Source organism: Erythrolamprus reginae, chromosome Z, assembly GCF_031021105.1.
Source record: "Erythrolamprus reginae isolate rEryReg1 chromosome Z, rEryReg1.hap1, whole genome shotgun sequence".
NCBI lineage: Eukaryota > Metazoa > Chordata > Lepidosauria > Squamata > Dipsadidae > Erythrolamprus > Erythrolamprus reginae.
The window spans coordinates 48,250,907-48,516,779 of NC_091963.1; the positions used below are offsets into that span (position 1 = coordinate 48,250,907).

Here is a 265,873-nt window from a genome sequence, read left to right on the forward strand (position 1 = left end):
GAGAGATAGCAAGAGAGACAGAGAGAGAGAGAGAGATAGCAAGAGAGAAAGCGAGAGAGAGAGATAGCAAGAGAGAAAGAGAAAGAGAGAGATAGCAAGAGAGACAGAGAGAGAAAGAAAGAGAGATAGCAAGAGAGACAGAGAGAGAGAAAGAAAGCAAGAGAGAGAGAGAGCAAGAGAGGAGGGAAGGAGGGAGAGAGAAAGACATAGAGGGAGGGAATGAGGGAGAGAGGAAGAGAGGAAGGAAGGAAGCGAGAAAGAGGGATGGAGAGAGAAAGAAAGGAAGGAAGAGAGAAAAGAGGGAGGGAGGGAGAAATAGAGCAAAAGGGAGGAAGGAGAATTTTTTGTCCAAACTTTTTTTAGGGCCCCCCCCCCCCCCCGCTCAATGTTCCCCAGGATTTTGAAAATATGAAAAATGTGCCACGGATGAAAAAAGGTTGGGAAACACTGATCTAGCAGTTATTGGCTCACTGTCATCCCCATTTATGGAGACAAGCAATCTGATATATTTCTACGTAGAAGTCCTATAAAACAAGGATTTTAACCTTACCAGGTTTGGGGCCAATAATATTAATCACAGTTCCGCCTTTTGAAGTAAAAGAACTTCTTGATAGATCCTGTGGATTTTAAAGCAATTTGAGTAATATATTCTTGATGAGATTGCCAAATTTCCTTGGCACAAAAAACTATTTTCACATACTTAAAGGAGAGCATCTGTTGTATTTTATTTCCATATATAACTCACTTTTTTTTCTTTGAGCTGTTTCGCAAATGCCCAAATTTTAGATTTCTGATAATTTATTATTATGTAATAATAATGTACTGAATTATAGATCTCATTATGGAAAATATCACTAAAAAAATAGGTTTATTTAAATCCAATTAATGTAAAACATCAGTCTGTAGTTCTGATCTTTAATTTTAAGTACAGTGTTCCCTCGATTTTCGCGGGGGATGCGTTCCAAGACTGCCCGCGAAAGTCAAATTTCCACGAAGTAAAGATGCAGAAGTAAATACACTATTTTTGGCTATTTTTTCCCTTAACACTTTAAACCCCTAAATTACAATTACCCATTTCCTTAGCAACCATTTAGATTATTACTCACCATGTTTATTTGTTAAAGTTTATTTAAAAAAAATATTTATTAAAGTTGGATGGAAGTTTGGTGATGACATATGACGTTATTGGATGGGGAAAATTGTGGTATGGGGGGAAACTACGAAGTATTTTCAATTAATATTTTTGAAAACCCGTGGTATAGACTTTTCGCGAAGTTTGAACCCGCGAAAATCGAGGGAACACTGTATATCCATATTTTTTGGACTATAAAATACACCGGATTATAAGACACACATAAATTTACAGGAGGAAGAAAATAAAAGAAAATAGTTTTTCGCCTCAGTGCATCACATTTTTGCTCTTCCCCATTCCCAGAAGCACTCTGCAGTGTTCTACACATCCTGTTTTTGCCAAAAATGCCCCCATTTTTGGCCTGCAGACTGGTTCTGGGAGCCAGGGAGGGCATAAATGGGATGTGCAGAGGGTTTGGGATGTTCCATGACAAAAATGTCACTCATAAACTGGAATATTTTGCAATTATTCAGATGACTTAAATGTGCTCTATCCATATTAAAAGACAAAAAGAACTATTACCCCTGCAATGTGATGTACACACCAAATTTGGGGGCTTGAAGTTTCTACATTAACCTCTCACAATTTATGGGCAAAGGCAAATAGCTATGCTACTGCCAACTACTTTACTCTAAAGAAATCCTCCCTGTAATGTATGGAGGAAGGAAAATTGAACTAAGCCTTGTATCCTGGCTTATCAAGAAACTACTAAAAGCTAGATCTCAATCCCTGAATGAGCATAGAAATATTACTGATGTGATATAAATTGATTGTAATAAGCAAGATCAGACAATTAAAAGTCCTTTAAAAACAGAAGAATGCAGTGAAAGGAGATGTCAATAACATCAAAAACAGCAGACAAAACTGAGCATATAGTCCAAACCCTTTTTAATGTCTATCATATGCATCACATGGATGTAAAATAGAATAAGACTTTGATTACCTGGTGTGCCTGTCATTTTGTTGCAATTGACACTTCCCTTTGCAGACCTCTCAGTAAAAATATTTGAAGCCCATCACAGTCCACGTCTTAGAGCATAAAACAAACCTGTCTATACCGAACTAGTTTCACTTACTCTAGTTGTTGCAAATTACTAGTTCCAGCCCTACCACCAGAGGTGGGCTGCTAAGGTGGAACGGTGACGTGTGCTTGCCCCGTGGCTCTGAGTGCTAGCGGAGTCCACACAATTCTGCTACTGCAGCTGTGCAGGTAGCAGAATCACACGCAGAGATGCAGGTGTGCCCATTTTTTGGCACAGTTTAGGGACGCATGGAAGCAAAAAACTGCACCGAAACATGGGCGCACCTGCATCTCCACGCGTGATTCTGCTATGTGCACAGCTACAGTAGCAGAATTGCATTGGACTCTGCTAGCACTCAAAGCCACAGGGGTGAGCACATGTCACCGTTCCACCTTAGCAGCCCACCTCTGCCTACCACTGTTAGTTAGATTTTTGTTTTTATTTAGCTACTATTAGATTAGATTAGATTAGATTAGATTAGATTAGATTAGATTAGATTTATTGGATTTATATGCCGCCCCTCTTCGCAAACTCGGGGCGGCTCACAACAACAACAACAACAACAATAATAAAAACTATGTAAAGCACAAAAGAGAAACAAGTGCACTATACCTCAAACTCTCCAAATGAAAAAGCACAACAATGGTTCCCTTTTTCAAAACGTTTTTGATTGGCTCATTGGGATCTGATACTCCCAGATTTTGTTTGTTTACTGATTTTTTTCACTACCTGAATTACCACTAGTTACCACTAATAGTTTCAATGTGTGAATCTTCTTAAATTCAATTATGGTGCTCCACATTCTCTGCAGTCCCCTGTTGTTGATTTGGCTTTGGGGTATCATCACCAACTTGAATTATTTATTTTATTTATTTATGTTTCAAATTCATAAGCTGCCTCTCTCTTGAGGGACTCAGGGTGGTGTACAACAATAAGGTAAATGAGCCAGGGTGGCGCAGCAGGTAGAGTGCTGTACTGCAGGCCACTGAAGCTGACTTGTAGATCAGAAGGTCAGCGGTTCAAATCTCATCACCGGCTCAAGGTTGATTCAGCCTTCCATCCTTCCAAGGTGGGTAAAATGAGGACCCGGATTATGGGGGCAATATGCTGGCTCTGTTAAAAAGTGCTATTGCTAACATGTTGTGAGCTGCCCTGAGTCTAAGGAGAAGGGCGGCATAAAAATCGAATGAATAAATAAATAAATACAAAAATTAAAAACCCCAGAATAGCAAACAACAATAAAAAAATGAATACAAAGTTAAGAAACCAGTATAAAACAAACATACAACCATCAATCATTCATACTACTGGCCAGAGCATAAAATCATTGCTCAATGCTGGAACAGGTGTTTTTAAAGGCTTTCAGAAGGCCAGGAAGATGGGGGTGGTATGAATCTTTGGGGGGAATCAGTTCATTTGGAGTAGAGAAGGCCCTACCCCGCAGTCCCGCCAGCCAGCATTGATTGGCCGATGGGATCCAGAGAAGGCCAACTCTGTGCGATCTAATCAGTCGCTGGGACATGTGAGGCAGAAGTCAGTCTTGTAAATAATCTGGTCCTAAGCTATGTAGGGCTTTATACATGATAATCAACACGTTGCATTCGGAGACTGATCGGAAGCCAGTGCAGCTCACAGAGTGATGGAGAAATATGGGTATATCTGGATACATCCATAACCGCTCGTGTGGCTATGTTCTGGACTAATTGAAGTCTCTGAATGTTCTTTAAGGGTAGCTCCAAGAAGAGTGCATTGCAGTAATCGAGCCTTGAGATGATGAGGATGTGAGTGACTGTGAGAAGAGACTCCCTATCCAAATAGAGCCACAACTGGTGCACCCGGCGGACTTATCCAAAAGTCCCAGCCTAGCCATAGCCGAGAGATGTTGCGCTAACCTCAGCTGTGGATCTATGAAGACTCCCACAATTAACTGTAACATGCCAGTGGAATTCTCAATACTCTGTGATTTCAAAAAGAAAGTTCTTTTTTAAAAGGAAGTTTAAAAGAAGCCGGGGTGGCGCAGCAGGTAGAGTGCTGTACTGCAGGCCACTGAAGCTGACTGTAGATCTGTAGGTCAGCGGTTCAAATCTCATCACCGGCTCAAGGTTGACTCAGCCTTCCATCCTTACAAGGTGGGTAAAATGAGGACCCAGATTGTGGGGGCAATAGGCTGGCTCTGTTAAACAGTGCTATTGCTAACATGTTGTGAGCTGCCCTGAGTCTGAGGAGAAGGGCGGCATAAAAATCGAATAAATAAATAAATAAACATGATTAGTTTCCCATCTGACAAAATAACAGAGCATTTTCTGGAGGTGGGGAGTGGAGATGAAATCAAAGTCAAGGTGATGGGGGGGACAGTCAGGGCTGGGTTCTACTTACCTTCCCTACCAGTTTACCGTGTGTTGGAAGTGTGTGTTTGTGCATCATGTCAGAAATGTGTCTGCTCCACAACGTAGAAATGAATTCTTTGCTAACCACTTTCAATAAGCGGTTACCAGAGGACCAGTTCAGGAACATGGCCAGCCAGTTATCGCTACCAGTTTGGCGAATGGTGGCAAATTTCTGTCACCAGAATGGGTGAAGCAGTTCAAACTGGCAGCAACCCACCACTGGAGACAGCATGATCAAAGTTTCAGCTTTTTTTGCATAACTTTCCAAAAGAAATGTCTTCCACCTGAGAGTACCTCCCTGCCATACTACCCTCTTAGACTCAGCAGCTTTCCCTAAATCACAATTTTTCATTGTGCTTAACTATATGTTGGAACATGGAGCAAAAACATAGGTGATAATCTATGAGGAATCTAGGATCCTGTTGTAATTTCTGCAGTAATTGAGATTCAAAAGTACCTGATCCTGTGCTGGGCCTCTCAGGGTCTCCCCCATCTTGAGGAAGCCTGTGCACAGCTTAACTACATCAGAGAATGCATGAGTGGAGATCATTTAGAAACATAGAAACATAGAAGACTGACAGCAGAAAAAGACCTCATGGTCCATCTAGTCTGCCCTTATACTATTTTTTGTATTTTATTTTAGGATGGATCTATGTTTATCCCAGGCATGTTTAAATTCAGTTACTGTGGATTTACCAACCACGTCTGCTGGAAGTTTGTTCCAAGGATCTACTACTCTTTCAGTAAAATAATATTTTCTCATGTTGCTTTTGATCTTTCCCCCAACTAACTTCAGATTGTGTCCCCTTGTTCTTGTGTTCACTTTCCTATTAAAAACACTTCTTTCCTGAACCTTATTTAACCCTTTGACATACAGTGATGCCTTGTCTTACGAACTTAATTGGTTCCAGGACAAGGTTTGTAAGGTGAAAAGTTCGTAAGATGAAACAATGTTTCCCATAGGAATCAATGTAAAAGCAAGTAATGCGTGCAAATCCTTCAGGAAAATCCCAAACTTCAGAAGGGAGGCGAACAGAGGGCAGGGAGGAGCAGCTAAAGGGGGTGGGTGGAAGAAGCAAGGCTAGGCTAAAGGGTGAGTGGGAAGGAAGAAAGGCAAGGGGGGCACCCCTCCCTTTTCTTTCTTCAAAAGACACCATTTCAGTGCCTCTTCAAGCACTCCGTTCTCCTACTTTTGTTAATACAAACTCTTTCCCCCTCCAAGCCGCCCTTCCCTTTTCTTTCTTCAAAAGGCACCCTTTCAGTGCCTCTTCAAGCACTCCGTTCTCCTACTTTTGTTAATACAAACTCTTTCCCCCTCCAAGCCGCCCCTCCCTTTTCTTTCTTCAAAAAAAGGGGGGGGAGAAATCCCTTCATCCCAGCAGCAGCGGTTTGGGTTCGTAAGGTGAAAATAGTTCGGAAGAAGAGGCAAAAAAATCTTAAACACCGGGTTCATATCTTGAAAAGTTCGTTAGAAGAGGCATTCGTAAGACGAGGTACCACTGTATTTAAATGTTTTGATCATTTAGCACTGCAATCACATCACAATTTCAACCATATTGGGCAGATTCCATTACAGTTATAATTCTAAATATATCTATAATGTGTTCTGCTATTGGATTAAGAAAATCTACAAAAGTGATCATATAACAAGTAAATGACAAGCTAGTTAATGTGATCTGATGGTTTGATACTTATGATTGCTGACAGGGGATTCACAAAACCTTGATACCCAAAGTTGCTCTGGCTTTTATAGTCAGTAATAGTTATACAATTAATCTTATTTGTATTCTTCATTCAGGAGAGTGCCTTTGGCTGTCTCTTTATGCTTACTCAAGAAACAGAAAAGACGTCCTTCTTCCTGATTCTATTATTAAATCTACAGCAGATAAACAAAAGAAATTCCTGAGATGTGGTGAGAAAATGCCAACAATCCCACAGCATCAGTATGTGCAGGAATCATAATGTGCACCACACAAATTATGAGTAGTTCAGTCTATATTTCTCTCAAAGTCTTGACATTCTTCATAGTTATTTAAGCTACTTTACAATTTCATTATGGCTAACTCATCCTTCTGTATCATTAACTACTCATTAACCATTTACTTAATATTTTGGACCTCTCAATATAGGAAGTCCTTAACTTATGACCACAACTGTACCCAGAATTTCTATTGTTAAGTGAGAAATTTGTTAAGTGAGTTTTGCCCCAATCTGTGACTTTTCTTGCTACATTTGTTAAGTGAATCACTGCAGTTGTTATGTTAGTAACACAGTTGTTAAGTGAAACTGGATTCCCCATTGACTCCGCATGTTAGAAAATCCCAAAAGCAGATCATATGATACCCAGGCAGAGCAACCATCATAAATATGAACCAGTTGTCAAGCATCAAATGTAAATCATGTGATCATGTGGATGCTGCAATGGTCGTAATTGTGAAAAATGGTCATAAGTTTTTTTTCAATGCCATTGTAAGTTTAAACAGACACTAAACCAACTGTTGTAACTTGAGGATTACCTGTGTTAATGTAAATTTTGCTGATACAGTTTACAGTCTCTTCCGCTTTAAAACAGAAGAATGTGTTTGTGAGGATATGGGATAATATGAAGCTTACAATCAAATGAACATTTGAAACTGATTTCAATTTTGACTTTATATAAATTTTGTATTAAAATATTTATTGGCAGAATTGCAGAAGAGATTCTGGAGTCCTGAGTAGCAAGGAAGCCTGAAAATGAGATTCAAAACAACTATATCTTAATTACACAGGATATAAATTGTACTGGATAACTACTTCAATTGACTTTCAAAATTATGATGCATACAATTTAGGACCAGGAACATTATTTAGATCACGTAGCAAAAGGACTAGAAATCATTGTAGCTAGTTAACTCTTTATTAAATGCTATCTGTAGAGCATTCAGAATACCAGCCAGCTCCTAGGGAAGCTGCTTTTAAAGGACTCGATTGGAGGAGATCGACTCTGACAACCATTTGAAATTGCCGGTTGCAGTTTGGCCAATCAGCAACCGGCATGCAAATTTGGATCACATACTCATGTACACAATACTCCTTCCCCTAGGTTCCCAGTTGTCAATCACATGTTGATCCACATGGCATAGTCCTCAAGGAAGATTGGTCTCCTGGTAGGCCTACTTGACCAGTTCAGTTCCTGTGTGGACCTCAGCCTGTGAAGTTGGCTCTGCTATAGTTCCACTGGAGGCCCCTGGAAGAATCTGGAACTGGTCTCTATGTGTGGCCAGAACATTGCTGGAGTCCCTGGAAAGATCAGGTAGGCCACAGGGTTTACTCCTATTTGTTGTTTCACCTCCGTTGTGTTGCATGTCAGCGGTTTTGGATTGGCTGTGGGCGGAGACTCTTCATGTTGGGCACTTTCCTGTAGGTCGTTACCTTGCTGTCATAGCCTGGCAATGCCTTGTCATCTCTGGAGTTGGTCAATGTGCCTCCTCCATTGTTATAGTGGCTTTCTCCCATTGGGTTTTGCCAATGTAACTTCTGCCAAATACTTTAATGCCCATCCTTAATGTTCTTTCTGGGCTTGGTGTGATGTTGAGTTTATCCACTGTATAATAGAGTTCGACTTCTATGCCGCCCAATCTTGAAGAGCTATCTAAATGCGACCTCCATTGGGGTCAGAACAGAAGTCAAGGATTATCTGTCTGACCAGTGCACTCTTTTAGAAGCAGTCCAGGAGTCCATTTTGAAGCTCCACCAAAAACATCTAGGGAAGAATTACAACGGTTCATTTACTGACCGTTGAAAGTTGCAACGGCCCTGAAATAGTGACTTATGCCCCTTTTTCACACTTACAACCTTCGCAGCAGCCCCATGATCGTGTGATCAAAACTTGGCCACCATTTCATATTTATGACCGTTGCTCTGTCTTGAGGTCATGCGATGACCGTCTCACAAGCAAAGACAATGGGGGAGGGGGTGCGGAGAAGCCAGATTTGCTTAACGACCAGTTCTAACCAATCCATGCCCAGGCATGAAAATGTGCTGCTCAGACATTATACTTTTCCGCCCACATCGAAAAATAATTAGAAGGAACATTGGTCACAGTTCTTGTAGAATCAACAAACAGAAAGTGTAGTCAGAATGCCCCTTGTCCATCTTCTGCTAATGTATTAATAATAATTCCTAAAGCAGGATATAATTTGTTTCATGCCCACATTACCCTGTAATTGGAATGCAATTTGGGATACATAAAACTATCCCTGTGGACTATCTGGAAACTACAATTGATGTATTGTGTATTGGACAAAATCAATCAATCAATCAATAGAATGTACATTCCTGCTGAATCAACAGGAAGATAGTGTAGTCAGAAAACCCCTTGTCCACCTTTCGTTAATGTATCATTAATCATTCTCGGAGCAGGATAGCATTTGTTTCATGCTCATATTACCTTGCAACTGGAGTGTAATTCAGGGTATATGAAACTATCCCTGCAGACTATCTGGAAACTAAAATTGATGTACATTATAGAAATCTATGTACCAATGATAACTTCTCAGTACTCTCACAATATACCTGTGATGGAGGAACTCTATTGGTTACTAGTTTGTTTCTGGGTGCAATTCAGAATGCTAATAAGAACCTATAAAGTCCCGTGTGGTTTATAAACTGGATTTCTACAAGCCTACATGTTTTGAGTAGAACATAGCCGACCAATGTGTCTTGATTCAGAGAACTTGTCAATGATATTCTCAGCATTACAACCTGATTGCATTGACTATGGGTGTCTCCAATGGGCATTTGAGGGCCAAATGATGCAGTTCCACACTTGACTGTGGCTAGATCCTCTGGACTGCACCATTGACATGATGGCATTATCGATGAAATGCCATATTGATATAATCATGGTTTATTGGGATGCTGCAAGTTGTTCTTGTCTTGCCAGTCTTAAGATATATTGATATATTATCTGTTTATTGAAGACAAAGTAAGGAACTGACATTTTACCTTATTGTCAGGGTTGCCAAATTTGGTTCTGGTCTCCCCTGTCCCCGTAGACAAATTGCCCTGGGACTAAAAGCTACAGACTCATCTGTTATGGAGGTGGTAGTTGTCAACCAGACTTTCCAACCAGCCTATTTTCATTCTGGGAATGAATAATTAATACCTCAGGGACAAATGGTTAAAGCTCATTTTTTATGTTTTAAGTGTATAAAAAGAAACTGTTCTCATTCAAAATGTAGTGGCACAAAGCTTGCTCCTTGCCAGAATGAAAGTTCTCCTTTAGTTTCATCAGATGGCACAGCTTCCTCTAATTATATACCTTACAATGGAAATATGATACAATTTAGCCTAAATTATGTAATCAGTTGCATTGTCTCAAAAAGGCTGCATGTACAGTACAAAGAAAGTATTTCCCGTTTAATAAGAGGATTACAAAAAAGAACCCAATTATGAATAAGGGCAATGTGGATTTTAATGAGCTGGATCTGGAGTCCTTTCATTCAGCAGAACATTGCCCGCATGCTGTGTGCAAAATATCAAAAATTAAAAAACAACCCCGTAAATAGAAAGAGCACTGAGAGAGAGATTGATAGAGAGGAAGATAAATTCAATATTAGTTGGACACAATTAGTTTTTATCATTGGAGATCAATTTAAATGGTCCAAAATGAGGAAAATTCTATTAGATTGATTTTCAATCATATTCATTCACAAATACAGGAGTCAACCTAATCTGAGGGTGGGATAAGAAGTAACAGACAGAAGTTTATAAAAGAGCGATCCAACCCAGAATTAAGGAGACAGTGACAGCAATTAACCTGTGGAACAACTTATTTATTTATTTATTTATTTATTTATTTATTTATTTATTTATTAGATTTGTATGCCGCCCCCTCTCCGTAGACTCGGGGAGACTTGCAAATGCTCCAGAAGTTGCAAATGCTCCAACACTGGAAGTTTTTAAGAAGAGTTTGGACAACAACTTGTCTGAAATGATATAGGGTTTCCTGCCTGAATAGGGTTTCGCACTAGAAGACCTCCAAGACCTCCCTTCCAACTCTGTTATTCTGTTATTGATTGACCTTACTTTTAACTTTTGTGGATGTATCCCTTCCTTTTTGTTCATTTTAAAGAAAGCTAGGTCTACCTTTTCCTCTAGCAATCCTGTGTGTTAAGAATGGCATGTAGATTAAGACACAAAAGTCCTGATGGGAATATTGCTAGGTCTAAGTTGCTAATTGAGACCAAAGTTTCCTGATGGACAATGTACCTTGCAACTTTGTTGCAATGTATCAAAGCAACTTTGAATTTATATTTACCAATAAAGTAATATAGGGAGACTAGTATAAATCTATTTCAAGCTGTTTTCCTCTCGTCATACCCTTCTGGGATTCAAATAAATAGCTTGAAATAGAGTTAAATAGCTTGAAATAGATCTATACTAGTCTCCCTTTATTTCTTTATCGGTAAATATAAATTTAAGACAAAAATAGTTTGTTGTGAAAGCGACTGCCTGCAAAGGCTCCTGGATTTGAGCTGAAAGGCGAAAATGAAAATAGTATGCTCTATCCCATATTTAGGTAGACCAGATTGCCCTGATAAAAAACACATGCGTTACAACATTCTTACAGATGGCTAAATTTTCCCCAGTTCTAACTTAAGCTCATGTTAGTACAGTGATTGGATGACAACTCTGAATGAATTCACCTAGAACTCTTTGATACCCTCATATCATTTGTTCAGAAGGTAATAAATATCCTTCCATATTTATTTATTTATTTATTTATTTATTTGATTTTTATGCCGCCCTTCTCCTTAGACTCAGGGCAGCTTACAACATGTTAGCAACAGCACTTTTTAACAGAGCTAGGCTATTGCCCCCACAATCCGGGTCCTCCTTTTACCCACCTCAGAAGGATGGAAGGCTGAGTCAACCTTGAGCCGGTGATGAGATTTGAACCGCTGACCTTCAGATCTACAGTCAGCTTCAGTGGCCTGCAGTACAGCACTCTACCTGCTGCGCCACCCCGGCTCTACTGTAATATTTATATATTACATAAATACAGTGATACCTCATCTTACAAACGCCTCATCATACAAACTTTTTGAGATACAAACCCGGGGTTTAAGATTTTTTTGCCTCTTCTTACAAACTATTTTCACCTTACAAACCCACCCCGGCCGCTGGGATGCCCCGCCTCCGAACTTCCATTGCCAGTGAAGCGCCCATTTTTGCGCTGCTGGGATTCCCCTGAGGGGAGCCTCAGTGAAATCGCAGCATCGCAAAAACACAGAGGTCTGGAGGTGGTATTTCGAGGACATCGGTGTTTTTGCGATGCTGCAATTTCACTGATGCTTCCTTCACTGGGAAACCCCACCTCCAGACTTCCGCTGCCAGCGAAGCGCTCGTTTTTACGATGCTGGGATTTCCCTGCTGGGATTCCCCTGCAGCATCACAAAAACACGGAACTCCAGAGATGGGGTTTCCCATGGAGGGAAGCTTTGGTGGAATCCCAGCAGCGCAAAAACGGGCGCTTCGGCTGGCAAAAGGGGTGAATTTTGGGCTTGCACGCATTAATCGCTTTTCCATTGATTCCTATGGGAAATATTGTTTCATCTTACAAACTTTTCACCTTAAGAACCTCATCCCGGAACCAATTAAGTTTGTAAGACAAGGTATCACTGTACTGGTAATTTGATTTCAAACACTTGTAGTTCCACAAGTTCCTAAGAATGGACAAACAATTAAACAAAAATAGAATATTTAAAATAGGTTTTCTAAACATTCCTCTCTTTTTTGCTTGCTAACTGCAAATTCACTGTTTAAAAAATCCTGGTTTAAGTAAATCAACTGATAATCATGTTTATGGCCTTAGTAATTCAATCACTGGTATATTATTCCATTAATTAATGCTGTCACAAGGATGAGCACTTGGTCTGTGCTGTCAGCTTTTCACGCGAATAAGCAATTTATTTCAACTATTGAGTAGACAATTGAGTTATAAAAATAGATATCCCAACTATTTAAACAGTCATCATGAGAACATACCTCAAAGTTATGCAACCTTAAAAATGTGAGATGATTAGTTCAGGGCTAAATTGCAGTTAGCATATATGACAGTTTAATCAGATTACTGTCTTAATTCCATTTTTGTAAGAAAAGTGACAGCCAGAAGCAGCTTGACTTGATTCTTGAATGCATTATAAAATGGAAATCGAATAATCTTTTTTTATTCAGCCTAGTTGAATGTGTGTGTGTGTGTGTGTGTAACATATTTTTGCTGATAATGAAAAGGAAGGGAGACTAGTATAGAGGCAAAAATGAAGCAGTATGCTCCCTCCTTATTTGGGTATACCAGGGTGATTCGACAGAAAAGAAAAAAAACCATAGATGGATGGATGGATAGATGGATAGATAGATAGATAGATAGATAGATAGATAGATAGACAGACAGACAGACAGACAGACAGACAGACAGACAGACAGACAGACAGACAGACAGACAGACAGACAGATAGATAGATAGATGGATGCTTATTTTCGGTCTAATACTGGTCTTCCTTCCTTTTCATTTATCAGCAAAAATATGTTACGTGTGTGTACAATATATGTGCTGAATTTGAAAATAAAGGGAGACTAGTTATTAACTAAGCTTTCGTTAGTCCGCTACTAACATACTTGGGATCCCAAGTATTGTCTCATAACCCTACTGTTGTGGTTAGCTCTGGCCCAGCTCCTGCCCCAAGGAATGTGGAGGTGGATACAGGGGAAGCATCAACATGTCATAGGCCTGTTTTATTGCCGACAGAGTCAGGTAGTGAAGTTTCCTCGGAAGAAGAAGGTGGGGGTGACTTGGAAGAGGGCTGGCAGACAGTTCAGGAAGCCAATCTCCATTATCTTTGGTAGATTTGGATGATGAATTGCTAGACCCACGCATGTGTAGAGTTATGCAGAAGAGAGAACAACTGAAGAACTATTACAGTTGATAGAGAATCCACCTATGGTTGGGTGGGGGTCACGTAATTATAGCAGCTGTTATATTGGCAGCGTGTGAGTTTAGTAGCGTGGAGTTTATCTGATCGTAGTTGTTGGGAGTCACGGAGTTTGAGAAAAGAAATCCTTGTAAGTTTTTGCCACGTCTGGAACAAACAGTATTTGTGCCGAACTGCACAGTACCGGTTTATTGCTGATTTATTGCTTGCCTTGTTATCGGACTGTAATCCATTAGTGCCTTGTTTATACAAGAAATCCCTTTGAATTCTAAAAGGGAGTTTTGCTTCTCTTTTGTTGTGATAAAAAACATTTACTGGAATTCTACTGCATGTGTGTGCCTTTTTGGAACCGATTTCCTTTTCATTGGAGGCTTGTCCTAGAAGCCAGCAGAACACCTACTCTATCCCCTGGGGAGAAAAAGAGGTAATACACAAAAAATAAAGAAGGGATAACACCCCCACCTGTTTCCATGACTAAGCTAGCCAAGGCTAAGGTAATTATAGGAGGGAAGGAAGGGTGTGGGCCGGTGACGCAGACAATGAGCAAAGTGAGCAGCATCATATAAAATCAATTGTCTTCAATGGGGATTTTAACACTCTGACGACGTTAGTAGAGGACTAACAAAAGCTTAGTTAATTTTAGTAGTTTTTAAATAAATTTTAAATGTTCTGGAGATTGCAATGGCTGTTGCCTCTTCATTTATAAATACACTTGGAATTTGCATTTTTAGGACAATTCTTGATATGTATGTATGTGCATGTGTATATGTATATATGTATACACACACACCAAATTTTTCAGGGTATAAGACGCACCTAGATTTTGGAGGAGGAAAACAAGGATAAAAGTATGGACATCGCTCCGGTCCCTTCAGCGCAGAACAAACAGAAGGGCAATTCCTTTCCCCTTTCTCCCTTGCCCTGCCTGAGCATGTCTTTTCCGGTGTGTGGGCATGGGCTTGAAAGGGCACATCCTGCCATAGGGAAAGGAGAGCCAGGGTCCTCGCTGGTGGAAACGGGGAAGACTCAGCTTGTCTTGTCCACAAGTTCATGGATATTCCCACTCTCTTTGAAGATTGTCTGCTGGCACCAGACTACAGGAAAGCTGCTACCACCACTGCTGACTGCAGAGAGAAGCCGGTCTCTCTCAGCAGTCAGCAGCGATGGCAGCAGCCTTCCTTAGTCTGGCGGTGGCGGCTTCTCACATGCTTTGGTGGTGGCAGTTAGCAGCGGTGGTGGCGGCATCCTTCCTGTAGTCCAGTAGTGATGGCTTCTCATGTAGTTTGGTAGCGGCAGCTAGAATGGTGGTGACAGCAGCTCTTTCTTCACAGCTTCCTTATGTTTTGGTGGGCAACCGCCAAACTGTGTGAAAAACCACCACCACAAGACTATGGGAAGGCTGCTGCTGCTGCTGCTGACCGCTACCCAACTCCCCCCATGCAACATTTGGTGTATAAGACACATAAGAGTTTTTGATGCACTTTTTTGAGGTAAAAAGGTGCATTTTATACACCAAAAATATGGTATATAATCATGTTTATGTTTATATCATATTTTTGCTGATAATGAAAAGGAAAGGAGACTACTATAGATCTATTTCAGGCTTATTTGCCTTCATCAGGTAGCCATACCCTTACTGGGATTTGAACCTGGGGCTCTGCTTCGTAAGGCAGTGGCCTTAGCCTCTAGTCTACAGGCTCATCTCCTGTATCAGGTTGTACCAGGGAAGGATTATGTGTTATTTTTTTTGTCGAGTCACTCTGGTATATTGAAGGAGCATCACAGCTTCCTTTTTGCCTCTCAGCCCCACCAGGGGCCAAATTCCAAGGCAGATAAGTTTTTTATAGCTGACAACTATAATCTATAAGTATAACATATTTTTGCTGATAATGAAAAGGAGGGGAGACTACTTTAGTCTTATTTTTGGGTTATTTGTCTTCATTAGGTAGACACATCCTTACTGGGATTTGAATCTGGGGCTCTGCCTTATAAGGCAGTGGCCTAGGCCTCTAGACTACAGGCTCATCTCCTATATCAACTTGTACCAGGGAAGGGTTATTGGTGATTTGTTTGTCGAGTCACCCTGGTATATTGAAGGAGCACCAAAGCTTCCTCTTTGCCTCTCAGCCCTAGAGGCTACCTTACAAGGCAGCCCTTGAAGCTAAGGCCACTGCCTTACAAGGCATAGCCCCACATTCAAATCCCAGTAGGGGTGTGGCTCTCTGATCAAGGCAAATAAGCCTGAAATAATAAGCCTGTGATGCTCCTTCAATATACCAGGGTGACTCCACACACACACACACACAGAGAGAGAGAGAGAGAGAGAGAGAGAGAGAGACTTCAATTCATAAATACAATATTTGAATGTATAAGATACAACTTTTTTGGTACGAGCCTCTCTGTGATTTATTTAATTTTGAATAATGGAAGACTGTTATATTTCATTACAGGACTATATTTCCCTTTTGTGGAGTGTGCCTGTGTGTACACATATAGATGCACATACGTATACATATTTATACTATATCAGTGAACCAGTGTATGTAGATAGGCTAGGAGTCCTCAGGTTGTATCTATTCTGAGAATGTTGTAAATAAATAAAACAAAAAAAAACATGTTTTTAAGAGCACAATCAGTGTTAGAGGATAAAGATTTTGTACTCCTTTTTACGCTCCAATGCATAATTACGCATTCTAATCATTAATGTACTATTTTCTTGCTGGAAAAATATAACAAATGAGAAACAAATGCATATTCATTGCACAGTCATTTAATCATGCTAAATAATTCTTTTGATTCTATAGAATTTATTCACAGCAAAAGAAGCGAACATCATTTAAGGCTGTATCATCTACAAAAAAGCCCTGGTAGGGCTCTTGCTTCGTTTGAAGGCCACAAATTCCTCCTCTCTCACAAGGTGTACTCCACTCACTGTATTCACCAAATGGACCACCAGCTTCTTCAATTTGAAGTCCATTGCTGCAACGGAATCGAATGTTGTTTACTGCTGTGTCATCTCCAGCTCCTTGCTCTGGTTCAACTTTCAACTGAAAAGATCGTAAAATACCGTTTCGTGGACACCATCTAATTCCTGACCAGTGTCCATATCTGGAAAAAGAAAATAAAGTATCAGCAACATATGTTTCAAGAGAGATTGTCTCTTACAATAGGCTTATTTTATACTTTGTGTAAGAATTATTTAATAAACAATAAAGTATGTCTGCTTTGAAATTGTTTAAGTGATTGCAAACTTTATCATGACAAGTCTTATTCCTGATTGTCTACATTCTCCTCTGAATTTAAGGTCCATTTAATAGGCTATCTTTCTTAGTTTATATACAAAAAACACCTTTAGAACCAAAACAAACTAATCACAGTTCATTCAGGAATGACATCTAGATTTCAGGGTTTCTTATGATGAGATTTTAGCTGATAATAATTTGTTAAGGAATGCAATTAAATAAGTAGCAAACAAGTAACCAACTCTCACTTAAATAGAAATTAACAGGTTATATTACTTCACAAATCCTTGGTGCGTTTGCTACATTCTACATCACATCAATTTCGAAAATGTTTATTTTTTCCCTAATGTACTGTGAAAAGAAAAGCTATTGATTCAAAACATTGCATATTATAGATATTTTAAAGCTCCTTACATTTTTAAAAAATGTTGAACAATGTCTATTTACAGTCTGGAACAAGCATAAAAATAGAATGATCATTTTTCTTATAAACATCTTTGTACCTTCAACAGAGTAATGTTAATTCCATCAGATTTTTATTAGTATACAGAAAATAAAGTAGAATTACTTCTTCTATGCTCACCCAGGAAATAAATATACAGTGGTACCTCATGATACGAACCCGTCATACAAACTTTTCGAGATACGAACCCAGGGTTCGGAATTTTTTTGCCTCTTCTTACGAACTTTTTTCACCTTACGAACCTGCCGCCGGCCACTGGGATGCCCCACCTCCAGACTTGAGTCCCTCCCGTTTTTTCCCACCCTGTCCTGCACCTTTCTCCTCAAAAACGGGAGGGACCCATGGAGATCAAGAGGGGAGAAAGGTGCAGGACAGGGTGGGAAAAAACAGGAGGGACCCATGGAGATCAAGAGGGGAGAAAGGTGCAGGACAGGTTGGGAAAAAATGGGAGGGACTCATGGAGATCAAGAGAGGCTTTTTTCACCTTGCTTCATTGGGACTGCCACCTCTTGCCACCTCTCGCTGTCCCTCCCCCCACTCCGTTCGCCTCAGCTTCGTCTGCCGGCAGCTTTTTTTTTTTAAAGCCTTAATGTTTTGGATTTTCCTAATTGGCTTGCACGCATTATTGGCTTTTCCATTGATTCCTATGGGAAACATTGTTTCATCTTACGAACTTTTCACCTTACGAACCTCGTCCTGGAACCAATTAAGTTCTTAAGACGAGGTATTACTGTATTTAGAGTAGTCTAGAAGTAACACATTTTGTGTCAATATCTAATTTTCTATAAAATTAAACAATTCAGAGACATTTAGAGACAACAAAACTTACTCTCCAGGTTCAGATTCAACAGTATACATAATATTGCTGGTTTGCTCAGTTGAACAGAATAATCGGATTCCATTGAGGGAAGTGTCATCACTAGCTCCTCTATATTCTTCCAACTAATGCAATAAGAGGAAAAACACATTGAGATTCAGGTTGCAAATTTATAAATTAATTGTTTAAAATGAGTGGTGTACATACCCTTATGCTAAATCCAATGGCATACGATCCTGGTGGACACTTATCAATCCATGTCCAAACCCCCCAATGTCCTCCATTTTTAACTGATATCGAATCATAATCTCTTCGGTTTGCAAAGGTACCATTAGCACTGATATATTGCCTATCCACAGCCGATGCAAGGAATATAGAAGCAAGAAAAAGGGTAACAGAAAGAAGCTGCATTTTTAAAAAATACCAGCTATCCAAAGAGGTATAAAATGGGCTGAAAACATTATGCTCTCTGTAGTTTATACCCTAGTTTATCTTTACAGGTGTCACTGCAATGATAGATTCTATCTGCTTGGAAAAGTAAATATTAACAGCAACAAAAATTTATTAACTCAAACTGCTAACTGAATCTGGAAGATTTCCCTCAGCTTTGTCCTTGAAAAATATGTACTAGGCATAAAAGTGATTCAAACTCTTTAATGACCAAAAGAGAAAACTGTTTAGTCTAAATGTCTGTGAAAATTCCAAACATTTGCACTTTCATACTTCATAAACAGAGGATTCATGATTATCATAAACAAATGTTTAATTTTATTATGAGGAAATCTGATTTTATTTTATTATATTCCTAATAAATGTGTTTCAATTCAGATTGCAACCTGCATAATTTTCTTATCCGGAAATAAATTTGATGGGCTAATAGATATACATATGTGTGTCTGTGTGCGTATATGTGTTAAATTTATATACTGTTCATCTTATAATAATAAAAATGGCAAGAAAGTGAACAAATAAATGTATATATGTTCTCATATGGAATAGCTGCTGGGTGGAAAGTTGCCCTGTCACAAAGTGGCCAATTATCTGAAGTCATATTTGCCATATTGCTTTTTTGCCATCCAGAACATATTTTTGTCTTTTTTTCTGATGAAGAAAGCATATTCTGTTCAGCCATCAGCTTTCTATAGTGACCCCAAAGTCAGACAAAATCTTTCGTAAAATCACTGCATAAAATATGCGTAAGATGTCACCTTAATCAATTACATATTAATTGCACAAATTAATCTTCCTTCAAGAATAAATGGCCTTTTTGTAATATATCACTGATATAATTACTTAATTCAATTTTTCTTACAAGTTTTTGTTATTGGACCAGAACACAAAGAGACGCACACCCGCACCCACACCCATACCCACATCCACACATCGTTTATTAAGCAAACTCGAAACACAAAATTAAGTATGTTAACTATATTTTTAATAATTCTATGATGAAGACAAAAAGATGGTCACTAACTTAATAATGATTCCATCTTACATAGCTATTTAAAATGAAAATTGTATTCTATAATAGTCCTACAATATAATAGTCCTACAATATAACATGCTGTAAATTTAATTCATATTCTTATTTATGTTTTCTATTGATTTAGGCATAGAATTAAAACAGGGCCTTAAAATGAATGTTTGAGTCTTCTCCTTTAGTAGTGTAGTGTTTTTCTTGCCTGCTTTTAGCCCTAGAATTACAGCAGCAATAACCTTGTATTCAGATGTGGCACAAAAGTGAGCAAACATTACTGATAATCTAATATCAAACATCAAGGCTGAATGTCTAAAATTTTGAGGTTCAGATAAACCTATATTAAGTAATTCAAACACATAATTTTTAAAAATCAATATTGTTGATAGTTCAAGTTACATAAATATATCTTCTAACTTATTATATAGTGAGAGTTCAAAGAGACCTACAAAAAAACCTGAAATTATCATCATAGTAGATTACATAGATTTGGATTAATTTATTGCAGGTGCTAGTGACAAGAATATCTCCACTATTGAAAAATATTGATACAGACATGAATGGGAATGATACAAAAATTAATTTAATGAAGCTTATTAGCTTAACTTGGAAGGTTATGAAACTGATCGTTGGAAGGAGCTTTTATTAGAACTACATTATTTATTTATTTTATTTATTCATTTATTAGATTTGTATGCCGCCCCTCTCTGTAGACTCGGCTAACAACAATAGTTAAACAACATATAACAAATCTAATATTTAAAATAGTTTAAAAGACCCTAATTTAAAAACCAAACATACACACAAACATACCATGCATAAATTGTATAGGCCTAGGGGGAAGAGAATATCTCAGTTCCCCCATGCCTGACGACAGAGGTGGGTTTTAAGGAGCTTACGAAAGGCGAGGAGGGTGGAGGCAATTCTGATCTCTGGGGGGAATTGGTTCAGAGAGTCGGGGCCGCCACAGAGAAGGGTCTTCCCTTGGGTCCCGCCAAATGACATTGTTTAGTCGATGGGACCCGGAGAAGGCCAACTCTGTGGGACCTAACTGGTCACTGGGATTTGTGTGGCAGAAGGTGGTCCCTGAGATATTCTGGCCCGATGCCATGAAGGGCTTTATAAGTCATAACCAACACTGACCGGAAACTGATCGGCAACCAATGCAGACTGCGGAGTGCTGATGTAACATGGACATACTTAGGGAAGCCCATGATTGCTCTCGTAGCTGCATTCTGCATGACCTGAACACTTTTCAGAGGTAGCCCCATGTAGAGAGCGTTACAGTAGTCGAGCCTCAAGGTGATGAAGGCATGAGTGACTGTGAGCAGTGACTTCCGGTCCAAATAGGGCCGCAACTAGTGCACCAGGTAAACCTGGGCAAACGCCCCCCTCGCCACAGCTGAAAGATGTTTCTCTAATGTGAGCTGTGGATCAAGGAGGATGCTCAAGTTGCGGACCCTCCCTGAGGGGGTCAGTAATTCCCCCCCTCAGGGTAATGGACGGACAGATGGAATTGTCCTTGGGAGGCAAAACCAACAGCCACTCCGTCTTATCAGGGTTGAGCTTGAGTCTGTTGACACCCATCCAGACCCTAACAGCCTCCAGGCATTGGCACATCACTTCCACTGCTTCACAGACATGGGATGGAGATGTAAAACTGGGTATCACCTGAATACTGATGATACCTCACCCCATGCCCTTGGATGATCTCACCCAGCAGTTTCATGTAGATATTAAATAGCAGGGGGGAGAGGACCGACCTCTGAGGCACCCCATAAGGGAGCAACCTAGAGGTTGATCTCTGGCCCCCCACCAATGTTCCCTCTACTTTTTTTTCGGTGTGGGCAGAAAAGTATAGTGTCTGAGCGGCAGTTCCTTTGGGACTGGACGGCATAGAAGTATAAATAAATAAATTAAAAATAAATAAATAAATAAATAAATAAGAAAAAATTCCCTTTTTTTAATTAAAAGAAATTAATAATGAAACAAAACCAAAATCTATTATTATTACTATCTTCTCCTCTTTTTCCATCCCTGTCTCCTCCTCCCTTCTGTGTGTGTGTGTCTCTCTCTCTCTGTGTCTCTGTGTGTGTGAACTCTTGAACCATTTCCAATAACAGGTGAGCTATTGGAAATGGTTCAAGAGTTCACATACACACACACACAAGACTGGGGGTTTTTCTCTCTGTTATTATTTGGGTGCTTTTTACCATATGCTTTAAATCAAGAGTCATTTCTCTCTCTTTCTCTCTCCCCCTCTTGCTCTCTCTCTCTTTCTCACTTTCTCTCTCCCTCTCTTTCTCTCTCTCTCTCTTCCTCTCTTGTTTTCTTTCTCTCTCTCTATTGCTTTCTTTCTCTCTCTCTATTTCTCTTGCTTTCTTTCTCTTCTCTCTTGTTAACTCTCTCTCCCCCCTTTCTCTCTCTCTTTCTCACTTACTTTCTCTCTCCCCCCCCTCTCTCTGTCAGCAAGGGGGCTGCGAGAGTGCTTTCTCCAAGCGCTTTGGGAACTGCAGCCCCCTTGCTGAAAGTCTGGGACAAAAGTGCTCCCAGCGAGGGGGCTGCGAGAGAGGCGGGGCAGGCATTCCTGAAGCGCGCGGAGAAAACCCTCTCACAGCCCCTTTGTTGGGAGCACTTTTGCCGAGCCAGCCCCATCGCAGCTGCCCCTCTGTTCCAGCCCCGCCCTCCCAAAGAGTGGGGCTGCCACGTCCTGGCCAATTGCATCCCTCTTGCCAGGAGCGCGGATGAGGACGAGAAGAAGCTGCAGCGACCGCCAAGGGAGAAGTCTCGCCCAAGGCAGGAGGCGGCGGAGGAGGAGAGGGGGCGGATCGGGTGGACGGGGGACAGGGCCGAGAGGCCAGGAGCGTGAGGGGGCCAGAGGCACCATGGAGAGACAGGGACGGCCGCAGCTCCCTTGTACTGCCCGCGCCTCCCCGCCCGCCCCCCCGCGGGCTGGCAGGGGGATGGGGAGCGCGCACCTGAGGAAAAGGGTGTGTGGGGGGGTATTTTGGAGCGTGCGCATGCGCACAGCTTACAAGAAACAATGCCCCCCACTAACACCGATTGCGACCGACCGGAGAGGTAGGAGGAGAACCACTGAAGAACAGTGCCTCCCACTCCGAATCCCTCCAGCCGGTGCAGATGGATACCAGGGTCGATGGTATCGAAAGCCACTGACAGGTCAAGAAGCACCAGGACAGAGGATAAACCCCTGTCCCGGGCCGCCAGAGACCATCCATCAGCGTGACCAAAGCAGTTTCCATGCTGTAGCCGGGCCTGAATCCTGACTGCTGAGGGCTTAGATAATCGGCTTCTTCCAAGGACCACTGGAGCTGGAGCGCCACCACCTTCTCACCCATAAAGGGAAGGTTGGAGACTGGACAATAGTTGTTGAGAATGGCTGGATCCAGAGAAGGCTTCTTGAGGAGGGGGCGCACAAGTGCCTCCTTGTAGGGATCCGGAAAGGACCCCCTCCCCAAAGAAGCATTGACAATCTCCTGGACCCAGCTCCATGTCACCTCCCTGCTGGCCAAGACCAGCCAGGAGGGACACAGATCCAGCAAACAGGTGGCAGAACTCACAGCTCCAGTGTACTTGTCCACTTCATCAGGTGTCACCAGATCATACTCTTCCCAGACAGATGGACAAGTACAGGCCCCAGTCACCTCGATTGACTCGTTGTCAGTCGACTATGTTATCCAATTGGAGTTGAGGTCCACTCAGATCCGAGCAATTTTATCGGTGAAAAATGTGTTAAAGTCCTCGGCACTACTCTGCAAGGGCTCCCCAACTCCCCCCCTGGTTAAGAAGAGAGGGGGTCATCCTAAACAGAGGGCCGGGCAGGATTCCGCTGATGCAATCAAGGCGGCATGATACGCGCATCTTGCTGCCTTGAGCACCACTTTGTAAGTCTTAATGTGAGCTCTTACAAGTGTTCGATCGGATTCGGACTTACTCTTCCTCCATTGCTTCTCCAGACATCTCTTCTGGCATTTCAACTCCTGGAGCTCCTCGTTGAACCATGGAGCTCTACAGGGTCTAGTGCCGTGGAGAGGTCGCAATGGCACAATCCGGTCAAGAGCCTCCTCTGCAGCCTTGTTCCAGGCCTCAGCAAGAGACTCTGCCAAACTGTGGACGATTGCATCTGGAATAACCCCAAGCGCCTTCTGAAAGCCCTCTGGGTCCATCAGGCGTCTGGGGTGGAACACCCTGCGGGGAAGGATTGGAGCCAGGAAGTTAAGCCATAGTAAAAAATGGTCCGACCATGACAAAGGCAACACATCTAAGCCCCTTAGTCTCAGACCATTACTCAATTGCTCAGAGAGAAATACCATGTCGGGTGCATGCCCCCCCCTCATGAGTCGGACCCTGTACTACTTGAGTCAGGTCCATGGCTGTCATGTGGCCATGAACTCCTGTGCCAGTCCAGAGGTTTCACCGAGAACAGTGTACTGTTGGGTTCAAATCACTGAATATGTTTACCAAAATTTATTTACCAAAATTTCTATATGAACAATATTCTTTATTATTTTATCAGATTATGAACTGCTGGCACTTTACCAATGAGTTTCTTATGTATATTGTGAAGTAATCAGAATAAGACTTTTGTAGAGAATTTCTACAAAATTCTGAACTAAATGGTGTAGTATTATATTGTTTAATAAAATACCAGTGTAGCAGAATACTTTTTACAACCATGTATACTGTTTAAAACCATGTATACTTTTTACAAATTTCAAACTTGATAGCTTCAACATTTGTGAACTTCAACTCCCAGAATTCCTCCTGCTAACTCAGAAATGGGAGTTGAAGTCTAATTCAGGGGTCTTCAAACTTGACAGCTTCAAGACTTGTGGACCTCAACTCCCAGAATTCCTCCTTCAGTCACAAGCCTTAAACTTGCCAGGCTTGAAGACCCTTGCACTCCTAACTGAAGGGTCTTCAAACTTGGAACTTGGTCTTCAAACCTTCACTGAGGCCATGGCGCATGGCCCAGTCACTGGCAAGGAGTCCCCTCTCACCTGCTCCCCCGATGGGGAGACCCACTGTCCCCAGAGACGAACGCTTCCCCCGTGGCTCAATCGGTCACATCCCTGCGAGGACCGGGAGGAGGTGGGTGTATGGAAAGGTCTCTGGTCTGACTACCTCCACCTCCCTCGCAACACCCCGAGATTGGGAGCTGGACACGGGACTGCCCTCCTGGCGCCCAAGGAGTAGCACTGTGGATGCAGCGGCTCCTCTCCGGGGGCTACTTCCCCATGCAGGGTTTGGTGTAAGGATGCTGTCGAGGGACAAACAGCGAGCAGGTGGATTGGCCTGGCCTTCACCCATATGGAACTTTTCCTTCAGAGCAGATTCGGATGATTCTTATTCAAACACACACACACACAAACAGATTTTATTCATTTAGGGGTATGCTGGAGGCCACTCTGCAAATAAAATGGGCTTTTTTACCACACTTCCCCTTTGAACGGAGAAGCTCAGTGCCTGTAAAAACACACCATTGAGGATCTTTTGGGAGGGGGTGGAAAACGTTGCCTATCCTCGTCTGCAGCCCTAACTAGCCCACGGCTTGCTGGGAGGAATCACTGCTGAATTCTCCAGACTATGGGAAGCAGCTTCTCTTAGCGCTCGGAATTGCCACCTGAGACAATTTCTAGGACAGTCTTCTGATTTTTACTGTGTTTTGACAGCATAAATGACTAAGATATCAGATGCTTCTCCAGTCAGTTACAACAATGTACCTGCACAATTGGATCTTTCTTAATCAATTGGGAGACCACTCACATCTTCTTGTCTGTTGCAAAGAAGATTGTGAGGTTGACATTTCTTCTTCCTCTCCCCTATCGAAATGAAAAAGGCTAAATACCCGTAATAGGACATCTGAGGTCAATATCATCCATCCAAAGGAGGCAGGTCTTTTTCTCCATTTTAATCTTTCTGTTTTTCTCTCCACCCCTTCCTGTCAAAAAATAAAATGTGGCAGAGATGGTTCTGGTCTCACAGGGTTTTTCTAGGACTTCTCTCTATCTTGGAAACGGGACAGGGAAATAAGTTTCCAGGAAATTCAGGCAATACTTTGGCAGGAGTAAGTTAGTTTAATTTTGAATAGTTCTACATTACTATAAAAGTAATTTTATAACTGTAGACAAAATAATTTATTTAAAATGTATGAAGTCTTCCTAAAAATATAAAACTATAAACTCACATTTGTATATGTAACATATATTTACAAAAGGAGCTGCCTTATGCCTTCAGTTACTATACCAGCCACATGTAGCTTTAGAAAGCAAAGTACAGAGAATATCATGCTGTTTTTAATTTTTATTTATTAACTTAAAAGAATGAATATAAAATTGGTATGTATTTTGTTACATTTGTATCTGTTCCATTTATATAATGTTCAAGCTTACTAAAATGCAGGACGTAGCCAGGCACCGTGGCTGTACGGAATTCTCCGCGCTCCACAGGAATCCAGAAGCCCTCCTGTGCGGGGTTTTTTTAAATTCTTATGAAACTGAGCCCAGAATTGCCCTGGAGGGACAGGGAAGAGGAAGGATACTGTTGAGGACCTGTTTAAGGTCGGCATACACCGCAGGAACTCAATACAGAGCCCTCCAGCAGCAGTGGCAAAAAGCGGCTCGGGACAAAGCTGTCCAAGCTGCACTTAGCTGCAGTGGTTGCATGTTGAAAGAAGGGGTTGTTTATCTTGAGGGTTGTCATTTGGAGAGAAGTGTTAAGTATTGTGCAGGAGAGACAGAGTTGGAGGAATAATTACAAGATTGGTGACTTTTTGGGCTGAAAGAAGCAACTTCAAATCGAAACTTCAAAGGGGAAAGAACAAAGGGACCGGAAAGGAAATGGCGGCTATGCTAGCGAATGGAGACTAGGAATCAAGTTTTTATAAAAGAACTGTAACTAGAGCCTAAAACTGGTGGGTATTATACAAAAAACAGACTGGAGATACAAATAATTGAGATACTAAGTGAAAGAAAACTTTATTGCTAAGTTGGACATAACTTTCAATTGGAAAAAAATATAAAAGGGAAAAGAACTGAATCGGAAATTAAAAGCACCATTTGAGGGGTGATCAAGGCTGTGGAGCTTTCTGTGTGGCAGTTGGACGATCTGGAATGATTTGTGTGGCATAAGTTAAAGATTTGGTAAAACATCGAAAGCATTAAATTAAATAAATAAATCTATTGAAACTCTAAGACTGGCTGAAAGTAAACAAGTGGAAATAATAGAAATGTTTATTGATATTTTAAATGATTGGAAAAGAAGTGGGATAAAAACAAAAAAAATTGCTAGAAATGAAATTAAAGCAGAACTCAAGGAAATTTGGAATGAACTTAAAACAAAAGGAGAGTATAAAAAAGGAGTGGAAGGAAGGAATTCCCAAGATATATGAGGAAAAAGAAGTAAAGGCTGTGAGAAATGACATTAATATCAAGGCTATTGCAATGACCTTTTAAAAGATCATTATGAATATGATGACTGTGACGTTGATGAATATATGGACTATATTGAAAATGGTAATAAAAGGAAAAAAGAAGAAATCACAAGAGATGGGATTGATAATTGTGGTAACAAAGAAAGGTAGTTTAACAAGAAAGGGAAAAGGAAGAGGGGGGGGAAAGCAGTTAGAGAGATAAAAAGAACAAAAAAATAGACAAGCAGGGAAAAGATAAAGAAAAAAAATGAAATTAAGGTTGTGGGAATGCAGAAAATTTAAATATAAAAAGGATAAGATTTGAAAATTGAAAGAAGAGGGATGAAGGGGATTAGTATATTATTGAGTATATTTTCTATTCTGGCTGTACCTTGGTTAACATTTTAGTCTTTTTAAACTGTAAAACATAAAATTAGAAAATTGATTTAGTATTTTTAAGATAGATTATGATTTTTAATTTTCTTTTGCTTTGGTTATATATACTACTCAAAAAAAATAAAGGGAACACACAAATAACACATCCTAGATCTGAATGAATGAAATATTCTCATTGAATACTTGGAGTTATATGCTGTTGTTTAAGTGTTCCCTTTATTTTTTTAGCAGTATATAATGTTCTTTAAGTGATCATACAAGGGATATGAACTATTTAAAGTAATGTCTTTTTTTAGCTGTGTGTTGAATTCTGATATGTATAACTTTTCTTTTTTCTTTCTAATGTATTGTCTGAATGAGTGAACATAAAAATGGAAATATCTCTCAGATAAAAAGGAATGATTATTATATGAAAATATAAATGATTGATCTAAAATAAAGAATATGAAAAATGTAATATTAGAATAAATACTAAAATTTGAAATGAATGATAAAATTTAGTTGATTATCATGGTACAATGTTAAGAACTTCATACCTTTTTTGTTCATTGAAGGCACTATTTAGCAGAGATTTAACTTGTGGAGTAATACTTATGGAAATGGTTTTTTTTCTTCTTAATAGAAGTTGCTTTAATGGAAAATTTATAACTTATTATAAAGTCTGAGTTAAAGAATTGATGTAGGACAAGAATATGAAGATTACCTGGAAATGTAGAGTGAATACAAGAAACTGATTCAATGGTTAAAACTGAATTTGCTTGCTCAGCCTGGTTATTGAGAAAGATTGTGGGGAGTGGATTTAACCAGAGATCAAGGGTGAGTCTCTTGGCAGTTTATTTTATAAACAGTAATTCAGCTAAGATAGCAAGAAACATAAGAAAAGGAATTTGAAATCATTCAGAGATTTCACCTTAATGAATTCAGTTTAAATGATGGCGAGAAATTTGTTTCCAAAATTCTGCATTTATCCTAAAATTCATATCGATATCTTAATTAATGAAGTATATGTGTTTTTGTTATTTGATATTGCCCAATTCAGTGAGCATGACAGTGATCCAGAGAAGGCTGTTAAGAATATCCTATCTTCATATGGAACAAATACTGTATATGGGGATAGCAAACCTTCTCTGTGGTAGCCTTCGCTTTCTGGAATACCACTCCCCTGCTAAGACATCATGGTTCCCTACCTAATAGTCTTCCATAAAAAATTACAAACTCTGTACTATTAACTACAAACAAGTCTATAGTTCCAGTTCATTGAGAGATGATGCATATTACAGGTCTGGTAATTTGAAGGTTTGTATTTTTCTGTCTCTTTTGAAAAAAAGCTGCAGTTTGTTAAAACAAAAAAATCAGTAGTTTACATTTTGTATTTAGTCAAAAGAATCAAAGAGTTCATGTTCAATAGAAACATTCAAAAATCATTCACGATACCAAAATGCATATCTACCAGTTCTTTCCAGCGACGAGCCCCCCAGGAAATAGGTGCACACACACTGATTTTACAAGATTTAAGTATTTAATTCTAACATTGTAGGAGCAGTGATGTTTGGATTTAAAAGATCAGCAAAAATCAGTAAATAAGTCTTTTCAGTGCCAGCTGCTAATTAGAGTTCCCATAATGGGCCGGACTCCAAACAGAAATCAAAACGGATCATTTCTTTGATCACATAGATCTCATTCATGGACTCTGAATTGGCAGGAAGCTCAGAGATAATTAGTCCAACTTGCCAGTTTGTACTTCATAATTGAAACAATATTATCCAAAGAGAGAAGTCTGAGCGAACACTGGAACATAATGAAAATTGACTTATATACTGAAGCGTCACATGGCTAAGCCTTAAATAGTCTAAGGGCATGAACAATTGTTCTAAAGATCTATTCATGCAGAGACCTCCTCTTGCTTATCTACTACTGCCTTCTGACAGCTCTGCATGCCCTAGCATAAAGAAGAGGCTCAATAAGAGTTGGCTTTCACCCTCTGATACTATATCCTCTCTGACTTCCTCACTATAGGACTCGGGTACCAGGTACACAAGGCTAGGGTACCGCACAACAACCTTCTTCGATCCTCAGGATCCGTGACCAGCTGCAAGGGGTGTGGATGGACGACAATACTACCATCTTCATGTCCACTCTTAAACTTGATTTATTCTCTTCTTTCAAATATCACTTATTTGCACAAATATAGTTTCTTTCTGCACATCAATTCACCTTGGAACTGAAGTAACTGCTGGTATGCAATAAATTATTAAAGCATAAAGTATGAAGTTTACAGAACAGGTGTCCTTTCCATCCAATTGTTGCCATGCTATTCAAGCAGATCATTATTTATTAAATGATTATCAGCATTTAACTAATTTTTTGCTTTCTGTAAGTGGTGAGACTTCTTCGCCACACACGAACTGTTCCTGAAATAAATAAATAAAAATTATATATGTATTATAAATACACACATATATTATGTGGTATTCATTAAATATAAACATCCAAATAATGAATAATTTATTTTAATGGCAAAAAGTAACTTCCTGATAAAACAATGGTCCTACAAACAAGATCTCTGAAAAAAGAGACCACTTAATACCATAAGCAAACAAAACAGTTCAGTGTTATAAAGACACAAGAAGCAAACTGTCCCAATATTATTTCTACTAATATTCTTTTGTGCATTATCATCATCTTGTCTACCAACCGCTATTATGGTGCCGTGAATATTGCCTAGCAAAGCCTTTGATACGGTTCCACATAAAGAGCTCATAGATAAGTTAGTGAAGATTGGACTTAATCCTTGCATAGTTCAGTGGATTTGCAGCTGGCTGAAGCGTAGATATCAGAGGGTTGTTGTTAATGGCGAGTATTCCAAGCAGAGCCTGGTTACAAGCGGTGCGCCACAAGGGTCTGTTCTGGCTCCTATTCTTTTTAATATGTTTGTGAGTAACATAGGGGAAGGTTTGGTAGGGAAGGTTTTCCTATTTGCCGATGACTCTAAAGTGTGCAATAGGGTTGATATTCCTGGAGGCGTCTGTAATATGGATAAGTGGCCAAAGCAATGGAAAATGCAGTTTAATGTTTCCAAATGTAAAATAATGCACTTGGGCAAAAGGGATCCTCAATCTGAGTATTGTATTGGCAGTTCTGAGCTAGCAAAAACTTCAGAAGAGAAGGATTTAGGGGTAGTAATTTCTGACAGTCTCAAAATGGGTGTACAGTGCAGTGAGGAGGTAGGGAAAGCAAGTAGAATGCTTGGCTGCATAGTTAGAGGGATAACAAGCAGGAAGAGGGAGATTGTGATCCTGCTGTATAGAGTGCTGGTGAGACCACATTTGGAATACTGTGTTCAGTTTTGGAGACTTCACCTACAAAAAGATATTGATCAAATTGAACAGGTCCAAAGACAAGCTACAAAAATGGTGGGAAGTCTTAAGCATAAAACTTCCTAGGAAAGACTTCATGAACTCAATCTGTATAGTTTGGAGGACAGAAGGAAAAGGGGGTACATAATCAAAACATTTAAATATGTTAAAGGGTTAAATGAGTTTCAGGACAGAAGTGTTTTTAATAGGAAAGTGAACACAAGAACAAGGGGGCCCAATCTGAGGTTAGTTGGGGGAAAGATTAGAAGTAACGTGAGAAAATATTATTTTACTGAAAGATTAGTAGATGCTTGGAACAAACTTCCAGCAGACGTGGTTGGTAAATCCACAGTAACTGAATTTAAACATGCCTGGGATAAACATATTCTAATGGGTAAGGAACCAAGATGGGCAATTCTTCTTTCTTGAACCTAATTCATTCATATCATTTAACCATGCTATTTCCGACATGGTTTTAAGAGAAGATGGTCCTTCAAACTTTCAGCTAGTGCAGAATGAAAGTTTGCTATACACTCTTTAGAAGCCACATTGAGAGCATCCAAGAGCCAGATGTATGGGAATCTTTGCACCCTGTTAATAAACAATTTTGTGTTAAAATCACTCAGCTTCAATCAAATGAGAATCTGACCTTAACTTCTATTATTTTACCAATCAAACTCCCTTACCTGGTAATGTTTATCTTCCTTTTCCCTGCTTTCCTTAACCAACATTCTTTAGAATAAGTTGGAACATTTCATCATTTGGGAAAACCCAAATGCAGCCCTAATTGTTAAATGTATTAAATGCCAGAATTGACTCTACTTATGCAATGCTTTTCTACTGCTTTGAAAGGTACCTCTCTCCCTCTAAGGAATATTTGGATAGTAAGTGAGGAACAGGAACTTGGGAATGAACATGCTTAACATAGCTTGCTAGGAACTGTTAGCTCTGTATATTAAATCGTGTAATGAAAGGTGATTCAGGAGAACTCACATATTGGGGAACACAATAACCAATTATACTTGTGAATTTGCAACATTTATTTAATGAAGTGCTCATTTTTAAATTTGATCTCTGATTAGACAATCACCCCTGCTCTTTATTATTCCACTGAGGGGTTGTTTTAAAATAATCTTTATTGGCTATATACATTAAAAAGAAAAATACAAAACAGAAAGAAAAAAGTAACATACATACATATAAACGTATAAGAACATATTCAAAAACAACTAGGTAAAGTGTTATATAGTATTTTACATATGTACATAATTACAGTTTGTAATTTGTTTTTCTGTTTGTAGTTCATTTCTATTTATTCGTAGTTCTCTCTCTCTATGTACATATGTTTATATTTTGTATAGAAGACATAATTGTCAACTTTCCTGTTGATTTTTGTAGTTATGCAACCTAATGGTATGGTATGTCAGGGTATTTCCTGTTCTTTTTTGTATCTTTTGTTCTGTTTGATTTTGTGTATTAAAAGAAACAATTTGATTTAATATAAATAGAGATATAATATTTGTCTTAACGGTTTTATCTTTGATCAATAACTTGTCTATTAATCTAATATTTTTCTTTTCTTGGTTAGGTTTCAATTTTGTTTATTTTCATGTAGGGGGAAGGAGGGTTTAGTTTTAAGTTTCCTTTATGTTTTTTAAATATTTGTTTTGCTTAAACCATTTATACCATCTTTCCCAAACTCCAAGATCATTCTGGTCATTTCTGTGCATTCAAGTATCTTAATTACAAAGCTTAGAGTAGTGGGGATTGTCTCTTTTTTCCAATTTTGCGTGTAAAGTATTCTGGCTGTTATAATATGTAGGATTAAGTATCTATCCACCTGGTGATACCTGATGAAGAGGACAAGGCCATTGGAGCTGTGAGTTCTGCCACCTGTTTGCTGGATCCGTGTCCCTCCTGGCTGGTTTCAGCCAGCAGGTAGGTGAAACGGAGCTGGATATTGTCAACACTTCTTTTGGGGGGGGGGGGGTGGTGTCCTTTCTGGCTCACTACAAGGAAGCACTTGTGCGTCCCCTCCTCGAGAAGCTTTCCCTGGACCCAGTCGTTCTTAACAACTATCGTCCAGTCTCCAACCTTCCCTTTACCTCTCCGGTCAGTTGCAGTCGGTGTTAGTGGGAGGTCAGAGGTCAACCTCTAGGTTACTCCCTTGTGGGGTGCCTCAGGGGTTGGTCCTCTCCCCCCTGCTATTCAATATCTACACGAAACTGCTGGGTGAGATCATCCAAGGGCATGGGGTGAGGTATCATCAGTACTGTTGATATCCAGCTGTACATCTCCACCCCATGTCCAGTCAGCGAAACAGTGGAAGTGATGTGCCAGTGCTGGAGGCTGTTAGGGTCTGGATAGGTGTCAACAGGCTCAAACTCAACCCTGACAAGATGGAGTGGCTGTGGGTTTTGCCTCCCAACGACAATTCCACCTGTCCGTCCATCACCCTGGGGGGGTCGGGAATTACTGACCCCCTCAGAGAGGGTCCACAACCTGGATGTCCTCCTCGATTCACAGCTAACATTAGAGCATCATCTTTCGACTGTGGCGAGGAGGGCGTTTGCCCAGGTTCGCCTGGTGCAACAGTTGCGGCCCTATTTGGACCGGGAGTCACTCCTCACAGTCACTCATGCCCTCATCACCTCAAGGTTCAACTACTGCAACGCTCTCTACATGGGGCTACCTTTGAAAAGTGTTCAGAAACTTCAGATCGTGCACAATGCGTCCGTGAGAGCAATCGTGGCCCTCCCCAGATATGCCCATGTCTCATCAACACTCCACGGCCTGCACTGGCTGCCGACCAATTTCCAGTCACAATTCAAAGTGTTGGTTATGACCTATAAAGCCCTACATGGCATCAGACCAGAATACCTCCGAGACTGCCTTCTGCTACACGAATCCCAGCGGCCGATTAGGTCCCACCGAACTGGCCTTTTATGGGTCCCATCGACTAAACAATGTCATCTGGCGGGACCCAGGGGAAGAGCCTTCTGTGTGGCGGCCCTGGCCCTCTGAAACCAACTCCCCCCCAGAGATTAGGACTGCCCCCACCCTCCTCGCCTTTCGTAAGCTATTAAAAACTCATCTTTGCTGCCAGGCATGGGAAAATTAACACACACACCCAATTGTCAAGGTTGGTGTTTGGTTTGATTGGATTGCGTGATTATTTTATTATAAGGGTTTTAAATCGTATTTTTTAAAAATTGGATTTGTACAATGTTTATTTTGTGAGCCGCCCCAAGTCTTCAGAGAGGGGCTGCATACAAATCTAATGAAGAATTATTATTATTATTATTATTATTATTTATTTATTTATTTATTTATTTATTTATTTATTTTTACATTTCTGACTAATGCCCAGAAGAAATGATTTGGGTTTTAAAAGAATGGTTTGTGATATAATTTGCCAGTATTTTTTTGCGTTTGTATAGGTCCACCATAAATGGTAATAGGTCCCTACTTCTTTTACATTTCCAGCACAGTAGTGAAAGGTTTGAATACATTTTAGCAAGTTGCACTGGAGGAAGGTGCCAGCGGTAATACATTTTATACAGACTTTCCTTATAGGATTTTATTTTATAATTTGTATTCCAGATTTTTTCCCCATTCTATTAAATTTATAGGGTATCCAAAGTTTTGAGCCCAGGTTAACATTGTTCCTTTTATGTCTTCATCTATTGTATCATAATTAAGAAGAAAATTATATATTTTGAAAATCATTTTTTCATCTGGGCCTAAAAGAATCTTATCCAAATTGTTGCCTTTCTGGAAACCAAATCTAATTTCATCCCCTTTAAATTTTGATTGAATTTATAAATAATGCAATCGATCCAAGTTAATTCTTTTTCCATAAGGATTTGTTTTGGAATCAGTTCTTCATATTAATCTAAAATTTGTTCCTTTCGTTATTATTTTGTAAGGATCTAATACATTTGGATATATTGTGGCCTCCATTTGGAACTGCATGGTAGTGGTGTCTTTTTATTTGTAACCATATATGTAGTAAACTTCTTCTAATATAATGCTATTTGAAATATGAATGTTTTGTGTTTTTCACTCCCTAAAAATGCATGCCAATCAAAGGTCAAAGCCCTCCAGTGTTAGTAGTCTAGCATTTATAAGGAATATCCATTCTTTTATCCAATTTAATATTGCAGTTTGGTAATATAGCTCCAGGTTATTCCACTTTGACTATAACTGTCTTCTATTCAAGTTAGTTAACATTGGATATTCAAGAAACTTTGAAATTCAAATCATTAACAAAACTAAATGAACTGCAAAGCAGGCACAATACATTTAACTTTGGCTAATCAAGAATGAGTTCTCCAGCATGTATCAACCAAGATCCAACAGACCCAGCAAAAAAATATTTTATCACTCAATGTATTTGGCCAGTTATTATATATCGTTTAATGCTGCTGTTATATAATAAATAAATTAATTTATATACCACCTAACTCCCAATGACTCTAGATGATCTTTGTTGATTACTGATCTTGAATAAATCAAAAGTCACCATATGTGAAAATAGTCTAAAAGAAGTACAACATCGACCCCTGCTTATTCCTCACCTTGTCGTAGATCACTTTAACTATAAGTGAACAACTTGGGCAGGTCGCCACATCTTCCCCATTCTCCAAATCTTCCTGCAATAATACATAAGAATTTGACCCATTAATAAAGCATGCCATGTGTAAAAAGAGGAGGGTGAAATCCAAATACTATCTGCTAGATACTTCAAAAATAACACAATATTTCTCTCAACTGTTTTGGGTCTCAATTCACTGAACACTTCCTGTTCAATAGGGATCAGGGTATAATCAAAGCTGTATTTGGATCCAGATCCAACTGTCCGTATACTAATTTTTCTGCCAAAAACCAATGTGTGTTATTCACCTCAAAATCTAAGTATTTTGATTTCTAAAGATGCCTTCTGTGAATCTGCACATTACCATTTGAGCACCCAAGAAAGAGAAAAGAAATGTTATTTTATTACATATAATCTCAATCTCAATTTTGTTTTGGATTTCTCGAGAAAAGAACTCCAAACAAGAGAACTCCAAAAAAAATTCTTCTACTAAGGTTTCTCTTAAAAGCCATAAACTCAGCTCAATAATTCACTTATTGACAAATTCTGCACTGCTTTATGTTGCAGATGTCCTTCAGAATATTTTGAGTGATTTATTAATATTATCTTCTCTGAAAAAAGGTTTTTGCTGACCATACTTACCATGATAATGTCCAATAAAGGCTGCCATATTTACTTTTAAAAACCAATAAATATTTAATTCTTTCTACCCTTTGAGATCTCAGCACTTCAAATATTTAGACACTTTTAAAATTTTAATTTAGGGCATATATTCATCAGAAGGGAACTAATAATAGATATCAAATTGCTATGACCAGAAATGAATTTTATCTTTTCAACTATATCCATACAAATTATTCCACAAAATTATAGTGCTGAAATGCAGTTTGGGTAAATGTGGACATTTGCTTAGATGGACTCAACCAAGTTGTGACATTCTGAAGAAAACTTTCAGCTGAGAAAAAAAGAGCATTAAATACCCACAGTAGTTCTCTCAAGGCTGAAGAATGGCTATTCTTGCCTCAGAAACATAAAGTTTACAATATTTAATGTTGTATTAATTGATTTAATTTTGCACCAAGATTAAGAGCATTAAATACCCACAGTAGTTCTCTCAAGGCTGAAGAATGGCTATTCTTGCCTCAGAAACATAAAGTTTACAATATTTAATGTTGTATTAATTGATTTAATTTTGCACCAAGATTAAACTACAGGTCCTGACTTTTTTTTTTAAACCAAGCTTAGTATGGGTTGCATTAACATGCTTCTCAGGGGTCTCAATCATTCTTTTAAATTTAGTAAGATTATATCTGGTTCTGCCTTGTCTATTAATTAATTAATTAATTAATTAATTATTACATTTGTATGCCGCCCCTCTCCGTAACTCGGGGTGGCTAACAACAATAATAAAACAGCGTATGACAAATCTAATGTTAAAAATAACTAAAAACCCTTATTAAAACCAAGCATACACACAAACATACCATGCATAAATTGTATAGTCCTAGGGGGAAAGGGGTATCTCAATTCCCCCATGCTTGACGACAGAGGTGGGTTTTAAGGAGCTTACAAAAGGCAAGGAGGGTGAGAGCAATTCTGATCTCTGGGGGAAGCTGGTTCCAGAGGGTCGGGGCCGCCACAGAGAAGGTTCTTCCTCTGGGTCCCACCAAACGACATTGTTTAGTCGACAGGACCCGGAGAAGGCCAACTCTGTGGGACCTAACTGGTCGCTGGGTTTTCTTGTGGCAGAAGGCAGTCCTGGAGATATTCTGGTCCGATGCCATGAAGGGCTTTATAGGTCATAACCAACACTTTGAATTGTGACCGGAAATTGATCGGCAACCAATGCAGACTGCGGAGTGTTGGTGTAAAATGGGCATATTTAGGGAAGCCCATGATTGCTCTTACAGCTGTATTCTGCACGATCTGAAGTTTCCAAACACTTTTCAAAGGTAGCCCCATGTAGAGAGCGTTACAGTAGTGGAGCCTCAAGGTGATGAGGGCATGAGTGAGTGTGAGCAGAGACTCCCAGTCCAAATAGGGCCACAACTGGTACACCAGGCAAACGCCCCCCTCGCCACAGCTGAAAGATGTTTCTCTAATGTGAGCTGGGGATCGAGGAGGACACCTAAGTTGCGAACCCTCTCGGGGGGGCGGTCAATAATCCCCCCTCCAGGGTGATGGATGGATAGATGGGATTGTCCCTGGGAAGCAAAACCCACAGCCACTACGTCTTATCAGGGTTGAGTTTGAGTCTGTAGACACCCATCCAGACCCCAACAGCCTCTAGGCATCGGCACATCACATCCATTGCTTTGTTGACTGGACAACGAATCAGAGCACCAAGTTCCTATTGGCTATGTTTGAACAACACTTTCAGCTGCAATAAATTATTACAATATTTTATAATTCACCCAGACTGAACACAGAAGACACATCAGTCCCTCCCCAATTTAGCACTTTCTAGGTATACTGGATACACACACACTCATCTTAATCCAGGAGTGCTTAGAGTCCAAATATGTTTGGAAAGCTCTAAAGCAATGTTTATCAAACTTGGCCACGCTGGCTATGTGGGGAGTTGAAACCCACCCATCTTAAAGTTGCTAATTTGAAAAACAAATGCTTCTGAGTCTAGCCTGAGGAAGACGGAAGGGCAACAGGTTTGTTGGCTGCCTATATTCGCATTTCTATTTTCCCAAATGACGAACAGTCAAGAACAATCTGTATTTTGAGGATTTGCTCCAAGATGAGACATGTTCACGTAAACGTGTGTCACACAGCAATGCTTCTTGTATATAGAAATGACTGGCTCACTCATCCTTTTACCCGGGTAATAAGAAAGCGGTCTCCACAGGGGCAAGGATAGCTGTAGGTCTCCGTATCCTCCTCGTACTCGAAGTCCTCTATCTCCACTTCGTCGTGAAAAACCGACATGTCGCAGCGCGATTTCCTGCTTCCCTCCGTCACATGTAGCCAGCGCCGCTTGTGAAGGAAAACCGGCAACGGCACAAAAAAAAAAAAATCTAAACCTTCACCACCACTATATTTGGTCCGGAATGAAGCCACGAATGATTTCTAGCCAATAAGAATTCAAGATAATGAGACTTGACAACATCTCTCGTGGCACGATATCCAATAAGAACGAGCGAAGTAGAACTCGAACTGCAAAGAAAAATATATAAAGCTGTAAAACGACGTAAAGAAAGAAACTCTGCCTGTATCCGTTGCTTATTGGTTCGAAGTGCGATGTCATTCCGTCAGGAAAAAAGTGGCCAATGAGACTCCAGGTTGAAGAAGGCGGATCACGTTCTTGCTGTGGCGACAAGGGGAGAGGGAAGGTTTACGAGCAGCAAACCGGAACTCTCGCTTACGTAATAATCCCACCCCTAAATTATAGAACTAGAAACTAGAAATGAATAGAATAGAAAATAATAGAATATATTTTTTTATTGGCCAAGTGTGATTGGACGCACAAGGAATTTGTCTTGGTGCATATGCTCTCAGTATCTGCTCTCAGAAAAGATACGTTCGTCGAGAATCATGAAGTACATGATCATGAGGTGTCTGGCCCTGTGAGGTAAGTCGGACGAAGGACGGATGGATACTCGGATCTGTTCCTGCTCTTCGGGTCTTATGACAGTTTGAGACGACCTTTCTATAAATTGGGCTGCAGATCCAATCATCCTCAGGCAGCAATGGCTTAAGAAAGCCCAATTAATTGTTTATAGTTTAATTACCTGTCTGGTTTTTCATTCATGCCTTTCCAAGTGAATCAGCTAAGCTATGAAGGTGACAGCCTTCTACTCCTGCAACTCTTCCAGGGAGTTTTATCCCTGTCTTATCCCTTATCGGAATTCTTGTTTTGGTCCTAAAATAGAATTGTCAATGCTAGAGGAATTCTTTTAAAATTAGCAACAAGAAATTATGTGTTAACCAAATGTCACCGGAAAAAAGTTACCATTATATTAGCAGATTTGTAGAATCATTATCATTTGTTCCTCTTTAATGTAGGATGAAGAAATTACCACTAATGTTCAGAAATGATTACATTAATTCCCACTTATTGGTGAATACATTCAGAAGATTGGTAGGCAGCCTGGTGCCTTTAAAATACTTCAGAATTCAACTTTTTCCAGTCATAATTAACAAGAATGATAGTGACTAAATCATATTTTGCCTAATTATTGTCAACAAAATCCAATTGATTGGGTTCCAGCAGTATCATAAATCATCTACCATCATTTACCAATCAGTGCTTGAGCCTGCAGAGCATACTAAAATGCAAGCAAGCAAATTTCATTTTTGATTGGCATATTGTCTAAGAATTGTTACACTGAAAGCAGGATTTTTGAAGTTAGTGGTAGTCATTAGAGAGAAAAGGTTATTCTATGTATAACAAAGTATCACTTTACTATTATCCCTGTGTAATGGGAGCAGTTGCAGAAGTACATAATTGACCTTGCCTTATAAAAATTAAGTTCCTGAATATTACATGAGAGATCATCAGGAAATGTTGACGCTGTAGGATAGATTGGGAATTCAAGAAAACAACAAAGAAGGGAATGTTCAATTACTTAATTTATAATGGGAATCCAGATAAATTCATGGTTTTAAGAAGTTACACAGAAACCCAAATACTGTTGTTCCAATATTATTTGATGTCTTGAGAATAAACATTGGGAAAATTTTAATTGCTCTTTCTAAAAGTGATGTTTGAAATGTTTTAGTGCAAGAGTGCCAGCAGATGTCACTATTGTTCATTACAAATAGTTAATGTTACAGAATGTGCAGGAAAAGGAAATAAATTCTTATTTGTATAGTACAGTACAGTTCTTATGCAATGCTATAATAAGCAGTGTTAAAATGATCACTATAACAATGTAATAAATTGAAGTGTCAGCAAAATATTAAGACCTTTGAGGAACTTTAAAAAAACCTTCAAATTTCTAGGTTCTATCATATCAACTATCATTTTCTATCATCAACTATCCTTGTGGTGTGACCAGAACAATCTAGAACTGAACACACTCAAAACCGTAGAAATGGTGGTAGATTTTAGGAGAAACCCTTCCATCCTTCTACCTCTCACAATACTGGACAACACAGTATCAACAGTAGAGACCTTCAAATTTCTAGGTTCTATCTCAAGACCTAAAATGGTCACCTAACATCAAAAACATCATCAAAAAAGCACAACAAAGAATGTTCTTTCTGTGCCAGCTCAGGAAGCTCAAACTGCCCAAGAAGCTGTTGATACAGTTCTACAGAGGAATCATTGAGTCTATCATCTGCACCTCTATAACTGTCTGGTTTGGTTCTGCAACCCAACAAGACTGACTTCAGAGGATAATCAGAACTGCAGAAAAAACAATTGCTGCCAACCTGCCTTCCATTGAGGACCTGTATACTGCATGAGTCAAAAGTGGGCGGTGAAAATATTTACTGACCTCTCACATCCTGGACACAAATTGTTTCAACTCCTGCCCTCAAAACATCGCTACAGAGCACTGCACACCAAGACAACTAGACACAAGAACTGTTTTTTCTCGAACACCATCACTCTACTAAACAAATAGTTTCCTCAACACTGTCAAACTTTTTATTTACTAAGTCTGCACTTCTATTTCTACTAGTTTTTTCCTCATTCTTATCACCCTTTCCTCCCACTTAAGACTGTATAACTGTAACTTGTTGCTTGTGTCCTAAGATTTTTATTAATATTGATTGTTTCTTCATTGTTTATTTGACCCCTGTGACAATCATTAAGTGTTGTACCACTTAACGATTCTTGACAAATCTATGCACCAAGACAAATTCCTTATGTGTCCAATCACATTTGGCCAATGAAGAATTCAATTCAATTCAATTCTATTCTATTGAGCCAGTTTACTCTAGTCATTAAGGCACCAGGATAGAACACCGAAGACCATGAGTTTAAATCCAGTCTTAGCCATGAAAGCCATCTGGGAGGCTTTAGGCCAGTCACAAACGCTCAACACACCGCACAAGGGTTGTTGTGGAAAAAATAGGAGGAAGGAAGGTTTTTTGTTGTTGCTTTGAGTTATTTGTAAAAAATAATAAAGATGGTATATTAATAAAAATAAACAAGCTTACAATTAAATCTTCAGAGACCTCGATCCACTTAATCACGTATGGAAGAAAATCTCAGAGTTCATTAGGATATGACTGTGTTCAAGGCTAACAATATTACTAACTGGTTTACATCCTCCCTCTTGTCTAATCTTTGGTATTGATCCCCCACACCAACAAATTGGAGTATGCCATATATGACATGAATATTGTTTCCTGCTCAGATATCTTTGAAACAGCGCAGATTGAGAGAGACATGATCTTTATGATGTGAATAGTAGTTCATATATATTTTTGTGATGTTAGCAGCTGTCCAGAAGTTCCTTTATTTTCTGTAAAGCTTAGTGCCAAAGAAATACATATTGTGATACTTTGTGTGCTTGTTTACAATTGTGCTGTTTGACATTATTTATTGAAATATATTATTTTAAATATTATTTTAAATTGCCTTTACAGGAATATTTAACATAAAAGAACATTATGATATATACAACAACTTTTGGTTTGCCTATATTAAAGAAAAGTGCTAGTAAAATTCTTCCCTACTGTTCTTCACGCTTGTGCCTAAGAGTGACAGCTATAAGATACTGCACAATAAATGGGTAAGATATCAAATATTATTACTGTGAAAATGAAAATATTGGCACAACACAGGTATTACTTTCCTTTAAAAATTGAATAAAGAATTAGTTGCTTGTGGTGACTGCCGGTTAAATTGCCGTCTTCTAGAACATAATATAATAAAATTTTTATCAACAGGACTATAATTTTAAATTTATTTATTTTTCTCAAATTTATTAAAACAAATTATAAAACAAATAATAGGATGTTGTATTGTGGCACTGCAATGGAACTATATTCCCATATCCCTCTATAAATTGGAAAGAAACGAAGTTCTTAAATGGCAGCTTTGCAATAACTGGTTTGCAAAACAAAAGTGGCTTGAACTGATTCTGAAAAAAAAGATATTGCTTGATGTCATTCAGACTGCTATATGGAAGATGTTTCAAAATGAATTGGTCATAGCCTGATGTATCCACTTTGAAGAGAAGATAGGGATTGTGGAGGTTTTGGATCTGTGTATTTGGTTTGGATTTGTATATTTTGGATCTGAGCATTTGAAGTAAGTGACAATTCCTTTAAATGGTTAGAATTCTGAATTAACTCTATAGATCATCTTCATAGTGGTCTTATTTTAAGTTGTAGCTCAGTAATAGTAGCTTTTCTCTATTCAGTACTGGCTATAGCTTATCAGCCAAAACTGGTAGAATTATTTTATTTTAATATTATATTTTAACTGGTAGAAATTTATATTTTAAAATGTATATGATAAATTCATAGAAAGCAAAAGTATTTCTGAGCATAATAATGTTTATTTGGGGAGTTTGCTTATGAGATTGTGCAGATGGGGTTCATCTTCTAAAAGTACTGTATATACTCGAGTATAAGTGGACCCGAGTATAAGCCAAGGCATCAGGTTTTGCCACAAAAACTGGGAAAACTTATTGACCCGAGTATAAGCCAAGGTTAGAAAATGCAGTGGCTACTGGTAACTTATAAAAATGGAAACCAATAAAATTACATTAATTGAGACATCAGTAGATTAGAATATTTATTTTAAAGAAAACCAGTAAACTAGCTCTGTAAATTTTAAAGAGGGTAAACAAAATCAATCTGGTATTAACAATAAATTAAAAAGTAAAAAAAGTAGCTCAATCAGCAACCAAGCTAAAACCTAAGATGTAAAAATCCTTCGAAACTGAATTCCTCCTCATCAACTGTATGTCCATCATCAACTCCCAGAATTCCTGCACCAGCTATGCTACCTCAGGAGTGGGAGTTGAAGTCCACAAGCCTTAATCTTGCCAGGTTTGAAGACCCTTGCTTAAATCAAACTTCCATATGATAAATATTCAGATTTTCCATTTAAAACATACTTCATAAATTAAAATCATTACTATCTCAATAGTTCAGTAAATAACAATTGGGGGTTACTCAATCATTAATTGTAAAATCTTTCTTCTACATGATATTTATCTTGCATAAGGAGAAACCATACTCTTAAAAAAAAGGTAGATCTATTCGTATTAATTATGTAGAACAAATGATTAACACCAAAATTCAAACTATTATATTATCCTAACCTTTGTATTGTTTTAAACCAGTCAGCATTAACAATCCTCTTGAGTATGATAAGTATGGTTGGAAAAAAAAGTTTAATTATACAGTTATCCCCATTTGAAGCAACTTTTTATTACAAAATTACCTCTTCTGTTACTAGAAATTAATCAAATTTAAATGGGTAACTCACATTTTACTTTCTGATCAAGAGAGAAAGCCATTGTTCCTTTGTTCTGAAAGTCTCTTCAACCCTCCTGCCCTTCCCCCCAGTGCTTCCTGCAGAGGAGGAGCTGTGATTGATTTAGCCTGCTGCCAATCAGGCAGCCTCTCAGTGCCTCCTTTCTGTGTAGAAGAGGATCTGTGATTGGTTCAGCCTGCTGCCAATCAGGCAGGTGAGGGTGTTGCCTGCAAGAGCAGAAGCAGCCATGCAAAGAAAAAAGCCTCCTGTGGCTAGAGCCACCCGGTTTCTTTCCTCCCTGCCTTTCGCATTGGAACTGCGCAGCTTTGGGAAATGCTGCATGGGAGTTTTCAGGTCAGTGAAGGTCAGTGATTTGAATATAAGCTGAGGTTAGATTTTTTGACCACATTTTTTGTGCTAAAAATCTCTGCTTATATGGGTAAGTGGTTTTTCTTCTGTCAGAATATTTTTTAGTCTTGTTTAGAATTACAGTGATCCCTCTATTATCGCGAGGGTATCCCCTCGCGATAATCGATTATTCGCGATGTAGGGTTGCGGAAGTAAAAACACCATCTGCGCATGCGCGCCCTTTTTTTCTATGGCCGCGCATGCGTAGATGGTGGAGTTTGCGTTCCCCGCCGCCCACGCAAAGGGGAAACCCCGATTCGGCTCCTCGCTGCTGCTGCGCTACCGAGCAGATCAGCTGCTGGGCGGCCGAAGGAACCTTCCCTGGGTCTTCCCGGCCGCCCACGCAAAGGGGAAACCCGGCTCCTCGCTGATGCCCACCGCTCGCCCGCCCGCCAGCAAGAGGGGGAAGACCCAGGGAAGGTTCCTTCGGCCGCCCAGCAGCTGATCTGCTCGGCGCAGCAGCAGCGAGCAGACGAAGATCGGGGTTTCCCAGCCGCCCACGCAAAGGGGAAACCCCGGCTCCTCGCTGATGCCCCCGCTCGCCCGCCCGCCGCCTGCCAGCAAGAGGGGGAGAGATAGAGAAAAAGAGAGAAGGAAAGAAAGAGATGAGAGAGGGAGGAAGAGAGTGTGAGAGAGGAAGAAGCAAGATAGAGAAAGAGAGAGAGAAAGAAAGATGAGAAAGGAAGGAAGAGAGTGACGTCATCGGGTGGGAAAATCGCGATATAGCGTTTCGCGAAGATCGAGATCGCGAAAATCGAGGGATCACTGTATACAGCTCAGTGATTAACCATGTATATTTAAATAATCAAGTAAATTGTGTGTTTAGTGGGGGTTAGTCCATGTAACTAGGCAGTACTGTTTTATAGTATTTGCTCACCACTTGTTATTTCTTTAGTCCTGTTATAAGCTTATCTTGTTTGGAGTGAAACAGTTTTATTGAACAGTACAGTTAGTACAGTTTTTCAATATTTAAAGGATGATTAAATGGGAGATTAAGGTTCTGAAATTACTATGGACAGACATACTAAATTACATTCTGCGTTTAAAACATGGCATCATGTAATAAACATGATTAGCAATGGTGGGATTCAAAATACTTTACTACTAGTTCTGTGGGCATGGCTTGGTGGACGTGGCATGGCTTGGTGGATGTGGCAGAGGAAGGATACTGTAAAATCGCCATTACCACCCCACTTCACGGGAAGGATGCTGCAAAATCCCTATCAGCTGGGACTCAGGAGGCAGAGAATAGACGGGGGCAGGGTTAGTCAGAGGTGATATCTACAAGTTCTCTGAACTACTGAAAATTTCCACTACTGATTTTTATTTATTTATTTATTTATTCTTTGTCCAATATACAATACATATGGAAGAGAATAGACATTAAGTAATATATATGACGATAGAAAGTAAAAAGAAGAGAAGTAGATGGGAGGGAGAGAGCATATATGATATAAGAGATACGGAGAGAATATATATAGATATATAGATATAGATAAGGAGAGAATATATATGACATATGAGATAAGGAAAGACAATTGGACAGGGGACGCATTACTCAAAATTTCCACTACTGGTTCTCCAGAACTGGTTAGAACTGCTGAAATCTATCTCAGGATTAGTAATATTTGCTGCTTAACAAACGATTTAAAAGTAGTCCTTTACTTATGCCCATTTGATTAATGATGGTTCAAAATTACAATGGCGTCAGAAAAAATAACATGACCTGGACTTATACTTAAGTGTCCTTTACATCAGAGGTCCCCAACCTTTTTTGCACCAGGGACCGGCTTTAAGCTAGATCAGTTTTCCATGGCCCGGTGGGGGGGGGAGCTAGCTGTCAGCGGCGCCGTAAAAGGGGCGATCAAGAGAGGAATGGGTGAATGAATGGACGGAGGGTGGGAAGGAAGGAAGGAAAGAGGGAAGGGACAGGAACAGAAGAAGGGTGCAAAGGAAGCAAGGAAAGGTGTGAAAGGGGAGAGTAAGAGAGGAAGGAGTGAAAGGAGGGAATGAGGGAGGAAAGAAGGGAGGAAGGAAAAGGAAAGCAAGAAATGGAGGGAGGAAAGGAAGGAAGGAAAGAAAGAAAGAAGGGGGGAAGGGACAGGAACAGAGGAAGGAAGCAAGGAAACTTATGAAAGGGGAGAGTAAGGGAAGAAGGTAGGAAGGAGAAAGAAAAGAAGAAATAGAGGAAGGGAAGGTAAAAGAGAGAAAGAAAAAGAGCAAGAAAGAAAGCAAGAAAGAGAAAGAAAGAAAGAAAGGCAACTTCAAAGAAAGGCTCACTGAGCATCTCTCACTCTCTCTCTCTTTCTATCCCTCTTTCTTTCTTTCTCTTCCTTTCTCTCTCTCCTCTTCCTTTATCTCCTCTCTCTCTCCCTCTCTCTTTCTCTCCCCCCTCTCTCCCCTTTCCCTCTCTCTTTCTCTCTCTCCCTCTCTTGCTATCTCTCCCCCCTTTCCCTCTCTCTTTCTCTCTCTCCCTCTCTTGCTATCTCTCCCCCCTCTCCCTCTCTCTTTCTCCCTCTCCCTCTCTTTCTCTCTCTCTCCCCCTCTTTCTCTCTCTTCTTCTCACTTTCTCTTGTTTTCTTTCTGTCTCTTTTGCTTTCTCTCTCTCTCACTCTTTCTTGTTTTCTTTCTCACGCTCTTTCTCTCTCTTGTTCTCTCTCTTGCTATCTCTTTCTCCCCCCCTTTCTCTCACTCTCTCTTTCTCACTTTCTCTCTATCTTGCTGTCTGTTGCTATCACTCACTCTCGTTCTCCGTTCTTCTCAGCGGTGACGCGCGCACGCCCTGCCCGCCTCACCTTTGCGAGAGCACTTTCGCCCCGGGCTCTCAGCAAGGGGGTTTGCAGGAGAGGTGGGGCCGGCAAAGGTGATATTCAATGTCGGGGGCGCACAGGCGGTTGCACGCGCTCCCTATCTCCCTGCTAGCCCACTCGGAATATTCAAAATAAGAAAAGCCTTCGCCGGCAAAGGTTTTTCTTATTTTAAATACTCCGAGTGGGCTAGCAGGGAGATAGGGAGCGCGTGCAACCGCCCGTGCGCCCCCAACATTGAAGACCTCCGCTGAGAAAAGCCCTTGCCGGCATTTCCTCTCGGCGTCAAGGAGGCGCAGCGGCGGGCGGAGAGAGGGAAGGGGGGGGCAGCGGCGTCCCTCCTGGCCTTGGCGGGCCGCCCGACCCTCCCCACCTCCTGCAAACGCGGTGGGTGGCGGGGGCAGAGCGAGGAGCTGGTTCCGGCGGGCGCGGCGCTTGGCTGGCTGGCGGGGGGAGCGCCGCTGGTGGTGCGGAAAGGCCGAGGGGGCCCTGGCGCCGCGGACCGGCTGAAAACCCCCAACGGCCCGGTGCCGGTCCGCGGACCGGCGGTTGGGGACCTCTGCTTTACATCATCCCTGTTGACACTTGATCACAGTTGTGATGCTTGACGATCAGCTCCTATTTATGGCTGATTACAATATCCTTTGGTTGCAATTTCCAACTTTTTATTTTGCCGATTTGCTTAAGGATCTCATAATTTAACTAAGACCACTCTAAAAAATTGTGAAATAGAATCCAATTCAAATTACAACAGCAATAATTAACAGTAAAAATTCCAGTTCCAATTGTGGTCTTGACCACACAATTATTTGTATATGCAGTGAAATGAGATAGTGTGATATATGGATTTAGATTACCGGTAGATTGATTAGATTAGATAAGGTGTGTGTGTGTGTGTGTGTGTGTGTGTGTGTGTGTGTGTGTGTGTGTGTATATATATATATATATATATATATATATATATATATATAAAGATATATATATATATATATATATATATATATATATATATAAAGATATATATATATATATATATATATATATATATATATATATATATATAAAGATATAGCTATGTATAATGTTTGACTTTTCTTGATTCTTTTCTTTTTGTGTGTGTGTTCTTATATATATATAAAGATATAGCTATGTATAATGTTTGACTTTTCTTGATTCTTTTCTTTTTGTGTGTGTGTTCTTATGATCTAGCCCATAATTAGCAGACCAGTATAAAGCAAAGACTATTAAAAACAAATAATTCACTAAACAAGTCTAATATTAGCATTTATGATAATTACATTATTTAAAAGTACCTAACATTTGATTCAAGAACATAGAGTTTCTCTTTTAACAACCCATTCTGCTTCCTGAATATAAACTGGGTGAACAAGATTTGGGTTTTGTTAAAGATTCAGAAAATATAATGGATGGTCTTCAAGCCTTAATAATGCAATACAATCTTCTTGTTCAAGAAGCGATGTACTAGGTGTACTAATACTAGGCACTAATAGTATTCTCATGACTATATGATTTTTTTGAACTCTTCAAATAATGTAACCAAATTTGCTGTTTAAAACAGTAGATAATTACATAATTTTTGTCAGTTCAAGGAAGGATCATCATTCTAATGATATTGTGATTAGAGATCAATCAATCTAAAGTTACTATTTAAAAAAGTGTTCAGTGAACAATTCAAGCTGTAAAATTATGTTGAGTAATGATAGATCTCAGTTTGTCTTATTTATAGCAAAATGAAATCTAGAAGAACATCAGACCATCTGGAGAGAACAGCAAATGACTTTCGACATGAGGTTGGTATTGTACTATATGAGCATGAAATGTACTATACGTGGTGAAGGTATTGGATAAATTTGGTAATATTTTCAACACTTCTATACAGTGTTCCCTCTAATTTTTTTGGGGGGTGGGCGGAAAAGTATAGTGTCTGAGCGGCAGTTCCTTCAAGACTGGGCGGCACAGAAATAATAAATAAATAAACAAACAAACAAACAAACAAATAAATAAAAAACCCACCCTGTTTTGCCTCAGAGAATTTCAAAATAAAATACTGTACTGTGTGTCTATAACAGTGAGCTCATAATAGGGCAACTCTATCAATATCAAAATGCCACTTAAATAGTTGAGCTAGTTTCAAACTAGATTTTGATTTTCTTTCTCTCTTCCTTACTCCCATTCTTTTTCTTTCTCTTTTCCTTCCTCTCTTTTTTCTATCTGTTTCTCTCTCTTCCTCTCTCTCTGTCTTTCCCTCTCACTCTTTCCCTCTCGGCTTCTGGGCAGGTTTGGAAAACTCTGAGTTGATGATGATTTTTAAGTGAGCGATTGCTCACTGCTCAGCTTAGAGGGAACTATGCTTCTATATATAATTTGTTTTCATTTATTTACTTTGCAATTTACTCCACAGACATTGATATCTTAGTTACCTCTCTTTTAGATTACTGCAATGTCATGTGCATGGAACTGCCCTTAAAGACTGTCTGGAAGCTGCAAGTGATGTAGAAAGCAGTGACATGCATAGGGTTGTGGTTTTTTTTTGGGGGGGGGGGGGACAATTTATCCAAATAACTTCTCTAGGTGCACTGGTTTCCAGTTTCTTTCCAGGTACAATTCAGGCTGTTGCTAATTACCTTTAATGCGGACATAGCACAAGGTCAGATTACTGTAGGATCACATTTTTCTGTGGGTATTTGGCTATTCTATTAGATTAGACCAGTTGGGTACACTCCAAGTCCCCTCCATTAAATGTTGCTATCTGATAGTACCTTAGACTGTGTCTTCTTTATGGCCATCCCAATCCTCTGGACAGTCTCACACTGGAGATCAGAGGTGTCCCTACCCTTTTAGTGTTTCAAAGATCTGTGAAGACCTGGCTCTTTCCCCAAGTATTGGAATAGGGTGGAGGTGAAGTTTAGGGTGTTTGTTTTGGCACCTGAGGGAAGAATGGACCATGTTTTATGGGTTATTGCAAACCTTCTCGAGTTGGCTTACAAAATAAGTGCCTGTGAAATTAAAATGTAGCTAAAATAAAGAAAGAACTGAAAACATTGTTATTTCCAGATGATACAGGATGTAGATGTACTGATTATTTCCCTTTTTAAAATGTATCAAATGCATTAGGCCACCATCTAACTATCAACAATCTGAATGGCAAACATAAAGTATACACTAAATAATTGATAAGTTGCCTTCTTGTTGAAAATCTCAAAGGAGATTCACCCCTTACATCCATGCTAGGGTTCTAGATCTAATAACCTGATTCCTTCTGAAGTACTGGCAAGGTTGGGACAATCTATATTTTTGGCGAGGAAGTATATTGCAGCTCTTCTATAGAGTAAGTGCCATGACAGAGAAAGTTCCTAGGACCCTCCTAGTAACATTGCTTCACTAGTGGCACTTTTCAATTCAACTGTTGCATGCCCATTCTAACCAACTAATGGAATAAGTAGAAACCCTTAGGTTTCTACTCCTAAAATATCCATGGCTCCGTGCCACACAAGAGCTTAAAGCAGAGGTCCCCAACCGCCGGTCCGCGGACCGGCACCGGGCCGTTGGGGGTTTTCAGCCGGTCCGCGGCGCCAGGGCCCCCTCGGCCTTTCCGCACCACCAGCGGCGCTCCCCCCGCCAGCCAGCCAAGCGCCGCGCCCGCCGGAACCGGCTCCTCGCTCTGCCCCCGCCGCCCACCGCGTTTGCAGGAGGTGGGGAGGGTCGGGCGGCCCGCCAAGGCCAGGAGGGACGCCGCTGCCCCCCCCTTCCCTCTCTCCGCCCGCCGCTGCGCCTCCTTGACGCCGAGAGGAAATGCCGGCAAAGGCTTTTCTCAGCGGAGGTCTTCAATGTTGGGGGCGCACGGGTGGTTGCACGCGCTCCCTATCTCCCTGCTAGCCCACTCGGAGTATTCAAAATAAGAAAAACCTTTGCCGGCGAAGGCTTTTCTTATTTTGAATATTCCGAGTGGGCTAGCAGGGAGATAGGGAGCGCGTGCAACCGCCTGTGCGCCCCCGACATTGAATATCACCTTTGCCGGCCCCACCTCTCCTGCAAACCCCCTTGCTGAGAGCCCGGGGCGAAAGTGCTCTCGCAAAGGTGAGGCGGGCAGGGCGTGCGCGCGTCACCGCTGAGAAGAACGGAGAACGAGAGTGAGTGATAGCAACAGACAGCAAGATAGAGAGAAAGTGAGAAAGAGAGAGTGAGAGAAAGGGGGGGAGAAAGAGATAGCAAGAGAGAGAACAAGAGAGAGAAAGAGCGTGAGAAAGAAAACAAGAAAGAGTGAGAGAGAGAGAAAGCAAAAGAGACAGAAAGAAAACAAGAGAGAGAAAGTGAGAAGAAGAGAGAGAAAGAGGGGGAGAGAGAGAGAAAGAGAGGGAGAGGGAGAAAGAGAGAGGGAGAGGGGGGAGAGATAGCAAGAGAGGGAGAGAGAGAAAGAGAGAGGGAAAGGGGGGAGAGATAGCAAGAGAGGGAGAGAGAGAAAGAGAGAGGGGAAGGGGAGAGAGGGGGGAGAGAAAGAGAGAGGGAGAGAGAGAGGAGATAAAGGAAGAGGAGAGAGAGAAAGGAAGAGAAAGAAAGAAAGAGGGATAGAAAGAGAGAGAGAGTGAGAGATGCTCAGTGAGCCTTTCTTTGAAGTTGCCTTTCTTTCTTTCTTTCTCTTTCTTGCTTTCTTTCTTGCTCTTTTTCTTTCTCTCTTTTACCTTCCCTTCCTCTATTTCTTCTTTTCTTTCTCCTTCCTACCTTCTTCCCTTACTCTCCCCTTTCATAAGTTTCCTTGCTTCCTTCCTCTGTTCCTGTCCCTTCCCCCCTTCTTTCTTTCTTTCCTTCCTTCCTTTCCTCCCTCCATTTCTTGCTTTCCTTTTCCTTCCTCCCTTCTTTCCTCCCTCATTCCCTCCTTTCACTCCTTCCTCTCTTACTCTCCCCTTTCACACCTTTCCTTGCTTCCTTTGCACCCTTCTTCTGTTCCTGTCCCTTCCCTCTTTCCTTCCTTCCTTCCCACCCTCCGTCCATTCATTCACCCATTCCTCTCTTGATCGCCCCTTTTACGGCGCCGCTGACAGCTAGCTCCCCCCCCCCACCGGGCCATGGAAAACTGATCTAGCTTAAAGCCGGTCCCTGGTGCAAAAAAGGTTGGGGACCTCTGGCTTAAAGGACTTAAACTCTAACAATACTAATTAGGTGTATGAGTGGGTATTCTGGCTTACAAGTGCCCTATATCAGAGATGGCAAACCTTTTTTAGTTCATGTGCCAAAAGGGTGTGTATGAGTGTGCTAGCATGCATGCATGTGCCTACACCCCTTCTCCCCCCCCTCATTATGCTCACCTCCACACTGCATATACACATATCCCGGGCCTTTCTGAAACCAGATAAGCAGTGGTAGGTTCATACTGGTGTGGTCCAGAGAGCCGTACCGATATGAACCCACTGATTTTTGTCAAATTTTTTTCTGGTGTCTCTGTGTCACAAGAAGCCCTTCTACCCCTCTCCCCTTGTCTTAATGCTGACCTTTAAACCTTATCCGAAGCACAGCTGAGGTCTTCTTCCACACAGAGATGCTGAAGGCCCGGCCAGTTTCCTGCCATTCCCCCTTTAATCCCAGCCATCTTGGGCTTTTCTGGCTGCCAGAGGAGCCTTTCGGTGGTGTTTAAGGAGGCTTTGGCAGTCCAGAGCGAACAGTCCAGTGCGAACAAAGCATTTTCCTTTCTCTGGGTGCTTGAAGAGGGAATAAACCTCTGCCAGCACCCAGAGAAAAAAGCTCCCTTCGCTCTGGGCAGTCCAGAGCGAATGGAGCATTTTCCTTTCTCTGGATGCTTGGAGAGGGAATAAACCACTTCGCTCTGGTGACTCCCTCGTGCTGCCTCCCATATACCCGGCGCGAGGTTGCCTCCCAGGCTGGAGAGCAAGGTGCTGCCTTTTATAGAGGCAGGTCAGGTGTCCTTGGGGACCAATGCAAGCCATGCATACTGCTGGCCAATGAGTGGTCAGCAGGGCACATGGCCAATCCCAGCCTTTCATTTACCTTGATGTCCGGAGACCACATGGCTTCAGGTAAGAAGAAAGCTGTCCATTGGTCCGCCGCTTCACCGCTTCGCCACGTTGCCCGAACCTGAACTTCGGCACGGATTTTCAAAAAAATTCGGGTTCGGGTCCGGGGTACCGAACACTGTAAAATTCGGTACGGACCCAAATTGTGCAACTTCAGTGCACCCATTCACTATTCTTAAGTAAAGGCCCCACTATATTTACAAAAGCAAAAGGACATCACTTTTTTGTAATAACATTGTGTGCAAGATTCCGTTCAAAAGTCAGTTATAAGTTAATGTGACATATTAAAGTTAGACTTATTCTGGAGTTTCTGTGTTAAGGAGAACAATTTCTGACATCATGAGAGCAGGTCTTAATAAGAAATACAGCTTTTTCTTTAAAAAACCAAGTCTATTAAAACATTTTTTAAAGTATTTACTTGGCAAGTAGCATTTACTTGGCAAGTATGCTGTTGTTTTACAAGACAGTAGAAATGCTCAACTATTTTTATTCAGAAATTAATTTCTTGCCATATGTTTTAAATTAAGACATAGCTGACCAAATTTCATTTGTTGAACAGCAGTTTTTCTGGCTGGGAAAGGAAATACTCATAATTGTATTTAGATGTACTTTATCATTTTAACATTTTCTGTACTTTTAGACTAGCATAATTTATCTTAGGAACGTTAGATTTGTGCCTATTAATACAGTATGTTCTGTTGTTTAACAAACAATTCCAAATTATATTCTATGATGTGTTGATTGTCAATTATGAAAATCAGAGGAAACACAGCAGAAAGCAAGAGAACAAAATGCTCTCATTGGACTGCTTAGATGTTTTATTAAGTCTATTGTTGACTATGTTCCAAATGATTTGTGTTCAAGTCCTACCCAGCCCTAAAGCTTGTAGCTAGTCTTGAGTCATGCAATCTGTTTTATAACACTGCTATCAGAAAAATTGGGAGGGAGAAGGAGATGGAGAATCACCCCAAAGGAAACAGTATAGTAAATATCAATAAAACATAATTTTAAAAAATTGTTTTGCTTTAATATTGTCTTTGCGATTATTTAGTATTATGCTTTTCATTCATTCATGTTCCTATGTTTCTATGTTTCATTGTTTTCTTCCTTGAGAACAGAGGAAAAAAGCAGCTTTTTTCAGCTGCATTTTTAAACTTTGTGTTTTTAATCTGAGAGCATGCCAGAAATCGAGCTAGAAGACTTTGGACCAGAATTTCCCCCCACTTTTTTTGTCTCCTACGATTAATAAATACCGTATATACTCGAGTATAAGCCGACCCGAGTATAAGCCGAGGCACCAATTTTTTGCCACAAAAACTGGGAAAACGTATTGACCCGAGTACAAGCCGAGGTTAGAAAATGCAGTGGCTACTGGTAACTTATAAAAATGGAAAACAATAAAATTACATTAATTGAGACATGTTTTAGAATATTTATTTTAAAGAAAACCAGTAAACTAGCTCTGTAAATTTAAAAGAGGGTAAACAAATTAACAATATTAACAATAAATTAAAAAGTAAAAAAAGTAGTTCGATCAGGAACAAAGCTAAAACCTAAGAGTTAAAATCCTTCAAAACTGGATTCCTTCTCATCATTAATTGGATTTACATTATTGTTCTGTTTTTATATATGCTGTGAGCCACCCTGAGTCCTTGGAGAAGGATTGCATACAAATCCAATTAAATAAACAAACAAACAAACAAACAAACAAATAAATAAATAAGTGTATCCAAAGAAGAGCTTCAGCATTAGCTGCTGTGAGGTTATCAGCATAGAAAACCAAATAGATAGATAGATAGATAGATAGATAGATAGATAGATAGATAGATAGATAGATAGATAGATAGATAGATATAGATAGAAAGATAGATAGACAGACAGACAGAAAAATAGATAGATAGATAGATAGAAAGATAGATAGAAATAGATACAGATAGATAGATAGATATAGATAGAAAGATAGACAGACAGACAGACAGATAGAAAAATAGATAGATAGATAGATAGAAATAGATACAGATAGATAGCTAGATAGCTAGATAGATAGATAGATAGATAGATAGATAGAAAGAAAAATAGATAGATAGAAAAATAGATAGATAGAAATAGATACAGATAGATAGATAGATGATAGATAGATAGACAGATAGATATAGATAGAAAGATAGATAGACAGACAGACAGATAGAAAAATAGATAGATAGAAAGATAGACAGATAGAAAAATAATTCCTGTCTAGCTCTGCCTCATAATACATTATTAGATCCTATCCAAGCAAGGACAGCAACTACCACAAAATACCATTTTTTAAACAGTTTAAATCCTTTCAAAGGAGGGGGAGGAGAATCTGACAGCAGGGGGCCTTTTTAATCTGACTAAAGGCAATGCAGAGAGAGCAAGGAATAGTTACTCACCATTACTTTTCCCCCCTCTCGGTTGGAGCAAATGGCTGCCTCCTTTGCTTGAGCTAGGGAGAGGAACTATGGCGTGCGAGAGGAGACAAAAGCTGGTGCCTCCTCGCTCTGGCTCAAGCAATGGCGCCCTCGTGTGGTGACTTTGTCAATGACCCGAGTATAAGCCGAGGTTGTGTTTTTCAGCCCATTTTTTGGGCTGAAAAACTCGGCTTATACTCGAGTATATACGGTAAATAGGTGGATTAGTGTCATTTGAATACAAATAGCCATATTGTATTCTCCATTGACTCTGGAAGGAGAGTCCATCATGGGTTGTTAACCAATCCTATTGGTAGAGACTGAGTTAATTTAAATAATTAATTAACTGGCACCGCCCCCTTAGCAGCCCCCATGAGCCAGTTTTAAAAACTCAGTCTAAGTGTAGAGACGTTTGAGTTTTTGTCTTATGAGTTACCTTATGTTATTTTGACATATTGGTTAATTAAAATTGATTAAAATTGTTTTGTTATTATTTAAAATTGAATACCTTACCATTTTAATGTTTTCTCTCTTGTGTTTTCACAGATTAACTTTCCAGTAAGGGGTCTCTGCCCTCCGTGGGCACTCCCCCACCGTTTTTCTCCTCGGGGGCCCCTTCCCTCCGCGGGTACCACCCCAAGCGAGGAGCAACACAGCCTGGGGTCCCTGGCCTCCGAGGCCAGACCCGGCTGCGAGCCGAAGGTGGGGGGGTCCGCCCGCCCCACTGGGAGGCTTGGGGGAATCTCCACTTCCCCAGCAAGATCAAGCGGCATCCAGGGCTCCCCCGGCAGCTTTGCTTGGAAGGAAAGGGCTGGCGCGGAGCCAGCGCCTCTCAGCTGTTCGGCGGCTCGTAAAAAAGCCGCCGCCGAAGCCGCCGCCGCGTCGCTCGTGCTGGGATCGCACGAGAGCGGCGAAAATAACTCAAAATTGCTGAGCGTGCCGGCGGCTGTTCAAAGTGGAGATACATTGCCTGGAGGGGTTGCCCCCCCCCAAAGGAGCAGCGCGGTGGCATAGAGGGCTAATTTCCCTCAGAAGTCTTTCCCGCGCCCGCCATTTTGTCCCTAGGCGGGAAAGTTGCTCTCCGCCCAGAGAATGGGCGCGATCAACCGATCGGGGCAGGAATTGCGCATGCGCTAGCCCCAGGGGTGCCTGGTCGCCATTTTGTGCGTGGTGTTGGTGTGAGCTAATTGCCAATTTCTAATCTCCAGTGTTACTGTAAGTACAATGGAAGATCAAATGAATCCAGGGAAAGTGCCTTCTCCTAGCACTGCCCCCAAGGCCAAGGCCAAGGCTAAAGATAAAGCCAAGTCCCAGCATTCCTCTTCCTCACTTAAAGATGCAGAAAAGAGGATTCAGGCCTTGGAAAAAAGGCTGGAAGCGGCCCTTCACACCCCCTTGACGGTTTCCCCTCTGTCTGCGCAATATTTGCCCCTGGCCAGGGACACACCAGTTCCCCATACTGCCATAAGGCCAGCAGAGGTGATGTCAGACCGCGATTGGTCTCCAGACAGGCAAGCTGCAACTATGCCTCAGGTGTTCCCTTCCCCTGGGCCTATCCAACCTAGACCAGGGTCAGCAAGTCAGTCTCTAAGGAGCGGCCAGGGACCCTCAGCCACCTTCACGCCAACAGCAGCGGGGCTTCGTGGTCCACCTGAGCCTTGGTCTTCTACAGGGATTAGGCCTCAACCAGATACTTGGCCTCAGATGTCCCCTTCGGTTCAGGATTTAATTAATAATGCCTACACTCAGGGGATGGCGGCGGGGGTGCAACAAGTTACGCAGCAGCCTCGCCAGGTGCAATCAAAAAACCTGTGGTGCGCACCGCCCCCCTCAGGCTTGGGGTCTTGGGCTGAGGAGGCCAGCCCGTCAGAGGAAATTGAAAAAGACTATGAGCTCTCTGATGATGAGACACCACCAGAACAGCCTGTGGCTGCTGGGCTCTTTAAGGCCTCAACTTTCAGGGTATTGCTTCATAAAGCAAAACAGACTGTCGACTTGCCAGGCCCTGAAAAAGCAGCAGACCCCACAGATGGGACAAAACCAGCTACAGTCCTCTTTAAAGAACCCCAGCCTGAGTCAGAGCACATCCCATCCTCTGATATCATCCTGCAAAGTGTCAAAAGACCCTGGCAACATCCAGCTGCCGCTCAGGGCCCCTCTGCAGTAGAGAGAAGATTCTACACATGTGATGAGGAGGTAGAAAAATTATTGGAATTCCCTCCTATAGACCAGCCTGTCATGCAGCTGATTTCTAAGTCTTTAGTGCCCTCTGAGACAGGCGATAGCCTAAAGCCTGAGGACAGAAAGGCAGAGGTGTTGATCCGAAAAACCCACCAGATGGCGAGCTGGGGATTTCGAGCAGCGGCGGCTGCTTCCTTTTTCACCCGAGCATCTATCGTCTGGCTGCAGGAGATGCAGGCCAGACTTGGACCGGATGAGGGTCGCTTGCGACAGGATCTTGGGAAGCTGTTGGCAGCAGCGGAGTTTTCAGCAGACGCCACTCTGCATGCTGCCAAGTTTTCGGCCAGGAGTATGGCAGCAACATTATCATCAAGGCGCCTACTCTGGCTGCGAAGCTGGCCAGCGGACCTCAAGTCCAAATGGAACCTGGCCTCGGCTCCTTTTCAAGGGGAAAAGCTTTTTGGGGAGGCGTTAGATCCAGTCCTTGTGGAAGACAAGGATAAAAGAAAGTCCCTCCCCAGAGCCTACCGGCGCCAAGAGCGTCGCTATACTCCCTACCAGCGCAGGCCGTCCTTTCGGTGGGACTCTTCTGCTCCAGCGGGTCAGAATGCAAGACCCTATTCTCAGGCCCCATATAACTCCAACACGTTCCGGGGAGATAGAGCGCCCTTCCAGGATCACCAAAGAGGGTATCAACAGTCGAGACGTCCCTTTCGTGGCAGCCAGAGGGGCTTCAAGCGCTCTAAGTGACTCTCTTCAACAACCCCTGGGAGGAAAACTTCGGTTTTTCGAAGCCGTCTGGCGGACTACATCCTCCGACAGGTGGGCGTTAGCAACTGTCTCCCAGGGCTTGCGCTTGGAGTTCCTGCAGCCCCCACCTTACCGTTATGTGCAGTGCCCAGTTCAGCGGGACCCCCTGAAGAGGTCTCAGCTTCTGCGAGAGGTTGCCCATCTGTTGGAGATCCGGGCAATAGAGGAGGTGCCCAGGCACGAGATAGGTACCGGCTTTTATTCAAAGGTCTTCCTTGTGCCAAAGTCATCGGGAGGGGTTCGCATGATCCTCAATTTAAAGCACCTCAATACTTACATCAAATATCGGCGATTCCGGATGCATTCCCTTCAAACCATCTTGGCCGCAATTCGAATGCAGGACCTATTAACATCCATAGACTTAAAAGAGGCCTACCTGCATGTGAATTCCGATTTTCACAGACGGCAAGAACTGGTTCTACCGGACTTCTGCACACATGGTCAACATCCCTCTGAACTTCGTTGGCACAAGATCGATGTCCGAAGGGCCTTGAAGCTCTATATCAGGAGGACAGCGCCTTTTCGAAAGACGGAAAGACTCTTTGTTTCCTTTGCTCAGACCTCAATGGGTCTAGCAGTGTCTTTGCAATCCCTTAGTCGCTGGATTAAAGATTGCATTGCGGAGGCTTATGCATCGAGGTCTCAATCTCCCCCCGCCGGGGTCCTAGCCCATTTCACCAGAAGTGCGGCTGCTTCGGCGGCTTGGTCAACGCAAGCGTCCTTGGAAGATATCTGTCGTGCCGCTACTTGGGCCTCCTCTTCTACTTTTATACGCCATTATAAACTAGACTCATGGGCTTCGGCGGAGGCTTCATTTGGCAGGCGTGTCTTACAGCGAGTGTGTGTCACTCCAACGACCTCGGCCCAGCCTTTTCCCTCCCAGGGGACTTGAACTTTGGTATATCCCATGATGGACTCTCCTTCCAGAGTCAATGGAGAAGAACCGTTGTACATACCTGAACGGTCTTCTCAGTGCTCTGGAAGGAGAGTCCATACCCACCCGGCATGGTGTTTGGCCAGGTCGCCGGAGTGCTGGGACTGTTAAAGTTTATTTTTTGGTTATGAAGTTAATAAAATTTTCTGATTTTTACATTGTCTTCATTTTTAAAACTGGCTCATGGGGGCTGCTAAGGGGGCGGTGCCAGTTAATTAATTATTTAAATTAACTCAGTCTCTACCAATAGGATTGGTTAACAACCCATGATGGACTCTCCTTCCAGAGCACTGAGAAGACCGTTCAGGTATGTACAACGGTTCTTTCAGTTTATAGAACAAACTTTGGAATCAGACATAAGTATGTATTACATAAGTATTATTATAAGTACTGTACATAATTATAAGTATTACAAATTTCTAAATTTTGCTATATAGGAATCTGGACTAAAAATGCTAAAGCCAAAGATGAGAAAAGTATTAATCTTTTCTAAGTTGTCCATATTAGTTGTCCATAGTCATATGTCAAGAGGTATTCATAAAAAAATGAATGAATGAATAAACGAATGAACAAATCTTTGCTTGTTTTTGGATTGTTAATCTTGTTAAAGACTCAGTTTCATTACCTGCAATGAGATTAGAACTTAAAATTTAGCAAAGAAACCAGTAAATATCATAGTTACCCTAATTCATGATTGGAGTTTTATTCTTGGAAGGATCCAGAAACAATTATTTTTTAGTTGAGTTTTATATGTATTTGCTGAAAATAGTGGTGGTAGTTATGATGATGTTCTTTGTCGTTTTAGATTATTTCTAAAGCAAAAGTTTGTGGCATCAGCAATGAATCTGAAACAGTTAAAAGACTTCGTTTGGCAGTGACAGATAAGGAATTTACTTTTAAAGCAGGACAATGGTAAGATTCTTTGATCTGTATGTATTTAATAGATACGTTAATTAAATTCTAAATTGATGAAACATTTAAAACCAAATTATTAATTTTTATTGACATCAAATAATTTTTATTATAGGCATGTGCAAATGTTTAATTTAGTCACCTTTGAATGCAGTGATTTGCTCTCATAAAATGAATAGAGGGAGGCGGAGCTAGCCATGGCAGACATTCATGGGTGATCTAACCCAGACATTCATGGGTGATCTAACCCAGACATTCATGGGTGATCAGTAAGCTTCCCAGAAGCTGTAGATCCCGAGAGAGGGGATCGGAAGATTGGGGAGCACAGGTAGCAGATTCTGTGGTGGCGGCCCGATCGGCGGACCAGGATAACCCACAGAGAGACCAATTGTCCAAGGGAGGGAGCGCAATGGCGACCTGAAGGTGTTCCCGGTTGGCTGAATTTTGAGCTTTTAACTAGCGGGATGGCGTGCAGCATAACCTGAAAGAAGAACTTACCAGGATCTCAATTTGATTCAGACACAAGATCGGAGGTGATATCTCTGGATTAAAGCCCTAGTGGTGTTCCTATTTTACGAGAAGGTACAGTGAGGGAGGAAGTCGGAAGTCGCCATCTTTTCCCCTTCCAGCAAGCGGCGAACTGAGATGTGATTTAAAAAAACAACCCTCTACTAGGTACTCTTTAAATTCTAAATAAGATCGGGCTTATTCCAAAGATAAAAAGTGCAACAGATAATTTGATTGGTGATCACTAAGAGGTCCTATACTACCTCGAAACAATGGTTTGACAAGGACTGTGTGGAAGCCAAGAAAGCTCTCACCTTGGCTTATAAGTGGTACAAAGTTGAGACTGAGAATGGCAACAAAACAAGCCTAAACCATCTTGTTACCCTAAAAAAACAGTATAAGCAACTAATTGCCCTTAAGAAGAGACAAGATAAAGATCCTCCCGCGAACAGCTTATTGGGGCTGCAAAGCCAAAGAACTCCTCTCTATTCTGGCATTTAATAGCCAGACACTCAGAAAAAATACATACTCCATTAGACATTCCTATACCTACTAACACCTGGGAACTTCACTTTCAGAGGATGTACGAAGACCCATCTAAAGAAAGTATAAGATCTACAAAGAAGGACTTGCCAAATTGGCCCCCAGTCTCAGAGTCTGAAATTATATCGCTCATTGGCCAACTCAGGTCAGGCAAAGCCCCGGGAGCTGACTCGGTTATCTCAGAAATATTGAAGAATAACTTAAGAGTGGCAGCGCTATTCACGTATATTGATTCCACGGGCTACGTCCCAGAGGATTGGGGCTTGGCAATTGTGATCCCAATTTTTAAGAGGGGGAAAAGAGATGACCCTGCCAATTATAGACCAATAAGTCTATTAAATATAATAAGTAAAATTATAAAACACCTACAAGGCAAACTAAAGGAGTGGCTGGATTTTGAGAATCTGATCACTGAAGAGCAAGCCGGCTTTAGAGAGGGAAGGGGCACTATTGATCAGTGCTTAGTCCTCCGCCATCTTATAGAAAAATACATCTCAAATAGTCCTGTATCACTATATGCTGGATTTATAGATTTCAAGGCAGCTTTTGATTCAGTAACTAGGACTAAATTATGGGAGAGGTTGGAAGCTGCCTCCATTGATCAAAGGCTTCTTCATTTACTATGTGCCCTACATACCAAGACGTCCCTCAAGGTGAGGTGTAATACACAAGGGTCCCTCTCAAAGCCAGTTAAAACTGAAAGAGGGGTTAAACAGGGGTGCATCCTGGCCCCCCTACTTTTCAACTTTTATATAAATGATATGGCAAAATGGTTGAACAAACCAAATCACCACCCCAAAATAGGCGACTGAAACATTGCCCTTTTGCTCTATGCAGATGACGCTGTGATCCTCTCCAGGACTCCAGTAGGCCTTAACAGAGCTTTACGAGCCCTTCTTCAGTACTGTAATAACAATAACCTGAGTATAAATTATGAAAAAACAAAGATCATGGCCTTTGCAAAAAGGCCAAAAATTTACTCATGGTATCTTGATGGGCACAAAATAGAGCAGGTAACCACCTTTAAATAACTGGGGGGTGGTCTTTCAGGCCAATGGCTCAAGGAAAGCACATGGAGAATATGCAGCTGCCTTGGGACAAAAATCAGCGAGCGCCATTCTCAATTTTTTCCGCACAAAGGGAGATTATTATGTTCCTGCTGCTATCAAGTTTTTTAAGGCTAAGTTGCTAGCTCAGCTTCTTTACGGGTCCTTGCTTGGACCACCAGCTTCAGATTTACATTTTACACCACTAGAATTAGTTCGATCCAAATTTATTAGAGCAATTCTTCAGATGCCACGTTGCGTCTCAAACGCACTTCTGCGCCTGGAGACTGGACTGATAAAGGTCGAAGCAAGAATCTGTATAGCATCCCCTAAATATGTGGTTAAAGCTTAATTTTTTTCTGCAAGGTCTTGCTCCGTTAATCCTTCATGATGAATTTTCCTCCTCATGGATTAAGGTCATCAAGTTCAATCTTTACAAATTAGGCTTCTCCACAGATTTAATACTCGAGATGAACTATGATCTAGCAGGACAGACCTTGTGACAAAGGGTGGAGGACATCGAGAGCCAGGAGGACTTGGGTAGAGCTCTGCTGTTTCTGGCCTCAGATGCCACTAGATATGTTGTGGCTCCTGCAAGATACCTGGGACAGAGTCAGCAAGCCATCGAAAGGCATTTCCTCTTGTATGGTGCCATGCGCTTCCATCTGCCGTTTTGTACGGCAAGTACAAGGGAACTCCAGCCACTGAAAGATTTTGCCCTTGTGGCTCAGGAGAGGTGGAGACTGAGGGACACATGCTCCTGAGATGCTCCTTTTACACTGACATTAGGATAAAGCATATTCTACCACTTATTGAGGGATATCCTGACTGCTCGGATGTTGCCTATCTCCGGTGGTTGCTTGGGGATGAGCAGGCCAGGATTACAGCACAGGTGGCCAAATTCTGCACAGCAGCAGCGGGGATTCGTCGCAAATGTGTGCCTTCATAGCGAGATATGTACATCTCTTGTATAGTTACAATGGGTCAATCTTGGTTGCTCAGTCAAAAGTCCTGTTTCCTGTTCTTTTTTCTTTTAATTATTATTAATATTATATTGATGGTCTTTGACCGTAAATAAAATTTTATTATTATTATAAGACAGTACATTATAGATGGTAACTAGTGACTAAATCCTTTTCTCTTGTTTTTCTTTGTTTTGTTTCCGAACTTGCTTCTGAACTTGTTTCTAAACTTTGCTTCTGAACTACGGAATTTTGGAGCTGTAAAAATAACTCTAGCCTTTAAAAATAAAGAAGAAAAAAGATTGGTACCTTAAATAAGAAGAATTGTAGAGAACTGTATAGAATTTTCCCCTGAACTACATTATAATTCCCTATACAGTGGTACCTCGAGATACGAGTTTAATTCGTTCCGGACCTGCGCTCTTAAGTCGAGCAGCTCTTATCTCGAACGACTTTTCCCCATAGGAATTAATGTAAATAATTTTAATTGGTTCCAGCCCTCAAAAAACTCACAAAGTTAGTCTAAATTATGCAAAAAGACATTGCAAGAATAAATGTAACTTTACTTATTAATAAGATGATAAGCTGAGAGCTTCCCTTCCCTTCCTCTTTTTACCCAAAACAATCAACATGGCAAACTTTTATTTTTATTCATTAAACTGTAGTTATTTATTCAACTTCACTGCCACCCAATCCTGTAGAGGGAGGAAAGAAGGGAGGAAGGAAAAGGAAAGCAAGAAATGGAGGGAGGAAAGGAAGGAAGGAAAGAAAGAAAGGAAGGAAGAAAGAAAGGAAGAAAGAAAGAAAGAAAGAAAGGGTGAAGGGACAGGAACAGAGGAAGGAAGCAAGGAAACTTATGAAAGGGGAGAGTAACTTCACTGCCACCCAATCCTGTAGAGGGAGGAAAGAAGGGAGGAAGGAAAAGGAAAGCAAGAAATAGAGGAAGGGAAGGTAAAAGAGAGAAAGAAAAAGAGCAAGAAAGAAAGCAAGCAAAATGAAAGAGAAATAAAAATAGAGAGGGAGAATGAAAGAAATGGAAGGAGGGAAGGAAGGAGAGAAAGCAAGAGAAAGAAAGAAAGCAAGAGAAAGAAAGAAAGAAGGAGAAAGAAAGAAAGAAAGAGAAAGAAAAAAGAATGAAAGAGCAAGAGAGCAAGAGAGAAAAAGAAAGAGAGAGAGAAAGAAAGAAAGAAAGGCAACTTCAAAGAAAGGCTCACTGAGCATCTCTCACTCTCTCTCTCTTTCTATCCCTCTCTCTTTCTCTCCCCCCTCTCCCCCCCTTTCCCTCTCTCTTTCTCTCTCTCCCTCTCTCTTTCTCTCCCCCCTCTCCCCCCTTTCCCTCTCCCCCCCCAGGCCGGCAGCGGTGTTTTAAAACAGCCGCGCCGTTTGCGAGCTAACTCCTGAGGTGCGGAAGTTCGCCTTTGGCGTTTGGGCCACTCGGAATGTGAAATTCAAAACAGCGTTCGGATCCCCCCACCCCCAGCAGAAGCCAAGGACCCCCAGAGTGGGGCGGCAGGGGAGGCGACCGCCTCTCCACTCACCAAGTGCCGGGATACGAGCCGAGAAGAGCCGGGCTGGCTTACTTTCCTTCCTTCCCGCGCTGATGCAGAGCCACTCGAACAAAGCGTCACGCCCCCCTGATACTTTTGGCGGCAAAAGAGCCCAGCGTCGCTTCGGAAGCCGCCGAAAGCATCAGAGGGGCGCGACGCTTTGTTCGAGTGGCTCTGCATCAGCGCGGGAAGGAAGGAAAGTAAGCCAGCCTGGCTCTTCTCGGCTCGTATCGCGGAGAGGGGCGGCATACAAATCCAAGTAATAAATTTTTTTTTAAAAAATGTCTCTCCTCTCCCAGCTCTTATCTCGAGTAGCTCTTAAGTCGAGCAGCTCTTATGTCGGGGTTCCACTGTATACTTTTTTAATGAACTGACTGAGAATTTTGATCTTGAACTGATTTATTTTGATCCTGAACTGATTTATTACCAACTAATTAATTAACTTTCATCTGATTATCCTTAGAGACATTTCTGATTCTCTCTCTCTCTTTTGCTTCCACCCCTTTCAGGACTATTTGATTCATTGTACTTGCTGCTTTGTTTTTTTATTTTCTATTTCTTTTCTTTTCTTTTCTTTTCATATCATATTCATATTCATATTATATTCTTTGCAATAAACTATTTTATTAACTGTTGTATATATCTATATATTGTAATGTAATTACATGCATATATCGTAAATAATTAATGAATTTAAAGTTAACCTACAATTAATAATATTTAATAATATTTATACACACTAATCTATATTACTCAGTTGAAATATAAAGTACAAATCTATTGACATATTTTGAAAGAGATAAACATTAGATAAGAATAATTCATAATGTTATTATATATATCTATACAAATTGTTATATATATATTTGTCATATTTGTTACAGTTAGACCAAGCAACATTATTTGACTTACGGATAGTGCTCAACAGAAGAAATTGTGGAGGGGTGCAAGAAGGATTTGCTGAGTTGGGAATTTTGGTGGAAAAAATATAACAAAATGACTAGCCTATCCAATCTGTCTAGATTTGGGTCAGGGAGGAGGCCCATGAATCAATCTACTTCGGCAATCCCTAGTCCATCCCAGAGGTCTATAGAAGATATGATGACGCAAAGAGAGAGATCAAACTCTTTTAAAGATCTACAATTAATGCTTATGCAAAAGCAAGAAACAATGCTCAAAAACCATGAAGATATTAAAAAGGAGATAGGGGAGGCTAGAAACGATGCAGGAGAACTAAAAGAAAGAATGTCGAATATGGATGCTAAATATGAAGTCTTTCAGCAACAGATGGTAAAGAATGAACAAATGTTACAGGAAATGGAGGAGAAAATGGATCAGGAACATAGACGGTTGGATGAGATAAACAATAGATTAACGCAAGCTAATAGGGAATTGGAAAATATGGTTATAATGTTGGAAACTGAGAAAGCCAATCATTACTTGCGCTTTCAAAATTTGAGAGAGGAAAAAAGTGAAGATCTCCCTGAAGTGATGGCAGACATATTGGCTAAAGCATTAGGGACAGGGAAAGAAAAAATGTTAAATGAAATGGATGAAATTTACCATAAAAATACCAATTACACTAGGTGTCACAATCTCCCTAAAGAGGTTCATGTAAAACTAGTTAAAAAATCAATACGAGATGAAATTCTACACAGAGCAAGAGAGGAACCTATCAAATACAGGGGAAGGCAGCTTGTTGTCTTGAAACAGGTGCCAAAAAGGGTTCAAGATCTGAGGAAACCATACATGTTCCTAACATCTAAATTAATAAGACACAATGTGAATTTTAGATGGCTGACACCAGAAGGAATCATGATATCAGTGCAAGAGAAAAAGATTAGGATAGACTCCATAGAAAAGGCAGAAGAATTCCATTATACAAACTTTGGCAATGATCAGGCAACAGAGATGAGAAATATAAGGGATAAAGTAGAATTAGAAAGACAAGTAAGAAGGGAAGGCCAAGAAAGGAAACAACAAGAGGAGATGATAGAAAGGATAGGTAAAGCAAATTATAGAGATGGCAAGACAGAAGAGTACAAGGAAGTTAGAAGTACTAGAGCAATCAGGCCAAAGTACAAGTAAGGTAGGAGTAGAATCTAAAATTAACCTAGGAATTGAGTTATATTCGGTAAACATAAATGGATTAAATGCACCAAAAAAAGAAACAAATTTTTCAATCAAATGAGTAAAAGAAAAGTAGATATAATTGCGATTCAAGAGGCACATATCAAAGAAAAATATGAATACCTATATAAAAGACCCAAATTAGGAAATTTATTCACATCGTTAGCCCAAGAAAGGAAAAGAGGAATAATAATGTACTTAAATGAAAATATTCAAACAAAATTGATTTATAAAGATGTTGATGGTAGGATTTTAATGGTGGAAATTGTAAAAAACCAAATTCCAATAACTTTGATTAACATATACGCCCCAAATGAGGGGCAACAAAATTTTTATGAAAAACTACAGAGAAAGATGAGAGAAATTGCTGGTGACAACATTTGTATAATAGGAGATTTTAATGGAATTGTAAACAAAGAACTTGACTATTTAAGTGAGGAAAACAAAAAGCAAAATGGAAGAACTCTTCCGAATGCTTTTCTAAAGCTTATTAAAGAATTCAAACTTAGAGATAGTTGGAGGGAAAGAAACCCTCAGATTAAAAAATTCACATACTGCTTAAACAGACATAAATCTTGGTCAAGACTTGACATGGCCTGGACAACAACTGAAATAAACATGCAGCTAGAAGACATGAGGATAGAAACAAACTTAGATTCAGATCATAATGTAATAAGAATAACCTGGAAAGGGAAAGAAGAAAAAAATAGTAGATGGACATTCAAAAGAACGATTTTAAGGCATAACGAATATAAAACAAAAATGAAAGAAGAATTAAAATTCTTTTTTCAAGAAAATACAAAAGAACAAACAAATTTACAAAACTTATGGGATACGGCAAAGGTGGTGATAAAAGGACTGACAATTTCTTACATGGCCAGAGAATTTTTTTTTTTTAAAGGAAGAAAAAGAAAAATTAGAAAGAAATTATCAAGAACTAGAAGAACTTCAATGTCATCCCCAAAAGAATGATATCAACCAACAAATGATTTTGATAAAACATAAATTAAATTTATTAGAAAAGGCAAACATGGCTTAACAAATAAAGAATAACAAACAAAATTTTTTTGAGAATGCCAATAAACCAGATAAAAAACTTAAAAACTTAAAAATTCAAAAGAAAAAAACCCGATTAGCTATCTTAAAAATGAAGAAGGGATAATTTGTTATGATATTGATTGTAAAAAAACAGATTATAGGGAATTTTTATAATAATCTATACCCCCCCCAAAAAATGAAGTGGAACAGATTGAAAACATTTTTATCTAGCTAATCTTCCAAAAGTAACAGAAAACATTAAAGAAAGGCTAAACCAACCAATTTCAATAATAGAGCTAAGAGAAGCAGTTAAAAACCAAAATAATTATAAAGCTCCCGGACCTGATGGCCTACAAATAGAACTACACAAAGAAATATTAGAAGTTTTAGAAGAGACGTTATTAGATGTATTCAATGCAGTCCTTGAAGAAGGTAAACTGCCCGCTTCATGGAAAGTTGCAAACCTAATATTGATATTTTAAAAAGATACAGATCAGACACAAATAGTGAACTATAGATCCATCTCTCTTTTAAATGTGGGCTATAAAATATTCAGCTCAATTATGGCAAATAGATTAAAGGATTTTTAAATGAATTTATTCATCCCGACCAGAACAGATTCCTACTCAAAAGACAATTGAGAAATAATTTGAGAACCGTATTAGATAATTTGGAATATTACAAATGTCACAGTGAGAAACAAGTTGCACTAGTGTTTATCGATGCCCAAAAAGCATTTGATAATATTAATTGGGACTTCATGTTAAAGCAGATAGAATACATGAATTTCGGCGGGAAATTTCTAAGAGCAATAAGGGCGTTATACACAGAACAATTTGCCAATATCATAGTAAATGATGATACAACTCCCCAAATTTCAATAGAAAAAGGCACAAGACAGAGATGCCCAAAATTTCAATAGAAAAAGGCACAAGACAGAGATGCCCGCATCTCTTTTATTTATACTAACCTTAGAGGTGCTTACCAGAATAATTAGAAGGAATGAACAAATAAAAGGATTAAAAATAAAAAAAGAAACATGCAAATTATAGGTATTTGCGGGCGACCTTGTCTTCATTTTGGAGGATCCATTACAATCAGGTCCGATATTAATAGAAACACTTGGAAAATTTGGAAATTTAGCGGGATTAAAAATAAATAAGCAAAAAACTAAAATGTTAGTTAAAAATATGAGAAACGATCAAAAGGACGAATTAATGGCAAGGTTAAACATCCAAATAACAAAAAAGAAAAAATATTTAGGGATCACTCTGACTGCAAAATGTGATAATTATGATAAATTGACTGAGAAAATTTAAAAAGATCTAGACAAATGGGGAAAACTCCAACTCTCCTTTATGGGAAGAATTGCTACAGTTAAAATGAATATAGTACCAAAGATCCTCTTTCTATTTCAGACCATCCCCATAAAACTTAAACAAGACTACTTCACTAACCTGAACAAACTTGTTAGCAAATTTATTTGGCAACACAAAAAACCAAGAATTCAGCTTAAATACCTACAAATGTTAAAATAAGAGGGTGGTCTTAGTTTATCAGTTTGGAAAGAATATTATAACACATCTATCTTAACGTGGATTAAAGATTGGATCCAGTTGGATAACACCAGATTATTAAATTTAGAAGGCCATGATTTACATTCCGGTTGGCATTCATTTTTGTGGCAAGAAAAATCAAAAACAAATATTTTACAAATCACTATATCAGAAATTCGCTATTGAGTGTTTGGCAAAAAATCAAAAGTCAAGAATATAGAGGTATCCCGAATTGGTTTTCATCCCTTGAAGCCTACATTCACCCAAATCTTACAAAACTAGGTAAAATAGTCACATATAAACACATAGCTAAAGACGATGGGAATATTAAAATAAGAGCAGAGCTAAAAAAATGAAGGAATTAAACTAGAATGATGGGAATATTTACAAGTTAAATCTAAATATGATAAGGATAAGAGAGATTTAGGAATTGAGAAAGAAAATATATTCGATAAATTACTTTTAGGATCTCAGGAAAAATCAATTCAGGAAATATGTTGCCACCTATTATCTCAGGATAAGGAAAAGGGAAAAATAAAGACAAATATGAAAAAATGGGAACAAAATTTTGGATATAATATAGAATTTGATATTTGGCAACAATCATGGGAACGAAATTTAAAAATGACACTAGCCACATCCTATAAAGAAAACTGGTTCAAAATGTATTATAGATGGCACATAACCCCTGTTCAATTAGCTAGAATTGACCAAAAATGTACATCAATATGTTGGAAATGCAAAGGAGAAATTGGCTCTTATTACCACCTGTGGTGGAAGTGCGAAAAAGCAAAGTTTTTCTGGAATGTAATTACAAATTGGTTGGAAGAAATTCTTGGCACCAAAATAGAAAAAAAACCAGAAGGGTTTTTCTTGGGAATATTTTATCAAAAACTAGAAAAACATCAGGTATACTTGGTTATCCACATAACTACGGCGGCTAGTTTAATATATGCCCAATATTGGAAGTATGAAGCAATACCTCAGGAGGAAGAGATCATAGAAATGATTACAGCTTGCACGGAAATGGATAAGTTAACGTTAGAAATTAAAAATAAAGAATCTGATTTTTGGAAATGTTGGGAGAGGTTTTACTGGTGGTTAGGGAAAATATCGTAATTAATGTACAATAGAATAATATTTAATTGACAAAGTTTCTGCCTGGTAACAGACTTTATTGTTAATATAAAGGTATAAGATGACTCTTATGATTTAATATGTATATTTTTCCCAAAGCTGGTGTATATAATTAATTTAACAGAGCTATAATAGAATGTTAACATAGTTGGAACCGTTTTTTCTATAGGATATGCTGTAATTCCGTCCAAGTACTGTTTGTTCTTTAAATGTCTTTGTGTTGTTTTGTGTATGTATGTATTTAAATAAAGTTTTTTAAAAAATGAATAGAATATATTTCAATTACAGTAATTTATTTTTTTAATTTTAAATGCATTTATTAATTTTTTTCCATTTTAAAAAACAATACACAATCATATTTACAGGTGAATCCATATACATATATTATATATACATTTCTATCAACATTATATTTTGATTGCTTTTAGATTTCTTGATTTTTTATTTCAATGTTTAGTTTGAGTTCCTTTTTTTGTCCATTGGTACCATTTTGTCCAGATTTCATAGTAGTCCGAATCTTTTTTATTATTAAGTTCCATCGTCAATCTGTCCATCTCTGCGCAGTCGTATATTTTCTTGATGATCTCGTTGTCTTCAGGTATTTGCGGGTTTTTTCAGTTCTGTGCAAATACAATCCTTGCTGCTGCTGTTATATGCAACCTTAAATATTTTACATTTTTAGAATAAGACCCTCTCATAATGGCCAGTAGAAAAAACTCTAGTGTATATTCTAATTTTGTGTTTGTTATTTGACACAACCAAGTTTTTATTTTTTTCCATTTTCTTCTCTCTGGACATAGCCACCATAGATGAAAGAAGGTGCCTTGGGTCTTATTACATTTCCAACACATTGGGCTGTAATTTTTATGCATTTTGGCTTGTCTTTTGGGCGGGAGATGCCAACAGTATAACATTTTATATTGGTTTTCTTTGTATGTTGTGGATTTTGTTAATTTAATATTTCTCTTCCAAATTTGTTCCCATTCCTCTCTATATATATTATGGCCAAAGTTCTTCGCCCAAGCAATCATTGTACCTTTAACTATCTCCTCTGGTCTTTCATATTCCATCAAATATTTATATATTTTTGATATTGCTTTTTCTTCCGGGCCTGTCAGTAATTTCCTCACATGTTGTTTAGCCTTGTATCTCTTTTGAAATGGTTGTACATAAACATTCCTTAAACCTTTCCTACTCTACAGAGAGAATTCTGTTTTATTTGCGCAAACAGAAATGGTCAAAAACTATATAGCTATTTGTAAGTGAGTATCATTGAGAAACAACAACATGTGCATATGAAATATCACTTGAAACTAAAGGATTTCCAAAAAAGCTTTCTAAAATGAATTACAGTCTCTAGTAATCTGACTTGAATAGGATATTGATTAGAAATAAGTAAAGAAGATTTAATCATGGAACTTATTTGTGATTTTGCCATTGATTATTACTCAGTTTAAACTACATCAGAGTGTTTCTGTAAGGATAAAATCTTGATAGACTCAATATATCCTGCCTTGTAGAATACTGTATAATGATATAATATTTGAAAAATAGAATGATTTTTTTTCTTGTCCACATATTCAAGAAAATTGTGGTTTGTTATTTTAATCATACGAATCTTTTCAAGATCTGAATGTTTTCTCTCAAAAATTTAGGTACAATTTTATATCAAATTTTTCAGTCTGGTCACTACTTTTCTTATTATTTTTTGCTTTTACTTTATGTCATCAATCCATCTGGCAAGTAAGTTTTAAAAGATCAAACTTCATCTGTAATGGAATGAGATACTAGGGAAGAGAGAGATATAACATTACGAGTAGGATTAATATGGGATAATAATTAATATCAATTAGGTTAGATACTATAAGGAAAGACAGATGAAACAAGGAAGAGCTAAATTGAATAGATTATGAAAGATTATCAGACTGAGTTGGATAGTGGAAGATATATAGAATTAGGGATAATATATAGATTAGGAAAGATTATTGCACTGCATTTAGCAATGAAAGCAATTAGAATAGGGAAGATTATTGCACTGATATGACAATCTAATACATTGGGGAAAATAATTACACTGGGATTGGCAGTGAAATTTATAGATTAGGGAAGACTATCACACTAAAAACGGCAGTGGAAAATACCTAGATTAGGGAAGAATAATATTATATTGATTTTTCTAATGGAATATACCTTTTGTAAAAAAAGAGAAAAAAACAATGGAATAATATGATTTATGTTGATTTTGATTTGTTAAAGTTAAAATGATATATAGATATAATGAAAGAAATTAAAGAAATGAATTGAATAGGAAATACATTTTAAATTTCTAATAACCCTTCCTCCTATATACATTGACATTGTTATAATTAGATAACGACACAATATAAATGGTGTTTCTCTTTTTCTTTTTTCTTTCTTTTTCTTTTCTTCCTAGTCTCAAAGAGAAGTAAATTTGAATTACTAGTAGCATTAATTTTGCAGTCTTTGCATTTAGAACAAGAAAACAAGATGTTGATTGCAATAATTCATGTTTGTAGAGCAATTTACAGCACCCTTTACACGTGTGCACAGATGCATACTAAATTTGTTCATATTGATTCTTAGGCAAACATTTACCCTTCAAAAATGTTTTGCTAATCAACATACTGAAAACTGGGTTCTTTAATTATAATTACACTTTTCATTCTCTTCCTTTTAAATTATTCTAATTCTGTTTGGTATGCTAAAGTTCCACCAGTGCAGCTAGTAAGATTGCTTAAGATCAAATTAATAGTACTGAGAAACAGAACTGGGGGATTGGGGGAGGGGGAGGGAAGATTAATAGATTTACATTTGCAATGGAATGGCTGAAGTTCTCCTCTTCTTTCAAACATGTACATCTCCCCCCCTCAATGAATATTTCTGTCACACAGAGGAGCTACATACAGTTATGCCTACCTTCTGAAATATCTAGCTTTACAAATTAATGCTTTGTTAAAATTTCATCAGTTTCTATTATACTGTAGAAAGTTCCAGTGCGTTCAGCAGTAATTTGTGATACTGTAAAGATTATATTTCTGCCTACTTATTCTGAAATTGTCTTAATTTCTTTGCTTATATGTTTACTAAAAAGTACTGTGACTTATTTTATTTTCAATTTAAATGTTATATTATGAAATTTAAAATTTCATTTATATGTACATTTTTTTTCAAATATTTCTATATTTACAACTAAAATACAGTTTAAAAAGAAGCCAGAAAATGTAATAGGGGCATGTATAATACTAATAGTAAGATAAAGTCTGATCTATAGTCACTCTGAAACATTATCTTTCATTTATTTAAAAATATAATTTATCAGTGAACTTTATAGCCAATAAATGCATATTAAATTTCATCCATACATATGCAAATAGTATCATTTGGATTTGGTTATGTAGGTGATGAAATCACTGGCTTTGACATTTAGACAGTTTCTGTTGAACTCCATAATGAGACAGGACACCATATATGAAAATAAAAGTGGTTTACTTGCTTGCTTGCTTGCTTGCTTGCTTATTTACTTACTTACTTACTTACTTACTTACTTACTTACTTACTTACTTACTTACTTACTTACTTGCTTGCTTGCTTGCTTGCTTGCTTGCTTACTTACTTACTTACTTACTTACTTACTTATTATAACACCCAACTCCCTGGGGACTATTTATATCCTGCCTTTCACTTGGAAGTTCAGGTAATATAAGACTTCTTACAACAATCCTGTGGGTAACTTGGATTGAGAAAGAATGACTGGTGCAAAGACACTATTTATATCCTGCCTTTCACTTGGAAGCTCAGGTAATACAAGACTCCTTCCTATTTTTCCTTACAACAATCCTGTCAGGTAACGTGGATTGAGAGAGAATGACTAGCACAAAGACATTAAGTGGAGAATGGAGTAGAACTTGTGTCACTTTGCCTCCAGTCTTATATTTTAATGAATATTCCTTCACTGTCAATATTTAGATATAAGGAATGTAACATATAAGGATTGCTCCCAGAAATACAGTTTTTCATGGTCTCATTTTAATGGAGCCAAAAATCCATGTCCAAGGGGAGTGTGGGAAGTAAAATTTGGGGGGAAACATTTAAACAAAAAAACATCTCTGGAAGGTTTAGGAAATATTCTAGCATATATTATATATAGAATCTGTTTCTTCTCTAATCATATTTCTGTTCATAATCTCTTGATAGACTGTTTTATATAGCACATTTGTTCTGCTTAATTATGAATGAATGCATATAAATAACATGCATTTAATTTTATAAATACCTATAACTTTTTGTATAGAATATATTAGTTGTTAGTGGTATATGTAATTAGTGAAACATTTTCTGCAGAGTATCTAACATGGGGAAGAGCAAATGTCAGCCTTGTTGGATTTACTTTGGCTGCCGATCAGTTTCCGGTCACAATTCAAAGTGTTGGTAATGACCTTTAAAGCCCTACATGGCATTGGACCAGAATACCTCCGGAACCGCCTTCTACCGCACGAATCCCAGCGGCCGATAAGGTCCCACAGAGTTGGCTTTCTCTGGGTCCCGTCAGCCAAACAATGTTGTTTGGCGGGCCCCAGGGGAAGAGCCTTCTCTGTGGCAGCCCCGGCCCTCTGGAATCAACTCCCCCCAGAGATTAGAACAGCCCCCACCCTCCTTGTCTTTCGCAAATTACTCAAGACCCACCTATATCGCCAAGCATGGGGAAACTGAGACACCTCCCCCAGGCTTTTATATTTTATGTTTGGTATGTATGTGTTGTATGGTTTTAATTGCTGGGGTTTTATATATCTTTTTCTTTTAATATTAGATTTGTTTCACTGTTATATTGTCTTTATTATTTTGTGAGCCGCCCCGAGTCTTCGGAGAGGGGCGGCATACAAATCTAATAAATAATAATAATAATAATTATTATTATTATTATTATTATTATTATTATTATTACTTTGCTCTTTTTTTTTAGAATTCAAAAATTTACTATAGCCAAATGCAAAAAATGCACAATTAGAAAGAAGTATCCGGTAACCCAAAATGGGACTGTTTGCCCTCTCCGCTTTGCCACATCTGCTTGGTCCTCAGGTTTCCATCCCCAACCATTCAGGCGCTGCCTTTTCTCCTTGGCCCATTTGCTGAATGAGCTCAGAAGCTCATTCACCCTGGCCTTTTGGATGTAGGGGATACTTTGCCACCAGCTAATCAGAGGAACAAGAATCCCACCCCTTCTTCATTCCTTCTTTTCCATTTTCCTCCACTCTGCCTGCGCATGTGTATTTGGAAGCAGCCTTTTTAGGAGAGGAAATGGGTGAGGGTAGCCTCCCTCCCTCCATCTCTCTCTCTCTCCCTTGAATGAATGAAGAAGAAAAGTGTGGGAATGGAGGATGGAGACAAGGAGATTGTAACTCTTAAGAGTTGAGATATTCCCACCCACCCACACAAATTGCATACCTGGGGGGGGGGCGAGGCAACGGAGAGGAAGACTACCCCGTACCCTTCTCCTAAAAAGACTGCTTTCAAACACACACATGCAGGCAAAGTGAAGGGAATGGAAAGGAAGGAATGAAGAAGGGGGTGGGATTCTTGCTTCTCTGATTGGCTGGCGGCAAAATGTCCCCTGCATCCAAAAAGCCAAGGGGAATAGGGTTTTGAGCCCGTTTGACAAATAGGTCAAAGAGAAAAGGCAGCACCCAAATGGTTGAGAGCGGAAGCCTGGGGATCAAACAGGCACAGCCAAATAGATGAGGCGAACAGTCATAGATCCCTGGGAAACCAAGCACTTACTTCAGGTAGTATAGCAGCTCAAAATTCCAGTTATTCCCCTCTGTGTTTGTTACTTCATTGAAGTAAAGATCTTTCAAAAAATCCTCTTGTCCACCTCCCCTAAAAAACCTAGATTCTAATAACTTTATCTCCAAGTTGTTTTATTTACAAAGAACTGCATTTTTATTGCTATTTTGTACTGATTTTACTCTTATCCCTGTGCACATGTAGAACTCATGGTTTATTGTACAGAATAAGAATTTTATCAAATTCTGCCTTCCTGGAAAATTCTCAGGAACATATACTTTTTTGTCATTTGATTTTAATTTTTTATATTTTAATTTAGATGTAACTGTAAACCGCCCAGAGTTTCCCCATGGTAAAATGGGCAGCTAATACATTGTATAAATAAATAAATGCATTTTTAAAAATAAATAAATTTCAGGCCACAATGATATTTCAAATGGACTTTTGATTTATGATCCTGGGCTGCATTAATGATTCATAAATACATTTTTTTGATATTACATTATCCAATATGCTGCATTTTTCAGATTGAATTCATTTTTTAAAATTTTAGTGGTTTAATTATTATACAACATTATAATCTATATGTATAAAGCATTAAACGTATCCCATATAGTCTTTTTTCTACTTCCAAATGCCAGTAGCAATATAATGATTTCTTCTGTAAACAAATCTGTGTTAATTATAGTTTTTCATTAGGTTCCACAATGTTTCAAGTATTAAAGGAAACAATATATTCAAAGATAAATGGTATCAGATTGAGATAAATGGTACCAAGGTTTCTGATTGGCTTACAAGTTTGTAAAACAAGGCATTTTTATCAAAAGAAGACAGATTAACTTTGTACTAAATTTGAACTTTATACATATAGATTATAATGTTGTATAATAATTAAACCACTAAAATTAAACCACTGAAATTACATGTTTGTAATTTGGTTTTACAACATTTAACTGGCAGATTCATTCCTCACTAGAGGGCACTATAATGCAGCTTGCACGGATTAATCTATAGGGATTATAAATGTGTTAATAAAATACAAATAAATAATTGCACATAATTTAAAGTACTTTTTCTTTAAATATTATTTTTAAAAACTGGTTTAAAAACTGGATTAAATTTACCAATGTTGACAAAATTAGAACTGAACTTTTGAAAATGCCAGGCAAATATATCTCTGGTAGATGAAAACTATCGATTTGTAAAGTGATTCAGGTAAAAATAGATTGGATGATAACATAATATTCTTGAAATGAAACTTCACATATAAAGAATGTGCTACCGGTACAAGTTTTGTGGCATTGCTGATGAAATTATCTTTTAACCATTATATATACCATTATGACTCAATTACAATTTTATATTTACAATAAAAAACTTAATTTTAACCCTCTGACTTTGTTTCTTTTTTTATATTATGTATAAAGCTATTTACTTATATGTTAAAAATTGTAAACTGCTTTGATTGCATTGACTAAAAGCAGAGATATGTGTATAGTAAATTAATAAGATCCAGACATTTACTCTTTACTCCATAAGTCAATTGAAGATTTTGTTTAGAGTTTTCTGTTATGGAAATTTTTTTATCAGTTAGTGAGTTATGTTTGTTATTCCCCCAACAGTAATTTCAGAAGGAAAAAGTTTAATTGGGCCTCTCAGCATCCAAACCTACCTGCCGGCAATTCTTATCTTATGACCACGTGGTTAATATCTATCTGAATAACAGTGGCTCGAAAAGGATGCTTTACGCTCTGTAGAGCACTTCCAGCCATGGATAAATGTTATGCTGTCATTCCCCACCCCCAACCCGAATCACTTGAGTGTGATCAAGGTACTTGATCTGTTCACACTTAAAACTGGTTGCCAAGTACTCCACAATCATATGATTTCCATCTTTGCAATCTTCTCTGCTGACTTCCTCAGAATGTCAATGGAGAAGGTAGTAGGGAATTTATTTATTTATTTGTTTGTTTGTTTGTTTGTTTATTATTAGAGTTGAAAGGGACCTTACAGGCCATCGAGTCCAACCCCCTGCTTAAGCAGGAAATCCTACAGCACCCCAGCCAAATGGCAGTCCAATCTCCTCTTGAAAATGTCCAAAGTTGGGGAGTTCACAACTTCCACTAGCAGGCCGTTCCACTGGTTGATCGCTCTCACCATCAGGAAGTTCTTCCTTATCTCCAGGTTGAATCTTTCCTTGGTCAGCTTCCAACTGTTGTTCTTCGTCCGGCCCTCTGGTGCCCTGGAAAATAGTGTGACCCCCCCTCCCCTCCGTGGCAACCCCTTAAATACCTGTATACAGCTATCATGTCCCCCCTAGCCCTTCTTTTTACTACACTATCCATGCCCAGTTCCAGCAACCTTTCCTCGCATGGCCTGGTCCCTAATCCTTTTATTATTTTAGTTGCTCTTTTCTTCACCCTTTCCAGAGTCTCTATATCTCTTTTGAAGTGTGGTGACCAGAACTGGATACAATACTCTAGGTGCGGTCTGACTAGGGCCTTATAGAGTGGTATTATTACCTCTCTGGTTTTGGAGTGTATCCCCCTGTTCATGCAGCTTAGGATTGTGTTGGCTTTTTTAGCCACTGCTGCACATTGCTGGCCCATGTTTAGCTAGTTATCCACCAAGACTCCAAGATCCCTTTCACAGTCACTTATGGTGAGTGTGGTTTCACCTAGTTTGTATGGATGTTTTGGGGGTTTTTTGCCTAGGTGCAGGATTTTACTTTTCTCTACATTGAACTTCATTTTGTTGGTTTCGGCCCAATGTACAAGTCTGTCTAGATATTTCTGTGTCCTGTGCCTATACTCTGGGGTGTTGCCAATCCCACCAGCTTGGTGTCATCAGCAAATTTAATTTATTCCCTCGTCTAGGACGTTGATAAATATGTTAAAGAGTACTGGGCCTAGGACTGATCCCTGTGGTACTCCGCTGCCTACCTCTATCCATGTGGACTTAGTCCCATTGAGGGCTACTAGCTGGGTGTGATTGGTCAGCCAGTTTTCAATCCATCTTGTTGTGTTACTGTCAATCCCATTCTTCTTTACTTTGGAGAGTAGAAGGTTGTGGTCCACCTTGTCGAATGCTTTGCTAAAGTCTAGGTATATTATGTCCACTGCGTTTCTCTGCTCAATTGATTTGGTCACAGTGTCGAAGAATGAAATGAGGTTGGTTTGGCATGATTTGTTTCTGACTAATCCATGTTGGCTGGTGGTTATTACGTTGTTTGATTCAAGGTGTTGACAGATCTGTTTCTTGATTATCTTTTCTAATATTTTCCCAGGAATAGACGTTAGGCTGATTGGTCTGTAGTTTCCTGGGTCTGTTTTTTTGCCTTTTTTGTAAATAGGGACCACTCGTTTTCAATCATCTGGTAGGTCTCCTGTTATCCAGGATTTTTGAAAGATGTGATACCGAGATTCAGTGATGACATCAGCAAGCTCCTTTAGGACTCTGGGGTGCAGTCCATCTGGTCCTGGTGATTTGTATTCATTGAGTTCCAATAGGTGGTTTCTTACTGTATTTTTATTAAAGTAGTGATTTGTTCCAGTTTTGATTTCTGCAGCTGTGATACAAGCTCATTGTTTTGTTGTTTCTTTGTGGGTGAAAACAGATGTGAAAAAGGTATTGAGCAGTTCTGCTTTCTCTTTATTGTCTGTTACTTCTGTGCTGTCTACTCTTTTAAGTGGACTGACTGCTTCCTTGATTTTTTGGGGGGGTGTTTATATGTTGGAAGAAGCTTTTTTTATTGTCTTGGACTTTTGTTGCTAGGCTTAGTTTGTACTGGGCTTTTGCTATCCTGATTTTTTCTTTGCAGATTCTGGCTGTTTTTTGGTAGTCTGCCTTGGTTATGTGCCCTTCTTTCCATTTTTTGTATCTGTCTTTTTTTTCATTCAGTTTGTTTGTTAGGTCTTTGTGTAACCAAACTGGTTTCTTTTTGGATTTTGGGTGTTTCTTTTTCATCGGGATAGCATTGTTTTGTGCTTTTGTGATTGTGGTTTTTAAGATTTCCCAAGCTTATTGCGTGGTTTTGCCTTTTAGGACTGTTGTCCAAGGGATCAGTCTCAGGTTTTCTCTAAGTTTATTGAAGTCTGCTTTTTAAAAATCTGGGATTATGGTGTTGTTGGGTCCAGTTGGTTGTGTTGATATTATATTGAATTTGAGGATGTTGTGGTCACTTTCACCCAGCTGTTTCGACCCCTACTATCACTTCTCTGTTTGTGAGAATTAGGTCCAGTGTGGCTGCCCCTCTAGTTCCCTCCTCTACTTTTTGGGCTATGTTGTCTGCAAGGCATGTCAGAAATTTGTTTGATTTTTTGCTTGGTGCGGAATTATTTTTCCAATTTATGTCCAGGTAATTAAACTCTCCCATTATTACTGTGTTGTTTTTCTTGCATATGTGTGTCAATTGGTTGTTGAAAAGGTTGTCCATTGTTTCTGTTTGGTTTGGTGGTCTGTAGTACACACCAATTGCTGTGTTGCACTTTTTTTCTTATTTGATATTGACCCATAAGCTTTCTAGAAGGTTTTCTTCTTATGTAGCTTGTAACTCAGTGATGTTGTAGTGGTCTTTTATGTACAGTGCAACTCCACCTCTTTTTTTGTGTGATCTTTTTTTTTAAATAGTTTGTATCCTTTAATCTGTATATTCCAGTTGTGTGCATCGTTCCACCAGGTTTCGGTGATTCCAACTATATCGTATTTGCCTTCATGGATTAGAATTTCTAGTTCACCCTGTTTGTTTCCTAGGCTTGGTGCACTTGAGTTCTTTGTGCCTGTTTTTGGGAGGGCCCTGTGTGACTTCTGGTTGGTGTTTGTGTGTCCCTTCCCTTTTTAGTTTGTTGTTGACCTTGCTTGCTGAGGGGCCCTGATTAGTGTTAGGTTCTGGAATATGGTTGCCCACCGCACACGGTGTTAGTTTAAAACCCTTCTGATGAGTTGGGCTAGACGGTTTCCAAGGATATTCTTCCCAGTCTTAGTGAGGTGTAACCCGTCCCTAGCTAGAAGCCCATCCTGGAGAAAGTGTAGTCCATGATCAAAAAATCCAAAGTTTCTTTGGTGACACCAACCTTTTAGCCAGTGGTTCAGCTGCAGAATCTTTCGTTCTCTTGTTGGGTGCCGTCCTCTTGTAGGTAGTATGGACGAAAAAACTACCTGTGCACCCATGTCTTTGGCTTTGTTGCCCAGTTGGTCATAGTCCCTCATTGTTGCTTTTAGGTCTTTTCCTGTGTCGTTTGTTCCCACATGGAATATTATTAGGGGGTAATAGTCTGTGGGTTTTATGATCTTGGTTATTTTTTCTGTTATGTCAGAAATTTTGGCTCCAGGGAGGCAGCATACTTCCCTGGATTGATTATACGGCCTGCAAATGGCAGGTTCAGTTCACCTGAGAATTGAGTCCCCAATTACAAGCACTCTCCTTTTTTTCTTTTGGTTGGGGGTGTTTGGAGTGTTCTTTTTTGTCATGGTGGTACTTGGTAGTGTTGTTTTGTTGGGGGTTTTAGTTCATCATCATCATCTTCATCAGCGCCTGTTTGTTTTCTTCTATTGGGAGTCCATGCTAGTGATTGCTTGTAGTTAGTGGAATTGATTGTGGGTGAATTGCTTTTGTCGTAGGTTTTGTGCTAGTTTTATACTTTTTTCTGTGGGTGACATGTGTCCAGCTGTTTTTGTCTTCTGAGGGAGTGTTTCATGTGGAGGTGGCATGGTCATTTCTATGTACTGGTTGTGGTTGTTCTTTTTGTGTGTTTTGAGGTTTGTTGTTGCTGTTGTTAAGTTTAATGGTGTTCAGTTCCTGTTCTAGTTTTTCTATTTTGTCTTCCAGTAGATAGATCAGTTTACATTTGGTGCATTTGAAATTTTGGAAGTCAGTGGGTAGAAGAGTGTACATTGAGCATGATTGGCAGATCACGATAACTTCTGTTGCTTGTTCTTCCATGTGTGTGGTTGGTCTGGTTCACTTTGCGTATGTGTGTTTTGTTGTGTTTGTTGTTATTTGTGTGTGTGTGTGTAAGTAAGTGAAAAAGAGTGTTGGAGTGTTTGATGTCCGCTTAGTTTTGGAGATTTCAAAGTCTCTTGGTGTTGGAGTAATCAAATGTCCACAGGGAATTGCAGTTGTCAGAAGTCTCTTTCGTGTTGGAGTATTCTAATGTTCCCTAGGGGTTGCAGTGTTGAGAAAGTATCTTTGGTGTTGGGTGTTCAGATGAAGTTGCAGTAATGAAAGTGTCCACTTGGAGTTTGCAAGAGTCCAGTTGGAGGTCTTGTGGGTTCTATATTCCTTTGTTTCCCCTTGGGGCCACGTGGTCCAGTTCGCTTTATTGGCACGGTCCAGTGGGTTTCATGAGGGGGGAGGGGAATCAGTTGGGCGTTGGGAGCTCCAGGGAGATTACCTTGGGTTGGTGGGGAATCCTCCTGGTGTCTGACTCTCTGGGGCGGAATCATCAGGGCATTGGGGGTCTGAGAAGGTCACTGAGGGCTCTGGAGGCTCGGGGGAGTCCTCCTGGCTTCTGGCGCTCCCGGGCAGAGTCAACTGGGCATCGGGGCTTCCGTGAGGTCGCTGGGGGCTCCAGAGGCTCGGGGGAGAAGGTAGTAGGGAAGGTTACAAGTTGCTGCCGCCTGCCAAGAGGACTCATCCTCATGTCCAGGAGCTGCTGAAAGAGCTGCCTGCCAAAAGGAGCTGAACTCTTTCAATGATGAGCTTTACTCTGTGGCAGGGTAGAGAAATGGAGGTCAGATTCTGATGACTTCATCCACTTTACAATCCATGGATTTGTTTAATAACTGCAATCGGAAATGCTTGGATTGTGACCATTGACAAACTGGTTACATGAAGAGTCTTGTGACAACTCACTTAGCAACCACCAAGATTCCAGGCTCAGTTATGGTTGTAAGTCAAGAACTACTTGAATGAATATTCAAGGACTTCAGCAGGAACTTTGCTACTATGATTTTGAAAATAATACTAACATTTGATCTGTTCTGTTGGTATTTAATGGTATTTTACCCATTGTTGCTTTACCAGCTAAATATCTTCTATGGGAGTTTCCTTGAACTTTGCCTATAGAAATAGTAATGTAACGTTCTATGTAATTAATTAACTTTACATAGCAGGGTTCTAATAAATATCTATATGCTTAATATATTATTAAACTTTACACATTTAATAATCTTGTCAGAAGTTTTGAATAGTAAAAAAGAAGATATTGCATAGAAGGAATTAAATGGAAATCTATTTTCTTGTAGGGTGGATTTCTTTATTCCTGGAGTTCCTGTTGTTGGTGGATTCTCAATATGTTCCAGTCCTCGTATGTTGGAAGAAGAGGGAATATTAGAACTTGCAGTACAGCATACAACACACCCACCTGCTCACTGGATTCATACTCAGGTATTTATAACTAAAAGCTCCTAATAATTTTAGCTTTATGTTATTTGCATTTATTTTTACATCTTTATTACTAGGAACTTTATTGTAGCTTTATATGTAATTCAGCATTATTACTTTGAATTGTCTTATTTTTTACATGCTACAAGACAAAAAATTGCTCTATACATTGCTCTTCATAAAACTTTAAATTTGTATAAATGCAACATTTTATCAACAGGTAGCACAATCTGTGTTTAACTAAGGTATATCATTTGGTTTGACCTGTTTTTCACTCACAAATATATAATCTTTGCCAGTACATGGTCTTCCTATACATGTCTTCTCTTATTATCTATGTGTAGTGGCAAATGGGATATTTCAAAAAGCACAGTAAAATGGCAAAAATTAACTAATACAAAATTAGACTAATTTCCATTCTAAAAATGAGCGAGTATGAGGTGATAACAGAAGAAAGAATATCTTTGACTATAGACTTAATTTTTGTGATGTTGCTAGAACACAAAGATGCCAGAAAGGAGGCTCGTTGACCAATGCTTAAATAGCAAAGATCTTGTTTATCTAACAATGCAATAGTTATCACATAAATTCCTATATATAAAATACAGTGGTACCTCAAGATACGAACCCCTCGTCTTACGAACAACTTGTGATACGAACCCGGGGTTCAGAAAAATTTTGCCTCTTCTTACGAACTTTTTTCGAGTTATGAACCGGCGTTCGGAGACTGCTGGGAAGCCGTGCGGCTGTTTTAAAAGGTAACAGCCGGGCGGCGGGGCTTCCCAGAAGCCTCCCGAACGCCGGTTCGTAACTCGAACAAAGTTCATAAGAAGAGGCAAAATTTTGTTCAGTTCGGGAGGTTGCTGGGAAGCCCCCCAGGCCAGCTGCGACCTTTTAAAACACCCGCGCCGCTTCCCAGCTGTCTCCCGAAGCCGAATGCTAAAGCCAAACGCTAAAGCCGAATGCTAAACCCGGGTTCGGGGGGGTGCTGGCAAGCCCCCCAGGCCGGCTGTGACCTTTTAAAACACCCGCGCCGCTTCGCAGCTGTCTCCCGAAGCCGAACGCTAAAGCCGAACTTCCGCGTTCGGCTTCGGGAGACAGCTGCGAAGCGGCGCAGCTGTTTTAAAAGGTAGCAGCCGGCCTGGGGGGCTTGCCAGCACCCCCCGAACCCGGATTTGGGGTTCGGGGGGGTGCTGGCAAGCCTCCCAGGCCAGCTGCGACCTTTTAAAACACCCGCGCCACTTTGCAGCTGTCTCCCGAAGCCGAACGCTAAAGCCGAACTTCCGCGTTCGGCTTCGGGAGACAGCTGCGAAGCGGCGCGGCTGTTTTAAAAGGTCGCAGCCGGCCTGGGGGGCTTCCCAGCACCCCCCCAAACCCCGAACCCGGGTTCGGGGGGGTGCTGGGAAGCCCCCCAGGCCGGCTGTCACCTTTTAAAACAGCCGCGCGGCTTCCCAGCAGTCGCCGAAAGCCGGTTTTTTGCGGGGGGTTTTTTGGTTGCACGGATTAATTGACTTTACATTGTTTCCTATGGGAAACAATGTTTCGTCTTACGAACCTTTCGTCTTACGAACCTCCTTCTTGCACCAATTAAGTTCGTATCATGAGGTATTACTGTACCTTGTCTGATATATTGGCGTATGACCCATATGAAAAAAATAGGTTCACTTTTTAGGTGTTAAAACTTACCTTTTTGCTCTAGAAAAACTGCTGACCGTTGAAAAAGAGCTCATAGATTGTTTACCCCTTTAAACATTTTTACTACTGAACTATGGTTTATAAAAGATAATTCTGTAAAAAATAAGCAAGGTGGACGGGACCCTTATATGTGCTATGTTATGAATAATATGCTTTTCTTCTGTTTTCGTTGACTGGTAGGTCAGTGTAAAATAAATGTAATTTTATCACTTGAGCAATTTTCTTCATTGTCTCTCTTCATTTCCCAGGTTTCGTTTCGTTTCGTTTATTAGATTTGTATTCCGCCCCTCTCTGAAGACTTGAGGCAGCTCACAACAACAATAAATACAGTAAACAATAATACAGATTAAGGTTGCTCTTAATCCATCCATTATCATATGCCCATAAAAAGTAGTCCTACTGTTCTTAAATACGTTACTGTCATGCACCATTCAAATGTCAATGAAATAATTGACTTTAAAAGGCATTCTGAAAATATATAGAACCAGTATGGCTCAACCACACAGTCATAGAAAAATCCCGGTGGATATTTTCTATCACATCTCTGCTGCTAATTAGGGAACTTCAAAAATGTAACCTCATAATTATCTGTCTCAGAGTCATTTCCTATGACTTTTCTTCCTGCTTTAATATTTTAAACTAAATTCATAGTATCATAATAAGCAGTTTAAAGCATTATCCAATGTTAAAACTGCTATTTATCATTAAGGTTTTTTTATGCCAAGTGTCTGGGTGATCTCATGTGGAGAAATTACAAGCCTATTCCTTTTAACAGAAGTAGAGAAAGTATTTAGAAATGATGAGACAAATATAAGCCATTCTCCATCGTGGGTGGAGCCAGCATTCAGTATGGGTTTTCCTTGTCCACTCAGAATGAGGACTGAGTCTGTTATTTTTGCCAGATCCTAGGATCCAGCTTTGACCCAGTCCTCAGACTGGAGAGATGTGGCTACTCAGTTCTCCCTTCCTAAATACTGGTTTCTACCTTCCTTGGCTTGAATATGGACACTTTGTGTATGTCTTCCCAGGCCCTCTGACATACGAGGTGCTTTTTGGCATTTTGGCAGTTGAGCTTCAGCTCCTGCTATAGCAGTACATCCAAGCCCTTGCATACCAGCTGTATAGGCCTGCCCGGCCCATCTTTAGTGCAAGAAGTTTACTCTGACCAGAGCAACTTGGATAGATAGGGAAGGGGTGGCCTTACAGTCTGGCCTCCCAACCTTCTGTGATGGCTTTTCTTTATTCAGGTCGGTGTGCTTTGCCTGATTGTCCCCCCCCCCCCCCCCCCACGTTCCATCGCCGTTAACGGGGTGGATATTTCATTCCCACCCATTTTGGCTGTCAGCTGAGGAGCTTGAGACAGGTGCTGGAGCACCTGTCACGCTCGTGTAGCCCCCTTCATCGTTAGTGCCGATTGCTGGGGGCAGCTGAGTGGAACACTATTCTCACCTGGCTTTGGCAGTTTGCCAAGAGACTTGGACATGTTGCTAGAGCTTTAGCTCGAGTGGCTTCATCTAGTTTCCTGGCCCAGAAGTGGCTTTTAGCCTCATGTCTCCTGCCAGCCTCAGGTGCCTGGACCTCTCAGGGCCTTCCCTGGTTGGCTTCCCTCCAGCTGTAATTTCTCAAAAGGACAGTTGCAGTGGATATTTTGTGCCTCCTTTCAACGGTCAATATCTCCTGCTGCTTGTCGGGCCTCAATAAACATGGCAATGAGAGGTTCCTAGGGACAAGCAGTGACACAAAAACAACTGCCTGACCCTAGAGGACGATCAACCCAGTACCTCCAGTCATCTAGGGGAGGACTCTTCACAGCATCCGCAGCTCCAAGGTCACAGAGAGGGTGGAGCATCGCAGGGAAAAGGTTCCTGAAGAAAATTTGCAACAAGGCCATGGGCCATGTCCCCTTGGATAAAGGCTTCTCTTCAAGGATCCCAGAGTCCGACCAACTGGCTTCTTGCCCATCAGGAGACTTCTTGTCTTTGGACAATCCAGCATTGTATAGAGGTTCTGCAGACCCTTGGGGATCAGCCAGCCTATCTAGGCCCATTATTCCTTCAGCCCCTGAGGTTTCCCTTGATTCTGGGACTCAAGCCCTACCTTCTATGTCAAGGGCCCCAGGCCTGGTAGCACCAGTCTCCTTTGACCCAGCCAACCTACACGTTCTGATGGCAGTCGATGTACAACAGGGCCTTGCTGCATTTTTCTGGTCTCTGGGTGGCTCCAATCTGGTCAGTCCCCAGGGACCCCTGATCCATCCTGGCAACAATGTTTATCATCACAGCCCAGCTATTCTGTTGAGTCAGACTGGTGAGTCAGATTAGGAGGCCATTAGGAGGGCTTGTCCAAACCTGAGCAACCACATGATGATCAACGGCTGAAGGCTGGAGCCGAAAGGTGAAAGTCTAATGAAACTAGGATGCGCCTGGCTATGCGCCTGAGAGGCTTAGGCCGAGGAAGGGCTGGGCAGCTCTGCACAGAAAGGCCACAATAATAATAAATTCCAGTGAATCTGTTGGGCTGGGCCTGAGAGGAGGAGAGCCGAGAACCATACACGAGACTCTGTTAGAATTGTCGTCCAAAAGCTAGTAAAGGTAAAGGCCAGTGTATGAGGAAGTGTGCTAAATGGCTGCTCGAAGCTGTTAAAATGGCCACTACAGCCTTGAGAAAAAGCATGGGCACAATATGACTGCTCAAGGCTTTCCAAATGGCTGTCACAGCCTTGAATAAGGCATGAGAAGAGGGCCAGGTAATAAGGCACTTCAGAGGACTTAACAAGCGGCTTTACTGGTTGTCAAAAATGCAATCTCCATTGTAAGGAGAAGCCAGAGGAAAGCAACCATACTAAGTAGAACGGTGTCTCACTTAGTGCCTGCACATGCCCGACTCTGAATCTAGGACCAAGGAATTTTCAGAGGTTCCCCAGGCACCTGTGTAACAATGAAATAGTGCTAGTGGAGTTGCCAATGGATCAAAGGCAATGGGATGGCACTGTGGAATAAAAGCCTCCTTCGAACGTGAATGCTTTCAAAATGGCCACCGAGGCTTGACCAATCGAGCGGCTGGAAGAAAGGCTATGGCTACAGAGATAGCAAGCTGCTGGGAACAATCCGAATGGACACTCACAGTCCCAGGAGCTGGAATTGGCAGGACGCAGTGGCAACAAGCCAACCACTGTCGAAACGTACAAAGGGCTTGTTGGCTTGAATTGTCTCTTAAATTTTTCCCCCCCTAATTAATAGGATAAATTTGGAGCAGCTAAACTGAAAAGAATAAATCTGAATCCAGAAATCCGGATGTCCAGGAATGGTTTTGCTACAAATGAAACTGCAAAGATGACTATTTCAGATCTGATTGAGTTGGAAATGGGAGCATGAACAGAGAGGCAAGGAGAAATGACTGAAAAAACATAGACTCAGTAACTGGGCAGATCAGACTGTAGCAACCCATTCCTGGACTATTTTGCAACTACAGCGGTACCTCTACTTACTCTATGAACGCCTCTACATACGAACTTTTCGAGATACGAACCGGGTGTTCACATTTTTTTTGCCTCTTCTCATAAACCATTTTAAACTTACGAACCCTTGCTTCTCTCAGCTGCTGCTCTCAGCAGCAAGTAAGGGGCATTTTGTAGAGAGATCGGACAGAGAACGTAGCAGCAGGCAAGAGATCAGACGTAGCAGAGATTGGGCGGCTGCGGAGAGCTCCTCGGACTCGCTTCAAAATGCCCCTTGCTTGCTGCTATGTTCTGTGCCCGATCTCTCTTCAAAATGCCCCTTGCTTGCTGCTACATTCTTTTTTCCCACCCAAATTCTGAGCTTTTATTTCTTTCCTGATGGGTTTGCATACATTATTCACCTTTACATTGATTCCTAAGGGAAAAATTGCCTCTTCTTATAAACTTTTCTACTTACGAACCTGGTCACGGAACACATTAAGTTCGTAAGTAGAGGTACCACTGTATATTGGAGAATAATTATATTTCAACTTAATAAACCTCTGGTCAAATTCTTTTAAATATCTCTTTAAAAAAATGTCCTCAGTTCTCAGGGACTTATAATTCTAACTTAAATTCTCACATTCTTCTGAGAAGACAGTATATTTATTTATTTTATTTTATTCAATTTTTATGCCGCCCTTCTCCTTAGACTCAAGGCAGCTTACAACATGTTAGCAATAACACTTTTTAACAGAGCCAGCATATTGCCCCCACAATCCAGGTCCTCATTTTACCCATCTTGGAAGGATGGAAGGATGAGTCAATCTTGAGCCAGTGATGAGATTTGAACCACTGACCCACTGATTTACAGTCAGCTTCAGTGGCCTGCAGTACAGCAATCTACCTGCTGCACCACTCTGACAAACTTGGTTTGCTTTAAAGGCATCATAGAATCAACAAAGAATGAAACCATACATAATTATTATTCAAAACCAATCAGCTAAGTAACATTCTTACGATTGAATAATGTGTAAATTGCACTAATTTGAATTATTTTTCAATAAACTATGTTATACCACTGACATGGCTTTTCAGTTAAAATAATCTCCCTCTCTGATTTTCTATGAAATCCATCTTTGGTATTGTTGTTGTTGTTTTACTTTTGTTATTTCTTATAGTGTGCTCTTAATTCAGAAGTGGCTTTGCGAGTTGGAGGCAATTTCTTTTATGATCCTCAGCCTGAAGACATTCCAGCAAACGTTGTGCTCATAGCAGGTGGAGTAGGCATTAATCCTTTATTTTCTATACTGCTCCACATCGTAGACCTTCACAGAACTGAAGACAAGAAAGGAAATGATTGCAAAGTGGGAACAACCAAACTCTTTTATAGTGCAAAAAATGCACATGAACTTCTGTTCAGGGTAGGTTTATTATATAAAATTGATAACTTACTTTAATGGCTATAAGACACCCTTAACTTTTCTTTTTTTTGAGACGTCAGGAGCTACAGTGGATAGCGGTTGATACAAAATGAGTAGGGCTATGTCATACAGGAAGGCAGAAACAGAATTTTCTATTTTGGTGAGCAAGTTGTATTTTTAAAGTTAATTTTAAAAGGTTTTCAAACTTTGTGTTCCCCCAAATAAAACTAATGATCATAATAACCAAGAAACAATTATAATCATTTATTTTTAATATGTGGTTAAATTATGTGGCATTTCAACTGCTTCAGGTAAAATGAGGAACAAATCCCAGAATGAGGCTTTTTACTAGATCTTCACAAGTTTGATTGTATTTTTTTTAATGTAACTTTGCTTCCTTAAGAGATCCCAACATATTTTAAAAACCCTGATTAACACTCTTGGTTTTATATATTTCTTGTCTTTCCTGCTTCAAAATGACTATTGTGATCCGAGGGAGCATTGGGAATTAAAAAGTAGGAGTTCAGGCCTATATGATGTTTGGGATATCAAGTTGCTCACTGTATTGGTGCTACCAGTGATGGGATTCAAATAATTTAATAACTAGCTCTCTGCTGTAATGGTTGTGTGGGTGGACATGGCAAACTTGATTGGTCTCACCCTTTGGAAAGTTATTTATTTAGTTATTTAGTCAAGTATGTATTGGTAGTATACAAAGATATAACAATGTTTATATACATGATACTAGTAAGAGAGAAACATTAGGACGGGATGGTAAACACGCTGATGCACTTATGTACGCCCCTTACTGACCTCTTAGGAATTGGGTGCAGTCAACAGTGGATAGTCTAAGGGTAAAGTTTTGGGGGTTAGGTGATGATATTACAGAGTCGGGTAGTGCATTCCATGCATTAACTGCTCGGTTACTAAAGTTGTATTTCCTGCAGTTGAGTTTGGAGCGGTTTACTTTGTATCTGTTGTGTGCTTGTGTATTGTTGTGGTTGAATCAGAAGTAGTCATTGACAGGAAAGACATTGTAGTAGATGATTTTATGAGCTATGCTTAGGCCATGTTTAAGGCGACGTAGTTCTAAGCTTTCTAAACCTAGGATTGTAAGTCTAGTTGCATAGGGTATTATGTTGCAAGTGAAGGAGTGGAGGGCTCTTCTAGTAAAGTATCTCTGGAAAATTTCTAAAGGGTTTATGTCCAAAATGCAGTGTGGGTTCTGGACAGATGAGCTGTATTCAAGGATTGGTCTGGTGAAAGTTTTGTACGCTCTGATTAATAGTGTGAGATTACCAGAGCAGAAGCTACGTAGGATTAGGTTAACAACTGTTGAAACTTTCTTGGTTATGTTTTTGCAGTGGGCTTTGGCACTTAAATCATTTGATATGAGTATTCCAAGGTCTTTTACGGAGTGATGGTTGTCTGTAAGGTCTTATTTATTCAGCTTGTATTTGGTGTTCTGATTCTTTTTGCCAATGTGTAGGACAGAGCATTTTTTGGTTAAAATTTGGAGCTGCCAGATGTTCAAAAACAAAGTCAAGGTCTTTTTGGACTGTAGCTGTGTTACTGGTGGTGTTGAAAAGTTTTACATTGTCGGTGAAGAGAATACAGCTGCTTGTAATGTGATCGCAAAGGTCATTTATATAGAGTATGAAGAGTGTTGGTTCTAGTATGCTGCCTTGGGGTATGCTGCTGTTAATCAGAACAGGATTAGATATGGCACTCCCTATTTTGACAACTTCTTGTCTGTTTGATAGGAACCCAGTTATCCAGCTATGGAGGGATCCTGAGATGCCATAAGATTTGAGTTTTAGAAGTAGTTTGTCATGAACCACTAAGTTGAAGGCTTTACAGAAGTCAATGTAAATTGCATCCATTGATTTGCCCTGATCGAGATGTGTAGTCCATATGGTCTTGCAGTGAAGGAGTTGCAGGTAACAAGATAATTTTTTTCTGAAACCAAATTGTTGGTTAGAGAGTAGGTTGTCAGTTTCTAGGTCGGTGGTAATTGATTGGTTTATGATTGATTCCATGACTTTGCATGTGACGCATCATAGAGAGATTGGTCTATAATTTTCAGCGAGACTGGGATCTCCTTTTTTGAAGTTGGGGATAACTGTTGCTAGTGACCATAGTGAGCTGGATTATGCTTAGTGGTTTAGCTATGGCTGTCGAGAGCTCTTTTAGGAAGTATGCACATAGACCATCAGACCCAATTGATAGAGAAGGTTTAATGTTGTTTAGTGCTTTTCTGCGAAGTCTTATTTGTGTTAAGTCATTGTGAGTGTTTGAGGTGTAATTAGAGAATTTGGGGGATGAGTCATTATTGTTTACAAACACTGAGCCAAAGAATATGTTGAAGAGGTTAGCTTTGATTGATTTGTCATAGCATTCTTTGTTGTTTTAGTGGTGGGATGGGTCTTGAGTCCTTGAGTTTGTTATTTGCAAATTTGTAGCAAGTGCAGTTAGATTTCATACACAGGAGGTTTTTTTCTTGTTCGTTTGATAGTTGAAGCAGTCTGACATTACTTGGTGGCATATGTTTTTGTAGTGGATTTTGAAATTGGCTTCATGGCCTTTTCTGTTTTTCAACCAGAGATATTTTTTTTGGATTGTAGTTTTCTTATTGATATGGGTAGGTTGTTTTTCTTGCTTATAGCAGTTATTAGTGGTACATGTAGTCTGATAATTCTTTTCACTTCAAGCAAGAATATGTTGTAGAGGTTATTGGCAGTGTTAAAGCCAGAGAATAGAGTTTGCCAGTCAATAGTTGAGAGATCAGCAACTATGATTTCATAGTTGGCTTTTCTAAAGCTGTACTTGGGTGTCATATTATTAAGGTGATTCTTGGAGGGGCGTAGGTTGAGGCTGAAGTTACCATATTTTTCAGAGTATAAGATGCACTGGAATGTAAGATGCACCTTAGTTTTTGGGGAGGAAAATCCATGATTTTACAAGGGACGCAACAGAGAGATATTGGTCTGTAGTAGTCCACTAGTGAAGGGTCTCCTTTTTTGAAAATGGGGATGACTACTGCTTTTGACCACAGCTTGGGGAGCGTGCTGGTCCTGAAGGATTTTTGGAAGATAATGCTTAGCGGTTCAGCAAGAGCAGAAGAAAGTTTCCTTAGGAAGTATGCACAGAGACCGTCTGGTCCGGCAGATAGGGAAGGTTTGAGGTCATGGATTGCTTTTTCTACACGGTCTACAGTGAAGACGATTTGGGTTAGGTTTTTTAGTGGGTTTGAGGTGTGATTTGCGAAGATGGGGGAAGACCCATTGCTGTTAACAAAAACAGAGCCAAAAAAAGAGTTGAAGAGGTGGGCTTTGGATGGGTCATCATGGTATTCTTTGTTATTGGGTCCTACGAGTGGTGGAATAGGTCTGGAGTCATTGAGTTTGTTGTTGCCGAAGTTATAGAAAGCTTGGTTAGACTTGGTGCGAAGGAGGCTTTCCTCTTGTTTGCTGTGATAGTTGAGGCATTCTGCTTTTATTCGTTGGCATATGCTTTTGTAGCGGACTTTTAAGTTGGTTACTGGGCTTTTTTTTGTTTCTATGCCAGAGGGATTTTTTTTGGTTTGTAGTTTCTTTATCGAGACAGGTATGTTATTTTTTTGTTTACCACTGGAAGAAGTGAATGGCACATGTAGTTCGATAAGCCTTTTGATTTGGAGTAAGAACATATTGTAGAGATCATCAGTGGTGATGCAGTTAGAGAACAAGGATTGCCAGTTAAGGATTGAGAGATTGGCATCTATGAGATCATAGTTGGCTTTCCTGAAATTGTACTTAGGAGCCACGTTATTCTGGTGAGTGTTTAGATGATGTAGGTTGAAGTTGAAATTGATCGTACTGTGGTCGCTGTTGGAGAAGGGTTCTTTTGTGTGCAGTCCATAGATAGCATTTTGCTGTTGCAGAATATGAGGTCGTGACAGTTGTTGAGTCTGGTGTTGTTTGATACTAATTGTTCCAGTCCTAGGGTGGTGACGGCGTTATAGATGGCGGTATGTATAGGTTCAGTGGAGCATTCGTTTAGTGACCAGTTGATGTGTGGTAGGTTGAGGTCACCAAGGAAGATAAGGGGATGGGGACAGGAGGTTGCCCAAGTTAGGAGGGAGGTTAGTTTAGTTGCATGGGTAATGTCGTAGTTTGGAGTTCTATAGCACAGTAGGAAACGGAGTGTAGTGTTGAGAGAAATGTCACAGACTAGGCTTTCAGGGAGGATAAGATCATGTGCAACTTGAATGTTTTTTAGATTGAGTGAGCTTTTGTAGAATATTTAAACCTCTTGTTAATAACGCTTCTTGCATTGATTAGTTTACATTTGAGATTGGTTTTGTATTTGAGATTGCTTAGGAATTGGATTGAGGAAGTAAGAGGCATGTTTTCCTATTCTTGATTGGTGGTGCAAGGGATGTCGATTTGTTGTTGGGGGATGGTGGGTAGCAGTGTTCCAATAGATGTAATTGTTCTACTTACAAACTTTTCTTATTAAGAACCTGGTCACAGAACTAATTAAGTTCTTAAGTAGAGGTGCCACTGTATAACCAAAATTATTTCTTTTTCAAGTAATTCCAATCAACCCAGGAAATTTTTTTTCCACAAAATTAACAAAAAATGTAATAAAGTATATTTGGCAGGACAAAAAAGCAAGAATAAGACAAACTTCCCTACAAGATGTTAAAGAAAGAAGAGGGCTGGGTCTGCCAAATTGGAAGTTGTACTACCAAGCAGCCACCCTAACCTGAATCAAAGAATGGTTAGTGTTAGAAAATAAGAAAACCCTAACATTGGAGGGTCATGATTTGTTATTAGGGTGGCATGCATATACAGTAATACCTCGTCTTACGAACTTAATTGGTTCCGGGAGGAGGTTTGTAAGGTGAAAAGTTTGTAAGACGAAACAATGTTTCCCATAGGAAACAATGTAAAATCAATTAATGCATGCAAGCAAAAAAAAAAATCGGAAAAACGGTGCTCCGCTGGGCGCCGCCGCCCGGCTGTTACCTTTTGAAACAGCTGGGCGCTTCTCAGCATTCTCCCGAATGCCAAACCCAGAAGTTTGGCAAAAGTTTGTGTTTGGGTTCGGGAGGCCACCGAGAAGTCCCGCCGCCCAGCTGTCGCCTTTTGAAACAGCCGGGGGGGTTCTCGGCATTCTCCTGAATGCTGAACCCAGAAGTTCGGCAAACATTCGGGTTTGGGTTCGGGTTCGGGAGGCCGCTGAGAAGCCCCGCCACCCAGTTGCCACCTTGCCAGAAGAGCCGCGGAGCTGTCGGCCAGTCGGGAGGCTCAAAGGGAGGTAGGGAATTCCATGGGCGTAGCTTTGATGTCACGGAGACGTCCTTTCTGGAGTCTACGTTTCAGCCAGCCAGGTCCTTTTGCCAGCGTTTTTTCACCAAGCCTGCCTCAAAATGCCCAAAACGAAACCCCGGAGGGTGGAAAAGTCAACCGTCGATGTTCAGCAATTAGGCAATGTATAAAGGTCAACTCCAACTGCCATTTAACCCCATCTAATCCTAGATGTAATACCGTAGTTCAGGGGAGCAGTGTCTCCTAGCTTCCTCCTGCTGCCCCACCGGAACCGGAAATGTTTGTCTTGATTTTGACAGATGGATTTTGCACACACATATCAAAGAATCCCAAATAGACAAACAAGCAGCTTCCACTGTGGGCTTTGTTCTTAACCAACAGCAGGCAAAGAGAGAGGAGGGGGTGATGAGGCTGCCTTTTGCTGGAGAGCAGGAGTGTTGCCAACTGTGGAAAGGTGCCCCAAGGCTGGGATTCAAGGCGCGCTTAACTAGGCAGAGGAGCTTGTGCCAGGTGTGGGAATTGAGGAAGAGAATTGGGGGGGGGGGGAGAAGGAGAATGCCAAGTTGTCATCGGGTTGCTAAACCTGAAGTGAGGGAATGAGGCTCGCAGAATCCAGGGGAAAGATGCAACAAACCCCCCCCCCCACTGCCTCAGGATGCCCTCAGATGGAATCTCCACCCTGCCCCTCATCTTTGACTAGGTTAGGGAGATCCTAGATGCTCCTGCCACCCTCCTGGAAAGGGGGAAATTGGCACATGAGAGCAAATTGATAGAAAAGCTTTCACTCTGGAAAGCTTTCTTTTTCCCCAACTCCTGCTCTTGACAGCTTCTCAATTGATCTCACGTGTGCATGTGCGGCAAGGTACAGGCAGAAGCCGCTTCTCCCCCCTGCTGCATGAGAGGCAAGAGAGAGAGAGCAAATTGAGAGGAAAGCTTTCACTTTGGAAAGCTTTCTTTCCTCCAACTCCTACTCTCAGTAGCTTCTGTCTGTCCCAATTGCAAAAAAACCAGCGCAACAGCAAACCGGAAGTGTGTTTTTCCAAATTTTCAGTTTCTCTGTTGGGCAATTTCTTTTACCTACCAGGTTTCAGAAACGCCTGTGCGCATGTGCAGGGGGGCAGCGCATAGGGGTGTGCGCATGCATGGGAGAGGTAATGGGTGTGGGCACATCAGGCATGCTAGCTCCCCACTCCACCCCCTTTTTGGCACGCAAATGAAAAAAGGTTTGCCATCACTGCTATAGGCTATCAAAAATGTATCCAAATGTGCAGAAATGACAATGGAACATTCTACCATCAGGGGTGGACATGTCCCAAAGCCAAAATTTATTGGAACATGATTGTAAAATGGTGAAAAGAAATTATGAATAACGAGATTAAGAAAATTCCAGAATTATTTTTATTAGGTATATTTCCTAAAAATTTCCCCCCCCAAAAATAAATCAGTATTGACTGGGCAAGAATAACCTTTGCTCAGAAGTGGAAATGTGAAGAAATCCCGAAAGAAATCCCAAAAGAAGAAGAAAACTAACGGAATGTGCAGAGATGGATATGATGATGAGAAGGTTTAAAAGGGCAGGAAGAATCAAGAGTATTATACAGAATGGGATAAAGTCTATGTATGCTTAGAAAAAAAACAACATAAAGAATTTAATAACAATATAGTTATGCAAATAGTGAATGACATTAGAATTTTCAGTAGACGGAATTTTAGAAAATATTGGTGTGATATATTATAGAAGCTTATGAAAGTTTGTAAAATGACAAGAATCGACATATATTGCTGAAATATATTATAAAAGTTTATGGAAGGCTGTAAATAAGAGAAGGGTGGTAAAGAGCCCCTATATATGTGTTTGTCTATATTCTGTATTGCCTTATTTTTAAAAAGAAAAAAGAAAAGAAAATATATTAATGTTAGAAAAGAGGGAATTAGTTGTGCTGTTTTTCTTAAAATGGGTGCTCAAAATACAACATTCTTACCCTATTCTTCAAATTTGTAGGATCTGAACTAAATGAACAAAACATCTGCTTTGATTTATTTGATTGTGGTATGACTAAATATCTTGCTTATTCCAGAAACAGATTCTTGGTTTGACAAATGCATTTCCTGGAAAAATCACATGTAGTTTCCACCTTACCAAGCAGAATTCGCCAATTTGTGAGAAACTTCTGCCTTATATCAAGGGTGTGTATTTTTTTGATGCATTAAAAAAAATGCATGACAAGTTATAGTTTATTAAACTATATTATTATTTGAGAACCAAAGTAATTATAACATGCAGGTAATTATCACTTAATGACCTTAATTTAGACCACGACTTTGCCTATAGGGTAAATGGGAAACCACAAAATTAACTCTCTTGAATTTCTTCCTCTCTAATTTTTCTACTCTGCCAGAGGGCAAAGAAGAATAGAATAACAGTTGAAAGGGACCTTGGAGGTTGTCTAGTCCAGTGATTTTCAACCTTTTTTGAGCCGCGGCACATTTTTTACATTTACAAAATCCTGGGGCACGTCACCAACCAAAATGATACAAAATGACACTCTAAGACACTCTCCTCTCTTTTTCCATCCCTGTCTCCTCCCCCCTTGTGTGTGTGTGTGTGTGTGTGTGTATACACACTCTTGAAACAGGTAAGGGCTGGGGGATTTTCTCTTATTCTTTGGGTTCTTTTTATCATATGCTTTAAATCAAGTCACTTCTCTCTCTTTTGTTTCTCTCTCTTTCCTCTCATTCTATGTCTCAATCATTTTCTCATTTCTCTTTTTTCCTCCCCCTTTTTCTCTCATTTCTCTCTCTCTCCCTTCCTCTCCTTTTCTCTCTCTCTTGCTTTCTTTCTCTTTTTCTTTCTTTCTCTCTTTTTCTCTCCCTCTTGCTTTCTTTCTCTCTCCCTCTTGCTTTCTCTCTCTTCCTCTCTTTTCTTTCTTTCTCTTTCTTTCTCTCTCTCTCTCTCTTGCTTTCTTTCTCTTTTTCTTTCTTTCTCTCTTTCTCTCTCCCTCTTGCTTTCTCTCTCTTCCTCTCTTTTCTTTCTTTCTCTTGCTTTCTCTCTCTCTCTCTCTTGCTTTCTTTCTCTCTCTCACACACTCTCTCTCTCTCAGCAAAAAGTTGCGAGACCGGAACCTGAGCTTCCTTCTTCGCGGCACACCTGACCATGTCTCGCGGCACACTAGTGTGCCACGGCACACTGGTTGAAAAACACTGGTCTAGTCCAATCTCCTGCTCAAGCAAGAAACCCTATACCATTTCAGACAAATGGCTGTCTAATCTCTTCTTATAAATCTCCAGTGTTTGAGAACCTGCAATTGCTTTCAGGGATTGTTCCACTGATGAATTGTTTTAACTGTCAGGAAATTTCTTCTTAGTTCTAGGTTAATTCTTTCTTTGATTGTTTTCTATTCATTGCTACTTGACCTGCCTTCAGGTGCTTGGAAGAATAAGTTGATCCCCACTTCTTTGTGACAACCCCTTAGATATTGGAATACTGGTATCATGATATCCCCTACTCCCGTGATGGCGAACCTATGGCACGCTGGCCAGCTGATTTTTGGTCTTGAAAAAGGCCTTTTGTCCTCCGGACCCTTCAGGGAAGTTTCCCTGAAGCTCCAGAGGCAAAAAAAAACGCCCAACAAACAAACCGGGAGTTCAGAAAAAGGCACTTACGGTTTGTCGTTGTTAGCATCCTTAGCAACCGGGATTAGCAGCGCATGGGGTGCAGAGGTTTTGGCCGCCTCTCCCGATCTGGCTTTCCACTCCAAGATAGTCGCTGCTGCAGCTTCAGCTGCCGCACAGCCATAGAGTGGCTGCCAGGCAGAAGGGTGCAGGGGCTGAAGCTGCAGCAGCATTTATCTTGAGCACAGAGAGCCAGGTCGGAAGTGGCAGCAGAAACTTCTGCGCCCCGTGCCCTGCCAGTCCCAGTGGAATCGGTCACAGCACCAAGCAAGCTGCCACCAACTCAGCTTGCATTCCCTGGCCCCCACTTGCTCGCGAAAGATGCACTATGGCTGGGAGTCAGCAGGGGTCAGGAGGCACAAACCAGGCGGGCGGCAGCTTGCTTGGCATTGCAGCCAATTCCACTGGGATTGGTGGGGTACAGAGGTTTCAGCCGCCGCTCCTGATCCAGCTTTCCAGCTTAGCTGCTGCTGCAACTTCAGCTTCCCCTGGGCTTCTCCCGTTCTTAGCTCTGGGGACCACGTTCACCTCTGCTGGTCCTCCAGTCGCTCTCTTTTCTTGGCAGGGGTGCAGCAGCCTTTGGAGCCATAGTCCTCATGTGGCCCGGGAAGGAAGAGGCGCAGGGAGCCCCTGCCCGCCATCCCTGCGGGCCCCTGGGAGGAAACCAAGTCAGACAGAGCGAGGCAAAGAGAGAGATGGAAGCAGAGAGATGAAAGGTAGAGAGGGGGGAAAGAGAGGGGGAGGTAATGTGAAAGAGAGAAAAGGAGAAAGAGAAATGAGTGAGGGAAAGAACGAGGGAGAGGAAGAACAAACAAATGAGAGAGAGAAGGAAGAAAAAAACAAAGGAAAGGGAAAGAGTGAGAGAGAAATGTTGGGGAGAGGCAGATACAGTGGGAAACATGGGGTAGGCTGTTCCCAGGGAATAAGGGATCTGCCTTCTGCCTCATGAATTCCACAGGTCCCACAGAGTCGGCCTTCTCCAGGTTCCGTCAACTAGACAATGTTGTTTGGTGGGGCCTAGGGGGAGAGCCTTCTCTGTGGGAGCCCTGGCCCTCTGGAATCAGCTCCCCCTGGACAGTTGTACTGCCCCCACCCTCCTTGCCTTCCATAAGAGTCTGAAGACTCATTTATGCCACCAGGTCTGGAGCCATTAGATCTTTGCCCCCTGGCCAATGAATGTGTTGAGAGAATGTTGAGTGAATGGAATGGTTGCTTTTTATGCTTTTTTTGGGGGGGGGAGGTTAGATTCTTAATGAATTAATTGGATTCAAGATTTTGTATACTGTATATTATATGTTGTAAGCCGTCCCGAGTCTTTGGAGAGGGGCGGCATAGAAATCCCAATAATAAATAAATAAATAAAAAGGAGAGGGAAAAAACGGGAAAATGATGGAGCAGAGAATGAGAGGAGAGAGCAACAAAAGAAAGAGAGAAGTGACTCTTGATTTAAATCATATGGTAAAAAGCGCCCAAAGAACAAGAGAGAGAAAAAACCCAGCCCCACCTGTTTTTGGAAATGGTTCAAGAGGGAACACACATTCATGGGGGGGGGGGGAGGGATGGAAAAAAAGAGGGCGGAAGTGGGAGTGGGAGGGAATGACAGAGAGAGAGAGAGAGTACTAAGAAATGATGGAGGGAAAGAATGAGGTAGAGGAAATAGAATCAAATGAGAGACAAGGGAGAGGGAAATGAGAGAAAGAGAGAGAGACAGAGGGAGAAAAGAAAAACAAACGAGAGAGGAGAGAAAGAAAAAGGAAGAGAGAGAGGAAAGAGAGAAAAACAGAAATGAAAGTGAGTGTCAGCAAACCAAATAGCATCTGAGAAATTATTCACATTCCACTCCAGTGATCTCACACAAGATTCGATTTATTATCAGAACTATGTTGGATTCCAATACTAAATTCTATCCAGTTCCCCACACCAGTTAAGGTTCATCTGACATCCCCACACCCACAAGTGCAATCACGTGGTCCAGTCCAGTGCAGGGATTCACTGACTTCTTCATTTGTTCAGTTGACCTTGGACATTGTGTAAAGAAATTTGTTGTGGTATTTAGATTCTCTCTCTCTCTCTCACCCCTCCATTTCCCTATTGCTGTGCTACTATGGCAGGCCAAAGCCTCTAACTCCACATGGTGGTTTTCATCCTGACAAGCAGCGGCCCCCCTTTCACAAAGTCCCATCTCCTGGAATGATAGAATAAACACATAGGGATTAGTATCGTTTTCAAACCAATCTTCCTCCCCCACCCGGACCCTTAGGCTTGGTTGGGTAATTTTCATGGAACTGCTTGATTAACCTATCAGCCTTGACATCCCGACTCTTTACCCAGGTAGCCTCTGACAGAAGGTACTCCTTCCAATGAATCAGGTACGGTAAATTTCTCCGGAAAATGTGGGAATCCCAAAAATTTTCAATTTATTTATTCATTCATTCATTAATTCATTCATTCATTCAATTTTTATGCCGCCCTTCTCCTTAGACTCAGGGCGGCTTACAACATGTTAGCAATAGCACTGTTTAACAGAGCTAGCATATTGCCCCCACAATACCTGCTGTGCCACCCTGGCTCTATATCACTACAGGGGGGGGCCAGCAGTGCGTGTAGCCTAATGTTGGACCCAATCACAGCAGAACTGCCTCCGCGTTAGGTGCAATGTTTTCAGGAACCGGAAGTGGCCCCCTAGTCTGGAGTCATGACTCCATTGGAGAATCTCTAATTTCAGGCTGGTAGGCATTATCTCAGTGTTAGGACCTCTTTGTGGTTGTTGAACCATGGATCAGTGGGCAAAGCAGACTTCAATTTGTTCTCCCACTCTCCCTTTCCTGGCGGAAGCTGTCTGCTGGTCTGGTCTCAGGTGAGGACAGGTGCAGTTTTCATGATGCAGGGAAATACATGGAATGATTGGATGTACTTCCTCCTCTCTCTTGCTATTGTACTATGGTTTTCATGACAGTGTGTCAGCAAGGAGATTCTTCTCAGCTGAGATATGTTTCAGTGTAAAAATGAAACGTCTGAAGTATTGGGCCCATCATACTTGCTTAGGAGAAATCCTCCAAGGAGTCTTTAATGCTTCAAGGTTTTTATGGTCAGTCCACACTTTGAAAGGAATTGCTCTGCCTTCTAGGAAATGCCTCCAGGTCCCCAGTGCTACACTTACAGCAAATGCTTCCTTCTCCCAAATGGCCCACCTCTCAGTGGGGGTTAGCTTCTTGGAAAGGTATTCATAAGGCAACAGCTGTCCCTTTCCTTTGTCTTGTGACAACACTACAACTATTGTCACATTGCTGGCATCTGACTGGATCACAAACATCTGCTCGGGGTCGGGATTTTGCAGGATTGGCTCCTTTGCAAAAAAATATTTTGAGCCTTTCAAAAGCCTTTTGGAATTCCATTGTCTACCTGATTGGCTGAGATGATCTGGGATTAGTAGGGGCTGAGCCGGTCTTTTGTAGCTCAATTAAGGGCAAGGCAACTTCAGTGAAAGCTGAAATGAACTGCTGGTAGGAATGTGCAAATCCTAAGAAACTCTTGCGTGTGCGGGGAGCTTGCCAATCAAGAACACCCTTCACCTTGGCTGGGTCCATCTCTATGCCTTCGTTTGAGATGCGGTATCCCAAATAGTCTACTGACGTCTTGTGAAATTTGCACTTGGAAAGTTTTACATAGAGCTTAGCAGCCAAAGGTTTCTTCAAGACTTGCCTCACCAATTTGATGTGGTCAGGGAAATTCTGGCTGTAGATAAGAATGTCATCTAAGTATACAAGAATCCCGTTGTAGAGGTGGGCATGTAGAACTTCATTTATTTACTGCAGCGGTCCCCAAACTACGGCCCACAGGCAATTTATCCGGCCCGCGGCAGCCCACGAGATTTTATCAATAGATACAATAAGCTCCCGAATCTCCTGTCAACTCACCGCGGTCTGCTGCTGAGCAAGGAGGCGGTTACAGAGGCAAGGGGCGGGGAGGAAAGCGGGCCTGCAATTGGCCCCTTTCTTTGCCGCCTTTAGAGAGAGAAACTGTTGCTGCCCTATGGCAAAGCAGCAACAGTTCCTCTCCCTAAAGGCAAGAAAGCAAGGGGCCAATTGTAGGCCTGCTTTCCTCCCCGCCCCTTGCCTCTGCACTGCCTCCTCCCCACCTCCTCCTCCATGGTGAATGGACAGGAGATTCAGGAACCCCCCTGAATTCGCCTGAACAGAGGCGGCGGCGGCTTCAAGGGACCAACAGCCGGTCCTTCTCAGCGCTGCATTGCTGCAGCCTCCGAGCTCCGCTGCTGTTACCTCTAAGCTGCGCTGAGAGAGAAAGAGAGAAAGAGCGGAGAGCACAGTTTGACTAATAGCAATTACAGTTTGACTAAAACATGAAGAACTATAAGCACATTTTTGTGAACTTTCTGTTGCAGCAAAAAAGGACCTAGCTAGCATCTTACTTCTTTGTAAATTATTAAATACTAAGCAAGCATTGGTAAGGGACATATCCATGCATTTTGATACAGTTGAAGCATCTTTTGAAATGTTAAAGCAACAGCTTCCTCTGGAATTCTTGTGTTAGTTCTTTAAAGAATCTCCCCAATTGTTTTAAATGCATGCGTATGCATTGCTGTTTCATTAGTACTAGAAGAAGTATGAGCCATGTAAACTCATGCCTCCTGGAAGATCTGGCTGCTGTTAACAATTCAAGGAGAAATTGCTTTGCTTATGCCAGCATGGTTTCTGAAGCTCCCATTTCAAATAATTAGTATAATTCTATTAAATGTCTTCATATATGTTTTCTTAACTCTTTGTATTCTCTACTTATTAGAAGGAAGATTATCTGGAAGTGACTTAGAAAAATGTATGTCCAAGAATACTTTTTGGTACATTTGTGGACCACCTCCAATGATAGAATCTATCTCCAAGTTGCTTGAAAACCGTGGGGTGGTTCAGAACAATATTTTCTTCGAAAAGTGGTGGTAACACATCCAGCAGCGTTCCAGGCATAATAAAAAAAATATGTGCATGTTTGCTGATGAACACTGAATGTTTACACAAATTAAACATTTTTCCATCCGTAGAAATAAAATAATTCATAATAAAATTATAAAATTTATTTTTAACAAACAATTTGGAAAAACAAATATGAAACACGTTAAATTTATACATGTACTGAGCAATTTTTAAAAATAAACATTTTCTCAAATATTTTATTAACTTTGGTATGCAATTCATAAGTATGTAATTAAATATTATAAATGGAACATTTCACTGCATACGTATAAGAGAAGAAGAATGAATTAAAATCTACATATCATAATTCGTATGTCTTTCTGGTCCACTTTCTGGTTTGTATTTTCTATTAAAGGCTGTTTGAAAAGTAAAAGATGTTGCTTTTGAAGCTTCTTGTATTTTCAGTAATCAGGTTGGGTCTGAAATTAATTGTGCTGTAGTAGAACCACTAAAATCAATGAAATGAAATAAGCAGTTATGGAACTTCATTTATTTTTTTATTCGACTTCTATTGCTGCCCAATCCCGAAGGACCCATCTTTTGAAATAACATTATACAGTGGAACCCCGACATACGAGCAGCTCTACTTACGAGCTACTCGAGATACGAGCTGCGAGATTAGAGAAATTTTTGCTCGACTCACGAGCTCACATTTGAGATACGAGCCGAGAAGACCCGGGCTGGCTTGCTTTGCTTCCGAGCGGAAAAGCCGTGCGTGTGTTTTAAAACATCGGAGCCGGCATGGGGAGGCTTTTAATCAGCCCCCGAGCCCCCAACCCGGACTCGGGGGTTGATTGAGAGCCTCCCCATGCCGGCTCCGATGTTTTAAAACACACGCGAGGCTTTTCCGCTGACTCCTAAAGCGGGGAAGTTCGCCAGGAGGCAGCAGAAAAGCCGCGCGTGTGTTTTAAAACATCGGAGCCGGCATGGGGAGGCTCTCAATCAACCCCCGAGTCCGGGTTGGATGCTCGGGGGCTGATTAAAAGCCTCCTCATGCCGGCTCCGATGTTTTAAAACACACGCGCGGCTTTTCTGCTGCCTCCTGGCGAACTTCCCCGCTTTAGGAGGCAGCGGAAAAGCCGCGCGTGTGTTTTAAAACATCGGAGCCGGCATGGGGAGGCTCTCAATCAACCCCCGAGTCCGGGTTGGATGCTCGGGGGCTGATTAAAAGCCTCCCCATGCCGGCTCCGATGTTTTAAAACACACGCGCGGCTTTTCTGCTGCCTCCTGGCGAACTTCCCCGCTTTAGGAGGCAGCGGAAAAGCCGCGCGTGTGTTTTAAAACATCGGAGCCGGCATGGGGAGGCTCTCAATCAACCCCCGAGTCCGGGTTGGATGCTCGGGGGCTGATTAAAAGCCTCCCCATGCCGGCTCCGATGTTTTAAAACACACGCGCGGCTTTTCTGCTGCCTCCTGGCGAACTTCCCCGCTTTAGGAGTCAGCGGAAAAGCCTCGCGTGCGTTTTAAAACATCGGAGCCGGCATGGGGAGGCTCTCAATCAACCCCCGAGTCCGGGTTGGGGGCTCGGGGGCTGATTAAAAGCCTCCCCATGCCGGCTCCGATGTTTTAAAACACACGCGCGGCTTCTTTGCTGACTCCTGGCGAACTTCCCCGCTTCAGCCGACGTCTTTTCCCCTCAGCCCTCGGGCTTGCACGCATTAATCGCTATTACATTGTTTCCTATGGGAAACAATGTTTCGACATACGAGCTGTTCGACGTGCGAGCCTCCTTCCGGAACCAATTAAACTCGTAAGTCGGGGTTCCACTGTAGTCTGATCTCTTTCTGGTCAGAAGCAGCACATCACACACAAGAGGTCAAACTTGGAATTATTCTGCTGGTTAAAAAATGCACCATAATTATAAACTTAAGTCCTGTACTTAGCTAAAATAGATATACAGTGACCCCCCGATTTTCGCGATCTCGATCTTCGCGAAACGCTATATCGTGATTTTTCAAAAAATAATAAATTAAAAATACGTCCGCGATTCTCTCTCGCTCTTTCCTTCTCTCTCCCCCCCTCCACTTGCCCACGAGAAGAAAAAAAGCAACCTCTGCCGGGCAGCTCCCCTTGTGCCCTCGCTTTGTGCCTGCCTCTTGTCCCTCTCTTTTGGGGATTTTTTTTCCTTTTCTTTTTTCGCCTTTGGTCTCCCATTACTGTAAACCTGCCGCTTGGCCGCCGCCGAGGAGAAGCAGAGGGGGTGGCTGAGGCGGCGGAGGCGTAGCGGCGGCGGCGGCAGGCGAGCTTGGAGCCTTGCTTCAAGGGGGTCAGACGCAGCCTCGGCGAGCCGAAGGTTTCCGCGGCTCTGACCCAGAGCAGGAAGGGCTGGTGGGGGCGGCGAATCCACCTCCCCAGCCACCGGCTCCACCATCTGCGCATGCGCGGCCATGGGAAAAAAGGGCACGCATGCGCAGATGGTGTTTCCACTATATCGCGAAAAATCGATTATCGCGAGAGGTCTTGGAACGTAACCCTCGCGATAATCGAGAGATCACTGTAAACAGTTTTAACCAGTTAACAGTTTAAAATAGATATAAACAGTTTTATTTGGAAGAAAACCGTATTGATTTCTTTTTTTTTAATTGGGTAATTTTTTTAAATTCTTCCTCCATATAAACTTTTCCCCATACATTTCAAAATAGTCGGGTTACAATAAAAACAGTATTAATTAGTAAATCATAGATAACTGTCCCCCCAAAAGTTTAATAGTTCTAAATTAAATTATTTTTGGTATCAATCCTACCCCCCCAACCTTGACCTCTAATTTTGTCATCTAGATATCCAAATTTTCATTTGCATTAAATTCCACGTTGATTTCCTTTAACCTTATTACAATAATTTCATCTTGTTCTTACAAACACAATTAAGCAATTATATTTACTCCTCCTACTCATGTATTCTAGAAACCCTTACCATTATTTCCTAAATAAAATTAAAAAGCTTATAATCTAAGAAAAAAAGAAAGTATAATAGTAAAAAGGAAAAGAAAAAAGAACCGAAAAACTAATACTAATACAGTGATACCTCGTCTTACAAACCCCTCATCATACAAACTTTTTGAGATACAAACCTGGGGTTTAAGATTTTTTTGCCTCTTCTTCCAAACTATTTTCACCTTACAAACACAAGCCACCACCACTGGGAGGCCCCGCCTCCAGACTTCTGTTGCCAGCAAAGCACCCGTTTTTGCGCTGCTGGGATTCTCCTGAGGCTCGCCTCCATGGGAAACACAACCTCCGTGACAAAGAGGTCCTTTGTTCAGCTTTGGCTGAAGCATCAATTTTAAAGGACTATCTTCTAACTGAAAAAGCCCATCCTACAATTGTTCTAAAAAAGGGTATTGGTTGTTCATTTCTTGATATGCCTGAGGGTGTATATGTGTATATTTTAAGTCTTGTTCTTGAGCACTTCTTGATCAGAGTTTTATGGATGAGCCTTCCCTTACAACTAAGGTTCCTTCTCAAACAAGGCTGATTTAGAAGGCATTTGGCAATCATGGTCAACATTACAATTTTTTTCATTATGCAGTGTCCTGAATGTTTAAATCTATGCAAATAAAGAAATAAAACATTCATATTATGTTTTTTTTAAAGAACGATCATTTAATGCAAATACATTTATATATAATTACTTTTAATGTTACTGTCAGTTTTTAATTATTGTAGCATACTCAAAGTGTAGTGAATAGTTGTCATGGTGAACATTGCTAAATCTGCTATAATCTAACAAGAAATCTATAGAAGAGTAAAAACTGGATGGTACAGACCAGAAGTTGTAGTATAGAAAATGAAACTTCAAAGTCTGGCTAGGATAAAGGGAGAGAGAATATTCTGCTTAGTAATCATGTTCTCCATCATTAGTTTCATGACAATTGTAACATTTATGACTTAATAAACTGTGGTTTTTGAAGATTCCTCTTCTTTTAGTTTCCCTTTGATCTTGTTCTGCTTAAACTGCAATCTAAACTTCATTTATAAATGAGCATGTACTTGGATATTTTTTGTAAAAACCAGGAGGAAACTATAGCATTAACATTAAGCCATTGTTTGATTTGGCAACTTAATTGACCAGAACCAAGGTGCAGAGTGTGATGGCAATAAATAAGAAGGGTGAATGGTGATTGAAGAACTTCTGATCCTTTGGTATGCAGACAGGGTTCAAGAGAGTGTACCTTTCCCAACAAATGTTCTGTAAATATAGGAGTGTCTACAAGGTTTAATTTTTAAAAAAAATTAAGATTGCAACCAAAGCACATGTTTTATATGTGTACTTCACATGAAAAACAGGAACGTCAACCACATTGCCATAGCCATGATTCTGATTTTTTTTAACCATATTCTGTGAACTCCTTGCATAGTATGTTTTAAGTTTTGGATTCTAGATAATAAAATGTTAAGCAAATTCAGATTTAAATATTTCTAAACTGTTTATGATGCTATTGTCATATTCTCCCAAGATGCAGATATATTACAGGTTAAATGTATATAAGCAAAAGCTTAAGGCATGACTTGCTTTGGGATGATGGGAATTCTTGTTTATTGAATGCAAAAAGTAAATTGAGTTATTTCTTAAAAGTTAGCTAGGCTGCTGTAGCCAGAATAAGCATTGTTCAATTATTGGGGCAGGGAGCGGGGGCAATGGAGAACTAAGCTGATAGTATGTCTTGGTATTTGCATTGAATAAATGCTTTAAGCTATTCTTCCATTATGTTTTATGTGTCCATTTGAAGTACTCCACATTTGTTATAAAATGTTCTGCAAATTGCAGTTTCTTGTACATTAAGCTGACAGTTAAAAAAAAACAATACAGGCTAAGTACGCATGGTGTATACCTAGAAACCATGTTTTATTGAATCAAAATACTTTACCGAAAAACTAATGGGAACTATCAAAGATGAATCAGCCAGCTGGGAAAAGAAAGTATTTTCTCTAGTCTTTAGTTTCAATTTGTATAAGGACAGTATTTCCAAAACATTTTACAAAATCTGGACAGTGACCAAATAGTGAATCAGTAACAAGATAAGAAACTATAAATATATATAATTAAATTCAAGTATAGTTAGAGGTTAACTAATTCAAATTACACCAGTTTTATTATAAATATTTGGAAAATATGAGGCAAGTGTTACATTGTGTGGAATCATTATGTAGGAAATTTATCTTTTTTTTAACCCATATATTTCAAGACCACAGTTGCTTTCATTCTGGTACCAATTATTCTGTGAAATTCTGAGCAAGACTTCTCTTAGCAACACAAGATGACAGGAACACAACCTTTTAAAATTAATACAACTTAATGTGCTTTTTTGAAAAGTAACCATTGTTTTAAAGTCTGGATTATTAAGTGATTAAATAATAAACAGATGTACAGTATTGGACAAGTATATTAAAAATCACTGTGTGCTCTGTCTCTCCTAGTGGCTTTTCAAACAAAATATAAATTCCCATTATTGCTTTAAAAGTATGAAAAATATTATTTAAAAAGACAGTACAAATGGATGCACTTAAAACCTAATTATCACCAGTTCTTTACTCCTAAACCTCATTCTCTGGAAGAGAATAAAAAAGTAGAATACACCGACAACACTTTAAAAAAAAAATTATATTAAGCATAAAGTGTTCTTGTTTGGTTCAGAAGCAATTTATCCATAAAATTCCATGATTAGCAAAAAAAGGCTGAATAAGTTTGCATCTCTTGTAACGTGAAGATATAGCAATGCTAACATTTCCTCTATGTACCTATAAAAATTCAACATTATCAAACCAAGTCTACTGTAGAGTTATGTTTAATTGTGATAATCAAAATGAGTCATTTATTGTGACAAATATTTGCCCCTCAATCAGCCGATACCTCAGGGATCCAGTCAGTTTCTGCTGCTTTGGCCTCACACATTCTATCATTCGCTGTGGTGCAGTGCTCTTGAAACATCTGGCTTTCACAGTTTTCATATGCATCTTTTTGACTCAAACAGAAACCTGTTATGTCTTCATCACCACTCTGCCTTGCATCCCATGTTTCTGCAGACATCTCACTGTTGTAGGAAGGCTTAGATCTGTGCTCAACAGTTCTGTCTTCAGCATTTGTGGAGAACTGTGCTTCTGAATTTTGTCTATTTGTAGCTTCTGACTCCTGTGTTTCTTCTGACTTCTGCTGTTGGGCTCCAGCACTTAGCTTCGCCTTCAGAGGTTTCTTTTCTTGCTTCTGGTGCTGGTCTTGCTTAGAGAATCTCCAATGAAACTGAAAACAGATATAATAATACAGGTTACGCTTGAAAAAAGAAGAGGAGGCATCATATAGAGCCGGGGTGGTGCAGTGGGTAGAGTGCAGGCCAATTGGCAACTTGTTACAGCAGCTGCATCGTTCCATCATTCTGTGCTCTAAAGTATTATTTCAGGATTGATTATGAAACCTTGCAAAGATTTAACCAATAGTAAACAAAACAAAAATGCATTAGATATTGCATCTACTATCTGATGAATGCTTGTGTATTTTACCTTCTTGTGTGGTTCAGTTTGAACAATAAAGTAAAGTACTCAATTTCTGAAAAACTATTACACATTGGCAGATGCAAAATAAGAAAAAAATGGCAGTGGAAAAATATTCTGTAGGATGTATTATTATACACAACAATATGAAATCACAGCTGTCAATTCTCTAGCTGGTGTTAGACTTCATTTGCATTGAATTATTCACAAGAACTTAGAATGTCATAATGTATCAGCATAGTACATCTGTAGATACAAGCATTGTAGCTTTTTGTAATTGACAGATGGAAATTTTGTCAATCCGCAGATTTCTTAAGTGATACACAAATGCCGTCTGGCTAGTTTATGCTATGCTATCTTTCAACTTCAATTATTATTTTTCAACTTTAATGTATTTTTTTCTTTCAATTTCTTTCAACCTCAATATATTATGTATAATGTATTAATCCTGGGCTGGGTTCCTCCCGTTTTGGACTGGTTCGCCAAAACTGGTAGCAAACCGCTAGTGACATCAGTGATGTCACTGAACTGGATTGGTCAGTGCCAGTCCATGGGTGCTGCCATCTCTTTTCTTGGATTTTTTTTCTCCAAATTTTTAAGATTTGTCTTTGGTTTTGGCACTGTGCATACACAAGACCTGCGAGAAGCATGCACAGCAATGTAGCATGGGAAGAAGTGGCAGCGAGGTAAATTAGAACCACCCCTGTCCCATCCAGAAAGCCTGCACTTTCTCAGCGCCCAGAGGGGTGCCCCCCCCACCTGCCATTGCCTAGAGTCTTCTTTCACTCACCCCCCGCCACAAGCTAGTGTCTCCCAAAGCCATATTGCAGGAGCCGGTCCATATGCTCTCCGCTTGCTGTTTCTCTCCTTTGCTGTTTTTGGAAAAACAACAAAAGGGAGAAACAGCCACTTTTCTCCATGCTAAGTTTAAGTCCAAAAGCAGCAAGCATCCACGGAAGCAGCAAGAGGTAAATGGAGAGATCAGCCGCAGCCAATGTCTCGGGGTGGGCATTTCCCCATATTCCTCGCGCTGTCTCCATGGCTGCTTGCTGCTTTTATACTTAAACCTAGCATGGAGAAAAGTTTATTTATTAATTAATTTGACTTCTATGCCGCCCAATCCTGAAGGACTCAGGAAGTTATGGTTAAATGTGTGGCAGAAAGTGGATTCTGGGTGTTTCCCCCCCCCCCCCCCCAAATGTAGTAAGTGAGGTTGAATGTGTATAGTTTTAGAAGAGGTGTGTGTGTATGCATGTGTACATCCACATAGAGTATGTATAGTAGATACAGGGTGTCCAGGGGGGAAAGCATTTTGAAATTCCCTGATATTTCCCTAACATTTCCCTGTAACTTGCGATTTAGTTAAGGTGTGGTTGTAGATGATGTCATACCAAATGGCTAAGCCATGGAGAAATATTGGTAGCTGAGGAAGCAAGTTATTGCCACAGTTATGCTCATTTTTGCTTGACTCTGCCAGACAATGCGATCCATTTTTTTAAACATGATTTTTCCTTGACTTTTTAACATTTTAATCGTTTCTTTTTCCCCCCTGATTTATTCCGTTTTTTTCACAAATTCCCTGATAGTTCCCTAATATTTCCCGAACCGCCAATTTCCCTGATAATTCCCCGATTTCCCTGTTTTCCAGATTTGCTGGACACGCTGTAGATAATGTATATCTTTGTGTGCCTGGGTGTAATATGTATGTACACATATGGCATATATACATATGATTAAATAGTATATTTTGGATATTCAGTAGTAATAAATAGATAGGGAAATTGTATCTTGTTGAGGCAAGGAGAGGCCAGGCCAACCACAACACCATCCTAAACCCTGACATGAGTGCTGTTAAATTGGCCATCCTCACCCAGTCACATGACCGCAAAGCCACTCCCACCCAGTCACATGACCATCAAGCCACGTCTACAGAGTGGCAGTAAAAAAAAATTGGAACCCATCTCTGGAGTAATCTACAGTTAGATGCATGATCTAAGACTAGTGGAAACTTACTAATTTAAGTCCTAACTGGGGTCGTAAGAATGATTATGGTAACATCTAAGAATAAAGGCAGTCAAAGCAGGGTGCCTTTTTTAAAATTAGATTATTTGATTTTGATAAATTCAGTATTTCCTGATTTTGTACCTTTAAGTATAAGGACTCCAGTTATTTTTATTATAATAATTATAATAATGATCTGCAAATAGACATAGAAAATAAAGCAAAGGTAGTACCAATAAATACCTTGGGTGCAATCCCAAAACTACTACAGCACGACTTGAACAACACTGGCATTGTCAAAAATTCAATATCAGTTAATTGCAAAAGGCAGCTTTATTTTGAACAGATTATATCTTGTTACAACCTCTCTAATACCGTTAAATATCAACATTTGCTTATCCCAGGTACTTGGAAAGGATTTGATAGGTGGACAAAAATGCCAAATCCAGTATGAATATCTGATTGACTGTATGAGGAACCATAATAATGGCTCAGAGATTTAGACTGGATTTGACATTTTAATTCAGCTATAGCAGGGGTGGGCAATTAATTTTGCCATGGGGCCGCGTGAGAAATTGGGATGGTTTTAGAGGGCCGGACTAATAAAATTAACTCAGTTCTACCCTAAAGTGACCAGATTTTAAGATTGGGAAAAAGGGACACCATTTGGGGGGGGGGGGGGTCTAGCCAAAAAACAATCTCTCTCGCTCTCTCTCCCTCCTTTCCTCTCTCTTTCTCTCTTCCTTCCTCTCTTTTTTCTTTCTCTTCCTTCCCCTTCTCTCTCTTTCTCTCCCTCACTCATTCTTTCTCTCCCTTCCTCCCTTTCTTTTGCTCTTTCTTTCTCTCTCTCCATCACTCTTTCTTTCTCTCTCTTCCTTTCTTCCTCTTTTTTTCTCCTTCCCTCCCCCTCTCTTTCTCAATCTCTTCCTCCCTCCCTTTCTCTCTATCTCTCTTTCTCCTTCCCTCTCTTCCTTCCTTCCTTTCTTCTCTTTCTCTCTCTCCCTCCTTTCCTCTCCATTTTTCTCTCTCTCCCTCTTTCTGTCTTTCCCTTCCTTCCTTCCTTCCTGCTTGAGGGCCGCTCCAGATCTCGGTGGCACCACCTCTTTGGCTCCTCGCAGCACAGCTGCTACAGTGGCCTCCCACCTCATGAAACCCCCTCTCCACCTCCAGAATCAAGCAGGCACCTTGAGCGGCTGCTGCTACAGGGAAGGCTGGATGGGGAACTCGGGCAGGAAGAGCAAGATGGGGAACTCGGGCAGGAAGAACACTTGGCATCTGCTGTATCAGGGCTCTTCTTGCCCCATGGCGCCAGCTTGCGCTTGGGAAGGCTTCTGGACACCAAGGCCTGCTCCAGTCCCAGCTGATTCTCCTCCCCAGGTGGGAGAGGAGGCATTTCCAGGGCAAAAGGTGGCTGGGGAGGCAGGCAGTGGTGGCGGGGCGCGTGAAGCGGCCCACGTTCGCAGTGATCATGACCGGCCAGCTTCCTTTGCCACCCGCTGCCAGTTCGCTCACTCCCCCCACCCGCACTTTCCCGGTCAGCCATGCCAGTCCTTGGGGGCGCCAGGAGACAAAGGCTCCCTGCCGCCGCCACTTCATGTGGAAGCAGGCCGGGCCAAACATCAATTTGGGCTGTGGCGGCTTGCGATGCCGGCCACTCCCCGCTTTGTTCTCTATCTGCGGCTCGAGGCCTCCAGGGTGCCGGGAGGGGGGGCTCCCTGCTCTTCCCGAGCCTGCCTGGCCCTTCATTACTGTTGCTTTCCTGGAACTGAGTAGGAAGAGGAGCCCGGGCAGCCAAGAGTTAAAGCCCATCCAGGTGGCAACAAGGACCAGCATGTGACTAGGCGAGCATGGGCTGGGGCAGTGGGCCGGTCACAGACCACGGGTAGGCTGCATGCATCCCACAGGCCGCATTTTGCCGAGGTCTGAGCTATAGAGTCCTTTCCAACGAATAGGGATAAGCATATGTTTGATATTTGTTTGTTATTTATTTATTTTAACACGAGTTAATAGAATTGCTCTCCAACAATTCCTTAGCTGACAAATTCTGCCTAATTAAGCTCCCCAAAGAACACTCCTAGCTTCCAAAACAATTAAGTGTGAGACTAGCAGCCTGAATTCCTCCTCACCCCTCATCACTATAGTAGATTAACTAAACTGGGTCAACAACATGCCATCTGAACAGTTTGATCCTTTCACATCCTATTTCTTTTTTCTGACAGAAATGCTAACATGTGTTCAGTGATCACTTTGCAGCATCACAATTTTACCAAGGGTTTTCCTTCAAATTTCTGCCCAATCCACAAGGAACATATAGACAGTCTTTCTCTAATTTTCTTTAAATAAACCATTCACATGTAACTTTGAAAAAACGTTAATTCTATTGTTATCAGAGCATACAAATGATTTATAAGTTCAGAGAGAATAGTATAGACCAGTGATTCCCAAAGTGGGTGGTACCATCCCCTGGAGGGCAGTGGGATGACTTAGAAGGGCCTAAGAGGCAAGGATAGAGGCAGGGGGCACTAAGAGGGGCCAGGGGGGCGGCAGGTGATTCGTTATACCAATAGTGACAGCTGGTTGACCACCCCCCCAAAACTGGTCCTGTCCCCTGCACCACCACCCCTGTCCACCTAATCACCCGCTCACCACTTTTCCCACCACTTTTTTACCGGTGAGGGCTGGGTGGGCTGCAAGGTAGGCATTTTACTGGAGTTTAACAGCTCCATGTGTCTGTTGGCTGGTTTCTTTAGGGAAAAAAGCTTGCAAAATACAGAAATTCTCCTTGTAAAGGTGAACAATTAATAAATCACAGCAAGAAAGAACGTAGGAAGGAAGAAAGAAAGATGGTAGGAAGGAAGGCAGACAGGAAAAGAAAGGAGGGAGGGGAAGGGAGGGAAGAAGGAAAGAAAAAGGAAAGAAAGAAAAGGATAGTAGGTAGGAGGGACGACAGAAAAAAAAGAAAGAAGGGGAGAGAACTGAGCCTAATTGTGGGCTCAATTGTGGTCATAACATTTTGGTTGCTAACCAAGAACCTTGTTAAGTGAGTTTCAACCACATTTTACAGATTGGCCATGTCTACCCAGTCACTTGACCAACAAGCAATACCCACCTGAGGGGGGTGGAGATGGGGGGCAGGGAGGATGAGTTTGCAGCATCAAGGGGGCGTCGGACTGAAAAGGTTTGGGAACCACTGGCATAGATTTAGCAATGCTACCAAATCTTGGATCCAAAAATCCATGTGACTACTAAATGGCAGCAAAGAGATGCAAAAATCTGGGACTGGGACTTTTAGATATTTTTAAATTTCTGTTTCTATAGCAAAGCCTCCCCAACTGCAGACTAAAGTAACTGGATTGAGGTTCTCCCCAGCGGCGGCAGCTCCGCTGATTGATAGGAGAGGAGAATGAGCGCTGCCTGAGGCAACAGCCACCCTAGGATATGTACTGGCGAGGTGGCCATAAGGTGGAACTAACGACCAGCCTGGTAGGGCTTTGAGTGTCAGAAGGCGGCAATCAGTATCTCCCCCCGAGGTGCCAAGCAAAGCAGGAGGATGCAAACTGTACGGAAGCACCCGAGCACCCGATTAAACCTGTGCTGGCGGCAGCCTGTGCCGAAGCAGCTGGGGAAGCCAAAAGCCATCTGGAGGTGCGACCCGAGCCTAGCGGCAAGGAGCGTGATGATTTCATTTGCTTTTTCTCCTGTTCGCTTTTTTGTGAATACCCTGTGAAAGGGGACTTAGCAGCCTCTTTAATTTGCTGCGTACGAGCCACTAACTACTGCCCCATGGAACTTACCTTTCCTGCCAGCATTTAAGCTTGCCCACTTCCTGGGGCACCAAACAAAATACTGACAGCTGCTTCCGATTGGCTCAGCCACCACAACATTAACCAGGCAGAATGGAACCTCCACCCAGCTGTGTTCCAACAATTGGTGATCCAGTTCGGGCTGCCAGTTATAGACCTATTTGCCACCCTGGAGAATTCCCAGGTACCCAGGTTCATGACCAGATTTTGCTCAAGGGGCATGGAGGGGATGGACGCCATCCATTATACATGGCCAAGGGGTCTATTGTATGCCTTCCCTCCTCTGCTGATCATATCCAAGGTGATCAGGAGAGTGGTAAAGGAACAGGTGGAGTAGTGCTACTGGCACCTCATTGACCCAGAAGAGCGTGATTCACAGACTTGGTATCCCTGTCCATAGCCCCTCCTTGGAGAATCCCAATGACATGGTGGTCAATTTCCCAAGGTCAGTTCAGCACCCAGACCCACGCTGGTTGCAACTGACTGCCAGGCACTTGAGCAGCTCAACCTGACTCACCGCTGAGTACCAGAGGACATTATCCAGATTCTGCAGCGGTCCCCAAACTACAGCCCATGGGCTGCATGCAACCTGCTGAGGCCATTTATCCGGCCCGCGGGTGAGTGACAGCGCACCAGATTTTACACCTCCTTCCAGCGCCGCTAACAGTCCGTTGCTGGGGGGGGCAGGGACCATGGTGGTCGGGAGATTACTGTCGAGGCAGCAGGGGCCCGCTGAAACATAGAAACATAGAAGTCTGACGGCAGAAAAAGACCCCATGGTCCATCTAGTCTGCCCTTATACTATTTTCTGTATTTTATCTTAGGATGGATATATGTTTATCCCAGGCATGTTTAAATTCAGTTACTGTGGATTTATCTACCACGTCTGCTGGAAGTTTGTTCCAAGGATCTACTACTCTTTCAGTAAAATAATATTTTCTCATGTTGCTTTTGATCTTTCCCCCAACTAACCTCAGATTGTGTCCCCTTGTTCTTGTGTTCACTTTCCTATTAAAAACACTTCCCTCCTGGACCTTATTTAACCCTTTAATATATTTAAATGTTTCGATCATGTCCCCCCTTTTCCTTCTGTCCTCCAGACTATACAGATTGAGTTCATTAAGTCTTTCCTGATACGTTTTATACTTAAGACCTTCCACCATTCTTGTAGCCCGTCTTTGGACCCGTTCAATTTTGTCAATATCTTTTTGTAGGTGAGGTCTCCAGAACTGAACACAGTATTCCAAATGTGGTCTCACCAGCATTCTATATAGCGGGATCATAATCTCCCTCTTCCTGCTTGTTATACCTCTAGCTATGCAGCCAAGCATCCTACTTGCTTTCCCTACTGCCTGACTGCACTGTTCACCCATTTTGAGACTGTCAGAAATCACTACGCCTAAATCCTTTTCTTTTGAAGTATTTGCTAACACAGAACTGCCAATACAATAGTCAGACTGAGGATTCCTTTTCCCCAAGTGCATTATTTTACATTTGGAAACATTAAACTGCAGTTTCCATTGCTTTGACCATTTATCTAGTAAAGCTAAATCATTTACCATATTGCCGACGCCTCCAGGAATATCAACCCTATTGCACACTTTAGAGTCATCGGCAAATAGGCAAACCTTCCCTACCAAACCTTCCCCTATGTCACTCACAAACATATTAAAAAGAATAGGACCCAGAACAGACCCTTGTGGCACACCGCTTGTAACCTGACTCTGCTCAGAATACTCGCCATTCACAACAACCCTCTGGTGTCTATGCTTCAGCCAGCTGCAAATCCATTGAACTATCCAGGGATTAAGTCCAATCTTCACTAATTTATCTATCAGCTCTTTACGTGGAACCGTATCAAAGGCTTTGCTGAAGTCCAGGTAGGCAATATCCACGGCACCACCTTCATCCAACACCTTTGTGACATAGTCAAAGAAATCAATGAGATTAGTCTGACATGATTTGCCTTCAGTAAAGCCATGCTGATTTGGGTCCAATAATTTATTGTTTTTTAGGTGCTGATTTATCATCTTTTTCAGTAGAGTCTCCATCATTTTAACGACAACTGATGTCAAGCTAACTGGCCTGTAGTTACCAGCTTCTTCTCTACTGCCCTTCTTGTGGATAGGCACAACACTTGCCATTCTCCAATCCTCAGGAACATCTCCTGTTAACAAGGATTGGTTAAACAAATCAGTCAGGGGGGTAGCAATGACAGATCTGAGTTCTTTAAGAACTCTGGGGTGGATGCCATCTGGACCCATTGCCTTATTTATCTTTAATCGTTCAAGTTCTTCTAAGACATCGGCTTCTAAGATCACTGGAGCTGAATCCGTACAGTTGGAGGCAATGCTATATCCCTCTATAGTATTATTTTGTAAGGTGTCTTTTGAGAAAACTGAACAGAAGTAGCTATTGAAATGGTCAGCGATCTCCTTATTCCCATTAATGCATGTATTTTTCCCGGTACTAAGCTTCGTGATGCCGCAGTTTTTCTTCTTCTTATCACTAATATATCTGAAGAAGGTTTTATCCCCCTTCTTTACAGATTTGGCAATTTCTTCCTCTTTTGAGGCTTTAGCAGCATATATTATCTGTTTCGCCTCCTTCTGTCTCATTTTATACACCTCCCTATCAGCTATACTTCCAGACTCTTTATACCTCCTATAGGCAGCCTTTTTTTCATTGACTATAGTCCTTACATCATTGCTAAACCATAGCGGTTTCTTCTTCCTTTTACCTTTAGTTATTTGTCTTACATACAGTCCAGTGGCTTTTAAGATGGCCTTTTTAAATACAGTCCACTGGGTGCTCGCTCCTGCCATTTTATCCCTCCCCTTTAATTCATTATCTAAATATTCCCCCATTGCATTAAAATTTGTTTTTCTGAAATCCAATACTTTGGTTGCATTATAGGATTGCTCACAATGAGTTTTTACATCAAACCACAAACATAGATGGTCACTGCAACCTAAATTTTCTCCCACCTTGACATCTGAAACCCAATTCCCATTCGTAAAAACTAAATCTAGAATATTCTCCCCTCTAGTTGGTGTCTTAACCAGCTGTGCCAGAGCTGCTCCTGTAAAGGCCTCTACTATATTCTTACTTTTGCATGTAAGGGCACTGGGGATATTCCAGTCAACATCAGGCATGTTGAAATCACCCATAACCACAATATCTCCCTTTACTGCCATTTGGGTAATTTCATCCACCATCTTGTTGTCATATTCCTCAGATTGCCCTGGAGGCCTATAGATCACCCCAATTCTAATGACAGAACCGTCTTTATTTTGCATGCAAATCCAGAGGGTCTCTAGATCTTGACATGTATTTTGAATTAGTGTTGTTTTTAGAGTTTCTTTAACATAAATGGCTACTCCACCTCCCCTTCTCTCTATTCTATCCTTCCTATACAGTGTATATCCTGGTATGGATATTTCCCATTCATTAGAATCCTTAAACCATGTCTCAGTTATGGCAACCAGGTCCAAATTATCTCTAGATATTATGGCCATTAATTCACAGAGCTTGTTGCTCAAGCTTCGAGCATTCGTGCACATTACCCGAAGAACATTATTTTCATTATTAGTTTGCCCCTTATCATCAACAACTACATCTATTTTATTTGCAGCTCCCTTTTCATAAGCTTCCAAAAACTGCTTTATCCTCATTGGTCGGGGACAGAAATCACCCACATCAGTTACATCTCTGTCCCCTTTACCTAGTTTAAATGCCTGTCCAAAAAAGTTCTGAATTCCTCACCGAGTACCTGGGTACCTCTGTATGATGGATGCAAACCATCCCTCTTAAACAACTCCCTATTAGACCACCTACTGACATCATGACTTACATAGCCAAAACCTTCAGCTTTACACCACTGCTTTAACCACACATTAAACTCTATGATACACGTTGTTTTATCCTCTTGGCCACAAACCGGTAACACCTCTGAGAAAGTCACTGAATCTGCTATTTTACCCAGCTCCACACTTAGACATTGAAAATCTCTTTTTGCTACATTGACATTTCTCTGGGACAAATCATTTGTGCCAAGATGCACCACCACATCAATGTTATTACCTTTACTCACAGCCTTAACAATGTTTGTAATCCTCCTCCTGTCCCTGCTGGCAGTGGCCCCTGGGAGACACCTCAGCACCTTCACCACGTCCTTACTCTGTCCCAAATCAACACCTCTAACAGTCGAATCACCCACAAGAAAATGTGTCCTCTTTATATTTCTACTAACTGCACTTGATGGTTTGGTGACATTTACAACAACTTCCCCTTTGAATATCCCCTCATTCTCTGCCTGAGGGGCCTTGCTAATATCTCCAACATCCTTACTATTTAAATCCGCAAGAACAGTATAGGAATTCGATAAAGAGAGACCAAAATTACTATGTTTTTGCTCAACTGCACGCAATCTTCCTGAACCGACAGTTGTCCACACAGCCCTCCTCCTCGGGTGGCGCTGTGGAAGTGGAGGCTGGACACATGGCTGCATTACAGCACGTGGCTGGGACAATCTTTCCACTTCTGACTGCAAGCTACAAACTAAGGACTGCAATCTAGAGATCTCGCCATCTAACCTAGATGTCCTAATGCAAAGAGGGCAGTACCCCAAGTTCCACAAGGTACTACGGAAGACAACAGCCAAACAAGTGTTACACTGCACCAAGCCAGTCATCTTAACAATGTATTGAAATACAAGTACTTAGCAATAAAATCCACAACCCCTATTGCTACCAAACTTTGCTGATTTTGGTTTATAGTTATATGATTCGCGCGCCATCAAGCCCTGCGCCGGCCAGCACAGCCGGGCGCCCAGGGAACCAGCGGACTTTTCAAATGCACTGCTTCCCCAGGCAGCCAGCTTTGCTCGTCACCACCGGGCTTGACATCAGCAGGCCCCTGCTGCCCCGACAGCGGCCCCCTGACCGCTGTAATCGCCTTGTACCACGGAGGTACGGGGGAGGCCACTTGCAAGCCCCTGGCCTCCATCGCCTCCTCTTCCACCACCCCGCTGCCTGAGCTTGTGCTGTTGGAAGATCTGATGTCGCTTTTGCTAAAGGTAGGCAAAAAAAGAGAGAGGGGGTGGAAGGACGAAAGAGAGAGAAAGAAAGAGGGGGGGGGGAGAAAAAGAGCATATGGTAAAAAGCACCCAAATAATAACAGAGAAAAAAAAACCCAGCCCTTACCTGTTTTTGGAAATGGTTCAGGAGTTCACACACACACAAACACAAGGGGAGAGGAGACAGGGATGGAAAAAGAGAGGGGGAAGGAATGAGAGAAAAATGGAGGAAGAGGGAGAAATGAGAAACAAATGAGAGAGAAAAGGGGGAGAGACAGGATAGGTACCCAGAAATGAGAACAGTGGTAGAAATTTGAGGAGGAATTATTATTAAATATGGATTGACTATGGAATATTGGTAAAAGATATATTTAGGTGTTGTTTAATATTAGGATGTATTAATCCGTAAAGTTGGATTAGAATTTTAGAACTATATAGAATTACATAGGTAAAATTAATGGAAGATACATATGATAAACAAGGGGTTTATGATATGTACTGTATGATTTTGAGTTATGAGTTTGCATTATGAATTTAAAATATACTTGGAAATGTAGAAGATTGATGAAAGTTAATAATAGTAAATGCTAAGTGCCTGAAAATTAATTGAGCTTGGAAATATTGAATGAAATTATAGAAAAGTATAATTTATGGAAATATGTGCAGTGTGCATAGGGTTTTTTTCATAGGTTTTTTTTTATAGTCCGGCCCTCCAACAGTCTGAGGGACAGTGAACTGGCCCCGTGTGTAAAAGGTTTGGGGACCCCTGCATCAGAGGGACCTCTGCACCTTTCACGCTGACAGGGTGGTCCTACGACTAGATCCCACCTTCATTCTGAAGGTATATTCACACTTCCATAGGACGCAAGAGATAATCTTGCCCAGCTTCTATGAGAACACATCTACCGATCAAGAGGCATTCTGGCACACACTAGACATGAGGCGAGTTCTAGATAACTATATTCAATGAACAGCTCCCATTCGCAGAACAGAGGCACTATTCCTATTGTTTCAACTAGCCTCATCCTTCAAGGTAGGTGGTTGGATCTGAAAGGTGATTACCATGACCTACTGACACTTGGGGTTACCACAGCCAATGGGAGTAAAAGCACACACTATCCAGAGTCCAGCAACTATGGCAGCTTGGCCAACAAGGGTGCCCATAGACGAAATCTGAAGGGCAGCCACAAGGACTTTACCAGCTCCCTTTATCCATCCTTACAAAACGGATGACTTGCCTCTGAGGAGGTGGCACTTGGAAAAAGAGTATTAGTGTGACAAGAGACGGAGAGGGTTCGAGCCAGACTTAAGTAGCCCTCCTTAATTCTTGACAACTACTTTGGTAAATTCCATACTCAGAGACTAGCTCCACCTGACTTGGAGAATGGGAATTAGATCTTACTGATATGCCCTTTCTAAAAAAGTGGAGCTAGCTACTCCCATGCTACTAGTCTGTTCAATCTGGGCGGAACTTATAGGAACTACACACAGGAGACATGCGGGAGTGGAATGCAGAATCTGATCACATCCCTCATCTAAAGAAGGAGATTACATGAAGAGGGGTAGAGTTTTAAAGAAATCAGATTCAGTTCTTATTGGTCATAGGGCAGTCTTCACCCATACTTGAAGGCTAGCTTCACCCCTTGAGAAAGGGCGTATCAGTAAGATTCAATGCTTGTTATTTTTGTTCTTTTTATTTTTCTGTGTAATGAAGATCATAAACTGAAGTATCTTACTTCTTGACATTACTTTTGACATGTCTTTCCTTTTAATCAGCCAAAGTAGAACCCAGGCTTTATATACAGGGCCGCCGATAGACGGGTACTACTGAAAGTCCCGTACCGGGCCCGGTGATTAGAGGGCCCCCGCAGTGAGTTAACGCCGTCAATCAGAGCTTCCCTTCGGTAAAAGAAAAATAACCCGGATGAATGGACGTGAGGGAAACTCGAGGCGCCTTCCCAAAGCAAAAGAAGGGAGGTTTGTTGTCGTGTGGGGCTGGTCTTCAGAACCCGGTTGTAACTTATACCAGCGTTTCCCAACCGGTGCGCTCCTGCTCGATGCCGCGGTTTTCGGCGCTCTCCTGCTGGGCCCCAAAGAAGGAAGGCAGGAAGAAGGAGAGCTTCATTCTTCGCGCCTTTTCCCGCCTTCCTTCTTTGGGGCCCAGCAGGAGAGCGCCGAAAACCGCGGCATCGAGCAGAAGCCGGGGGACAGCTGCGAGCGGGAGCCCCAGGACGGAAGTACCGGCAGCGCCCCGCCCAGCTGGAGCTTTCCTGGCATCGGCGGCAAGTGTCCTTTGTGGCCCGGTGGGAGGGCACTGGCGGTAGGAGGGGGGCGGCTGCAGAGGCCGCAGGCAGTCGCGGGGAGATGGCGGCGGCCGGTGAGAGGGAGCGCTCTCTCTCTCTCTCAGCTGACTGCAAGCGGGAGCCCTGACGTGGCGGTTGGACGTGCTGCTGGACGTCATACATGCTGGCGCTACGGGCCTGGCATATACGGTGTCCAGCAGCACGTCCAGCTGCCGCCGTCAGGGCTCCCGCTTGCAATCAGGTGAGAGAGAGAGAGAAAGAAAGAGAGACATATAAGAGGCAGAGAGAGAGAGAAAGAGAGACATAGCAAGAGAGGCAGAGAAAGAGAGACAGAGCAAGAAAGAAAGACAGCAAGAGAGGCAGAGAAAGAGAGAGAGAGAAAGAGAGAGAGAAAGAGAGACTTAGCAAGAGAGGCAGAGAGAGAGAAAAAGAAAGAGAGACATAGCAAGAGAAAAAGAGAGACATAGCAAGAGAGGCAGAGAGAGAGAGAAAGAAAGAGAGACATAGCAAGAGAAAAAGAGAGACATAGCAAGAGAGGCAGAGAGAGAGAAAAAGAAAGAGAGACATAGCAAGAGAAAAAGAGAGTCATAGCAAGAGAGGCAGAGAGAGAGAAAAAGAAAGAGAGACATAGCAAGAGAAAAAGAGAGTCATAGCAAGAGAGGCAGAGAGAGAGAAAAAGAAAGAGAGACATAGCAAGAGAAAAAGAGAGTCATAGCAAGAGAGGCAGAGAGAGAGAAAAAGAAAGAGAGACATAGCAAGAGAAAAAGAGAGACTTAGCAAGAGAGGCAGAGAGAGAGAAAAAGAAAGAGAGACATAGCAAGAGAAAAAGAGAGACATAGCAAGAGAGGCAGAGAGAGAGAGAAAGAAAGAGAGACATAGCAAGAGAAAAAGAGAGACATAGCAAGAGAGGCAGAGAGAGAGAAAAAGAAAGAGAGACATAGCAAGAAAAAAAGAGAGACATAGCAAGAGAGGCAGAGAGAGAGAGAAAGAAAGAGACATAGCAAGAGAAAAAGAGAGACATAGCAAGAGAGGCAGAGAGAGAGAAAAAGAGAGACATAGCAAGAGAAAAAGAGAGACTTAGCAAGAGAGGCAGATAGAGAGAGAAAGAAAGAGAGACATAGCAAGAGAAAAAGAGAGACTTAGCAAGAGAGGCAAAAAGAGAGAAAGAAAGAGAGACATGGCAAGAGAAAAAGAGAGACTTAGCAAGAGAGGCAGAGAGAGAGAAAAAGAAAGAGAGACATAGCAAGAGAAAAAGAGAGACATAGCAAGAGAGACAGAGAGAGAGAAAGAAAGAGAGATAGCAAGAGAGGCAAAGAGAAAGAAAGAGACATATAGCAAGACATTGAAAGAGAGAGAGAAAAAAGCAAGAAAGAGATAGCAAGGGAGACAGAGAGAGAGAGCAAGGGAGAGAGAAAGACAGAGGAAGAGAAGGAGGGAGAGAGAAAGAGAGCAAAAAAGAGAGGAAGAAAGAAAGAAAGAGGGATGGAGAGAGAGAAAGAAGGGAAGGAAGGAAAAGAGAGAAAGAGGGAGAAATAGAGCGAAAGGGAGGCAGAGAGAGGGGTTTTTTGTCCAAACTTTTCTTTAGCCCACCCCCCCACTTAAACAACACAATATAACTCCAAGTAAATCAAACTTCTGTGAACTCAAACTGTCCACTTAGGAAGCAACGCTGATTGACAACTTGGAGTTTATATTGTGTTGTTTAAGTGTTCCCTTCACTTTTTTTTGAGCAGTGTACTTTGAAATTAACTTGGATACCACGGGCTCGTTCAGACCTGCGTTCACCGATGGGCGTAAAAACTAGATCGAAAAGGATATTGAGATGTGAAGCAATATGAAATTGTATTTGGTTTTTTTTTAACAGCTCCTATTTTAATACCACTGATAACTACACAACCCCCTGGATAATTAGAATAGAATAACAGTGGGAAGGCACCTTGGAGGTCTTGTAGTCCAACCCCCTGCTTAGACAGGAATCCTACACTACTTCAGACAGATGATTTTTTTAAAAAAAATTAGTTATTATGTAAACATTAAAAAAATAAGATAGCACATAATCTATCATTTTACAATATACTTATTTGTTTGTTTAAATTTTGTATTTGCATTTTATAAGACAAGCAACAAAACAACACAACATAACAAACACCACCCCCGTCCCTTTTGAACTGTTATCCTCACAGTTCCTTCTTTATATAGTTATATGGCCTGTAACATCAGCGGTTATTATATGATTATTCTATAGTTCCAGTAAAACTAAGGTCAAGTTGTTGCTATCATAATCTTATGAATAAAGTTAATTCTGGGAACATCGGGTTTTATTTACAGCTATTTTCAGATGATTATCTAACATCTTCTTAAAAACTTAAAAAAAGTAGTTTTAAAATGGCGGGGGGGGGGCAGACACTTAGGCTGTATGGGGCCCCAAAATTCCTGATGGCGGCCCTGTTTATATATGTAAAGGCAAAATGGAGGGAGAGTAATAGCTCATTGGAGAGATGGAAAGAAAGCCATAAACTCAACTATTGTTAAGTTATAATTTGTAGCATTCCTTAAGATTGATTGAACTGATTAAGAGGAGTGGTGTGTTACTCCATCTAAAAGTTGTTAAGCCATAAGTTCCTTGTCCTTGCTTCCATTTCTTTTATCTTCTATACAGTGGAACCCCGACATAAGAGCTGCTCTACTTAAGAGCAACTCGAGATAAGAGCTGGGAGGGGAGAGATATTTTTGTTCTACTTACAAGCCCAAATTCGAGATACAAGCGCCAAGGAGCTGTCTCCTGAAGCCAAACGCTAACTTCCGCGTTCGGCTTCAGGAGACAGCTGCGAAGCGGCGCGCGTGTTTTAAAAGGTTGCAGCCGGCCTGGGGGGCTCGGGGGGGTGCTTGCAGCTTTCTTTCTTGCTCTTTTTCTTTCTCTCTTTTACCTTCCCTTCCTCTATTTCTTCTTTTCTTTCTCCTTCCCACCTTCTTCCCTCCCTCCCTCCCTTCACTCATTCCTCTCTTACTCTCCCCTTTCATAAGTTTCCTTGCTTCCTTCCTCTGTTCCTGTCCCTTCCCCCTTTCTTTCTTTCTTTCTTTCTTTCTTTCTTTCTTTCTTTCTTTCTTGCTCTTTTTCTTTCTCTCTTTTACCTTCCCTTCCTCTATTTCTTCTTTTCTTTCTCCTTCCCACCTTCTTCCCTCCCTCCCTCCCCTCATTCCTCTCATAAGTTTCCTTGCTTCCTTCCTCTGTTCCTGTCCCTTCCCTCTTTCCTTCCTTCCTTCCCACCCTCCGTCCATTCATTCACCCATTCCTCTCTTGATCGCTTAAAGCCGGTCCCTGGTGCAAAAAGGGTTGGGGACCTCTGTCCTACAGGATTGGGTGGCAGAGAAGTTGAACATATGTAAATTTAAAAGTTTAAGAAAGTTTACAAGTTAAGTGAAAGAAACTTCATTATTCATTTATATGTACATGTACATTTCTTCATTAAAAACATGTCTTTCTGCATAATTTAGACTAACTTTGTGAGTTTTTTGAGGGCTGGAACCAATTAAAATTATTTACATTAATTCCTATGGGGAAAAGTCGTTCGAGATAAGAGCTGCTCGACTTAAGAGCCCAGGTCCGGAACGAATTAAACTCGTATCTCGAGGTACCACTGTATATTTTATTGCTGTTTGTTAGCTTTGATAACTGAGCGATAATTGAAACTAACAACAAAGTTAAATAAGCAACTGACATGTTGCTTATTAAAATATAAGTTAGTCAATTAAATTCAATTAAAATATGCAAGTTTTGCGAAGACAAATACACCAGACAGTGTAAGGCTATATACCTTAGGTTGCTTCTTCTTGTTTTTCTGGGGAAGGAAAGGTCTCTGAAGAAAGACAATCTGCTTTGTGGCTAGTTTTCCATCTCTACAAAATAAAAATTAAAAACACTAGTCTGAGAATGTTTCCCATACCTACATGTGGCCCTTTTAAATTAAGGACCATCCACTAAAATTAGCTTTAAAACATACACACACTAAATCCTTCACCATGCTAAGCTACTGGGATTGTACTACTTAATTATCTATAAGCTTCTTCTGAATTTCTTTCATTGAGATATAATTTGAAGTAAACCATCTTTGGGCAGAACATTTGACACAAGGTGCAATAGGACTTTAAGTGGCCACCACAAAAAAAAAGCTATTAAAATGTTTTTGAACTGAAAAATATACATTTAATCAATAAACATTTCCTAAAATGTTTAGTCCTTATAGTAGGTATCCTCATGTTGTTATGAATGCAAAAAAACACCTGTTGTGTTCACCTTCTGACAAAACGCAGACTGTACAGATTGCATCAATTGTTTTCTTTAACTAAAGTCTCAATATTAAGGCCTGAGGTAACACGATCCAACTTCCAACACCATTCAAAAATATAGTCACATGACATATATGACATACTGACATATAGTCAAATTGTGATATACCATATTTTTTGGTGTATAAGACGCACCTTTTCCCCCTAAAAGAGGCTGATAATTAGGGTGCATCTTATACTCTGAATGTAGCTTCCTTTTTTCAGCGTTAACCAGCTGCTAATGATCTTCCCAGCAATTTCATCATTTCTCTCTGCAAAGAATGTTTTCCAAGCCCTAAGTCTGTGAAGGATTTTTTTTCATTACTCTAACTTGCTCTGAATAAGTTTCTTTCCAGCCCTAATCATCATTGAGGAGATTTGAAACTGGTCTCCCCACTCCCACTCCTTCACACATGCTGCAGATCACAGACTACAACCCTAATCTGGAGCAGGGATGAGGTCAATTGTAAACTGGGTAAACAGTAGGAAAACTCCAATCCAATTCAGCAATAATCCATGCTAATAAATTAATTCAAATTGATAAGGCAAGCTACCACCTCCAAGCCATTTTCTATGAAAAATAGAACTGCTTTATATGTGATGCTCAAGCACTATCTTTAAGGAGCTAAGGATGGAAATTAAGCATTCGCATTGTATTGACAGGTGCAATCTAAAATAATCCGAGATGTGCTCTCTTCCAGATGTTTCAGATTGTAGGATCTAACATCCATGATCAATACAACTGGGGTAAAGTGTTGGGGACAGCAATTCAAGGCATGCTAAGGAGGGATAATCAAGAGCCTCACTAATCCAACATTATATCTTGGCTACCATTTTAAGGATACAAGTAAAAATTAAATACTTTTTAGAGAGGCAGGGGATTTGTGTTTGTTTTTGGCTTCAATATATGGTTTAATGCCCTGGCACACCAAATCTAGTGCTAATGATGAAGACTTCTGCAAAGGAACAAAGCTAAATGGCAGACATACAAGGGATAGTAGCAGCAAAAGGTGTGAATGTTATGTGGCTTTTATATCTTTGAATTCTTTGACTATACTGTAATTTATATCCATAGGATGAAATTTTCCTGCTTTCCCCTGTAGCTTTCCACAGCCATCTCCAAAAAGAATCCTGTGTCTGGAGATTAAAGATACTTTGAGAAAGTGTGAGATGTTGTGTAGGTGAATATCACTTCTATATGAAAGACAATCTGGATATGAGCCAGCAAGGAGGAATGTCTTCATCCACTCTTTCATCAGGAAAAGAAAATTAAACAATAGATAATGTCTCAGATAATTGGTAGGACTTGCACCTGCAGCTTGCATAGTCTCCCCTGTGCTTGCCAAAGACTACTTTCTACTTGCACTGCAAGATTATCAGCACAAAAAGAGAAAGGGTTGAACATTTAATGCTCTATTGTTATACAGGTAGCATCTGTGCAGGCTGTTCAAAAGCTCCCAAAGAAGATCCCTATTGTTAAGATCAATGACAATTTTTATGACTGATTCTTAGACTTAAGGAAAGACAGTCTCTTGACCATACCTCTTTCTCTTTACAATTGGAGTGGGAAGCACACAGGTCAGTTGCCATCCATATACCGCAAGAGAGTTCAATAAGGGGATGTAATCTGTCTGTACATGAATCCCCTAGGAGAGAGAAATTAAACAATTGGAATTAAAAGTTAAAATTGAGTCTATTTCATAATGACTGTTTATTGATGGGTTAGGGTTTTTTTTTGCAAATTCAGCAAAACTGGGAACGAAATTGATATCTCAAATAAAAAAGATATTTTTTTAGTTATTGCTAAAAGGATAAATAATCTTGTTTAAACAGAAGAAACACATTTCTTTCCATGCTCCAAAACCTTCCATGTGGCAGCTGATGAATCAGATCAGCAGGAATAATTCATTTACTTTTGTTGGAGATTCCCTGGATGAATGGCCTTCTGCATATTAGCTGAAAGAGAACAATTACCTCCTTCCAGACAAAAGAGCATTCAAGCAATACAAAAATTTCACTTCAACTAGCATGGGCAATTCTGCTTTGGATTGTATAAACACAGCACGGTGACAGCTAAAATACAGACAGAAACTTCATTTACACCAGATGGGCCAAGGACATGCAGGGGAGAGGGAATCCTGCTTCTGACTTTCAGAGCATTTCATGGTGTGTTAAACAACATTAGGGAAATAATGAGTCCAGGTCATTTACATCCCAGCAATAACAGCAAACAAACAAAATGAGTGCAGTTTGTTTTGTTCTTTGCATTTCCCATTGGCATAAGAGCATCACCAATTTTTTATTTTTCATTAGCAAGCACTAAGTAATGCTTTACACATCAGGATCTAACTCTAACTCAAACAGAATTATTGTCCACACATCCAACAGTTAAAGGATTGTTTATCTTCAAACAGTAATGTAACACAAGACATAAGCCCTATCTAGCATAGGAGAGAAATGGGTATAATCCCAATTTAAAGAAAGGTTCATAAAAATTATAGATTTGCTAAGAATTGGCCCACTTCAAGGTAACAATGAACCATTTCCTGCAGGGAACACTCTATAGCAGACCTGGGCAAGGGGTGGCCCGTGGGCCGCATCTGGCCCATCCGCTGTCTGTGACCAGCCTGCTCATTATCTGTAACCGGACTGCAGAGGTTGGGGTCTGCTCCAGTGCGAGGATGAAAGAGCTCACTGCGTCTGCTGGGGCTCCTACTCCTACTGAGAGCAGCCGAGCACAGAAACCACGCAAACACTCCAGCGCAGTGACTGTGGTGCACCGTGTTGCCATAGAGCAAATGATTAGGGGCCTGTAGAGTGGGTCTGGGTGTTTAGGTCAGGCCAGGGTCTGGGTCTTTACAGTATTGGACAGAACTGAGTTAATTATATTAGTCCAGCCCTCTAAAATCATCCCAATTTCTCATGCGGCCCCATGGCAAAATTAATTGCCCACCCCTGCTCTATAGGATGGATTACATTTCAACTGTTAGAAAACTAGTCATCAGGCTTCAAAGCCATGAAGCCGCCCTATTGGTGCTAAGTACAGTGGATACTTCGGCAATTGGCAGAAAATTCACTGCCTTGGTTATTACAGCTCTATAGTGTCCTACTGCCAAATAAATCTTTGTTTTCTCGCCAGGTTTTTAATGGCGAAGAGCTGAGGGGAAAGAGTCATTTCTCATTCCCTTCCCTCATGACCCAGGGCAGGACTAAATATTGTTGGCACCTAGGCATTAAGCTTTGGTGCAATACAACTATCTATGTTTAGTTTTTGCAGAAGCTGTATCATTTTGCTGTTTGCTATCACAGGTGTCTTTCTCTATAGACATGCCTAGTGGACCCACAGATTACACTGGGGAACAATTTGCAACACAATTTCTTTGAGTTTGATTTTTGAGCTTTTTTATAGTTTATTAGGCATGCTGCTTTCAAAACTGTAGTTAGTTTTCTTCTACCACGTCAAGTTTTTTCTCCACATCTTAAATATATATACAGTATAATATAGTTAATTAGGTAACATGAGCATCAAATTGCATTTTTTTACATAACCATCTTGCTAACTTCCTGGAAAATCTTGGTGCAGTCAAGTGATGAGCAGGGTGAGCAATTCCACCAAGATTTGAAGGTCATGAAGGCATTGTATCAAGGTAGATGGGATGTAGATATTATAGCCTTTGTATGAATAAAATTATTCTTTGTAAACAGTATATTTGGCAAGTTTTTACTTTCCTTTCCTTTATATGCAAATTTGTATGACTTTTGAAGTGGAGTATCCTGTAGCTTAAAAAGTTGACATGATAGACAAAAACTATGGTTGTTTTTGTATCCAGAGGCCAAATGTTAGTTGAAAACAAGTCACAGATTTAAGACAACAAAGTTGCTGTTCTCCAGCGTTATTATTACTGTGCTCCTGCTACATTATTTTTGTTAACTAATTAATTTATTTATTATTTACTAATTATTGTTATTGTGATTATTAAATTTAATCTTCCTTTTTTGATTGTTGTAGCTCCTATCTAGTCAAGGTAGAACTATCATCAAAGGGACTGAAGTATTTCATCAGAATTATTTCATATTAAGGAAAAAAGTACAGATATTGGTAGACTTAAAAATTGAGCACATTATTTGGACTTCTTACAAAAGTCCATGACTAAATGGGGATATGCACAATCCAAGTCTTTTAAAAAATCTATTGAAGTTTTTAAATATATTTTATCAAGCTATAAAAACAATCAACATTTCTTTAAAATCATTAATTATGAGTAACTCAATACATAAATTAAATAAAAATCATTAATTATGAGTATCTAAATTCAATGTGTAAATTAAATAACTACACAATGACACATATATTACTACTGCATAAAATAGTGTGGACTTAAAAATACTAACCTATTTTACAAAAAAAACCTATATGATAAAAGAAATAAAACCCCCAATACTAATAAACACAAAAAATGTGGATTATAAAAATGAAAAAGAAAGAAAATTAAAAACTTTAATCTCTGCCTTTAAAAAGGGGGGGGGGGCGTTAAAAATAAAACAAAATAAAATATTTTGTGCATAGCTAGATGCAACAATGAAAGATACATCTGGACATAGGATCTCTTTATATTGTTCGGTGACATTTTGTTATTGTTTTTAAAACCACAGCAAGTATTTTTTCACTCTCATACATATAATTTATTTTTACGAGCCCTTTTTTGTTCTAGTTCTCCTACACTTAAAGCCTACTAATTATTTCTTAAAAGTAATACTTAAACAGCATGAAAAATAAAGCACATGCATATAATTTCATACATAACTTTAGATGTAATAAAAATATAATATTTCTAACACCAAATATAAGAAAATATATATTGTAATAGTAGCCATTCAAAATAAGTCAGTTAAGATCTCAAGGTTTTTTGAAAAGAAAGCATATGTACAAAGGGGAAAAGAGTGTAAATGGATCTACAAGTTATACTGAAAGACTTTTTTTAATGTGTGAAAGGGAGCACAATTTTAATGAACTCAGTCCCCATTCTCTTGCAGTTGGTAAGTAATCTCTGATCACAATTTGAGTGTCAAAAAATAAGAGAATGTTGAGCTGCCCATTTTCTATTCTTTGAGCAGATAAAAAGAATTCAATTTTACTTATGATTTTGGTGTTTATAAATGTTTTTCCTATTCTTAGCAATAATGTGGCTCATTACGAATATCTAAAAAGATGTGTAATTTGATGTATGGGAAGTGAAGAATATCTAGGCCAAGTCAGTTTAAAGCAACATGTATTAGCAATCCTCAATAATATAGGCTTTAAAATGAAAGCAATAATATATGAAATAATACAATCCACATTTGTATAAGGATAGAGAAAATGCATTGGAAAAGCAATTTTTCCACCAATCTTTGAATCTAATTGGCAGCTGTAGGATTGAAATGAAATGGAATCTGAGATGATATATATGGTCATCAATCCAGCATAATCTTTTATATGTTGAAGTATATATGAATAAGCAGTCTTAATTGCGACTGTCATACACTTCTTGGAAAACACAAGCAAAAGCCACAATGCACAGGTAGCTGGAACAGGGCCTTTTATGAATGCATCACTTCAAAAGTATGTAAAATTCCTAATCTCCATTATCATACAGGTAGTCCAAGACATCATCATCATCATCATCATCATTATTATTAATTAGATTTGTATGCTAGGGGTGGTTCTCAGCAATAATAAAAACAATTTACAACAAATCTAATATTTAAAAATATCTAAAAACCCATAATTTAAAAAAGACATACACACAACATACCATACATAAACTATATAGGCCTGGGGGAGATGTCTCAGTTTCCCCATGCCTGACGGCAGAGGTGGGTTTTAAGGAGTTTGCGAAAGGTAGAGGTAGCCCACCACAGAAGGCTGGCAAGTAGGGCCCCAGAGATCTGTGTTTGGTCTGGATAGTCTTAGTGCATCTAGGGCATCTAGGGTCATCTGCCGCCCCCATCCCGCCACTAGACCTGGCATCTGGGCCCCAGGATTCTGACCCTGATCAGGTGCCAATGAGGCTTTGGCTGATCTACTAAAGATCTTCTGCAAGGCCTTGTCCCTGCATTGCTCTGCTTTCACTGCAGTTTTGGAGGTGGCAGTGATGATGAGTTGGGTCGTGATCTATAACTGGTGGCCTGTTGAACTAATTAGCCTCCAAAATGGCTAACTGTCAAAATGAGTTTTGACGGCAAGTGGCCAAATGAGACACCGGCGTCAACCTGAGCAAGCTCTGAGGAATCTTGGCTCTGGAGGATGATAATCAAACACCAAGCAGTTCGAACGCTGGTTAAATGTGTGCGGAGGAGCACATAAATAGTAAATGTCATCATGGGAGCCACATGAGCTTGAGGCTCCAGTGGGCAGGAGACTCCCTGACAGGCCTGATTCTCCCTTGGTGTGGTGAGTGGGGAAGCAGCAAGCCCTCGTGACCATCTTGCTCGAGCGTGAGGCTATTGCAACTATTAGGTGCAGTAAGTAAATTGTCCTCTGCACTGTCCCAATATTCAAACAGCTCTGCTGGATAGAGTGGAGATGGTTGCTGCCGCAGTTTGAACAGAGCCCAGGATCCCCTTAAACTTGTGTTAAACATGTCCAATGGAGCGAGAATACTCCTATGGCAGGACTGGGCCAAAGCCCCTCAATAATCTATGCCACCATGCACAAACCGACACCCGCCAAGGCAGCCAGAGCCAAAGCTCTGCCAAATCTTTAGGGTCCTTTAGATGAAATTCGAGAAGCTTTAACTCATGAAACAGATTTGCTTGTCTTTCGAACCAAGAATATCATCAATCAGGATTGGAGCCATATTTTGCCATATCTGTCCTGCTGTGGACCGAGTCAAAGCTAGGTCTTAGCAGGGTGGATCCTGGCAAAAAAAAAAAAAGACATACTCAATCCTCATTCTAAGTGAAAGAGGACAACCCATCCATCCTGAATGATGGCTCCATAATGGAGAAGATGTATGCCCATCCAGTCTAAGCTATTTGTTCCTTATTCAAAAATAATGTAAGACTGTTTTCCACAAAAGCATGGCTGGAAATACCTTCTTTGCTAACTTCTGTCATCTAAAGATTGCAGGGGAAGTCCATGATAAGGGTAAATCCTGAACAGAAGTTCATAGGTCATCAAACATATGAATGTTTGAAATAATATTTTCTTTTGCTAGATCCTCAAACATTATGTCAGGTTATAGAGAGACACTTGTGTTGGTTAAAATAACAAAATTCTCCTCCTTAGAAGAACATCTGATGTTCGTTTAGGTTTATGTGCAAGTTGTGCAGGGGGTCTTATAATTTTTCCTTTCAGAACCACTTTGATTTCTGTGTGTCAGCAGGCCATGTGGGGCATTAAATTTCCAGAAAAGCAGGTTGGGGGAATCTCTTCTACTTTTCTGAAAAGCCTTTTTACTTAATCCACAGGGCCGGCATACTGAGGATTGCAGCCTCCATCACACTATACCAGCATATCACCATCTATGATGCACCTGCCCAGTTGTAAAGGATTTTTGGAAAAAAGCTAAAAAATGTTTGGAGCAAGTCATTTCACAAACAATCAAACTAGACCCATATTATTTCTATTAGGCATTGCTAAACAAACATTCGCTAAAAAGATATATATCTGATTCTCCACATCGCAACAACTGCCATGTTGCTATATGCACAAACTTGAAAAAAAGCAAACAACTCCTTCAATTTTATCTTTAAAAATTAAGATTATGGAGTGGGGAGAAATAACCAAAATGACTCTTGAATTGCAGAAAAAGGACAAATCTGATTTTTATAGCACCTGGATCAGAGAAAATACCTACAAAGCTTAAAAGATGCAAAACACAGCACCACAGCGCACAAGATATATGAAACAAATAGACCATGCCACTAACCAATAGAAATAAAACTTACTTCAAATACGATCTATACAGAAATTAACAAATACCATATTAATAGCCAGTCAATCACATGACAACATATATTACTTCTGCATGTATTTGTATTTAGATACCCTAAATAAATGTATCTTAATGTACAATAACTATGTATTTTAAATTAAGAATTCACTAATAGCATCAATATACTTAGAATCAGTTCACTTAAATGTTGATCTAGAATGTGTATAGAAAAAAGAACAGTAAACTGCTGAAATGTAAGCTAAAAATTTCAGCCAATATTAAGCATGTTTGTTAATTTTGTTTATTTTAATTGTTTAAATAAAGTCTATTTTTAAAACCTTAAAAAAGAAAATAAACAAATTAGGTTAGGGAACAAAAGGATACTAAGCTATGACAGGGATCTGTCTATGAAACCAAAACTGAAACAAAGAAAAACAATTTAATGCTAAATCACAAAAAGCTTATTAGAATTAATAGAATCTAACATCTATAGAACTGGAGTAATAAGGAAGTAGGATACATGTGGCTTTTAAAAGCCATATATCGTACTTTTTTTTACATTTGGTAAAAGAATTCAAGTGTCCTACATCCTGTTGACTGCTGGCAAGAATCACGTACTGTGGCAGCTGGAAGTTTTACATTTTTTTGCATACTGGTATTTTACACATATACAGAGTACAGTACTATGATGAACATATTCCTGTTGCTTACACTTGAGAAGCTGCTCTATTTGTAGAAATTAAGCATGCCAAGATTTTCTTTCTTTAAAATGACAATGCTAATGCCCATTCGAAGGAAGATTATTGGGACGCAAAAGTCAGCACTGGGACAGAAAAGACAAAAGCATACATGTTTTAAAAGACAAAGTTAGAAATGCAATTTATGAAATATAGTCTAAAATTAAAAAACATCATTATCCTCAAGTTCCAGGATGGTTTTCTAGTATGATGCATGCTAAAACAGTGAATCTAAAAAAATGATTACATACTATGAAATATTAGATGAAAGAGGGGAACTCAAAACAATTACACAATTACATAAGGAAGGAATAAAGATTGATTGGTGGCCATACATGTAAATAAAGACAACATTTGAGGAAGATAAAAGAAATAAAAGAAAAATAAGAATACAAAAAGGAAAGTCAGAATTTGACCAGATATTAGGACAAGATAAAAAATAATATCCAGAATATACAACTTTTTGTTAAAATAAGATCACATTGTAAAAGGGAACATGATTAGTTGGAATAAAAAATTGGGATATAATATAAACTTGAAAAAATGGGATGTAATATGGCACAAAAATTATAAACTGACCAAACCAGCAGCGTACAAGGAAAATTTGTATAAAATGTATTTTAGATGGCACTTCCCACAGCACGATTGGCACAAATGTATCCCAAACTCAAACCAAATTACTGGAGGTGTAAAGAAAAAGCAGGACATGCCCGTATATTAAGAAATTTTGGAATAAAATACAAAATTGACTAAAGGAAATTACAAAATTGGAAAGTAATAAAAAACCAGAAGCCTTTTTACTAGGAATAATAGATCAAAAAATGAAAAAAAACCCAGTATTATATAATATTGCATATACTAACGACAGCCAGAATCACAATAGCACAATATTGGAAATGAAGAGAATTACCAGACGACTATACATTAATTAAGAAAACTATGGGCTGTGCAGAAGCAGACATGTTGACATTGAAATTAAACAATAAAGAAGATTCAGAATATTATAAAACTTGGAATATATTTAATGAATGGTTAGAAACAAGGAAAGAACAAAAATAGTACAGTGGTACCTCAAGATACGAACCTAATTGGTTCCAGGGGGAGGTTCGTAAGACGAAAGGTTCGTAAGACGAAACATTGTTTCCCATAGGAAACAATGTAAAGTCAATTAATCCGTGCAACAAGAAAAAAACCCCACAAAAAACCGCTGCCGCCTGGCTGTCACCTTTTAAAATAGCGGGGGGGGGGGGCTTTCCCAGCAGCCTCCGGAACCAGGAAGTTTGGCAAAATTTCAGGGTTCGGGAGGCTGCTGGGAAGCCCCGCAGCCCGGCTGTCACAACAACCGGGAGGCTTCCGCCTTTGGGTTTTCCGCTCGGGGGGAGCAGGAGGACCTTCCTAACTCCCTCCTCCCCGAGCCGAAAACACAAAGTCGGTCTGATGCCGCCAGCTTGAGCCAGGAGGCATTCAGGGCGTGGAGGGTTTCTTAGCTTTCCTCTTCCTCATTCTCCGTGAAAGCTGGAGGACAAATAGAGAAGAAACGGTGAAGAGAAGAGCCTCCTTGAAAGGTTGAGGACACATGGAGATCAAACTGGGCAGAGGAGAGGTGAAAAACCCTCCCTGAAAGGTTGAGGACACATGGAGATCAAACTGGGAAGAGGAGAGGTGAAAAACCCTCCGTGAAAGGTTGGGGACACATGGAGAGCAAGCTGGGAAGAGGAGAGGTGAAAAACCCTCCGTGAAAGGTTGGGGACACATGGAGAGCAAGCTGGGAAGAGGAGAGGTGAAAAACCCTCCGTGAAAGGTTGGGGACACATGGAGATCAAACTGGGAAGAGGAGAGGGGAAAAACCCTCCGTGAAAGGTTGGGGACACATGGAGAGCAAGCTGGGAAGAGGAGAGGTGAAAAACCCTCCGTGAAAGGTTGGGGACACATGGAGATCAAACTGGGAAGAGGAGAGGTGAAAAACCCTCCGTGAAAGGTTGGGGACACATGGAGATCAAACTGGGAAGAGGAGAGGTGAAAAACCCTCCGTGAAAGGTTGGGGACACATGGAGAGCAAGCTGGGAAGAGGAGAGGTGAAAAACCCTCCGTGAAAGGTTGGGGACACATGGAGATCAAACTGGGAAGAGGAGAGGTGAAAAACCCTCCGTGAAAGGTTGAGGACACATGGAGATCAAACTGGGAAGAGGAGAGGTGAAAAACCCTCCGTGAAAGGTTGAGGACACATGGAGATCAAACTGGGAAGAGGAGAGGTGAAAAACCCTCCGTGAAAGGTTGAGGACACATGGAGATCAAACTGGGAAGAGGAGAGGTGAAAAACCCTCCCTGAAAGGTTGAGGACACATGGAGATCAAACTGGGAAGAGGAGAGGTGAAAAACCCTCCGTGAAAGGTTGAGGACACATGGAGAGCAAACTGGGAAGAGGAGAGGTGAAAAACCCTCCGTGAAAGGTTGATCTCCCAGTTTGATCTCCATGTGTCCTCAACCTTTCACGGAGGGTTTTTCACCTCTCCTCTTCCCAGTTTGATCTCCATGTGTCCCCAACCTTTCACGGAGGGTTTTTCACCTCTCCTCTTCCCAGTTTGATCTCCATGTGTCCTCAACCTTTCACGGAGGGTTTTTCACCTCTCCTCTTCCCAGTTTGATCTCCATGTGTCCCCAACCTTTCACGGAGGGTTTTTCACCTCTCCTCTTCCCAGTTTGATCTCCATGTGTCCCCAACCTTTCACGGAGGGTTTTTCACCTCTCCTCTTCCCAGTTTGATCTCCATGTGTCCTCAACCTTTCACGGAGGGTTTTTCACCTCTCCTCTTCCCAGTTTGATCTCCATGTGTCCCCAACCTTTCACGGAGGGTTTTTCACCTCTCCTCTTCCCAGTTTGATCTCCATGTGTCCCCAACCTTTCACGGAGGGTTTTTCACCTCTCCTCTTCCCAGTTTGATCTCCATGTGTCCCCAACCTTTCACGGAGGGTTTTTCACCTCTCCTCTTCCCAGTTTGATCTCCATGTGTCCCCAACCTTTCACGGAGGGTTTTTCACCTCTCCTCTTCCCAGTTTGATCTCCATGTGTCCTCAACCTTTCACGGAGGGTTTTTCACCTCTCCTCTTCCCAGTTTGATCTCCATGTGTCCTCAACCTTTCAGGGAGGGTTTTTCACCTCTCCTCTTCCCAGTTTGATCTCCATGTGTCCTCAACCTTTCAGGGAGGGTTTTTCACCTCTCCTCTTCCCAGTTTGATCTCCATGTGTCCCCAACCTTTCACGGAGGGTTTTTCACCTCTCCTCTTCCCAGTTTGATCTCCATGTGTCCCCAACCTTTCACGGAGGGTTTTTCACCTCTCCTCTTCCCAGTTTGATCTCCATGTGTCCCCAACCTTTCACGGAGGGTTTTTCACCTCTCCTCTTCCCAGTTTGATCTCCATGTGTCCCCAACCTTTCACGGAGGGTTTTTCACCTCTCCTCTTCCCAGTTTGATCTCCATGTGTCCTCAACCTTTCACGGAGGGTTTTTCACCTCTCCTCTTCCCAGTTTGATCTCCATGTGTCCTCAACCTTTCAGGGAGGGTTTTTCACCTCTCCTCTTCCCAGTTTGATCTCCATGTGTCCTCAACCTTTCACGGAGGGTTTTTCACCTCTCCTCTTCCCAGTTTGATCTCCATGTGTCCTCAACCTTTCACGGAGGGTTTTTCACCTCTCCTCTTCCCAGTTTGCTCTCCATGTGTCCCCAACCTTTCACGGAGGGTTTTTCACCTCTCCTCTTCCCAGTTTGATCTCCATGTGTCCCCAACCTTTCACGGAGGGTTTTTCACCTCTCCTCTTCCCAGTTTGATCTCCATGTGTCCTCAACCTTTCACGGAGGGTTTTTCACCTCTCCTCTTCCCAGTTTGATCTCCATGTGTCCTCAACCTTTCACGGAGGGTTTTTCACCTCTCCTCTTCCCAGTTTGATCTCCATGTGTCCCCAACCTTTCACGGAGGGTTTTTCACCTCTCCTCTTCCCAGTTTGATCTCCATGTGTCCCCAACCTTTCACGGAGGGTTTTTCACCTCTCCTCTGCCCAGTTTGATCTCCATGTGTCCTCAACCTTTCAAGGAGGTTCTTCTCTTCACCGTTTCTTCTCTATTTGTCCTCCAGCTTTCACGGAGAATGGGGAAGAGGAAAGCTAAGAAACCCTCCACGCCCTGAATGTCTCCTGGCTCAAGCGGGCGGCATCAGACCGCCTTTGTGTTTTCGGCTGGGGAGGAGGGAGTTAGGAAGGTCCTCCTGTTCCCCCGAGCCGAAAACCCAAAGGCGGAAGCCTCCCGGTTGTTGTGACAGCCGGGCTGCGGGGCTTCCCAGCAGCCTCCCGAACCCCGAAATTTTGCCAAACTTCCCGGTTCCGGAGAGCAAACTGCGTTCTGCGTTCGGAGACTGCTGGGGAGCCGCGCGGCTGTTTTAAAAGGTCACAGCCGGGCTGGGGGGCTTCCCAGAAACCTCCCGAACCCCGAACCCGGAAGTTTGGCTAAAGTTCAGGGTTCGGGAGGTTGCTGGGAAGCCCTCCAGCCCGGCTGTGACCTTTTAAAACAGCCAGGTGGCTTCCCAGCCGTCTCCTGAAGCTGAACGCCAAACCCGGAAGTTCGGGTTTGGCGTTCGTAACATGAAAAAACTTCGTAAGAAGAGGCAAATTTTTTCTGAACCCCGGGTTCGTATCTCGAGTTGTTCGTAAGACGAGGGGTTCGTATCTTGAGGTACCACTGTATATAATTATGAATTAGACACAAAAATAAGGATAAAGTTATTTAAATAAAAACCTTTTAAAGATCGATAATGAACCATTTTTAAAAAATGGTAAAAGCAGAACAAACATGTATATAAATTAAATAACTAAAACTAATTTTTCTTTTTCAGTATCGCCGTCTGCAATAGCCGTAAAAATGACTATGGAGATAATGTGTTTAATGGATGAGAATAATTTAATTGAATATTTTGTTGTTGTTGTTTTGTATATATGTGTGTCTTTATATGTTGTGTTTTTAATGTATATATTTTTTAAATAATTATTTTTAAAAAAATAAAATGACAGTGCTAATGCCCATTCAAATTTAAAGGAAGGTCATGAGGAAAGGAACATTTTATTTTATTTATTTATTTGTTTGCTTATTAGATTTGTATGCCACCTCTCTCCGTAGACTCTGGGCGGCTCACAACAACAATAAAACAATTCAAGACAAATCTAATAATTTTAAAACATTTTAAAAAACCGTTATTAAAACAGACATATACACAAACATACCATACATGAACTGTATAGGCCCAGGGGAGATGTCTCAATTCCCTCATGCCTGATGGCAGAGGTGGGTTTTAAGGAGTTGACGAAAGGCAAAGAAGGTGGGAGCAGTTCTAATCTCAGGGGGGAGCTGGTTCCAGAGGATCGGGGCCGCCACAAAGAAGGCTCTTCCCCTGGGACCCACCAAATGACATTGTTTAGTCGACGGGACCCAGAGAAGACCAACTCTGTGGGACCTAATTGCTCACTGGGATTCGTGTGGCAGAAGGCGGTCCCTGAGATATTCTGGTCCGATGCCATGAAGGGCTTTATAGGTCATAACCAACACGTTGAATTGTGACCGGAAATTGATCGGCAACCAATGCAGACTGCGGAGTGTTGGTGTAACATGGACATACCTTGTGAAGCCCATGATTGCTCTCGCAGCTGCATTCTGCACGATCTGAAGATTCCGAACACTTTTCAAAGATAGCCCCATGTAAAGAGCATTACAGTAGTCGAATCTCGAGGTGATGAGGGCCTGAGTGACTGTGAGCAGTGAGTCCCGGTCCAGATAGGACCGCAACTGGCGCACCAGGCGAACCTGGGCAAACGTCCCCCTCGCCACAGCTGAAAGATGGTTCTCTAATGTGAGCTGTGGATCGAGGAGGACGCCCAAGTTGTGGACCCTCTCTGAGGGAGTCAATAATTCCCCCTCCCCAGGGTTGTGGACGGACAGATGGAATTGTCCTTGGGAGGCAGAACCCACAGTCAGTCCATCTTATCCGGGTTGAGTTTTAGTCTATTGACACCCATCCAGACCTCAACAGCCTCCAGACACTGGCACATCACTTCCACTGCTTTGTTGACTGGACATGGGGTGGAGATGTACAACTGGGCATCATCTGTGTACTGATTATACCTCACCCCATGCCTCTGGATGATCTCACCCAGCGGTTTCATGTAGATATTGAATAGCAGGGGGAGAGGACCAACCCCTGAGGCACCCTTCAAGGGAGTAACCTTGAAGTCGACCTCTGACCCCCCATTAACACCGACTGTGACTGACTAGAGAGGTAGGAGGAGAACCACTGAGGAGCTGTGCCTCCCACTCCCAACCCCTCCAGCCGGCGCAGAAGGATACCATGGTCGATGGTATCGAAAGCCTCTGAGAGGTCAAGAAGCACCAGGACGGAGGATAAACCCCTGTCCCGGGCCCACCAGAGATCATCCATCAATGCGACCAAAGCAGTTTCCGTGCTGTAGCCGGGCCTGAATCCTGACTGTTTAAGGTCTGCATAACTCTTATAGCATCAATTATAAGATGTATTATAAGTTTCATTATTATTATTATTATTATTATTATTATTATTATTATTATTATTAATTAGATTTGTATGCCGTCCCTCTCCATAGACCTGGGGCGCCTCACAGCAATAATAAAAACAATGTACAGTAACAAATCTAATATCTAAAAATATCTTTAAAAACCCCTTATTTAAAAGAAAAACATACACAGAAACATACCATACATAAACTATATAGGCCTGGGGGAGATGTCTCAATTCCCCCATGCCTGACGGCAGAGGTGGGTTTTAAGGAGTTTAAAAAAGGCAAGGAGGGTGGGGGCAATCCTAATCTCCGGGGGGAGCTGGTTCCATAGGGTCGGGGCCGCCACAAAGAAGGCTCTTCCCCTGGGTCCCGCCAGATGACATTGTTTAGTCGACGCGACCCAGAGAAGGTCAACTCTTTGTGACCTAACCGTTCGCTGGGATTCGTGCTGCTGAAGGCAGTCCCGGAGATATTCTGGTCTGATGCCATGAAGGGCTTTTTAAGTCATAACCAACACTTTGAATTGTGACCGGAAACTGATCAGCAACCAATGTCTTTGTCCGAAGCACAGCTGAGAAGCTCCTTCTCAGGAGACATTGGTATTAACCACTACTGGTAGGTGAAAAAAATGCCCAAATGGGCAAACTAGAAGTGTATTTTTCTGAACTTCTGGTTTGTCTGTTAGGGGCTAACAGGGCTGGTGCAGCGGAAAGGGAACACTCATCCCCCGTGAGCTGCATAGAAGCAATGGGAGGTCTGCTTATTATCTTTCTATGCTTGGACCAAGCTTCTAAGAAGCAGAGAAGCCTTGTGAGCTGTGCCGTTGAGAATAGGCAGCGTTGCAAAGGAACAAGGCAATTTTGCTGCCTTTGGGGCTTCATTAGATGAGCGGGAATCTTTGCCACTAAACACAGTTAGCGGGAAAATGTTCGGGCTGCGGAGATCGCAATTGGCGCTGCTGCTATGCTATCTCTTCCCCTCCCTAATTTGCCCATTTGTATACAATGCTGTCTGGAAAGAGAGGAAGGAGGGAAGATAAGAAGGAGAGGGATCAGGCTGAAAGGAAATTAAATTCTCTTGCCGTTTATTTTAAGAAGCCTGCAGAGTCAAATCTGTGCATCGGAGCTGCAACAGAGGGAAGCAGAGCCACCTGGCAGTGAGTTTTGGAATTTTAGAGGTAAGCCAATTGAATAGAGTTGAAAGAAAGGGTGGGTTGTTTGAAAGAAATTAGGTCTAATTGATAGATTTGCTGGCCTTCATATGGGAATTTTTGCCAAAATGCCCTTCCAGTTGAAGGACTGAGTTAGATCTCAGAGGGCAGGGTGGATTCGGCCAATGAAAAAAGACTGAGTTGGTCCTTCATGTGATTGGACAAGGACAACCCACATGAATGCTGGCTCCTCCTCAGGATGGAGAAAGCCTATTTGTAGGTTATTATCAATTATTGCAATGATATGCATACATATATTGTGAATAAAGCATTTCATTATTCTGAATTATTTAAAGAAATGCAGATATTAGTTTTAAATTTCTTATTCTCATTGAGTTGTGAAACAAGATATTAGAAATAATTCAAAATAATATACTTACATCTAAGATTGTCCATTGCTCTATAACAATAGCATCATAGCCTTGCATACTTCTGCTATCAGCTACAGAAGGATTTTCAAAGATAAACATTCCATCTGTCATGCCCTGGAAGTTATCTGTGGAAAAATAAACAAGTTTTATAAACTGTATTATTAGCCATTATCTGCTCTGCACATTATTTATCACAATCAAAGATTCTTCTTACCATATTACAGAATAACAGAAGGAGGGGTACATTTCTGCAGGTCTAAAATTTAATAGCATAAATGGTGATAATAATAGAGATAGTACATTTCCATTTGAATTCTGTAATGCATTGCTAATAACCATTATGAGTGCTGGACATAATGGACATTATGAGTACTGCACTAGTATATAATACATATGGGAAGCATATGCCCAGACTTACTGATCCATAGTGTAAAGCATTGCTTCCCTTCCACTGTCATTATTGTAATGCAGTTCTGACTTCACAAAGTCCAACAACTTTTCAGATGCCTAAGGATCTACCGCTATGGTGGTATAAAAAATGTACAGTTTTATTACTGAGATGATACAAACATCTCTACAGATTTCTAGCAATATCACTCGGTACATCGTCATCATGTCTTTAAGCATTTACTAAAGGCATGACTATTAAATGGTTAAAATATAACCTGGGTCTATATGGATATCAAATGCATAGTGTACATAGTAAGCCACAAAGATCTCAAGTGAAAGCCAACTTCCATCTGGTTTAATTAAATAATTAAAAAGCAATTCATTTTGAGTATGATATATAATATCAATACTATTTCATCCCCATTTTTTTTGGATTTACCATATTTTTTGGAGTATAAGACATATCTTTTTCCTTCTTATAAAAGAGGCTGAAAATTCAGGTGTGTCTTATATTCTGAATGCAGCTTTTTTCTAAGCTTTTCCCCCCCAAGCTTTAACTAATGCTAACGATCTTCCCAGCTTTTATCTTGCAGGTTCTTTCATTGTTACTGTCTGAGAAGAATGTTTTCTAAGCTTTAACTCTTTGCATAGTTTTTTTCATTATTCTAACTTGCTCCAAATAAGTTTCTTTCCAGCTCTAACCAGGTGCTAACGATGTTCCCAGCTCTTACTGCTTGCAAGCTCTTTCACTGTTATTCTCTGATAAGAATGTTTTCCAAGCCCTGTCATTGCAAGGTTTTTTTCATTACTCTAATTTGCTCCAAATGTTTCTTTCCAGCCCTAACCAGGTTTTAACAATGTTCCCAGCTCTTACTGGCTTGCAAGCTCTTTCACTGTTACTCTCTCCAAATGAGGTTTTTTTAAAAGCCCTAACCAGGGGATAAAATAATGTGCTGAAATTGACCAGACTAAGGATGCAGGCTAGATGTCTAGATGGACCATGAGGTCTTTTTCTGTCGTCAATCTTCTATGTTTCTAAAAAAATAAATTAGTTTCTTGCTAATTAAGGCAACAGCCTACATCTCCTAATGACCTTGTTTGAGAGTACAGTGTTCCCTCGATTTTCGCGGGTTCGAACTTTGCGAAAAGTCTATACCACGGTTTTTCAAAAATATTAATTAAAAAATACTTTGTGGCTTTTTTCCCTATTCCACGGTTTTTCCCGCCCAATGACGTCATATGTCATCGCCAAACTTTCATCCGACTTTAATAAATATTTTTTAAATAAACTTTAATAAATAAACATGGTGAGTAATGATATAAATGGTTGCTAAGGGAATGGGAAACTGCACTTTAGGGGTTTAAAGTGTTAAGGGAAGGCTTGTGATACTGTTCATAGCCAAAAATAGTGTATTTACTTCCGCATCTCTACTTCGCGGAAATTCGACTTTCGCGGGCAGTCTCGGAACGCATCCCCCGCGAAAATCGAGGGAACACTGTATATATGATACCTACTTTTCAGGCATCTGTCTTCATTGTCAAGACTCTTGAGGAATGGAACCTGGCATATAGCACACTTTACATTTTGAAGTGCTCTGTCATGTTCCTCAGTTTTGTAATTTGTGTAATATCTGATAAGCAGATTCTTTTCCCTATTTTCCTTCCCAAAAACTAAGGTGCATCTCATACTCCAGTGCATTTTATACTCTGAAAAACACGGTAGTTGCTCCTTCAACTAATCTTATTCAGAAAGCTAAACCAAAGAAAATTACACAAACTGAGGAACATGACAGAGCACTTCAAAATGTAAAGTATGCTAAATGCCAGGTTCTATTCCTCAAGAGTCCAGATTTTCATAACACTTGACAATGAAGATAGATGCCTCAAAAGTAGGTATCAGATATACTCTCAAACAAGGTCATTAGGAGATGTAGGCTGTTGCCTTAATTAGCAAGAAACTATTTTTTTTAGAAACATAGAAACATAGAAGATTGACGACAGAAAAAGACCTCATGGTCCATCTAGACTGCCCATATTCTATTTCCTGTATTTTATTTTAGGATGGATATATGTTTATCCCAGGCATGTTTAAATTCAGTTACTGTGGATTTACCAACCACGTCTGCTGTAAGTTTGTTCCACGCATCTACTTTACAAGCATCTTTCAGTAAAATAATATTTTCTTATGTTGCTTTTGATCTTTCCCCCAACTAACCTCAGATTGTGCCCCCTTGTTATTGTGTTCACTTTTCTATTAAAAACACCCCTCCTGAACCTTATTTAACCTTTTAACATACTTAAATGTTTTGATCATGTCCCCCTTTCTCTTCTGTCCTCCAGACTATACAGATTAAGTTCATTAAGTCTTTCCTGATAAGCTTTATGCTTAAGACCTTCCACCATTTTTGTAACCCGTCTTTGGACCCGTTCAATTTTATCAATATCTTTTTGTAGGTGAGGTCTCCAGAACTAAACACAGTATTCCAAATGTGGTCTCACCAGCACTCTATACAGTGGTATCACAATCTCCCTCTTCCTGCTTGTTATACCTCTAGCCATGCAGCCAAGCATTCTACTTGCTTTCCCTACTGCTTGACCGCACTGTTCTCCCATTTTGAGACTGTCGGAAATCACTATCCCTAAATCCTTCTCTTCTGAAGTTTTTGCTAACATAGAACCGCCAATACAATACTCAGATTGAGGATTCCTTTTCCCCGTGCATTATTTTACACTTGGAAACATTGAACTGCCGTTTCCATTGCTTTGACCACTTATCTAGTAAAGCGAAATCATTTGCCATATTACAGACGCCTCCAGGAATATCAACCCTATTGTCATCAGCAAATAGACACACCTTCCCTACCAAACCTTCCCCTATATCAGTGTTTCCCAACCTTTTTTGAGCCGCGGCACATTATTCATATTTTCAAAATCCTGGGGAACACTGAAAGGGGGCGGGGCGGGGCGGGGGGGCGGGCTAAAGAAAAGTTTGGACAAAAAAACCCTCTCTCTTCCTCCCTTTCGCTCTATTTCTCCCTCTTTCTCTCTTTTCCTTCCTTCCCTTCTTTCTCTCTCTCCATCCCTCTTTCTTTCTTCCTCTCTTTTTTGCTCTCTTTCTCCCTCCATCCTTCCCTTCCTCTATGTCTTTCTCTCTCCCTTGCTCTCTCTCTCTCTGTCTCTCTTGCTATCTCTTTCTTGCTTTTTTCTCTCTCTCTTGCTCTCTCTCTCTTTCACTGTCTTGCTATATGTCTCTTTCTTTCTCTTTGCCTCTCTTGCTATCTCTCTTTCTTTCTCTCTCTTTCTCTCTCTCTGTCTCTCTTGCTATGTCTCTCTTTCTTTCTCTTTCTCTCTCTGTGCCTCTCTTGCTAAGTCTCTCTTTTTCTCTTGCTATGGCTCTCTTTTTCTCTCTCTCTCTGCCTCTCTTGCTATGTCTCTCTTTCTCTCTTTCTCTCTCTCTTTCTCTGCCTCTCTTGCTGTCTCTCTTTCTTGCTCTGTCTCTCTTTCTCTGCCTCTCTTGCTATGTCTCTTTTTTCTCTCTCTCTGCCTCTCTTGCTATGTCTCTCTTTCTCTCTCTCTTTCTCTATCTCTCTTTCTCTGCCTCTCTTGCTGTCTCTCTTTCTTGCTCTGTCTCTCTTTCTCTGCCTCTCTTGCTATGTCTCTCTTTCTCTCTCTCTCTGCCTCTCTTATATGTCTCTCTTTCTTTCTCTCTCTCTCTCAGCTGACTGCAAGCGGGAGCCCTGACGGCGGCAGCTGAACGTGCTGCTGGACACCGTATATGCCAGGCCCGCAGCGCCAGCATGTACGATGTCCGGCAGCACGTCCAACCGCCACCGTCAGGGATCCCGCTTGCAGTCAGCTGAGAGAGAGAGAGAGAGTGCTCCCTCTCGCCGCCGCCATCTCCCCGCGACTGCCTGCCGCCGCTGCAGCCACACACACCCCGCTCCCATCGCCAGTGCCGTCCCGCCGGGCCACAAAGGACACTTGCCGTCGATGCCAGAGAAGCTCCAGCTGGGCGGGGCGCTGCCGGTACTTCCGTCCTGGGGCTCCCGCTCGCAGCTGTCCCCTGGCTCCTACTCAATGCCGTGGTTTTCGGCGCTCTCCTGCTGGGCCCCAAAGAAGGAAGGCGGGAAAAAGGCGTGAAGAATGGAGCTCTCCTTCTTCCTGCCTTCCTTCTTTGGGGCCCAGCAGGAGAGCGCCGAAAACCGCGGCATCGAGTAGGAGCCAGGGGACAGCTGCGAGCGGTAGCCCCAGGACGGAAGTACCGGCAGCGCCCCGCCCAGCTGGAGCTTGGCGGCACACCTGGCCATGTCTCGCGGCACACTAGTGTGCTGCGGCACACCGGTTGGGAAACGCTGCCCTATATCACTCACAAACATATTAAAAAGAATAGGACCCAGGACTTGTGGCACACCGCTTGTAACCAGTCTCTGCTCAGAATGCTCACCATTAACAACAACCCTCTGATATCTACACTTCAGCCAGCTGCAAATCCACTAAACTATTCAGGGATTAAGTCCACTCTTCACTAAAATACTTCTTTCTTGCTTCAGCTTTATTTTTATATGCTTTACCTCCACATCCTAAGATATCTTTCAACTTTGGAGTCCTAAGAACAGGAGGTTCCCACAGTTCCTTCCCCTTTCTCTCTTGCTCACACCCCACTACGGGTAAAAGGAAGTAAGCAGGCTTTTCCTCCTTGTTTAACCTGCCCCTTCGAGGCTGAGTCAATGCAGCCCCCCAAGACGTTTTCCTTCTCCCGGCAGGAGACCCATCTGGTTGGCTGCTGAGTGCCAAGTGCTGCATCGGGGAAGCAAGGAGGAAAAAAAGTTTCAATATTTGCTTGTTCTTTTATTATTTAGTCAGTCAGCTGAAAGGGCCTGAATGATAGAAGCTTACTCCAATTTTGACCCAGGCAGTAAGCATGCTTTTCTGCAGTACTTCTGAGTGATGATTTCTGATTTGCACAGGATTTTTTCTGCTGTTGTTTAATCTGAAGTAGACAATGTGTGCATTTTTCTTGGTTACTGGATGAAATTGCCCTCCATTTAGATTATTTAGGTACACTGTATTTGTTCATGTAATGGTTATGGTTATCTGCCTACCTCGTATAGTAATTTATCATTAACATAGGAATGCCTGGTTCTTTATATGTAACCTGTTAGACTTTAACTGCCCACACTAAAGTGAATTTAGACACCTTCTGATTTTAAAACTAGCCATTTTCTCTCAGACACACCTCACAGACTTTGAATTGAAACTTTTACAAGGCTTGCTTTTCATTAAATTTTAAATAGATCCATTCCTCTCTGAGCGTTCCACAAAACAGCACATTTTACAGAAATTGAAATGAGCACTTTAAAAAGGTGCTGCTGCTTCAAAGATTGTTCTTTCCTGCCTGCAATTCACTCAGAATAGCATGTAATTTCAAAGGGAAATAAGCATATTTTTTTTAAAAAAGTTAATAATTTCAGTCTCTTAAAAGGGCTGAAATTGAAACTGAAGCCAGAAAGCAAGGTAGAATCAGAAACTAAAACTCATTTAAGAAAATTAAGGTGAGTAACTTAGAAGAATTATTTCTTACCATTTTTCATTCCAAGATTGAAGATACCATGTACCAATGTACTCCCTTTCCGGAAGTGATCTGTCATGTGCTCGAGCCAATTGGCTTTTAATCCACAAATGCTCTTTCCGTTGTTGATTATTCTTACCGGTATAGTTACAGGGTAGTATTGGCTGGATATTGTCACGATTGTTGGTTGGTTGAAAAGTGCCAAAATTTCAGTTTCTATACAAAAATATAAAAGTTGAAATAGCAACTGAAGGATCAGAAAATATGATGCATTATCTTTTTCCATTTGTGCTAGAATCTAAAGTCCTACACAACTGGGGAGCATCAAGTCAGAAAATTGTTATATTATATTAAATATTTTAATTTAACAAGCACAACTTGAGTTTTCTTATATAAGATTGAAAGTTTTGGATAATTAATACAAACAGAATAATTTAATAATTAATAATGCTTAATTTACTATGATCTATTTAATTAAATCCTACGATCAAAATACTCAAAATAATCAGCGTATTGTCTTATCAGCATATGATCTTATTAATAGTAAGTGGTAAATTATTAATAAATCAATATCAAAATGTAAAATATTCATAGTGGCCTATGTAGAAAATAATTACTAATTAATAATAATATCTAGAATTAATATAAATAGACTAATATTTTAAAGGCAATATTAAGAGTCCTTACTGTCAAGTCCAATTAATTTTAACAATAATGATAATAATTAATATAGCATTCGTTAAATAAATGATAGTTAATCAATTGGTAAGAACAATACTATATATATATATATATATATATATATATATATATATATATATTATATATGTGTGTGTGTGTTAAATGTTTATAGCTGGAATTTTAAAATTAAGGGAGACCAGGATAGATCTATTTCGGCCTTATTAGGCCTCATCAGCTGGCCACACCCACTCTTTTACTGGGATTCGATCTGGGAAGCTTCTGCATTGTAAAGCAGAGAGCTAGCAATTAGACCCATCCGATCTGAATCCTCTCAGCTCTGTACCAGGGAGGGGTATATGTTTTTTCTTATGTCGAATCACCCTGGTATATTTTTAAGGAACGTCACAGCTCCTTTTTTTGCCTATAGGCCCAACCTATATATATATATATATGTAGATTGTTCTGAGTTCGGGTTTTGCCCTGTGTAATGTTTTGCATGTCTATGCGACGTTTCGGCGAAATCACATTCACCATCATCAGGCTGAAGTTCCAATCTTTGTGTTGTTGTAAACACAACACAAAGATTGGAACTTCAGCCTGATGATGGTGAATGTGATTTCGCCGAAACGTCGCATAGACATGCAAAACATTACACAGGGCAAAACCCGAACTCAGAACAATCTACATACATATACCCATGAAAATTTACGAAAACATATATATATATAAAGAAAATCTAAATAGTTTGCAGTTATAAATATCAATCAATATCAATGTTAACTACAACATTTAATTTTAGCATCAATAATAAAGTATCACTGTGGTGTAGGGAAAAACAGGAGTAGGAAAAAGAGGGCATCGCAGCAAGGAAGTATAGTTAGTATATTTAATAATATAAAACGAACAAAGTATTATAGATGCAAGAGGTGGGAAGTGAGGGGGTAATGGGACAAGGTATATTTTTCAAGGCTATTTGAATAATTTGATTTTTAACTTTCAATTTTAAAACTTTAAATCGGTATAAATTTTAAGTTGACTCAACCATTCAATTATTAAATTATATTACCCTTCTAACGATCAATATACAATTTAAGGAATATAGTTGTTAAATATGAATATAGCACTTGAATGAAGAAATCTTAGACTTAGCGGTCTCAAACAAAAGAGGTTCCAAATGTTATGCTCTCTTTTTTTCCCCCACTTCTGAGTTCTGGCAATAGTTCTAAGTCACTGAGTGTCCTCAATCAAGTAGTCAATCAACAGTCAAATAATTAAAGATGTTTATGAAAATGTTCAAAGTTCAACAAATCAACAATTCTGTTCCAAACATATTGCAAAACAAATCTGGTCAGGTTTCGTCACAACAGGAATCAAAGGGAAGAAAGATAAGAAGAGCAGAAAAGGCACAAAAGTTCGGTCTTCCAGTTTTGCAATTTGTCACCAACTCACTCCGCATGTAGTCTGTTTCTCTCAACGCTTTCTCTCACCCTCGCGACTTCCAACAAAACTTTATCCCACCACCGTTGTTCTATCAAGTTGTTTATAGTCTCTCAAAGCATTTGATTTTGGCAGACTTTTGTGATATTTTCAGGCATCCACCCACCAAGATCTGCTCTGTCAATCTAGATCCACTCTCTTGCAGCCGCCATTTGCCATGCAGAAAGGGAATGCAGTCGCTGCCTTTTTAGTCGTTCTGACACAATTGAATCAGGAAATCCAAACGCACAACAGGGGGGTTACACTCTAAATACCTTCAGCAGACATCAATTGGCTTAAACACAGTCTGTCAATCTTCACATTCCATCAAAACTTTCTTCATCGTCTGTCTTACAGCTTCCTCAGCGAAGTCAGAGTGCCACAACTTCAGGCTGATCAAACGATTGGTTTTTCCTTGCGTCAGCTTGAGGTTTTCCTCGCTACTCGGGGGGTCTGCCAACCACCCCCAGGTGCACTGGGGGATCCTCTCTCAAATCACCAGCTCTACGGGGCAGTGATCACCCTAAAGCCGCTGAAAAGCACATGGATTGCTACAACAATCCTGGGAGATCCGAAGGCTGCCTAACTGACAGCGTGACGTGAAAACCGGAAGTCCGCTTTTTGCTTTTAATAATTTAAATAATGAAACATTTTGGGACTGCTTGAAAAATGTTCATTCTCTACTTCTGGAAAACTCCTGCACATTTTCCCCCTTGTCATTAGTGACAATAGTCATTACAAAATTAAATCACTTGCTTCAATTGTAGCACTCAAATTGTCCTTTCAAATGGCAGAATATAGACAATGCTTGAGCCTCACTTTAAGGATTCCCAAAAAATTCTTACTGGGTATAGTTTTTAATGGGAATATTGTACAGCATAAGGGAAGGTTTTACCTAATATATTTCTTCTTGTAGGACGGAGTTAACCTCCAAGAATGGGATGACATCATCCCTTTAGCAATGAGGACTGAGTTTGTCAAATTGTGTTTCTTCATCCTCCTGCCTTAATTCCTCCTCTTGGACGAAGGACAATGGACAGACTCAGCATGTAACTCTCAGGTCAAACAATATAGAAGAAAACAATTTGATGTTCCGAAGGCCAGACCAGACTTTGGGTGGGATTGGAGGTTAGCTCCACCCTACAAGAGGCATATCAGGTAAGACTGATGCCTCTTCTCCATAGTGGAGGGAGCAAACATCCAAGTATGGGACATACCAAAGACATCTGTTAAGAATGGTCGAAGATCAGGGACTGCGAGTGCACCCTCTGAAGCACCCGGTGTCCAAATGCTGCATCCGCCAAAGCGAAAATGTCAATTTTGTAGTGGTGGATAAAGGGCATTGGTGAGGCCCAGTGGCCTCCCTACAGACCTTGATGTATGCTTGCATGGACCACACCAAACATTGAGTGTGCTGTCACACGGCTTGTCCTGGGTGAGGACACAGGTAAAACAATATGGAAGAAAACAATTTGATGTCCCGAAGGTCAGACCAGACTAACTTTGAATGAAACTGGAGTTAGCTCTACTCTACAAGAAGAGACATATGAGATAAGAAAAACATACCTTCTCCATAGTGGGTAGAGCTAACCTCCAAGAATGGGACATACCAAAGTCTGTTGGGAGGGCTACGTCTGGCTGGTGTCCCCAGTCTGTGACAACATGCGTTGCAGGACCCTGCAATGCAACACTGCCTCAGCTGATGCAAAAATGTCAATTTTGTAGTGATGGATAAAGAGAGTTGGTGAGGCCCAAGTGGCTGCTTGGCAGATCTCATCGATAGACGCTTCAGTAGATCATGCAGCTGTCATTCTAGTGCTATGTGTTAAATGCACTGTCACCCTGGTAAGTCATTAAGGTACTCTTGAATTTGTGGCCTGCCAAGGAAAAGATAATCTTAAGAATGCTCTCAAATAAAGAATGGCCTCTTGAGGCAAATAAATGAAAAGGAAAATGAAGCATCGGAAAGGCAAGCCTTGCCCCGATGCTCCTCAGCGGTCCCCTTGGTCTGAAAGGTGGCACGCCAGCAACTGGAGAATTTGCACCGAAAGTGAGGAATGCTAAACCACCAGTCAGCTGTAACCAGCCCGGGGATAGTGGTGCCAATAACAGGGGCCTTGCCTGAATGTATGTGTAGGGAATGGCAACGGGGATCCCGTTGTAACCATCAGGGATCCCTCCTGTGGCTTAAGGCTTGTCGGGTGAAGAGCTACCATGGCTGACTTAATGGACGAAGGAGATAATGGAGCTGAGGGGAACAGGCCTGGAGCCTACCCCTCCCTTGGGACAGAAGGCAGGACCAATGGGCCACTGTACCTAGTCACCCTTCCCCTGGGCATCAAGGAAACAAAAAAACCCTAGCCTAATTAGAGGAAGAGAAAAACTCACAGAGAGGTAACAGACTATAAGGTCAGTAGTTGGAAGGGTTGTGCTGCTATGTCCTACTCAGGAAAACTTGGGCCTACGAGTGGATCCAGCATTTTTATAATCTCTGACTCAGTCCCGCCTCTGACGAGCAAGTATAACCCATCCTGACTGCTGACTCTTCCCTCCATGGAGAAGGCAACAAAAGCCATGCTTTAGATACAATATTCTGCATAATTGAAACTTATAGGGGTTTTTTGTCAAGAATCATGCAGTAACATAAATATTTCCTTCCCCTATAAACTAGCAGCAAACTACAGTTTTATCTACTATAGGGAGAAACTCTGGGAAAGGAAATAAAATTGGATACAGAAGTAAGCCCTTCAAAATAAGTCAGATTAGGAAACAGGCACAAACTTCTATACTACTTGATTATTATATCTTGTAATAGCAGAATATTAAAAAACTATCAATTTCTTTCTGAATCTTCTTACACCAATAAAATAAAATCAAAACAGGATTATTTTGAATTGTTTTATCTTCTCCTCCAACTTATTTTGTAATTACTACTTTAGCAGATGATCTAGTCTCTTCTATGACTTGTGGAGTTCAACTCCCAGAATTCCTGAGCCAATCATTCTACCTCAGGAATTCTGGCAGTTGAAGTCCACATGTCCTAGAAGAGGCAACTTTGCCTACCCCTGATCTAGTTCTTCTCCAACACCTCTGTGTTTCTTTAAGCAGAGAAAAGGATATAGCTAGAAAGATAAGGAAGATACACCAAAAACAAAAAAGAACATAGGACTGCTTCCTTTTATAGTTATCTCCCCTGGGATTAATAATAACTTTGGATAGGACACAGAAACAAGTCAAAATTCCAAGTTAAAACTACCTTATTTTTCGGAGTAAAAGATGCACAGGAGTATAAGACTCACCTTAGTTTTAGGGGAGGAAAACAAGGAAAAAAGGCCTCTGCCTCTCAGCAATTTGCCAAACAGCAAACAGCACAGATGATATACACTGTTTGCTATGTATTTCTGCACATGTGTGTCTTACCCATAGAAATAGCAAAGAATTTGAGAAATATACATTATGTTTAAGTTTTCTTAAATGTAGTCACACTAACTCCTCCCAATTATTTAAATAGATCTATTCCATGACCTAATTCAGTGTTTAACTCAGCTGCCTTATCTTAATACTAAAGCAAGGCACTGTTACATTTCAGATTATACTTGTACAGATGTTGTTAAATTTGATGTGGCTTTCTGGAAGTATAGATATTCTCTGCTATTTAAAAGAAGATACAATAGCACTGGGCCTCTTCAGATCAAGCATTTATTTTAAAAAGCTTCTTCATTTTGTTCAATCTAGAACAATAATAAAGCAGTCTTTAAAAAATAAGTCTAATAGTTTGAACCTTCCATAGACATTTACAGTTAATGACTTAGCTCCTTGCAATTTCAACAGTCCAGCATTGCCAGCAGTATACCTTACAGCAATTTGATTCCTTGGAGCTAGTTTCACTTTCAGTTCTGGCTTGCTTGCCTGGGCTGAATCAGCTGTGTGTTGTGAGGTTAATACTCTATTGCTTACGCTAATAAGCCTCTTTGCTGTTTGCTGCAAGGAGATAAATTTCTTGGAAGCAGAGAAGAAAAGATGGGGGTGGCTGGGTAGGGCTACATTCAGTGTATAATACGCACATAAGTTTTCACCTCCTTTTGGGAAGTAAAAAGGTGCATCTTATACTCCGAAAAATATGGTAAGCAGCAATTATAGAAAAGGCAAGTATTTGTAAACAATTTCTAATTTTAATTTCTAATTTCTTCTGTGGTTAAATTTGATTTTCCTGCCATTGTAGTAAGTAAGAATTTGGAGATCAATATTTGAGCAGAGTTTAATTGATGACTTTGTCCCAGAAAATCCTTTTCCATTCAATTCTCTTCAGAGTTAGTGTGGGAAGAAAATTAGGGGGAAATTTCATATATGCTACACTGTCTTCAGCCTTCAAAGAAAAATACAGAAATAATGGCAATAATATTGCAATATATAATAATATTGCAAACATATCTCCTAGTAAGTGAGTTTAATACATTAATTCAAATGTAAAAAAAATAATTATCTTAAGTTTTGCATATGTATGTACAAAATAGACCAGTAATTCAATATTTCTTATTGTATATTTTCGATATATTCTTATCATATAATCATATCATATTCTTATATAGAAAATAATGTCATAGAAACATAGAAGATTGACGGCAGAAAAAGACCTCATGGGCCATCTAGTATTATACTATTCCTTGTATTTTATCTTAGGATGGATATGTGTTTATCCCAGGCATGTTTAAATTCAGTTACTGTGGATTTACCAACCACGTCTGCTGGAAGTTTGTTCCAAGCATCTACTACTCTTTCAGTAAAATAATATTTTCTCACGTGGGCTTCTGATCTTTTTCCTCAACCAACCTCAGATTATTCCCCCTTGTTCTTGTGTTCACTTTCCTATTAAAAATACAGTACTTCCCTCCTGAACCTTATTTAACCCTTGTTAAATAAGGGTTAATATTTAAAAGTTAATATGTTAATATTTAAATGTTTCGATTTAAATGTCATTGTTAGTTGAAAAAAATGAAGGGCAAAATTTATTTTTCATTCCTTCAAAATATTACATTTATGAAACAGTAAGTGAAGACCATAGCCCAAACTTATTTCAATAGTCTTAAGGAAGAATCTGCATACTCACCTTGAAGTTGCCTTGCAAGTTCTCCAGAAGAGATCAAGCAGAGATGCTCAGTGACTTCCTGTTCACCTTTTAGATCTTCACTAAGGTTCATCTGCTGGTCACTACATTCTTCTTCTGCAGCTGGGACTTTGCATACATCACCGCCATTACCTTTTTCAAAATTTAATGAACCACAATCTTCAAGAATATCTAATGGATTCTTGTCATCTTTTAATTCTAGGGAGCTGGTAGATATTACAGCACTAGTACTCTTGGAGTATATTTGAGAAACATGCTGAGGTACTATCCCAACAAATTTCAGGCCCCGACTTGCAGCATCTTGAATCTATAAAATCAGGAAAGATAATATTTTAATTTACCAAATGTCCTTGAGGAATATGGTTTAAAGAAGTGCAGAATCTAGAAACTAGAGTTATTTTATGGCTAGATTTTTCTCTAGTGCAGTGATGGCAAACCATTTTTTCCTCGGGTGCCAAAATGTTATCACACATGCACGAGTGCTCGCACCAATAATTCAATGCCGGGGGAGGGCAAAAACAGCTTCCCCTGCCCTCTGGAGGCTGGAAATGTCCTGTTTCCCAACTTCTGTTGGGCCCAGTGGGCTCCGGTTTTTTCCCTCCCCAGACTCCAAATGCTTCCCTGAAGCCGCAAGAAGGTAAAAACACCCCCCCCAACCCCCCGGAGGCTCTCTAGAAGCAAAAAACGCCCTCCCAGAGTCTCCATGACAGCAAAAAACCAGCTGGCTGGCACACACAAGCACATTGGAGGTGAGCTAGGGCAACGGCTCATGTGCCAGCAGATATGGCTCCGTGTGCCACCTTTGGGACCCGTGCTATAGGTTCACCATCACTGCTCTAGTGCATAAAATGTCCCATTAGACTGGTATACTACAATCCAAGACTATCAGCATTTTTTAATTTAAAAATAAGAACAACTCTAGAAAAAATAGGTTTAGATTTTTAGTGTCATTAGGCACTAAATTAACAACATATATTATACTAAGTGAATAGTCTCCAATATATGAAATTTTGTATGCTTCTACTTACATCTACTTACTTTTTTCTTAAACTCAAGACTGCATTACTTCAATTTTGTACTGTCTTATAAATTGTTTAATTTTTAATAGAAGATCAGAAAACACTAGAGATAAAATGTTATCACTACTGAAAGTATTATAGAAGCCCTGAAAGCAGAACTGCAAACCATAGCTATTCAGAGAAGAACTTTAAAGAACTTAGAAAACAGACACAATTGTATGGCATTATTTAAATCGTACACAGCTCTCCCACATGCACAGGATGTGGGAGAGCAATGTGAAAAGATGGGTTGGGTGAGTGAAAACAAAGATATAGCAGAATTCCTTCAGCAACAACATCTATTTTATAAATAATTTATATTTCATTTTGTTCTGATTTCAGGCTGATTTATATAATACTTGGAATAAAGGAATTCTCAATGCATCTCATTGTAAAACATATCCTCTTTAATTTCTCCTTTAACACTTCAACTCTGCACGCAATTTCTTTCCCTCATCATTATTATCTCAGCAACTAAGTAGATAAGCTTGGCAGTAACATAAAAGACATTCCACAAGTCATTCTAAAATTTATGGCTAATTAGGGCTAGCCAGGAGTCATAAAGAACCAAGTAATAAATCACACATGATAGCTTAAGCTTCGGAGCAAATTCGGGATGCAGCCATTCTTATTTTGCAAGATTGAATGAATTCAGCGTCTCTTCCGTTTTACACCCAGATGTCATTAATTAATTACTCTCTAATATCTCCTCCCTCTTTCTTCCAAGCGTTTTTTAAACTTTCTGAAACGAGCATCCCTCCATCTGTGATCTTCCCCATTTGAGTCACTCGAACTCATGTCTATGTCATTAGCTCTGTGTTCTTCACTAACCTTGCTAACTGTTGGTAGAGCAGGGAGATTTATGATATCTAAATCCCACTCATCATCCATCTGAAAACTCCTCAGGCTGCAAGGGAGTACACACAACACATTTGAAATCCATTTAGTGAAAATTTATTAGCTCAGAAATTCATATATATACTACCATTCTTTTTTTAATTTTTCTTCTAGTACATCCATTCTTCTTCTGAATGATTTCATGTTTAATCTCAAAATTCCCAGCAACTGAATTTGGATTCAGTTTGTCCTATGTAATCTTGGTTGCAATTTAGGCAGCTGACTTGATATATGATGCTTTTTTCCCATTAAATAAATAAATTAACTAGCAAGTAAAGTCACCGGTTAATCAAACATTTATCAAACTTGTGTGTTTGACAAAAATGATTTTTCAAGTGTCCAGGGTTTTGTTTTGTATTACTAATTTCAATATAAGGTATTCAATAATAAAATAAAAAATAAAGAATTAAATATGCATTACCAAATGAGCAAAATGATCGCCAAACATTGCCAGCAAAAGAGGGGCGAGGGGAATCCTGCTTCCCTAAACCTTTTGAAATTATTTACATTCCTTTCAGCTGAAATTGCTGACTAGGAGCATGTTTTCTAAATTATCAACAGGAATATATATAGGGGCCTTATCTTTGTATTTTTGAATTGATGGCAGAAATTCAGGGAAAGCATCATAGCCAAAGGTAGGAAAATGAAAAGGTTAGAAAAGAAAACTCCAAACTAGAGAAATGGCCATTAAAATAGCAAATGCAGTTCAATTCTGGATAGCAGAATAAAAATGTTGATTCACTGTGTAGCATAACTGGAAAATGATGAAAATTTTCATCTGGAAATCATTATGTATGGTACTGAAATACATTTATAAAATATACAAACCAGGAGATAGATAGTTCTAGTCCTACCTTGGGCCCAAAGTCATGTAAGTGATCTTGGCCCTGTCATTCTTTCTTAGCCTTAGTAAGCAGGCAATGTGAAATCATTTTCAAAATCTTGTCAAGAAAACAACAGAAGACTAGTCTCCAGGCAATCATCAGGAGTTAACAATGATTCAAAATCACACACACGGGAATACATATCAGACACAGAATCTGTATCTTCACAAGGGATAGATACACCAAAAAGCTCAAAAAGGCCAAAGATTTCTCTATTCCCTCCCTCTCCAGAAGAGGAAATATTTTTGTAATTTCAAAATACAAACAGAAGATGCTGGGATGCAGAAGTGTAATATCGTTCCACAACCCAAGATTAAGCATACCGTATTATTTTGATTCAAATTATTTACTTTGTTTTTGTTTGGTTAATGATAAACTGCCCAATATCAGTATTCAGCTTTTGTGGCCATATTGATTAATAAATTAATAAATGTGGAATTTCGAGGAATGATGCTATATTTAACAAATTGGCATAGAGGCAAATTTTGTTCCAAGACTCGCTATTCTCTACAGGAACAAGAAAAGGCTAGCAAAGAACTTTCCTAAATTTAATTTCTTTTTCTCTATTTATTTAGATTTAATTTATGTCTTTGGTGGCTTTTATTTTTCTACCAGCCATTTGCTCTTTTTTGTAATTTAGAATCTGTTTATATGAGAATTTATAAAGAGTAGCAAACCAGCATCATCTTTTTGTCAGTCTTATTTTTCTACAGGTTGTTCTAAGGGAGATTTTTTAAAGTTGCTTTCTGAGATCTGTACTACTCCATATTTTATCTTGTTTGCTATTCAATATGGTACTGGTTATAAAGCCAAAGGCTATATTATATCCTCTTTTGATGCTCCTCCTCCTCCTCTATCATCATCAACATCATCAAATCCACCATTCACTTTGATGAGAAGTTGAACTAAAAATGAATAGTACTGTATTCATTTTTGGCATATTTTTCAGGCTGGAAGAAAATGCAAAATTGTGTAGTTTTATGTCAGTTAGCATGACAGATATGGCAGTGAATATTCCTACATTCTTTTGCAATTTTAAGGGATAAATATAACAGCATGAGAAAGAAATCTAAACCACTAACAAGAGCTATGTAAATACATTTTTTTTTAGTAAGATGGAATAGGAGATATATTATCTCTCAAATGTCTTGGTTCTTCTGCCTCTAATGTGAATACATTTTGAATGTTATGCATATTTATAATATACACATATTGATTCAAATGCTTTCAGTAAGTACAAAAAGCAACTGGATGAAGGAATGCTAAAAATGAAGGCATATTTCCCCATGCTACATAAAATGTATACATTCTGGCCACTGATAATTTACAGAAATTTTGGGGAAAGCTTACAATTTCCCTTTTCAGTTTTACTGAAATTGAACTATTTTGTTTCCTTATTTATGGCTAACCAGAGATTTGATTGCATCTTTGAATACAAAACAAACTAAGTTGTGGCATATTTTTTGTCAACCGCCACTCTTACAAACATTAAGAAATCAGTGTGTTTTCCAAAAATAACTGCGCAGGGGCGCAGTTCTTCAATGTAATGCAATAGGGAATACAGGAAATGAGAAATGGGAGCAGGGGGAGGAAGAGGGGGGGGAGACGACAAAGCGACGATCTTAACATCTACCAACACCCTCAAAGTTCAACAATTCAGTTTCCACTGTTCACTCTCCCCCAGCTATATCCACTCTGTTCTTTTTAGTCCAATCTCAGCCAATGGCCTCAGCTCCACACGACAGCCCCCAACTCGCCTCAGTCTCCTTCCCTTGAACTCCAACGCCGCTCCCTTCATCCCCCCTCGGTACCAGCGACTCTCACTCACTGGTGCCATACAGGGGATTAAGCTGTCACTCCTTGTACACCAGATGACATTCCCAACTCATCCGCTCTTCCCAAACGACCTCTGGCGCCGGCAACCAATCGCACCCTCGGCGTCCTCGGTCTCACAAAACAGGCAGGCACAGGCAGGCACGTCCCAGCCTCGACGGTGGTCTCCGCTCCGTCCACTCGACTCCTCCATCTCTTCTGTCATTCCATCGCTACGGCCCCAGTCACTCTCACTTCCTGGTGCCTCGCGTTTCTTTCCTCTCCGTCTCGGCATCAGGCATCGAGTAGGAGCAGACGCCATCTTCCGCTCCCCAGCTGATCACCCCCAGCAGTTTCTCAAGGCTATTTTGTCCCCAGCGCACACAGCGGCATTCGGTTTTTGGGTTCCCAGCATGAAAGGCTGACAAACCAGAAGGAATCAGACAGCATCTGATCTGGATTGACTAATTTTTTGATGAATTTTGCCGTTGCATCAGCGGAATCCCGCCCGGCTGCCCTGTTTAAGGTGACCCGCTCCCTTCTAAATCAGGGGGGAGTTGGGGAACCCTTGCAGGGCATTGCTGAGGAATTTAACTCGTTTTTCGCTGATAAAGTCGCTCGGATCCGAGCGGAACTCGACTCCAATTGCATAGCAGTATCGGCTGACAATGAGTCAGTTGAGGTGACTGGGGCTAAACGTCTTTGTCCATCTGTCTGGGAGGAGTTTGACTTGGTGACACCTGATGAAGTGGACAAGGCCATTGGAGCTGTGAGTTCTGCCACCTGCTTACTGGATCCGTGTCCCTCTTGGTTGGTTTCGGCCAGTCGAGAGGTGACACGGAGCTGGGTCCAAAAGATTGTCACCACCTCCTTGGGGAGGGGGTCCTTCCCGGCTCCTTATAAGGAGGCACTTGTGCGCCCCCTCCTCAAGAAGCCCTCCCTGGACCCAGCCGTGGTTAATAACTACCGTCCAGTCTCCAACCTTCCCTTTATGGGGAAGGTTGTTGAGAAGGTGGTGGCGCTCCAACTCCAGCGGTCCTTGGAAGAAGCCGATTATCTAGGGCCTCAACAGTCGGGTTTCAGGCCCGGTTTCAGCACGGAAACTGCTTTGGTCGCGTTGATGGATGATCTCTGGCGGGCCCAGGACAGGGGCTTGTCCTCTGTCCTGGTGCTTCTTGACCTCTCAGCGGCTTTCGATACCATCGACCATGGTATCCTTCTGCGCCGACTGGAGGGCTTGGGAGTGGGAGGCACTGTTCTCCAGTGGTTCTCCTCCTACCTCTCCAGTTGGTCGCAGTCGGTGTTAGTGGGGGGTCAGAGGTCGACTCCGAGGTCTCTCCCTTGTGGGGTGCCTCAGGGGTCGGTCCTCTCCCCCCTGCTATTTAATATCTACATGAAACCGCTGGGTGAGATCATCCAAGGGCATGGGGTGAGGTATCATCAATATGCGGATGATACCCAGTTGTACATCTCCACCCCATGTCCAGTCAGCGAAGCAGTGGAAGTGATGTGCCGGTGCCTGGAGGCTGTTGGGGACTGGATGGGTGTCAACAAACTCAAACTCAATCCAGACAAGACGGAGTGGCTGTCGGTGTTGCCTCCCAAGGACAATTCCATCTGTCCATCCATTACCCTGGGGGGGGAACTACTGACCCCCTCAGAGAGGGTGCGCAACTTGGGCGTCCTCCTCGACCCACAGCTGACATTGGAACATCATCTTTCGGCTGTGGCAAGGAGGGCGTTTGCCCAGGTTTGCCTGGTGCACCAGTTGCGGCCCTATTTGGACAGGGAGTCATTACTCACAGTCACTCATGCCCTTATCACCTCGAGGTTCGATTACTGCAACGCTCTCTACATGGGGCTACCTTTGAAAAGTGTTCGGAAACTTCAGATCGTGCAGAACGCAGCCGCGAGAGCCATCGTGGGGCTTCCCAGATTCGCCCACGTTTCTACAACACTCCGTGGCCTGCATTGGCTGCCGATCAGTTTCCGGTCACAATTCAAAGTGTTGGTCATGACCTTTAAAGCCCTACATGGCATTGGACCAGAATATCTCCGGAACCGCCTACTACCACACGAATCCCAGCGGCCAATAAGGTCCCACAGAGTCGGCCTTCTCCGGGTCCTGTCGACTAAACAATGTCGTCTGGCGGGCCCCAGGGGAAGAGCCTTCTCTGTGGCGTCCCCGGCCCTCTGGAATCAACTCCCCCCGGAGATTAGAACTGCTCCCACCCTCCTTGTCTTCCGTAAACTACTTAAGACCCATCTATACCGCCAGGCATGGGGGATTTGAGACACCTTTCCCCCAGGCTTATTATAATTTATGTTTGGTATGTATGTGTTGTTTGGTTTTTTAAATTGATAGGGTTTTTAGTTTTTTTCTTAATATTAGATTTGTGCCTGTACAATATTGTTTTATCGCTTGTTGTGAGCCGCCCCGAGTCTTCGGAGAGGGGCGGCATACAAATCTAATAAATTATTATTAATTATTATTATTATTATTTAAAAAATATTGCTAAAGATTTAGCCAGGTAAATCTTGCTAAAGATTTAGCCAGAGATAAGCAAAATCACTACTGTCATCTAACAAAACCCAAACTGCCAGCTCAGCAAAATCCAGTACAATGGTACCTCTACCTACAAAACGCCTCTACTTACAAACATTTTTAGATAAGAACTGGGTGTTCAAGATTTTTTTGCCTCTTCTCAAGAATCAGCATACCTCAGCTACATCAACGACCCCAATTGTTACCCCACTGACTCACCAGGAAGTTTCTACACAGCAGGCAATTGCTGAGCCATCAAACCACACCCAGCCACCAGTATTTATAGAAGGAAGGCAGCTCAGGTCAGCTTCGTGCTGTTGTAAATATTTACAACAGCACGAAGCTTGAAACTTCAGCCTGATGATGGTGAATGTGATTTCACCGAAACGTCGCATAGACACTCAAAATATTACACAGGGCAAAACCCGAACTCAAATTGGTGAGCAGCAAGTGATGTCAAGTTCTCAATACTAAATTCTGGATTATTGGCATGACAGCTCCAGGCTCCAAAGATATAGCAGCCGGGAGTGGGAAGCCAAGCCCAGCTGAGGAAGATCTGAGGAAGGCTACGTGCTGGAGTGTGAGCTCAGAAGGCACCTTGCCCTGACAGGGTACTGCTGCCTCCCCCTCTTCCTCTTCCCCTTCTTCCTCCTCCTCATCTCCGATTGCCTTGGCGCTCCTGTTAATAACCCTACCCCTAACCTTATTCTCTGGCCATCCAAAACTGAGCAAAGAGAGAGAGAGAGAGAATAGCACTGGATTGAGAAATACCTGCGCATTGTTTACACTGCAATTGATGGGAGATACACATTTCTTTCTCTAGAGAAGCTGGTTATTCGCCCGCTCCCTTTTCTTTCTCTCTCTCTCTCTCTCTCTCTCTCTCTCTCTCTCTCTCCCCCTTGTTAAAAGACAAATGGTGGAAAGCTAGCCAACCCCCATCTGAACTCACACCCCAAACAATCCCAGACATGTAGCCTTCCTCAGATCTTCCTCAGCTGGGCTTGGCTTCCCACTCCTGGCTGCTACGTCTTCGGAGCCTGGAGCTGTCATGTAGTTGCAGAGCGATGCCAGCTCTAAGCCCAGCTAGAACAATGGGATCGGCTGGGGTGTGAGTGGGCTCCATCAGCCCCCACCCCAATTTCCCATCTTCAGGGGTGTCTTTGGGAGGGAGCAGCAGTTGGCAAAGGATGCTCTGAGCAAAGCTGCCTCAGCCCAGCCCCTGCCACAGCCACTCACCCGAGCCACTTTTTTCAGGCTGTAGGAGAGGCAACAGGAAGGAAAGGACAAGGGTCTTCAAACCTGGCAAGTTTAAGGCTTGTGGATTTCAACTCCCATTTCTGAGCTAGCATGACTGGTGGAGGAATTCAGGGAGTTGAAGTCCACAAATCTTAAAGCTGTCAAGTTTGATGACCCCTGACGTAGAGGTTAGGAGTGCAAGGGTCTCCAAACCTGGCAAGTTTAAGGCTTGTGGACTTCAACTCCCATTGCTGAGCTAGGATTTCCAGTGGAGGAATTCTGGGAGTTGAAGTCCACAAGTCTTGATGCTGTCAAGTTTGAAGTTTGTAAAAAGTGTACATGGTTTTAAAAAGTAGACACGGTTTTAAAAAGTATAGATGGTTTTCAAAGGTATACATGGTTGTAAAATGTATTCTGCCACACTGGTATTTTATTAAACAATATAATACTACACCCATTTGATTCAGAATACTTTTTTCCTTGTTTTCCTCCTCTAAAATCTAGGTGCGTCTTATACACCAGTGAGTCTTATACACCAAAAATACAGCAAGTAAGATTTTGATTAAATAAATAGTATAGTATTCTTTATCGGCCAAGTGTGATTGGACACACAAGGAATTTGTCTTTGGTGCATTTGCTCTCAATGCAATAATATATGACATAGAATTAATAGAATTTTGTGAAGTTAATTTGTTTTCATTGCCAGCAACTATTTTAAATAACCTAAATCAAAGCAAGGGGCTTGTGGCCGACTTTATTGATTCACCAGTTATAAACTGCAGTGACTCACAACAGTGTCATTTCCTGCTTAGACTACTCTAGATACGGCTTCCCTTGAAGACATATCACAAACCATAGCTGGCACGGAATGTGGCTGTCTGATTTGGGTTAACTGGTATAGCAGACACAGACACACACTGATATTCTCCAGGTCCCAAATACTGGAAAATATATATACAGTGCAACCTCAGCTAACGACCACAATCCATTCTGGAATATTGGTCGTTAGCCGAAATGTTTGGTATCTGAAACAAGAAATTAAAGAAATGGATTTAATTGGTTCCCAGCCTTTATTTCTTATGGGGAAAATTGATCCCTTGTATATTGTGGATGTTCCGTTCAAGGACCACCCGCGATAAAGGATTTTTTTCTCTCCCCTCCACACCGATTGTCCCTCACTCCCCCCCACTCTCCTTGCCTCTTTACCTCATGTCTCTCTGCCTTTGTCTCCTTGGCAGGCAGGGACTGAGTTTGCTGGTCCCAGCGGCTGCTTCTCTTTGAGGATAGCAGTGGTGGCTCCAGCAGCTTCCCTTCGAGGAGCAGCAGTGCTGGGAATATCATGTCCATGCCCCCACCCCCACTGCTGCCACTGTCCTCAAAGAGAAGCTGCCGCCACCGCTGTCCTCAAAGAGAAGCCACCACCAGGACCAGAAAACTCAGCACCTACCTTGTCATAGTGAAAGCGACGCTTTGCTGCTCCCCTGGCGAGGAGACAAAAGAAGAGAGGCAAGATGTAAGAAGAGGGGGGAGTGAGGGACAAATGTGTGTAACATTTCAAATAACAACATTTCAAATAACAACTGTTCGGTATCCGAATTTTTGTTCCGTATCCGGTGCAAAGTTTTAACGACATTTTTGGTTGTTATCCAAAATGTTCACTATCCAAGGCGTTCATTAACAGGTTCCACTGTATAAGCACTTCCACAACTGCACTTCTGATTCTATAAAGTTTGTCCCTCTCTCTACTCTCCCATCATTATTATAAAGGCTTCATTTATTTCAGGGAGCTCTCAGAGAGATCGCTATATAGACGGACTGTACTTTAATGGAGCTTGATGAACATGATTTTATAATGATCTTGCATTAATTGGTTCATTCATTTTCTTGTTTTACAATTATAAAATATGTAGAATTGATACAAATAAGTGTAAATAAATAAGTATAAATTAATAAAAGAGCACAGATTCTACATCAATGGACAGTATAGTATTAGAATGAAATAAAGAAAATAAATACATGAAAGGAAATGGGAAGCAGGATATTACCTATAAAACTGAGTACTTCCAGTTGCAGACTGTAGAATAGATCATGAGTCATTAGTATCAAATACACAAGTTGAACAAAAAATTAAATTATATATGTTCATGAAACTATATAGCAATAATTGACAGGCACAAGCTCACATATTTTGGCTTATTGGAAGTGAATGATGGATTGAAAAAATGACAATGCTTGACTAGGTTGAAAAAAATAGAAGGGAGAACAAGAGGAGGGTGAGATGATCAGGATCAGATGCAGAGTATTACTGGAGTGTCCCAGGAAAAGCTGAGATTAGCATAAGGAGACCAGACGTCCCGCTTTTCACAGGACAGTCCCGCTTTTTTGCCATTTGTCCCACATCCCATGATGTTTTTAAAAAGTCCCGCTTTTTTAGAAAATGCCACTCAGCGGCTTGGATGTTTCAGAGCCGGAAGGACCAGCTCTTCATGCTTTGATGCTAGGCGATCACGCCTGGCAGGAAGCTCAGTTTCCACGCTGCCTGAAAGGAGGATCTCCGCATCGGCCGATTTCAGGCAGCGTGGACGCTGAGCTTCCTTCTTCACGGATTCTAAGGTTTTTTAAATGAAAAAATACCAAGAGGAGGGTGAGGGAGGCAGCAAAGTGATGAGAGGGTTGTTTTGCGCATGCCCAACAGCCAGCAAGCAAGCGAGAGATAGAGAGAGACCGAGCATGCCCCTCTCCAATAAAACAGAACAGGCAAGCTATTTTGCTCTCTTCCCTTGTCTATAGGGGCTTGGTGTACAAAAACTTGGGGCGAAAAACACAGAAAACATGTAATTTTCAGAAGAAGCTATGAAAAGGTGGAAGGTGGGGAAGAAGGCTTAAAATAATCTTGTTGACAAGAGTTCCTTAATCAATTTCATTTTCTGAATCTGAAATAATAGTACAGTAATTTCAACTACTTCTGAGTCTGGTTTTTTTTCATATTATTTTTATGAACTTGAAAATATAATGAAAATAATATTTTCTGTTATATAACATATGAGCTGGGGTGGCGCAGCAGGTAGAGTGCTGTACTGCAGGCCACTGAAACTGACTTGTAGATCAAATCTCATCACCGGCTCTAGGTTGACTCAGCCTTCCATCCTTCCGAGTTGGGTAAATTGAAGACCCGGATTGTGGGGGCAATAGGCTGGATCTGTTAAAAAGTGCTATTGCTAACATGTTGTAAGCTGCCCTGAGTCTAAGGAGAAGGGCGGCATAAAAATCAAATACTGTAAATCAAATAAATAAATAAATAAATAAATAAATATTTCTGGATTTGGTCTTCTAAATTCCAAGTAATTATTTCACAATTTTTATGTATCTTTATAGAATAAAAATGGAGAAATATTTCATTTTTTTAAAAAAACCAATCCCTTCTTCACAATGCTTTGAAAAAAGGAAAATAACATATTATCTATGCTATTTTCATTATATACAAACACAGAAAGACCCATACACACACTTTTTTTTTACATGAACAGCTATAGAAATAAGTTACTGTTTAGATTTATCTTTCACCCACTGAAAAAAAATTCAAGATAACTCCTGACTTTGGAAAACTTGCTGCCATGCAGCTAAGTCATCAAAATTCTAGAAATAATAGGCCTATTTTCAGGCCTTTCTTAATTAAATAACCAGTCTACATAAGAGTGGGCTAAAAAGAGTTATGGTTTTTCACTTTTCATTTTCTTATTTTAGGCCACAGGATGCTTTATGTCACAAATCTTGCAAAGCAAGTTGTGAAATTTTTTGACAGCCCCCGCCCCCCCTACCTCCGACAATGGTGTCCCTCTTTACCAATGTTAAAATCTGGTCACCTTAGATTAGCAACAAGTTGAAATGGATGGCAACAGTTCATATTAATTAATTAATATTGAGTTTGGTCCAACTCCATACTAATTAATCAACCATAGAAGCCACCAAGCAAGTAGTCATCCAGGAGCTGTGCTAAGATTTGGAATCCTTGCAAGTTGCATTAATTAGAAGGAAATAATAAAACTTCCACTGATTTGGAAGTTAATGCAACATATTCCTTGTAACCTTCAAACATTACTATATATGTGAGTTTTATTTTAGGACAAAGCACTACTGTGGATTCTGTTTCTAAAATTTGCTTCAAAACATATAGATAATATAATTATGGGGAAATGCACAACTTTAAGATGTTGCAAATACTGTAATTACTATATATTCTCTTTCTCTCTCTCTCTCTCTCTCTCACACACACACACACACACACACACACACACCCCTCCCTCTGCTTCAAAATACCCTCCAGTCAGTGAATCCAAAATGCTGCACAGGATAATGTATAACATATAAGATATAATGGATTTACTAGATCAGAGCATTCAAAAAAGAGAATAAACATGTGATTTTGACTTATTTTTCATCTAAAAATGTTACAATGGTCTGTTTTCAAGCACTATATTTTGAAGTATGCAAAGTACATTGAACAAATCATATATGCATATACAAAATAGTAAATATTAGATTCAAATCTCTGTCTTTCAGACAATTTCTGGAATGCTGGGGTTAAGCACTTAGTCTTCTTCCACAACTATTTTCAGTTTAGCCAAAAAGATGAAAGTCTATCAGGAATATAGGCTAAAAGCAAACATACCTTCTGGGGTCACCATGAAAACCTTTTGTTATATTCACAAAACACTTATCTCAATGCAACATGCAAAGTAAACATGAGTTCATTTTCACACCATTGTAAAGCAATAAAAATTTCACATTTTTTTTGTTTCACAAATATTTTCAAAATGTTATAGTAGCATATATATTATAGTAGCATTTTGTCTATTCTTTTCTTTATTTTATATATCAACATCATTCAATTAATATATGGACACATATAACAAATATAAAAATATTCCAGAAACTTAGGAATCGAATTAAGTACTTTGAAAAAGTATTTTGCAGGTAGTCCTCAAGATATTATACTTAACAGCTGTTCAAAGCAGTGTTCCCTCTAATTTTTTGGGGGGGTGGGAGGAAAAGTATAGTGTCTGAGCGGCAGTCCCTTCGGGACTGGGCGGCACTCTTTCCCTCTCACTCTTTCCCTCTCGGCTTCTGGGCAGGTTTGAAAAACTCTGAGTTGATGATGATTTTTAAGTGAGCCATTGCTCACTGCTCAGCTTAGAGGGAACTATGGTTCAAAGTTATAAAGGATATCCTCAGATTACATACAATCCTGTTTCAAAGTTATGACAATTGCAGTCCTCACAATCATTCACCCATACAATTGCAATATCCATCTCCTCTCTTCCCATCCCCCTTTTCAGGATTCTGAAGTGATTAGGCCTGTTTTCCATGCCTTCTGGAAGCAGACACAATTTTCTACGGGAAATTGTGACTGCACTCAAAACTCAGTGGCTTCTATTTGTGGTGGACGCGGAGTAAGCACATGGACACATAACTGGGATTTATGGGTCACATTTATTAATTTAACTCAGGGCCTGCAGAGGTAAAACAAAAGAGCGCAGACCTACCATTCAAAACATTTCTGAGCAACTCTAGGGCGAAGCCCCCTGCTGAGCCAAAAAGGGTCTCCTTGGCCCTGAACTTGAACTTGACCCTCCCTTGCTCCCTGCCATGCCCATATGTGTGGGAAGGCTCACCCACCCAAGTTGTCGTCTCTGGGCATGTGGTGGGTGAGCCCCAAGGGCATCTCGCCCCCAGCCTTGTAATCATGGCGGGGAGCGGCCCATCACCTTCCAAAAGGTGCCCAAAGGATGCACCTTTGTTGTTGTTTCTTCCAATATTCCGCCCCTTCCCGCCATGGCAGGGGAAGGGTCACATACAAGTGAGCCACCCCTGCTCCCTACCCTGTGCACCACCATGCATGTACCTCTGCGGGTCCGACAGACTGGGTGCCAGGCACCTCCCGGGCCATTTAAACCCAGTCATGGAGGTGCCAGTGCCAAATCCTGTACCACAAAGTGCACCCCCTAATAATGCCCACATTGAGCCACGTGTTCCCAAACATGGGCCCCCAAGTCACTAAGCCGGCTCCATTCATCACTCCCATGCTGCCCACCTTGGGCCAATATTCCCTGTAAGACGCGTGACCACGCACCCTTTTCCAAAGCTGCGCAAGGAGCCGGGCATTGGAGTTGGGGGCAGGGAGTGACGGAAGTGCAGAGGCCGTCGAAAGTTACTTTGAATGTCGGCCATGCCCCCCCCCCCGTCCCCCTGCTGCCTCCGGCCCCCTCGCGCCCCTGGCTTCTCGCCGCTGCCTCCTGCTTGCCTGATCCACCCCTCTCTCTGGCTTTCTCCTCCTCCTCCTCCTCCCGCCTTGGGGCACGGCTCCTCCTGCAGCAGTGGTGGTGGCTGTGGCTTCTCGTCCTCCTCATCTGGCCGCTAGTCGCTCCGAGCTCTTTGGGAACGCCCGCCCTGCCCCTCTTGCAGTCCCTTCGCTGAGAGCGCTTTCATCCCGGGCTGTCAGCGAAGGGGCTGCAGGAGAGGCAGTGCAGGTGTGCGTGGGCGCACGCTCCCCATACCCTTGCCAGCCCGCCCAGAACATTCAAAATAAGAAAAACCTTCACCGGCCTCTGCAGAGAGAGAAAGGAAGAGAGAAAAAGAGAGAGAGAGAGAGAGAGCAACAGACAGAGCAAGATAGAAAGTGAGAAAGAGAGAAAGAGAGAGAGAACAAGAGAAAAAGTAAGAGAGAGAAAAAGAAAACAAGAGAGAGACAGAGTGAGAGAGAAAGTGAGAAAGAGAGAAAGAGAGAGAGAACAAGAGAGAAAGCAAGAGAGAGAGAGAAAACAAGAGAAAGAACAAGAGAGAGAGAGAGCAACAGACAGAGGGAGATAGAAAGGAGAGGGAGAGAGAAGAGAGAGGAAGGAAGAGAGTGAGAGAGTGAGAGAGAAAGAAAGCAAGAGAGAGAATAGTGGAAGGAAGAGAGAGAGAGAGAGAGAGAGAAATGATAGAAAAAAGGGGAGAAAAAAGAGAAATGAGAAAATGATTGAGGCAGAGAATGACAGGAAAGATAGGGAAACAGAGAGAGAAGTTACTCTTTATTTAAAGCATATGGTAAAAAGCACGTAAATAATAACAAAGAATAAAACTCCTAGCCCTAACCTGTTTTTGGAAATGGTTCAAGGATTTATTAATGGCTGTGTTTTTGGTTCTGTTGGTTGTTTTAGTTTTAACAGTAATAGATTTTGGTTTTGTTTTATTATTAATTTATTTTAATAAAAAAGAAGGGAATATTTTCTTATTATTTGTTTGTTTGTTTTGTTTGTTTGTTTATTTTTCTATTTCTATGCCGCCCAGTCCTAAACGGACTGCCACTCACACACTATACTTTTCCGCCCACACTGAAAAAAAATAGAGAGAACATTGCCTTGGGCCACCATTCTTGTGTCGCCCACCTTGGGCCATCCATCTTTCCCCAGTGTTTCTCACTGACAAGATAGGGTGGGGTGGGCATGCATGCAAGTCAGTGGTAGGATTGGGGAAGAATGAGCTCCTTTTCCTAGTTTGTTCCTCTTTTGCTTCTAGAAGCAAGTACCATTTTGAATGGCCCACAGTTCATTTCAGCTATTTTGAAAATGGTTTCCAGCACAACCATGCAATCTAGGCACATCAGTTTGCCTTCATTCCTAATATGACAGAGCTTCCAGAAAAAGGTTTACATTAAAAGGTAAGGAAGTAATTAGTGGGGAAGGGCATGTAGCATTCCAACAGGAAGGAAGTGGAACATGGAGTGGTATAGGCCGTGGGCTTGTGTCTGCATTAAGCCTCCAGAATCTCCCGCATCGCTAAGACACCTCATGCTCCACTTAATGACCCGCATGTGCATTTAACAATTGCACTGGGGAGAGCAGAGATAGGTGGTTGTTACTTGCAGCAATTCATTTAACTTCTGTCCCAACTTAGACTCTAATGGGTTGACTTGCAACCATAATAGGCAGACATTATGGTTATAACTCGAAGATTACCTGTATTGTAAAACATTAAAATATTAACGTTTTAACTTTTCTAATTTAAGTTTTAAATTAGAAAAGTAGTTGTTATAGTTGTAGTTATTATAGTTGTTATTTTAACTGAAATTTTTATAATACTTATAATACTTAAAATCATTAAAGAAATAAAGAAACAGGTGAGGTTACTCTTAAATGATCATCTTGGACAACTATACTTAAGCAATCAAAACACTTTAGACTTCATTATTTTAAGTAAGCTTTTAAAGTTAATTTTAAAATATTATAGTGAAAATACGTACAATGTAATACCATATTCTTAATCATATTCATTTTTATGGTATTATAAATTTTTAAGATATGTGCAAGGTTAGTTTCCTGTTAGAAAGAAAACATTAAATTAAAAGATTTAACCAATATTTTGGTAAAACAATAAAAACAAAAACAAATGTGGCTGAAAGATCACTTCAATTTACCATATTTTTCAGTGTATAAGACGCACCGATGTATAAGACGCACCTAGATTTTAGAGGAGGAAACATCCTGTAAGAAAGCTGTATATTGTTGCCAAAAAAGCGAGATGGATATGTCCACAAAATTATAATTTTAGTGCATATAGAAAATTGGAACATGATAATTCTATTCTAATCACAATATTTATTTAAATTGCATGGATAACTTACTTACCTATTTGTTTATTTATTATATTTATATTCCACCCAACTACCGAAGAACTCTGAAATAAAGAAATGCAATGGGTTCCAGAGATGTAATGAATTCTAAGGGCGTTCCATCATGATTTTGCATTCACATTTTATTATTTTACAAGCATTTCCCATCAACTTACTTTTTTAATAAGGTCTGGTATTTTTGATTTATCTGGAAGTTGATCTGAGAAGAAGCAACTTTCTATCTCCAAACCTTTCCATTCGTTGACAGGTTCTCTTCGCAAAGGTCTAAAAAGAAAAGAGCTCTCAATTATATCATAGCACCAAAATTATCAAATTTTATCCAAAGCTTGGTATATACTGTGTATCTTAAATTGAATTAAATTAAATGTTTTACATGGTATGAAATCATACAAGAGAGAATTATATAAATTTAAATATTTCCTATAACAATAAAGGAATGCAGTCTTGAAGCAAAATTTAATGTATTTGAAAAACATACCATCCCTTTTTTTTTTTTTTTAAATGTTCCTTATTACCATATTTTTTGGAGTATAAGACACACCTTTTTCTTCCCTAAAAGAGGCTAAACATTTAGGTACATCTTATACTCTGAATGTAGCTTTTTTTCAAAGCTTTTCCCCCCTAGCCCTAACTAGGTGCTAACAATCTTCCCAGCTCTTACCTTGCAGATTCTTTCATTGTCATTCTTTGCAAAGAATATTTTCCAAGCCCAAAGTCTTTGCAAGGATTTTTCCATTGCTCTAACTTGCTCCAAATGTTCCTTTCCAGCCCTAACCAAGTGCTAACGATGTTCCCAGATCTTACCCACTTGCAAGCTCTTTCATTGTTATTCTCTGTCAAGAATGTTTTCCAAACCCTGTCTTTGTATGTTTTTTATTGCTCTACTTGCTCAGAATATTTCTTTCCAGCCCTAATCAGGTGCTAATGATTTTCCCAGCTCTTACTGGCTTGTAAGCTCTTTCATTGTTACTCTCTCTGAATAAGGATTTTTAAAAGCCCTAACCAGAGGATAAAATAATGTGCTGAAGCTGATGCTGCCCAGATTAATATCTGGTAATTAGATTCTTTTCCCTATTTTCTTCCCCAAAAACTAAGGTGTGCTTTATACTCCAGTGCATCTTATACTCTGAAAAATATGATAGTTATACTGTATATACTGTATATTATATACAGTATATTTTTTAAACTGACATAGTCTTTCCCTATTTCATTAAGATGTTCTGCAGTAGCGTCAGTGCAGATAACAGAAAGCAAGAGGTAAAAAGGTCCAGTACATATAACAGGAAGCAAAAAGTTAAGAGGTCCAAAAGGAGGCCATTAGTGGTCTACCAGGTCCAAAAGGGCCACTAAGGGCCGCTAGTGGTCTACCAGAAACTGGAGGTCCCTTCCAACTCTGTTAAGCAGTTAAATTTATCTTCTGATAAGAGAGAGCTTGTTAGCCCTAATTGGTATTTGGTTCGTCACCATGAACTTCAAATAACCTTGTGACACCCCCCCCCCATTAACATCCTAAATTTTACACCCCTGCTTTTGTCAAAATTAATTTAAATGAGCAGGTGCAATATTAAAGGTGCTGCAAATATGTAACACATTTGACTCCATGTAACTGATTTTCTATGAAAAAAAGGAGTTACTTTTGTCCTGACCAATCAACTTTTCTCTTGTATTTTCTGTGTTAACTAAGAGGGACTGAAAACTCAGAATTTGGGTTCCCTCTTTCAAGGAGAGGAATCTGTTTTAGTCAGAATGTTCTGAATAAATAAATCATAATTAAAATGATCTTCCTGTCTTGGTAATTCTTTCATTGGAAAATATGCATGCTGAAGCTCAAGCAAATATAGGAAACCATGTTTGTAACCCTTAGCCATATACTGTATGTAACTATTATCAACCACAGGTTTTCTTGTGAAAACCATCTCAAGTGAAAACCACAGTTTTCTATTTAATTTTAGAGTTACAGTTCCTTTTTTTAAACAGAAAACTCCATCCGAACCTCCTTTAAGTATTCTATTATTATTGCAAGTATTACCTTCTGTGGTTCTTTTACTTCAGTAATATATCATCTAACAACTTATACCTACATAGGTTATAGGCTGTGTAATTTAATAAGAGTCTGAATATGAATCAATATCAGTACATGAAAGCTAGTCAATGTGAAGTTTAAAATTATTTTTATAAAAGATTAATCAAACCCCTCCCCTTCAAAATGCATGTTATTTTTAACCCACAAAATGCATGTTACTTAGGACAAATATTTCTAAATACAATGTGTTTCTAGTTTTGGTGAAAGACTATTTATCACAAGTCACAAAAGAATGCCTGGGGGGTTAATCAGCTATTTGGTGGTTAACTGTAATAACGCAATAGTAAGATCAAGAGATGTTGTCAAACTGGTGGTGGAGCTCCCCAGACTTATGGACTTGGAGGACTTTAATCTACCGTCGCTCAGTTAATTCTCAGGAGTGGCGCAAGATTTCATGGCCTCCTTGGCAACCATGGACCTGACCCGAGTAGTTCAGGGTCCAACCCATGAGGGAGGACACACACTTGACATGATATTTCTCATGGGGCAATGGGGCTATGATCTGAAGTTAAGGGGCTTAGATATCTTGCCTTTGTTAGCTTGGCTTTATGACTCCACTGCAGGAAGGCAGAACCGATTAGGTGGTTCTGCCCAAGGCTCTTAAAGGACCCAGAGGGATTTCAGAGGATGCTTGGGGAATTTCCGGACCACTTATACACTATCAGCTGAAGTCACTGGTAAGAGCCTGGAACATGGCCTCAACGGAGGCTCTCAACCAGATTGCACCTTTGCGACCTCTCTGTGGCAGTAGACCTAGGAAAGCCCCTTGGTTTGCCAAGGAACTCTGGAGGATGAAACGCCAGAAGAAATGTGTGGAGCAGCATTGGAGGGCAGTAAGTCTAGATCTGATCGAACACTGTTAAAATCTTATATTAAGACCTATCTAGTGGCGATCAAGGCAGCAAGGTGTTCGCACCTTTCCGCCTTGATTGTGTCTGCAGAATCTTGTCCAGCCACCCTGTTTAGGGTGACCCACTCCCTCCTCAATATGGGAGAAATGGTGGAGCCATTGCAGGATAGAGTGGAGGAATTTAGCCAGTTTCTCGTGGACAAAATCATTCAGATCTGGATTGACCTGGACTCTGACTGGACAGGATCTACTGAGGTGACTGAGGCTAGTCTTAGTCTGGTTATATGGGATGAGTTTGAACTGGTGATGCCTGATGAAGTGGACAAGGCCATAGGAGCTGTTTGCTCCTCCACCTGCTTATTGGACCTGTGTCCCTCCTGGCTGGTCTCGGACAGCAGGGAAGTGACATGAGGCTGGATCCAGGCAGCAGTCAACTTCTCTCAGCTTCTCTGAGGGAGACACACTTCCTGCCTCTGTTAAAGGAGGTGGTTGTGCGCCCTCTCCTCAAGACGCCTTCTGTGGATCTGGCTATTTTAAACAACTATCATCCAGTCTCCAAGCTTTCCTTTCTAGGGAAGGTTGTTGAGAAGGTGGTGGTGCTCCAGCTCCTGCAGTCCTTGGATGAAGCCAATTATCTGGCCCCTTATCAGTTGGGTTTCAGGCCTGGCTAAAGCACTGAAACTGCTGTGGTCGCGCTGATGGATAATCTCTGGTGAGCCCAGGATAGAGGATATTCTTCTATCTTGGTGCTTCTTGACCTCTCAGTGGATTTCAATACCATTGACCATGGTATCCTTCTGCATCGACTGGAGGGGTTGAGAGTGGGAGGCACCGTTCTGTGGTGGTTCTCCTATCTCTCTGGTCAGATGCAGTTGGTGTTGGCCCTTCCTTTCTAGCGTCTCCTAGGCCCCTCCTTTGTGGGATGCCTCAGGGGTCTGTTCTCTCCCCCTCTGCTGTTTAATATCGATAGGAAACTGCTGAGTGAGATCATATGACGGCATGGGGTGAGTTTCATCAGTACGCTGACAATACTCAGCTGTACGTTTCTACCCCGTCTTAATTCAGTTAAGCAGTTGAAGTGATGTGCCAGTGCCTGGAGGCTGTGAAGGTCTGGATGGGCGTCAACAGACTCAAGCTCAACCCTGACACGACTAAGTGGATATGGGTTTTGCCTCCCAGGGACAATGCTATCTGTCCATCTGTTACTCTGGGGGAGGGGAAATCTTAATCCCCTCAGAGAGTATTCGCAATTTGTGAGTCCTCCTAGATCCACTGCTGAGCCTAGAGCTACACCTCTCGGCTGTGGCTAAGGGGGCTTTCGTACAGGTTCGCCTGGTGCGCCAGTTGCGGCCCTATTTGGATAGACAGTCACTCATGTCCTCGTCACCTAAAGGCTCAGTTACTGCAATGCGCTCTACTTGGGGCTACCCTTGAAGAATGTTCGGAGACTACAACTTGTCCAGCATGCAGCCACGCAAGCTGTGATGGATGTACCTAGATCAGTCCAACACTCTGTGAGCTGCATTGGCTCCCGATTGATTTCTGAACATAATTCAAAGCTGTAAAACCCTATATGACTTAGGATCAGATTATTTATGGGAATGTCTTCTACTTCACATGTTACACTGACTGATTAGGTCACACAGTTGGCCTCCTCGAGGTCCCATTGGCCAAGCAATGCCAGCTGGCAAGACCGTGGGGGAGAACTAACTCCCCTTGGAGATTTGTACTGCTCCCACTCTTCTTGCCTTTCAAAAAACACTTAAAACAGTGATGGTTTAACTGAGTGATGGTTTTCTGCTTCAGCCACTAGTATGTATAGGTGATGACTGTGTGTTGTTTTATTGGCTGTAAACTTTTTTTACTGACTATTAGAGTTGCACTACAGGCACATCACAAATTGTCCAACTTTCTTTTTAAATGTCTTTTGTGTTTTGTTTGTGTTATGTATGTTATAAATAAAGTTTATTTTTATTAAAAAAACTCTTTTTTATTTGTTCTTATTTATGTATTGGGGTATTTTAAATTTTTGTCATGTTTTTACTGTTATAATCCACCATGAGTCCACAAAGAGAAGGGTGGCCTATAAATAAAATTTTAAAATAATAAAATAAAATAAATTAAAATAAATTAAAATAAATAAATAAATAAATAAAATAACAAACAAATGTTAGCAGAATTTTTTGACATCCTTACAGAAATCAAAGACAACTCTTTTCCCTATTTAAAAAAATAGATATATGGTGACACAGAGTTATAAAACCATTGATTGAAAGATGGTTTTATTGCCATGGAATATAAAATATTTTCCTTTTTGTGTTAATAAAAACACAATGAAAATATTTAAGAGCAAAATTATTTTTCCTGCTGCACTTAACGAAATACTGTCACAATTGGAAACAAAAATTTATCTTAACTTTATGCCCAAGACTGAGTCAAATATGAAAGACATTTTCAGCTTGTTATCCTGAGACTATGCTGCCAATCTACAGATTCCTAAGTATCTTATAGAAATGTCCATGCAGTAAATAGTAACGTGACACTGTTATAATGTCCAACCTCAGTTTAAGCTCAGCAAGATAGCTACTTGTCAATTTTTATTCCAACTTCCTCAAAGGATATTTACCTTTCCATTTTCTTGATCAGCACAGCCCTGAAAATTTGCTCCTGAATTGTCTTTTCATTTTTATTAGATGGCTGCAGAAAGGGGTAGATAGTAGCCAAACGGAAGCCCTGATTGTAAAAGTCTTGCAGTTGAAGTGGAAGATCACATAAGGAAGGCAACTTGATTACTGCTGATCTTGGTAACTCCGCTGGAACAAAAAGCTAGATTAATCAATAGACCTGAATTATTTTCTGCAATTATTATTTTGTGGGTAAAAGTTTTCTATTTTTGTACACTTTTAAACAGTGTAATATCATATCTCGTCTTACAAACCCCTCGTCATGCAAACTTTTCGAGATACAAACCTGGGGTTTAAGATTTTTTTGCCTCTTCTTCAAAACTATTTTCACCTTACAAACCCAAGGCACCGCCACTTGGATGCCCCGCCTCCGGACTTCTGTTGCCAGCGAAGCACCAATTTTTGTGCTGCTGGGATTCCCCTGAGGCTCCCCTCCATAGGAAACACCACCTCCGGACTTCTGTGTTTTTGCGATGCTGCAGGGGAATCCCAGCAGCGCAAAAACGGGCGCTTCGGCTGGCAAAAGGGGTGAGTTTTGGGCTTGCACGCATTAATCGCTTTTCCATTGATTCCTATGGGAAACATTGTTTCGTCTTACAAACCTTTCACCTTACAAACCTCATCCTGGAACCAATTAAGTTCGTAAGACAAGGTATCACGGTACCTTTAAGCTTCAATACAATACAATGAATTTACATTTATATTCAGTATTTATCATCCAGCAATATGCTGCCTCCTTTACTTTTATCACCTGGAAAAATTTTACATAATTTTTTCAATATCATTATACAAACTTACAATATTATTTGTTATTACATCTCATCTATTTGCTTTCACTTATCTATCAAATGTTATTACATTTAGGCCAATGTGATTATTTTCAATTGTCATACATCCTTATATACCTCTTAAAATTTTCTTTACCCTTATCATGTACATTGCCCTTCAAAAAGAAAAGTTATTTAATCTTAAATATTAATTATTCGTACTTTATCATCCAAATCTTACAAGATATTATCATAACTGTATCATTCCTAAGGAAAGAAAGGAAACCAAATTATATCAATTAAATCTACTAAATTTCTATCACTACATATCAACACCATCAGTTTAATAAACCCTTATTCAGCTTTTAATGAAAATATAGTATTCAATTATCAATCTGCGTAATCAGTATAAATTTCTTTTATCTAAAAACCTTTAATAAAATATTCCCAACTCATCTATCATTTTATCTATTTCTTGCAATGTTTCATTATGTTAGCCTATTCCAATTGTGCTTTCACTGCCAAACCAATATAATTATCATGCCTACTCTATTTATATTTCAGTGTCATCTTCCCTACTCTATTTATGTTTTACTATTTATGCGTTTCTTTTCTCTGGGTGCTGGCAAAGGTTTATTCCCTCTCCAAGCACCCAGAGAAAGGAAAATGCTTTGTTCACTCTGGACTGCCAAAGCCTCCTTAAGCATCACCGAAAGGCTCCTTTGGCAGCCCAGAAAAGCCCAGAAAGTAGATGGGATTAAAGGAGGAATGGCAGGAAACTGGCCAGGCCTTGGGGCTCTCTCAAATTTCCTGGGAAATTTTTCTGGGCTCAGGTTCTTAAGTAAAAAATGGTTCTTAAGAAGAGGCAAAAAAATCTTGAACATCCAGTTCTTATCTAGAAAAGTTCTTAATTAGAGGCATTCTTAGGTAGAGGTACCACTGTATATAGAAAAAAAGTATTATAACAGTATAAATCAAAGTAAAAAAATTGAAACACCTTGAAAACTCATCAAAATATCTTTTAATATGGTGTTGGTCCACCTTTTGCGGCAAATACAGCCTCAATTCTCCAAGGTATTGATTCATACAAATTGTAAATTGTTTCCAAAGGAATTTTATCCTATTCTTTTGGGAAGAGTTATAATATACAGACTATCATTTCATAGAATCATAGAGTTGGAAGGGACCTCAAGGGTCATCGGGTCCAACCCCCTGTTCAATGCAGGATTCACTAAACCAACCCAGAAAGATGACTGTCCAGTCTCTGTTTGAAGACCTCCAGTGAAGGCGAGCTCACCACCTCCTGTGGCAAATGGTTCCACCACTTTATCACCCTTACCAGTAAAAAGTTTTTTCTGATATCTAATCTAAATCTACTCCCTTGCAGTTTCATTCCGTTGTTTCTAGTCCTTCCATGTGCTAATGAGAACAGTGCTGATCCCTCTGCTCTGTGACAGCCCATCAGATATTTGTAGACAGCTATCAAATCTCCTTTCAGTCTTTTCCTTTGCAGATTAAACATCCCTAGATCCTTTAACCATTCCTCATAAGACACGGTTTCCAGACCACTCACCATCCTTGAACTCTCCTTTGAACTTGCTCTAGTTTATCAATGTCCTTTTTAAATTGGGCTCCCCAGAACTGAACACAGTATTCCAAGTGTGGTTGTACCAAAGTACTGTAGAGAGGAATAATTACTTCACGTGAGTGAGATTCTTTGTTCCTCTTGATACATCCCAGGATTGTGTTTGCCTTTTTTTGCAGCTGCTTCACACTGTTGACTCATGTTTAATCTGTAATCTACCAATACACCCAGGTTCTTCTCACCTGTGCTGCTGCTCAGACATATTTCTCCCATTCTATATGTACTGTTTTCATTATGTTTGTCCGGATGTAGGATCTTGCATTTCTCTCTGTTAAATACCATTATGTTAGTTTCAGCCCATTGTTCAAGCTTGTCTAGATCTTTTTGAATCCTATCTCTATCTTGTTTAGTATTAGCAACACCACCTAGTTTTTTGTCATCAGCAAATTTGATAGATTTTCCTTCAATTCCTTCATCTAGAGATCATTTATAAATATGTTAAATAGCACTGGGCCTAGGATAGGTCCTTGTGGCACTCCACTTGAAACATTCTTCCAATTGGATGTGCAACCATTTATTATCACTTTTTGAGTACGATCCCTAAGCCAGTTTTGAATCATCTAACTTTTCTTTTGTCAATCCCATACTTGACCATTTTTTCAATAAGGATGGAATGAGATACTTTGTCAAATGCTTTACTGAAGTAAAGATATACCACATCTACTGCATTTCCATGATCAACCCATTTTGTAATTCTATCATAGAAAGAAATTAGATTAGTCTGGCATGACTTGTTTGTTACAAATCCATGTTGGCTCTGATTAATTACTGCATTCCTATCCAAGTGCTGGCACACATGCTGCTTTATAACTTGTTCAAGGAGCTTTCCTGGTATTAAAGTCAGACTCACAGGCCTGTAGTTTCCTGGTTCCACCTTTTTACCCTTTTTGAAAATTGGGACATTTGCCCTTCTCCATTCTACAGGGATTTCTCCTGTTGTCCATGAATTTTCAAAGATCACTGCAAATTGTTCCACTATTACTTCTGCTAGTTCTTTCTATTTCCGCTATTACTTCTGCTCGTTCTTTCTAATAATGACAAGATCTTATGCAATATGCCAGAGAACTAGTCCTTGACTGTGATAGTAATTTAACCTGCCCCTTATGGTCAGATGCTGTGATGGTCACTAAGTGAAGTAACACATTATTTACGACCTTTCATCTCAGCTCTCCTTCATCATTAAATGAACAAGTAGGTCATTAAACTGAGTTTGGAGTACCTTAGTGACTCCAGTGAAAGTCATAGAAGGTGTAGTGCAGGCCCCAAGGTCTCCGCCATCCCCTGAAGGCAACCTGTGCTTTGTTTCCTGTTCCTTTGGATGCCTGTTTCCCATCCCCACTAGATCCCATACTCTGCTACTTATCCACATCACCAATAGTGCACTTACATTAATTCCCTTCCAGAAAATAACCATCGGATTGTGGTCTGCCCAACTATTTGTTTCTATTTCAATATCCTTTATATGTTCAGAGGTGTGTATGGATGCCCAAGCCATATCTATTCTTGTCCAAATTTCGTGGGGATTTGAGTAAAAGGAGAACTGTTTTGTTAATGGGTGACGTTCCCGCCAAATATCTTTCAATGATAATTCTGTACTCATTTTCCAGAACGTCATTGGTAAAATTGTTTTCTTTTTCTTTTCCTTCTTCTTGTCAGAATATTCCATTGTACTATTGGAAATTGCATTGAAGTCACCAATCAAAATCATATTGTCAATCGCTAATTCTGTTATTTTGTCGAGCAGTTTTCTAAAAAATTCTTTTTGGTTTTTCGTTAGGTGCATAGATGGACAAGATAATGAGAGGTTCCAAGTCTAATTTCAATTGTAGCATTAAAATTCTACCCTCCTGGTCACTATATAATTGTTTTGAATCTATTGATTTGTCTATATACACTGCTACACCTCTTTTCTTCTGGTCCACTAGGCTGGTATAAATTTTACCTAATTTTGGATTCCATAGTAGTTTTCTATTAGATATTTTGATATGTACTTCCTGAAAAATAATTATTTTTGCTCTTTGTTTTTTAAGTTTAGCAAATATTTGATTTCTTTTTCTTGGATTATTTAGTCCATTCACATTAACAGAAAATATTTTTGTATCTCCCGACATATCTATTTGTAATATTTCTTGGTGTCTTTGGGTTCTCTCAATCTGCTACTTAGAATCAAATCTTGTTGTATTTGTGGTTGTCTTCTCCTTGCTCCTGATGTATTCTCCCTCTCCTGGCTGGAGGCCCCCAACTCATCTCCGCCTCCTTTACTGTCCTTGCTCAGTTGTTCAGATCTATTCAGGCCACTTTCTTAAAAAAAAATCCTTAGCATCATCAACATTCTCAATCTTTGCTCTTGTTCCTTGCCAAAACAGTGAGAGACCTTCTGGGATAAGCCAGCGGAAGGTTATGTTTTCTTTAATTAATTTACTAGTAAGAAAATAATACTCCCTCCTGCTTTCATGAACTCTTTTTGGAACCTGATTTAAAATTATAATTTATTTACCTTTATAATCTAAGCTTTGGTTTCTTGACCATTTTAAAATGTCATCTCTAATTGTCTTTCTTGTGAATTTTATATGGACCTCCGTCGGTAAGTTGTGCTTTCTAGCAAAGCTTTTCTGTACTCTATAAAGTTCATCAATTTCTTTTATTAGTTCCTGAGAGTTAGTCTGTAAAATCTCTCCTAATATCTCCACCATTTTTGGGGAATAGCAACAATGCCTCCATTTTTGCAAAAAACAGGTCATTTTTCACCTGGCTTTTTGCAAAAATGGGGGTGGGGAAGGGGTCTGGGGACCCTGCAGACAGCTCTTGGGGACTGGGAAAGGCAAGAATGCCTCAATTTTTGGAAAAAAATGGGTGAAAACCAGCCCATTTTTCATAAAAATGGGTCTGTTTTTGCCTTCTAATTGCCCCGTCTAACATGACTAGAGGAGGAATTTTGGGAGTTGAAGTCCACAAGTCTTAAAGCTGTCAAGTTTGAAGACCCCTGGATTAGGGGTTAAGGGTGCAAGGATCTTCAAACCTGGCAAGTTTAAGACTTGTGGACTTCAACTCATATTCCTGATCTAGCATGGCTGATAGAAGAATTCTGGGAGTTGAAGTCCACAAGTCTTGAAATTGTCAAGTTTAAAGTTTGTAAAAAATGTACATGATTTTAAAAAGTATACAAGGTTGTAAAAAGGATTCTGCTACACTGGTATTTTATTAAACAAAATAATACTACACCATTTGATTCAGAATACTTTTTCCTTGTCTTCCTCCTCTAAAATCTAGGTGCGTCTTATATACCGGTGCATCTTATACACTGAAAAAATGTGGTATATTATAGTAAAGCCCATTTTTGCTCTGTCCATTCTTTGCGTGGGGGGAGGAGGCAAAACTGAGTACAAATTACATGTATAGCTGTGAACTAAAATGTTCTTGTCAGCAATTCATGCAAAATAGTACAAAGAAAAAATATTAGAAAGGAATCAGGGACTGCACATTTCCAAAGATCAGATACAGCTTTATTTTTCCCCTCGAGGAAAGAACTATCTTAGAAGGCAAAGGAAAACTCTCATTAGCTGAATTCTCATTGTATGAACTGTATCTTTGATCATTATGCTGAAATTTGACAAGTGTGCCAAGCAACAAACATCCCACCAGGTTCTTATAATAGTCATTGTACAATGTTTATTTTGAATAATAGGGAGCATTCACACATTAAAAAGATTTAAAAGATTAAACATTCCAATATGGAAAAATCACATAGATGTCATATACCTATGAATGAAAATATCAAAAGAAATTAATCTAAAAATTATGAATAAAGTATGAAATCTAGAAATTAAATTGAAAGATTATTGACTAAGTTAAGGGATGATGCAATAATAAAATAATAAAAATTCAGTCTGCTTCTTATACATTTGCTAGCTAAATTTGCAACTGTTTTCTTATGTAAAAATAACAAAGAGTGTTATCTCATGAATTAACCTATTATCTCCATCATACTGTTTATTAAAATGCAAAACAAACTAACCTCTACTTGTACTCTATATCTCAAAAAGGAAAAAGAAAGAAAGGAGAAGAGGGGGCAGAATGGCACAATAAGGGATCTCTTGTTAACCTGCTGTTATATGAAGTTTGGAACTGTTTCAGAATAATTTTTAATTTGGTACTGTATTGTGTTTATTTCAGAAAGCTGTGCTCAGAAACAGCATCTGTCTTTTCTCTACAGCTTTGCTTCTTTTTTTAACCAGTTGGGTTGACTGCCTTGATGAAGCTTTTCAAATGATCAATAGCTAAAATTAAAACATATTTGCAAGATTATTTTCATTGTTCTTCACCACATGTTCACTGAATAAAATACTTCATTATTGTCCGACTTTTTGTTATCAAGCTGCACCCTTTACACTTCCTGTCAGTTTTGCTATCATCAATTTGTTGAGAGAAAAAGAGTGGGTGGCATGTCAGATAAGTGAGTATTATATAGTAAGCAATCTTTAGAAACAATCACCCATGCGTTACTTTACACGTTTGCTTATCATTTTGAAATTATATTTTTGTAAGCAATTTAGTATAAAAAAATTATTTTTGTGGTATCACATTTCAGGGGTTTGTTAGTCAAATTATAATATGACAAACAATGGAAATGAAATAACATCATGGGATGAGACTAGTTCCAATTACATAAGAAAAACTGCAATGTCTTTAAAATCTAGGGCATTTCTAACCACAATTAATATAGCTTGTAAATATCTTTAAAATTATCTATAAAGAGATTGATGATCTTTTCTGTGTAACTGTTTTATTTAATTGTAATTCTAGATGCAATTAAAATTGTTGGCCACCTGTTACATACAACTGTTATTTTACAATTCAATTCAAACAGGCACATCTAATCTCAATAACAAACGGAAAATGTTGTGCATTTGGACGAAATTACTGAAGTCTGTTTTAAGTTTATCTGAAAATCTCCATGTGCAGAAATGGGGTGCGTGGCATCCATTAATACCCTTGAAAATGTTCAAAGATACTTCACAAGAAGAGCCCTTCACTCCTCCACTCGAAACAGAATACCCTAAGAGACTAGACTTTCAACCCTGGGTCTAGAAAGCTTAGAACTAAGATGCCTTAAACATGATCTAAGTATTGCCCACAAAATTATATGCTGCAAGGTCCTGCCTGTCAGCAACTACTTCAGTTTCAACCACAACAACACAAGAGATCACAACATTAACCACTCCAAACTTGACTGTAAAAAATACAACCCATTCTGAGAGGGACAATTTCTCCCTCCCAATAACCAAGGATGGACAGTTGATATAGCCTTTAGGAGACAATATCCACAACCACTGGGTCTTGTCTGGGTTAAGTCTGAGCCTGTTGACTCCCATCCTGACCCTCACAGCATCTGGCACTGGCACATTATATCCACTGCTTCACTAAATTAACATGAGGTGGAGATATAAAGCTGGGTATCATCAGAATATTGCTGATACCTCACCCTGAATTGTAGGATGACTTTATCCCGTGGTTTCATGTAGATATTAAATAGAAGGGGGTAGAGGACCAAGCTCTGGGGCACCCCACAGATGAGGGGTCTAGGTCTATCTCTGTCCTCTACTAACACCGAATGTGACTGGTCAGAGAGATAAGAGGAGAACCATCATAACACGGTACTCCTAACCCCAACTCTCTTAGTCGTTGCAGAAGGATACCATGGTCAATGGTATTGAAAGCTGCTGAGAGGTCAAGTAGCTCCAAGACAGTGTAATAACTCCCATCTCAGGTCCACTAGAGCAGTGTTTTTCAACCAGTGTGCCGCGAGACATGGTCAGGTGTGCCGCGAAGCTCAGAGAGAAAGAAAGCAAGAGAGAGAGAAAGCAAGAAAGAGAGAGAGAGAAAGAAAGAGAACAAGAGAGAGAGAAAGAAAGCAAGAGAGATAGACCAAGAGAAAGAAAGAGAGAGAAAGAGAGAAAGAGAGAAAGAAAACAAGAGAGAGAGAGAGGGAGGGAAGGAGAGAGAGAGAAAGACAGGGAGGGAGGGAGAGAGAAAGAGAGCAAAAAAGAGGAAGGAAGGAAGAGAAAGGAAGGAAGGAAGGGAGAGAAAGGGAGGGAGAAAAAAATAGAGTGAAGGGGAGGAAGAGAGAAAGAATTTTTTTGTCCAAACTTTTTTTAGCCGCCCCCCTTCCCCCCCCCCCCCGCTCAATGTGCCCCAGGGTTTCGTAAATGTAAAAAATGTGCCGCGGCTCAAAAAACGTTGAAAATCAATGCACTAGAGATCATCCATCAGCATGACCAAAGCAGATTTTGTGCTGTAGCCAGGCCGGAAGCCAGGTTGAAAAGGGTCTAGATAATCTGTTTTAGCCAAGAGCCATAGGAACTGAAGTACCACCTCTTTCTCAACCACCTTTCCTATAAAGGGTAGTTGGAAACTGGACAGAAATTCTTTAATTCAGTTGGATCCAGGCAGATGGGGTTTCCTTGTCTCTGGCGCTACTCTTGTGCTCTCAGCACCGGCACACAGGCATCTAGCAGGCAGACAGCAGGTGTCTATGCAAAGATAGAACTTCCTGTGCATATACAGAAGTCAGATCTCGCTCAAGGACACATGCGTATGTGAGATTTTGCCAATTTTGGTGAATGCCAAAAATCAGTGAAATCTCTTGCACACAAGCATCCTCACATGAGATTTGGCTTCTGCGCATGCGCAGAAGCCAAATCTCATGCTGCTGTGCACACTTGCCAACCAGCCACCTGCAGCTGTGCATGCAACTTCATTTTTACTACCACTCTCTAGTTGGTCCATACCAGCTGCAACTCCTTATTGGATCCAGGGCAGGCATCTGGAGAAGGGGATCACAAAATCACCTCCTTTAACAGTTGTTAACCAAGGTCTGAAGCCAGCCTTGTGACACCTCCCTATTGGCCGAAACCAGCCAGGAGGGGCATGTGTTGTATGGTTTTTAAATAATGGGTTTTAGACTTCTTTTAATGTATTAGATTTGTTACATTGCTGTTATTGTTGTGATCCACCCCGAGTCTTCAGAGAGGGCGGCATACAAATCTAATTAATTAATCATTTAATAATAATAATAATAATAATAATAATAATAGGTCCAACAGACAAGTGGAGGAGCTCATCACTTTTACTGCCTTGACCACTTCCTCAGGAGTCACCAGTTCAAATTCATCCCATGTAATAAGATTAAGACCAGCCCCTGTCATCTCGATTGAGATTGCCCAATCAGGGTCCAGATCCATCCGAATCTGGGCAACTTTATACAACAGATACTGTACAAATTCCTCAGCTCTGCCTTACAAGGGCTTCTCCATTCCCTTTGCATTAAGGAGGGAACGGGTCATCCTAAAAAGGGCAGCTATGTGCTAATGCAATAAGTGCTGAAAAATGCGACATTTTGCTGTCCGTATCACCACTAATAAGTCCTAATAAAGGCTCTTAGAAGTGTCAGTCAGATTTGGAGTTATTGGTTCTCAAGCATCTCTCCTGGTACTTCATCTCCCAGAGCTCCTCGGTAAGCCAGGGAGCTTTCCTCGATCCCCGGTCATGGAGAGATCACAAAAACACAATCTGGTTGAGTCCCCAGATGTCATCACATTCCAGGCAACTACCAGATTGTGGACAAGGGAGCCTGGTATCTCCCCAACTCCTTTCGAAACCTTTCAGGGTGCAGTAGGTATCTGGAGTGGAACCACTTAATCGACTCCTCCTTCCTGCTATGGGGAATGATGCCTTAAAGTCTAACCTCAACAGGAAATGAAAATGATCTGACCATGACAAGGGAAAAGTATCTATACACCTTAATTCCACATCATATCTCCACTGCCCTGAGAGGAACAACAGGTCAAATGTGTATCCCTCACCCATGAGTCGGACCCTGAACTACTTGAGTCAGGTCCATGGTTGTCATGGAAGTAATGAACTTCTGAGCTATTTTTGAGGATTCAACAAGTGATGGCAAGTTGAAGTCTCCCATCACCATATGCCTGGGGAACTCTACTGCCAACATGGCTACTGGCTCTAACAGCACAGGCAGAGCCATTGTAACACAGTTGGAAGGAAGGTATGTGATTGGGGAAACCACAGGGAGGGTGGAGGCCCTGTTTCCTCCCAGGAGATTCCTAGAAAGGCCCCACAGAGGCTTCTCCCTGCCTTTTCCAGCCCTGTTTCCTCCCAGGAGATTCCTAGAGAGGCCCCATGGAGGCTTCTCCCTGCCTTTTCCGGTTACAGTTTCAGAGGCTTGGGTTTTTAAGTGGAAAATGGTTCTTGAGAAGAGACAAAAAAAATCCTGAACATCCGGTTCTTATCTAGAAAAATCCATAAGTAGAGGCATTCTTAGGTAGAGATACCACTGTGCTTGAAACCCATCTAGGCACATCTCTGAGAGAGGAACACCTGTCTCCTAGCCCAGTCAGGTCTCAGTTATACAGGCCAGGTCAGCTCCCTCCTCCAAGACAAGGGGACCTTTGTTTACAATAGATCTGGTATTAAACAGCAATAGCTTGAGCCAAGGGCCTGGATATTCCAAATCACCAATGTATCAGACTCAGAGGGACCAGAACAAGTACAGTAATACCTCATGATACGAACTTAATTGGTGCAAGGAGGAGGTTCGTAAGACGAAAGGTTCGTAAGACGAAACATTGTTTCCCATAGGAAACAATGTAAAGTCAATTAATCCGTGCAACCAAAAAAACCCCCGCAAAAAAACGGCTTTCGGCGACTGCTGGGAAGCCACGCGGCTGTTTTAAAAGGTGACAGCCGGCCTGGGGGGCTTCCCAGCACCCCCCCGAACCCGGGTTCGGGGTTCGGGGGGTGCTGGCAAGCCCCCCAGGCCGGCTGCGACCTTTTAAAACAGCCGTGCCGCTTCGCAGCTGTCTCCCGAAGCCGAACGCGGAACTTCGGCTTTAGCGTTCGGCTTCAGGAGACAGCTGCAAAGCGGCGCGGGTGTTTTAAAAGGTCGCAGCCGGCCTGGGGGGCTTGCCAGCACCCCCCCAAACAGCCGCGCCGCTTCCTAGCTGACTCCCGAAGCCAAACGCGGAAGTGTTTTTTTTTTTAATTAATATTTTTTTAAAAATCGCGATATAGCGTTTCGCGAAGATCGAGATCGCGAAACTCGAGGGATCACTGTAATTGTTTTAAGCCAGCAAGTCCTAGTTCCCTGAGAACGGCCTACTCCATGGCTCCCGCTATATCTACCTCTCCCAGTTATTACCGTAATACCCCAACTCTTCAGAGGTCCCCTTTTCCATCACCACCTTCAGCCTTCCTCCTCTCCTGCAGGCAAGACCTCCCATTCATTCTCAGTTATACAGGCCAGGGAGCATTACCGAGCCCCCTTCTGTACACACTCAGCAGAGGGGATGCTTCAGAGTACATAGAAAATTATTTGGGAACAAAGGAAGATCATTCATTTTGCATGAGCATACTGGTATCAATGTATCCTATGTTTTGAGGAGCTTGACACAGTCTACTTGCTGAAGCAGAAATTTGTTTAAGTAATTCTGTACAATTTATTCAGTCTGAAACAAATATTAGAATCAATGAAACCACATCCTATGGAATACAATCTACATTTCTTACCCAGCCAAAGCAATTATAATTTGTCTTCGTTGGTTCATTAATGACATTCATTAAAGTTTATTTTTCCCCTCCATGAAAATAATGTACATTTCTTTATCCTCAGTTGGTTTACATCAACTCTTACTCAAAAGACAATATTTCCCATTTTTTCTCAGTAGGGAAGCTGTCAACACTTGGGGAAAAAAGATTTTAACCATCTGTCTATCAAGCAGCAGTTGTGTGGGTGCTTAAGCAATTTCTCATTATTACAAGATAGTCTATCAAAATGCACATGTAGGATCTTGGTCATAAGCTCCAAACTGTAAACTCGCCTACCCTGTTTTCCCCAAAATAAGACCTCCTGATAATAAGCCCAATCGGGCTTTTGAGTGCATGTGGCAATAAGGCCAAGTGCTTATTTCAGGATCCAAAAAATTATAAGACAAGATCTTATTTTCAGGGAAACATGGGTAGTTGGTTATTTTAAAAAACTATCACAATTTGTGTACTGTACTTTTCAAATAATACGGAAACACGTGTACATGTTTATGTATTTGTGAATTTTCTTATGAATTGCTGCCTCAGGTTGAGCAGAAGCAATACCATCTTATAGTACATGAAACTTTTGAGTTTGTACATATTATATATAAATTGCTAATGATCTATCTACCATAGCATCTTTATGCTTAACCAAACATTTATTATTATTATTATTATTAATTAAATTTATACATTGTACATCTCCTAGGGATTTAATTTACAAATAAAAATGCTTAAAACAAGAAAAATATTATAGACAAAAACTAAGAATGAAGATGGCAAGCGTCCAACTAAATCCACATATTCTGGGAGGGATTTTTTTATGCTTACCTAAAGCCAGATCTTCAAAACTCTTTGAAACACCAATAGGGTGGAGTCTATCCAGATCATGGGGAAATATACAGTATAAGAAATAAGGGACATGGAAGCACCTCATTGTAATATTGGATTGGATTACCTTGTCCAACACTAGTACCGTGTTTCCCCGAAAGTAAGACAGTGTCTTACTTTCTTTTTATCCCCAAAAGCCCCACTATGTCTTACTTTCGGGGTATGTCTTATATTGGAAAAAACGGTGCGCGCTGGAGTCAGAAAAAGATATAGACAGATGGGGGGGGAGCCGGCCGGCGAGGCCCGGAGTGCGCTGCCAGCTGGGAAGGAAGGAGGGAGGGAGGCGGCCCCCGCCCCCGCTGCTTTCCCCGCCGCGCCGCTCCCAAGCACCTTCCTCGCCCTCGCCCTCGCCGCCACCGCTGCCGCCTTCTCGCTCTCCAGGTCCAGCTAGATGAGAGGCGATGGCAACGGCGGCGGCTGCGCGGTGCCCGTTAAGTTACCTCGTTGAGCAGGAAGGTAGCGCTGGAGTCAGAAAAAGACATAGACAGATGGGGAGGGAGCCGGCCGGCCGGCGAGGCCCGGAGTGCGCTGCCAGCTGGGAAGGAAGGAAGGAGGGAGGGAGGCGGCCCCCGCCCCCGCTGCTTTCCCCGCCACGCCGCTCCCAAGCGCCTTCCTCGCCCTTGCCGCCTTCTTGCTCTCCAGGTCCAGCTAGATGAGAGGGAGGCGGCAATACCCCCATGTTTCCCCGAAAGTAAGACATATGTCTTACTTTCGGGGTACAGCTTATATTAGCCGACCCCCCTGAAACCCCTGATACGTCTTACAATCGAGGGTGTCTTACTATCGGGGAAACAGGGTATGTTAACTTGTATAAAATGGTTTGTTAACTAAGCCACTAAGTTTGTATATCTTTCTATATGCAAAGTAAGTACTTACTACAGGTAATTACCCTTTTACATTTATCTGTGTATACACAGTTACTGAATAAGCTTTCCTTGACATTGGCTGATAAGCTGTTTGGAAATACTGTTCTGCTTAATTGAAAATAAAATATCATTGGCCTGAAACTTTGTTTCTTAGGCTAATTGCAGACATAAAAACACTACGTACAGAAACCTGGAATGCTTTCATAAGCTATGTAACAGAGAAAACAGGACTGGGCATTATTAATTTCTGATACATGGAGACAGAAGTAAATATAGGAAAAAGATGCACTCTTCCATGCCCCAACTTGTTAATGAAGCATGCACTGAAAATCTATAATATAAGTCATGCTCTCTTACTCACTATGAAATTCATTTAAATCATTCTATAATCCAAATTAACTGTTACAAAAGAATTTGTACTAGATCATTTGACAATGTGTATATATGCTTTTTTATAATAATTCCATGTAGATTTTTTCTTCCTATTTACTATTCATAATGGATCATTTAAATCAAGCTTCTTCAATCTGTCTGTCCTACAGATGTTTATACATTACTTCAATTCCAAGAACTGTCAGCAACTGCTGTACTGAAAAAGTTGAATGTCTTGCATCTAAAGAATGCCAGCTAAATGCCAAAAATAATGATTCATTTGTAACAAATTATTCCTATAAGAGCTACTTGCAGCCCCCCTTTTGCAACTTGTGATGGGTAACAGTCATATATTCAATCAGCAACAGCTGGCAAGGCGAGATGTATATGTGACCTTGTATGGATTTTCTTTCCTAATGAATTTGTTGTGGTTAGCTCTGGCCCAGCTCCTGCCCCAAGGAATGTGCAGGTGGATGTGGGGGAAACATCCACATGCCGCAGGCCTGTTTTGCTCCCGATGGAATCTGCCAACGAAGCCTCCTCTGACCAAGAAAGCATGGGATTTGTTATTTTTTTCACATTTGCGCTATTGAAATTCTGACTGCGGTAATTATATGTGTCATAAGATAGAGCTTTTGCCTAGGATAATGTCGTTTCCAGATTCCTAAAAGCATACTTTCTGGGGAAGTAGTTTTCCATATACTTTGGATTTTAGAGCAGGACCACCACATATGAAAAAAGGTTCCCGAGTGTTTCTTACATTTCCAACAGGTATCTTTAACTTTGGGGTAAATCTTAGCAAGTCTTTGGGGGGGGCAAATACCACCTATACGGGAGTTTGTAAAAATTTTCCCTTATAGGCCGCCGACAATGTGATTTTACAAATGTTATTCCATGATTTCTCCCAATCTGTTAAATTTATGTTATGTTGAACATTCTTGGCCAATGCAATCATAGGGTCTTTAACAATGTCCTCTATCCTGTCAGTTTCTAACATATATTGGTATATTTTAGTAATTAATTTATCATCTTGTCCTGTAAGTATTTTATCCAGAGTGTGGGCCAAGATATTAATTCCAGGGGCTTCTCGATCTTTATTATACCTAGATTTGTTTTATAAATATATCCACCAGTCTAGCTTATGGGCGCCATTTGAAAAAGATATAACAATTTCGGAAGGATGTTCATTTTAATTACTGCTATTCTACCTAAGAGTGATAATTGTAAGTCCTCCCATTTTTCCAATTTCATTTTGGTTTCCTGTGCGATCTTATCACATTAGTGGAGGTCTTGTTAGTTATATTTATTCCAAGATACTTAATCTTTTTAGCTGTTTGAAAGTTTGTAGTTTTTTCCAATTCATTAATCTGTTTGGGGGTCATATTTTTTGTCCAAAGCTTTGTTTTTGTTTTATTAATTTTAAGACCCAAGAATTCACCAAAAGTCTCTAATTCTTTTATTAATTCTCAGCCTGAATTTATTGGATCTCTAGAAAGAGTAGGACATCATCCACATAGGCCTGTAATTTAAATTCTTCCTGTTTTACTTTAATTCCTTTTATTTCTTTATTGTTCTGAATTTTATTGATTAATATTTCTTGTGTGAGAATAAACAGAAGTAGAGACATTGGACAGCCCTGGCAAACTCCTTTTCCGATATTAAATAATTTTATCATATCATTATTAATTATCACCCTGGCAGATTGAACAGTATATATGTTCTGAATTATGTTTTCAAATATATTTCCAAATTTAAGTTCCCATGCACTTTAATGGTGATGCGGCAGTGACAACAATAAGTGAGGGATGTGGCAGGCAGCAGATGAGTGGATGCCCAATAACAAGTGCTGTCACAATGGATCTGAAATTACAGGTGTTCTTTAATATTATATTTATAAGCTGCTAAGAAGGTTTCACTTTCATTTTTACTGCTTGCCCTTTCTCCTCACAGAGCCTGGTGATACAGATGCTTTTATCTTCAAACAATCATACAGTTTGAAGTGTACATAGATTTGCAAAACAATGGGATAAAGGAATATTCCTGAACTTTTTAAATGATTTATCTCATGGTTACTGGTAGTAACTTTATTTATAGCCACATCATTGTGCAAATGCCACTTGAGTGTGCTGAAATTAGATGCAATAATGTAAATTGCAGCTTATGCATGATGTTACAATCAACCATGTGCATTAACCATTTATACTACCACCACCATAGATGCTCACAATGCCTCTTTGTTTAACTTTCTGTCACCCTAATGCTTTGCTTTTGCTCTCGAGCGCAATTTTGTTTTGTCAAAGGAAGTACAGTGCTCACAAATTAAGAGTACCAAAAACAAGGCAAGCAGGAAACAACTAAAGCCACAAGGGATGCAGCGAAAGACAAGAATGATGGCAGATGAGACTGGTTATGCACCAGAGCAGAGGAAGCATGTCCATATCATCCTTAAACGATCAATGAGCACCTGGATAATCCCATATGCTACAGATCATTTGACAGCACTGCTGATGGAATAGCTAGTAAAGTACTACAGATGTTACACATCCTGCAAATGATGCTGGATACTTTCAGATTAAGGAGTTTAAGGAATATTCAAGGAGAATGTGCATTTATTTCATTCATAGATTGGGGAAAAGATATCAAAGAAATGGATATTGCAATACCATACTTGTGTGATCTTTATATGCAACGGGAAAATGTGCTACATGGAATTATGATTCTCTCTCCACTGGATTTATCTAGAATGAATACTCTGTTTGCAAGTGTTCAAAATACTTTGGTATTTCATGCGAAAGGTGATAAATTGATTATACAGTATCACTGTGGTCTACTTTACATTTAAACCTATTATTCCACTCCTAAATTCTTGATATAGGGGATAAGGGGAATTCAGGCGCTAAATAACTATTTTTGTGTTTATTTAGTTACATACATTTTATTTTTGAATAGTCAGTGTCAAGGTTATTTATAGGAAAAATTACAATCAACTATCAATGTTAAGGGATATGACTTATCTTATTAATAAAGCCAAATTTATCAAAGTCATATTTTAAAAATTGTATAATTCTTGCAGTTCTACAATACCTTTGCTTATTCGGGGACCATGTCGAAGTTGCAGCCCCGCCCACTCATTATAGATGCCAGCAGCCAAATACCCCCACCCCCACATGCGGAATCCTAGGAAGCGTAGTTCTAAGGAAGCTTTTGGAAGTGCACCAAGAAGCTCTCGGCCGCCTTTTCGCTGTGATTCAGCTTTGGCTCTTGGCCGCTGTTTGCTGTGATGTAAGCAGCTCTGCCTTCGACAACCGTCTGAGTGTGCCCATACTGGCATCTATAATGAGTGGGCGGGGCTGCAACTTCGACATGGTCCCCGAATAAGCATTCTGGGAGGAGGAGGAGGCAACAGCGGAGTAACGTGATTAAAGCCCAGACCTGAGGTGGAGGGAGCGGCGAGGGCTGCTGCTGCTGCATGATATGGTCCTGGTCGGGGGGGGGGGGGGTCTCATTAAGTCGCCAAACCCCTGGCTGGCCCTTGTGGAACTCTTGGATTCCACAGATTCCCGGTTGAAAAACACTGCCATACTCAGAGCCAGGGTATAGTTGAAGCCTGTTGTCCCCCATTCAGGCCGCTACAGACTCAAATTTCACTTAAATTGATTAGAAAAAAATAACTGAAGGTTAAAAGATTAAATGGCCTTTAATTTTCCCCCTAGTTACATCACTATAATCTATATTTTACCCCATTTGGAACCACTTTTATTCCATAACACACAGAGAATATGGATTACATTATCTTCCTTTACATATATTTGAAGTTTGCCAATATCAGAAGTTTGCTAATAATTAATTTCTTTATGACACAAAATTGACATTATTTTATACAATGGTTACTAGCCTCATTTTGCATTCTGTGAAATTTAATCAGGAAGCAGATTCTCTTTTTATAGACTCTACATTTCCTTTTCCTACAAAGCAAAAAAGTAACAAAGCTTTAATGCTACAACTAAATATAGAATATTTAATTGTCCAAAAATAATGCCATCTAAATCCAAGCATTTTACATGACAATGCTCTCAGTCAGAGACTCCCATTTCATATATGCTATTTTTAACACAACAGTTGTTTTTAAAAAGAAACAATATTGAATTGGTCAGGAAAAAGGTGTCATATCTTTGAATTATAATGCAAATTTTAAAAACACAATTTAGTTTGAGATTCTTAAATTCAATAAAAATAAGAATTAGCAATTTTTAAGGAAAAATCAAAATGTGTGTATGTAACAAGACATGGATGTGTATTTTCATAATTCATATTCCACTCATTCAAGTTCTTAAAAAATGCAATATAACAAAATCAGTTTGTACAAACTATTGAAAACTTCTTATGTATTGTATGTGAAAGTTACAAGCTATAAATAACCAAAGCAATTCTATAGGTACAAAAAAATACACATACACAAAATATAAATTATTGAGTGCAAATGCTGGAATCACTTCAAATCCTTTGCATTGTCTTGCAGAAACATAAATCTTTCTGTTAGGCTAGATCACAGAACTGTTGAATGTATGAAAACTACTAAAATATAATTGTACAATTGTTTATTCAAAAGTTATCTAAGTTTACCTGACAAATACTTGATTGATTGGATTTATATGTGACCTTTTAAATACTGAATAGCACTTTATTTTTTATTCCATTTCTTTCTTTCATGGGCACAATGAAAATCACACCTCTCCTTCTTCCTCAAATCATCACTTCAAATCATCATTATGAACACTGTCTAAGATTTCTACATAATGATGTCTTTGTTATTTGGATCCCAAAATCCAAACAACTATCACATAGAGCCCACAAAATTCCAGTTCTGCACATCAATGATATCACTGCTTTGTTTACTATAATGTTTACCTGCCAAAGACTATAATGTAATTAAGGAATGCAGCTTCAATCCACAAACTTGCCTGTCCCCAATACTGTATATACAATTGATATAATCCTGCTAAGACTTTTAAAGTTGAGCTTTTATCATTCTGACTTAAATATGTATAGTATGTTGAAAAGAGAGGACTTACCATTACTTAAAGTTGTAAAATCTAGAAAGTGATATTCATAGAAAATATCAGTTTTCATTTCCACCTGGGGCCTCTTCAAAGTGGAATAGATATTTCCAGGCCCATTGTCATCATGTTTTTCCAATTTATTTAGTCTGCAGCCCATTGTAAAAGCTGATAACAAGAAAGGGAAATGAAAAACATGGATGAGTTGCCTAAATAATTTCATTAACACTAAGTTTAATTATTTTATTAAGAATCAACAAACTTTTCATAGACTTGTCAGCAGCTTAGTTATATATTTAAATTACATTCAATCCAGGAGTGGGCTGGAACCTGGACCTGGGGGGGGGGAGAATGCAGTGGGGTAACGAAAATGGAGCTCTACCCCGGAGCACCCAATTTACACTTAAAGATGTTGAAAGAAAATGCAAGGCGTCCTGCATAAGCCATTATCACTGTGTGGTAGCAAAAATTTTGGTAACCCTTCACTGATTCAATCCTACACAGCAACTAAATATTTGATCATGAATTTATATTTATTTAAGCGGTATGTTCCTCAAGCAGTAAAAGAGAAGAATGGGAAGTGCATTAATCAAACAGGCTTACTGTACTCCTCATATCATTTTCTACCTCCTAAGAGTATCATTGCCCCAGAATATCTTTCTTACTGGAAGGGATTCCTCATTCAATTTAAAACCCCAGTTTTATAAGCTTTTTAGACATGCAAGGAGTCTCTAATCTTTCATAAAGAGAAAGGCCCCTCATTATAAAAGTATACCTCTCAAATAAATGGCAAATAATATACCAATGAAAGGATACAACAGAAAGGGTATTACCAGCAATATCTGATTTTCTTTTATTTTTAAATAGTTTTTATTGAATTTCTCCTTTAAAAAAAACAAATATCAAATGAAAAAGACAATAAAGTACAAAAATACAAACATCATAAAACCAACAACAACAAACATTTAAGAACAATATACCTATACTTGTACTTTATTCTTTGTGGGGAGAAAAAATAAATCATTCTCTATTACAATTGTTGATATTATCCATATCCATTCAATAAAATTAATATAAAATAATTTCATTCCCTGGCTTAAATATTCGGTGTCCTTTTACTTGTCTTGGTTGTTATCTTGTCAATAAATCTACTATTTTCTTACTGCCTTATGTTAAATTTGTATTAAATATTTAATATCATAAAAATATTTATTCTATGGATATACAGTGAACCCTCGAGTTTCGCGTCCTCAAGCATCGCGAAAGGCCTATTTCGCGAGTTTTCAACCCGGAAGTAAACTCCACCATCTGCGCATGTGTGCCTTTTTTTCTATGGCCACGCATGGATGGTGGAGTTCCCCAGCTGGGAAGCTGGGCGGCTTCCCTGGGTCTTTCCCCTCTTGCCCCGTAAGACCCCAGCGGCGGTGCCGCTCCCCAGCTGGGGAGCGGAGCCGGGGTTTCTCCAAGCACGCGCGCGTTGCTGGGGCCGCTCCCCAGCTGGGGAGCGGAGCCGGGGTTTCTCCAAGCGCGCGCGCGTTGCTGGGGCCGCTCCCCAGCTGGGGAGCGGCCCCAGCAACGCGCGCGCGCTTGGAGAAACCCCGGCTCCGCTCCCCAGCTGGGGAGCGGCCCCAGCAACGCGCGCGCGCGCTTGGGGAAACCCCAGATCCACTCCCCAGCTGGGGAGCGGCCCCAGCAACGCACGCGCGCTTGGGGAAACCCCAGATCCACTCCCCAGCTGGGGAGCGGCCCCAGCAACGCGCGCGCGCTTGGAGAAACCCCGGCTCCGCTCCCCAGCTGGGGAGCGGCCCCAGCAACGCGCACGCGCTTGGAGAAACCCCGGCTCCGCTCCCCAGCTGGGGAGCGGCCCCAGCAACGCGCGCGCGCTTGGAGAAACCCCGGCTCCGCTCCCCAGCTGGGGAGCGGCCCCAGCAACGCGCGCGCGCTTGGGGAAACCCCAGATCCACTCCCCAGCTGGGGAGCGGCCCCAGCAACGCACGCGCGCTTGGGGAAACCCCAGATCCGCTCCCCAGCTGGGGAGCGGCCCCAGCAACGCGCGCGCGCTTGGAGAAACCCCGGCTCCGCTCCCCAGCTGGGGAGCGGCCCCAGCAACGCGCGCGCGCTTGGGGAAACCCCAGATCCGCTCCCCAGCTGGGGAGCGGCCCCAGCAACGCACGCGCGCTTGGGGAAACCCCAGATCCACTCCCCAGCTGGGGAGCGGCCCCAGCAACGCGCGCGCGCTTGGAGAAACCCCAGATCCACCCCCCAGCTGGGGAGCGGCCCCAGCAACGCGCGCGTGCTTGGAGAAACCCCGGCTCCGCTCCCCAGCTGGGGAGCGGCCCCAGCAACGCGCGCGCGCTTGGGGAAACCCCAGATCCACTCCCCAGCTGGGGAGCGGCCCCAGCAACGCACGCGCGCTTGGGGCAACCCCAGATCCGCTCCCCAGCTGGGGAGCGGCCCCAGCAACGCGCACGCGCTTGGAGAAACCCCGGCTCCGCTCCCCAGCTGGGGAGCGGTCCCAGCAACGCGCGCGCGCTTGGGGAAACCCCAGATCCACTCCCCAGCTGGGGAGCGGCCCCAGCAACGCACGCGCGCTTGGGGAAACCCCAGATCCGCTCCCCAGCTGGGGAGCGGCCCCAGCAACGCGCGCGCGCTTGGAGAAACCCCGGCTCCGCTCCCCAGCTGGGGAGCGGCCCCAGCAACGCGCGCGCGCTTGGGGAAACCCCAGATCCGCTCCCCAGCTGGGGAGCGGCCCCAGCAATGCGCGCGCGCTTGGAGAAACCCCGGCTCCGCTCCCCAGCTGGGGAGCGGCCCCAGCAACGCGCGCGCGCGCTTGGAGAAACCCCAGATCCACCCCCCAGCTGGGGAGCGGCCCCAGCAACGCGCACGCGCTTGGAGAAACCCCGGCTCCGCTCCCCAGCTGGGGAGCGGCCCCAGCAACGCGCGCGCGCTTGGGGAAACCCCAGATCCACTCCCCAGCTGGGGAGCGGCCCCAGCAACGCACGCGCGCTTGGGGAAACCCCAGATCCACTCCCCAGCTGGGGAGCGGCCCCAGCAACGCGCGCGCGCTTGGAGAAACCCCAGATCCACCCCCCAGCTGGGGAGCGGCCCCAGCAACGCACGCGCGCTTGGGGAAACCCCAGATCCACTCCCCAGCTGGGGAGCGGCCCCAGCAACGCGCGCGCGCTTGGAGAAACCCCGGCTCCGCTCCCCAGCTGGGGAGCGGCCCCAGCAACGCGCACGCGCTTGGAGAAACCCCGGCTCCGCTCCCCAGCTGGGGAGCGGCCCCAGCAACGCGCGCGCGCTTGGAGAAACCCCGGCTCCGCTCCCCAGCTGGGGAGCGGCCCCAGCAACGCGCGCGCGCTTGGGGAAACCCCAGATCCACTCCCCAGCTGGGGAGCGGCCCCAGCAACGCACGCGCGCTTGGGGAAACCCCAGATCCGCTCCCCAGCTGGGGAGCGGCCCCAGCAACGCGCGCGCGCTTGGAGAAACCCCGGCTCCGCTCCCCAGCTGGGGAGCGGCCCCAGCAACGCGCGCGCGCGCTTGGGGAAACCCCAGATCCGCTCCCCAGCTGGGGAGCGGCCCCAGCAACGCGCGCGCGCTTGGAGAAACCCCGGCTCCGCTCCCCAGCTGGGGAGCGACCCCAGCAACGTGCGCGCGCTTGGAGAAACCCCAGATCCACCCCCCAGCTGGGGAGCGGCCCCAGCAACGCGCACGCGCTTGGAGAAACCCCAGATCCACTCCCCAGCTGGGGAGCGGCCCCAGCAACGCGCGGCGCGCTTGGAGAAACCCCAGATCCACCCCCCAGCTGGGGAGCGGCCCCAGCAACGCGCGCGTGCTTGGAGAAACCCCGGCTCCGCTCCCCAGCTGGGGAGCGGCCCCAGCAACTGCGCGCGCGCTTGGAGAAACCCCGGCTCCGCTCCCCAGCTGGGGAGCGGCCCCAGCAACGCGCGCGCGCTTGGGGAAACCCCAGATCCACTCCCCAGCTGGGGAGCGGCCCCAGCAACGCACGCGCGCTTGGGGAAACCCCAGATCCGCTCCCCAGCTGGGGAGCGGCCCCAGCAACGCGCGCGCGCTTGGAGAAACCCCGGCTCCGCTCCCCAGCTGGGGAGCGGCCCCAGCAATGCGCGCGCGCTTGGAGAAACCCCGGCTCCGCTCCCCAGCTGGGGAGCGGCCCCAGCAACGCGCGCGCGCTTGGAGAAACCCCAGATCCACCCCCCAGCTGGGGAGCGGCCCCAGCAACGCGCACGCGCTTGGAGAAACCCCGGCTCCGCTCCCCAGCTGGGGAGCGGCCCCAGCAACGCGCGCGCGCTTGGGGAAACCCCAGATCCACTCCCCAGCGGGGAGCGGCCCCAGCAACGCACGCGCGCTTGGGGAAACCCCAGATCCACTCCCCAGCTGGGGAGCGGCCCCAGCAACGCGCGCGCGCTTGGAGAAACCCCAGATCCACCCCCCAGCTGGGGAGCGGCCCCAGCAACGCGCGCGCGCTTGGGGAAACCCCAGATCCACTCCCCAGCTGGGGAGCGGCCCCAGCAACGTGCGCGCGCTTGGAGAAACCCCGGCTCCGCTCCCCAGCTGGGGAGCGGCCCCAGCAACGCGCGCGCCGCTTGGAGAAACCCCGGCTCCGCTCCCCAGCTGGGGAGCGGCCCCAGCAACGCGCGCGTGCTTGGAGAAACCCCGGCTCCGCTCCCCAGCTGGGGAGCGGCCCCAGCAACGCGCGCGCTCCCCAGGAAACCCCAGGCGCGAGCAACGGGGTGGGCGGGCGAAGGGCGGGCGGCGGTGGAAGTAAAAACACCATCTGCGCATGCGCAGATGGTGTTTTTACTTCCGCACCGCTACTTCGCGAAAAATCGATCATCGCTTGGGGTCCTGGAACGGAACCCTCGCGATGATCGAGGGTTCACTGTATTACCTATATATATAATTGTTTTAATTGTATTTCTCAAAAGTTTTTTTTAAAATAATGTATTATTACATACATTGTGATTTTAGTTTTCTTTCCTTTTTGCAAACCATTCATAGAAATAATTCCAAACTTTTTAATAATCGGTGTCTTCTTTATTTCTTAATTTTAACGTTAGCGCATCTGCCTCTGCACAGTCAAAAAATTTTTTAAGAGTAAGTGAGTCCTCTGGTACATTTGGTTGCTTCCAACATTGTGCTACTGCCATTCTGGCCACTGTTAGTACATGTATTGTTAAATAATATTTATCCTGTTCTAGTTTTTGGTCTATAATTCCTAACAGATATACTTCGGGTTTCATAACTACCTTAACTTTAAGTAAATCAAATAACCATGTTTGTATTTTTATCCATTTTTTTAAAATCATTGGACAAGTCCACCAAACATAATAGTATGTTCCCATTTTTTCCTTACATCTCCAACATTGTGGTTTTAATTTTGGGTACATCTGAGATAGTCTTGCAGGTGGGAGATGCCATCTATAGTACATCTTATAGAGGTTCTCTCTATACACCATTGATTTTGTTAATTTATAATTCTTTGACAAAATTACATCCCATTTATCTAAATTAACGTTGTAACCAAAATTCTTAATACAATTATGTATGTTACTTTTAACCATGAACTCTTCCATTTTATAATTCAGTAAATATTTATATAATTTTGTAATTATTTTTTTATCTTGAATAGAATTATTTTATTCAATTTAGATTCTCTTTTTTGTATTCCTATTATTTTATTTTTTTGAAATCTTGATTTTATTTGACTTTTAAACCATTTTTTTCTAATTGATCTCTATATTTAATCATCTCTTGTAAATCTTTGGTATTTGGGTGTATAATCGCTTCCATACGGGAGAGCCATGGGTTAGAATTAAGAGAGCCATAGTGGGCTCTCTTAATTCTAATCCATACTTTGTATATCAAGTTTTTAATTACATGGCGTCTGAAATATTTATATGTTTTATCTTTTTCGTCCCATAGAAAAACATGCCATCCCACCAATAGGTCATGGCCTTCTAATAATAACAATCTTCTGTTCTCCAATTTTACCCACTCTCTTAGCCAATCTACACATGATGCATAATGGTATACTGTAATTCAAAGTCAGGTAATCCAAAATCTCCTTGTCTTTTATTATCTTGCAAATATTGTAATTTAATTCTAGTTTTTTTCCCTATCCATATAAATTTAGAATCAGTCACGCACGAGGAAACTAGTGCAGATGTCCCTTGTCTTCTCCCTGATGCCAAAGCGAAGGACAGAAGTTCTGCCATCCCTCTTTGCAACCAGGGCTGGTATGCGGGCCAGCAGCGGGATGGCCTCAGATGGCAGCAGCAGCACCCAAGCTGCTTTTCAACCTACTGGGAGGGCTCCTCGGGCAATGCCTGCCGGTCTCCCGGACTGAGGGAAGCAACCAAGGGCTGCCGGGCGGCCTCGGGGACAGCCGCCAAAGCACAGGAAAGCTGCCGCTGCTGACCGCTGCCCAACTCCCTCCCACACACATCATTCGATGTATAAGACACATCCAGTTTTTGAGGCACCTTTTTGAAGTAAAAAGGTACGTCTTATACACCAAAAAATATGGTATCAACTAATGTCAATAATATGTAAGAGATAGAGTGTACCACAGGTTAGTCAGTTTCAAATCCAAAAGTGAAAAGGAAAAATTGCCTTTGAGAGAAGGTTCAAAGTTTAGTGTACGAGTTCCTTGTCTGGGTTTTTTTCTAGTTCCTCTTCTTTCTCTCCTATTTGCAAAAGGAAGTCATCAAAAGTCATCAAAAGTTAGTGCAGCTCTTAGCTGGTGTTATATCTTGATCTTGTCTTTCTATTTCAGTCCAGTAAACACAGCAATAAACAGTGGGGAAGAAATTCAAGAACACAGCACTGAAAGAAAAATCTAGAGTCAATTCCACAGTCAATCAATAGGGATAAGTCACAAGTGTAGATAAAAAAGGAAAGGAAAAAGAAAAGAAAGGAAAAAAGAAAAAGGGAGGGAAAGATTGTCCTCCGATCCTGTGCAGATTTCGAGGCCAACTTTCAGGTTAGGAACGCTTTCTCCTTCATGTTTACTTCCTCTTTTATCCACTTCTGCAAACCTTCTACAACCTCCAAAAAGTAACTTTCTTGCCTTTTCTGCATACGATCTGAATCCTCTCCACCATTAGCGACTCTTATGACAATGCTGATGGTTTTACAGTGGACTTCAACTGTAGGCTGCATTTAAATCAGACAGTTTGCCACCTGTCCCCTCAAATCTTGGTAAATCTCAGCCCAATTCAAAGCAGTCACTTTTCCGTTCTCGTGGCAAAGTCTGTCTCTGTGTATTTATGGCATAAAGGCTTTTTCTCTGAGTCTGCCTTCGTGTTGATGATTATCCATCCAATTCTCCTTCAATCTTCACAACCTCAGCTTCTTAACAGCTCCAGTCACTTTACTCACTTGTTCCTCTAATGCGTCGGCTCGCCATGTTTCCAGACTGGCAAAAATACTGATCTCTTTCATGCTTGATCCAGGGGAATCCCCACTGTCCAGAGAGCTTGTCTGCTCCTCCTTAAGCAGTGGAATTTCCCCTATCAGATCACGACTACTTCAAAGCCACGATCGCCTTCCAGGGGTCAAAAAGCGTGAAAAAGCCGGAGCAACCCCAAAAGAGATGGAGGCTGCCCACCAAAACCGGAGGTCAATTTCTTAAATTGTCATGCTTGTAAGATTCTAAGTTTCCTTCTTCGTCTTATTGAAAATCCGGCAATTGTTGGAAAACTATAACGCTCTGACATCCTCCATCATCCATCCCACCTATTTCCCAGATAAAGTTTTAAAACAAAACAGCATCTTTTATTTGTCTTTCGGCCCTATCTATGATGTGATTGTGTATTTCAATCTTCTCCTACCCAGTGTGTAGGAGATAACATTCCTGTCACCCCCCTTCAGCTTTTGGGACAGGTCGTTGTAATCCAACATAATGATAAGGAATGTGACTGGAAAAAAACATGCAGAGCTAAAATTAAGTGCCTACGCCTTTAAGAAACAGGTGCAGCCTAACTTTCTCTATTACCACTTGATGCACTGGTTCTTTGTCAACAAGGAATAGTGCTTCTGACTGTTCCTTAGATGGCTCGTAGCGGAGCATTCTGGTAACTGTAGCTTCCTGTCAACTCGAAACAATCGGTGCCTCAGAACAGAGGTCCCCAACCTTTTTTGCACCAGGGACCGGCTTTCAGCTACACCAGTTTTCCATGGCCCGGTGGGGGGGGGGAGCTAGCTGTCAGCGGCGCCGTAAAAGGGGCGATCAAGAGAGGAATGGGTGAATGAATGGACGGAGGGTGGGAAGGAAGGAAGGAAAGAGGGAAGGTACAGGAACAGAAGAAGGGTGCAAAGAAGCAAAGAAAGGTGTGAAAGGGGAGAGTAAGAGAGGAAGGAGTGAAAGAAGGGAATGAGGGAGAAAAGAAGGGAGGAAGGAAAAGGAAAGCAAGAAATGGAGGGAGGAAAGGAAGGGAGGAAAGGAAGGAAGGAAGGAAGAAAGAAGGAAAGAGGGAAGGGACAGGAACAGAGGAAGGAAGCAAGGAAACTTATGAAAGGGGAGAGTAAGAGAGGAAGGACTGGAGGGAGGGAGGGAAGAAGGTAGGAAGGAGAAAGAAAAGAAATAGAGGAAGGAAAGGTAAAAGAGAGAAAGAAAAAGAGCAAGAAAGAAAGAAAGAGAAAGAAAGAAAGAAAGAAATGCAACTTCAAAGAAAGGCTCACTGAGCATCTCTCACTCTCTCTCTCTTTCTATCCCTCTTTCTTTCTTTCTCTTCCTTTCTCTCTCTCCTCTTCCTTTATCTCCTCTTTCTCTCCCCCCTCTCTCCCCCTTTCCCTCTCTTTCTCTCTCCCTCTCTTGCTATCTCTCCCCCCTTTCCCTCTCTTTCTCCCTCTCTTTCTCTCTCTCCCCCCTCTCTCTTTCTCTCTCTCTCCCCCTCTTTCTCTCTCTTCTTCTCACTTTCTCTCTCTTGTTTTCTTTCTGTCTCTTTTGCTTTCTCTCTCTCTCACTCTTTCTCTCTTGTTTTGTTTCTCACGCTCTTTCTCTCTCTTGTTCTCTCTCTCTTGCTATCTCTTTCTCTCCCCCCTTTCTCTCACTCTCTCTTTCTCACTTTCTCTCTATCTTGCTGTCTGTTGCTTTCACTCACTCTCGTTCTCTCTCCGTTCTTCTCAGCGGTGACGCGCGCACGCCCTGCCCGCCTCACATTTGCCGAGAGGACTTTCGCCCCGGGCTCTCAGCAAGGGGGCTGCATGAGAGGCGGGGCCGGCGGAAGGTGATATTCAATGTCGGGGGCGCACGGGCGGTTTTGCGCGCGCTCCCTATCTCCCTGCTAGCCCACTCGGAATACGTATTCAAAATAAGAAAAGCCTTTGCCGGCGAAGGCTTTTCTTATTTTGAATACAGTATTCCGAGTGGGCTAGCAGGGAGATAGGGAGCGCGCGCAAAACCGCCCGTGCGCCCCCGACATTGAATATCACCTTCCGCCGGCCCCGCCTCTCATGCAGCCCCCTTGCTGAGAGCCCGGGGCGAAAGTCCTCTCGGCAAATGTGAGGCGGGCAGGGCGTGCGTTCCGGGTGCGGGAGGAGCTGCGGTGAAAGGCAGGAGGTGGCAGAGGAGCAGAGGGGGCAAATCGGGCGGGCGGTGGGCAGCGCGGAAAGGCCGAGGGGGCCCTGGCGCCGCGGACCGGCTGAAAACCCCCAACGGCCCGGTCCCGGTCCGCGGACCGGCGGTTGGAGACCCCTGCCTCAGAACATTTGAACTATGATTCCTAGAATGCTAGGCACTCGAGGGGCACTGGCACCTTGTGAGGCTGTTCTCTCTTGGTGGCAGGGTGGCTAGTTCAAGTTGCCATAGTGGCAGTGGGGTGGGTGTTGGACAGTTGGAGTTGGAGTCATGCTTCTTTCGTTACAACTATTCTCATGTCAGAAGGCACGTGTTAGTCCTGGATCAGAAAAGTGTCCAGGGCCCAGTGTGGAAATACACGTGACCTTATTGCGAATTTTGGGTGACTGAAATTAGGCCAAGAAAGCGTCTTTGTAGAATCTGGATGAAAGAAACTTTGCAACGGGTAACAGGTAAGCAGCCCGATTATTTGCATCAACAGTAGAGGTTTTCTTTAAAAAAATTGAGACTTTTTAAAAATGCCATGGGACACAGGACAAATTATTAAAAATCAGGACTGTCCCGCCAAAAGCGGGATGTCTGGTCACCTTATATTAGAATCCAGATGGTGAATAAAAGAAATGATGGTAGCACTAAATAATGATATAACATGTAGTTTAAAGATTGAGATTATTTAAAATATATAAAATTCTAGCATATGGTAAATGTTGGGGTATAAGAAGTTTTCTTTATACAGTGGTACTTAATAAACACCTCTACTTAAGAACTTTTCTACATAAGAACTGGGTGTTCAAGATTTTTTTGCCTCTACTTAAGAACCCAAGCCCGGAAAAATTTCGCAGGAAACATGAGAGCGGCATGAAGGCCCGGCCAGTTTCCTGCCATTCCCCTTTAATCCTGACCATCTGGGCTGCCAGAGGAGCCTTTTGGTGGCGCTTAATGAGGCTCTGGCAGTTCAGAGTGAACAAAGTATTTTCCTTTCCCTAGGCGCTTGGACAGGGAATAAACATCTGCCAGTGCCCAGAGAAAAGAAACACTCCCTTCGCTCTGGGCAGCCGAGGAGTCACCACAGCGAAGGAAAGGTGCATTGGACGCAGCCTCGCACTGGGTGTATTGGAGGTGCGTGCTTCTCCTCGCCGCCTCAGAGTCTTTCTTTTTTTAAGCATTAATGTTTTGGGTTTTTTGATTCCTCTCACCTCACTTTATTCCTTTGGCAGTGACTCTCCTCCTCCTCTTCTTCTTCCTCCTCCTCCCACCCAAATTCTGAGCTTTTATTTCTTTCCTAATGGGTTTGCACGCATTATTTGCTTTTACATTGATTCCTATGGGAAAAATTGCTTCTACTTAAGAACGTTTCTACTTAAGAACCTGGTCACGGAACAAATTAAGTTCTTAAGTAAAGGTACCATTGTATATATATATATAGTGATAAGTAGTCATGAAAAGAAATATAAATTGAGCATATGATGTTAGACATCGGATAATTTAGTTAGATGAAGATATAAAATTTTAAATGAAGATATAGATATAAGAAGTTTTATTAAATGTTAAGTATATAAGAAAAAATTACATGTGTATTATATTAAGTACTGTTCTGATATTTATATTTATAAAATGTTTTAGTTTAAGTAGAGAAAAATTTCTGATGTTAGACATCTGACAATTTAGTTAAACAAAGATATCAAAGGTTAAAAGAGGATAAAGACATAAGAGGTTCCATTGTACGCTTAGTAGAAAAGAAAGTTTTATATATGTTTTATGTTAAGCATGGTGTTTGTATTCATATACTGTTTTATTTTAAGGCGGAGAAAAATTAAAAAAAGTATACCCCAAAATTTCCCAAGGGTGGTGTCTCCTCACAGATAAGATTATTTCTCATTCCCTACTTATATAAGCAGAGCTTTTTTCTAACACAATACAACTACTCATGATTGCACAACTAGAATTGGCAGTAATATGCAAAAGACAGATGTGAACATACTGAAAGAAAGATAGACAATAATAAATGAAATAATTTCACGTTGTAAGACTTTTAAATCTGAGATACAAATAAAAGTCTCTAACTGAAGATTGCTTGCAGAAAGATTTAGATTAATTTGATTAGGTGCTAACAGTTACCAGGCTGTTTCCTAGTATGGAAATGTTGTTTCATGTTGCTTAACAGCAATCCTCCGACTAAATTAACAATATCACACAGGAACTCCAAATTCCATTTTTCATACCTTGACAGCATGCTGAGATCCTCACTAATAGGACACCTACTGGTTATGAAAGTTACCTCATCACTGTTGTGTGTGGGGGGGAAGACCACTACAATTCTCATTTTGCAGGAAGTTCGTGTGCAGCTAAAATAACTATTTTTCACACATTTCATTAGATTCCACATTTACAGAAATCATCACTGCTGCTTCACAGATATATTATCTCTTAACAGAGCAACAAAAATGTACAAATGTAATCCAGACAGAGTCTTAAGATAGAATGAGATCTGAGGGAGGAAAAAGAACTCTATTATACAGACATCATATCTATGTAGTTTGTCATAATTGATCATTTATTGGTTTTAATTATGTATCAGTCTTGTAGTTATCTGGAAATCAAGTCACAGATGATGTAATAATATACTGAAGAATTTCAAATTTAAAAAAATCCAAGCAGGATTTTGAAAAAATACAGCAGGGTACACTTTCCTAACTATATAATGCATTTCTTTTTCTTGTATTACAGAAGTAAAGACAAAATGTAACTGTATATTAAAAACGGGCAATGATCTGTAAACATATGTTTTCTTTTTTAAATGTATTAAAAACAATAAATAAAACCTTTATATATATATGTGTGTGTGTGTGTGTGTGTGTGTAGATTGTTCTGAGTTCGGGTTTTGCCCTGTGTAATATTTTGCATGTCAAAATATTACACAGGGCAAAACCCGAACTCAGAACAATCTACATACATATACCCGTGAAAATTTACGAAAACAAATATATATATATATATATATATATATATATATATATATATATATATATATATATATATATATATATAGTACAGAGCTGAAGGGATTGGATACTGTAGCCTAGAGGATAATTCTCTGCCTTACAAGGCAAAAGTTGCAGGTTCAAGTCCCAGTGGGTATGGCTAGCTGATGAGGTCAAAATAAGGCCAAAATAGATCTATCCTAGTCTCCCTTAATTTTCAAATTCAGCTTAAACATGTGACATATATATGTGTGTGTGTGTGTGTGTGTTTTTATGTCGGATCCCAGTAAAGGAAAGGGTGTGGCTAGCTGATGAGGCCAGAACAAGGCCGAAATGGGACCATCCTAGTCTCCCTTAATTTTAAAATTCCAGCTAAAAACATTTAACATATATATATGTTAAAAAAATCTAATTGGGTCTAAGATTTTTGAGATAGGTGTGACTGACAACTAGAAATTGTGAATAGAAGCATTATATATATATATAATGCTTCTATTCACAATTTCTAGTTGTCAGTCACACCTATCTCAAAAATCTTAGACCCAATTAGATTTTTTTAAAATTCCCAGCTGCAGCACTATATATTCAATCTCTATTGGCTATTTGGGAGCGGGGAAAGATGTTTGGATGCATTTTATTTTGTACTACTGAATCTGATAAAGGTCTGGCAAGAATACCATTTGTTTGTTTCTTGTTTTCATTTTTGCTATTATTCATCACCTCAATTCAGTGATACAATTAATGGTTTTAATCCATACTGTACAAGCCTATGTTAAACTCAGTTCTATTTGAAGCAGGTTTGCAAAAATAACCTAATCCTGATTAAGTCAGTCTACAATGTATACAAAGAAAGGAAGATCAGTCTTTTACAGTAGTACCTCTACTTACGAACTTAATTCGTTCCGTGACCAGGTTCTTAAGTAGAAAAGTTTGTAAGAAGAAGCAATTTTCCCCATAGGAATCAATGTAAAAGCAAATAATTTGTGTGACTGGGGAAACCACAGGGAGGGTGGAGGCCCTGTTTCCTCCCAGGAGATTCCTAGAGAGGCCCCACAGAGGCTTCTCCCTGCCTTTTCTGGCCCTGTTTCCTCCCAAGAATTCCTAGAGAGGCCTCAAAGAGACTTCTCCCTGCCTTTTCTGGTTACAGTTTCAGTTCTTGAGAAGAGGCAAAAAAAATCTTGAACACCCGGTTCTTATCTGGAAAAGTTTGTAAGTAGAGGCGTTCTTAGGTAAAGGTACCGCTATACATGTAGTTGTTATTTAATGTTATTATTGTGTTAAAAATGGACATATTGCCAAGAACTGTTTTAAAAAGAAAAATAAATCAACGATTAGCACCAAGAAGGTGTGTTTCAGAGGAACAAAGCAAGAAGCAGACTCGGCGTTGCTAGTATCTTCAAAAGTTCTCGGGGAAAAGCCACGTGGATCCTGGATTTAGCATGCACTGAGCATATTGCTAACTGTGAAAAATTGTTAACTGATGACTTGAAAATGTCAGAAATTAGCCACATTAAATTAGCTGATGGTTCTGAGCCTAATGTGCAATTATCTGGTTCAGCATATATTCCCTGTTTATGAACAACTGTATCAAATGTAATGTATGAACCTAATCTAAAATACTATATGTAAAGTGTAGGGAAATTAACAGCAGAGGGGTATGTAGTTCATTTTTATGAAAAGGGATGTAAAATAATGTAAAATAATGTAATTTGTGGTGAAGGTATAATAGAAAACAAGTTATATGTTATGAAAGATAAGAATGATATGGGAAATGCCACCTGTAAAACTAACAAACCAGTTCATGATAGTTGCATATACTACAGTATTTGCATAGAATTATGGGACATGCAAGTTTTAGCACATTGAGGAAGATGACTGGTATTTGTGATGTAAATGTAAAGGGCTGCAACAAATTTCTTGATTGTTCTGTTTGCAGCAGGGTAAAAGTCAAAAGGTTTCCAATACAGTGATCCCCCGCTCGTTGCGAGGGTTCCGTTCCAGGACCCCCCGCAACGAGCGGGTTTTCGTGAAGTAGCGCTGCGGAAGTAAAAACACCATCTGCGCATGTGCAGATGATGTTTTTAACTTCCGCAGCGCTAGCGAGGAGCCGAAGATTGGGGGCGGCGGGGCTGTTTTAAAACGTCGCCGCTGACATGGGGGGCTCGCTAGCACCCCCCGAACCCCCAACCCAGGTTTGGGGGGGTGCTAGCGAGCCCCCCATGTCGGCGGGGACCTTTTAAAACACCCGCGCGGCTTTCCAATGAGTCCCGAAGACACGTTTGTCTTCGGGACTCATTGGAAAGCTCCGATCGTTTTAAAACAGTTGCGCCGTTCTCCGCTGACTCCTAAAGCGGGGTGCGAAATGACTTGGAGGAATGTGAAGCTGAAACCGGCCGATTTGGACTTCCCATTCCTCCAAGTCACTTCGCCGCTCGTGTCCTGGCTAAACCGGGCAGCAGGAGACAGGCTTTGAGTTTTGGCTGCGGGGCGAGGGAGTTAGGAAAGTCCTACTTCTCCCCCCGCAGCCAAAAACTCAAAGCCTGTCTCCTGCTGCCCGGTTTAGCCAGGACACGAGCGGCGAAATGACTTGGAGGAATGTGAAGCTGAAACCGGCCGGTTTCAGCTTCACATTCCTCCAAGTCATTTCGCCGCTCGTGTCCTGGCTAAACCGGGCAGCAGGAGACAGGCGGTGGGCTGGGAGCCGCAGGCGAAAGGAGCTCGGGCATTGTTCTCCGGACCCCGCCCGCAGCCTGGAGAGGGAAAGGGCCGCCGCGGGGCTGAGCGGGCAGGGTCCGGAGAACAATGCCTGGCGCCGCGCTCCGATGCCCGAGCTCCTTTCACCTGCGGCTCCCAGCCCACCGCCTCGCTGGTTGGCTTCTCCTCCTGCTCAGCCTCGCCTCGGCCTTTGTGCGCGGCTTGTCCCGACAGCCCCCCACCCCAGCACTTTGAATCCAGCAGCGTCTGCTGGATACGGGCGGTGGGTGGGACGAGCGGCGCGGAAGACAGGGGCTGTGGCAGCTCGCCCCCCCATCGCCCGTATCCAGCAGAAGCGGCGGGATTCAAAGTGCTGGGGTGGGGGGTGTCCCGACAGCCCCCCACCCCAGCACTTTGAATCCAGCAGCTTCTGCTGGATACGGGCGGTGGGTGGGACGAGCGGCGCGGAAGCCAGGGGCTGTGGCAGCTCGCCCCCCCCATTGCCCGTATCCAGCAGAAGCGGCGGGATTCAAAGTGCTGGGGTGGGGGTGTCCCGACAGCCCCCCACCCCAGCACTTTGAATCCAGCAGCTTCTGCTGGATACGGGCGGTGGGTGGGACGAGCGGCGCGGAAGCCAGGGGCTGTGGCAGCTCGCCCCGCCCATCGCCCGTATCCAGCAGAAGCGGCGGGATTCAAAGGGATTCAAGGCTAACTTCTGTGCTTGGCTTGAGGACTCAGCTGGGAAGCGGCACGGGTGTTTTAAAAGATCTCCGCCGGCATGGGGGGCTTCCTACCCCCCCCCCCCGAACCCCCAACCCGGGTTTGGGGGGGTGCTAAGAAGCCCCCCATGCCAGCAGAGACCTTTTAAAACACCCGTGCCGCTTCCCAACTGAGTCCCGAAGCCAAACGAACCCGGGTGGCCGGGCGAGCAGCGAGCAAATGGCGGGTGGCTGGGCGAAGGGCGGGCGAACGGAGGGCGAGCGGGTGCTGGGGGGGGCTTCTCGCCCTCACGCCAGCAAGAGGGGAAAGACCCAGGGAAGCCGCCCAGCAGCTGATCTGCCCGGCGGGGAACACCATCTACGCATGTGTGGCCATAGGAAAAAAGGGCGCACATGCGCAGATGGTGTTTTTACTTCCGGGTTGAAAAATCGCGATGTAGCCCATTCGCAATGGTTGGGGACGCAATAACCGGGGGATCACTGTACTTAGATTTAGCATGAGAGATACCAAGAAGCCGTTTGAATTGGTTCATGCAGATTTGGTGGGTCCATTTAAAGCAAGCTAAGGTGGTGCTAAGTATGTACAGTGGTCCCCCGATTATTGCGAGGGTTCCGTTCCAGGACCCCTCGCGATGATCGGTTTTTCGCGAAGTAGCGGTGCGGAAGTAAAAACACCATCTGCGCATGCGCAGATGGTGTTTTTACTTCCGCCGCAGCAGCGAGGAGCCGAAGATTGGGGTTTCCCCACCGCCCACGCAAACTCCTCGCTGCTGCCGCGCCCGCCGCTTGTCCGCCCGCCGCTTGTCCGCCGCCTGCCTGCCTGCCCGCGCGCCCGCCCTTCGCCCGCCCACGCCGTTCGCTCGCGCCGCTTCCCAGCTGAGTCCTGAAGCGAACTTCCGCGTTTGGCTTCAGGACTCAGCTGGGAAGCGGCGCTGGGGTTTCCCCGCCGCCCACGCAAACTCCTCGCTGCTGCCGCGGCCGCCACTTGTCCGCCCGCCGCTTGTCCGCCCGCCGCTTGTCCGCCGCCTGCCTGCCTGCCCGCGCGCCCGCCCTTCACCCGCCCACACCGTTCGCTCGCGCCGCTTCCCAGCTGAGTCCTGAAGCAAACTTCCGCGTTTGGCTTCAGGACTCAGCTGGGAAGCGGCGCTGGGGTTTCCCCGCCACCCACGCAAACTCCTCGCTGATGCCCGCCGCTCGCCCTCCCGCCAGCAAGAGGGGGAAGACCCAGGGAAGCCGCCCAGCAGCTGATCTGCCCGGCGCCATCTACGCATGCGTGGCCATAGAAAAAAGGGCGCGCATGCGCAGATGGTGTTTTTACTTCCGGGTTGAAAAATCGCGATATAGCCTTTCGCAATGATCGGGATCGGGAAACTCGGGGGATCACTGTATTTGTTTTGGTGGATGGTTACACCAGATACATTTTGTTTGTTGCTAAAGTTTAAAAGTGAGGCGTTTTTTAGATTTAAAGAGTGTGTAGCCATGATAGAAAGGCAGTTTGCCCTTCTGCAAATGGACTGGGGAGGTGAGTTTACAGGGTCTAGGACTTTTTGCCTCCACCACTTCTCCGAGCCAGTTTCGTCCCCAGCTATTCGATACTGCCTTTTCTCCCTGCCCTTTTGCTGAAGGGGCTCAAAAGCACTTTCACCCTGGCCTTTTGGGCGTAGGGGACACTTTCCTGTCAGCCAATCAGAGAAATCATTCCTTTTCATTCCCTTTCACTCCATCTGCGCATGTGTCTGGAAGCAGCCTTTTTAGGAGAAGGAGTTTTATATTTTAATTTGATTAGAAGTAAGGCAGAAATTGAAATAACAAATGAGGGCAGTTTCCCTGTCTTTATCAAAAAAATATCTACTTCATAGAATCTTTTCTGGTTCAGTGATTGTAAAACAAAATTACATCCCCCCCCTTAAGAATCCCACTCCATTCTTCATTCCTTGTGCATAGCCCACCACCTTCTCCTTCATTCCAGAGAGAGGGTAAAGTTGGAGATTCATCCCTTTTGTGCTCTATGTGTCCACTAGTTTCCAAGCCTTCCCAAACATTCCATTCTTTTTCCTTCCACTCTGATCAACCTCCCCCACCTTCTCCCCCATTCCAGCGAGAGGGGAAAGTTGGGAGATTCATCCCTTTTGCGCTCTATGTGCCCACTAGTTTCCAACCCCTCCCAAACCTTCTGTTCTTTTCCCCTCTACTCTGAACATAGAAACATAGAAGATTGACAGCAGAAAAAGACCTCATGGTCCATCTAGTCTGCCCTTATTTATTTTATTATTATTTATTTATTATTTGGATTTGTATGCCGCCCCTCTCCGAAAACTCGGGGCGGCTCACAACAAGTGAAAAGACAATCCAATACATGATCCAATTAATTAAAATATTATAAATTTAAGAAAAACCCCTATACTAACATGCACACACACAAGCATACCATATATAAATTCAACGTGCCCAGGGGAAGATGTTTAGTTTCCCCATGCCTGACGGCAAAGGTGGGTTTTGAGGAGTTTATACTATTTCCTGTATTTTATCTTAGGATGGGTATATATTTATCCCAGGCATGTTTAAATTCAGTTACTGTGGATTTACCAACCACGTCTGTTGGAAATTTGTTCCAAGCATCTACTACTTTTTTTACTCAGTAAAATAATATTTTCTCATGTTGTTTCTGATCTTTCCCCCAACTAACCTCAAGATTGTGCCCCCTTGTTCTTGTGTTCACTTTCCTATTAAAAACACTTCCCTCCTGAACCTTTTTTAACCCTTTAACATATTTAAATGTTTCGATCATGTTCCCACTTTCCCTTCTGTCCTCCAGACTATACAGATTGAGTTCATTAAGTCTTTCCTGATAAGTTTTATGCTTAAGACCTTCCACCATTTTTGTAGCCTGTCTTTGGACCCGTTCAATTTTATCAATATCTTTTTATAGGTGAGATCTCCAGAACATATGCTAAGATAAATAATTAATTTGAAGTGTTAAAATTTATTAAAATCAAATTATTTGTGATACAAGTGCTTCTTAGAAATTACAGTTCAAACCTATAAGCATTCCTGGTTTGGTGTGAAATTCATGCTACCTCCAAGACACCACCTTCATTCCAGCGAGAGGGGAATTTATGTTAAATATAAATGTTAAAAACATACCAAAAACAAGGTCACTTAAAATCAGCTTTTATTAATCTATTTGGTAATTGTTTGCAATGGCACACATTACAATCAATATGGTTTGGTTGCCATATTCACTAACAATCTTGGCAATCCTTTGGTCTGCATTGCGGTTTTCTTCGTTTTCAATGGAGGTCTATGTCCTGATAAGAGTTTTTCATAAAATACATCCCTGCCTCATTGAACTTTGTGCAGGCCATCTATAAATTTCCAAATGGTTGGGTGACACATCCCCAACTCAGCTCTAAGCCTCGGATGAGCTGCTTCCGTGTGGCCAGGGCCACTACTATTTTTGCCCTCACAGCAAATTCAGGATCTGTATTGTATTCATGTGCTGTTATATCTCTAACCAAATGCTTCTTCATATTTTGTGCTAGATGAAAAAGGAACCCTTTCACAGTTACTTCTGGAAAGCATTCTCTAATGGCATTAACGGCTGCCAGTTCAAAGTCACAATGAATGTTTTGGAGCTGATTGTCAAGTATCAGGTTTTTAACAAATTCAAAAAGCCTTTCATATGTAGTAATCTGTTTGTTTGGCTAAAATGACATACACCTGTGAAAATAATTTTGGAGCTATGGCAAAAGTCCCATGTTCAGCCAAGTCCTTCTTCCAAATACTAGGATCCTCCTTGACCACTCTCCAAAATCACCTAGTAGGAATGGTTCTTGTAATCCAGGAGTTGGTGAATATGTCTTGTACTCCTCAGGTAAAATGAGGTCATTAAGGCTTACTGGGTCTGCTGATGCTGCCTGAATTTTGTTTCTTTTTCATCTGATTGTTTTTCGCAATGCTTCCGTTCCTGGCATTGCAGGGGCTCACATTGGCATGAATGGATTACATCGGAAGTGCCCTCCATTGTCTCCTCTGCCCGTTGTTTCATGCCACTCAATAAATGTGCAACAGCAATGCGTGGAGCAGAGGGAGGGTGAGAATGATCATTGATTCTTTTTATTATTTCTCTAATCCTTGTGTGAATTCTGGTATTGCATCTATCACGCTGCTTGCAGCACCAAAAAGCAAGGCAATCAACCACATTCATCTTATCAAATAGGTTCAGGTACCATTTCTCTTCCTCTCTTGCTTCTTATACTCAAATCCATCTTGAAGGCAGACAGGAGCAGTAACACAACAATGAATGCTTGTCCTTAACAAATGCAACAAACTGTTGGGAGGAAAATGCCTGGGGATGAGATGAGGATTCTTTCAACCAAGATGAGGATTCTTCCAGCCAGGAAACAATACTTTTGAAGAATAAGCAAAGCAGAGCTGCAGGAAATAAGTATTCTAAGAAACCAAGAGGAGTGACATTCAGCAAAGTTTTTTGGATAGCGAGGCTGATGGCCATCCAAATGCGAAGTTATATATATACAGTAATCCCTCATTTTTTGCGGGGGATGCATTCCAAGACCACCTGCAAAAAACGAATTACCGCAAAGTAGAGGAAAGATATTTTTATGTATTTAACAAGTATTTGGACTTTTAAAACCCTTTGAAACATGTACTACATGTAAGAAATTCTTGTAAATGATATATTTTGTCACCTACAGGCCTAGCCTAATACATGTAAATAATTTTTTAAAAATACTTTTAATTTACACATCGTAAGAAAAAAATTGCTTTTGCCCGGTCCTCCGCGTGGAGGGGGAAGAGCCGCGCCTGAACCTGGAGCCCTCTTAGGAGCTGCCGCCTGTTTGCTTCCTCTCGCTTATTCCACCGTGGCTCTCCCCCCGCAGAGGACTCGGCAAAAGTGGCAGCAAGGGGGCTTCGCTGCTTTAAGGCGACAGGGTAACCCAGGGAGAGCCAGGGAGCCTTGTCTGAGGCTGAAGCGCGGGGCCTTGCCACAGCTGGGATTCCCCACCTCGGGACTGCCGGTGCAAGCAAAAGGAGGCAGGGAATTCCGGCGGGGGCGGCAAGCAAATAGGAAATGGGATTCCTCACCTCCTTTTGCTTGCACCGGCAATCCCGAGGCGGGGAATCCCAGTCATTGCAAGGACCTGCGCTTCAGCCTCAGACAAGGCTCCCTGGCTCCCCCTGGGTCGCCCCGTCAACCCTGGGCAGCCCACCTCCTTGGCCTCAGGGCCAGCTGAGAAACAGGGAAACCTTTGATTCTTCTTTATATTTTCCACTCAGTGTGCATATTATTGCGGCGGAGCCGGGGGGGGGCGGGAAACAAAGCCCAAGCGGAGGGCATTCAAGGTGGGGAGCCACTGTATGAAATAGGGCGGGTATTTTGGGCTCGGAGGTTGTTGTACATACTCCTGGTCAGTTGGAGGATGATGAAGAACTTGAGGACTCAGATACAGATAGTGTTTATGAATTAGTGGTGGGCCCGGGGTTACAGGTAGTAGAACAGGTGAGAGGCCAGCCACAGGATTTTGCTATGAGTCCAGAATCTAGCGAGGAAGAATCAGACGTTCACTGGGTCAATCCTAAATTCAGAAGGGTCCAAAAACGTAAGGAACAGGTGTTTGGAAGAAGATATTAAGGGGAGGAATGGGTTAAATACTGGAGTGATGTATTTGGTACGTCATGGGGTCAGTGGGGAAGAAGGGTGGAGTTTCAATGTTGTAGGGGTAAAATGAAAGGTGTTTCCGTTCAGCTCCCAAGCAAGCAAATGTATTCTGTGTTATTTTACAGTCATTTCTGCTGTTTTTGAATCATGCTGTGAGTACATAAATCTTGTTAAATGGAGGAGGCTGGGAGGAATGCATGAGGAATGCAATTAAGAAAGATAACAGGAGGAAGAGTAATGTGCTAGTATGAACTGTATTTTGAATATGGAAGGGAAGAGAATAAAGATGGAGTTTGTTTGTTTATGAAATACTGCATTTAGTAAGAGTTTTTTGTAATAGCTAAAGATCTACCAGAAACCAGAACAGTGGTGTCTATTTTTAGTCCCCCATTGATGGCTGGGATTCCTACGATGTCAATCTTTGATGTCACGGAGACGCCTTCCTGTCCGGGGCCGAAAGGGTGGAGTTGGCAAGGAAATAAAGCCGAGGGTAGATGGAGAGAGCAGCTGGGCTGAGGGCCCCTGGAGGAGGGGGGGGCGGGGGGACGGAGGGGGTTGTGGCCGTCTTATGTGCCAAAGGGATGGCTGGCCAGTTGGCTGGCTCGGCTCACAAGGCCTGCGGGGCTGACGGCCCCAGAAGCCACTTCAGTGCCGCTTTCCCCAGCGAGGAAGCTGAGAACGGGCACTGCAGGGACGGCAGTGGAGGAAGACGTGCAGCAGGTGAGAAGAGGGGGGATGACCGTCGCCCACCAGCCTTCCTTCCCTGCGTGGTCTCCCTCTCTCTCACACACACACACCTACACACAAACACACACTCTCTCTCTCTCTCTCTCACACACACACACACACACTCTTTCACACACATTTACACAACAGTCTCTCAAAAACATACACATTCTCTCTCTCTCACACACACACACCTTTGAAAGCCACCAGCTGGAACCCCCAGTCTGTGGGAAATCCACGCCTCCCCTATTTCTATGGCTTCCACATATATAAAAGAATAATCATGGAAGCCATAGAAATAGAAAAACATCCCCTCAGTATAAATAAACGTGATGACATGTCCCACCTACCAGAAATTTGGAAACCAGCCCTAAACAAAAAAAAACATATCATAATCATCACCATGTCAATCCTTCAACTAAATGTGATTCTACCAACCAATCAAATCATTAAAACACAGCCACCCAATCTATTTGCTACATTCAAACTAAATCTCCACCCCCACCACTATTTATAGGGAACAAATGGCAGTTGCAAACAAACTATATTTACAGCAGCACGAAGCTTACAACTTCAGCCTGATGATGGTGAATGTGATTTCACCGAAACGTCGCATAGACATTCAAAATATTACACGGGGCAAAACCCGAACTCAGAACAATCTACATACAGGGATTGGATACTGTAGCCTAGAGGATAATTCTCTGCCTTACAAGGCAAAGGTTGCAGGTTCAAGTCCCAGTGGGTATGGCTAGCTGATGAGGCCAAAATAAGGTCGAAATAGATCTATCCTAGTCTCCCTTAATTTTCAAATTCAGCAAAAAAAACATGTGACATATATATATGTGTATGTGTGTGTGTGTGTGTGTGTGTGTGTGTTTTCGTAGATTTTCACGGGTACAGGTATGACGGTCTTGGTATATTCGGGTTTCTTCCCATGTAGGATTTGAAATTTCTGGCGACGTTTCGACGAGGTCCCACTCGTCATCTTCAGGCTGGTGTTTCTGTCCTTGTTCTAGGGCAACCTCTAGGACTCTCCCATGTGGGGTGCCTCGGGGGTCGGTCCTCTCCCCCCTGCTATTTAATATCTACATGAAACCGCTGGGTGAGATCATCCAAGAGCATGGGGTGAGGTATCATCAATATGCCGATGATACCCAGTTATACATCTCCACCCCATGTCCAGTCAACAAAGCAGTGGAAGTGATGTGCCGGTGCCTGGAGGCTGTTGAGGCCTGGATGGGTGTCAACAAACTCAAACTCAACCCAGACAAGACGGAGTGGCTGTGGGTCTTGCCTCCCAAGGACAATTCCATCTGTCCGTCCATTACCCTGGGGGGAACTATTGACCCCCTCAGAGAAGGTTCGCAACTTGGGCGTCCTCCTCGACCCACAACTGACATTGGAACATCATCTTTCGGCTGTGGCAAGGAGGGCGTTTGCCCAGGTCCGCCTGGTGCACCAGTTGCGGCCCTATTTGGACAGAGAGTCACTGCTCACAGTCGCTCATGCCCTCATCACCTCGAGGTTCGATTACTGCAACGCTCTCTACATGGGGCTACCTCTGAAAAGTGTTTGGAAACTTCAGATCATGCAGAACGCGACCGCGAAAGCCATCGTGTGGCTTCCTAGATTCGCCCACGTTTCTGCAACACTCCGTGGCCTGCATTGGCTGTCAATCAGTTTCCGGTCACAATTCAAAGTGTTGGTTATGACCTTTAAAGCCCTGCATGGCATTGGACCAGAGTACCTCCGGAACCGCCTGCTACCACACGAATCCCAGCGACCGATAAAGTCCCACAGAATTGGCCTTCTCCGGGTCCCGTCGACCAAACAATGTCGTTTGGCAGGCCCCAGGGGAAGAGACTTCTCTGTGGCGGCCCCGGCCCTATGGAATCAACTCCCCCCGGAGATTAGAACTGCCCCCACACTCCTTGTCTTTTGTAAATTACTCAAGACCCATCTATACCACTAGGCATGGGAGAGTTGAGACACCTTTCCCCCAGGCTTTTTTATATTTATGTTTGGGTATGTATATGTTGTTTACTTTTGAAATATGATAGGGTTTTATGTGCTTTTTAATATTAGATTTGTTTTCGCTGGAATATTGTTTTTTATTATTGTTGTGAGTCTTCGGAGAGGGGCGGCATACAAATCTAATAAATTGAATTGAATTGTATATTTGCTGCACATTTTTGATTATTTTGGTCTCTGGCCTATGACTGTAATAAAATTAAATTGGACTGAATTACGACCTAGTGAAGGGGTGGGCATGGCCAGTATAGGATGCACCCTTTCCCAGTCTGCTCATGGCTGGTGGGCCCCTCAACCGTAGCCTAAGGATCAGTTGATCCAGTGACAGCTGGGAGGTGCTTGGAGATGTTTCCAGTGCACTCTTGCTAGCCACAGTCCTGCCCATGGCACCAGGCAAACTTGCAGCCGAGGGCCCCTCTGTTCCATAGCTCACCTTGTGGCTATGGAGCAGGCAACAATGATGGTTTGTGCTCTGCCAGGCCTGGAACTCGGGTGTTACTTAGGCTGCTGCTATAATGAGGCAGAAACCCATACAGCCCATTGGAATTGGCTCCCCTACCTCTATTTGGCTGCTGCTGCTTGAGAAAAGGACAGGTAATTATGGGAAGCCTGTGCTTATGAAAGAAGCAAAGCCCAACCTTTCTCTTTCAAACAATTAAATGTCTGTGTGTATGAGAGAGGGAGAGAGAGAGGAGAGAAAGAGAAATTATGGAGGAGAGTTAACAAGAATTGCAGGCAATGCTATTTGAAAGGATTTCCTCTCTGCCATTTCTCTGTCTCTCACCCACACACATACACACACACACAGAGGGGTGCCCCCCCTGGAATAGGGGACTGACACTCCAGTAGCAGAAATGGAGCTTTGTACGCAGCTTTATCACCACTGTCCGTGCAGGTATCATGCATATACACAACTGGGGGGATTCCGGTGAAAATCACTATTTTTTGGCTTTTCACCAAAATCTCACTGTGTGAAGGACGTTTGCATGAGATTTTGGTTGCTGCACATGGGCAGCAGCCGAATCTCACCACGGCGCCTAGAGCAGCAGAGCCCCAGCCAGCAGCAACAGCGGCAGACCCAAGCCCCAACCGTGTGACCTTCTCTCTCCTCCCGCACTGCAAGCATCTGTCAGTGCAGCGATGATGCCCTGAGCAAGCCACGACCTCTGGAAGCACAGTGCCTGGCCCGACAGTGCCCTGCTCTCCACCGAGCCATCGCAATGAATGGACTCTCGGAGAGTGCAGGCAGCAAACAGAGCCCCTCTGCCGAACGAGAATCTCCCTCCTCCCCCCGACTTCTACACAAGTAAGAGACTCTCTATTGAGTAGGGGGAGAATGGACCAAGGGGGATGACCAGATGCAAAGTTAGTAAAGGGAACGAGGGAAGGGGCGACAGTCAGAGATGAGTGCAAAGAAGTTGGTGAGGAGGGAGGATCATGCTCGGTGAATGAGTTCTATCTACTCCCCTTGCCCTCTCAATACATCCGGGCCTGACGAGAGAGGCATGCTGTCGGGCTTGTCAGGCCTCCAATGCTGTGCTCCCGAAGGCCACAACTTGGTTGGGACGTCATTGCCCCACCGAGAGATGGCTGCAGGAGAGCACAGAGCAGGCCGTGCAGTCGCAGCAGATACCTTGCAGGAACTGAAAGGAACGGTGGCCAGAACAATCAGCTAGGAAGTGGGGGCGGCCGGAGGTCTCTTACCTGTTTGGGAGGGGAAGGCTCTTCTGCTCAGCTCTTCTGTGGGGTCCTCCAAGCAGCAGCAGCATCCATTTTCCGGCCATTTTTGGCATTTTTTTGCTTCCACACATGCACAGAAGCAAAAAAAATGCCAAAAATAGGTGAAATCACACACACGTATCCTCTCATGAGAGTCAGCTTCTGTGCATATGTACAAGCTGGGAGCATGTATGTGAACTTTCTGCACATTCCAGTAGCACCAATTAATTGCCGCTCTTCACTGCACATGCACACACATACACACACTGTCAGGCCGAAGCCATCATTTGGAGTTAGAGACTTTGGCCTGCCACAGTAGAATAGTATTATGGGAACTTGGAGGGGTAGTTGCATGAGAGGGAAAGTTACTAGCCACAACAAATTCCTTTCTTAGGTCATCTTTCGTTCTGCACCAGCGGTTGTAAAGAGGTCAGGGAAATCCCTGCATTTGGACTGGTTCTCATGATGAACTTGTGGGTGTGGGGATGGGGGATGAACCTTAACTTGGGTGGGGTACTGGAAGGAATAATAATTAATAATAATGTATTAGATTTGTATGCCGCCCCTCTCTGAGGACATTTATCCCGATACTCACTTTATTTTTCAGGGACCTGAGCCCCCAATCCCTCCGTTCCCAGCCAGGGGCAGAGAGTAAACTCAGGAGAAATGGAAGAGAAAAGGGTAACCAAAAAATCTGCTGCAGAAGGGGTTGGAATTCTCAACCCCACCCCCATAGAGGAATCAGCAAAACTTGAAATGGGGAGGCGGCAAAAACACCCTGCTTATAAGACTACTCCCCTTCAGGATCTGTCTCTCCTCAGAGCTGTGGGTGGCCAGGAGTATCTGGCCAGACAAAGTGAGACCCAAATGGGAGCAACTCCACTCTGATTGGAGATCTCTAAGAAGCCAAGTTGTTGACCGGTTGGAAGCTGGGAACGCCCAATCTGTGTCCAGGAGCCAGTCATTGGCATATCTTCCTGACTATTTTGGATGCCTAATTGTAAGTGGAACAGTCCCTAAACAAGGCTCCAAGGCCCATGAATGGGCATTGAAGGCCCCTGGGGATCTTTATATTGGGTTAACGAAGGGGTCCCTGCGAAATGAAGCATCTCCATCATTCTATACAGCTGTAAGTGAAGTCCCTAAATGTCCTTCAGCTGAATTGAAGGCCACCTGGGTGACCATTACACTTTATCTTGAAACTAATAACCTACTTTCCAACAAACAATTCGGTTTCAGGGGGAAATTATCCTGCAATCTGCAACTCTTACACTGTAAAAACATATGGACTATCCAACTTGATCAGGGTAGATCAATAGATGCAATCTATATAGACTTTTGCAAAGCCTTTGATTCAGTAGTTCATGACAAACCTCTTCTGAAACAAAAATCCTATGGCATCTCTGGACCTCTGCATGATTGGATTTCAGTGTTCCTGTCCAACAGACAACAAGTGGTCAAAATAGGTAATGCCATATCTAATCCTGCTCCAGTTAACAGTGGTGTCCCACAAGGCAGTATTTTAGGACCTACAGTACTCTCTTTATACTCTACATAAACGATCTCTGTGACAATATGACAAGCAATTGTGTTCTTTTTGCTGATGATGTTAAACTATTTAATACCACTTGCAATACTTCTACCCTTCAAAACGACCTTGACCATGTAGCTGAATGGTCTAACAACTGGCAACTTCAAATCTCTACCAACAAATGCTCCGTCTACACATTGGTAAAAAGAATCCGAATACTAAATACATACTTGGTAAAACTGAACTAACAGAGGACTCTCAGTCAAAGACCTTGGAGTACTCATTTCCAATTACCTAAGTGCTAGAGCCCACTGTAACAGCATTGCCAAAAAAGCATTAAGAATTGTAAACCTAATCTTACATAGCTTCTTCTCTAGAAACACTGATTTATTAACCAGAGCGTACAAAACATTTGTCAGATTTATTCTAGAATATAGCTCACTTGTGTGGAATCCACACTGCATATCAGATATTAATACAATCGAAGGAGTCCAGAAATACTTCACAAGAAGAGTCCTTCACTCCTCCTCACGTAACAAATTTCCCTACTCCTCCAGACTTCAAATACTAAATCTAGGAAATTTATAACTACGTCGTCTCTGAACTTATTTAACTGTTGTTGTTCATAAAATCATACATCATAATGTACTCCCTGTCAGTGACTACTTCACCTTTAACAACAACAACACAGGAGCACATAATAGATACAAACTTGACTGCAGAATTACGAAATACGATTTCAGAAATAGAGTGGTCACCACCTGGAACTCATTACCTGACTCTGTTGTTGCTTCCCCCAACCCCAAAATCTTCTACCTTACATTATCTACAATTGACCTCTCCCCTTTTCTAAGAGGTCTGTAAGGGGCCTGCATAAGTGCACTTATGTGCCTAATGTCCCTGTCCTACTGTCTTATTATCCTTTCTATTACTACGTTCTATTTATGTTATGTTATGTTAATATGTACTATAATACTATACTTGTTTGACAAATAAATAAATAAAATAAAAAGTTGAAGACTATGTAAGGAGTTGTGCCACCTATGCCACTAAGAAACATAGACCCGGTAAACCTCCTTGGTTGCTCCAGCATGTCACCAACCCCAATAGACCCTGAGAAGAAATAGTGAAGGATTTCATCATAAAACTCGAGAGCAAGAGTAACTTATTTGGGCTCTCATTGATTTATTCTCAAAACAAGCTCATTTCATCGCTTGTTCGAGGCTACCCACTGCCATATAAATATATTTATATTTACAGCAGCACGAAGCTTATAACTTCAGCCTGATGATGGTGAATGTGATTTCACCGAAACGTCGCATAGACACTCAAAATATTACACAGGGCAAAACCCGAACTCAGAACAATCTACATACATACATACATACATACATACATACATACATACATACATACATACATATATGATCACTTGAAAAGGACAGGCTGGGCTTTTCTTCTATCAGAAGCATGCATTTGCCATAATCTTCCATAATTGCCTGTTCATTTCTCAAGCAGCAGCAGCAGTTGAGTAGGAGAGGGGGGGAATGCTTCCGATGGGCTGCATAGCTTTCTCTCTCATTGTAGGAACAGCCTAAGCAACACCCAAGGTCCAAGACTGGCTGAGCACAAACCATGGTCGCCACCTGCTCCATATCCACAACGTGAACTACAGAACACACGGGCCCTCAGCTGCAAGATTGCCTGGGTCCGTGGGCAGAGCTGGGCCTAGCAAGAGTGCACTGGAAACATTTTCAAGCATCCAGAGAGATAGAACATCCAGCCCTTGCTGGATCAGCTGATCTGTGGACTGTTATTGAGGGACCCAGCAGCCATGAGGTGACTGCACTCGCTGCCTTCTGCACCTCAAAAAATAATAAGACCTCCCTGAAAATAAGCTAGATTGCTTGTTTTTAAACCAAAAAGAAAAATAAGATGCAGTCTTATTTGGGGGGAAGCATGGTATTTTCCTCTTATAGTTCACACAATATTTGCCCTATCTATGTGATGACAATATATACTTAAATGCATAATATGGAGCCATGGGGCTACCATGAAATATATTTGCATTGGTAATCCCCCATCTAAGATCTCTTATTAATAGTTAAATAGGCCTGGATAAACTCAGGGAATAAACCAAACAATCAAGCCACACAATTTTGTCTTTAGGGTCTTTTGAACTGGTATCGGAAACAAAATCACACTGTAAAATTTTAAAATATTGTTTATACTGGCATTCTTATGATTATGTCTTGCATAGTCTAATCTTGTTTAAAGTGTAAACCCCCGTGAGTAATCCAAATTAATTTTTTAAAAAATGTTTTATTTTGCTTCTTTGCTCACCTATCCTGATGCTGACTCCATTTACAATTTATATTACTAGATTAGATTAGGAAAGCACATACTGGGAAGTTCTGATGGTACTATGATCCTAAATCCTTAATCTAACTTTTCAAATCACTTAGTCAAGGAATGCTTCTAAGGTCATTCTAGGTACCAAATATATTCTTAGTAGGATAAATAAGTAGAACCAGTCTGATAAATCCAATTGCTATTTTCTCATGTAGTAATTGCTATTAGATTATGATGGGAGCCTTCTCTATCAAGTAAAATGAGTACATTTACAACCTCACGCCCATTCTGCATTCTGAAGCTCCTTTAAAGACTTCTCCCCAAAGCCAAATTTGCTTTTTGAATATAGCGTATGCACTACTGTACCTCAATCCACCCATTCTATTGTGACCTAAATTCATCATTTATATGGTAAAAACTACATCCTTTTGTTTTAAATAGTTTGTGTCTCCGCATTATCATGTGTTACAGGAAAAAGTATAGGGTATCTTATTAGAAAAGCTAGCTGTAGACACTGGTTTTACACTGTGAAAATCCAGTACTAAACTAAATAGATGCTAGATTTGACATAGTAGTATTTTAATATATTCTTATGTAGAAGCACTGGCATGTTCAGCTCTAACATATATTGTGCTGATCTCACTGAGGTGACAGGAAATGTAGCCCTACATTTTAAAAAATACCAAGTTAAGAAAGGCGACATATTATGGAAGATAAGATTTTAAAAACACTACCAATGACTGTTTCTAGAACATTGTGAAAGATAACCAGTTAGTTTTTTTAAGCCATAATTGACAAGTTTATTTGGAGCCTGAACATTTATTTTCCATATTATAGATAGAGACATCACCAAAACTGATATATCTTGTATACTTTGCATTAGGCCCAAAAAAGCATTAACTGAAAATTTGCAGAGCCCCAAAGAATCATAAAAACTTTACAGATGTAATATCAAATAATAAAAGACTTTTCAGCAATGACATTTATCACTGAGGAAGCATCACATCTAGCTGCTAAGGTGGCGGAAATTGTCTTGCACTACCAATATACATTTCTATAGCAAGTAATGACATTCTGCCTTAACCATTTCTTCAGCACATACTTTTTTTACTCCTTAATTTTCCTGCTAATTCTCTTACTGTCTTCCATTATAGGAACGTCAAAAGCTATCCTTCTTATATGTTTTCAAGAGTAATTCAATACTAGAGACTAGCAAAACACAAGCATCAATTAACATTTCCCTCCTTTAAATTCTTTTAAATTTCCTCAATTGCAAAGAATTGAACTCCGTTCTTCCACATTCCTCCCCCCACCCCTACGTTTCCCAAATGCTTCGGATTCAACTAGGAAAAGATAGAATCCTTGCATCAGCGGAAACTCCGAGCTTCGTTAATAACCAATACTAATCTCAGATTTAATTTAAAAAAAAAAAAGAGCGCGCGCGGAGAATGAGATTTCACACCTGTGTGAAGAAAAACCTAATGCAAAGCACGAGCACCGCACGCAGACACTTAGGTGGATCCATACCCATTTTCCATTCCTTCCTAACGGTGAAATTTTACGAGTACCTGAACGACAACCCCCAGACGACCGAAGCCTCTTTCTGCGGGTCCTTTCCGAATGCGCGTGGCGGATCCTCGCTCCCAGTTCCCTACTTCAGGGATTATTTTACTAACTTCCACAGTCCCACCGCCCCATCTTTCCGCACCTGACCCTCGCCCTCCTTCCTTTTTTCTCAATCGACGCTGCTACTTCGCTTCGTTTTAAGGGTAGAGACTCCGCCGAACAGCCCACAGCTCCGTCGACGCCAATGCTGAAAGTTTGCTCCACGCCACCTTCTCGGAAATGAGCAGCAGACTCAGTGCTTCACCGGTTGCTGGAGGAAGAACATTTAAAGAGACTGGGAGGTGCCTCAACTCGCGGAAGAACTGTGGGTGCAACAACAACCCAACCAGCTCGAGAGCCGCGATGCTTCGTCTTCTCTCCGAAAGAAGCCGCTTCCTCGCTACTAAGCTAAAGGCGGGGAGGAGCCAAGAGAGGTTGCTTGCCGGGGGAAACCGCCGCCGCCTCTCGCCCCCGAAGAAAGACTGTTTTTAAAGGCCGGGACACTCCCTTAAGGCATGCCTAATAATTCACGCCCTCAACGCTGATTTCTCGGAGATACTGTCGAGTTTTTTTAAAACTGGCTCTCCGAGCGAGTCTCCGCTGTCCAACTGTGAGGGTCTTGAGGAATTGAATCAGGTTAATAGACTGCTGAATAATTTTAATCCTTGCAGATCGCGTGATGGAAGCCATAATGCATGTGTTCAAAATTTGATTTCATATTAAATTTAAACATAACTTGGTTGATTTGCAAATCATGGTTGCATTAAAAAAAAGAATTGAGTAAGCAAGATTAGAAAGCGGGAGTCTTAAGAGAAAAAGGTTACGTTGAAGATTAAACCACTTGATTGCTTAGAATAATTATTGGTGAACATGACTCACCATTGAATCAAATATTAAATGGACCATTATGGCGCTCAAATCCAGTTTCTAGTCTATATAATCTGAATTAAAGCATCCCCAAATATGACAGTCCAGCCATTGTTTCAATACACTTAGCAAAGGAGACCAGAAGTTTCCTAACATTACCTACTTTCTTACACTAGGAAGACTAGCATATATCTCTTAGAATAGAATAGAATAGAATAGAATGAACCAGTCTCCTTACTTAAACGGTTGTTTTCTTATGTAAGGAGACAGCAACCAGAAGTGGGTTGACTCTTCCATCAGCCAATGAGGACTGAGCCTGTTTTCCCAATATTTTTTCTGCCCGGCAAACATTTTCCTGCTTTTAGTGAAGTCTGAAGCACAGGCTCGTAGTGTGGTCAACTCGTGGCAGAAAAATTAGGATATGTACAGGAGAAAAACACTCACAAGAATACCAGAGTTTGTAAAGTGTAAACAAAGGAACAAACCAGACTATGATAAAGTAGATAGGATCCCTCACATTCCAGGATCTAAAAGGTAACGGGAGGGCTCTGGCTGTTGTCTCCTTACATAAGAAAATGACAGTTTAGGTAAGGAGATAACGGTTCATTTTCCTTACTGGGAGGAGACAGCAGCCAGAAGTGGGACCTTCTAAAGCTTATGTCCTGTGGGAGGGAACGAATCCTTTTTAGATGCAGATGGCACTACCTGTTGGAGTACCCTATGACGGAAAGCTTCCTTTGCTGATGCAAAAACATCAATTTTATAATGCTTTATGAAGGAAGAAGGGGTGGCCCAGCTGGCAGCCCTACACACCCCCTCAAGGTCCTTGGGTGGACCAGGCTGCGGAGGCAGCCGCACTCCTAGTTGAGTGAGCGGTTATACCCAACGGACGGGTAAAAGCAGACATGTCATATATTCTAGATATCATATCACTGCTCTAATCCATCTCCCCACTACAGCTGCAGATACTTTCTGTCCCATGGAAGTTGGGAAGTAGGAAAGGAATAAGACTTACGCCACCCTTTGGAGTGCTTTAGATAGGTATGAAGTGCCCGTCTAACGTCCAGAGTGTGCCACTTACGTTCCAGAGGATGGGAAGGACAGGAGCAAAAGGAGGGAAGTGTTAGCTCCTGAGCTTTATGGTAGCAGAAGTTGACCTTCGTAAGGAAGGTGGGATCCAGCCAAACCACTACTTTACCTGGGGAAAATTTACACATTTTTTTGCGAGCTGAGAGTGCTGCAAGTTCTGAAATTCTATGAGCATATGTAATTGCCACCAGGAAGGCCACCTTCTGGGTGAGGTATCAGATAGGACAGTCTTGGAGAGGCTCATAGGTTGATTTTGTCAAGGAATCCAAAACCTTAATCAAGTCCCATGTAGGGTAATGGTGGCCTGGGGAACGCCACTTTTGACAGGTACGGGGGTGGAAATGGCGCTTCCAATTTTGACAACTTGTTGCCTGTTTGACAGGAATGCAGTAATCCAGCTCTGGAGAATCCTGAGATGCCATAGGATTTGAGTTTTAGGAGTAGTTTGTCGTGGACCTCTGAGTCGAAGGCTTTGCAAAAGTCAATATAAATTGCATCAATGGATTTTCCTTGATCTAGCTGGGTAATCCATATTTTTTTGCAGTGAAGTAGTTGTAGGTTGCAGGATAATTTCTTTCTGAATCCAAATTGTTTGTTAGAGAGTAGGTTATTAGATTCTAAGTAAAGGGTGATAGATTGATTTATAATTGATTCCATGATTTTACATGAGATCCAGCATAGTGATATTGGTCTGCAATTGTCAACGAGAGAAGGGTCTCCTTTTGTGAAGATGGGGATGACTACTGCTTTGACCATAGTTTGGGGAGTGTGCTGGTCCTGAAGGATTTTTGTAAGATAATGCTTAGAGGTTCAGCTATAGCAGAAGAGAGCTTTTTTAGGAAGTATGCACAAAGACTGTGTAGTCCAACTGATAGGGAAGGTTTGAGGTCACGGATTGCTTTTTCAATGCGGTCTAAGTGAAATCTATTTGGGTTAGGTTGTTGAGAGAGTTTGAGGTGCGATTTGCAAAGGTGGGGGTTGAGCCATTACTGTTAACAAAGACAGAGACAAATAAAGAGTTGAAGAGATTAGCTTTGGATGGATCATCGTGGTATTCTTTGTTGTTGGGTCCTACGAGAGGTGGAATAGGTCTAGAGTCATTGAGTTTGTTGTTGACAAAGTTATAGAAGGCTCGGTTAGATTTGATGCGAAGGAGGTTTTCCTCTTGTTTGCTGTGATAGTTGAGACATTCTGCTTTTATTTGCTGGCATATACTTTTGTAGCGGCTTTTGAAGTTGGTTACTTGGCCTTTTTTGCTTTTATGCCAGAGAGATCTTTTTTTGGTTTGCAGTTTTTTTATTGAGACAAGTAAGTTATTTTTCCTTTTACCTCTGGATGAAGTGAGTGGTACATGTAGCCTGATAAGTCTTTTAATTTGGAGTAAGAACATTTTGTAGAGATCATCAATGGTGTTGCAGTTAGAGAGCAAAGACTGCCAGTTAAGAATTGAGAGATTGGCATCTATGAGTTCATAGTTGGCTTTACTAAAATTGTACTTAGGTGTCATGTTATTCAGGTGAGTGTCAGGATGATGTAGATTGAGGTTGAAGTTAATCATACTATGATTGCTGTTGGAGAAGGGTTCTTTTATATGTAGTCCATAGATAGCGCTTTTGCTATTACAGAATATGAGGTTAAGACAGCTGTTGAGTCTGGTATTGTTTGATACTAATTGGTCAAGTCCCAAGCTGGTGACGGTGTTGTAAAGGGCAGTTTGTATAGGTTCTGTGGAGCATTCATTTAAGGTCCAGTTGAGGTGTGGTAGGTTGAGGTCGCCAAGGAAGATAATGGGGCAGAGGCAGGAGGTTGCCCACGTTAGTAGGGAAGTTAATTTTGTTGCATGGGTAATGTCGTAATTTGGAGCTCTGTAGCAAAGTAGGAAGAGGAGTGTGGTATTGAGGGAAAGATCACATATAATAGTTTCAGGAAGGCTAAGATCATGTCCAACTTGGATGTTTTTTAGATTGAGTGAATTTTTATAGAACATAGCTATACCACCTCCTCTGCAGGATTCACGGTCAGACCGGAAAACAAGGTAGTTACTTGGTGTGATGATGGAGTCAGGATAGGATGTATTCAACCATGTTTCACAAACAAAGATTATGTCAAATATGTTGGTGTCAAGTAGGAGGAGGAATTCAGACAACTTGTTGATTATACTTCTTGCATTGATTAGTTTACATTTGAGATTGAATTTATGTTCAGGAATGAAATTGGATTGAGTTGAATTGAAATTGGATTGAATTGAGGTAGCAAGGGGTGCGCTTTCCCATTCTTTGTTGGAAGTGCTAGGGATGTCCATTTGTTGATAAGGGATGGTAGGTAGAGAAGTGTAGGATGGCTGAGGAGGGTTGGTGGGTTGGGAGATGAAGGGAGGGTTGTGGGTTTTGGTTCTGATGCACTCAGAGCGGTAGTCCATATATAGGTTAGTTTCGCCATAATCAAGACATCTCTTAAGTTCGGCCCCTAGTTCACAAGAGCAGATGCATTGGAGTAGAGTTAGATTTGGTCTGGATCTGAGTTTGTTGTATTTGGCGTTATTTCTGGCGATGGAATTCATGGTCTTGATGAACTGTTGCTTGGTAGTTTCACTTTTGCAGACTATTCTGCAGAATCAGGGAGCCATTGATCCATCACTGCACTTAAGTACAGAGCCATTTCTAGTGACCTCTAAGATGTCATCAGAGGCAATTGTTTGAGGATGCTGGTTGCGTATGATATTACGTATATTTGTTAAATCAGTTTCCCCGTTTTCCTTCAGGCCAAATAGGACGGCATACTGATGCTTTTGTTCACGCTCCATAGCATCTTTAACTAGGGTGGGGATGTCGGTAGTTGGGTTTGGAGGTAGAGGTTGTGGTGGCCTAGGTGGAGTATAAAGTGGTGGTGGTGGTGTGGTGTGGTGTAGGGTACTTGTTTTGGTGTTTTAGCGTTTATCAGATCTTGGATGGTTTTTCCAATGGAGGCAAGCCTTGGTTCAATGCTTTCTGAGAGATCAGCTTTCAGCTTTGGGAAAGCACAGATGTTTTACAAGTTGGCTGAAATGATCTGCAGGAGGTTTTCCACCCAGGTCAATTTGCAGAGCTGGGGAATCTGGGGAATCGACTGTGCTTCTTTGAAAGCTCCAAGGTACTTTGTAGGGCTTAAGTCAGCTGTGTATTGTCAGAGAGGAAATCAAGCTATTCACGGTTCGCTATCTCCCCCACCCCAAGTTAGAATGCAGGGCTGGGGAGCTGGCTGCGCTTTCTGCAAGATTCACCTATTATTAAACTAGTGGTGAGGACTAGCGGTGAAGTTAAACAGCTGCCTAGATCGCGATCTTGAAGTTTATCGCCATCTTGGAGTTATAGTTTTCCCCCTTTGCAAGAAAGGGCTGGCAGGTTATCATTTTTAGATGGATGAATTACTCTCCCCACATTGGAGAATCCAGGCCAGGCTCCAGAATGAAAGCAGGAATATCCAGAAGTCTGCAGAGACAACAGCCTGATAAGTATCTTCATCCTGCTTAGCTGGTCTGGGGCAAACAGCAAGTTATTGTTTTTAACTTTCTTTAAGTAAAGTCTGTTGAACCTTATTTGTGGATGAGTTTTTTCCTCATTTGGAACTGTGTCCTAAGAGCCAGGAAGAAGCCAAGGAGATAGTTGAAGCTAGTTTGCTCTGGGGCAGAATAGTCTAAAACTGATAAAACGTTTGCTGCTATGCCTATGCTAAAGTGTACCTGCTACATGCTGTGCCAGTCTAAAAATGCTGCTGTTTCACCCTGCTCCAGTCCAAATTGTGTTGCTTACCAATTCTAATCTGAAGTGCAGACGTTTTATCCAGGCACTTGAGAGGCCAGCTCAGACTCTGAAGGCAAGGGGTTGGTGCAGTAGGCTCCCCAATTGAAAGCTTAGTTCCCTCAAGCAAGCCAAATTTTCTGCACCAGTGGAGTGAAGTACCACCTGACCTTTGTGCTTTGAGGCCTCCTTATATGCCAGAAGAGACCTTCCTTTTCCTCCCTGGGGAGGCTTTAGTAGGCCTTGAAGCCCTAGAAGTTTTTAGAAACCATCTCTATTGCACAAGACTGTTAACATAGCTCTCCCTGGAGGAAGTCAAGGAAAAGGCAAGTTCAGTCCTGCTTGTTCCAGAGAATTAGCAGGACTGAGCATCCCTGCTGGTAACCCAGCACAGTAACCTTCCAGAATGGCAACAAGCCCCTCTTCCAGCAAAGCATTAGAAGCTCAGGCAGTCATTCTACAGGTGATCTTCAAAACTCACATGCACAATGGCAGAATACCTTCACCAGCATTTCGACACCTTGAAAGCCCAGTCTGTTGGAGCATGGGGAAAGGTCGAGATAGACATCCAGTCAAGCCATTGTGCAAAGAGCCTTGATCAGGCATCCACCTTCAGAGAGTTTATGGTCAAACATCACCTTGAATGGAAATATTTGAAAGAGAGAATAGTACATTTACTGGAACAGTTAAACACAGAACAAGCCTGTCACAAGGAAAATGTTATTAAAGAGAAAACTTGCCACGAAGCAATGGTGGCCTTAGGGCAGTGTTTTTCAACCTTTTTCTTCAGGGGAACCCTTTGGTATTGTCAGATTTCTGGCAGAACTCTGGTTGAAAAACACTGCATTAAGCTGTACATCCTGAAGCTGAAATAGAATTCTTTTATTGGTCAGGTGTGATTGGACACACAAGGAATTTGTCTTTGGTTCATATACTCTCAGTGTACATTTAAAAAGATACATTTGTCAATAATCATGAGATACAACACTTAATGATTGTCATAGGGGCTAAATAAGCAATCAAGAAACAATCAATATAAATCATAAGGATACAAGCAACAAGTTACAGTCATAGTCATAAGTGGGAGATCAGTGATAGGAATGATGAGAAGACAAGTAATAGTAATCTAACCTTAGAGGATGGAGGCAGAATCAGCAAGTGCTGCTATGCGTGGGGGTCTGTGGCTGCAGAGTAGCACAGAGAGAGAGAGAGAGAGAGAGAGAGAGAGAGAGAGAGGCTGTGCCGGGAGTGCTGGGCCTGAGCGGGGCAATAAGTGTGGCGTGCATGCAGGTGTGGGAAGGAGGCGTGAGGAGCGGGAAAGAACCTTGAGCTGCCTGGCGCACCCCGGCCCTGGACTGGGAAGCTCTGCGTCGGAGGTGCTGGAGAGACAACTGCTTCCTCCTCCTCCTCTTCCTCCTCCTCTTCCTGCCGCTGCAGCCCGTGCTTTGGGCCCGCTGCTGCAGCGAGGGGCTAGAGGGGTGCTGCTGCTGCTGTCGGCACCAACGCCGTTGCCACTCCTCCTCCTGCTTGGTGGCTGCTGCTATTGCTGTTGCTGCATGATTGATCTGCCGGACATGAAACGAAGAAAGAGGCTGCCCCACTGCATAAGCAGGCAGGATTGAAGGGGGGAACTGCCTTACCTTGCCTTCTTATTAAGTCATGGAACCCCTGGCTGGCCCTTGGTTGAAAAACACTGCCTTAGAACATAGAATTAAAGTGCAAGAAGCAATCTTAGCAGTATCACCTTGACTCTCTGTGCTACCAGAAAATCTTCTGGATTTTCTTAAAAGTATTTTAATTTTCTTAAAAGTATTTAATTCTTAAAAATATTTAATTTCGAGTCTGCGGAGAGGGGCGGCATACAAATCTAAATAAATAAATAAATATATTGTCCAATGTGATTTCAGTCAAATAAGGCAGTCCAAATGTAATTTCAGTCAAATCAAACAGTCCAATTAGATCAAATCAGTTCAAATCAGTTCAGTTCAGACAATTTCATCTTGAACATTTTCTTCCTTCCATGCATTAGCTGATCCATCTTCTCATAGCAAAAATGTCAAAGTCTTTAGACATATAGCAAACTGCTATATTTCCTCCAGCCACACGATGTCACTAGATAATCAATTTTCCAAGTCTTTTCCAAGCTCTTTTATAGTTCCTTCCAGTTTTTTAGTTGCTCGTTCTTCCGGTATTATGTTCCTCTTTGTTTATAAAAGAAAAGAAAAATAAAGCTTCCACAGCTGAAGTTTAGAATTCCAAATTCCAATAGGCAAATTTCAAAGAAGACCAGTTAGATAGCTAGAAAGAATCGAATGATGGGCAATTCGCTACTTTTCAAAGCTTCCGCTGAAATGCCTCATCACACAGACAGCTGCCTTCTTCAATCTCAGGCCATTTTAGCTCCATCCAGCAACCAAGCGCAGAAACAAAAGTCTAAAATCCCATTCAGGAACTCTCCGCTTACCACCATAGACAGGAAATCCCTTCTTCCCCTCTGTAAGTAACTCCTCCAACTCTCTTTCCAGATGTAATTGTTTGGCTACCGTCCTGGCATTGCATTGTCTCTGCAGCTGTGTCGGCACAGGTGTGGCTGCCTGTCCGGGTTCACCATAGTCAGTGCGAGACAAGCCAGTTCACCCAGCAGGGCATGCCGGCCCCTGCCAGGCCTCTGGTAGCATCCCATGCATCACTCTCCCTGCAAGAGAGAGATCTGTTCTGGTCCAAAAGGACCAGAACACCTGGGCAATGAGAACTTGGGGACATTCCCAGGAGAGAGGGAATACTCCCCGGTGCTGCGGCCATGAGACCCCTTCCCTTCCCTCCGGGATGCAGTTTTTCAAAGAGGGATCATACAACTGCTTCCTTCAGTGGCTCTTTAAATGACCTCTCACTCAAGGAACTGTTAATCAATACCCGGATCCAGCCATGTGTCACCTCCCGACTGGCCAAAGCCAGCCGGGAGGAGCATGGGTCCAGTAAACAGGTGGAGGAACTCACAGCTCCCATGGCCTTGTCCATTTCCTCAGGGTTTACAAGGTTAAGTTCTTCCTAAATAACAGGACTAAAACCTGACCTGAATTCCCTAATTGGAGTCCAGGTCATTCTGAATCTGAGCGATTCTATCTGCAAGAAACTGAATAAATTTCTCCTACCCTGCAAGGGTTCCACCACTTCCACCTTATTCAGGAGGGAGCGGGTCATTCTAAACAGGGCAACTGGGTGGAAATCTGCAAACACAATAAGGACGGTAATGTATGCAGACTTTGCCACCTCTATTGCCACAAGGTAAGCCCTAATATAGGCTCTTAATGGTGTTCGGTCAGACTCAGGGTTACTGGCCCTCCATGTTTGCTCTAGGCATCTCTTCTGCCATTTCATCCCCTGGAGTTCCTCAGTAAACCAAGGAGATCTCCAGGGTCGACTACCTCAGAGAGACTGCAAAGGTGCAATCTGGTCAGAAGCCTCCAATGCAGCCTTATTCCATTCCATTCCTTATTTGGCCGGACTATGGACAAACAAATTGGGAATTACCCCAAGCTCCCTCTGAAATCCATCCGGGTCCATTAGTGCCTGGGGTGGATTCTTCTAATCAGGTTTGCCTTCCTACAGTGGGCGACTGTTCGGTCAAAATCCAGCCTCAGCAGGAAGTGATCTGACCATGACAAGGATGTGGTGATGATACCCCTTAAAACCAGATCATTTTTCCACTGCTCCAAGATAAATACCAAGTCGAGTATGTCCCCCTCTATGAGTCGGAACCTGGATTACTTGGGTCAGGTCCATGGTTGTCATGGAAGCCATGAACCTCTGTGCCATTTCCGAGGTTTTGACGAGTGATGGTATGTTAAAGTCCCCCGGACTGCAAGCCTGGGTAACTCCACCGCCAAGCCAGCTACTGCCTCAAACAGCGCAGGCAGGGTTGATGCAACATAGTTGGGAGGCAGGTATGTTAACAGCAAGCCTACCTGAACCATCTGCTGGGGAAGAGGAGGGGTGGGAAGACCCTGTGCCACCAGCTCTTTCTCCAGTCTCCGCCGGGCGCTGAGCCTGGACTGAGAGGAAACGAACCACCAGCCATACCCTGTGTCCGCCGTGGGGGCTTGGACAGAGTGCTCCCTTTCCAGCACAGGGCATGGAGAACCAGCTGCCTGCAACTCACTGGTCTGCGGCTGCGGGCCAGCCCAGGAAGCTCATCCCTCTTGCCTACAAGCAGCTATGGATGCCCACCATCCAGGCCGGCCCGCAGCCATGCCAACAGGAGCAGCGCAAAGCTGCTGAGGAGCAGCACCCAGGAAGCTCATCCCTCTCACCTGCAAGCAGTACAGCCGAAATGTGCCCAAGACTCTGGGCCCTAGCTCCTTGAAGTGCTCCAAATTGCAGTCGGCTGGCTCTCCATGCCCCGTGCTGGAAAGGGAGCGCTGTCTGAGCCCCCGCGGCAGATGCAGGGTGTGGCTAGTGGCTCATCCCCTCCTGGTTCAGGCTCAGCGCCCAGTGGAGCGAGCGCAGGCTGGAGAAAGAGCTGGTGGCACAGGGCCTTCCCACCAGTGTTCCCCTAAGGTGCACAGGTGCATGCTGATGCACCCAGCAACGGTCTCCCACGCAGGGTTTTTCAACCCTACGCAGGAGCTGAGCACTATTCCGCTTGAGGCTTCACAGCAGCAAAGACACTTTGCTGCTGCAAAGAACCGGGTGAGGCGTCCTCTCGGTGCATCTTGGGTGTCCCGCGGGGGCGAAGTCTGACCAGAGAGAGATTTTGCAGAAGCAAAAGACAGAAGTCATTTGCTTCTGTGAAATCTCTCTGGCCAGGCTCTGCCCCGCGGGACTCCCAAGATGCACCAAAGGGACGCCTTGCCCCCAGGATCCCTGGTCCCAATCCCAAGTACCTTGGACTCCCTTTCCAAGCCAGCCCCCTACAAAGCTGCGCGGGGGGCAGAGGGGGGGGAGCTCTTTCCTGGCCAGGTGACGGCGAAGCCCTCCCGCTGTGGGGTTCGCACAACACAACTTTGGTTGGTCTCTTCCTCCTCCCACCTCCCTCCCTCACATGGTGGTGTTATGGCCTCTTGCTGGGGAGCGGAAGGGTCCGTTGCTTGGAGGTCAGCGCAGCTCCTGCTCCTTGTCATGATGTCCTTTGTGTCCTTTGTCGTGGGACCAAACACTGCTTCTATTTTCTCTCCTTCCTTCCTTTACCTCCCCCCCACTCTTCACAGCAAACCAGTGGGACGAGACTTCCTAGTCTGGCTTTTGTTTCTGAGGTCTTTGAGGACAGCGATGGGTGGCCCTACCTTTTGTGCCCATCTCTCCTCCAGTCTTTGCCAGGCACCGGAGTCTCAGGCCATCCCCAGGAACAGTGCTTTTCAATGTGAAGCCCTAAATGGCATCAGACCTTCAGAATCGTCTTCTGCCGCAAGAATCCCAGCAACCGATTAGGTCCCACGGAGTTGGCCTTCTCCGGGTCCTGTTGACTAAACAATGTTCTCTGGCGGGCCCCAGGGGAAGAGTCTTCTCTGTGGCGGCCCCCACCCTCCTTGCCTTTTGTAAATTACTGAAGATCCACCTATGTCGTCAGGCATAGGGAAACTGAGCCCCTGGGTTTATATTATTTATGTATGGCATGTGTTGTCTGGTTTTAATAATGGGTTTTTAGTTTTTTTTTAAATGTATTAGATTTGTTTACATTGATGTTATTGTTGTGAGCCACTCCAAGTCTCCGGAGAGGGGCGGCATACAAATCTAATAAATTAAATTAAATTAAAAGCCTCCTGAGGGGCTTTAACCCTGCTGTTCTGTTCGAAAAAAGTTCCTAATGTTATGTTCCCGGGTCACCCTGACCCGGACCGAAAACTCTTCATTTGCAGTGCTTATGTTTGGTCTTTTTGAAAGCTTTTTTCACCTGGAAACATGTTTGAACATTTCTGCACACAATGGAATGAAAATTGAACTGAAAAAATTAATCCTTATTGGTTTATTTTGCACATAAATGTGCCCCCCCCCCGTTTTTGTGAAAGTTTTTTCAATTTATGGATAGTTTTGCTTGCAAAATCCATTCTATTTTACTAAAGTTGGTGTGGGATTGGTAGCTTGAACATTTCTGCACACAATGATATGAAAATTGAACTGAGAAAATTAATCCTTATTGGTTTATTTTGCTCATAAATGGGCCCCCATGCTTATACTCAAATAGGCTTATACTCGAGTAGGCTTATACTCGAGTATAAAATGATATGGTCTTATATTCAAAAATAAACCAATAAGAATCATTTTTTTTCAGTTCATTTCTATTTTTCTTATGTTTAGGATTGTTCAATTTAGTATATCAAAACTTTTGAGTTTATTGATAATTTTGCCTGCAAAATGCATTCTATTTTACTATTCTATTTTGGTGTGGGATTGGTAGCTTGAACCTTTCTGAACATAATGATATGAAAATTAAACTGAAAAAATTATCCTTATTGGTTTATTTTGCTCATAAATGGGCCCCCATGCTTATACTCAAATAGGCTTATACTCGAGTAGGCTTATACTCGAGTATAAAACAATAAACCAATAAGAGTCATTTTTTTCAGTTCATTTATATTTTTCTTATGTTCAGGATTGTTCAATTTAGTATATCAAACCTTTTGGGGGAAAATTCCTTAGGGATTTGTAGCCTAAAAAATATAAATTGACACGAAATTCAAAAAGGATGGGGGGAGGGGCTTTTTGATCAAAATAAAAATATAAGTCTCAATTTTTCCAGTTCAATTTTCATATCATTATGTTCATAAATGTTCAAACTAGTTTTCCAGTGGAAAAAGTTTTCAAAAAGACCAAATTCAAGTACCTAAAAAAAATCATTTTGATCCGGGTCTATATGACCCGAACAGAGTAAATGTGACTTTTTTTTTGCCAAGAAAAAAATTTTTCCCCCACCCCCACAAATATTTTTTCGATGATCAGCATTGTTAAATTGAGTAAATGAATGCGTAAGATTTTAAAGAATATTTCGGATTTGGAGCATAAAAAAATAAAAAGTGAAAATTGTTGCAAGCAGCCAGGGGGGGGGGGCTTATTTCTGATGTTAAAAAAACAGTAAGAATCATTTTTTTCAGTTCCTTTATATTTTTCTTATATTCAGAAATGTTCAAGGTACCATTCCCACACCAACTCCAGTAAAATAGACTGCATTTTGCAAGCAAAACTATCCATAAATTGAAAAAACTTTCACAAAAACGGGGGGGAGGCACATTTATGGGCAAAATAAACCAATAAGGATTAATTTTTTCAGTTCAATTTTCATTCCATTGTGTGAAGAAATGTTCAGACTACTTTCCAAGTGAAAAAAGCTTTCAAAAAGACCAAACATAAGCACTGCAAATGAAGAGTTTTCGGTCCGGGTCAGGGTGACCCGGGAACATAACATTAGGGAGTTTTTTTTTTTCAGCAAGAAAGAAACCTCCCACCCCCCAAAAAAAATTCTCATAGAGAGAACCCCTGAAATGATGAAAAGTCATGAAATTTCAAGTTTCAGATATGCAGGGAAAATTTTTTACAGGGTCTCAAACCTTGATTTCGGGTCTCACAGACCCGAACAGAACAGCAGGGTTAAAGCAGCACTTGGAAGATTGCCCCTTCCCATTTTGAACTGGGGAATCCAGCAGTCAAAAGAGACTCGAGCCGTCCTCAAGGACTTCCTCAGAAACAAAAGCCGGTCTAGGAGTTCTGAGACATATGGGAGTTGTGAAACTTCAGAGAACGAGGTTGTCTCCGTTGAAGGACGAAAAGGCGAGAGGGGATGGAACTTCCCCACCCCATTTCCTTCCCACACACCCGGGATCCAGATCCCTCAGCGCAGTCTCCACCCCCATTTTGGAATCAATGGAAACTGCTCTGGGACGATCCCTCCTTTATTTCTTTATTGGCCAAGTGTGATTGGACACACAAGGGAGGAGAGAGAAACAAATGAGAGAGTGAAGGGGGAGGGAGAGGACACAGAAATGAGAGAGACCTGGAAGGAGAGAATGAGAGAGAAGGAAAAGAGGGAAAAGAGAGAGAAAGTAGTGAGAGAAAGAAAGAAAAGGGAAAGAGAGGGAGGGAAAGAGAGAAGTGGAGAGGAGAGAGGGAGGGAAGGAAGGAAGGAAGGAATGGAAGGAACAAGGAAGGAAGGAAGGAAGGAAGGAGAAATGGAGGGGAAGGAAGGAAAGAAGGAAGGAGAACAAGGAAGGAAGGAGGAAGAAATGAATGGAAGGAAGGAAGGACTTTTTTGGGGGGGGGAGTAATTTTTTAAAAAAATTTCTCTCAACATACATTCAAACAATACAGTGTACCATCTAATTTTCCATGAATAAAATGCGGTATTTTGTTAGTAACTAATATCAATCATTTTAAAAGTTGCAAAAGTTTTTTTTCTAATGTTGTCATCCAGGTACATAAATTTTCTGTTAATTAAATTTCCTCCTTAATGTTCCTCCAAAAAGTACACCAATTATACTTCTAACTTATTAACCATTATGACAAAGTGCTACCTTCCTTCCTTTCTTTATACATTTTCTATAAACCAAGAAAACCTTGTATGACCAATCAGATTTGCAAAAGTAAATTTAAAAAAACATAAACGTACATGAATTACAGACTTCTTCCCCCCTCTAAATAGTACATTTACCTAATCTCAAATTTAAAAATTATTTCAGCCCATTTAACATTTAGCCAATTAATATTTATCTACATTTCTTGCTTAATTATTAAATCTTAAATTTCAGTCAATTTGAAAAAAGAAAAAAAAGGAGGGGGGAATTCTAAATATTCTCTATTTTTAATCAATTAAAAATCATTAACATCATCAATCTCCCCAACAATTCTAAATTCAATTCCATTTATGGATTAATCCAAATCAGTATCACCTACTACATATCTTATTATAATTAATACTTCTAACTTTATTAAAACAGATCAGCAATTCCTAAATTCATATATCTAAATAGAAACAATAATTAAAGTTTAAAAAGAGCAAACAAAACAATACTCCAAGCTTAATCAACCCTTCTCAAACTCCATTTTTAAAAATCTGAGTAGGACTTCGAACTGAACCCTTTTCTTTTTTTTGTACCCCCCTTTTAATACCCTTTTCCATTTTATTCTTTCTATTCTTCCTTCTAGTAAGGAAGGACTTTGTTAGAAAAATAAAGGGGTTATTGGATCAAACTTTGGACACTTAACAACTGGAAGCAGCAGGTGAAGTTAGGAAATATCACATCTGATACATGTACAATTAGCACAGGTGCCCCCCAAGGCTGTGTATTCTCACCACTTCTCTCTATACACTAATGATTGCATCTCAAACGATCCATCTGTTAAACTACTTAAGTTTGCAGATGATACAACAGTGATTGGACTCATTCGAGACAATGATCAATCCGCATACAGACGGGAAGTTGAACAACTATCCTTGTGGTGTGACCAGAACAATCTAGAACTGAACACACTCAAAACCGTAGAAATGGTGGTAGACTTTAGGAGAAACCCTTCCACCCTTCCACCACTCACAATACTAGACAACACAGTATCAATAGTAGAGATAGGTTGTATCATATCTCAAGACCTAAAATGCTCACCTAACATCAAAAACATCATCAAAAAAGCACAACAAAGAATGTTCTTCCTGCGTCAGATCAGGAAGCTCAAACTGCCCATGGAGCTGCTGATACAGTTCTACAGAGAAATCATTGAGTCTGTCATCTGCACCTCTATAACTGTCTAGTTTGGTGCTGCAGCCCAACAGGACCGACACAGACTTCAGAGGATAATCAGAACTGCAGAAAAAACAATTACTGCCAACCTGCCTTCCATTGAGGACCTGTATACTGCACGAGTCAAGAAGAGGGCGGGGAAAATATTTACTGACCCCTCGCATCCTGGACATAAACTGTTTCAACTCCTACCCTCAAAACGTCGCTATATAGCACTGCACACCAAGATAACTAGACACAAGAACAGTTTTTCCCCGAACGCCATCACTCTACTAAACAAATAATTCCCTCAATACTGTCAGATTTTTTACTAAATCTGCACTTCTATTCTACTAGTTTTTCTCATCATTCCTATCATCCTTTTCCTCCCACTTAGAACTGTATGACTGTAACTTGTTGCTTGTATCCTAAGATTTTTATTTATATTGTTTCTTCGTTGCTTATTTGACCACTATGACAATCATTAAGTGTTGTACCACATGATTCTTGACAAATGTATCTTTTTATTTTATGTACGCTGAGAGCATATGCACCAAGACAAATTCCTTGTGTGTCCAATCACACTTGGCCAATAAAATTCTATCCTATCCTATCCTATTCTATGATGGTGGCAATGTCCCATGGTTATGTGAACATCTTTTGGGATCTTCTGACAAGCAACTGCAGGGATTCACTTAACGACTATGGCAAGAAAGGTGGTAAAGTGAGACAGAACTCACTTAATAACTGTCTTACTCAGGAGATAGAAAAAGCCAACTGTCTTACTCAGGAGATAGAAAAATCGAGGATTATCTGTCTGACCAGTGCATTCTTTTAGAAGTAGATCAGGAGTCCCATTTTGAAGCTCCACAGAAAACATCTAGGGGGGGAAGGCAGGTTGTCCTCGACTTACAGCGATTCATTTACTGACTTTCAAAGTCGCAACGGCCTTGAAAAAAGTGACATGCCCCTTTTTCACACTTACGACCTTCGCAGCAGCCCCATGACCACGTGATCAAAACTTGGCCATTTCATATTTATGACAATTGCTGTGTCTTGAAGTCACATGACCCCCTTTTGCGACCATCTCAAAAGCAAAGGCAATGAGGGGGCAGTGGGAGGAGATGCCAGATTCGCTTATCAACCGGGTTTCTAATCGATCCACACCCAGGCATGAAAATGTGCCACTCAGACATTATACTTTTCTGCCCACACTTAAACAAAATTAGAGGGAACATTGCTTCCCACCCCTCGCTCTTCCCCGGCAGATGGGCGGGGCTCCTGCCACTCCTCATTCCCAAGCCCAACGCCTTCCCTTCCCTGCTGGAGAATAGGCTGCTTCCCCGAGTTCTTGAGAAATGGAAGGTTTTAAAAGTGCCTGCATCCCCCCCCCCCCACCATGAGTCTTACCTCATTTAGCTAAGATGATGAGCCACAGGTTAGAAGAGAGGGGAAGAAATACCTTTATTCTCTTACCAAACCTTTTTTTTTCTAGAAGGATTTACGTTTTGTCAGATACTCATGGACTACAGCTCCCATCAGCCCTTTCCTAGACGTGCTATACCAGATGAGGCTGGTGGAACTTGGGAGTCCCGCTGCAACCGAGTCTACGGAGCCGCCCCGTAGACTGGAAAGTAAATAAATAAACTGGGAAGCCCACAGCTATTTTTAGAACACCGCAAAAGTTGCCATAGATTTGCGTGAGACGTGATCAGGGAAGAAAAAACAAGGGGGCACTTGGACAGTCGTTCCCTTTTTCTCTGTTGTGGCTGCTGAGAAGCAGCAACCGCGCCACCTTCATGGCTCTCTGAAGGGACTGGCAAGGAGCTTCAGTGGGACTCACTCCAAGAAAACAGCGGCGGTGATGGTCAAGCTGCTCCAAAAGGGGAGCAGCAGCCACGGCCATGCGACAAGGGAGGCAGGTGAGCTGGTTGGCCCGCTCTGGGGTGGCCTGCTCCGGCCCCTGCCAATAAATAGTGAAGGTTCCATTTGTTTCGGCTGCCAGTTAAAAGTGTTGCCACTGCCACTGCACTCCAGCCCCGTGGCAGCCCTCTTTGCCTTCCCTTTCCTCCTCCTCGCCACCTCCTCGTGGAACCTGGACGGGGGGCGAGACAAAAACCTGCCCGACCCACCTCCGTGGGGTCACTCTCCTGCTGTCATTGGAAAAGGTGGACGCGCGCCTCAGTCTTTCCCCCAGGTTCAAAACGCAATAAAGCTAATTTCTTCACTTCAAAGCTGAGAAAAAAAGAGTAACGAATCCTCTGATTGGCTGGCGGCCAAGTGTCCCCTGCATCCAAAAGGCCAGGATGAAAGTGCATTTGAGCCCATTCTGGCGAAAGGGCCAGGGAGAATAGTCAGCAACCATTGGCTGGGGGGCAAAAGGCTGGGAACGGAACAGGCTCGGCCAAGTGGCGGAAGCTAAAAGTCTCAGACCCATAGGTAATGGGGAACAAAGGGATTTTAAGCAATAATCTTGTTTCCTTTCATCTCCTTAAACTGACTTTCTCAAGTATGGGTCAAGTAAAATACTGAATTTATGGAGGTATGTTTAATGCTATTAGAAATGAATGTACAGTACACTACTTCCATACTGGTTCCTTCGTGCTATTTTTTTCTTGTGTATTTTAGCTCAGGAAAGAATATGCCCTCCCTATATTAGAATCTTTGAGTGAAGTTTCCAACATATGTCCTAATTAATTCATGGGCCATGAGCGTGACACTTTATGCAGCTGGTAAACTGAGAGATAAAGCTTATGTCAAGACTAGCCACTTGGTCTCTACATTACTGTACACTTATTGCTAATGTACTCTGAACATTTTAGTAATATTTAGCCTAACACACCATCTGCTGGCCAGGGATTTTTTTGCAATAGAGATAGAAGAGATTACATCAGCAAAATTGGTATGTAATCTGACATAAATTTTCCTTTGGCAAAATTATTTTTTTGAATTGATAAAATAGCAAATTCAAGGTGGACTACTTTAATACTAATAGTTTAAAATGGCTGCCTTGTTCTTTAATCAACATATAGAATTATAGTAGGATCTTTTCACGTTATAAAAGCATATGCAAACAAATAAAAGCAGAATGTCTCAACTACCACAGCATATAAGAGGAAAACCTCCTACACACAAAATCCAATCGAGCCTTCTACAACTTTGTCAACAACAAACTCAAGGACTCTAGACTTATCCCACCTCTCAAAGGACCCAACAACAAAGAATACCACGATGATTCATCCAAAGCTAACCTCCATTCATTCTTTGGCTCTGTCTTTGTCAACAGCAAAGACTCATCCCCCAAATTCATCACTCGCACCTCAAACTCTCTCAATGACCTAACCCTAATAGACTTCATTGAAGATTGAGTTGAAAAAGCATTACATGACTTTAAACCTTCCCTATCAGTAAAGTTATGGAATCAATTATAAACCAATCAATTTCCTTCCACCTAGAAACTAATAATCTGCTCTCTAACAAACAATTTGGATTAAGAAAAAAACTATCCTGCAATCTACAGCTCCTCCACTACAAAAACATATGGACAATTCATCTTGACCAAGGAAAACCTATAGATGCAATTTATATTGACTTCTGCAAAGCTTTTGATTCAGTGGTCCACGACAAACTACTTCTAAAACTCAAATCCTATGGCATCTCAGGATCCCTCCACAGCTGGATTACTGCATTCCTGTCAAACAGGCAACCAGTGGTCAAAATAGGAAGCCCCATATCCACACCCGTCACTATTAAAAGCGGTGTCCCCCAAGGTAGCGTACTGGGACCTAAGCTCTTCATTCTCTACATCAATGACCTTTGCGATCTCATCACAAGCAACTGTGTTCTTTTTGCAGATGATGTAAAACTCTTCAACACCACTAATAACACAACTACTCTACAAAAAGACCTAGACACAGCTTCTGATTGGTCCAACACATGGCAACTCCAAATCTCAACCAGCAAATGTTGTGTCCTACACATCGGCAAAAAGAATCAGAACTTCAAATACAAACTGAATAAACAAATTATCACAGATAATCCCCACTCGGTCAAGGATACTAATAATTAAAGATCTAAGTGCCAAATCCCACTCCAACAACATCGCCAAGAAGGCCTCAAGAGTTGTTAATCTAATCCTATGTAGCTTCTGCTCTGGAAATCTCACACAACTTACCAGAGCTTACAAAACTTTCGCCAGGCCCATCTTAGAATACAGCTCATCTGTTTGGAACCCATACCACATTTCTGACATTAACACCCTTGAAAATGTCCAAAGATACTTCACCAGAAGAGCCCTTCACTCCTCTACCCAAAACAGAATACCCTACAAAACTAGACTTACAATCCTGGGTCTTGAAAGCTTAGAACTACGACGCCTTAAACATGATCTAAGTATTGCCCACAAGATCATATCCTGCAATGTCCTGCCTCTCAAAGACTACTTCAGCTTCAACCACAGTAACACAAGAGCACACAACAGATTCAAGCTTAATATTAACCGCTCCAAACTTGACTGTAAAAAATATGACTTTAGTAATCGAGTTGTTGAAGCATGGAACTCATTACCGAACTCCATAGTATCATCCCCTAACCCCCAACACTTTACCCTTAGACTATCCATGGTTGACCTCTCCAGATTCCTAAGAGGTCAGTAAGGGGCGTACATAAGGGCACTAGAGTGCCTTCCATCCCTTGTCCTATAGTCTCTCCGATATCTCCTATATCTTCTCTTCTATATCGTCTACAAGCTTCATTGTGTATTATTGTGTATTGGACAAAATAAATTAAAAAATAAAAAAATAAAAATATTTTCAGTAACTGAAATACCAGCATGTGGGAGCAGTCTTCAACAAAGTTGCTGCTGCATCCTTTTATAATTGGTTTGATATCTTTTAAGATGACCAGGCTCAACCTGTCCTGCCCATAAGAGATCTAAGTCCAGCTCACCTTGAATTCTAATGACTCTTATCTATTCCAATTTGCTTTGACCTGCTAGTAATTCAGATTCTTGTACAAAGCTTAATCTTGCAATAAACTTATATATTTATTTGAAGAGTCTGAACTCATTTTCTGCACTTGACAAATTTCATAATATATAAGAACAAGAAACAGCACATCTTTCAAATGAATTGCTTATTTAATTTTAAAACATCTCTAGTTTCTACAATCATCTTAAAACTTTTGTGATTTATTATGGATCTGAAATTAAACCTTTTAATATTATTACTAATCTTTATGTGTATATGTTGCCTTAGTCCCATGATGGCAAACCTGTGGCACACAGAGCCCTCTGTGGGCACATGTGCCATCGCCAGCTGCTTTTCTTGTTTCGCCATGTCTTCATAGGTACCAGAACACCGGAAAACACCCTGAAAAATAGGCATGTCAACACTGGCCAGCTGGTATTTGGGTTTCTGGCACTCTGATGCATACATATGCACTTTCCAATTTAGGTACTCAAATGTCTCAAATATTTGCCATTACTGCCCTAAATCAGTAATCACAAATCTTTTTGGCTCGGTGCCAAAAGAATGTGTGCATGAAATAGCATGCATGTGGGTGCCCACACACATAATACATTGCCCTCCCCCTGCGCATGTACATAATTCCAATGCTTCCCCTACATATGCACACAGGCTTCATTTAAGCTTCCAATAGGTCTCCTTTTCACTCTCTCCAAAATTCAGGAAAGCCTTCTAAAACCAAGGGATGGCAAAATATGGCCCAATGGGTGAATCAGAAGTTTGGAAATGAAACAGAAGTGAAGCTGCCCTACTACTTATCTTCAGGAAGTTGCAATGAGGCCTCGTACACTTTGGCCCATTTCTTCTGCAGCCAGCAATGCTTTCCTGAAGGCTTTTGGAGCTCTGCTATCAGCTGCAGAGGTTTTTTCTAAAGGCCTTTTCTGAAGGCCTCGCTAGCCGACAACAAGACCTTCAAATTGAGCCGGAGTAGCGCAGCAGGTACAGTGCAGTACTGCAGGCCACTGAAGCTGACTGCTAGATTTGCAGGTCAGCGGTTCAAATCTCATCCCTGGCTCAAGGTTGACTCAGCCTTCCATCCTTCTGAGGTGGGTAAAATGAGGACCCGGATTGTGGGGGCAATATGCTGGCTCTGTTAAAAAGTGCTATTGCTAAAATGTTGTAAGCCACCCTGATTCTAAGGAGAAGGGCGGCATAAAAATAAAATAAATAAATTGATCCTGAGCTGTTATCAGCCTAACTCTTCAGGAACTGACCGTTGGCTGCCTTAAAGCCGGCGGCATTTGAGGGGGTGCCGGGAGCACAACAGAGCCCGGCAGCAGGTATTCTGTGATGGGGGGAGGTGATAGTAGGTGCACACGTATGACGTGTGCCCCGTGTTCCCAGCATGCCCAGCACACATCGCGGGGCATGACATGTTTCTGGTAGGCGAGCAACATCCCCCATATAAAAGGGGGCGAAGCACCGCTCACCACCTCTTCTTTGTTGCCACCAGCCTGGATCGCAGGGAGGCGGAGGTTCAAAATGGATCCCACATGGCCGGGCTCCATGGCTTAGTTGCAGATTGGGCTCTCCTGCCAGCGGAGTTGGAAAGGAGCGCCGGTGCTGCTCAGAGGCCGGCGAGGTTGCAGAGAGTCCAGATTGCCAGTTGGGCTCTCTGGCCAGTGGGATTGGATTGGAGTCCATGTGGCTGGGCTCCGCGGCAGGGATCACCAGCACTGCTAGAAGGCCGGCGGGGATTCCAGCGGGACCCACGCGATCTCCACGGCTCAGATCACCGGCCTGGGACAACAGCCCACAGGACCAGACACTAGTTCCCCCCCTCCATGGGGGTGAAAGGTAAGAGCACAGCCCGTCCCTCCGTTTTTCTTTTGGGCCAGGTTGGGACAGCTGGGCGGGAAAACACCACCACCACCATTTTTCTGCGGCCATGGTCTGGCTCTATGGAGGGGGGAAGCATTCTGGGCCAGTACACTACGGCAAGGTTTTCTTCATTGTACGGTTGGCTCCTCACCCTACTGGACATACGGGCACATTTCAGAACGCATAATGGGGATGCTTCTGGGTTAGGACCCTGTTATTTTAATTTCAGGATTATGTTCCACCTATGCACGCTCAATTGGATCAAAAGTAGAGGGTATGTACAATGCAGCATAGCAGGGAAATATCCTATGTTCAGTAAGAGCAATGTGGTATACTAATAGCAATATACACCAAGCATTATATACTGTGGATTGGGTTAAAATAAAAAAGGCTTTTAAGGACTCATAAACAACCACGTTTTCTAATTCACATGTTTTTGTAATTACCATCACCGGGGTGAGACAATTAGCCACACCAGTCATTCAGGGCATTGGTTGGCCACAAATAAATGGCAGGGGCCATGGAATGCAAACAGTACACAAGTGCCACACGCCCATAGTTGGACATGGTTTATGCTTCCCAGAGCGGGTGGACATGGCCGAGGGTAAGCATTTGTACAGCTGGTGAACAACATACCATAAGGAAGCACTTTCGGGCTGTCAATAAATCAAGTATGCCGCTATCTTCTGCTCACATTCCACGCAATTTATTGTTTGGCATTCATCATGCTGGATTATTCCATTTATTCTTGTCTGGTAGTGCTGGTGACATTCAGTAGGTGCTCTCCTGGAGGGATTCCCCTGAGTAACATATGCATGAGTGCAAGCACACATGTGGGAATCAATTACGTTTCATGATGGCAACAGGTAACGCACGTCACAGGATACGCAGGGGACTTGAGCTTTGGTGTGCTACAATTAATTTCCGAGAAGGTGAAACACACATCTTATTAGAAGAAAATCAGGTCTCCCATCAGGTAAACAGGGGGCCACCATTCACTGCAGCACATATGCCGCACATGGTTGTTCATGCTGAATACATGTGGATACGGGGTTTCCCCCCTTTTACTTGACTCATGTACCACTGGGGGCATTCCACCTATGACCTCCTGGCTGGATTCCTGTGGGTAATGCACGCTGAATCACAATACATGCAGAAGCACAGGCACCTATAGGGGACACAGAGGCCTTTGCCCTATGACCGACGTCACACAACTTGCGGCAAGCTATTATATATATCAAGGGTAAGTCTATAACTATGGATAGTAGTGTCCATTACTCTAATTGCTGGGCACATTGACCCGTGAACACCTTGGGGTTGTGGAATACACGGTTTTTTATTGCACCACTGTGATGGGTTGGCTACAACATAGCTCGGATTCATCCTAGATGGCGGTGGTTCCTGCCCAAGTTTACCTTCCTGCAATAACATAAACGTATTAGCCTTTGAGCAAGGGGGCAATATGGGCTTGTCTGGGGTTGTCAGTGCATAGAATACCCCTCCCCCTTCCTCAGGTGATAAGGCTCCCACAAAGGACTGGGTTTTTTTTCCAACCTCCGTGTAGTAATAATAATAATAATTAATAATTTATTGGATTTGTATGCCTCCCCTCTCCGTAGACTCGGGGCGGCTAACAACAATGATAAAAACAGCATGTGACAATCCAATAATAAAACAACTAAAAACCCTTATTATAAAACCAAACATACACACAGACATACCATGCATAACTTGTAATGGCCTAGGGGGAAGGAATATCTCAACTCCCCCATGCATGGCGGTATAAATGAGTCTTGAGTAGTTTCCGAAAGACAGGGAGGGTGGGGGCAATTCTAATTTCCGGGGGGAGTTGGTTCCAGAGGGCCGGGGCCACCACAGAGAAGGCTCTTTCCCTGGGGCCCGCCAAACGACATTGTTTAGTCGACGGGACCCGGAGAAGGCCAACTCTGTGGGACCTTATCGGTCGCTGGGATTCGTGCGGTAGCAGGCAGTTCAAAGCCATGTAGGGCTTTAAAGGTCATGACCAACACCAGTAGCACTTTGCCTTATTGATCTTGTATTCACCCTTACAGGTGATCTCTTTTAGGCAATCCACTTCCGGTAATGGTATGGAGTTGTGGATGAAGTGGATGGCGACACTGGGCATTTCAGTGCTTCGCTCCTGTTTGCAGTTTGCATCACCGCCAGGACTCCCACGTGGGACCGGACCATCTTATTAAGACATAGATTGTATGGGGCCGACATGGGTCAATCAGGTTACAACAGTACTCTCGCCCTTGGCTGGGCCTGGGTAGGCGAGCGGTGGTCTTGGACAACAGGTGGCATGCACCATGCTGAGTGGTAACATTTAAGCCAGGACATCACATAAAACATGGGAGTGCCTGGAATGGGTTGCACCCAGAAGTTGAGGTGTTGGCCCACGCCCGCAGTCGCCCCCCATCATTGTCCGGCATATCGTGCCCGTCCCAAGTGTGTGTGTGTGTGTGTGTGTTGTGATGGTGGGTTGCTAATTTCCCATATTTTGCCGTGAGCTGTGCCCAATGAATAGGGCGTCCTACGGCATTGGTGGTTGTGGAACACGGTAAGCTGGGGCAATAGCCCCCCCCTAACAATCTACGGCTTTACTATACTAGTCCTTACGGCTGGCAGGATAATGTCAGCTGCCTACTACTAGTCAGTGGGTGCTGGAGTTTCCCCCTCGGTATCCTATTTTTAATCAAAAGACATGCCACGGGTGAGCCAGAGGGTGCAAGCAGCCTTTTATGCATTAGATGGCCGGGGGTGGTGGTGGTGCAGGTGCCGGCAATTGGTCAATTCGCCAGGGCGTGCCTGTGAGGTGGAGTATCCACGACCCATAATAAGGGGATTCACCTGTAGCAGATTTGTGACGCATACAAATGTTAATGGCCTGACTTGTTTCTTGCAGGTCTCCTGGGTGAAATTTCGGTGGAGGCCCTTGGGCCTATGGTGACGGGCTGGAGCATTCAACCCGGAATTCTGCACGGCAAAGCGAGCTGCCTGGAGTTGATCCTTTGCTCAGGAGATACGGACGGCCAGCAACGGGGGGGGGGGTGCCCAGGGTATCGCATGGCCTGTTCAGGTTTAAGAGTGCTAAGTTGGCCTGCATATTGGGGCAGAAAAGATGAGGGGCCTGGGGAGCCCACTGGTGGAGCATGGGAAGGCCCCCCCTCCAGTGGCGTACTGCTGTTTCCCATTACGTCGGTATGTGTGTGGGCGTCGCCCCCGATGGAGGACACCTTGTGGCCACAGTGGCCAAGGACCTGGCTGTTAAGTGGGTCCCCCCCTCCCCGGGTCCGGGAATGGAACCTCTAACTGTGTAGGACACCACTTGGCACACCGTATGGGGAGTGAGGGATGCAGAGAGAATACTCAAAGATGGAGGCACATTGCGGGGGGGGAACCGGTTCATGTAGCACCCCAGAAGTCGGGGTGTGCTCGGTTGGCCCTTGTGGGAGGACATCTTCTGACAAGTTGGCAACCTGCCTGTGAAGTGAGGGTCCCCCCCAGGAAGTGAAGCTAAAGTGAGCCAGTTGCACGAAGCAGGGGAAGGACCCCTGGGTTGGCACCCCAAAGTGTGGTGAGTGCACGGGCGGCCCTCGCAGGAGGATGCCAGTTTGGGCACAGGAGGAATATGGCCTGTGACACAATATGTGTGTGGGGGGGGGCAGGTGGTACTTAGCACTCCCGGAATGCGGGATGTGCACGGGCGGCCCTCACGGGTGGACACCTTCATGCTCAATGTGGGATTCTGGCTTTTCTGTTGGGGTCCCCCTCTTCCCCTCTGTACTGTACTATGGTGCCCCGAGTTATGGTACGCTAATTGGTTGCCCTCAGTGGAGGGCACAGGGCGGCCCAAGGCGGGCCTTGCAAGTATGTCAAAGCAAGACATGACACTCAGTGGAGCGCCATGCAGCCCAAGGCAGGCATTTTGAGAGTGTCGATAAGAGGCAAGTTGACGATGCAGTGGGAAGATCCTGACTGGATAGCACAGGGCCCGTTAGACTGCATAGGATTGGACTCTTGGGGGATACGTGATTTGGCGCTGGCACCTCTAAGCTAGGGTTTCTTTTCTTTTTTTTTTTGAAAATAAATTTATTAAATATATACAATAAAAACCAAATACAGAAAGACAAAAGAGATATGCATATTGTACATTTTTTACACTCTACTTATGTAGTAATTGGGGAGTGGGAGAAGGGGGTTGTGAAGGGAGGGAAGTAGATATAGAAGGAAGGGGGATAGGGAAAAGAAGGGGGGGGATAGAGAAGCGAAAACCAGCGTTAAAGCTGGGTCTTTCATGATTTGCGGCCTGTAGTTTGAGCTCGTAGTTGGTGTGTTTTACCCTAAGGCTTTATCGATATGTTTTGAAAGTAGTTTTTAGTGCCAATATATATAATTCATTTAGGGGTTTATTTTCTTTGTAAAGTTGGAGTTCGTATCGATCGATGTTTACAGTTTGTTGTTTCAATTTGATGTTATGATTTGTGATGTAAATTGCTATTTTTTCAAGTTGTTTTTGTTGGATATTTTTCTTGATGAATAATTTTTCGATAATTCCTTTTTTTTAACCAGAGGTACCATTTATCCCAAGCTTTGTAGAAATCTGTCTCATCCTTGTTTTGCAGTTCCATTGTTAGTTTGGACATTTCTGCGCATTCCATTATTTTAATCAAGAGTGATAGAGTAGTTGGGTTTTTTCCTTGCTTCCAAAATTGTGCATATAAAATCCGTGCAGCTGTAATAATATGGATTATAATATATCTGTTTTCTTTACTAAAATTTTGTCTTGTGATTCCTAGTAGAAATAGTTCGGGTTTCGCATGGATAGTCTGAGAAGTAATTTGTTCTAGTATAGTTTTAATTTTTCCCCAATATTTTTGGGTGGTTTCACATGTCCACCAGATGTGGTAATATGTACCTGGTTTTTCTCTGCATTTCCAACATAATGGTGATAGATTTGGATACATTTTTGCAAGTCTAGCAGGTGGCAAGTGCCATCTGTAGAACATTTTATAATGGTTTTCCTTATATGAGGTTGCCATCGTTAATTTATAGTTAGCAGTCCAAATTTTTTCCCATTCGTTTAAATAAATTGTGTACCCAAAGTTTTGTGACCATGCTATCATAGTTCCTTTAACTATTTCTTCAACAGTATCGTGTTGAAGGAGGATATTGTATATATTTGATATTTGCTTTTTTTGTGGACCAAAAATTATTTTATCGAGGGGGTTATTTTTTTGGAAGTCTGATTTGTTCTTATCTTCATTATATTTTGATTTTATTTGTAGGTAGTGTAACCAATCTACTTTAATACCTTTTTCCATGAGTTTTTGCTTAGAGATTAGTTCATTATTTTCGTTTAGTAGTTGGTCGTATGTTATAATTTTATCAGGGGTTAATGCATTCGGGTATATAATGGCTTCTGTTGGTGAAATCCATTTTGGGATGCAGAGGTAGTGGGTTTTTTTAATGAAGTGCCAGGTGTTAATTAAGGTTTTTCGGATGTAGTGTGATCTGAAATATGTTGGTATTTTATCTATGTCTGTCATCAGAAACTTGTGCCACCCGGATTGAAGGTCATAGCCTTCAAGTGTTAATATTCTAGAATTTTTAAGTATTATCCATTCTTTCAGTAGGTTTACAATTGAGGCATGGTAGTATAGTTCCATGTTTGGTAACCCAAATCCACCCCTTGACCTATGGTCTTGTAGGTCCTTAAGTTTTATCCTGGCCTTTTTTTTGTCCATATGAATTTGCGAATTTTTTTGTGTAAGTTTTTGAAAAAGGTCCTATTTAGTTTAATGGGTGCAGTTTGGAAAAGGTATAGAAATCTAGGAAGTATATTGCTTTTAATTACAGCAATTTTCCCCATTATAGAGAGTGGGAGTTTCGACCATCTGCAAAAATCTTTGTCCATTTCATTGATTAATTTATCGTAATTGTCTTTCTTGATAGTGCTGCAATTTGCGGTAATCCATAATCCTAAGTATTTAACTTTTTTGGCGGTTTTTATTTTAGTGGATTCTTCTAATTTCGATATCTGCTATTTTGTCATATTTTTTGTTATCATTTTTGTTTTTTCTCTATTAATTTTTAATCCAGCAATCTCTCCAAATTTATTTATTTCATTAATTAGGATAGGTACAGATTTTAAGGGGTTTCTTAAATGACCTGGTCGGGATTTGGCACTCTGCCTGCTGGACCTGCAGAGGTACCTGCCCCGATGGAGCAGGGTGGGGGGAGCAGTGGAGGCTCACTTTTTGGGTGGCCCGTCCCCTGCTGTGGCGGTAAGGGGCGGAAAATTGGTATTTCAGCAACTGTGTGATCTCCTTTGGCACGTTTTGGAAGGTGAGGGGCCACTCCCCGCCATGGTTACAAGGTTCGGCCGGCCTGGTCATGGAGATGCCCTTGGGGTTCACCCATTGCATGCCCAGAGATGACAACCTGGGTGAGCTTCCCCACATGCATGGGCATGGCAGGGAGCAAGGGAGGGTCAAGTGCAAGTTCAAGCCCAAGTTTAAGTTCAAGGGGACCCTCCCTTGCTCCAGAGGGGCTTTCGCCCAAAGTTGCGAAGGAATGTTTAGATTGGTATTTCCGCCCTCTTTCGTTTTACCTCTGCAGGTCCTAATAACCAATTAATGTGACCCATATATCCCATTTTCTGTGTCAGTGTGCTTACTCTGCGTCCACGGCAACTGACCGCTGGCTGCCTTAAATCCAGTGGCATTTGCAGGGGCGCCGGGAGCACAAGGGAGCCTGGTGGCAGGTATCCTGTGATGGGCTGATAGTAGGTGCATATGTATGACGTGTGCCCCCCCTGGTGTTCCCAGCATGCCCCACACACGTTGCGGGGCATGACGAGTTTCCGGTAGGCCAGCAGCATTTCCCATATAAAAGGGGGCGAAGTGCTGCTCGCCTCCTCTTCTTTGATGACACCGGCCTGGATCGCAGGCACCCGCCCGCCTTCTCTTATAGGCAGTATGTCTGGAGGTTGCCTACAGGGGACAAGTAGGAATTTTTGGCGGCCATAACACTTTTATTTTCATCCATTTTTTCGCCTGCTCCACACTGGTATGGGGTGAGGTATCAGTTAGGAGGTGCCTAGCAATTCTAATCTATACGATTTGGTCAATTCGGTACGCAATTTGGCATTTCCCCCCTTTGGTCACGGGGAGGCAGCAAGAGATGGAAAATTGGTATTTCAGCAACTGTGGATCTTTGGGCACCTTTTGGAAGATGGGCCGCTCCCCGTCATGGTTACAAGGCTCGGCCAGCCCGGTCATGGAGGAGAGATGCCCCTAGGGCTCACCCATTGGATGCCCAGAGACAACCTGGGTGAGTGAGCCTCCCCACACGCATGGGCGTGGCAGGGAGCAAGGGAGGGTCAAGTTCAAGTCCAAGTGGACCATCTCTTGCTCCGCAGGGGGCTTTCACCCAAAGTTGCAAAGGAATGTTTAGATTGGTATTTCCGCCCTCTTTTGTTTTACCTCTGCAGGTTCTAATAACCAATTAATAAATGTGACCCATATATCCCATTTTCTGTGCCTGTGTGCTTACTCCGCGTCCACTGCAAAGCCTTGCTGGCTGCAGAAGAAATGGGCCGAGGTGTGTGAGGTTTGGCTGCAACTGTCCAAAGCTAAAGAAAGAGGCGTACATAAGTGCACCAGTGTCTACTGTCCCCTTTCCTATAGTCTCTCCTATATCTTCTCTTCTATCCATTATATCTCTTGTATCTCTTATACTTTCTGCTATTCTCTCTAGTTATATTTTACTCCTATATTTTTCTTCTATACTCTCTTTGATACATTCTACTCGTATATATCCTCTATTATTATTATGTATTGGACAAAACAAACAAATTTTTTAAAAAAATCTTGACCCCTGACAGTAAAAAGAAGGCTGGGGGTTGTTCTGTCTGGGTCACTCCAGAAGCTATGACCAACCCAAAAAGATAAGCCAGACACACCGGTTGAATCCAAACACAGTTTTATAATGGTGAAGAGAAAAGAAGCCAACAGAAAATGTCCTTACAAGTCAGGAAAGCACTGGAACTCCAAATAGATACACGAAGGCAATTGTTCATACAAAAACACAGGATCCTTGATCAGTGTTCCCTCTAATTTTTTTTCGGGGTGAGCGGAAAAGTATAGTGTCTGAGTGGCAGTCCCTTTGGCACTGGGCAGCATATAAGTATAAATAAATAAATAAATAAATAAATAAAGTAAGTAAGTAAGTAAGTAAGTAAGTAAGTAAGTAAGTAAGTATGTAAGTGTGGGCGTGCGCTATCACACATGAGCAAGTTCTTGCATCCATAATTCTATCCTTTCTATGTCTTCCTCCCTCTTTCCTCCCTCCCACTTTCCTTTCTATCTCTCCCTCCCTTTTCTTTCTATCTTTCCCTCCCTCTTTCCTTTCTATCTCTCCCTCCCTCTTTCCTTTCTATCTCTCCCTCCCTCTTTCCTTTCTCCCTTTCCTATCTCTCCCTCCCTCTTTCCTTTCTACCTTTCCCCCTGCCTTTCTCCAAGCCCTTCCTTTTCCCTCTCCCTAACTACCCCCTTCTCCCTCCTTTCTATCTCTCCCTCCCCCTTTCTCTCTCCCTTCATCTTTCATTGCCTCTCTCCATCCCTCTTCCTTTCTCTTCCTTCCTTCCTTTTTTGTTCTTTCTCTCCCTCCTTCCCTCCGTCTTTCCCTCCCCCTCCTCCCCCCCTCTTTCTATCTCTCTTGCTTTCTTTCCCTGTCTTTCTCTCTTGCTTTCTTTCTCGCTTTCTCATTCTCTCCCCTCCTCTCTCTCTCTCTTTCTCTCTCATTCACCATGCCGGCAACAGAGAGAAAAAGAGAGATGGAGAGTGGAGGGCGCCGTTGTCTTCGCCTCTGCCCGGCGGCTCTGCAGCGAAGAGGAAGCAGGCGCGCACCGCCTCCCGGGAGCCCGGCTGACTTTTAGAGCCGTTTTGTTTTCGGCCGGGCGGAGGCGGCGCGCGGAGGCGAAGACACGGCGCCCGGCCACGCTCCGCCTCCCGGTATCCCAGCCGACTTTTGGAGCCATTTTGTTTTCAGCTGGGCTCCCGGGAGGCGGAGCGTGGCCGGGCGCCGTGTTGCAGCGGATGAGAGAGGCGGAGCAGGCAGCGAGCGGCGGGCGGGCGGCCAGGTGTTTGGGGGGGCAGCCGGTGCGCGCTCCCCAAATCTCCCTGCCAGCCCACCCGCCCGGAACATTCAAAATAAGAAAACCCTTCGCTCTTACTTTGAATGTTCCGGGCGGGCGCGCAGGCAGGGAGATGGGAAGAGCGCGCGCCAGCCCGCCTCTGGAGAACGCCTGCCCCCCCTCTTGCAGCGGAGGAGAAAGAGGCAGGGCGGGTGGGGGGCAGGGCCTAGGCCAGGAGCGCGAGGGGGCCGGAGGTACCATGGAGAGGCAGGTGTGGCCGCGGCTCCCTTCTACTGCCCGCGCCTCCCCGCCCCCCCCCCCCGCGGGATGGCAGGGGGATGGGGAGTGTGCGGCCGAGGAAAAGGGTGCGCACAGGGGTATTTTGGAGAGCGCGCTCACGTGCACAGCTTACAGGGAACGGTGTCCTTGATGACAAACGAGGCTGTTGCTAACAGGCACAAACCTCCCACGGGTCTTCAAGACTGCTGGGACACGAGCCAGGAACAAAATGCTGAGAGAAAAGGCAGATAACTCCAACTCCACTGTGATAACACTCCACGCTGCTGGAATGGTTCTCATGCCTTATAAACCCTTCCCTGCTAATGAGGACCACACCCAAGCCCTGGTGTTCCTCATTCAACGCTGATATCTATTCAGTTGCTGCCTCCTTTGAGCTATGCGTCTCTGTCGCATACTAATGATAGCTTGTGCCTCATCATCCAATGACTCCAGAAACTCCAAGCTACTTGCTTGAGAGAGCCCCTCCCCAGGGCTCCCAGGCCCCTCTTCCTCGTCACTTTCCAGATTGTTATCTCCCCAGTCTGGCTGCCAAGAACTCTCCTCTTCGCTCTCAGCCTCCCCCGGGCATGGAGCCAGCAGAGACGCAGCTGGTCTTTGATCTTGCTCAGGCTGAACCACAACAGGGGTAAGCACACGTGAACTTCTGGTTGGCCCACTGGCCTGTTTTTCTCTGTCCCCAGGGTTCAGGAGGCTTTCCTGAAGTCTAGGAAAGAGTGAAAATGGCAAGGGGGAAAAAAAGCCAAAAATCTGCTGGCAAGTAAGCACATGTGCACTGGAGCTGACATAGGGCAACATGTCATGTGCCCTCAGATATGGCTTTGCGTGCCACAGATTTGCCATCACTGCCCTAGACTCTCAGCAACTCTGGATGGCTTATAAATTGTGAAAAAAACATTTAAAAATAGGAATGGTACAAAACCACAAAAGAACCAGATGACAGATAAAACAAACTCAGATCAGAACAAGGAAAAAAAAGGGCACAATGTAGGATAAAGCACGTCTATTAGCTTGAGCAACATGTCATTGCCTATGCATGGAACCCACCTCTGCCATCAGGCATGGGGGAACTGAAACATCTCCCCCGGGCCTATACACTTTATACATGGTATGTTTGTGTGTATGTTTGCTTTTAATAATGGGGGTTTTAGTGTTTTTTAAATTATTAGATTTGTTTTTACGTTGTCTTAATTATTGCTGTGAGCCGCCCCGAGTCTATGGAGAATGGCGGCATACAAATCTAATAAATAAATAAACAAACGGAAGTTGGTACAATAATGATCCCTTTACACCTGTTCTTAGGAATGCTACATGAATAATCATGATAGATCTTTGACATGCAAGTTGTCCTTATTGTATTGAAGTCCGCATTCTTTCAAGTCCTCTATTGTAGCTAAATTCTCCCCCCCCCCAACAATATAAAAAGTATATAATTTTTTGGCAATACTGTTGCAGATAAGTTTCCAATTCTTCCCTTCAAGGGACTTCAACAAAGCATTCTCTCAATGCCTTTTAGCAAAATGACCACTTTCTCTTCTTTTCTGAAGCTTTCTCAGGCAGTTCCAATAGTTGGGGAAAGTATTCATACCCAAATGCTTTTCCCACTTTTAGACGGGATAACTACAAATACCTTCACTTCTTCAAATCAATGAAGAATATCATCTTTGTAGTATAAAGGACTCAACCAAGAAAAATCCAAGTCACTTCACATAGGCCTATTGGTTTATCTATCTATTTTTATCTATTATTATATCTATTATCTATTATTTATCTATTCGGGAAAGTGTCTTCTTTTTCTTTTCTTTTTTTAAAAATTTCCCCTTCCAATTTTCCTAGCATCATGCACGAAATTTTGAGAAACCCGTGACTGTTTTATCCTTATAAAAATACAGTGATACCTTGTCTTACAAACTTAATTGGTTCCGGGACGAGGTTCTTAAGGTGAAAAGTTTGTAAGACGAAACAATGTTTTCCATAGGAATCAATGGAAAAGTGATTAATGCGTGCAAGCCCAAAATTCACCCCTTTTGCCAGCCGAAGCGCCCGTTTTTGCGCTGCTGGGATTCCCCTGAGGCTCCCTTCCATGGGAAACCCCACCTCCGGACTTCCGTTGCCAGCGAAGCGCCTGTTTTTGCA

General features: G+C 41.8%; 4 protein-coding genes across 9 annotated transcripts; 1 reads left to right on the forward strand and 3 right to left on the reverse strand.

The window, feature by feature from the left end:
- Nucleotides 1–16,270: 16,270 nt before the first annotated feature.
- On the reverse strand, nucleotides 16,271–18,531 carry LOC139153591 (vitelline membrane outer layer protein 1 homolog). The gene is made up of 3 exons (XM_070727728.1): nucleotides 18,246–18,531; nucleotides 18,051–18,163; nucleotides 16,271–16,624 (listed from the first exon to the last, which is right to left on the reverse strand). The coding sequence occupies exons 1-3, from the start codon at nucleotides 18,447–18,449 to the stop codon at nucleotides 16,324–16,326; spliced, it is 618 nt and encodes a 205-aa protein (XP_070583829.1). The 5' UTR covers nucleotides 18,450–18,531; the 3' UTR covers nucleotides 16,271–16,323.
- A 10,312-nt stretch (nucleotides 18,532–28,843) lies between these two features.
- DPH3 (diphthamide biosynthesis 3) lies at nucleotides 28,844–38,531 on the reverse strand. Its single transcript, XM_070730112.1, has 3 exons — nucleotides 38,126–38,531; nucleotides 35,280–35,354; nucleotides 28,844–29,754 (listed from the first exon to the last, which is right to left on the reverse strand). Exons 1-3 carry the CDS (start codon nucleotides 38,231–38,233, stop codon nucleotides 29,689–29,691), a joined length of 249 nt encoding a protein of 82 aa, XP_070586213.1. The 5' UTR covers nucleotides 38,234–38,531; the 3' UTR covers nucleotides 28,844–29,688.
- Nucleotides 38,532–38,616: 85 nt separating this feature from the next.
- On the forward strand, nucleotides 38,617–104,771 carry OXNAD1 (oxidoreductase NAD binding domain containing 1). Of its 5 annotated transcripts, none has more exons than XM_070730107.1 (8): nucleotides 38,617–38,876; nucleotides 41,846–41,991; nucleotides 48,651–48,714; nucleotides 60,113–60,219; nucleotides 83,733–83,874; nucleotides 90,184–90,426; nucleotides 97,820–97,928; nucleotides 104,214–104,771. In XM_070730107.1, exons 2-8 carry the CDS (start codon nucleotides 41,870–41,872, stop codon nucleotides 104,366–104,368), a joined length of 942 nt encoding a protein of 313 aa, XP_070586208.1. In that variant the 5' UTR covers nucleotides 38,617–38,876; nucleotides 41,846–41,869; the 3' UTR covers nucleotides 104,369–104,771. The 5 variants fall into 5 exon arrangements, with proteins under 5 accessions (XP_070586208.1, XP_070586209.1, XP_070586211.1 ...); XM_070730108.1 differs by having other exon boundaries at nucleotides 38,633–38,670; XM_070730110.1 differs by having other exon boundaries at nucleotides 38,687–38,876; nucleotides 48,635–48,714.
- Nucleotides 104,772–109,217: 4,446 nt separating this feature from the next.
- Nucleotides 109,218–232,485, reverse strand: RFTN1 (raftlin, lipid raft linker 1). 2 transcript variants are annotated; one of them, XM_070726428.1, is made up of 10 exons: nucleotides 232,106–232,485; nucleotides 200,376–200,528; nucleotides 181,105–181,291; nucleotides 175,701–175,809; nucleotides 158,425–158,749; nucleotides 151,173–151,376; nucleotides 145,211–145,326; nucleotides 129,935–130,038; nucleotides 127,882–127,963; nucleotides 109,218–110,634 (listed from the first exon to the last, which is right to left on the reverse strand). In XM_070726428.1, exons 2-10 carry the CDS (start codon nucleotides 200,518–200,520, stop codon nucleotides 110,233–110,235), a joined length of 1,674 nt encoding a protein of 557 aa, XP_070582529.1. In that variant the 5' UTR covers nucleotides 200,521–200,528; nucleotides 232,106–232,485; the 3' UTR covers nucleotides 109,218–110,232. The 2 variants fall into 2 exon arrangements, with proteins under 2 accessions (XP_070582529.1, XP_070582530.1); XM_070726429.1 differs by having other exon boundaries at nucleotides 231,966–232,467.
- Nucleotides 232,486–265,873: the final 33,388 nt, after the last annotated feature.

Coding starts and splice junctions, on each gene's coding strand:
- LOC139153591 (XM_070727728.1), bottom strand. CDS start 18,449: ATGCAGCTTCTTTCTGTTACCCTTTTTCTTGCTTCTATATTCCTTGCA. Junction 18,164..18,245: donor CCATTGGATTTAGCATAAGG/GTATGTACACCA, acceptor TTATTGCATTAG/TTGGAAGAATATAGAGGAGC. Junction 16,625..18,050: donor GTTGAATCTGAACCTGGAGA/GTAAGTTTTGTT, acceptor TTCTTTTTCCAG/ATATGGACACTGGTCAGGAA.
- DPH3 (XM_070730112.1), bottom strand. CDS start 38,233: ATGTCGGTTTTTCACGACGAAGTGGAGATAGAGGACTTCGAGTACGAG. Junction 35,355..38,125: donor ACCGCTTTCTTATTACCCGG/GTAAAAGGATGA, acceptor GTATTATTGCAG/GAAGATTTGGAGAATGGGGA. Junction 29,755..35,279: donor TTAAAGTGATCTACGACAAG/GTGAGGAATAAG, acceptor TATTTATTTCAG/GAACAGTTCGTGTGTGGCGA.
- OXNAD1 (XM_070730107.1), top strand. CDS start 41,870: ATGATATATACAACAACTTTTGGTTTGCCTATATTAAAGAAAAGTGCT. Junction 60,220..83,732: donor ACTTTTAAAGCAGGACAATG/GTAAGATTCTTT, acceptor ATTTTCTTGTAG/GGTGGATTTCTTTATTCCTG. Junction 97,929..104,213: donor ACTTCTGCCTTATATCAAGG/GTGTGTATTTTT, acceptor TCTACTTATTAG/AAGGAAGATTATCTGGAAGT.
- RFTN1 (XM_070726428.1), bottom strand. CDS start 200,520: ATGGGCTGCAGACTAAATAAATTGGAAAAACATGATGACAATGGGCCT. Junction 181,292..200,375: donor TTTTACAACTTTAAGTAATG/GTAAGTCCTCTC, acceptor TTTTTGTTCCAG/CGGAGTTACCAAGATCAGCA. Junction 110,635..127,881: donor ACAAGAAGAAGCAACCTAAG/GTATATAGCCTT, acceptor ATCTGTTTTCAG/TTTCATTGGAGATTCTCTAA.